Source organism: Psittacula echo (genome assembly GCF_963264785.1).
Source record: "Psittacula echo genome assembly, chromosome: 16".
Lineage (NCBI taxonomy): Eukaryota > Metazoa > Chordata > Aves > Psittaciformes > Psittacidae > Psittacula > Psittacula echo.
This window is the reverse complement of record NC_137752.1, coordinates 1,295,424-1,533,022: the sequence shown is the minus strand read 5'-3', so window position 1 is coordinate 1,533,022 and position 237,599 is coordinate 1,295,424. Positions and strand designations below refer to the sequence as shown.

The following is a 237,599-nucleotide window of genomic DNA, read 5'->3' as shown; positions in this document are numbered from 1 at the left end:
AGCAACATAGAAGATCCCTTTTTCCAGTCCGCTGGACAATGGCAAAGTGCTCCAGAACCTGCCGGTTTGAGGAAAAGGCAGTGCAGGGACTGGTGTTTCACTGCAGCCGCTGCCAGCGGGAGCAGCCCCGGGACCGGGTCCGCAGTGACCGCAGCGGTGTCCGGCAGCTGCGGGAGGCTGAGTCGCAGCGTTCCCTTTGCACATCAACTCCAGCAGAGGCCCCCAGCAGCCCATCGCAGGAGCTGCAGGGAAGCTTCCCTGCTGGTTCAGGCAGATTGTGCTCTGGAGGGAACGCCGCACTCCTCGATGTGTCTGGATTGGGAGGACATGGAGGCAGCGCAGGAATGTTCCTGTGTCCTGCCAGTCCTTAAATGATTGGCAAAACGTGCTGGTTGATGGCTGTATCACAGTTCTATATTACTGTCTTGGCATCTTCCCTTCAGCTTTCTGTGCCTTGCTGCTTTCAAGGGTGTCTCTTCCAAGTGGTGGGAAATGTGACAACAGTTAGAGCTCTTTCATGTTGTGTTGTGATAGCTTTGGGTACCAATTTTTAAGAGAAATACTAAAACCAGCTTACAACGTTTGAAGGATCCTTCAATTCTATGGCTTAGTGTTGTGATTCTGCCTGAGTTTGTAAGTGGAGGTTTAGAGACGTTCAGTAACCAGGAGAGGCAATATGATGTGCTCTAAGATGGTAGAAGTAGAAGGCTGTTGAGATGCAGAAGTTTGTAACATCTGACTTACTGAAATGATCCCTGCATTGCCTCAGAATGTATTTATTGTTTGTATCCTACCCTCTTTTCCATGACCCATTCCTCCTTTTTTCCACATTTTGCAGCAGCCCTTTTGTGTTTAAAAGTTACTACTCCACCTCCTCTTGATCTTATCTGCACTGAACAAATCAATTCCTTTTACCTCTTTTTCACAGGTCACACTTGTCACATTCATCTGGAGTCCCTCTAACTGCTCTGCATCCTTCCCAACAGGACACAATGTGAACACATCTCACCAGATGTGGCATTTTAAAGTGCAGGGGTTTCTTTCTCTCTGTACTCTTGTAATTTGCCTGTTTCATTGCAGATGAGCAATAGGTCTGTGTTGCAGTTTAGGCCCAAGTGCTTGCAGGGAGCTTCTTGGCATGAGTACATAGGGTTAACCAGATCCAACCCGCAGCAGAGCAACTGAATTATTTCTTCTAATGAATTCAAATCTATTGTGACCTATTTGCCACTTCTACAAGAAGAAGAAGCAGCTGAGTTTGTCAGATGATAAATTATCCATTGCAAATTAATGGATTTGAAGGCCAAAGGGGACCGTTATGCTCATCTTGGTGTGACCTCCTGCATAACGCAGGCTGTGGAATTCGACCCAGTGATTCCAGTGTCATTAACGTGCAGGTGACGTGTTTGCCCAGAGCTCTGTAGAACACCATACATCTGGCCAGAGCTCAAACTGGAATCTGGCCTCCACCCTCCTTTCTCTTACTCCCCTTTCAGGCATTGTTTCTCCAAAGGGCAATTACTCTCTCTGTGCACATCCATTAAATGCTGGCCCAGCGCTGGGGCCTGCTGCAGCGAAGCATCCTTTGTCGCCTGCTGTTGAGGAAGGGCTGCAGCAGCAGCAGCTGGTTTTCATCTTTCACACTGGTATTCTTGTCTGGAAGAGGGGCTGGGGAGGGGGGAGGCACAGATAAACACCCCCTGGAAATAGCAAAGATTTCTCAGGGCTGAACCATTCCTTGTTTCCATGGGCTTGTTACCCCCTGCTTGTACCAGGCCGTTTGCTGCTGTGAGTGAAACCACAATCCTGGGTGAAGAGTGGTTCGTGTGAGGTGCAGTGGCCAGGCCTAACCCCCGGGGTCCCCCCAGTCCCTCCAGTGGGGCTTCTCCAGCTGGTTGCTTGGGGTGCAGAGGGGTTCCTTGTGGGGTGGTACAGCACATACCCTGGACACCATGGCACCTCCCAGGGCAAGGAGGCAGCTCTTGGCAGGATGGTTTCAGCTTTCTCTGCTGTGGACTGAGATAGTTCCTAAGCCAAGACACAAATACAGGTTTGTTTATGGGTGTTAGTTTTGAATTTAAATGCTCAATCAATTAGCTCTTGGGAAAGAGGCTTCTGTGGTTTGTTAGCGGCGTGTTACTGGTGAGGTTTTTCCTGAGCAGGATCTCTGCTTGCACTTGAGGGGGGCTTTTGTGCAGGGCGAAACAGCCCAGTAAGTAGGACATGGCTCTGGCTTCCCTCCAGCCACAGGGTTCCTGTGTCTGCAGAGTGAGCTGCTAGACCCCCTTGAAAGCCACAGTCCATTCCTGTGCTGCTTTGGGTGCCTGTGACAGTGATGATGTTTAATTAATTTGGTGGTGTTGCAGAAGTGACACTAATTTATGACAGACTTCTCCTGAGTGACCAGTTCATGACTTTTCCAGAAGCATCTCAGGCCTTGGAAACCAGAGGGAGCTGGGTGCAGTGTGTAAAGATGACCTACATCCATCTCTGGATATCTGGTTGACAATAAATAGCAAGGGCCCTGAGGTTCAGCAGGACACAGTTTACACAGGAGCAGGCCACCGGAGGGAAACACCCCTTTTCCAGTGGATTCCTTACTACCAAAGACAGCAGCCAGACCTGCTTTGGGTCTCAGCCTGCTTGTGGCATATCCCTTCTGACTCGGGTAAGGCTGACACAGCTGTGCTGAGCTCTGCTACTCATTCTGGTTGTCTCAGGTGTGGGCACTTACTCCTGAGGACAAAAGGGCTCAGGCTGAGCCGAATCAGAGGCTTCTTATCATGGAATTAAGTGGCTGCACATGAGATGGATCAGTAGTGCTGTGCTCTTCTCATCGTGCAATAATGTGCAGGTGTGGTGTCTGCACCTCGCTGTGGCTCTGTTCGTCCCTGTTGCGGCCGCTCTGAGGGCTGGGGCACTGCAGTGGGATGTTGAACGCGGGGGCAACCGTTCCCTGCAGCCACCCCGCTGCCGGTGCTCCCTGCGCGGCGGAGAGGTGGCGGCGGCGCAGCGGGATGCTCGGCCCTGCTTGCCCCATTCCACCGGGCGGAGGAGGAGGAAGGGCCGCTGCCCGCCGCGGGGCTGACATCAGCCGGAGGAGGGGCCTGCCCGCGAGTTTCTTTGCTCGGTGCATCACTTCCCGCCGCTGCCATACTCCGCTGCCCGGTGCCGGGCTGCAGCCGCGCCTGCCTCCGCTGCGGCGGGCGGCTCGGCTCGGCGGGGCTGGTGCCCATGGCGAGCCCGCCCGACGGGGGCAGCCCGGGCTCCGCTGCCCGCCGGCTCTACTCGAGGTGAGTGAGGCTGCGGGAGGAGCCCGGCCCGGCCCCGTGGAGCCCCGGGGCTCCTCGCTGGGAGGGAGCAGGGCGGGGGCCCCGGGGTTTTCTCCCTTGCGGGGGGAGAAGCTGTTGCAGGGCTGGGGACCCGCAGGAGCGGGGTGAGGGAGGGCGGAGGGGACGATGGGGTGGTCCCGCCGTGGGGCAGCGCTTCCTTCGGGTGTAGGATGGTGGGTGCTGAGGGGGGGGGAGCTGTGGCTTTCCTTGGCGCTAGCCCGGGGCGAGCAGCTCCTGTTAAAGAGGCTGATGCTGGAGCCCGCTCTGTGCTGGGCATTTGCATGGGAGGTTCCTGATCGCACTGCAGAGACTTTAAGTCTTAGCTTTAAAATTGGGCGCTACAGAAATTCACATAAGGCTGGGAAAAAATAGCTTCGGGCTGTCTGGCGTTCACGAAAACGCTGTGCCTTGCCTGCACTTTTCGTTTAGATAAAGTCTAAAGTGGAGTCAATTTGAGGCCTTATGGCATTGCTTGGAGCATTGTTGTTCGTATCATTGTTCATCCTCATTGTGCTTTATTTCTCCTCTTGCAGCCAGAAGTGGAGGTAGTGCAGCATCGGGGCTAGAGGGCAAAACAAAAAAGAGTACTAGAAGTCTATGCAATACAGTAGCTGCTCACCAGTTCTTTTTGCAATGATTATTAGCACAGCAGCTATTGGGTTGTGTAGTTTAATGAGTAGCAGGACAGCAGGTGAGGTTGGGTTTGTTGTATGGCAACTTGTCGGGAAATGAAAAGAGAACTCAGAGTTAAAGCTGCTGCTGTGCCTGCCCTGGGGGAGGAGTACCCAGCTTTTAACCAGCTGCATCTTTTCCCTTCTTTCTCTCTTGTTTTTCTTGATAACTTGTTAGGGAATAGACCTTGGTTGGTTTTGTGAAGGGAAGGTGGGGGGGGGCGCAGGAGCGGCTGTGTACCGCTGTTGTGACTGGAACAGTTATAACCTCTGTTTAGCGGGGAGAGGCTAGAAGAGAAATGGGAAGCATCTCTCCTGTGCCTTATTCTGGGGGGCTCTGGCAGGGCCTGTGGTGGTAAAATTCCCTGTGTGTTCTTCGGACTTACTCTCAGGCCTTGAGAGTACATGTCAGTGGTACTCTGCCTTTATTGTGCTGTTTTAACCGCAGTTGTAACTTTGAGTTTCTTCCTTAACTTCACCTCTATCACAGTGTGGAAACTTCTAGCCTGAAGTATGTGACTCTAAACTCCATCCAATAGGTATATCTGGGGTGAGAAGCAGAGCCAGGTGTACTGTCTGGGTGGTAAAGCCATACTGACTGGAATCCAAGCCTTTCTCGGTGTGGGGTGTTTTCTTGGCCTGGGAGCAGTAACTCGGGCTTAAGAATTGCAGACGGTGCTGGTGCAATCAGGGAGTGGCAGACCCCTGATCTGGGGGGCTGGGGGAGATGTTCCTTCTAAGAAGAGAGATGGGATGGAAGGAATGTGCCACAAACCTGAAAGTGCTCATTTTCCTACATCCCTTGGTATTTCCCTAAATTCCACCCATCCCAAGAGCAAAGGTGTGTGTCCTGTTGTGCTCACAGCAGGGTCCTGTTGCTGCCTAGGTCAAACTCGGAGACCAAAGTTGGGAGCATCTCTGCTACAACAATAACACACCACATTTTACAAAAGAGGTCCTGTGCAGCTCTGTGTGACCACTCTCACCTTTCTGATGCTGTTTGTTTTGTTGCTGTTGTCTTGAGGGAGACTTACCGGGAGAACGGGGCTTGGGAAGCAGGGAGCAGTTGTGGCTCCCAGCAGGTTGGTGTGGCTGCGGTGCCCAGCTCCTGGTGTTGAACGTGGTGGGGCTTGCTGGAAACATCAAACTCTGTGGTTGTGCTCCATAAACTTGAGCTGAGCGAGTTTTGCATGAGCCTGAGTTAATGCTTTACCTTCCATGGGCAGGGGGGGTTGATCTGGTACTAATGTGTGTCTAATTCAGCTGTGTGTAACCTCTGAGTTCTGTTGGGTCTGGGCTGTGGGAGCTGTGAAATACCTGCTTGCAGCAGTGCCTGCTCCCTGCTGCCACATATACTCTCACTTGCTTTCTTGTGCTGGCTGACTGACCTTTAATGCGTAGGAAGCACCAGCTCCATAAGATGACTCCCCTGGACCAGTTCCTGAGAGTGTGTCAAGCTCATGATAGGGGTGGGCCAGTGTCCAGAGAGCTCCCCTGGATTTGTTTCTGCTTCTAAGAGGCCACTCTGGAGAGTTCCAAGTGTGGGAGTGAGGCACGGGCATGTTGTGGGGAACCCATTGCTTCACTGCACTGACATCACAGATGTCATTGATCCCCCCACAGAAAGAACATTATCTATTGCTGCAATCAGACCAGAAATGTATAAATCAGTAAATCTGGCACGAAAGCTCAGATGAAAACACGTATTGTCCCTCCCCTGCCCTGGTCTCTCTAGTGCTCTGTGTTTTCAGCAGAGCTGCTGGGGTTTGTGATGTTTAACAACTTCTCTTGATTGTATCCTCAACAGTCTCCATCTCGCTCATTAATGTCACTACAGCAGTACCTGACCTGAATATGCTGCGGGCAATTAGTGCTCTGAGCACCAGGATCTCCAGAGGAGGGAAAGCTGAGGTGGAAGAGTTGTTGGCCTCCTGACGTGGAAGGCAGCAAGAAGGGGCATAGCTCAGCACAGTAGTTAAGGCAGAAGAAACCAGTGTTTGCAAAGTAGATTGGGAAGAAAGCCCATCACTGGAGTGGACCTCCCTCTGGGTTGGTTCCTCTTCATTTTGTGCGTACCCAAGGGATCAAAAGACCAGGTAATGTTCCCATCGTTTTTCTGCTTCTAGTGCTTGCAAAGTAAACTTCAAAACTTTTAAGTCTGGACTTGCTATAACACTAAAAGCAATGTTGCCTCTTTTTCATTCAAAAGGAAAAGAAAAGTTACATATTACTTGCTTTCAAGATGTATTTATCCTTTTGAAGAGCCTGGTGTTTAATTGTATCAGCCTCGGGAGAAAATCAGCACGCCCAGCAGTGCTCGTTTTTGGTGTTCATAAGGGATTTCACTGAATATTCAAGTGAAGGAGCCTTCTGGTGCTAACCACTGGCTCTGTGCTAACCCGGGCTGGATTTAAGCAGCAGTGTGGTGCCAAAGAGCTTTGTGCCTGGCTACAAATCCTCTGATCCCGAGGGCTGAGGAGCTGCTGGCTCACAGGAGGGTGGCAGAGGCTGCTGCAGGGTTGGCCTGGTTGTGCTGTGCATGCTCTGAGGGAGCAGCCCTGTGCCCGGCAGCCAGAGTTGTGGTGGAGCTCACAGGGAGCTTGCAGGATGTGCTGAGATGCTGACGCTGGGGGTGGCTCCTGATGGGTGGATGGGAAGTAACTACTTGTTGGTCTTTACCTCATAGAAATACCTGGAGTTGGTGCAGTGATATCGGTTGTGCAAGCAGGACCTATGTAGAGAAGATTGTGTGCATGTGATTTTGATCTTGCAGGCTAGTTTACCTACTGCTTATGTCTTTGACTTCCTGGCAGATTTTTGCTGTCTCCCTGTTCTGATGTTCCAAATAGTCACAGCTGTGCTTTTCTTGTCTCTGGGTAAGGATTTTCGTGCTAAAAATGACATTGTCATTGGTGCTGTGACTGAAGGTTCTTGGTCCTGGATGGGCAGATATGCAGTGGAGGGTAGCTGGCATCACAGTGAAAACGTGGCGTTCTGGGAATGGCCCTCTTTAAGTCTCTCTTCACTCCATAGCTCAAACTTGAGATTCCTTGGTTATTACCTTTGAGAATGCTGATTGAGAGCTTTCTGAAAGATTCCATCTTCTCTTTTGGAGGCCTGTGCAGTCAATCTCCATTCGGCAGAGAGATGTGAACACAGGACAAACATCTCTAAACCAGCTGTGCTGCATCATAGGTGGCCTGAGCAAAAATTACAGGAGAGCTGAGTGCACAAGGCTGGGTGTGCTGACATCTGGTTTGGGGCATTTAGAGCAACTTGTTCAGAGTTCCAGCATTTGTGAGTAATGTGGTCATCCCAGCATGGAGCTGGGCAGAATGCTGTCTCTACACAGCAGGGAGAGGGACCCTTGCTCGTCAGGGCTTGGACTGGGAACCAGCCCCTGGTGCTGTGCAGGTTTCCCCAGGACCTTGGGCATCCTTTATGACCCTTCTGTGTTTTGCCTTGTGGGATGCATGGAGAGAAGCTCTTTTTCCCTTCTCTCTTTGGTCTTTGATGTTAGACAGGTAGAGGATGTGCCTTGTACCTGTGCAGCGCCTACTGCAGCCTGATCTTCATCTTACTTCTGACCTCTAGGTGCTGCTGCAATCCAAACGATTGTTGGCTGCAGGGTGTTAATTTGATGTGTAGGTGCATGGGTAAACCAAGCTGAGGTGGTACATGGTGCTTTCCTGCTGACTTGCTCTTCAGTGACTCAGGTTACACCAGCCCTGCTGCTTGTGCCTCCTGCTCCAGGGGTGAGAGCTGTCCCTTTATCCCAAAATACTTCACATTGTATAAGGCATCTGTGCCAGGCAGACTAGAAAGAGCTTTGTGTGTTGGCCATGTGTTTGTAGGTTATATGGTGTTTGCTGCTGTAGGTTATATGGTGTTTGCTACTGTGTCAACTAAAATCAAATGAGCTTATGTGACTCGTGTGGCCTGAGGACACCTCTTGAAGCCAATTCCCTGTGGGAGGAATGTGAACACTTGATTTGGTCACGCCAGGAATGAAGAGCTGCCTCTCGAATCAAGGCAGCCTTTGACTCTTCCCAGCGGGGTGCTGCCTGTGAAGCATGAGTGAGCTGCAAGCCCGGTGCTCCATGACTAACCACTGAGGTGCCTTTTGCCTGCTGTTGTGTTAGTCATCACATGCATTCCTCCTGGGAAACTATCTGAAAGAGTTCATGGCTAACGGGTCTTGTTATTTTGGGCTTTAGGTGATGTCCAAACTTGCATTCAGCCTTGCTTGAAAAACAGGTTTGAACTTTGCCAGATCTTGGGCTGCAAGAAGTTCCTTGGCGGGATGCATCTTATTTCACTCCTGCTGCTGTTCTGCTTTAAAAACAATTATATCTTCAAGTGTGCATAGCTCCCTCCCTTCCAGTCCTGCTCTGTGTGCTGCTTCCAGCCCAGCTTCCAGAATTCAAAGCCACTTCCCTCTTATAAAGAAAAAACAACTCCTGCCAACCGAAGCCACAAAGCAAAAGTCCCTCCTGTGCCTGGGCACACAGGCTGCATCTCCTGACCACAGAGTGGGGCTCTTCAATTCCAGGCTATTTATACTGCCAGTGGGAAAGCAGGAAAGCTTTCCACTGATCCAGCTACTCCTCCCTAGAGACACTCTTAATTAAATGTTATTTGACAGATAAGCTTTTCAACTGGCTTACATTTAACTGGGATAAATGGGGTATTTTTTTCCCCTCACTGAAAGCTGAAGAAAGTAGGAATAATCTTGTTGGAAGGCTGCTTGTGTTCAGAGTCAGGCCTCTCTGTTGTCTAATGTACTAAGCAAACCCCACAACAAGAAAGGTCACAGTCCTGCCAGTGCTTGGGGAGGACAAGGGGAAAGGGACACCAGCACCAGCTGCTTCTGCCTTGGAGCACAGCAGCTCTGAACAATGCCCTGCAATGTTATGCAACTGCCTGGGGAAGGAAGTGGAAATTTATCATTACAGTGCAGTTTCAAGGGCAATATTCAATGAGCAATTTGCAGCACAAGCCTGTATTTAACTGCCTTAACTAACTTCTCCCAGGATAAGATGGCAGGGCTGGTAAGGGCAGTAGCTGTAGCCTCTGTTCCACCAGGAGTGGTGCAAATACAGTGTCTTCTTAGGACTGAATCTGAGGCATTGGACTGAGAGTCTTCCAAATGAGCAGCCAAAGCCCAGACCTATATAATGGCTGATCCTGCAAGTGTCTGACTGATCCCTGTCCCATTAAAGCCTGGGAAAGGGGGAGCAAGCATGTGCTGCAGCATCTCAGTGATATGTTTGCTCTTTCTTCTTTGAGTGGAAGCAATAAAAAGGCCCCTCTGTAAGGCCCCAAAGAGTGGAGCAGCAGCACAAACCCTGAATGAATTACTTGAAGTCAGTGCTACTATGTGATCACTGCCTTCAGGGTAGAAATAAATAGCTTACAAACCTTTTATTCACAGTTTTCTTTCAGCGGGAGGATTTTGCCCAGGGATGACGGGCACTGGAACCACAGGCCTTTCCTTTCTCACTCTGAGATTAAAACTGATGTATCTAAAGAAGCTTCATCTGCTGTGAGTCAGTAGCTCTGTGCAGCTGCTAAATCTGACGGAATTTTGAATGAAGAATATTGGATTGGTTTGTCTCTCCTTATGCTTTGCTGTTACCTTTTGCATTTACACCTCTGGAGCAGCCAGAGAGGCTTTCCTCTGGGAGTGTGGAGCTAATCCATCTTTCCCCCAGATGCTGCAGGAGAAAGATTAGGAAAATGCATTTAAAATGGGGGAAAACATCTATGTTACTCGTATACCGTAACTCAGTGTAGAAGCTATTTCATGTTGAGCCCTGGCTCCACCTGAGAGCAGATGTTTTGTCTTGGAAGCTGCTTTTGAAACCGCATGGCTGAAACTCGGAGCTGTCAGTTGATGTACGTGGTTTGCTGCAGAAGCTGCCGCTGTGTTTGCTCCTGGGAAGCAGCTCTGCACACGTGCTGAGCCAGAGAGCTCCTCCTGCCCTGGGGATCAGCTCCAGTTCCTCCCACACTCCGGCTCCTGGGAGCACACAGGGATGGTGGAAGGGAAGCGCTGCCCTCTGAGCCCCGTCCCTGGGTGCTGTGCAGGGCTTGTGCAGGCATGCGGCTGGCTGCTGAGCGTGATGGAGCCTGATTCACAGCCTTCCTTGTACCTGCCCCAGCCTGTGGAGGAATGCCTCCTGCTACAGGATTGCAGCAGATTCGGCACAGGGAGACTGGCTTTGCCATGGGGCTTGTAGTATTGCAGCAACGTAAATGATTAATAGTTGTGTTGAATGCACACTGCTGGGACAGGCAAGTGGCTCATGTGAGGGTGCTGAGGCGCTGGCCCAGGGTGCCCAGAGAAGCTGTGGCTGCCCCATCCCTGGCAGTGCTCAAGGCCAGGTTGGACACAGGGGCTTGGAGCAAGCTGCTCCAGTGGAAAGGGTCCCTGCCCGTGGCAGGGGTTGGAACTGGATGAGCTTTAAGGTCCCTTCCAACTCAAGCCATGCTGTGATTCTGCAATCCACGCAGCAGGGCTGAGGTGGTTCTTTGTGAACTCCATCTGTGGAGAATCCATTCATGCCTGAGGAAAGCTGGAAGGTGCTGGTTAATATTAATCTCTCTGGGGCTATTTGATAATTACTCACAGTTTGTGTTATGGTGCTGCCTGGTGTCCTGTGCTGCTGCAACCAGCCTGAGTGTGTCCTGGAAGGGTTAAATCCATTCCAGTGTTTTGGAAGCTTGGTAAATACCAGTAGTTTATTTCAGCCTTTCTGGGAAATATCATTTCTGTCTTCAAGGGTGAGAAATCGTAAAGTCTTCAGGGTGAAAGTGAATATAGGTGGCAAAGCTGGGAGCTGCATGTCCTGACCCCACTCCTTCCCTTCAGCACTTCCTGACCCATGCCAATGAGGTTACCTGTGAATGGAAAAGACCTTGACTTTGTTACTGACCCATGCAGGGCAGCACTTCCATGCTATTACAATGGTTCTGCTCTTCTGCTTAATACAGGAGGAACCAAGCTGTTGTGTAAAGGAAGTTACCAGCTGGTGAATGAAATACCACGCTCTACCCATTTACAAGATGTGCCTTGTGGTGGGAAAGCTGCAAACCACAGGCCCTGGGTGAGCAAAAGGAGCAGCCTGGGTGGCCACGGGATCTGGTCACCAGGAAGAGCCCAGCTCCAGGTATTGGCTTGAAGAAAGCAGAGCAGCAGCCCTGAGCTGTCGGTGCTCAGCAGCTGTGACTCTGCAGTGATCTCAGGCTTTGGGAACAGAGCAGTTAATTTGGAAAGGGAAAGAGGGGCACTGAGAAAAACGTTCCCTATCACAAAATCACCTGCACGTTAAATCACATCAGAACTGAGCAAGTTCCCGGGTGCCCTGCTGGAGGGGTGCTTGTCTCTGGGCTATGGTGAAAGATGGGTAGAGAAAACCACACATCTCAGTTCTTGCAGTCGGGCAGGAAGCCCTTGGGATGGGCAGCAGCTGCCAGTGCATTGGGGAGGGTCTGTTGTTACTGTATTCCAGCTGTGCTCTTGTGAAGTTACTGTTTTGTGGCTGGTACTGCTTCAGAAAACAGCCCCTTCTTTATCAACTCTGCAGAGATTTGTGTTGAGAAAGTTGGGGATTGTATCTTGCTGCGAAGCACAAGCCATCAGATCCGGCTTGTTCACTGGCCAAGCTTGCTGCAGCAGGAAGGCAGGGCTAGAAACCACCAGTGACTAAACAGATGGAAATATCCAACACTTGAAGCAATGGGGGCTTCTCTTTCATTTCTGACAAATGAACTCTTTGGTTTCAGTGAGGAGCAGCAGCCTGGAAGACCCGTGGGCCAGCATCTCATGGCAAGTAAGCAGGAACTTGGATACATAAATGCAGATGAATGTCATGGAATCAGGAGGCTCCACATGTGCCTTGAGGCATTTCCTGGCCTCTGAGTTCAGCCGTGTCTGAGCTCCCGCATGGTCTAAATAATAAAACATATGAGTTCACTCAATGCCCCTGGAATTTCCAGGCTGCTGCCTTTGGCCAGGCCTGTATCCACCACTGCCATCAGGGCTGTAATCCAGGAAACTGCAGGCATCAAGTAGTTGTTTGAAGTCTGTGGTTTGGTGCTTTCCTGGGTAAAGCCAGAGAAGAAGGGGAGGCTCTTGTGTCATCTGCATCCATCCTTTCATGTGCATGCTGGGCACACAAACAGCAGTGTGCCAGTACCACAGGCTGTGTGGGGAGATCACATTCTACTAGGAGCACTGACAGTGTGTTCAGGTTCAAGGAGTTAACAATAAAATGCTTGAAAATAGCCACTTTTTTCCTCTGTTCTGGAAGAAAATGGAAACTCACTCAGCAAAATGTGCACTTGGTTCAATCAGGCCATTCTTCGGCATCCATGTTTTTGGCAGAAAGTTGTCATTGGTCCTGCCATTGAGTGACTGCATTGGAGAGAGTTGAGTGAGAGATCAGCAGCAGGAAAAGAAAGCCTGTGAAAGCTGCATGGTGTTGAGGCACTGACCTGTCCTTCCTTAGACATTGGATAGAAGCTCTTCCCTGTGAGGGTGCTGAGGCACTGGCACAGGGTGCCCAGAGAAGCTGTGGCTGCCCCATCCCTGACAGTGCTCAAGGCCAGGTTGGACACAGGGGCTTGGAGCAAGGTGTTCCAGTGGAAGGGGTCCCTGCCCGTGGCAGGGGTTGGAACTGGATGAGCTTTAAGGTCCCTTCCAACACAAACCAGTCCATGATTCGATGAGGAGTGAGCAGAGAAAGCTGTTGTGTGCCCTGCCCTTGGCTCCCTCCCATTGAACAAAATGACCTTTTGTGGTGGCAATGTCTGAAGGACCCTGGGTGAGGGTCTGAGCTGCGGTTTTGGGGAGCCCTTTGAGGTTGGCTGGGGCAGGGCCAGCTTCCAGCCATGCCTGGTGGAGCTCCAGGCTCTGCAGAGGGCAGAGCTCACGTGCCCGGGTGGCTGTGGGCAGGAAGGAGATGCTCCGCAGACCTGGCTCCTATGAGAACTGAGGCACTTGTCATGGCTGGCAGCTCTCTGGGACTGGTTGCCTGAGGCTAACTTGGCACACAGGCAGGAGACGTAAAACTGTAGCTATCTATACACAGATGAGAGAAAAGTAACAGCTCAAAATGTGTGACTGGAATGAAAATTTAAAGCAGGATTCCCAATTAAAGCTGTGCGTGTTGGAGGATGTACCCGCTCCTGAAGGGCTCCAAGGCACAAATGCAGCCACTCCATAATGCCCAGGAAGGCTCCTCCAGCACACAAAATCTGTGTGGAAGCAGTGTTGTTCCTGCACAGCAGTACCTTCCCCAGCCTGCCACCCCTGTGGGTTAAGGTAAGGAACTCTCTTGCCACCTGTTCCACAGCCCTGTCGCTGCTGCCTGCGTCTCTGCCGCCTGCTGTTGTGCCGTGTCTTTCACTGCCAGATGATGATGTCTCTATGCCAGAGCAGGGATGTCTTTCTGAAGACATGCATTATTCAGCAGTCAGGATAATGAACTCCCTGGATTTGGGCATGTGTGGAGCCTTGGTGCTATATCCTCCCTCTTTTGCCAGTATAAGGCAGGAAGGGAGCTGCTAGAGCAGCCTGTGCTCTGTAGAAGTCCACTGCAGTATCTGTAAGGTTGCAAGAAGGATCTAACCTAATCCTAAAATAGGTCTGTGGAGAGGTCTCCACTAGCCATTCGTGCTCCTTCTGTCTCCTTAACTGTGTGTTTCCATCAGGCAGGTAATACATGAGATAACATTTAACGTTTGGCTTCCTTATTTCTACATGCACAGTAACAAATGCTGTGCCAAAGGTGGCTGTGCAGCAGTGGGGAAGGCTGGGGAGAGAAAGAAATATGGAAGGTGGAGGGAACTGGAGGATAAAGCCATGAATAATGTGGCCCTAGGAAGCTTGGTTTGGGAAGGGTGTCCCCTTTCCAAGGATGCTGGGCTCTGGCTCTAGCCCAGCAGGCGTGGATGGCTGCAGCTACACACAGCCAAGGCAGAACCTCCCGGTAGGCTGAGAGTCTGCTCCTGCTCTCGGCTGGACTTGAAGCCTCCCCCAGTGTATGAGGGATGGGAGAGTGTCTGCTGTGGTGTAACAGGAGCTGTTGTGTTTGGAGGGAGTGCAGGGTGTTTTGCTGGAGTTGATGTGCTGCACGTCTTTACCTTCCTCTGTGAGGAAAACAGAGGAGGCTTTCTGGCATAGGAAAGCTGAAAAATCTGATGCTTCATCCTTTTATTCCCCTTAGCAAAGGCTCAGTTCCAAGAAACATAGGAAAGAACAGAATTTCGGTTTTGGGTTTTGTTTTGTTCATAGTAAGTTTTGCAATTCTCTCAAGAAGCAAATTATTACATGGACTAACTCATGATTTTGTGAAAACAATGAGAAAATTATTAGGGAGAGCATTGGTGTTCCTGCTGTATCCAGGAAGACTTTCCCAGAACTATATTTATACAAATTCCTCCTACAGAAGAACAGGACCAGCGTCTGTTTCTCAGATGCAGACGTACCATGGCTTGATCAGATAGGGATATATACTTGCCTGCTACCTCCATACATGATGGAATTACGTTAATTCCATAGTGCTGGAGCTGTGTGTGGAGCTGTGTTGCAGACTTGCCTTTGTGCACGTGCTTCACGCAGACGTGCAGTGCAGCTGTGCCAAGCGCTTCCAGGGTAGGTGTTATCCATGGAGCTATACTAGGACAGAAGTGCTAACAACAGGATAATGCGGTGGAGGACTAAGCCATAGGATCCTCTGGAAGATGAGAAACCAGCCTGCAGGATGCTGGAGCTCCAGGGCTCCCTGCAGGGGCAGCAGACATGGTGCTAGACAGTGGGTCTGCTCTCGGAGGAGCACAGCAGAGTGTAATTCTCACCCTGCACACAAGCTGCGTCACTGTGAGGTGGTGGCCAGGCCTCCTGGGAATCCTGCCACACTCTGGTTTATGGGCTGTGAGATCAATCTCATGACACATGGGGATTTTCCATAATGCCATGAAGAACCCAAAAGCGATTTTGCTGCTGCTCTGCAGAGTCTGCATTGCACAGAGGCTCTGCAGGAACTGTGTCTATAGAGATGCTGGTAAGGGCTGCAGAGGACCCTGGCTGATATTAGAGCTCTTGGGGAGCCGCTGTTTCCTGGTTTTTTGGGCAGATGTGGAATATGATCTTTACAAAACCCAGAGGGCTGCCCTGGGGCTGTGCAGCAGCCTGGCAGAGCAGCGGTGTCCTGCACCTGAGCTCTGGCTCTGTTTGCCAAGGCAGCCTTGCAAACACATCCGGGCTCATTTCCGAGTTCTAGCACCCCTGAAATTTCCAGGAGAGCAGGACAATGCTTTAACAGCCCTCAGAGCATGAGCCAGCTGCAGACAGACAATGGAGAATTGGTGCAATCTGCTCTGCTACAGCTTTGCCAACAACAATCTGTCCCAGAGTGTGGCATCGCTTCCAGCCTGGACACAGGCCCTGGACATGGGCTCTGCCCACCCACAGGAACCACCTTTGGCTTTCTCTGGATTTGGCACAGAGAAAGGGCTGTAATCACAGAGGGAGGAATGGCCATGGGCTCTTGCTGGTGTGCTCTGGCTTGATGTCAGCTTCTTCACTGGTTTTCCTAAGTGGCCATTTGAAAAATGAACTGCTGCTTGTTTGGATTCACTGGACTTGATCACCTGGCTCCTGCTAATTGCTTTTCAGTGAGTTCTGCAGGAAGAGGGACAGGTTCATGCTGTTCACATCACTAAAGTCACATCCAAACCCCTTGTAAGAGTGAGTGTTGGTGCTAGAGGGCTGGAGAGCATCGTGAGCAGTCTCCTGGTGAGCTGGGATTGCTCAGCATCTCCCTGGCTCAAAGCCTAGATAGCCCAGGATGCGTGTGATCAGATAGATCCCAAAGACCTCTGTCCTGGACTGAAACACTTGGCTTGGGGCTGAAGGGAAGCAGATGAGACGGGAAGCTGTAGGTTGCTGAGAAGTCAGTGGAAAATCCACTGTGGTGTAAACTTTGCCATCATCGCCTTTTACCCTGCATTGTACTGTGCCCTGAGCATGGACCAGTGTGTGGTAGGAAAGAGGCGGTGGGCAGGGGAGGTTTCGGATGAGGCTGTACATGTGGAGAGGGCATGGGCAAGGTGCTGGGGGCTGGAACAGGCAGAGGTGGCTTCCTTTGGCTGGGCTTGACGGTGGTCCAGCCCCTAGTGCTGCTGGGATTTGGCAGCATGTTTTCAATAGGCAGCTGTTTTCCTGCTGCAAGTCTGTGCTCCAGGACTGGAGCAATTGGCAGGTTGAGAGAGGAAGGAGAAGGGGGGACTGGAGTTGGAAGGGTTTCCAGGCAGCCTAAGCTGAGGAAGGGCTTGCGCCTGTGACCTCTGCGTTTCTGGGAAGACAAGGCTTGCTTTCATTTGGCTTCAGGGACATAGCCTGGGTGTGCAGGGAAGGAAACCTCCTGATGCCCCTCAGCCTGTGCAGTGGCACAGCACAACTGGAACAATTGTGCTGGGGGGCACCTGTGGAGCTGAGGCTGACCCTGCTGGCAGGACTGGGGGAGGCTGTGATGCCTCAATGAGCCCCTGTATAAAGGCGGGTAACAGAAGTTGAGTAACATAAATAAAAGGGATAATAAATCATCTGTTTTCATTGTATAGCTGTTAAGTGACTATATGTTTTTCTAATGTAGATGGTAACTGTAACCCAGTGTATTTTGTAGCAGTAGCACTATATGCTGATTTAAATCCAGCATATATTGAGAGGATGTATTGACCTAATTGCTGAAGTAATGTCATAATGAAAAGCCATTCAGACTGCACGTCCTCTCCTGCCCTCTGGTTTCTGAAGTAACTGAAGGAAATAGCACTTCACTTCTGGTGAAATCATCCCATGGGGGTTGTTTCATTGCAGTGTGATGGATTAATTTCATTGAAGGCACTGTACAAGACAGCAAAATACTCTTGGAAAACTCAGGAAGTTTCCATCATTTTGCTGAGCTCATTTGAAGCATCCTCAGTGACAAAATATGAGTGCCTAAACCTCTGTCCTGCTGCAGGTGCTGGCTTGCTTGGTACTTACTCTGTGTTGCAGATGTCAGATGTTAGAGCTGTTGCTTTGACTGCGGTCTGCAGATATGGGGGTGAGGCAGATACTGCCAGCACGGGCTGAGCATCCCCCTTTGTGCCCCCCGGGATGGAGAGAGCATCCTCAGCCAGGAGCATGGTTAATCCAGCAGCACTTGGCAAACCGGCGCTGCTGACCTCTGAGCTCCTGTCCCTGTAGCTCAAATGGTGGTGACTGAGTTTGTACCCTGCTGATGCACCACGCAAAGAGTTGATGCTCAGGCTCTTCAGAAGGTTTAATTCTCACTCCTCTTGAAAGTGAGCTCTCCTGCACTGTTCCCCTTCAGAGGCATTTGATCTGTTCATATGCTTAGCGGATATGTTTTTAATATTTTCATTAGGGAGTCAGCATATGTTGTAATGAATTAATTTTCAAATTGGTGTCTCCTTCATCATACTTTCCTTAGACCTTGAAAGCATTTGCAACTTATAATTTAAGTGCCTTGAAACTGGGCAGCAAGTGAAACTGTTAACCAGGATGATTCACATTTGCACCTCAATCCCATCTGAGCTTCCTCATCTGCTGCAAGTTAATTACATCCCACCAGGATCCTTTGATATTTGAGTAATTTTGGAGCACCAAGGCTTAAATTTGTGCCTGTTGCTTTTTCGAGGTTTCACTCCTCAGATGACAGAAAAATTTCGTTGTGTTCTCTGTGCTTGCTCTGGGTTAAGCTGTATTATGGGAAGGATTTGGTACATGGGTTTAAGATAATTATTACCGGTGTATAACGCATTGAGAGCCCAGTCCTTCCAGGTGTAAAGCTGCTTCTAGAGTATCTTAATCTTCTGGAGTTGGGGCATCTCTTTGGCCAGAGATCAGAGGCATGGAGGTAAATCATGGTCAGTTGGTGAGTGGTGTGCAGCCCCAGGTTGTTGTGAGCAGGGAGTGCTGTGCATGACTTCTGCTTCCAAGCAGGCAATGGGGAGTTTGAATCTGAATTTCCAACAATAATGCAGCTTGTTGGAGCCATTATGAATTGAAATGGGGTCTTATTCAGCTCTGCTAATAAGAGGGTAAATGCAACTAAATACAGCTGTCTTCCTCACTGCCATTTGGTATTTATTAGCAAATATGCAGTGGAATTGAATTCCTTGTAAGTACTGTGCAGCTAATGGCAGATAGCAATTAACTGAAATGACTACTCTTGAGCGCTGATGCTGCCATCAGTGAGTGGAAGAGGAAGTCTGGAGCCAGCACACAGACCCAGCAACTTCCTAAACTCCCGGTAGTTTTCCCCTCTGGATTCTCTGGTTCACACCCTTATCAAAAGACTGCAGTGAAAACAGGTTCATCTTGGTACACCCTGGAGCTCCAGCTTGACCGAACACTTCCCAAGCAGTAGTAAGTGTGTGTGTGTATTCTTCTTTTCAGCTTGGGGTCACTGAAAGGAGTCATTGCAATACCAGCACCAGTGAAAGTGTGTGGAGTGGAAACCTTCTGCAAGTGTGCTGGTGGCACAGAGCTGCCTCTGCAGCACCTCATGTGCTTCAGGAGATGTGAAGGAAGCTGGCCCAGAGGCTTGGAACTAATCCAGAAGCTGGGAAGGATGGGGTGCAGCGTTCATTGTTCATCTTTGGCCTTTCCTCTCCAAACAATGCAAGAGGTTTGGTTTTCTTCACCTCACTAATAAGGTGATGTGTAGGGAGAAGTGCCCCAGGGGTTCTGCCTGCCATTGCCTGGAGGCAAACCAGCTTCTGTGGCTGGTTTCAGACTGCCAGGAGTAAAAATGCCAATGTAGTTTCACATATACCTTGATTTGTTTGTCACCCTTCCCTGCCAGCCCGTGCCTGATATGGAGCCTTGTGGGGAAGCTGCCTGCCAGGAGGGGATTAGTGCGGGTGGGAAGCGAGGGGCTGTGCTTCAGAGAGAGCTGCTGGCAGGGAGGAGAGGCACTGCTCTCCATGCTGCATAAGAGCTGGCTTGGGAGGGAGCTGAGTATCCTCCCTAGTGCCCTCCCTGCAGAACAGAGCAGGTTGTTAATGGGTGTGTTGATAAGGAGGGAGATGCAGGGGAGGATAAGTATTGAATAGGAGGAGCGGAGTGATTGGTAGGTCTGGAGTCATGGCAATGGTATTCTCAGAGCTGGGAGCTCATTTGGGAATAAGTGAGATTGAGGAGCTGTGTATGTGCAGGTGATTTGGTTGCTGAGCCGCCAGCCTGCTGAGAGGACAGTGTTACTGGTGAGGGCCCTGCCCTGGGGCGGAGTAGCCAGAGAGAAACTGCTCAAAGCACGTTGTGAGAGTGCCTCAGGCAGAGCCGAGCAGCCTGCAGGCTGGCCCAGGGCTAACCAGACATGAATAAACTCGCGGTAAACTTGGGCTGTGCACTGGGACGATCTGGGATAATTTTCATCATGTAGAGAAGCCCACAAAAATAGACCCTTCCTCAAGTGCATCGTAGGCTTTGGCACAGCAGAAGCATGAGCTGGTTCCATGGGATGTAAGCATCTCCCTGTGCAGGGAAGAGGAATGAACCATCCCTGGGGAGCTGGAGCAGCTCCTGCCTTGCCATCTTACCCCATGGTTCAGTCACTGCCTGCTCTCCATGTACAGTACTGTGCTGTTGGGAAAGGAGATTCTGGAAGGGGGTTTAATCTCAGCTTGATCACATTCTTTAAGGATGTGCTGGCAGTTAATTATTTAAGTGCATTTTTAGTTAAGCCAGTGAATGGACAGTTACACTGAGCACCTGATACACATGATCCCCTTCTGACTGGCAAAAAGTGTATGACTGCCCCTGTCATCAGTGCTCTGAAATTACACATCCTTTTGTATACAATTCAATCAGGTTGCAAGTAAGATAGTAAACCCGTCCTTCATTAATTCATATCAACGGGTACACTAAGGATTTGGGGTTTTTCACTCCTGTTGGTGGTTTGGTGTTGGGTTTGGAGTTTTTTTCTGCTGTTCCTCCTGTCTACAAGCTTTGGGTTTTATTCCTGGCTTTAGAACTACAGGAGCTCTGATTTTGAGTTTTGCAATTGCCCCCATTAATATGAATCAAATACCTGTGTGTGTATAAATATGTATATATATGTATTGAAGGCAGCTTCACCTGGTCTCTTGCCCTGTGAGGTTTCCAATATTTAAGGCAGCAGACAACTGTCTCCCGGCTCTGTCTTGACATGATTATTTTCTGTGTAGCTTGATGGATTTGCTGTCAGCAGGGTAAGTGCTGTGAGCACGGCAGCCCTGAGCGTGTCAGAGGGAGGGCTGGAGTAAGACTCTGCTGTATGGTCTGCTCCGTCTCTGCCTGCCTGGAGCAGACTGGGGCTGAGCTGCAGATCTGAGAGGTGGGATGTTGCTGTGGCCTTCTCTGGTTCTGTGGCCACATCTCCTGGCTGCAGGAGCTGCAGCAGCCCCAAGCTTTGGGTCAGTGCGTGGCCCACAGTCCTGCTGAGCAGCTCTTGGCTAAAGGCACTCTGTCCTGTTGTTCTCCAGCCAAGCGGGGGGGGGCAGTGTGATGAAGTCCATGCAGTGTTGTTATCTTGGACTATTTGGCAAGGGAAACACAAGATGTGGGCTAGAGCGGGGTGTTGGGAGGTCTGACTGTAGCTCTAAGCTTTGGAACACAGGTTATGAGTAGTGTTCTCCCTCTGGGGACCTATATCATCACACAGGTCCTAATTACAGTGCTGTTTTGACAGCAGTTACAGAGATCGTTATAAATGGCACTGATAACACCTCACACTCCTGGCTTTGGTTCTCACTTGGCAGTGTTCTTGTCATCCCCAGTGCTCCTGGGACCTGCGCTGCCTCCTCTGTATTGCTGTGTTGCTTGAGAATGTTTGATGTGTCCAAGTCCTTGAGTTTTGCCTGTGCAGCTTTTGTAAAGGAATGCTTCTGCTCTTTCATTCTCTCAGCTAGCTTGCCACGCAGCCAAGTGGCAATCTGTGATAGAGATCATCATTAGCTGCTATCTGACAGTGATGAATGACCCTGGGAAATCTTGCTGTTAAAGGCAATACCTGCCTTCCTGTTCTCACTTTCCACCTTCACATCAGTTATCCTTTAAAGAAGTTAAAGAGGAGGGAGGGTGGCCCTGCTCTGTGTTGAGCTGGGAAGTGGTTTCCTCATCCCTGTCACCACACAGTGGAAGGTCACCCTTTTCTGCCTTATGAGTGTCGGAAGCAACATCCATTCCTGGGCTCGAAATTCTCAGCTGTCACATTGATGGGAGCCGAGTGATGTGCCAGCATTATGCCACTCAGTTGTTCCTCCAGCAGAGCCCTGTGCAGATTGCCAACTCATCTGTGACCAAACGCTGGGTTTCTCTTTGGTCTCTTTCTGCTTTTAAGAAATTGTTCTTTTGTTGTGGACCTGGAGTCTGGGATGTGACTTCTGGGAATACTTGAATGGAATCCTGCCTATCTGCAGGAACACAAATCTGTGAGTGGTTTGCACTGATTTAGGGCAAGGCTTGTGAACAGGGGTACTTCAAGTGAGCTTCTCCCCTCCCCAGGTCTCTGCTCAGTACCCTCAGTCAGGGATGTCCTGTGCTGTCAGCAAAAGGTTGAACAAGGTGGGAGAATTGTGCAAACAAGCCCCAGCATCTAAGCTGTGGAAAAGCAGCTCATGTTCTGCAGTGACTCTTCTGAGCCACCCCATATGGCCAAGCCCAGCACCTTCAGCTTGTCAGCGGTTATTTGCTGGCTCAGGAGGGCCTGAATCTTCTTTTCTGGTATTAAGATGTGAATAGCACATACTTGCTGAAGTGGTGCAGGCCCAGGCATGCTGCATGAGTGTCAGCAGGGGAGGAGAGTAATATCTGGGGGCTGAGGGATAAAAGATTGTGCATCATGGATGGGGATGGTTTGGAGCCCATTTGAATGGGCAGAGATGTGCTCTGTGGGATCCATCTTCTGCTCTTCCCCAGTGTGAGAACTGCTCCAATCATTTCTGGAACTTGCAAAGCTTCCTGGGTGGCAGATGGATGAGACCCCTTTGGAGCTTGTCAAACCAAGGAGTGCTTCTGCCCCAAAGTGGCCCTCTTTTGGAGGAACCCTTGGCTGTGCACCTGACAAAGAGAGGAAGTTTTTCTACTCTTGTATCTAAAAGGCACCAACAGGAATAGCTGGTGTGACCCCAGAGGCAAAGTGTTTTGGGAAGAGAGCAATTCAGAAAGGAGGGAGCTGCCTTGTACCATCTCATGGGCTCTTCTAGGACCCTTTTCCTTTGAGCAGTACAGAAAGTATGTGAGTGAACCAAGACACTCCTGTTCCTGGATTTCAGCTGTGTACTCTCCTATCTGCTACCTGAAGCCAACAGCAAACAAAGGACGTTGTATTTCTTAGAGGAAAGAAGACATTACATTCTCTAGGTCTCTGGAAAGAAAAGCTATGCTCCTTTCTCTTTTCAGTGACAGCAGAGAGGAAAAATACCCCAGATAAGCACAGTCCAAGATCCCAATAACTTAATGGTAAGGTTGCCCATGTGAATGGAGTGAAGCCTGGAGCGCATTGTGCGCTGTACAGACATGAGAATGCCATCGGCATCTTTAAAACCCCAGATCCTGCTTCTGAACTTAAGGGAGAGACCTGCCGGCAAGATTGGGCCAAGCAGACCCCAGTCCTGCTGCCTCCTGCTGCCGGTGAGAATGGAGCTCTGGGTCTAAGTCCAGAAAATGTGCAACCTGCAGAAGAAGAGGTGGGTGAGGGCCCAGGTGCTGCTGCAGGGGACACTGGGGCTGCAACTGGAGTCTGTTATTGATGGGTTTCTCCTGTTGTTGTTGGTTTTCCCTTTGTCAGCCTGTCAAGGTGGGTCAGGTTGGCTCCATTGAACAGCAAATTCCTACAGTCAGCTTTCTAGTCTTTTCTGATGCACAGTGGAGCTGTGGCCTTTGGAAGCTGTTATATGTGGAGTGATTTAGTGTGCCCAAGCTTGTTCATTGACCTTTAGTTGGTTCCCCTGCCCTCGGCGTTGTGTTTCTGGTTGCTTTTAAGCCTGCAGTAACTGAGCTGCATGCAGAGTTGCTTCCCAAAACCAGCCCTGGCTGTGGGACCCTGAGGATGTGGGAAGGGCAGGTGGGGTTTAGGAGTGTGTTGTCTTTCTATTAATAACTGCTATCCTGGAGCCTTGTCCCTTCCCGTGGCAGCAGCGTGATGCTGAGGAAAAGCCTCCTCTCCCTTCCCCTTGTTTGTGTCGGTCCCAGCTTGAGCACTGATGTTGATCAGATCAGGCAGGTGCTCTGCAGGGCAGCCTGTGCAAGGACAAGCAGACTAGCTAAAGGCTGTGTCACTGGGAGGAGGGAGGGCATGTCTCTGTCCTGTGCTGAGCAGCTACTATGGGAGCATCAGGAGAGCACCCAGAGTGTGTGTGAAACTGTGTGAGTGTATTGGAATGTGGCCCCGGGGCACAGATTTCACTCCTGGTGGTTTCCACTGACAAACATGGCCTGAGGGAGATGCCACCCTTGGAGGTGGAGCTGGGTTGTGTTGCTGAAGGGTTTTCTGTGCTGAGGGGACGGGAGCCCTCACTTCAAGCTATCCAAATCACACAAGTTTGGTTGGAGCTAGTCTGCAATGCCATGAGTCAGGGAAGTTGGTCTCCAGCTCAGTTTTCAGACTGTTTACTGGTGGTGAACTCAGTTTCTTAATGAGAACCTGGATATTGGGAAGAGTTTTGCTTGTGTTGAAATTTGAACTGGTTATTTTGGAATTTGCTTCTGTCTGCCATCCTCTAGCTGGAATCCACAGTTAATTCCTGGGACAGTGGCTCCTTCCTGTGCCTCAGCTGCCTGATTTTAATCTTGCTGATGTGAGTACAAGGTGTTCCTCGTCTGTCTTCAGTCCCAGTCACCAGAGATTTGTTAGTACCTGATGATGACACTGGGTAACTGCTCTAGTGATCTGCAAACCATGATGAATGTTTCTAGGGACTGATGGAGCTTTGGTATCACCTTCAAACGGGTCCCTCTAATTCAACATGCTGTAGCAGAAGCTCATTCTTACTAACTTCCATGTGGTCTGGCAAGAGGATCAGCAGAGAGAAGTTAAACAGTTTTAGTACTGACAGTCTGAATATTCCTATTTCCCCTATGAAACAGAAGCTGAGGGACTGATGCTGCACTGGCACCATGAGCAGCCTCTTTGTGCAAGTGAAATAGCCACCCAAATGGGGCTTTGCAGTGAGCTTGAGATCAGATATTTGTGGGGGAGTTTGAGGTGGGAGCCCAGATGAGCACTATCAATCCTGTTCTCCCTTGTGTGACTCGGTGGTTGTGGGGACAAATGAACAGTGAGACACAAGACGTCACCAGGGTGTTTGGAGGGAGAGTCCCAAACCAGCTCTTTCACCATTTTTATGTTCATTGTTCTGTTTTTGGACAGTCCTTGTGGGTTGTCTTGCTCTGGAGGATGCCATTTGGCTGCCAGGCGTTGGGTGTTTGGAGCCATATGAAGCCAGCTCAGCAGGGAGGTTGCCAGACAAATAAGACTGGATTTTTGGCAGTTTATGCACTGCTGACAGAGGAACTGGCTTTGTTTCCTGGCAGCTGAGAAAACACCATCCTTCCTGTTTGTAGGAAAAATATATCAGGAATTGGCATTTCATATGTGCATCTCCCCGTGCCCCTTGGCAGCAGGCAGAGGCAGTGCTGGTTGTGGGCTTGGCCAGAAGATGCTGGAGCGCAGCCCTGGAGCAGGAGGAGCTCTGCCCTGAAGTCAGTGGGCAGAGGATGTGGGTGGGGGCACAGTGGCAGGTTGTACCCTCAGGGAAAGGAGCCAGAGCAGCACAGGGTGCCCTGGCTTGGCCAGCACACCTCAGCCTTGGTCTACAGAGACCCTGGTTGCAGGGGCTGGGCTCATCATAAGGGTGGTGTCGGGGGAAGCATCTTCTAGGGTTCAGCAGGAACCTGCTATGGGAGATGTCAGCTGGAATGCTGCTACCACAGTGACAATGAGCAAGTTGTTCTTTTGGTGTGGGTACCACAGTCAGACTTCCTGCAAGGGCTCTTTGCCTGAGAACAGAGTAGAAGCCACCTTTGGACACTTACTATCTTGTCTGCCCCTTGCTTTGCTGACTGTGGACAAGTGAGCTGTGATTTCCCTGAGCAGATGTCCACTGCTGACCGAGAGGGTTTTGCCTTTTAAAAATCCATTGAGCAGAAATGAAAAAGCCAAAAAGAGCCAAGAGAAGTGTCTGAGCAGAGGAGCAGGAACATGCTGCGTCCATCTGCCTCAGGAAGGGGCTGGCTTTGCAGAAGCTTTCAAACATGTGCTCTGCCCCCTCTGAGAACTTTGGGTACGTGTGGTCTAGTGGGGACAGCTGTCACTTGGAGAGCACTTAGAGCACTCGGAGGAGCACGATTCCCTTCTCTTGAAGCAGCATCCCTGGTCTCACTCCTCTGCTGACTCACACTGTGCTTACACTGACAGCACAGCCTGTGCCATGGCCAAAGGTGCTGGGAAACGAGGGAGGGAAGCTGGGCTGGAGGCTGATGTGCAGTGTGCCTGTGGAAAAAGTGACAGCAGGAGAGGTAATGAGAAGCAGACAAGGAGCGCTGGAAGCTGCTGAGCCAAGGAATTCTGCACAGTCCAGGGTTTCCTCTGGCATCCAAGAAAAATGCGTTACTCTTTGGCTGCCCTCTCTGTTACCCGGGAAGGTGGTGCAGGCATGGACAGTGGCTTCTGCAAATGCCATGTTGCTCTTGTCATGTGTGTGCATCTTGAGAGCCACAAGCTCTGAGTTTCTTGTCCAGATTCCTACTGGGAACCCAGGGGCTGCCTCTGGCCACTTGCAGATGTGCTCTGTGAATCCGGATGTGTCTCATGCCTCCTAGACTGGTTTTTCAGAGAGAATGAGTGCCCACCATGTCCAGTGGAAGCTGGTGTCTACAGCACCAAGGTGTGCAAGCTGCATGACCTTGAGTTGTTGTCACCCAAACTGTATTTAACCTGGGGTTTGGGGCAGAATGCAGAGAGGCAGCTGCGGGTTTGTTTTCCTGGTGCAGTGAGTAAATTAAAGGTGTACAGTGAAGGACACCGTTGCATACAATGTGGGGCACTGCAGGCCAGCTCCTCTAGAACTGATGGTCTTGCTTTTGGCAGAATGGAGGCGTCCTGCCTGGAGCTGGCCCTGGAAGGAGAGCGCTTGTGCAAGGCTGGGGACTTCAAGGCTGGGGCAGCCTTCTTCGAAGCAGCGGTGCAGGTGGGGACAGAGGACCTGAAGACTCTCAGTGCCATCTACAGCCAGCTGGGCAATGCCTATTTCTACCTAAAGGAGTACTCCAAAGCCCTGGAATACCATAAACATGACCTTACCCTGGCCAGGTAAGCATGTCAGCAGTGCTTCATCCTCATCAGATAAGCACAGGCATATCTATGGGGTCTGAGCCCAGCAGCCTGAGGGAATCTGTCCCAGAAATAAGCATCCAAAACTAGCTCTGAAGCATGGGGTGAATGTCCTTTGGAGAACTTGGGAGGCAACTGGAATGGGCCAGCCACCTTCAGAGCACAAAGGTGGAGACAGGAATGTGAATGTAAGGATGTGGAGCAAGAGCAGGGCAATGTCCAGTTCTCCTATCCCCAGGTACTCATTGTAAGTACACCTAAAGTCATTTGAGCAGCTCACCTCATCCAGCAAAACTGGGAACAAAGATCTGTTTGCAAAATAGAGGGAGCCTTTATGAAGCACTCCAGCCAGGGGGGTGTGCTGGGAGCTGCTGGATGTGGTGTACATGCCATGCAGCACCTGCTGCAGCTTCAATTCTGCTCCAACAGCTGGTGCATAAAAGATTTTGAGCTCTTCAACACCTCTTCCTTCCTCCCATCATCTTCTATGTAGAACCATTGGGGACCGCATCGGAGAAGCCAAAGCAAGTGGCAACCTTGGGAACACATTGAAAATACTTGGGCAGTTTGATGAAGCTGTTGTTTGTTGCCAGAGACACTTGGACATTTCTCAGGAGCAGGGAGACAAGGTAATGGGTTCATGGCATCCAACAGGAAATATTCCCTAGCTCTAAAAATAACCTGCCTGCAAGTCAGTAAATGTGATAAGGTGAAGGTGGGCTTTGGGAGGAGTTGGAGTGTAAAGCTCTTCCTTCTGGCTGCCATCACAGGTCTCATGCTGCTCACAGCAACAGCTGCCATGACAGTGAAGATGGGAGAGGAAAATGTGGCTTTGACCATCTCTGCCCAGCAATGGAAAAGTCCATATTGGGATGTGAAGTGTAATACCTTGCTGCTCCCTGTGCTTCCTCCCTTTAGGTAGGTGAAGCGAGAGCACTCTATAATATAGGAAATGTTTACCATGCAAAGGGAAAGCACTTATCTTGGAACATGGCCCAAGACCCAGGCTACCTGCCTCAAGAAGTCAAGGATACTCTACAGAAAGCTTCAGAATATTATGAGTAAGTATTTAAGCTTGGCCAGCCCTTTCTCCTGAGGGGAACAAGGCTGGTGAGGCATCAGTGATTGTTAACATGCACAGAGGTACTCCTTGGTTCAGCTTCTCCTGCTCACATCATGATCTGCAGTTGTGGTGCCCCTGTTCTGCTGACAGCTTTCAGGTTACCTGAGCTCTGATAACCACTGGGCTGATGAGAGCTGCAGGGGTGCAAGATGACAACTTCTGCTGAGTCCTGTTGGAAGTATTTCTCATAGGGGGATTTGTTTCCTGGGCCACTGAGGATATGGGAAGATGTTTGCTGCAAAGAATGAGTCTGTGGGCTCAGCACTGTTAAAAATCCTGCAGCTGAATGGGATTTTATATGTTGTAGTGAATGAGGAACATTCCTCTGAGATGCCAAGTTAAAATGGCAAATTCATCTCAAGAGAGGTGAGAGAACGGATGCAGGCTTTCATAGAATTAGAGCTAAAATTCACCCTGGCATTGCCTTGCTAAAACCCACTGTAGTTTAAAGTATGATCATGCAATTAAGTTCAGTAGTGGCGCTCCTTCTCCGAGCTGTGTTCGGAAGCTGCACTATCAGCTCCTGTAGCCCCTGCTGCTCTCTGCTGGCCTTGATAAGAATGGAACCTTGGGCGTTTCCATCACTGGGACCACAAAGACGCAGGGAAAGAGGCTTTCGCTTGCAGTCCTGCTGGTCCTTGTCGTGGATCTGTAGTTTATCTTGCTTGTACCATCTTTCACTTTCCTAAACAGTCTCTAAGATCAGCCTGTCCCACGCAGGAAAGTTGTCAGCAGACTTCTGGGCAAATGTTTTTCTCCTCCTACTTCAGATTTTTGCTTCAATAATGCTGGGGGTTTAGGAGCCTTTTTAGATGGAGTGACAAGATCTCATCTCCATCCTCTTATATCTGAGGATGTGATAGTGCCTATATATAACTTGCCATACTCTTTACTGAGAATGGTGCATGTAGCACAGGCAGTGGGTAGATTTGTGCTGGCTGAGAGCTCTGTGTGTGCTGTATGTGTAAAGAGTGGAAAAAACAAGATAAAAAGTGTTGCTGGGATGCTCCATGAACAGAGCTGTGGCATGGGACTGTATCTTGCCTCTCTCCCCAGGTTTGACCATGTCCTGCTGTAGGTAATCTCCTTTCTCCTGTGCTCCTGGTTCTTCCCTGCACAGTGAGGTGGTTCTTTCTTATTTAATGTGGGATCCTGTCAGCTCGTGTGTGTGAGCACTTGTGAGTGCCTGGACACAGCCATAAATTGTGTGAGGTTGAGAGAGCAGCAGGGACTTACATCACTGGATCTACACAAGCTCCTGGAGCTGCAGCTGCTGTGGATCACCAGACCTTCACCTGCCAAGGGGTGGCTGTGCACAGGATGGGCGGCTGGGGAGGGGAAATGCCTTCTCCAGGGTTAGCTCTCCTTTATGGTGTGGGTTTCTTTGCTGTGTCTCCTGCAGAGACTTGCCTGTTCTCATCAGATGTTACTGCTCTGGTTTCTTTCAGGAGGAACCTGTCCCTGGTGAAGGAGCTGGGGGACAGAGCTGCCCAGGGCCGTGCTTATGGCAACCTTGGCAACACTCAGTACTTACTTGGCAACTTCAGTGAAGCTATAGCCTTCCACAAGGAGGTAGGAGGCTGCTGTGCCTTCTCCCTGGGTCCAGGGGTTGTGACTGGATGTTAGGGAGCAGCTTTTCTTCTCATCACAGCCCGGGAAATCCTGTATGTACCCCTGGGTCTGGCCCTGTTGCACTAACTCATGTTGAATAACACCTTACACTAGTCACCATTAGCACCTGATGAGCAGCTTGAGGGAAGGGTGCTGTTGGCTTGGAAACCAGACGAGGTACCCAAGGACAAGTTGCAGGTGGGCCTGGCAAAGCTTTTCTGCTCTTAATTTGTATCCTCCTAGATTTTAATGAATGCAAGCCATGAATTTAATTAAGCTGCTGGAAAAGCAATTGATCACGAATAAATGATGCTTGTAGAACATAACTCTCTGTAAAGCTTTGCAGAGGGGGAGGTGACACAGTGTCTGCCCCAAATCAAATGCAATTCAGCTCCTATTTCAGTTTCCTTGCAGTGGAGGGTGATCAGCAACTTGGAATGTCAGCCGTGTCACGGCTCTTGTGATCCTTAAATGTGGACAGCAGCCAGCAGTGCTGTGGGAGAAGGGGCTTGGAGAAGGGCAGGAAAACTCTAGTTTGGACCAGCATGTTAGTCTGATCAACCACATCCCTTCACAGCCTGACCTACAGCTCTGTTCTCCTGTTTATTCATCCGTTGAAGTATATGTGTAGCACCTTTTGCATTTTAGCTAGAGAGATGTGTACGGGCCAGGCTGGAGTAGCACTTAAAGGACGTGATATTGCTACCACTTTTCAAAAGGCCCTTTCTGATGCTGAATTGCAAAGGAGGAAGATTTCCTGCTGCATCCAGCCCCAGCAGCGTGTGCACCGCTACCTTGGTGGGTGGGAGCTTTGCAAACCAAGATTAATCTCCCAGAAACATTGCTGTGTAACAGAAACCTGGTAGTGTCCAGCCTGTCCTCAGCAACCTGTGTCTGCTGCAGCGCCTCGCTATTGCCAAGGAGTTTGGGGACAAGGCAGCTGAGCGGAGAGCGTACAGCAACCTGGGCAACGCACACATCTTCCTTGGGAGGTTTGACATCTCTGCTGAGTACTACAAGTAAGTGACAGTGGCTGAGGCAGACTCAGAGCATGTGTCCCCTGGAAATCTTGACCTGTTGCAGAGAATTCACAGGCTCGGGGATGTGACAAGGGTCCTGGAGGCCAATTGCATGTATGGTGCTTAGCAGTGATGAGTAATGCAGCCGCTTGATAGCAGTGTGTAACAGGCACCAACCTCAATGCAGTACATGCTATAGTGGTGACTTTCCTGTCACCTTGCAAAGATGCCCTGCAGTAACCAGGTCTCTTCATTCCCACTTGTTCTGTGTAGGAAAACACTCCAGCTCTCCAGACAACTCAAAGACCAAGCAGTAGAAGCCCAGGCATGCTACAGTCTTGGAAACACATACACGCTGCTTCAAGACTATGAAAGAGCCATCGAGTACCATCTAAAACACCTGGTGATAGCACAGGAGCTGGGAGACAGGTAAAGAACTGCCTCAGGAGGTGGTGCCTCTGCCCTGGTGGGTTCAGAGCACTGACCATTCCCTGTTGATGCACTGTTCTCTGCTGCTGGGGTTAAACAGCAACGATGTGTGCTCTTGAAAGTTGTTAGAAATCTCTCAGAACCCAGGTCTTAGTCCCATCATCTGTGGAAGAGTACTGTGATTGACACCTCTATTATGTCATTCCAACCTGGAGACTGTGCCCTGAATGCTTTGTCTGCGTGGGCTGAGTGAGGTTTCTAGTAAGAGGTAGCTGAAGAAAATGCATTGTATTTGGTGCTTTGTCACGTGGCTACTGCTGCTTTATCCCAAAAGGGCCCTAGAAGCTTCTTCAAGCTCACAAAAATGTATCTTTCTCAGGAACTGTGTGCTTGGGGCACATATACCTGTCACTTCGTCCTCCTGCTCCGGGGTGATGCTGGAAATTTCCATGTAGAAACAAATGATGTTACATAGAGCCGGTGAAGATTATGTGCTTTGCTTCTTGGCTTCACAGAATCCCAGACTGGGTTGGGTTGGAAGGGACCTTAAAGCTCATCCAGTTCCAGCCCCTGCCGTGGGCAGGGACACCTTCTATTAGAGCAGGGTGCTCCAAGCCCCTGTGTCCAACCTGGCCTCATTCCTTCTTCTTTAGGAGGTTTGGCCTCTTTTAACTCTTTCCTTTTTTTAAATAAATATTTTTGAGAGGTTGATTTCTTCCTCCTCGATGTTCTCTGTAACCCTGGAGCCTTCTTGCAGCTGAAGTGACTTAGCAGCCCCGTGTTCAGTGCTCCTGCTGATGGCTCTCAGGAAGCCTGGATGTCCTCCACTAGATGGAGCAGAGACATTACAATGGGAGATGAGTGCCACTACCCGGGATCTGTATCCGAGGCAGAATCTGCTCAGAGAAGGTCTAATCCCACCCAAGGGTGAATCATGCTGTGGGGGTGCAGGCCTGTGGGCTCCTGCATTCCTGGGAACACACCCTGTGAGCAGAAGGTATTGAACAGGCTGACAAGAGGAACGTTTAAATGCTGATGAACCCGCCCAAAACCCTGCCAAGGGAGCTGCAGAGCTGCAGTCATGCTGAGCCGCCCCCCGCACCCCCGGTGCTTTTTTTATCCCTTGCCCCCCACATCTGCTCCCCTGCAGAGCTCAGCACGCTCCCAGCAGCAAACAGATGCTGAAACCTGCTCCAGAGACACCCGGAGCCTGGCTGGGGCTGGGGGCTGCAGGGCCCACTTTCACCTGCTTTCCCTGCAGGCAAGCAGCAGCCCTGGGGGCCTGTGTAAATAGGTCGATACTTGGTGCTCTTGCAGGCACTTTCAGTTAGTGCATGCATCTTGGGTGATGCGGTGCTGGTGTTCAGCAGGAGTGTTGCATGCTGCAGTGTTCTCTCCTTGCCATGTTCTTGCTAGCTTAGCTCTGGGCTGCTGTTGGACAAAAGGGGTGGAGGAGGCTCAGGGGAGACATTATTACGGCCTTCCAATACCTAAAGGGGCTCCAGGAAACCTGGAGAGGGGCTTTGGACAAGGGCCTGCAGGGACAGGCCAAGGGGAATGGCTTTAACCTGCCAGAGGGGAGACTGAGATGAGCTCTCAGGCAGAAGCTCTTCCCTGTGAGGGTGCTGAGGCGCTGGCACAGGGTGCCCAGAGAAGCTGTGGCTGCCCCATCCCTGGCAGTGTTCAAGGCCAGGTTGGACACAGGGGCTTGGAGCAAGCTGCTCCAGTGGAAGGGGTCCCTGCCCGTGGCAGGGGTTGGAACTGGAGGAGCTTTAAGGTCGCTTCCAACCCAGTCCAGGCTGGGATTTGATGTCGCACATCCCCTTGATTCATTGTGCGTCTCTGCAGAGGAATCCACGCTGTGTGAGGTGGAAGCTGGACGGGAGCACGGGAGCTGTGGCTTCTGCTTTCAGGGTGATGCTCACAAATGAAACCAAGCCTCCTGAGCTCTTCCTACCCTGCTTAGCTTTTGCCACTGTGGATGCAAGCTTGCTTCTGAGGCTACTGTTCATCCCCTGATCTTGCTGACATCAGCATAAGAAGAGTTGAAGGTGTACAGTGCATTTCATGTTCCTTGGTAGAACCTTTCCATAGGTGCAAGCATAGCTTGGAGCTGGCCTGGCTGTCAGTGCTCTTGGAGGAGGCCCCGAAAGGGCTGCTGGGCTCTGCCCAGCATTTCTGTGGTTGACAGTTTCCTGTTTTGCAGGGTGGGAGAAGGAAGAGCCTGCTGGAGTCTGGGAAATGCCTATGTCTCCCTGGGGAGCAATGAACAGGCTTTGCACTTTGCAAGGAAACATCTTGAAATCTCCCAAGAGGTAAGAGAAGCTGGTTCAGATCAGAGCGAATTGGTCCCCCCTGTTGAGAGGAAGACTTTATTTTATGCCAAGAAGTTCTATTACTCTAGTTTTTCTCTTGCTATAACTGCTCTGGAAAGCCCTTGTCTATGTGCTGTGTCGGTGGAGTCTTTAGGAACTGCAGAACTTGGCTGGGAAATATTCTCTTAATGGGAGGTTCCCAGCCTTCTCATTAATTACAGCTGATCCACTGCTGTACATTGCTTTTAACTGATACTCCTAGGTGAGAAGAGACCTGGGCTAGCTGTCCAGTCTGCTGGCCAAGGTGTTGTGGATCCAGCTGATGCAAAGGAGCTCAGGTACCTCTTGGGACCCAGTCTGTCAGTAAGACTGACCTGTCCTGAGCACAAGGGTGTGAAATTCCAACTGAGATGGACCTTGTGATCCCAGCTGTGGTACGGCTGGATTTACTGGCAAATACCTGGACAAGGTATTTGCCTTCACCCAGTGCATGGGTGCTCTGAACCTGCTGTGGTTTGTGCTGCAATGGGACAAGTTGTTTCCTCATAGTGGAGCTGGTGGAATCCCAGCGTTGTCCTGGTGCAGTTGGTTGCTGATGCTGGATGAGCACAGCTCACTCTGTACCACTGCCCTGCTGTGTGGGGCCTCATGCATGCAGTGCCTCTGGCTCTCACACATGTGCTTGCAGCTCTCCTGGCACAAGAACATAGGGCAGTTTTAGGTGGCCCAGAAGTACAGAAAGCCAGAATTCCATTGTTTGCTCTTTCCAATGAGGAAATGGGCCGTGGCCTCTTTAGTCTTCCCAGATGAAGAAATTGCCCTGCTGAAGCACGAACTGAAATCACCATATGTAGGCCTTTGTGTGTTCTTCTTTCTTGTGTTTCACCTTTAGGTTGGCTAAATCTCGGGGTAGGGCTGACATAACAGCCTGATTGTGTGTTTAATTGTACTTATCAGACAGGCAGAAGAAACACTGTTCTTTGGCCTGCATGGTTTAGGACAAATGAACTTTTCCAGCTGTAGGACTGCTTACAGCTTGTCAATGTGCTGTGTGGATGCAGGGTGATGGGAGGACAAGGGCAGAAGTGGTCCTGGTGACTTCTGGGATGGACAGGGAACCCAGCAAGGTGGGAGATCACAGTGCTCGCATTCTGGAGTGATGGCTGTGATTACAGGGCATGTCGGGAGTAGGTTTCTCATAGCAGGTGGCTAATAGACTCCCCATATCATTAACTATGGAGCAATGCAGAGACTGTCCATTTGTGAGGGAAGCCTGCATGTGCTTCCAGCAGCTGGGGATTCTGTTGCAAACGTGATGTTTTATTCCAGCCTTGGGAACCACATTTGTTGCTTGTGCTGTTGTGGCAAGCACCAGCATTTTGCCCAGGAGAAACCCAGTGAAGTTCACCCTTTGCACACTGGTGTTTGTATCTTTCTTCCCATCACCTTTTCCCCCTTCTCCCCCAATAAAAACCTGAATCCAAATAAAATCTCAGTGTAACGACACTGGGAGCTGCTGCAGGGTAAGCGGAGGTTTCTGAAAACCTCCTCTGGAAGAGCTGGAATGAAGGATGTGCCCCTAAAAACCTGGAAGCTGTCCCAGCTCCCACACACTGCTAGGGAATAGCTTTTCCACCTCTGCCTGTGGCAGGGGGCTCCTGTAAAACAGACATCTGAGCTCAGGGCAGAAAACAAGGCTCTGTATGGTGTGTGAGGTAGGTCCTGCTTGGGGTCATTGTCCTGCCAGTGTGCTCCTGTGATGCTGACAGGGCCCTGCAGGTGATCTGGAATGAGTGGAAGTTAGGGAAGCATCAAGGACTGTGGGACCGAACCAGGACACAGTAACTTCTCTGGAGATTATGCCAACAGCAAATCTCTTGTAACTGGTGGGGGATTTGGGCCTGATAAGCTGTTTGATCTGCCTCCCTTTGGCTTTGTCATAACTAATGTGGGGATTTATGACTTTGTCCTAGGCTGGCTCACACTGCAGCCTATCTCACAGGACCACAAAAGAGCTATTGCAAGGCTTTTAATGGGGAGTCTGGCCTCTCCAAGGGAACAGCCAAGGTCTTCCTCTGTAACAAGCTGCTGCTCCTCTGAAGCTTCAAGGCTGTTTGAGTGACCTCTGTGTTCACTGATGATGTGCAGTAAAGCAACTTCCAGCTTTGGTATAACTTTGAGGAGGCTGCAGCAGCATGTCGTGTGACTTCCCATTGAAGTAGCAGGAGCCATTGGACAGATCTCTTCCTGAAGATGTAAATTGGCTTCCTTGGATGGGAATGAGTTAAAATTTGGACTCTAATGGATTCTGGAGGGGTGGGCAGATCACTAGGAACAACTCAAATCTGTGTGGATCAGAGCCAGAAGAGAAGGGCTTTCAGAGCATCCAACCCCTGAGTGTGGCACTGCCCACATGGCTGGTAGTAGTGTGGCTGTCTGGTGCTCAGTAACTATGGAAATACTTGAGGAAGGGGGGTGAGAGTTTCCAGGGCTCTTTGCCAAGCCATATGTGGCTACAGAATGGACCCTACATGCAGGTTTAGCTCTGCCCCAGTTCTGTAGCAGTGGGCGAGCTCTGCCCCTTCAGTTCACTGTACTGATCTCCAGAGAATCACGTTTTGTGGTGCAGCCAGCACATAGCACAGCACGCATGGACCCTCTCCCGAAGTATCCCTGAGGAACAGCTTTAGAGAGTTGCTTTGGTGTGAAAGCTGGGCTGTATAATCTCCCTGGGTGTCTCCAAGCTCTCTTTTGGCTGGCTCTGTGTTTGCTCCGATATGGGCCTGGCAATACCCTTTGTTAGTGGCTCTTCACTTAGAGCATGTGTCCTTTAACCAGCTGCCCTGTTGGTTTCTCCCTGCAGATTGGGGACCGGAGTGGTGAGCTGACAGCGCAGGGGAACATGGCCCAGCTCCGGACAGCCCTCGGCTTGGGCCCTGGTGAGGAGGACACGGGGACAGCTCATCACTATTCTGGCTATGAAGCACAAGGTGAGCTTCTGGGCTTCTGATGGCATTGAAAGGTTTCCTGAGAGATGTGGTGTGGTGCATGGGGAGGAAATGTGAATGCCAGAGCAAGATGAGGCTATCAAGTGCCTTTAGCAGAAAGGAGACTGCAGTATGTTTGCTCTGAGCTTTCCATAAGCTGCAAGGGCAGGGAAGGATCTGCCCCCAAAAAGGCACAGAATGAGTTAATGGAATTAATCTGCATAAGGAATGAAATTCCACGGCACCAAGCAGCAAATCAGCTTTTGTCTCTTTCAAAGCTCTGCAGGGCCCTGTTAACTGATGTGACTGATAAAGCAAGCTTCCACAAGGTGACTGGCAGGGAGTTTTGGTTGCTCTGTTCTGATTAGCACCCAAGGAGCAAGTGTCCAGCATGGGCTGAAGGCAGGTTGTGAGCATCAGCATGCTGGGTGTTGTCTCATGCCTGGAGCACCCTCAGAGATGCCCAACTTGGACATAAAGACATGGCAAGGCTCAGTCAGAGCAGACAAAATGGTTTCACTGACTGCCCTGGGTGATTCTGCCTCCACTCCTGCGGAGCAGGAGAGCACAGCCACGTCCTCAGCACAGCACACGGCCAGCCTGGTGCCTGTCCCCAGCCTGGGGACCCTCTGCCTGCGCTGGGCCTGCCCACTGCAGGCTTCTGGCATAGGGCACTTCCAGCTGGTTGCTGTGTTGCTGTGGACAGCCTCACTAATTCGCACAGATGAAACTGCACCCCAGGAGATGCTGACTGATTAAATATGACCTTGTTTGTGCAGCCACGTTTTCCCAGGCTGCGTGTTCTCTTTCTTGTTGGTAGAACTAACGTAGAGAGGATGATGCTTCCTGGTAGGACTGACGTAGAGAAGATGATGCTGGGCTTGAGGCAGGGTGTTCTGGGAGGGAGAGGGCCAGCTTTGTGTTTGCTCTCTGTATTGATCTTGAAGGTGTAGCCTGCTATGTCAGTGCTAGAGGTTTTTCTGAGGAGTCGAGCTGTGGGTGAGGAGCCAGCATGTCCTGCTGTGCCCCAACAGGAGCTGCAGTGGAACTGAGCTCTTTCCTTTGGGCTGTGTGAGCCACAACAGCTGCCCCAGCTCCTGTTTTACGTCAGCTCCATCCTTACAGCTGCTGGGAAACTTATTGGCTGGAACCTTCTGTTCGCTCCTGGCATCTTGCAGGGGCTTCCTTCTGGTGAATTCCTTTGCTCTGAAAGGGGAACAGGGAATTAACCTTGGTGCTGCTGCTGCCCCTGGGACAGAGCAAAGTGTGGAGGACATGAGCTGGTGGGATACCAGGTCCCTTAGGCTGGGGAATGGAGGGGGCGAGAGGACAATGCCAAGGACTGCATGGGCATGCGAGCACTGCATGAGGCACATTGGACTGGGCTTGTGAGCACGTTGTGTGGAAGGGTTTTACCTGGGAGAGGCGCTCTGCAGCTCTGACCACACTGCACATCTGGGAGTGCATGGCCCATGGGCTGCTCGCTGCCCTCCAGGGATCCAGATGTGCCTGTGCTGTGCTAACATCTGGAGCCAGCAGTGATTTTTCTCCCATCTGACAGTCAGAGCCATGCCTGTCTGTGTGTGATTGCTGAAGGGTGGGAAGAGGGGCTGAGCAGCTGTGGCGCTGACCTCCTTAATCTGTGATGCTATTGCTCACATTCCCAAGGCCGGGGCTTTGTCAACAGAAGGACAAAGTGTTCTCTGGAGGAAAACCAGGGAGTGACAGGGGTTTGTGGTGTGATAAAGCGGGGACCACAGGGACTGGGACAGGTTCCCCTGCAGAGGAGGGCTTTCTTGCTGTAGGAGGTGGGGGACACTGTCCCTTGCTGGGTCCTGGGAACCTGCTGGGGCAGTAGAAGTCAGGTTCTCCTGTGTTTCATGTCCTGGAGCTGGGCAGCAGCATCTTGCTAAAGGAAGGGAGTGTGACTGTTGCAGTGCTGAGCCACGTGCATGCTTTTATACATGCATCTTGGGTGCTGTCCCTGTTGCATAGAGACTTGGAGAGAGGATGGATCTGCAGGGCAGGCTGTGCCTCCCTTGGTTTCTCCTTAGCTTTTAGTCTGGCTTCAGCTCTCTTATTCTGTACTTTAGAGGAGGAAAAGAGGCCACCAACGTGCCTCCGAGCCCTTGAGAAGGGAGATGTATTTAACGTCTGTGAGGAGCTTTGGTACCCTCCTGTGCACCTATTACATTATTAGAAGAGCATAATTATTTATATTATTAATAGCAGCAATTTAGAGCAGGAGGAACATCTGTTTCTGTAATGGGAAGCAGGTGGGAGAGCTGAGGCTCAAGTTGACTTCGGACCCAGCCGTGCCTTTTTCTGGCACCAAGTCTTGTGCTGGGGAGAATTTCCAGGGCTTTTCCCTTCAGACTCTTCCCTGCTGAAGGTTATAAAATGGCTGCATGTTCATCAGGATGCTAAAATCACCTGGTAAGGCAGGCATGTGATAAACCACATTGACCTCATTGGGCAGGTACCATAAACCGTCATAGGAAACTTAGTTCTGGGAAACCTGTCTCCTTCACAGGTTACTTTTGCTTCCAAGTCTTGGGCATTGCCCTCCACCAGGAACCTGAGGGTGGAAGGAGGGTCTGCTGCTCTCCTCTGCTGTTTCAGCTCCTCTTGCTCAGCTCTTTGTGACCTTTATGAATATTCTGAGAGCAATTGGACGTCAGAAACCTGAGCTGGGAGCCAGAGGAGCGCTGGGAAAGTCTTGTGAGAGCAAGGATCTTGCAAAGAAACACAAACACAGAGAGCTTAAAGCAACAAACTGGAAGAGGCTACAGAGTAGCTGAAACACAAAGCGAACAAACAGAGGTTGAGTCCGGTTCTCCAAACAATGACGTGTCCCTGGAGAATGGTCTTGCTCTTTCAGACACACAGGACTCGGCTCTTACTCGTGCTCTGCAGGTAGCAGTGAACCAGGAGCACCCCGGGCAGCCTCTGTGCCACTCCAAAGTGAAAAGTGACTCTGGGCTGCCTTTCATTTGCTCCCAGTAGCACATCAGTCTCAGCCATCTCCTCTGATGGCAGCAGTAGTGTTAGGAGGCACCGAGCCTCCGTGCTGGCTGCTGCTCATCCCCATGTGAGAGGCAGCCATGCTTCAGGTGGTATTCTCAGGTGGTGAAGTGGACAGCCAAGCCTGGGTAGATAAGAAATCCCACTCCTTCCCAAGCTGTGATCAGCTCTGTGTGGCTTTGAACATGGGTCTTTGCATCCTCAATGCAGTTTTGAGCTTGCCTTCTTCACAGGAATCTTTGAACCCTTGGATCAATTAGACAGGGATAGAAGAAATCTGCTTTTATGTTTCCCAGCCTGTTTGTTTTTGTTTGTTTGCTTGCTTTAAATATCTTTGAAGTTGCTAAGAAGTGTTTAGTGCTGCTGAAATACGCTCGATTGACCAGCCCTGTATTGACGCAGAGCAGGGAGGCAGCAATGCCAGCCTGTGCCTCGGGCTGGGAGGAAGCCCAGGGACAGGGATGTTCCTTCTCCATGGATTGCTCAGCCCTCATGTGAAGGACTGTGCTGGGGGGCAGGAGAGATGTGGCTCTCTGAGAGCAGCATCTCTGCCAGAGGGACAGCCCTGCACACTGAGCTATGAGTGCAGGGGCCAGGCAGCGTTTGCCTTCTGCTCAGCAGATGATCACAGGAGTCACATCACTAATGGCTTCAGGGTGGAGCCTGCCCTGTTCTTGCCAGTCAGACTGAGCACTGCAATTGGAATTGCTCAGTATTCGGTATCCTCAACTATATTTAATTCTTCCCAGGAGCTGCAGCTCAGCCTTTATCATTCTAAAACTGACAGCCCAAGGCTGTGCTGGTTAATTGTACCTGCTTATGCAGGGCTCTGATGGATGAGGTTGTTGATTGAGGCAGAGCAGCTTTTGGCCGAGTGGAAGGCAGAACACAAGTGGCCTGGTTGCTTTATTGTGCTCTAACAGATGCTCAGTGGAGCCTCAGCCTCCGAGCTCGGAGGAGTGTTGGCACAAATGTTCCCAGAAAGGCACCTGCAGGAAGGTGTCAAAAAGACCTCAGTCTGGTGGTCCTTGCTATGATGCTAAAGGGAGCAGAGCAGGAATGCCAGGAGTGCTGCTTGCATGGGGGGGCTGCTTGGGTGAGGATTTAGGACTTCTAAAGGATGTCTCCTCATAATCTTTATATTGATTGTTTTCTAAATCTGAGCAAGCTCTGCTGTTAGAGCTGTTAAATCAGCAGCACGGGGGGGAGGGGGAGGGATGAACCTCTGAGTCATTTGGATTTAAACTGAGTAATTGAGCCTTCGGTTCAGACTGCCCCAGTATTGGCTTTAGGAGGTTTTAGAATCTTCTTCTCAAAGCATCAAGAAGTATTTCAGGTTCTTCTCACACCGTGGTCTGCACCTGAGCCTCCTCCCAGCATCCATGTGAAGCACAGCAAAGCTTCTCAGCTCACAGCAGAGGAAACCCTCCAGGACTGGAGGAGATCTTGTGCTAACGGAACTCAGGCTCCTGTTTTATCTTGATGCCAGGGGAGACTGCAGGATTGAGAAGGGAGGGTGAGGAAGAAGCCAGTTCTTGAAGCCTGTGGTGGAGAAGGTACAACGTGGCTTTTGGCAAAGCCATCCATTGGATCAAGAGATCTCTTGTCGTGGGCAAAGCTGACTTTCCGGAAATTGCCAGGTCCTTGCACAAACTCCTGCTCTGAGCTGGGAAGCCTGAAGTTCCCTTTGGCTGCTGCTGCAGGCTCCTGCAGCCATCCCAGCTCTGCTGTGTGCTGTCTGGTTCCTGAGTGCACTTTCCACAGGCAGTTTCCTTTGGTAGCCAAACTAGGAAATGCCTATGGCTATGATGATCTTCTGTCTAAGAGTACAGTATTAGGAACAAAATGCCTCCGCTTACTCTATCCTCTTGCAGCACAGAGCAAGAAAGGGACCAAGAAAAAGAAGTTCTTTCTTATCCAGCTAGAATCCTTTTTCTCTCTTAAAGGTTTTTGTATGGATGCCCATGGTCTGCTTTGGCTCTTCTCTGAGCAAGGCAAGGCCAGACCCTCAGCATGAGCCACCTTTCTCTCTTGCCTGACCTCAGGAGCCATGCCCCTTCCCTTGCCAGCAGGACTGGCCCCTGCCTGGCAGAAGCAAGCACTCAGACAACAGACCATTGCTTAGCAAAGAAAGAGACCTGGCAGCTTGTGGAGACAGAGCTCATGAATTCAAAGTCCAGTGGAGCCAGCATGTTCCAGGAGCTGGAAAGTGCCTGGCTGCTGCAAGTGGTGACTGACTGACAGCAGCATCCAGAAGGAGGGATCGAGTGCATTGTCCCTCCTCTTAGAGGGTTCTATTCAGTGTTTGATCGCTGCAAAGCTCTCGTGTTGCTCTTTCTCTGCCCTCCCTGACTCAGCCTGTAGGACACAGCTGTGTAGTTGGGCTTGACTGCCTGCTGGAGATGTTGCCTAATTACTGTGTGTCACTTTCTAGCTTAAACTCAGTTTCTTTCTGATCTCTGCTTGTTCAACACAAGCTGGTAATGGAGGATGGGTGGTCATGAGACTCTGCTCTATACTAGCAGAGAAAACCCTGCTCTCAGAAGCAAGCCAGGTGTCCCTGCCAAGCCTTTCACACTGCTCTTGCCTTAGCCCTGAGGCCATGTGCCTCCTCCCAGCCTGCTCCACCCCATTCATCTATCTCCCACAAAAGCCTCCTGTCCCCATGACTGTTAATCCGTGAAGCAGACAGTTGCCTGGGGGAGGTTATGGTTGTAAGAAGCCACCTCTAACATGACTTCAAGCTTCCAACCAGCTCCAAGGCTTGTCTTTGACTATCTGTTAGGTGTTGCATAATTGGGTACTCTACATTTTCTAGATCCTGCAAATACACACCAAAATTCTTCATTCTTTGACCTGAATTGCCAGTACTTTTATTTGCAATTAGGTCTTATTCTAGCCTTGCTCAATTAGAGAAAAGTTGATGCCTGTTGCACATGTGGGGGGAAACTGAAATCAAAGAGGTGCCCAACATCATGACCATTACTAATAGTTGTAAGATCACCTTGTCCTCAAAGATTGCAGCTTTCTTGAGCTATGTTGGGTTTGCTCCCACCAGAGGAAAGCAGCTCCCTGGTGTCATCTCTATCTCCAAGGAGGACTTTGCTCCAAGTCCTGCCTCATCCATGTGAAGGCTCTTCTGGTACGTGGTCCAGGGTGTCTCCTCATTGCCTCTCCCCATCTGAGGAGCCTTTGTGCTGGCTGCTCACACTGACTGCAGCCAGCCAGATGTGAAGGTGCTCCTGGGTGCTGTGTGGATGTGCAGCATTGCTGCTGTTTGGAGTTGCTCAGCTGTCAGACTGGATTCTGGAGGATGAGAAATGGGTGACACGTGCACAGAGCATCTTCTGCCAAGTCAGGCAGATGAGCATCTCTATTCAGAAGTAACTTCTCTTTGTTACCACGTATTGGATACACTTTTTTTCTTTAAAGGAACAGTTTTGCCACAGAGAAAAAATCCTGCAAAATTGTTATCCTGGAGGGTTTTGTAGCGCTTGGACCTGTGTGGAAGGTTGGTATTTGCTCAGCTGTGTGCCAATGGATACGACACAGCACAGCACACACACTGGAGCCCCATCTTCCCAGCAGAAGGGGTTTCATTCCTGTCACTTTGGCTCTGACAGTGGAGAGCTGAGGCTGGAAGGGCCTCACATGGGACCAAAGCATTCCTGGGGAAATCTGATGTGACAGCACACTGAAAACAGCCTCCCTGCAGCTTTTCCTGGCCCTTGGCTATGGGTTGACTTCATTCTTTTCATGCATACTATACCTTCTGTTGCAACCCATACCTGGGGTTTGCAGTAACTGGGCAGCTGGAAAAGTCCTTAAGTAACTGAGAGGGAGAAAACTGTTGTGTTGCCCATCTAGTCCTATCCTCAGACCCTGTCAGGATTCCCCTGGTCCTTTCCTGTCTAAAGGACTGGGTGGAAGCAGATGGTCGTCCCCATGGATCAACACACAGCAGCTTGGTGCCAGTGTTTTATGGTGCAGTCATCATAAATAACTGGTATTATTTGCTTTCTCTGGTTAAAGAAAAGTATTGTTCTACCCCAGTAACAACAGGGAAAACAAATGCCAGCATTTTTCATGCAAGTGCTGGCAATAATAGAGGTCAAGTGGATTTATAGTGCCAGAATCCATTATGTCTTTGAAGACTAATTAAAACATTAAATGAGATGCTTGTCCTACCGGAGGCTGCTTTTTTCCCCCCTCCTCCTTTCTTTTCTTGCTGCTGTGCTTGCTTCCCCCACTTCCTTGCTGTAATAACGGAGCATGAGCTTGGCAGAGCTTTCCTTGATTATGTGTCAGTAGCGTATTGATTTGAGGTAGTCTGTGAGCATTTGGAGTGCTGGAGCGTATCTCCACTGTCACCTCTGAGCCTGGGAGGGTTTACAAAGGTTGTGGTTTAAAAACCAGGCTGAAACCAGGATACCAGACCAGTCTTCCACCCCAAGCAACTGCCCCAAAGTGAGGTTCTGAACTGCTGGGCTCTGTACCAAGGAGGGAGGCAGTTGTCTGGGCTGGAAGAACTAACCCCAAAGCCAAGTTGGTATCTCTCAGTTAATACAGGTACAGAGAGAACTGACCTTTTCATGTAAGTCTTGGCTGTCTAACCTTTCCCCACCGGTTGTCTTTGGAGTGCACTGTCAGGTTTAATTCTGCTTCCTCCTGTACAGCCACCCCAGAGGGATACAGCGTGTTCCCAGCCTGCAAATAGAACTGTCGCTTGATCTGCACCGGGGGGGGTCGCTTTGTCTCAAGCAGGGATGGAGTAGGCAGCTCTCCAAGCTGCTGGAGATGGGGGAGAGCCTCGGAGTTATCAAAGCACATGTCAGCTTGATGAGAGCTCCTGGCAGGGCTCCCTGAGTCGCTGCTACACGTTCTCTGCTCGATCTTGTCAACTGCAATCTCAGGAGCACTGCTTAGATATGGAGACTGTCCACAGGGAGCAAAGCTGCTCACACTGTCTACCCAGCTTTGCTCTACTGCAAATGCACAGGGCGTGATCCCATCATTATCCTGTGATAAAACACTTCCCTGTGTTTTCTGTGGCTACCTCACGCTTTGTAGCAAGGTACTGCTAAACTTTTGCTACATGAGCATTTCTCCTGTAATTGCACTTTGAAAACCAAATACTTCCCTTGGTTTTCAAGGTTTTGTCTTTCCTCCAGAGCCCATACTGATCCTGCCCTTCCAGGCAGTATGGAGCTGGGGACAGATCCCAAGGGAACAGGAGAAGAAGGGGGGAAGATGCTGTGCTTGCTGTGCGTGCCGTGTCAACTCTCTGGTTTGGCCTCTTCCTCAGACATGCAGAATCTGGTGCAGCTCTGCTTAAAATGAGCTTAAAAAGCCCAAGGAAGGTATGGAACATGCACTGCCAAACATCTGGACATGAAAAGAGACTTTAAATAAAGGTTCGAGCATCCGTGTCATTACAGGTAGCACAGGGATGTGCAGAGGGGCCATCCCTATCTCTGAGACAAAGTGGATGGGTCTAGATGGGTGTCTGACATGGATATGTTGGGTTAGTGTCCCAAAGACAGAATAGGGAATGGTTGTGAGGTGGGGGAAGCCAGGGATGTCTCACTTGCAGGCAGGCTAGCCCATACATCACCCTTAGCTCTACAGCACTGCGCTTCACCCTCCCTGGAGTCCGTTGCTCCCTTTCAGGGAGGGAGGTGACTGCTTCATCCAGTTTTAAATCACAAGAATGTGAGAACCGTTAAACACACCTCAGCACCAACAGTAAAAATGCCCCCCCCTTTGGTTCATGGGGGGTTGAGCTGAGGGGAGGGAGATTGTTGAAAAAACCTATTTAAAAGAACAACATCTGAGGGGCTGCAGGAAAACAAGGCATGAATGCAGCCAGTCAGGAGCGTTGCTCAGCTGATGTTCACAAGAAGGTTTCAACTCGCTCTATTAGAGACCTCAGTAAACCTTAAAGACAGAGAGAGCATTTAGAAATGCCCCTGAGGTTTTCCGTTGCTCCGCAGCGAGCTTGGTAAACATGCCAATAAATACTGGAAAGGGAGGAAAAAGCCTTCCAGAGGAACAGACCTGGGTTTTCAGCTGCTCAATCTGTTGCATCCACGGCTGCTGCTCTTGATCTGCACTGGGGCGAAAGGGGCAGAGTTGAACTTTTGCTGAGGATTGGGCAGTGCTGCAGGTATTTCTGGGAAAAGCAACTCGGAGGAGGCTGGAAGTTCCGCCTGGAGCCTTCTGAGGGAATGTCCTGGTCGGAGGCAGAAAGTTAACAGAATTCCTTCTGTCGTGGGGTGCTTGTGAGTATGGAAATCCCTCTGCTCTCGGAAGATGAGTGCGTGGAGCCTACTGAGCCCATCTGTGTGGAGTAAAGGGGAGAAGCCCCAGGCGTGTGGTGGGAATTGCTGCCTGGGTGGATCTGCTTTACCATAGCCCTGACTGATAGTAGCCTCTTAATCCTTCAAACTGCTTGTTTTAATGGTGCTGCTTGCTTCACCAGCGGGATGGCTTGCGGTGAGCAGGATGGCAGAGCCGGGGGCTCTGTGGGGCCAGTGCTCAGCACCAGTGCCCTTTGTATCATCTTTGGGAAGAAAACAGCTGAGTTGATGGTTCTGAAGTTGGGTTTGAAACTCCTGACTTCTTCCCCTTTCAGCTCAACTGAATGTGGAATCCACACGGTAACAGAGGAGCACCAGCTCCACACCAAGTGAAGAAGACAAATTGTTCTGTGTGCCCTAATTGCCGGGGCAGTCTCAGCTGACTGCGTTATTAAATTAACAGAGGGGAAGGCAGGTTTTCTCAGATCAGAGATTAATGCTTTCTGGCCAGCAGTTTAATGCTATTGCAAACGTACAAAAGCACCTGAGGATGGAGGTGTATAATTAACGACCTTTAGCCCGGTGGCAATGGTGGGTGTTTATCTAATCAGACACATTTGGCTCCTTTCTTGCTTTCCTGGAAGTGGCCGTTAAAAGCCACTGTGACGCACGCTCACTTCCAGGTGCTGGTTTCACCTCTTGGGCATTGCTTTGAAACCCAAATGCAGCAGCTGATGGAGTGGTTGTAGGTGGCTTTTATTCCTGACCCACTTCACTGCTCCACACAGAAGACTCTAGGTTATTCTGCAGGAAGCCAAGAGCAGCTATAGCCATGTCCAGAATGTGCTGATGCCCACAGGGAGTGCAGGGGAGTGATGGAAGCTGGGTGTAGGGCTTGTGTCTCCCACTAAGCTGGTACAGGGCCTCTGTTTAAGAGCTCTTCGTCCTCTCAGCTGAAAACACGCATCACTGATGCCCCTGGGGGGTGTAATCTTGGGTGGCATTTAGGACATGGAAGGAGAGTCCTGTCTGGAGTGAAGCAGTGTCTCTGGCAGAGCAGTGGGTTGTGTCTGGCCACTGAGAGGGGTGCAGCTCTCCCCATCTTATGGTGGAAAGGGGCTTGGGCTTGATCATTTCAGCTGTCTTCATGGCTGAGTGCACTTCCAGGCTGTGGTAATGGATGTGTTCGGCTACCAAATAACCCAGACCTTTCATTGGTGTCTAACAGCATGAGCCTTTCCCAACCTGCTCCAAGAAGGTTCTTAAGATAGGTTCATAAGCATCAGATACCTTATACAAGATCTTAGTAAAAATAAGTGAAAACTGAAATAAGAATGGTAAAATGAAGAGTTCTGCGTGCTTCGTGGAGGGCAGCAAAGTCCTTTCTTCCTGCCTGCTCCAAAGGGATGCAGCCCCATGTCTGAACCCTTGCCAATGTCAACAGCAATCGCTGACCTTCTGGAATGAGATCCTGTTGTTAGTGCACTGCTGCCAAGTGAGCAACTGGCTTTGCCTTGTGGAAGGGGGAAGAGTTTGGAAGAAATGATGCTGCTTGTCGTTGTGTTTTCCTTGCTCTCTGCGTATTCACATCCGTGCCTGCTGTGGGCCTGATGTCGGTCCTGGTAATTGTTTTGCTGATCTGAGTCTTTATGGCTGCAAGAATAAATCACTTTAGGGGAGTGAGGGGCAGTGAAATGAACTTTAGGTCATTTATAGCTAAGATGTGATATATGTGCATGACCTTTAGTGAAGTCCCGGCTGATCTGGGCTTGTCTCATGTCTCATGAAGCTGAGCAAAGTTGAACTTTCTGAAGCAGCGGTGTCTGCTACCTGGTGGCTTTCCCATCTAATCCCCATGTTCTGCGTACAGACTCGACTTGGTTTCTGAATGCTGCGCTTTCTCTCTCATCAAGTTTGTCCAGTGAGCACTCGGTGGTCAGAACAGGGTCTATGGGTGCTGCTTAGCGTAAGCAGTGGTGCTGTCAGGTGGTGCTGGGAATGGGGGAATCTTTAGGTTTGGTGAGTTTGCTGTTGCAGGAACCACACAAAGCTCTGTGGTTTCCGTTCTCAGGGTGATGGGTTTCAATTCACATGCATTTGTTCACCCTCCCCCAGGGTTTCCCCTGAAGCTTGGAAGTTGTCATGGGACCTTGAAGTGACAGCTTTGGTTGCTGCCCTTGGGCATCGTGTGGTGCTCAGCTAAATGGAACCTTCCAGAAAGATCAGGGAAGGAGGGCAGGAGAGTGGAGGGGCAGAAGTGGTAAAGACATGGTGAAGACATCCTAGGAGCATTTTGTAAGCCCTGGCTGTTAGCGAGCAAGGCAGAAGGAGCTAGAAGCAGGTTGGAGGGAGACAGGGATGTAAAGGAGAGTTTAGAAAGCAGGGGTCCGAACTGAACTGGGTTTCAGCCACTCTGTTGCTGGAATGAAATCTCAAACAGCTGTCGTGAATGCTGCCAGATTCGGATTTCTCTGTCAGGTTCAGGGCAAGGTTTTGCTCCCCTTAAGTCTGAGCCTATGATAGGAAGTATTTGCCCCTTCACTTCCTTTTCTAGCCCTTGTGATTGTAGAGACAAGCTTAAAGCTGCATCCCAGATACATTCTTTAAGTTAGAAACATGAAGCAACAAAGGCACTAAAGTATTAAACTATGGCTTTGTTCTCATTTTGCTCCATGCCAGTCTCATGACTTTTGTGGTTTAGAGTGGGGTTTATAACTCCTGAATTCCAGAGGCCTTATTTGAGATCAGGGTTGCAGTGTGACCCCGCTACTGGTCTGATAGCACAAGCTTCCCACCGCCCTCACTGCTGCTGACTGTGCTATCATAGACCCAAAGCAATAGAGAAGCCCCCCACATGTGAGTCTCAAGGACAGCACAGCTGCAGCATCCCGTCCCTTTGCCTTTGTAGTTAACAGGAGCAGGGCGTTCTGCATTGAATTTTATCTGTGTGACATCAGTGCTGCCAGCGAGTGACACCCTCCTGATGCGAGAGTGCGTTGTTTTGCAGGAGCCAGGCCAAAGAGACTCCAAAGGAACATCATGGACAGCTTAGACCTCCTGAAGTTCTCTTCTGAAAAGGTAAGCAAAGATGTCTGGCCTCAAAGATGAAGTATCAGTAGGAATCTGTAATGGCTTGTTGACTGGCTTCATTTCCAGGGAAGTATGCAATTAGCAGATATCGTTGGAGTCAATGGGATTAGCCAAAGAGGGTTTCTAGAGAGCTTGGAGGAGAGGAACAGCTGGTCTGACTGAAAAGGCACTTAACTGAAAGCTGAAAAAGCCACTTCTGGGCTTTTTTGCAAACCCAGCCCTTCATTGAGAGGATAATTGTTAGCATTTTAGCCCCTTTAGTGGCTGGTGGCAAATCTCAGCGCCTTATTACCCCAGCAGAGTGCTGCACTGAGCACAGGCAGGGAAGGAGAGGGCAGAAGCAGGAGCTGGTGTTGCAGGAGGCAGAGGGGTTTGCTCCAAGGGGCTCTAAGGATTCCTCCTGCTCCGGTTCAGTGCAGGCAATGTCAGACCCACCAGCTCAGCGTTTGCTCAGTGTCCCCAGGGCAAAGGCTGTTTCCACAGTGGATGCTCTGAGCCTTTCCACCCACAGGGATTGATTGAACTTCTCAGGAAATCCTGAACAGGATCACTGCGTGTGCCCATTGCCAGGGGGCTTGCTCGTGCTCTTTCCCAGAGAAGGTGGCCAGGCAGGCAGCCGTGCTCTGCCTTTTGGGAATGGCTTTGGCATAAATAATGTTCCTTCATCCAGTGCTTTCCAGGCTCAGCTCTTCGAGTGTCCAGGGAGAGTTTCCCTCTTACAGGAGTGCCACAGAGAGAAAAAACTTGCCCAAGTTGCAGGAAGATGCAGTCAATGGGAAACAGCCTCAAGCTTGCAAACCCATTTAAGTGCCTAAACCTCCCAGTAAGCACTGGGAGAGCCAGACAAAAGCTCCTCCCTGAATTAACTCCTTTTGGGAGCTAAATGCTAAACATATTTATATGTTTTTACTAATTCTCCCAACTGCCCACTGGCTATTTTGGCTCTGACCTGCTTTAACCCATTGACTCCAGCTCCAGGGTGCTGATAGTGGCAGGGACAGTGATATCTGGTGCCAGGGAGACATTTGACTATGTATCCTCATTGCAGCAGCACGACCCGAGGACTGGCAGGGAGAGTTTTGCTGATGTGTGATTTGCTGTTAATGCTGTTGGTTTCCTGCTCTTTGCTGTAAAAGCTGAAGCTCGTTCAGTAGTTCAGGCAGGGTTATGGGATTTCAGGGTTTTCACAGGGAGGATGGAGTAAATGGGGCTCTGGGTACTCTGGAGTCAGACATGAGTATTCCTCTTCCCCCTCCAGTGGTCCTGTAGGGTGTGTGCAGGTTCACCTCTCCTTGCAAAAGTGCTTTGGTTGCAATTCCACTTTCTCGGTTCCACTGCAGCTCCCAGGAAGGGTGATTGCAGTCATGCGAGAGGGCGGTTGGCTTCAAGCTTGGGATGGTGAGGAATCAGTCAGCGGAGTTAACTGTGACCAACCCAGCACCCTCTCCTTATCGTCTCACCCTTTGCCCATTGTCTGTGCCAGAGACAGCCTTCAGAGCCCTCAGGGAATCCCATAACCACTCAGGGCAGGAACCCTTGTCCAATGCCCCTGCACAGAGCAGTGTCTGGGCAGTGTGTCTCCAGAAGCACCCACATCTGTTCTGACTGCCACAGCAGACAGCAGGACCGCTGCTTCTCTGATCATCCTTCTGCAACCTGTGCCTTATTCCTTGTTTTGAGCATCTCTGGTTTTAGCTCGCAGCCATTGGTTCTTGTTTATTCCTCTCTCTACGAGACTAAAAATCTCTTCATCACATGCTGGCTTTTACCCTGAAGGTTCTTACTTGCTGTAATTGAGTCATCTATTCTTTTTGTCAAGAACTAAGTGGTTTGAGGCTCTAACTAAGGCAGTAAGGGCATTGGAAAGCAGTTTCTTTCCAGGTCTGAAATCCACTTCTGTAGTTGCTTTTCAAAATGCTGATGCTAGCCTGGCTGCAGTTGGTCCCATCAATAGCAGTCAGGGGAATGAATCTCTCCTTACTCCTTCTTGATATTCCTGTTTGTATTGCAAGGAATGGAAAAGCCATTTGGCTACAGCATCTCGGTGTGCTGGTGATGTGCTGTGACTTCAGACCCTGTTCAGTATTGCTGGCTTTTTGGTCTGTGTGCTCTTAAATCCCAGCCCCATGGGCCCTTGGGTTATCTCCTGGGCTTCTTTCTCCTGTCTGTAGCTGCTGCAGTGAGGACACCCTGGGGCATCCCCTCTGTGCTTTATGTATGATAACAGAGTGGTTTGCAGCCTGGAAGCATTGAAGCCCAGAGCATCAAGCAGGTTTAGGCACTCAGTTTCCACCAGTTAGGTGTAAAGTGGCTCATGCCTTTAGTAAGTGTCTTTGGAGCTAAATGCTGAATATCCCTGGTGCTTCTGTAGCAGGGCCTCATCTGCATGACAGCAGTAATGAGGCTGTTATGATAATACAGGCAGGGCCATTAAACTTGAGTCTTTTGACAGAGAAGGGATAGAGTTGTGCATGTCTTATGGGAAGGGAGTGAAAATGGGAGAGCCAGGCACGGGGCTAGGGCCTCGAAAAGCTACGTGAGGGGCTGCAGCGAGAAGGGACAAACACTTCAAGAGACATGTAGCCTCTGCCATCTCACTTTCCTCATGCATTATACAGGGGTGATCATCCTGTGTTTCATGTCTATGGGAGCACTGAGCACAAGCATTTCAGAGAGCAAAGGAGGACAGCAGCGAGAGAACAGGGGATGGCTTGTAACTGTCTGCTGCAGTTAGTCATGTTAGCCTGCAGCCCCCACATGCTTCTGGTAGCATGAGAAAAGAGCAAAATGGGACTCCAACCATTCATGTTAATCCGCCTTTTAGGAAGCTGTTGGGTAAGGGCCCTACTTGCTGAAAACAGTGGGAGACACTGAGGCAGACAACGCTCTGTCTGTGCTGGGAGCCAGCTCCTAGAGATGGGAAATGCTGTGGAGCATCCAGAAAAGCTGTGTTCCCTGGGGCATGGTTGGGTTATCCATGGTTTGGTGTAGGCTGCTGCATGGCTGGGTGCTGGCAAGAAGTGAAGATACAGCAAGTGAAGGGACTTTGTGCCAAGGGCTTGGTATCCTGGGCAAGGTGAGCTTGCCGCTGCTTAGAAGAGGGTTTTGAGTGTCGTTGCCAGAAATCACTAGCAGCAGTGACTGCTTATGGAGCTTTCATCCATCATCCCCCATGCCCATAAATAAACCAGCCATGCTTCTACCTGCATACCTGGGGTTTTAAGAGGATGCTACTTCTCCTTGTGGAGAAGCTGACTACTGTGTGTTGCTTGGGTGATGCTTCCTCTCCACTCATTAAAACCATGTGCTGTAGAGATAGGCAAAATGTCCTCACTCAACCCCGCTCATGATGAGTGGCAGCTCACACCACCTGAACTCCACATTAGCTTCTTGCTTCTGCCTCCTATTCTGTGGATACTTGCCAACAGATCTCCACATAAACCAGGGCCAGGCAATTTGTGCAATGACTGTTTCTTGCTTTCCCAAGGACCAGAATGGGGACAGCCATCATGTGGGAGACCTGAAGATCTCAGGAAAAGAGTTCTTGTCATTGCCTGCGAGGTCAAAGAAATACCGGGAGCACCACTCCAGCTCAGAGGGGAAGCCCCGGGGGTCAAGTACATCACCACTGGATGCCAGCGAAGTCCGAGTCCAGGTCTCTCAGTCGGTAGGAAGATGATGCTTTTCCTCCAGTATTGATCTGGGAGTTTCTTATAGTGTGTTTGTTCTTAACCTCGTTTCTAACCTGCTCTGGGGGTAATGGTGTGGCTGGAAAACAGAGCCTGCATCTGGCTCTGCTGGTGACTGTTGGGCAGCTGTAGACATATTCTGCCTTTTTGAGCCTCCATCGTGAGCTGGTTTATGAGAGCTTGATATTTAATGGTGGTATTTGTAATCTTCTCTTGAGGGATGGGAGTCTAGACCTGAGCTTTCCTGAGCATGGGACTGCCAGGATGTGATGGCTCCAATCCCAAAAGAACACAGCAATTGGGATCCCTTGCTTTGTGGAGCCTGACTTGATCAGCCTCCTGGGGTCCATGAGGGGCGGGCTTGTTGCTTTCAAGAAACAGAACCCTTTTTGGTTTTTTTGATGAGGAACCAAAAATGCTGCTTGCCATTGCCAAATCTGGGACCTTAGGAACTGTTCTCTCTTGTGTCCTGATCACATTGATGGTCTCCAGAGTGGCAATGGGCAGAGTGGGCTCTTTGAATTCATCGATCATTAGATGATGGAAATCATTGTCTAGGAGCTTCTCTTTGGAAGCAAATTAGGTGGAGCGTGCTTCCTGAAGAGCAGGAGCTGGCCCCAGTGTCAGTGTTTTGTGGGTTACTGGCATGCAGCAAATCCTGTGCTGGTGTTGAAGAGCTCTGACTCAGTCTGTGCTTGGCTCCTCTGAAGGTGGTGGGGATCCATGTCCTGGAAAGCTCTCCATGGGTCTTTTTGATGTCTTTAGCTCTTTGTTAGGCTGCTATCTTCTGGTTGTGTTGATGTTTATGTTGTGACACACAAATACAATGTGCTGGGGAGGGTTCCTGCAGCTGTGTTGGTTTTGTTCTCAGTCCTGGAGACGGGGATCGCACCCACAAAGGATGGCGTGTGTCTGGCTCATGGGAGGGGATTTTGAGACATCAGAGTGTGGTGATCTCAAGTGAGAAGACCCAAGTCCTCAGCTTGGCGTTGCCAGGAGATATGGAGCATAACAACAAAGATTTAATGATTGCATGGGTGCTTGAGGGTACTTGGGCTCTTGCTTTATCCTGAGACTGTAACAGTATCACAGTGCTGTGCTCATGCAGAGACTCCGGATGGAATAAATCCAAGCCAGGAAAGAGAGGCCTATTTTTTCCTGGCATTTAAGAAAAGCAAAATAAACTATTTTCATGCTGGGTAAGAAAGGGTCTGAGCTGCAGAGCTTGAGATGAAGCCTGTCTGTGGAGTGGGGATGCTTCAAGCACTCAGTCCTTTGTTCCTGGTCTGAGGATCACAGAGCGAACATATCCGGCTGTACCTGTGTACATGTGCGTATGTACACATCCCTTTCTGACCACAGGCACTCCTGATTTTCAGCTCTCCGGCCACTGGAGACAGGATCTTTACACCAGCTGGGTTTTTTTTAGACTTCTCTGAGTTCATTCTTCATTCCCAACAGTGCTTATGGAAATGGTCTAATAGGAAAAGCATTTCCTACTGCTCACCGGTGCAAACATGACCATTGAGAAGGAAAACAAAGCTCATCTGAGCCAGAAAGGAGACAGCAGCATGGGGGCATCCAAGGCAATAGAGAGGCAGGAAAAAAAACCTACTTCTGCCAAAAATAGCCTTGTATTTTTAACTCAGACGTTCAGCCAGGAGCCAAACAAAAGCCACACTCTGTCAAGAGCAAGGCAAAAAGCATTCCTCACGGTGTAGCTGTGAGCACATAGGCTGTGTCTGAGAAAAAGCCCCATGGGACTCTGCCAACCACCAGTGACCTTGTGAGAGTACACATGGGGTTTGGTGGATGTCCATGAAAGAGCAAGTGAAGACAGAGACACACAAACCCAGTGGCAGGAGATGCCTCTCAGACACCGGGGGTTGAGTGCTCCTGACTGATGGAACTGTGTGAGCAGGAGAGGGATGTGCTGCTCCTCCCCTCCTTCAGGGGATGGGTGACCACCCAGCAGGGACTCACAGGGTGCAGAGGGGTGGCTCAGGCTCTACCTGGCTCCTGCAGTCATCTGCTGTGCCTGGTTGTTCTCCTGAGGCCTTTTCTCTGTGTGCCCTGACTTTGCTCTGTGTGTGTGTTAGCTCCCCACTTGCTCTGGATTTGTGAGCTGAGCCCTGGGAGTCGGTGTTCAGTTCAGTTCCCAGGCACTCCTGGTGTACACAGGATTGGAACAGGGTGGAGTGAATTCAGCAGGATACACAGAGCAGCAGTGTGTGGAAAAAAGTGACATCTTCCTCCTTGCAGAGACTGAACGTCTCGGTTTATGCCCAAAAAGAATAGATCAATGCACTGTGCAGTGGCTGGGAGAGAAGGGTAACTGCCTGTCTTATGTCTTAAAGAATGCCCCTTATTTGGTATCTAATGGACCATTGTCCACATCCCATAAAAATGACAGTGACAAGTGGTTTATTGGGTTTTCTTCAGGCCAGTAGCTTCACAGAGGTACACAGCTTATGTACAGGGCTCGTGCTCTTTGTAGGTGAATGCTCAGGTGAATTCTGGTTTGTGTTGGTGCTCAGCTGGCAGTTGTGCCAGCCTGAGCTTGTAGCATAGGCCAGAACAGTAAAAGTCAACGTTGTCTTGCCAAAAGCAAAGCAGCCCATTGCCTTGAGTTCTGCTTTTGTCCCTGTCTGTTGAGGCTACCTGGGCTGTGCCAGTCTGTTGTAGGGGACTGTGGGTGCTGTAATTCCCATCCATGGGAAACTTTCAATCAAATATAGCAAACCCCACGTAGGATGGAGAGAAGCTTTCCCTGGTCAGGCTGTTGAGACCGGAATCCCCCCTGATCCCTCATTTTGTGAATGCTCAAAGCAAAAATCCTCTTTAACCCATCAGTAAACAGGGAGTCCTTAATTAGAGGTCAGATCTAGCGACTGATCAGGGATGCTTTTCTGTGATGCCACAGTAGCTGCTGTCCCACCAGAAGGTGTGACCTCAGACTGCACACATGGTGCTGTGCGCTCCTCTCCCACGGTCTTTTTGCAGGGGGAAACTGAGGCTGTGTGCAGGGATGCCCGGGAAAAAACCTCATCCCAGGACTCCCAGGCCCCAAGCCCAGTGTTGTAATCCCTGGATGAGTCCTGCTGCCAGCGCAGCCACCGACCTCCTTCCAGAGGGCCCTTGTGCAGCAGCAGGTCTCTGGCGCAGGGAGGTCCTGCGGGTGCGGTGCCTGAGTCAGAGCTCCCGGGTTCGCTGCCCATCTCTGCCTCTTGTTTACCTCCCTCTTCCCTGTCTGTGTGGTGGGGTAATGCTGCTTCCCTGCCTACCCTGGGGAGGTTACAGAGGCGTGATGATGGCTGTAAAGCTGTTTGAGCTGTGGATGGCAGGAGCTGTGGTGGTGTTATTAGCAGTGGTGGTGATGATGATGCTAATTACTGAGCTGCTGGGAAACTCCCCATGGGAGGAGGTGAGAGAGGGAAAAGGAGGTGAAGTGAGCTCGGGGATGGAGAGGAGCCTGACCCTGCTGGCAGCTCTGTTGGACCCTGGGAGAAGGGCTCAACCTGTTGGCAGAACCGTGGGGATGCTGGGATGGACGGGAGAAGCCATGGCCCAGCTGCTGCGTAAGGTAGGAAGCGTGCCAGGGCCTGTGGCAGGTCCCTCTGTGCGGTTTAGACATTCCCGCCGCTGCTGTGCAGGATACTGGTGTGGAACACAATGGAGAACCTATGCAGGAGGGCCAGAGCAACGGGCTTCCTTACCTCTCCCATGGCCCTTAAGTGGGGGAATTTCCCAGCCGTGGCTGGTGGTCACTGGGAAGAGAGGGACCAGCACAGCCTGGGTCTGAGAGATGGGAAAGGGCAGGGTCCTCCTCACCTTTGAGGTCAGGTCTGGAGCTCCCATGGGAATTCTCAGGGCTGTGAGTACCTGGTTCTCCACAGGCAGAACAAAGGTGGGTTTGGTCTGAGAGAAGCTGGTGTGGGTGTGAAGTGTTTGGTCACATTTTCTCTCTGTTGCAGCTGAGCCCTAAGCAAAAGTAGCTGCATCAGAGCTCAGTCCTTGTGCCTGTAGTTGTGGGTGGCCAGATCCCGGTGCTCCCTGGGACTCATGTACTGCACACCTTGAGTTTCCTCTCTTTTAAAAGGAACATCAAAGCAGAAGGTTTTGTACCACGTGAAGCTTGCAAACATCAAAGGCTTGCTCATAAATTTAACCTCTCTGCGCTGCTGGGGAGAAGGTCATAACGCTCCAGCCCTCGATTGACTTGGTAATTGTGTTTTAGAGGCTTACTAGAAGGATGGGATTTTCCTAACGCTTCAGATAGGTTGTGTTTCCCTCACCACCCCCTCAGAAAGAGCAACCATGGTGGAAAAAGGACAGGGTCCACAGAGGAAATGGGCTGTTTATTCCTGTGTGGTGAGGGGCTAGGGACCTGCCCCAATTCTGGCCCTGAGTTTAAGCTCAGCAGAGAGCTAAAGTCTCTAAGGTCAGTGGGACAGTGCATGTGCCAGCGTTCAAGGACTAAAGCAGTTTATCGCATCAAGATCCAAAAGCTGGAGCAAAACCATGGGAAGAGGTAAGGATCAAACCCAGTCCTCTCCTTTCCTTGGAGATCTGTGCTCTAGAAATGGTCCTGTTCATGTGGACTCTCCTCAGTGCATCAGCTTGAGGGAGTGCTTCCTCACTCTTCAAACCTGTCCTTAGCAAAGACCATTTATAGTCAAGAGAAAGAGGAGCAGTTTGATTGCAGTGATGACTTGCAGAGATGGATTGCTGGTGTATTTAGGCACTGAACAATTTGCAAACAAGCTGCATCGCCAAACACTCCCTAGGACAAATGTTTTTATAAGACCTTTTTTACGATTACAGTGAGAAACAACCATAAAAGAAGGGGAAATCGTGTAAATCACATTTCCCCACCCCAAAGGCAGGTTGCCAGAGCAATTCCAATGGGTTTCTCCCTCATGATGTACAAGGAGATTGTCAGCTCACGGTTGACCATCTGCCTGGCTCCGTCCTGGTGTCACTGGGCCAGGGAGCAGAGCTGGAGGGCAGCGTGGCAGAGCAGGCAGGGAGGTCCTGCCTGTCCCTGTTATATCCTATGTTGTCCAGGCAGTGCCCCCATCCATCCCCTGTGGCTTCACTGTGGACTGCAGAACTGGCTGGATGGATGCTGGGGTGTGAGGATAAACACAGCATCAGGGGCTTCCTCCCAGATGCTTGTGCTCTGGCCCCAGACCATCCTTCCCCTGGCTATCTTGTATTGGTTGAGAGAAGATGAAGCCAATACTTTCTTGCAGTCTCGCAGGAGCTTGAGCATTTTGGGGGTTGCAGCCTTTGCTGCTCTGTGTGGGCTCTGTGTGCATCTTCCCTCTCCTTTAAGATGAAGCAGCTTCTTTGTTTCATTGATGTGTAAACTACTGCAATGCAAGGGCAGTTCGATGCATGCCCTCCTGTATCCCACAGCCCCTGTGTTTTGGTTTGCTGCATGGGTGTAATTAGAGCATTATTGGTGGTCAGACTTTCTGTGTAAACGTGTTCAAAGAGCAGCGGAGAGAGAAAGAGAGAAGCTGGAGTCAGGCAGCGGGAAGGCAGCTGCTGCTAAATTTAAGCCTGTTCCTATGACACCTGGAGGCTGCTGTGCTGGTGTCAGTCCCGTTGGAGCTGAGCAGGTAAACACTGAGCTGTGGCTTGCTCTTGAATGCTTTATCTTCCTGTTAGGTTGTGGAACCTTCTGTAGTGCTTTGGGCCTGGGAGAGAGGCTGCACTGAGATATTTCCTAGCTCGAAGGCAGGATGAGCTGGAAAACTTTCTGGATGGCTTGAGTCTGAGAGGTACCAGGAGGCTATTCCAGGGATTTCGGGCTATTCGTAGAAGCAGTCAGTGATCTGGTTGCCTCCCCGGAGTCATCCTAATTTATCTGACCTTTCTTTCCATATGTCTGTATGAGTCTCTTCGTCAAGCTCTAGAGCCTTTCTTTTCCTTAACTCCTCTGACTCAGGTGGGCTGGTTGCACGGATGCTGCAGGAGCCAGCAGAGATTTTAGTGAATGCTCTCCCAAATCTAGATGTGCATAAGCAAAGCCAGAGCCGAGACCCCTGTGAACTTTGCAGTGCAGAGCCCTGACACACTTTGTTCCTTGCTGGGACTTTGGTGCTGGCATGGGAGGCAGGGAAATGAGCAGGTAGATAGAAAACCTCTGCAGAGTAACTGCACAGAGGTGGTGGGGGGAGGCAACTGCACTGCCTCTGCTGCGTTCATCACCTCAGAGGTAAATTATCAGTTTCTTCCTTAAATATTAACAGCTGCCAGGTAATGAATTCCCCCTCTCTGTTTTATAATGGCACTAAAATTGGGATTTGCCTTGGTTTTCTCTGTAATTATCCAATGAGAGCATGTGAGTGAGAGGGAGGCATGGCAGCACTGGGCCTGCTGCAGGCGAGCATCCAGCATCATGCCTGGGGGACTGAACCCAACGGGCAGCTCTGGTGTGCGAAGCGGGGGCTGCACAAGCGGTTACATGAGGCTTATGGTACCGTGATCCTTCATGAAGTTACCTTTTCCCATGCAGAGGAGCAGGTTTGGGAGGGAAGCTGGCATACACAGCTGGAGTAAAAGCCAGAATTACCTGCCAGGCTCCTCGGCATCCCACAGAGGAGAAGCTGGTCCTGGTGCGGTGTGGTTGGATTGGGAGGGAACGTGGGGCGGGAGCAGCATCCCCAGCAGGGAGCGGTGAGGCAGGAGCTGTCCTGGTCCTCCGGAGCGCTGGGGCCAGATGCTGAGCTTGTCTCTCTCTGGGCATCCCCTCCTCACCGTGGGTGGCAACTGCATTTGGACAGCTCTGTGACTTGAGGTTTAGTGAGAGACCAGCTGCCTTCAAAGGGCTGGGCTCTGCTGCTGAGAATCAGCCCGTGTTGTGCCAGTCCATGGCTCTGCCTTTGCCTGGCTTATCTGAGTGGCCAGAGGAGAATTCCTTAAAATCACCTCTGCAGGGTCCAGAACGGGAGTCCAGAGGCTCTGCCTTACGTGCCTGGGGTGAGATGCAGTCTGCTGCCTGGCTCTATTTAAGAAGCAGCTGTCATCTCTTCTACCCACAGCTTTTGTCCTGGGGGTGTCTCTGCTCAGAGCAATGGGCTTTTCAGCACCAAGGAGGCTCAGCTGATGCTAGCTGTGTTTTGGGAAGGTGACTGCTCTGCTGCGCAGCCCCTGCAGGTGCTGTGAACGGCTTTGACATTTCATAGCTCTGGTCTTAGAGCTGCCCTTGCAGTGTTCTGTTCATTTTACTCTGAACAGAAGCAAGGCAGAGCTATTGCTGCCTCTGTGCCTGTGTGTTAGCCCTAGGCCTTGTCCTCAATGAGGTGCTTCAGTACTCAAGGACCCAGAGATAAAGCTGAATTCCTTGTCTTCCTGTGTCTGCGATATTGTTGTCACTTGGACACCCTCATTCTCCTTTTTCCTCACCCCGCCTTTCCCTTTTTTTTCCCTTCTCCCAGACTGAGGTCAGGTTGTGAATCAAAGCTGTGGAAAGGAGATAGGAGGCAGGATTTAACACAAGCCTGTGCTTGTGCATCAACCACACAGAAAAGAGAACGTACTGGTTGCCCTGTGTGCAGGATGGCTGTCCAAGCCCTTGGCTTTGCACCACTTTCACCAAGGACCCCTATGGTCTGGATGCTTCTCAGATCCCTTGGGCTGGGATCAGGCGGATGTATGAAAGCAGGTCTGACACCCCATATTCTGCCTATATCTGGCTATGTGTGGAGGCCAGTTTTCAAGCTAGAAAACTGTAAGAAAGAGCCTCTTACCAGAGGAACCTCCTCTAGGAAGGTGATGAAAATGGAACTGATTGTCCAGGGTACCCCAGCATTGATGGGGGTTACAACAGCAGGTCTGCAGCCCCGCTAGTCCAGTGGTCCAGACTGGAGCTGACTAACCAAGCTGCTGAAATACAGTCTTTTTCCCTTGACTCACTGTAAGTGAGTTTTCAGTTATTGGTACTTTGAAGCTGTAATTGAGGTCTGCTTTCCTCCTTGCACAGCCTTTTCTCCCGGCAAATTGTCAGCCATCAAGTGGCATGAGACAGTAAAGGAGGTGTTACAATCACCATTTCCTAGAAACTGCCACTTTAAAGAGAACAATACTGCAAAGAGGGATGAATTGAAGTCAGACCTAGAGCAGTAAAACTCCAAGTGTTTGACTTCTCTCAAAATCTGGAACTCTTCATTCACTTCTGGGGTCTCTGCTGTGCCTGGGGCACTTTGTACATCCACAGTTCCGGCTTCTCACATTTAATAACTCACATACCAGGAGACCTTAAAAGAAATCCGTAGTCCTGGTTCTCTCTGGGTGTTAATCAGCTTAAATCACTGCTTAAATCACTGGCGCTATGATGATACCACATGACACAGGGGCCTTGACTGGGGGTTTGGTCTGCTTTTCTTGCAGGACTGTCTCTTGCTCAGACAAATGTGAGTGCAAGCAGCAGTGTGGCTGTGCCTGTCTTTCACCAGGGTACCAACAGTGACCTGAGCCCTTACCAGCACCAGGGGCTGAGGTCCCAGCTGTAGCTGGTGGGATCAGTAGAGATCAGGAGCATCTGATGGATGCAGCCTGTCTGTGTGTGGAATGAGGCTGGGAAGTGAGCATAGTCTGGCTGTGCTGAAGCCATGCTGTGCACTTATCTATTACTTGGTGGGTCTATGTAGATGATCTGTACCAGTAACTTGTGTTTCTCTTTATATGAGCGATATTTGAAAGCAGGGAAATGCACCTGGAAAACGTGTGTTGGCTTTCATTTAAGGGCAGACCTGAAGCGGTGCAGGAGCCTGTACAATCAGACCAGTTTTGTCTGTAGCTTATCTTTGATACTGGCTGTTACCAGCTGCTGGACAGGGCACTGGTTGTAGGGGTAGGGAAAAGGATGTGAATCCTTAAATGAAAGGGGCCTGAAACGAGGAAGGTTCAAGTGCTGTGTCTTGGAGCTCTCATGCTAAAAACTCTGCCCCTGTATGAGTGTGAATGCAGACTGGGGGATCTCTGAATTGGAGGCGCAGGCAGGACACAACCTGTGTTCATGTGGCCGTCGTGAGCCTCTGCTCACACCTCACCTTCAGCCTGCCTCCACGTTCCCCATTAGCAGTGCTATTTTTGAGCCTCCCAAGGCAATTAGCACCAATTAATCTAAAAAAGCCTAAATAATGGTTTTTCAGAGCCCCCGGCTCCTTTCTGTTCCCTGGGTGGCCCCAGAAGACTGCAGCCTGAAATGGGCAGAGCTGAGCCCAGCTCAGTGCTTCTTGCACTGGGACTGCTAGGGAAGCTTCCTGGGGAGATGTGCGGTTAGAGAATGGCCCTGAATGATCCCATGGATCCAACTTTTCCATCCTGGATTGTGGTGTCTGTGCCACAGAAAGAGTTGCAGTCCCCTGCAGCGCTTACTATGCCAGAGGAGGGGAGGAACCAGCTTCCCTCCAAAGAGTGAGACTGCTGAATGTGCTTGGGTGCAGGAGGTGCAATTCCCATGGGATTGCAAGGAAGTCCCTGGAGGACTTTTGCCTGTATCTAAAGCCATTCGCATCCTAATATTCTCTGGGCCCTGTCACATGGAGCAAATCAGCCTCCTCATCTTTGCCTTCCCCAACCAGGGTGTAGTTTCACCCTGCCCTTTGAAATAGCATGAACCAGGGCAAGAGCTGCTTTTTGCTGATAGGAGAAGCTGTTTCTGTCTTTGTGTGATTTCTGTCTCTCCTGTCCAAGCTCTTTGGAGAAGGGTTGTGTGTGACCATCGCTGAAACGGGAAACCCACGGGTACCAGCCCCAGGATCCTCCCTGCCCCTGGCAGGGCCAGGATTTCATGTTCTGTGGGGTGTATTGCATAACAGAGCCTTGATCTTGAGTGCGGCCTTCAGGCGTTACTGGAGTATGAGTAAATAATAATTAAGATTTGGGCGTTTGCTGCAGCGAAAGGGTGTTTATGTGAAGGTTAGAGTGTTATGGGTGCTAAGGAAGATGGGTGTGTGTGGATCTGATGAACTTCACCCCGTCGTTACCACCCCTGGTAAAGGTGCTGCATCTGCTCAGCTGCTTTTTAGAACAGTGCTGTGCTAAGAGCAAGTAGGTGTCTAAATAAAAGTATGTTTGAAGAAAGCAGCACAATTCTGGCAATCCAGAGACAAGCAGGCTTTTTTGCAGAGTGTTCTCTAAGCACATTGTCAGTGGGCTCCAATCTCAGCTGCACAGAGCGCAGTACACGGTGGGGAGGAGGGCAGATCTGCTGCAGGGGGAGCGTTGGATCACTTCCATTGCTGAAAAGGAGCATGTCCTTCACTGGCAGCGGGTTTATAGGCACCTGTCTCCTCCATCACCTCCTACTCCTCGGTAGGGCTGGAAGTTGAGAGGTGGTGGTGCGGTCTAGTGGATGTAGTAGGTGACTGGGAGTTGAGCACTACACATTAACCTTGGCTTCTGTGCTAATTAATCAAGAATATGGGTTATAGCCTTTAAAGCAATGGAGTTATTTCGGTTTAGCAAATTACTGCTGCTCAGCTGAGACTCAACAGCTGAGCGTGGTCCTACTTCCACCCCCCTCCAACTGCAGAGCACATCACTGTGACGAGTTTCAGCTCCAGCCTCGTGCTTTGCTGCTGGGCTGTATTGTAGTGCATGGCCAGGTACAGCAGCTCTGCAAGGGGAGCATCAGTCACGCTCGAGGAGCTCACTGCTTGCTGGCATCTGCCTATAACCTGAATAGTTTTGAGCAAGCAGTTCAGGTTCACTCCCACTTTTGGTATTTAAAGGATCTTGCAGGTTTTTCGATGGGCCAAATTGACCTCTAGAGCTGCCCATCTTCTCCCCTAGACTGGAGAGACTCCCCAGGAATGGTAATGCTTCAAATTTGTCTCCTTGGTTAGTAATTTAAGCTTCAAGGTGCTAGATCTAGCTCATGTGTTTCTATTAAATGGTGCCAGGGAAACCCAGCCTGGTGTGGTGAATGCTGTCAAAACCTAAGTGGAAAAGTTGCTACGTAAACTGCAGAGTATTGCTGGAGCTCTGAGGACTGTCTGAGTACGCTGACTAATATAGCACCTCCTAAAAAGACACCAGATGTAATCCCATGGCGTGGATGCCCTGGTCTCAGCAGAGAGGGCTGCCCACCTGAGCTGGGATTCCAGGGTAGATGTAGCTGGTGGAAAAACCTGGTATTAATGAGGTGGTTGCTCAAAGTAGCCAAATCCGAGCAGGGCAGCACCGGCACTGAGGCCCTGCGAGGAGCAGAGGTGTCAGGAACAGTGCAGACAGATACCTACATGGGAACACCACGCTCCTCCCAGAGCGAAATCAAACCTGATCCTGTCACCCGCTATCGATCCGAAGATGTGGATTGAAGCCAGTGTGGCAGTGGGGCATGTTCCCAGCAGGTCAGCAGTTACTGTATTAGGGAAAGAGGGAGCGTGGGTGAGTTATTTTGATTTTGTTTGAAACAATAAAGCCCAAGTTATTTGGAATCCTCACAACAGAGCCAGCTTTTAGCCCCAGCGTTTATAGGGACGAGTGGGCGAGTTGTTTAAAGGGAAAAAACTCTTTGAAAGCAGGCCAAGTGAGGGTGATAATCTCATCGTGGAAGGGAAGCGCGGGGCACCCGTCCTGTGTGCGAGCAGGGTGTGCATGGGCTGCACAGCACCGTGGCTGGGCAGGTCACGAAGCACACTGATGGCCACAGGGGTGCAGGCTCGCAGCTCACTGGTGTGAGTGCAGGGATCTGAAGCTGCAGGTGGTGTCTCTGTAGATCATGGATGTCTCATTCATTCTCCTTTGTTGCATCCTAAACCCAGATGCAAAACGTCATCTTCTCCTGCTGTTCCAAGCACCAACCTCCTGTGTGGGCTCTGCTGTTCTACCCTCTGTGTTTGTAAAATGTTCTGCATTTCACCCTCAATACCTGCCTCAGGTGTCCCCCTCTCACAGCTGTCCCAAGTCGACTCAGCTCTCCACATAGGGGGCACAGGCTCAGTTCTGGTTCATAGAATCCCAGGCTGGGTTGTGATGGAAGGACCTTAAAGCTCCTCCAGCTCCAACCCCTGCCACGGGCAGGGACCCCTTCCACTGGAGCAGCTTGCTCCAAGCCCCTGTGTCCAACCTGGCCTTGAACACTGCCAGGGATGGGGCAGCCACAGCTTCTCTGGGCACCCTGTGCCAGCGCCTCAGCACCCTCACAGGGAACAGCTTCTGCCTAAGAGCTCATCTCAGTCTCCCCTCTGGCAGGTTAAAGCCATTCCCCTTGGCCTGTCCCTACAGGCCCTTGTCCCAAGCCCCTCTCCAGGTTTCCTGCAGCCCCTTTAGGCACTGGAGCTGCTCTAAGGTTTCCCTTTAAGGAGCCTTCTCTTCTCCAGGCTGCACCAGCCCAGCTCTCAGCCTTCCTCCAAAGCAGAGATGCTTGAAAAGAACTAAATTGAAGTTTAGTATGTGAGCTCCCCAGGCAGCAGCTTAGTTTGAGGCCAATTCCCTTCCATAGCCTGTGGCACCAGAACAAAATAGGTGCAGAGTAATTGCCTTTTGCCTGCTCTGTCCTGATGCTCTGGGGGGCCCATCTTGCATTGCCCTGCAGCTCTGCCCATGTTTCATCAGCACAGGGTGTTTCACCGCTTGTTGCTCAGAGCTTGTTTGCCCTGAGCACAGCCTGACCCGCTCCCCATCAGCCAGATCAGCCTTGTGAGCACTGATGGATCCCCAGTTCCTGACTGTGGCTGCCCCAGCACGGCTGCTCTCCTTCTGGAGAGGTTTTATGCATCCGTGATGCCTTGCCCTTGTGTCCAGGACTGCTGGGAAGTCCAGTGAAGCTTTGAAGCCCCTCTGGGGGATAGGAGGGATTTAGAGGCTGAGACCAAGCCAGGAGTCCTGATCTCGGGCCCCACACAGGTTCTATGTTTCTATGGGACTCCTGGAAATAAACTGACTGGCATGGGAAGGCACAGGCAGTCCCCAAGAGCTGCATTGGTTCAGGGTAGGGAAATTTCCTACTTTTGCAATGAAATGTATGAGAATGAAGTGTAAGAGAACAGCGTGGACGGAGCAGAGAGTGCCGCGGGGCTGTGTCCCTGCTTTGCCACTGCCCTGCCGGGTGGCCTTTGGCTGCTGCTTTTCTTCCCAGTGACCCATTTCGTGTCAGAAACTCACACTTCACACAGGGGAGGTAGGAACAGCTCTTTGGCTGTTATGTAGTGTTTCCATCTTTCTGTGTTTAAAACCTTGTTGCAATTAGAAACTTCCCTCTGTTAAACAGAGGTATATTTGAATTAAGAGATGCTTATGGCTGAGCATCTTTGGCTTCTGCAATAGGACCCCAAAAAATCATGTATCTAATAATATGAGGAGCAGGAGGACTATCGGGAGTTAAAAATGGTCCTTTGGTGTTTTGGTGCTTTAAATCCGAGTGATCCTATTGTGTCTGTTTGTGCACAGGGCTTTTGCTGTGTGCTGCATGTGCCTGTAGAGCTGAATGTGTTTGCAGATGTAGTTAAGGAAAATTGATCCCGATCTATTTTTAAGGTGAAGTGTGTGTGGTGGGTAGGAGGTGAGGAGGTGGAAGGAAAGCTAAATATTCACGTAGCTCCGCTCTGTGTTTGAGAGCATCATCTAATACCGCCAGGCTCGTGGCAGCGAGGTGAGGGCGAGGAGCTGCGCTGGAGCCCACCCCTCGAGCAGGGGCACGGAGGGACCGGGAGGAGCCGGGCTGTCGCTTTAAGCTGCATCCCGCACCCAGCGGGGTCACTGGGGCTGGCGACGCTCCCCGCATGGCTGCGCGCTCCGCATAAATCCCAGCGCCGGCAGCCGAGCGGAGCCGGGCAGAGCCCGCGGCGCTCGCAGAGCAGCGGAGCGGCAGCTCCGGAGCATCCGAGCGGCAGCAGCGAATCGCCAGGCTCTGCCCTGCGAGCTGCGGGCATCCTGGCCCACGGACGGGTAAACGTGGAGCCCGGGGAGGAGCTGGCTGCTGGGTCGGTGAGTAAAACTCGGGTTTGTTTGTGTTTGCCTCCATCCTCTGCAATGAGAGCCGACACCGGCAGTACAAGGAGGAGGTAGAGAGACAGAGAGAGGTTTACTCAGGCCGGGGCTCGGGTATTGCCTGTGTGTGCTTGGGGGGAGGGGGGGTTAAGTTTTCAGTAGCTTCATTTTGAACTCGTATTATTGGTATTTTGTCAACTTTCTGGGGAGTGGATGCCAGCAGTGCACAGGCTCGGGGTCTGCTGCTGTCTTGTAGCACGGCGTGATGAGTGTGGATGGTGGTTCCCTGTGCCTGGCTGTGCTTCCTGGGGGAGGCTGGGGTGTCCAGCCCTGCCTTTTGGAGAGACCTAAGGATTAGCGCTGAGCAGGAAGCGCTGACCTTAGCAAAGACTGGACAAGCCTCAGGGCTTTGCTGACTGAAGGTGATGGTCTCATCAAGGAAGGGAGACTCCAGCTGAGGTGTTGATGGTCAGGGAGCGGGAGAGTCCCACTCCCGAACCCAGTGTTGGTGCTCCAGACATTTCACCTCCTGGTAAAACACGCTGCAGCTTTTGGCCAGGGATTTGCTTCCATTCCTCTCCTCCCAGCCCTGCTGTGCCTCCCGGGAGCCTCTCTGCAAACCTCCCCTCTGGTGCCTTTCCCAGGTGAAGCAGTGAGGTGGGGATGTCAGTTCAGTGCCTGATGCACCTGCGAGGTGAGGGCTTGGGGCTGTGGCTATGCTGGTGGTGCTGGTCCCTGCAGCAGGTTCCTCTGGGGTGAGGTATTGGGGTAAGACAGGGATAAAGAGCCACGTGCAGGGGACAAGCAGGGAGTGGAGCAGTCTGGGATGAAGCACTCCCAGCACTGGAAGCACCAGCACCACCACAGCCCCACTCCTGCCTGGTGGTTTTGATGTCAGCTGCCTTGAAAAGAGAGCAGGTGAGCAGTTGTGATGGGTCTGGTTTATCTAGGGAGAGGCAGATAAGGCGTGTAGATGTGTTGGAATGAATGTCTGCCAGCCTGGGCAGACAAGCACCTGCTAGAACAAGGGACGCTTTCCCCATGGTCGAGAGCTTGGTCCTGGAGACCTGGTCCTGTCCCAGCTCTGCCACTGTGGGATTTGCTCAAGTCACCTCATCTCCAGGTTGTCTCCTCCTGCAACAAGGTGAGGGAGGAGGAATCGTGGTGGACACGTTTAAATGTCCCTCCCTCTTGGAGGAGGGGAGGGTAAGGGCTGTTGTGTTATCTCTGAGCTTGCTGCTGCCCTCACCTTGTCCCTGACCCGCACACACACAATGGAGCAGGACTGCCTTGGAGCAGCAGCTCCTGAGCTGGATCTGCTGTACCAAACCCACCGGGGTCCATCACTGCAGGGCAGCGGGTCCTGCTCACAGGTAGGGCACTGCCATCCCCTCGGAAAGCTGGGCAAAGCTGGGGCAGAAGCCTTTGAGCTTGACAGCTCTTTGCTGCTGTATTGGGGCAGGAGGGAGAGGAGGGGGACCAAAGGCAGGCCAGTGCCTCACAGGGACACCAGCTGTGAGGGGGGAAGCTGATCTGTCAGAGGAGCAAGGCTTGGTCCTTTAGGTAGCTCCTGAGAGCATCTGCAGTTTGGTTTGGTGGGTGAAGCTCCCTTTGAAGGGGATGCTTCACCCATGCATGGTACATCAGGTGCTTTTGGTACACGGCAGTGGCAGGAACTGCTCGGGGATGCTCGTGGCTCTGCTGGTGCAGAAATCCTCTGCCGTGGTCCTTGGGAACCTCTGGAGCCCTGTCCCAGGGCAACCTGGGAGCGTGTTGCTGTGTGGCTGCGATCAGACGGGCTTTTGGTGGGCTCAGCAGTGACTGGGTGAGCCGCATCCCACCCCGGCTGATGCTGCTTCCCAGCTGCCCGGGCTGATTTTAAACCCGGGAGGGCAGCAGGAAGCTGTGGGAGAAGCCACCACTGCCAGAGCTGTTCATTGAGGGCATTTCTAACAGCAGGAGCTGGTGTGCAGTGGGGGAGCGCAGGCAGGGCCGGTGGTGGGTACGGGCTGCTTGGGTGCCAAAAGGAGACTGGGGACAGGGAGCTGGAGCAGTGCCACGGAGCAGAAAGCCCAGGCTGTGGTGCCAGTGGCATTGCCCTGCTCCACCAGAGACTGACTCTGTGTGCGTGGGGCTGGGCACGAGGATCCTCCTCATCTGCCTGCCAGGGAGCACAGGGCCCTTGGGACCTCAGGCATGGGAGCACCATGTGAGATCAGCATGGAAATAATTAGCACATCCTCTGCTGATCCTAGGATAGGGCTCAGGAGCAGGAATGTGTCAGAGGAGCTCTGCTCTGCAGAGACCCCGGCGGGCAGCAGTGTCCAGGGGTAGAAACCCTGTGGGGTTGTGGCTTCAGGTGTTAGGAGCTGGGGAATGGTTTATTTCTGGCAATGAGGCCTTCAGCTTTTGTTTAATGGTTTTCCTGAGTCCGAGTGAACGTGGCCCCCATCACCCCCTGCTTCTCGCTGCCTTCCCAACACCCCAGGTGTGTTTTTTACATCCCAAATCCATCCTGTCAGGTTAAGAAGTCTGCTCATCCACTGCAGTTAAATGTAGGCAAAAGCCTGGCTGCCTGTTTCAGGTGCACGAGTCCTGCTCCCAGAGTGCTCAGCCTTCCAGTGAGCCAGCAGTGTCCAGGTGGAAAACGGGATCGAGCTCTGATCCCCACATATGGGACCTCCTGGGACCTTGTCTGTCCCTGGCCTGCCTGCGGTCAGGGAGCAGGAGCAGCAGCTTCACACTTGTCCTTGCTGCACACAGGGAGAGGGGTGCGTGTGTCTGTGTGTGCAGCCAGAGCTGCCCCAGGGTGGTCCCTGCAAAGCCCCGGGTCCCTCTGCCCGGTGCAGACAGGGCTGTTTTGCCTCTTTGCCCACGGTGGAGGTCGGCTGAGCAGAGGCAAGTGACACAAATAGAGCAGTTGTGGTGCTAGAGGCAGAGGATGGGGGATGAGGCCAGGCAGCGGCACCAGCCCTGGGTGAGAAGTGGTCTCAGGGCTGCAAACCAAAGCAGCTGCTCAGGAGCCGTGCAGGGCTCTGGGTCCCGGGCCCATGGTGACCGGTGGCTGTGTCTGCGCTGTTGCTCAGCCCCGTTAGGGGATGCCCTGGCTCTCGGGAAGCCTCTGGACCGTCCTGGATGTGCCAAGCGCTGGGCAGGCACAGCTCGGCAGCAGATGGTGGGCTCCAGGGTGTGATTGCGCATCCATCTGCCCTCACAGCTCCTTCCTCGGGGCTAGGAACAGACTGCGAGTGGAGGGAGCCGAGTGCCCCGTGCCTGTCACATCAGGGCATTTTAATTAGAGAGGGGCAGGCCTGGGGCACGCTTTGGCTGCAGGAGCAGCACCCGTGTCCCGGGCTGCCCCAACGCCGGCCCCGAGGCACCAACCTGCTGCTCCCATGGGTGCTGCGGTGCCGGGAGGCACCGGGAGCGCAGCAGCCCCCCCCCACCCCGCCCGGCTCAGAGCATCCTGCCCTCTCCCAGGCAGGTTCCAAGCAAGGATCCTGGCGCGTGGAATCGCCGCATCCCGGTGGGATGTGCCCGGGACAGCGTGGTCTGTGCCGGGGGGGAAGCCCTGAGCCGGGGGCTCTGACCGAGGCGGCTGCTCCGTGCAGGGCAGAACTTCCCCATGGACCAGGGGCTGCTCTGGGTTTACCCCGTGTGGTGCGGGGAAGCTGGGGGGAGGCTCGGTGTGAATGAGCCGCTTCCTCCGCCAGCCTGGAATGTGGGTCACGGAGCTGGGGTAGGCGCGGTGCATCCTCGGTTCAAGCTCAGGCAGGCTTTGGTTTCCAAGGCACAGCTGTTGGTGGTTCAGAGGGTCGGAGCAGCCGCTTCAGCAGCAGCTCGGCACAGGGGGAGAGGTGAGAGGGGCTTTTCCCTTCCCTGATCAGCTCCCACATTGCTCGTGTTCCTCTCTGGCCCACTGCTAATTTTGACGCTGCCCTAAATAGAAGCTGAGTGCATCTCATCTGCTTCGCTTTGCATACAGGAAAACTGTTTTCCTTCATTTACTGAATCCAACTTGTGGCTTTAACCCGCTCAGCTCGGGTCTCTCCCCACTGCAGACCTCCCTTGAGGGCTTCTGTGGGGCTCTGCCCCAGTGCAGAGCTCTTTGCTGGGGATGGCACCAGCACCATTCCTGGGGGGGTTGGGAGGGCTGCAGTGGAGCTGGGCAAGGGGCTTCAAATCCTGAACAGCCAAGGAGATCCCTGCTGAGAGGTCTGGTGCTCGGGGCCAGCTCTCCCTGTGCTCTCCTTTGGGATGTGCTGCTCCTCGGGACAGACCCAGAGCCACTTCCTAGACTGGCCTCCCCCAGCCCTACGCTGCAATAGAGCTGAGCACAGGCAGACCCGCTTGTAGGAGGTTCTGGTTGGTTGCTATTGGGGTATCTTCTCCAGCACACGGTGGGAGCAGCTCAGCACACAGGGACTCATCCTGAGCCCGGTGGGTGCCCTCTTATCACTGTTGATTTTATATCCTGTTTGGAGTGGCTCCTTGGGAAGATCCGCTCTTCCGGCTGCACCCTGGGATCGCTCTCCCAGTGCGTGGCTGGACACAACACGGCACTTCCCAAAGGCTCCTGAGCCCTTCTGCAGCACGATGTAAATAAATCCCTGCCAGGCACAAGGTGCTGAGCTGGGGCTCTGTGCAGGAGCTCTTCCCAAAAACCCGTGAGCTTGCGGCTGTCAGGGGCTGCGGACCCAGAGCACCAAGAGGAAGCGCTGCGGGTGCAGTGGCCTGGAGAGGTTAAATTGAGGTGGCCCTGTAGGAGGCTGGAGCTGGGTTGTGCACAGTGAGGAAAAGGGAGAGCTTGTTCCGGAGCCAGGACAAAGGCACCGAGCAGCCGCGGCCCCGGCGGGCTCCAGGCTTGGCCAGCGTGGGCCCGGCCAGGAGCCACCTCGGAACAGAGCCGGAGCGGGGCTGGCGCCAGACGGAGCCATTGGGCCCCGGGAGCTGTCGGGGCTGTTCTGACCCTCTGCTCCTTTGCTGCCTTCCCAGAAAATCCACCGGAGCCCTTCCGAGGAGGAATGCTTCTTTGACCTGTTGAGCAAGTTCCAGAGCAACCGGATGGACGACCAGCGCTGCCCGCTGGAGGAATGCCCATCGGAGGCTGCAGAGGCAGCGGCCACACCGGTCCCTGCCCTGGGAGAGCGGATCTGTAAGTACCATACATTTGCTATGGGAGTGATGCTGCTCCCGTGGCCTGGCCCAGCCGCTGTGGTTTCACTGGGAATCTTGTGATGTTTTTCCCCAAGCCTCAGCTCTGAACTGAGCAGCCCTTTGGCAATCTCCATCGTTATTTAAGGAAGGAAGAAACATTCTTATGTTAATGGTTGCTGAGGGAAAGGCTGGAGAATGCGAGCTGAGGCTTGGAGAGTAAGAGGTGCAAAATACACTTGGATTTCCTCAGTATGGACCTTTAGAGGGTCTCGCCTTCGGAACACAGCGAGGCTGGCACAAGGACCTGGGCCTCTGCCAGCATCTCCAGGAGGAAGGTGCTGATGGTCAGTGCTGAGGGATCCTTGTAAGAGCCCGGGGAGCTGGGGCCCACAGGGCTGGCGCGGGCTTCCCCACTCAGCTTCAAGGGCTGCCAGGTTTCCTCGTAGGGTTGCCATGGAGGAAAACTCCTGGATTTTGTGATGGGTGCTCTGTGAGAACAGAGAGGCCAGAGCGATGCCCGCTCCCCATAGGAGGGCAGTGTCTGGCAAATGGATGGGACAAGAAAGGTGGCTCCGGGCTGGGTCTGCGCTTCGGGTTCGTGTCTTTTTTACAATGCGGTGTTGAGGACCTTTGTTTAAACAGAAAACAGTTCAAACGTGCGGGTCACGCTCGGTCTCCCCCACACAGGCTCAAACCCCTCATTGGAGCCGGTGGATTCAGTGTTCAGCTTCATAATGAACACTGAGTACAGACAGGAGAGGAGACCCCGACATCCCTCGAGTGCAGCAGGACCCGCGGCCAGAGGCTGCTCTGAGGAGCGGTGCTGAGCAGGGGCTGGGCGGCAGCGAGGGGCAGGTTGGGCTGCGAGGGGAGAAGGGTTTTGTCCCCTAAAAGGAGGGTGTAAATGAGCAGCGCGTTTCTGCAGCCATTTCTGAGACGGGAGCGCGTTTGGAGGCGGGAGCCGGGCACTTCAGGGGGCTGAGTTTGAAACGTGGAGCTGTCCACAGAACATACAAGCAGGCACAGGTTGTGTTCAGCTCTGGTTTGGTCTCGGCCTTTTGGACGCATTGCGAGGCTTCTGTGTGAGCTGAAGGGGAAGAAACTCGTCTTTGGGTCAGTGCTGAGGTTTTTATGCGTTGCTGGGCTCTGGAAAGATCCTGTTGTGCCGGGAGCCCGGGAGCACGCTCTGCTCGTGGGCTCTGTGCTCACTGGGACAGGGCTCTCACAGTTCTGTGCTTGCCTCCGTCCCGAGCACAGGGGCTGTTTGGGAGCTGCCAGGAGCCAACAGGCTCCTTCCATTGAGCGCTGCCCAAGAGGCATTCCCAGGACTCGCTTTGCCCAGGTCCCGGCCCAGATTCTGTGCTCTGTTTGAAGCCCTCCCTTTGTCACTGCCCCATGCGAGCCCCTGGTGCTTGTGAAGAGCCCCCCTAGTGCTCACCCTTTGTGTGGGGCGGCTCTGGGGCTGTAGCCCAAGGGAAAGGGAGCACATGGTTGCAGGATGGGGCAGTGGGGTTTGGTCCCAGTAACACTCATGCTTTGAGGGCAGGGTTTGAGGTCACGTCACGGGCACTGGGATTGTTCCCGCTCCCCTGTGCAGGGCGGAAGATGCTGATGCTCCTGCAGGAAGGCAGCGTCCTGCCGGGTGCAGCCCCGGCCTGGCTGAGCTGTGTCCCTCCCCTTAGCCCGGGTGGTTGCGCAGTGTTTTGGCGATGAGGATTGGGGTGTCCTGCAGAGCCGTGACCCTGCCCTGTGCTCCTCCCCGCCTCCAGCGCAGTCCTCCCTGATGGCATCTCCTCAGACGGAGGAGTTCTTTGACCTCATCGCCAGCTCCCAGAGCCGGCGCCTGGACGACCAACGCGCCAACGTGGGCAACCTGCCGGGCCTGCGGATAACCCAGAACAACCTGGGGCACCTGCGCGTGGAGGGGGACGCCCAGGAGCCCGGGGATGAGTTCTTCAACATGCTCATCAAGTGCCAGGTACCAGCACAGGATGGGTACAGGGGGGACGGTCCCGCCGTCGAGGGGGGCACCGGTTTCTCCTGCACAGGCAAAGGTCACCCCTGACCCCCCACCCTGTGCACCCAGGCAGGGCCCTGGCTTTGCCTCCAAGCCCTTCTCTTTACCCCATTCTGAGGGCTGTGCTTGGTCACTGCTCTACAAGGGAGCGGGCGGCCGCAGAACCCCTCTGAGCAGTGCCCACAGGGGCTGGCTCTTCCCTGATGCTGGAGCCACCAGCTCCGCATCCCCGGCCAGGAGTGTGTGCTCTGGCCACCAGCCTCAGCCTTCCCCTCCCCAGCAGCACTGCCCTCTCACCACCTCATCCTAATGCCCGCTCTCCCCCCTGCAGTCCGCCAGGATCGATGACCAGCGCTGTGCCCCCCCCGACTCCATCCCCCGGGGACCCACCATGCCCGACGAAGACTTTTTCAGCCTGATCCAGCGCGTCCAGGCCAAGCGCATGGATGAGCAGCGTGTGGATCTGGCCTTGGCACAGGAGGCAGCGGAGGAGCGGCAGCGCTCTGGGTCCAGCTAAGAGCTGGGCTTGGGCTTGGGGGGGCTGCTTTGGTTTCATTTTGGTTCCCATAAAGAAGTGTGGGTGGTTTCAAACCCAGGCTCCCGCACAGCCACAGACTGTCCTGCAGCTGCAGCTCCAGCAGTGCCCCGGCTGCTCTCAGAGGTGTTGCAAGAGGCCCAGTGGATGGGGGAGAGTTTTTAAACATGGGGTTTTATAGGACACATGGACACTGTAACACTGGGCACAGCACAAGGGAAGGCAGCTGTGACAGCCCCTTTGCTTCTTATCACCTAAAGTCCCAGGAACTTGTGCTGGCAGCCCAGCAGGAGCCCAGCGTGGGTGGTTCACTCCAGCCTCCATCCCTTTATTTCCACAGCACTTTTAATTTAATTGGGGAAGGGAAAAGCACCTTTCCCAGTTCGAAGTCCTCGTGTCTTGCCTGCATCACGAACCGCTCCGGATTCTTCCCTGGAACATCTTGCTCAGCTTTGTTCCTTCTACAGGAGGAAATAAGCCCAAGTGAGAGGCCTCAAGAGTCCTTTTAAACCTCCCCCCCTCCAGCAGCAGCCTTGGTCACAGGTTTGCTGAGGACTCTGCGGTGAGCCCTGTGCCTCCCCAGCCTCTGCTGCTCCTGTGCCGGAGCCAGGCCCTGCTCACCTCTCGAGGACAGCAGCGCAGCACAGCCCGGAGGGAACTGCCCCTGCACAGCCCCACGGCAGGGCCTGGGAAGGGGCAGGAGGGCTCTGCCCATCGGTTCAGGGCACACGGGGGCATCGCATTGCTGCTGGCGCCACTGAGCCAGGAGGCTCACACAGGACAGCCCCGTGTGCAGGTGAGTGTGCCCACGGCAGAAGCCTGCACTCAGCAGTGACCTGCTGCGGAAGCCAACGAAGCTTTCTGGCCCTGGCTTGGCCGGAGAGGGAAGCAGAACCACCTCCTCCTTCCTTCGTGTCCTACAGCAACTGGGGACAATGGCCCGTTTCTCCCCAGACGAGCACGGAGCCTCTCCTGGACCCTGTGGAGCTTTTCTCCAGTTCTTAACTCCAATGAATGGAGCCTCACGAGAGCTCCAGACTCGGGTGCTGGCTGGGAAGTCAGTTCCACCCCACACACAACTGCCAGAGTCTACATTTACTTACATTCCTTCCCCTTTCCGAACAGCTGGAGAAGCCCAGTGAGGAGGGGAGCAGTGACCTTCAGGATGTGGAACATTGTCTTTTCTCTTCACCACCTTGGACTTCAGCAGCTCCAGCACCGAGTTCTGCCCAAGCAGAGCTGCTCCTGCAGAGAACAAATCAGCACTTTCTATTTGCAATGTGTTTGATGGAGACGTCTCCCACCAGCAGCAGGACTTCCAGCCCAGAGATGCTGCTCGTCGGGCACTCACCGGCCTGCACTGACCACGGAGCTGCTGCCGGGGAGCTCGGAGCAGGGGCAGGAGCCTCTGCCCAGCCCCAGCCCTAGCCCTGGGTTGTGTCTGTGAGAGGACACTGACCACAGTGATGACGTGGCCCAGCTGCAGCAGGGGCTGTGCAGCTCTCAGCCAGGCGCTGACCTGGAACTGCCCACGAGGCTTCCCGAGGTGTTGATTATTTGCCATATACTTGAATGTATGAGCTTATTTATTTTTTACCTGTGCATTTGCTAATGTCATTTTAATGGGGAATTTCAACCCCTAGGTACTTCCTTTTTTTTTTCTAAAAAATAATCTGCCAAATGAATTAATATATTAGAAATGAATAAAGCTCGAGGGGAGGGGTCGTGCTTAATAAATATTTGTGTCGAAGCTTCAATGACCAAGTTACTTTTCATTATTTCTGGGCCTGCAGATAGGGAATGGGGCTGGGGTGGGTGGTGGTCACTGGCTGCAGCTGTCACCATGAGGAAGGGCTAAGAAAAGGGTTAAACACCCACCTGCACATCTGCTTATGTGAAGATCACAGGAGACTCTGAGGGAGCCTGTTCCCTGCCCGGCTGCGGAGGGAACACACAAACCCCTGAGCATTCCCTGCCCAGAGCAACGACCCAAGCCCAGGAGTCACCAGGACAACAGGGGCAGATCAAGCAGCCCTGCAGTGGCCAAGAGGCTTTCCTCGGGCAGCTTGAGCCCACCAGGCTCTAGGAATGTGGCCGAGCTTCTCCTTTCAGGCTCAGCTCTGTTTTGGTGCCTGTATCTTGTTTCCCCAGGGCAGCTCCCAGAGGAAAGGGGCAGTGAGTGCTGTGCAAAGCCCTGGCAATCAGCCCTTAGCAAAGGTACTCATGGAGCAGGAGGCAGCAGCATGAGCTCCATTACAGTGGGGTGAGCAGGTCCTTGGGATTCGCCAGGAAGTGGGTTCGGGAGCCGCAAGTTTTGGATCCTGACCCCTGTGAGGATAAAACCAAGTCACAGCTGCTCTTCCCATACCCGGTAACTGGTGCTGCCAAAGTCCTGACCAAAGATCAATGAAGAGCCACCAGCTCCTTCTCATCAGGTGCCAGGACATGAGCACCTCTGTGCTAGGAATCTGTGTGTGATCTGGGGACAGAACCATGTCCCCAGTACACAAAGGACAGAGGCTGAGCATCCCCAGAACAAATCCCTGTCCGTGTCTCCCACCAGCCCTCCCCTCTCCCACACTGCCAAGGCACCCACAGAGCTTGGACCCACACAGGGATGAGTTCTCCTGTGCTGACATCCCCCTGAGAGATAGGGGATTGTCGGAGCCCACACAGCACTAACACGGCCACCTCGCTGGAGCTGCAGCTGTAAAGTGCGAGTTACACAGCACAGGGTTCCTGGTGCAGGGCTGGAGGTGAAGAGGAGCTCAAAATCCAGCAGATTCCAGCAGAAAACAGCTCCTGCTCTCTGGTACGCAGCTGTTCCCAGGCCCCAAGGGGCACTGGTGAGTGATACACGGCTGATGTCAGGCCTGTGGGGGTTTGTATTGCTCATCTGCCAAGTCATGTCAGGGCTGGGTCCCTGCACTTACCTCAGCCCTCCCCAGGGCCTCGTGCTGCTGCTTCAGCCACCGTTGAGCTCCATTTCACTGAAGGGGCTCAGCCTGCAGGACGCTGGCCCAGAGCACCCAGGCACTGTGAATTCCAGGCTGGAGCTGGACAGCTTCTGGCAGCTCTCCATAGCAAGCTGCTGGGACCCCACCTGCAGGACACAGCCATGGGCTATGTTAACTCCTGCATGGCTCTGCAGGAAGGCCCCGAACTCACCTATATTAGACCCTGTGCAGGCAGCACAACTAAGTGGTGATTCATTTCAGAGCCTCCAGCACCCCTCCTCACTGCACTGATGCTACGGAAGACACGTACCTGCCCCATCGCTGTCAGCAAGGCAGCAAATCCCTGGAGCAGCTCCCACGTGGCTCCTCGGTGCAGCCCCCATGTGGCTCCTCGGTGCAGCCAAGCCCCCGCAGCACAGCAAGTGTGGTAGTTCACTGCTGCTGGCTCTGTGCAGGGCAGCAGGGTCCTGGCAGCAGAAAGCAGAGGGGGTTATGTCAGACAGCCCCAGGTAAGGAGGGTCTGCAGCCCACTCCCCCCGCCACAGTCTGGGCCTGGCACAGGCCTGCCCTCAGCAAGTCCCACAGAGCCCCCATCGCACCCACCTTCACCAAGCACCACTGCCTGCAGGGCCTGGGCCACACCACCAGTAATCCCAGCAGTGACAGACACAACCCATCAGAGTCCCACACTGGTCCGGTTAACTCTGGGATCTGGCTGCATTGCAAAAGGAAGGAAAGGCTGCTCAGAGGCAGAAAACAGGAGGCAAAGTAGTTGGTATTTTACAGAAAAGCCCCTGTGGGACAGGATTCAGGCTCCATCCCTTAGCAGCCAGTGAAATGCTTCAAGGAACCTGCAAACACTTCATGTTTGCTGCTCACCCTCTGGAGGCCACTTTGTCTCCCTTGAAGTCACCTCTTTTCATGCTGCAGACTCACCTGGTCGATTTCACCGTCAGTCACTCCCCTGCTCTGCAGCACCAGGCCTCCCTTTTGACTTCTTCCCATCTTGACACAGCTCCACGTTAGAAGAAAGGCTCCTCTTCTTCCTGCTCCCTAAAGCCTGGCCTGCTCCGAACCAAAGCGAGCTCACCCGGAGCCTCTTCCAGACCAGAGCCACTTCCCCACAACACAAAACCCACTTCAAAAGGCAGCACAAAAGTGTTTTACCTGCAATCTGTGAGCCCCAAATCCTTCTGTGCTCTGTGCGAACTCCCTCACACAACTGCAGCTCTCACCCCTCCAGCTGAAAGCCCATGAGCAGCACTGTTAAACAGCAAAATCTATCCCACCTTTCCAAAGCTGGGGCACAGGAACAGGTCAGAAAGGTAAAGGAAAGCAACATAAAAAGGTCAGGTTGTAAATTAACTGTCTCCAAGGCAACCCTGCTCTGTGCCACCCAGCAAAGCATCAGCACAATGGAGACACAATGCTGTTCTTCAGGGAAAAGGTGATAAAACACCCCCCCACCAGCAGAGAGCAAACACAGGGAGTGAGAGCCCAGCCCTGAGCCAAGGTGCAAGACTCTGTTTGACTCAACACCAAGTTGTTCCAAGGCTCTGTGTTTCCCCAGGATCTGAGCACACAGGAATGGCTGACCCATGAAGTCCTTGCCCCTCAGTGCTGTTTCATCACCCTGAACTTCCATACAATGGGAACACAACTGATCCGTGCCTATAATGCAACACATGAAATTATCAGGAACACTTCAGATGAAGTAAACCCATTAACACCTGCAACGCCCTCACTGAATCCTTGGCTGATTAAGGACCACGAGCACCTGGATGTGCTTGGCTGAAAGAATGGGGTTTGTTCAGCTCAGACACAAAGGCCATGAGGGAATTTACTGCTTTTATAGCTTTTAATGAGGGCAGAGAGAACAGAGACAGGGTTTGGTGCCAGCTAAACCACAGGGAATTTCAGTTACTGGTCAAATACCAGAAGAGGAGTCCAAAGAGGCTGTGGGATCTGTATCCTCAGAGATATTCAAGACAAAACCCTGAGCATTCTCCTCTGTAAAGGGGGTTGGACTAGAAACCTCCAGAGGTCACTTCCAACCGGAATTACTTTTTGATTGCAAGTTTAAAACCATAGAAAGCAGCTACTTCACTGTGCTTCATGCTGATGGGCCTCAAGAGCAGTTAAACTTTCATGCAGGCAGAGGAAGCAAAGCACAGTGTGCTCACCTCCTGCCTGATTCATCGCTACCTGAGTGCTACGTGCTGCTGAGCTCCTACATTCTTCATTTATCACAGTATTATTTTTTCTTCTAGCTGATTTTAACATGCAGCAGCAGCGTTAATAAGCTCAGTAACTGTCAAGTAACTCTTCAGACAACTTTCTGGGTGCTCTACTTATCTCCAACGTGCTTCAAGAAACATTAATCTTGCCTTCACGCCCACCCTCCCCCTCAGCAACACGGAATTGCATAACCAGCACCGGGGCCGCTCATCGCCGAGTGGGATCCCCGAGCAGAGGGGCAGCGGAGCAGAGCTCTGGAAGATGGCCAGGGAAGGAGAAAAGCAGCACCTGGCACTGATCTGTGCCTCCTGCGGGGTCAGTCTGGCTCTGCCAGCACACACAGGGTCAGGCCCATCTCCTCAGGTGGTACCAATTGTCTCTTCTGCTCATCAGCTCTGCAGCAGCACCTGGGCAAGGCCAGGAGCCATGGCTAAAGCCTCCAGCCCCAGCTGCACCTCCTTAGGTTAAAACACCCAGACCAGAGGCTTCCTTCTCAGCAGAGAACAAAGCTCCTGCCTCTGCTGAAGCACCAAGGCTTGACTGAAATCAGCAAAACAAGTACCAGGACAAACATCCAGACTCCATCTCTAAAAACATCAGCTTGCCCACAGGCAAAACTACACAAGACGCACAATAAAGAAAGACCAATCCCCCAGTTTATTAAACACAGACCACTGAAATCAAGGAATAAAGGTTAAGAGTCTCTCTTGCCATCAGCGGAGCACACAGGCCCCGTTTGTCAGGTCTGCCCCTTGCTGCCGATCTTGGGGGGCGCTTCCCCACCTTCTCCCTCTGTGGGCTCCCCTCCGGACCCGGTCTCTGCCGAGCTCTCCAGGAGCAGCTCCAGGGCTTCCTCACCAGCCACACGTCTCACCCGCTCCCCTTTGGCTGCCAGGATCTCCTCGATATTCCTGAACAGCGATTTGAGGACCAACAGTGACTCCACAGCAAAGACCGAGCATAGGAGCCAAGCGCAGGCCCACTCCTACACTTGGGGGTTTTGGTGGTTCTCCATAAGGAGTTTGGGAAGCAGAGCAAACCACCCAAACCTTCTGGGGCTATTTTAATCCATCAGGATCAATGACTTAGCAATGACAGCTAAACAGAAATTCTTAAAGGCATCTCAGGGAGTTATCATTGAAATCCAACAGTCTGCATGTCTGGAACATTTAGGCAGGGAAGCCTGGCAGTGATGTGATGAAGCCTGAGGAAGAGCAGAGCCCCATACACAGTAATTCACATACCGGCACCAATAAGGTGCCTGTGTACCACACAGCTGCTGTTGTAGCTTTACACCATGGCACTGTGGTTGGAACTGGATCTTTAAAGTCCTTTCCAACCCAAACCATTCTAGGATTCTATCTGGATCCTCAACAGTGATGGTGAAGATTACAGATTATAGAACCCAGTTTGATTATAGAACCAAGAGATTACAGAACCCGGTTTGAGAAACTGACACAGAACCGAACCACCCAACAAACCCTCGGGTTTGCTCTGAACCACGTTTTGGAAGCGCCAAACACGCAGGTGTTGGCTGAGGGACGCAGGCAGGGCCCGGCAGCCCCTTCCCTCGCCAGCCCCGCACACCTACCGCTTCCCCTCCAGGTCGGAGAACCAGCCCAGGTTGTCGGCTATGACGTGGTGGTTCCCGCAGCCCGGGCACGTCACGATCACCACGCCGTTATGGTAGGCCAGCTTGGAAATAGTTTTGGCCGATCGGGTCTGGCAGACCTGCAAAGCAAAGAGAACGTGGCTGTGAGCACCGTAACTTGGCCCTCTGAGAAAAACACTTCAGGTACTTCATTAAAAGGTTTCTTTCCCCCTCCCTGTTACAAGGCGGTTTGTGTGTCACGATGCCGTGCAGCTCTGTGCTGACCTGTCCCCCACACATGGGCGATTCTTCCTCTGGAAAAGCCGTTTACCTCGGCCCGCAGCGCCCGGCGCCGCCACGGCCTCTGACACACGGACCGGGCCCCTTCACACACCGCCCCATCCCTCACACACCGCCCCGCCCACCTTGCAGGTGTACACCAGGCGATAGTGCTTGGCCCGCGGCTGCTCTGGGTCGGTGGCGGTGCAGGCCGGGCGGTGGGGCAGGCAGTGGGGCAGCAAGCGGTGGGGCAGCGGGCGGAGCGGCAGCGGCGCGGGCCATGGCCGCCATGGAGCGGCCGCGCGGAGCAAGACCCCGAGCAACGGCCGCGCCGCGCGCTGCATGGCGCTGGCGCAGGCGCGCGGAGGGGTCGGGCACTGAGGCGGCGGCGGCCATGATGGACAATGGCGGCAGCCATGTTCGCTAATGGCGGCGGCCATGTTCGCTAATGGCGGCGGCCATGGCGGGTGAGGGCAGGGGCCGCGCTGCGAACAGTGCCCGGCCGAGGCTTCAGTTAAAAGCAGCGCACCCCGGGCCCCGCGGGGTTAACTGAGCCTGGGCTTTGAGCCCACAGAGAGTTCATCCTGGTTACTTGTGCACCACACACATCTCCCATCACTGCAGTGGTAGGAGAGACATCACAGCTCATTGGGGTTGGAAGGGACGGCTGGAGAGCATCCACTGCAAACCGCTGCCAAGGCAGGGACACCCAGAGCAGGTTACACAGGAGCATGTCGGGGTGGGCTCAGAATGTCTCCAGAGAGGGAAACGGGCAAGGGGACCTCAGCCCTAAAAACCTCTGTTACAGACATTAACGTTCCATCCATGTTCGTTTATCGGGGTTAAAACGCAGTGAGTCCATGGGCACAGGCAGCCTCCGCACAGCCCCGCGCCGGTCGCCTCCACGCTCAGGAGCCCTCGGTGTCGGTGTTGTCGCTGCCAGTGGTGTTCTCCCAGTCAGCCTCATGGTGCCGGCTCTTGGGTGCCCTTCGCAGCGCTCTCTTTCTGAAAGAGGTTCAGGTTTAGAAGAGGGTTTGTGCAAACAAGTGGCATTGGAACGCACTGGGAGCTCAGGGTGGGCCAGTGCACCCAGTGCTGGCTGAACACGAGGGTTTGCTCTCACAATCCACAGCTCTGATTGGTGGCAAAGAGATAGAACAGGTCTAAACTGATGGAGACATTCTTGCACTTCCTGAAGTGTGGGGTAGGGCTGATGTTCAGTTGAGGAAGCCAAGAAGTCCTATACAAAGCCCTTCCTTTAACAAAAATACTGTTGTCAACAGTCATTAGGAGCATACCTTTAGCTAAAACTAGCGCTAAGGTCCCTGTTTTACAAGGTTTACATTCCTCTCATGCTCCAGAACAGCAATGGTCAGTGAAAACATCAAGTGTTAGGAGAACAAGCCTTCAAACAAGAGCATCTGAACAGGATGGAGGATGGAAATCTGCCCCCATTCGCTGTCATGGAGCTTGGTCTTGACTGTTAGCAGTTTGTCAGATAGTGAATGTCAGACCTTTACTCACATGGGAGGAACCTGTCAACGTTATTAAACTTGCAGTTCTTTGGAACACCCTCCATTCCCTGCTGTGGAACCATCTGCATGGTCTGGAGCAAACACGATCACTGCTACCTTGGCTACCTATGGTACCAAAACAGAAGTCTCAAACAGTTCAGCTAAAAGCCTGAGCCTCTAAAGACAAGATCTGTGATGAATTTACACCTCCATGCATCAAGCTTGAGGACAGGGGATGAACAGAAAAGAGAAAACACAGCAAGCTGATCAGCTAAGTCACATGGGTATGGCTAAGTTAGTCCTGCTTAGTGAAGTCCAGACCTTTGGTAACGCTCAAAGCAGTCCTTCATCCTCCTCCGCTCCTTTTCTGCCAGTTCCTCATTGGCTAAAACACACTCCTTGAGCTGGAAAAAATCCAAACAAAGATGAACTGAATCCCCCTGAAGATCAGGTCAGTGTCAGCACCAGGCAGTGCAAACCTGGTCCACAAAGGTTCCAAGGCTGAGGTACTGCTGCTGGTCCTTGCAGGGTGAAGGGCTGCAGCTCACCCAAAGGAGCCTGGTCATTTCTGCTCTACCACTTGTTTGTGCAACTAATCATTCTACATGTAATGAAGGAGAAAAAAAATGGGAACCTTTGCTGTCAGATGACCAAGAAGAGCTGTACTACAAAACCCCTCCTCCAGAAAAGCAGTCCACTGCACACAGCTTCCTGCCTCTGCTTGGTCCTGCAGAACGAAGTATAGCCTGTTCATTTCCAGGCTGTCCACTACTGTGTGTGCAGGGTGGCAATACCTCTGTTTCACTGTCTTTATTCTCTCCCATTTGTAAGTCTGGGATTCTGTTTCCTGTACCAACAGTAATACTGTGGGCAATTAAACTGGAAAACACCCATACCCAGAGATGAAGGCCAGAAAGTGATCAGGAGTTTCTAGACCCACATGGAGAAATAACCACCTTCAGTGTTCTGCTGTTCAGAGCTCACCCTTTTTGGAGGGTGAATTTTGCACAAAGTGCTCAGGCTTTGGAAAAGCAGTTTCTGCTTCTCAAACCTGGTAAATCCATCATTAACAAGAACAGTAAAGATCACAACCCCAGTTGTAGTAAAGAAGAGCCCACAAAGGTTCTCTTACACTTGGTGACTTTGGAGGCAGGCTGCTCTCTTGAGTGCTAAATTGCTGGGTTTGTCCTTCAGGGCAACCTTCTAAAGGATGGAAAATCACAGGTTTAGTCACAGTTGCCATTATGAAGTAACTTCTCCCTCCACCAGTTCATCAAACAGCAATAGCTGTAATGCTGTAACAGCAGAACTGAAACCAAGCTGCAAAACGTCAGGCTTCAGACACTTCTCATTTCACTTGAACCCTCAGTCTTGCTCAGGATGATGGAGTTCCCCACCAGGTTCAGAAAGCAACAGCAGCTTTCTGGTTTCTGTGTATGCAGGAGCAAAATGAACCTTTGCAAAGCAGCATCACCAAAAAATAATTGTTAGACATCACCACAAGAAATAATGTTCATCGTTCTTTTAACCATAACTTGTTGTTCCTCAACAACTCAGTTGTGTATATCAAGGCACTCCACATCAGACCACATCCTAGTGAAAAGCCTGATGGAATGATCAAGTATCCTGATACATGATTTTGAACCGAGTGAGATAGAACAGTAAAGGCTTTCTGGATCTGTGTTATTTAGCTTTTGTGAAAAATCTCCCATCTCAATGAATGAAAGGATCATTTAGGTCTCCCAGGAGATCAAATCAGAAAGCTGCTTTTACTGTGCCAGTTTCCTTCCTTGCTCAACATGTTTTGAAAGAGATTTTCAAGTTCTTAGAGGAGCCTATTAACTCCTTTCCACACTGCTGAATCATTTCCACTGGGGATGCCACAGAAACAGAGCCAGTGACAGCATTAACTACATGGTTCTGCTTTTGTGAAAATAGCCTGCAACACAAAAGGGAAGAGGGGAGGGAAAATTCCTGGAGAATGCCACATGGTCCAGAAGTGGAAGGTTTGTTCTGTTCTCAGCTCTGCCACAAATGCAAGAGGACTAGGGGAGGGAAGGCACCCAGGAGCTATTTCTCAAAGGCACCAGGTACCAGGTGATTTTCCTGGACAACTGCAATAGGCAGATTACCTCAAAAAGAAAGGTGCTAGGATGGTCTATCTAATGATACCACTTTTTCCAGGTCATTCAGCTGTAGCAAAGACCATTTTAGAGACCATGTAATAAAAAGACAGGCTGTGGAGCTTTTTCTCCCAAAAAAGCTTTACAAGTATTTACTGTTCCAAATGTTCTCCTTTTGATAGGTGAGAAGGGTGGTGGTACAGCAGAATGCCTTGATTTATGGGCACCTATTCTGAGCCATCTCACAGAGGTCTTACTCAGAGTGCCAAGTGCCAAGCACACCCCAATGAGAAGCATCCCTCACAAACCAAGTCCCCAGTCAGATTACCTATTCCTCACTAAAAATGAAACCCAGGAATGGTTTTTCCTGACCCTCTGAAGCACAGCACCATCCTCTCAAGAATTCTATGTTTCCCCAGAAAAAGCCTTACTTTTAGTTGGTTGTGTGTCTTCATCTAGGTGACCATGAAGAGTAAGCTGTGGGACAGAAACAAAGCAAGAGCATGAGAACTGCCCCTTATTTTATCTCACACTGTAGCTAGGAACAGATGGAGGAATGTAAGAAACAGGACTCACATAAAACTGACCTTTCCCCAGTGCATCTTACTGTCAGCAACACAGCAGACTACAGTAGTCACAGATCTACTCATGGATTTATTCTCCACAAATAAATCTCATTCCTTCGGCCTTATTGATAACTTCTGGCCTCCAGAACCATCCCAGAAGTAAAAGGTAAACAAGGCACTGTACTCACTTCCTGGGAGTCTCTGGAGGAGGTATCATCCAGGTCAGAGGTCTGCAATAAAACCAGTGTAAATTAATCATTCCTTATAGGCAAGGAAGTGGCAGTAAGAGAATATACAGGAGATCAGAAGCTCCAGAAAACAGAAGTGTGAACTTCCTCCCTCCTACACTCCTGGCTGATCACGTGGAGACAGAACACAAGATACCTCACTAATTAAACCCCCTGCATATCGCCTTTAGTTCCAGAAACCTTACACCTTACACCCTGCTCCCAAATTCATCCAAATGGCTCATACACAGTTAGTTTCTAAATAGACTTCACTCTTTGGTTGTCACTCATTATCTTTGGACATGCTCTTAACACAGAAAGCCTCAGCTTGTATGAGTCTAGCTTATTCAAGCAGAAACTAGGGCGAGGTAATAGGAACCATCATGTCTTTATTCTAAACTCAACATTTGCATGGAAATGGTTACCCACACAGCTGAATCTGAACTGGTCAGGGGAAAAGGGCTCCAAGCAGCCGCACTTCCCCACCCTCCCCTTCCCACCCCATCATGCAGATGACAACCCCCCAGGTATACCGGTGCGGGTAGCTCCAGCTGCAGCCTTTTCAGCTTGGCTTCAGTCGCCAGTAACTGGCTCTCCTTTTGGAAGAGCTGCAGCTGCATTTCATCACAGCGCTCCCCCAGCTCCCGGATCTGCTTGCGATACGTGTCCCTCTCGACCAGGTTCTTGGAGTACTGCACATAGAACTGTTCTCGGGTCAGGAGTGCCTGGTGTAAGGAACAATCTGTCATGGCACGTCACACCGGTACATTCAGGGTTACAGTATCTGCCCGCTTCAAGCAGCAAAGCAGAGATTAGCAGCAGCTCCAAGAGGAATGGATGCTTTATCACCTGGTCTCTTTCTGAAGCCACTTCCTCCATCTGCTTCAAGACAGCTTCAATCCTTTTTTTGTACATCTGGGAGTCCTTCCTCAGGGACGTGCACTGGAGTTCAAGCATCTCCTTTTCCTCTGCATACTGTTAAGACAAGATCATGAGCACCCTGCTTGTCGGCAAAGCCTGAGCTAGACTCTCCCCACTTCTGCTTTGTCCCACCGATTGCTGTGGCCAGACCTCCCCCAGGCCATGTCAAAGTTCAGCTAGTTGGAGCAGGGTGAACCAAAAGGCTGCACTGCTGACATGATGGATTTACATGTTCCTGAGCTGTCAGTCATGATTAAAGCTCCCATCACCCTCCAGGCTGAGGCAGGGACTGTGAACAGTTAATGCCACAGACACTGAATGCTAAAATATTACCGTGCCTTCTTTTACCAAGCTGTAACCCTAGAAGAGGAGCAGTGAGGATTGCTGGTGAGCAGCTCCTCTGCTCCACACTGCAGGTGCTTCACCTGCCTGCCTTACCCACTGCCCTTCAGCAGGGAGTTGCATGGCATCACGTACTTTGTCTTGGAGCACCTCGGCTCGCCGCAGCTCCTTGCGAAGGCTGTAGACGGTGTTCAACAGCTCCCGGCGTTCTTCTAGGATCTGGCTACAGTCATTCTCCAGAGTCTCCTTGGAGAGGCTCTTCTCCAAGTTCTGTTCCCTGGCAACCTCCTGGACAAAGGAAGAAGTGTGATACAGCAACCACCTAACCTCACATTAACTCTGTCCCCACAGTCCCAAGTGCTCTATTTCACCTAGGAGAACAAGCTGATCCACACAATCTGCAGTGCAGCCTCATCAATGCACTGGTGCTACAGATAATCACTTCTCAGGAGTCCATATTCAACCACCCCCACCAACCTGGAGAGTGTTCTCCAGCTCCTGATTCTTGGCCAAGAGCAACTCCTTCTCCTGCTGGATCTCCCACATCACCTCATGGCTTGGACGCTGCTCTATGGCGTGCTTCAGTTTCATCGTGTGCTTACGCTCCAGTTTGCAGTCATCCTCAGCCTTCATGAGGCTGTGCTTCAAGTGGTCGATCTGCAAGAAGGTTCAGAGCTCATCAGTAATGACGAGAAAATTCTGACCTGCAAAAGCAGTTCTCAGCTCCATTCCCAGAGAAACATGGGGCAAGTTTCTCCCCAGCTCTGTTTCCTCAGGAAGTTCGGTGCTCTGGAGAGTCCTGCTTGTGTGCCAATAGATGTGTGTTATTCCTGTACTGCTTTTGTGAGAGAGCACAATCTGGAATGAGGGAAAGACTTAATTCTTCACAGCACAGCTTGTAACACATGGGCCTACAGGGCTGAGCCAGGAACTACCAAGACATGCCACACACTAGAGAAGATGCACAGTTCTTTACACTGGATTGGTCCAGGCCATTCTGGGCAAAACCAAGTCTGGTTCACAGCACAGCCTTCCAGGGACCACATAAAGGGGAAACCTGGGGAAAGGCTGACTGACCTCTAGGATCAGGTCCCGGTTCTTCATGAGGGCAGCACTCTTCTCCTCGCTCTGCCTGGCGTAGCTCATTGCCAGGCTGTAGTTCTCATCCTTGCACTTCCGCAGCTCCTTGCTCAGGCTGTCCCTCTCCTCCTTCATCTTCTGTGCCCGCTCCTGGTGTTTGCGGAGCAGGCTGTCCCTCACCCACAGCTCTCTGATGGTGTCCTCTTTGGTGTGCAGCCACAGGGTGAGCTCCTGTGCCTTCCGCCGCTCCTCCTGCACCGTGCTCTGCAGCTTCATGATCTCGTTCATGAGGAGCTGGCTCAGGCCCGATTCCCCAGCAGTGTCTGTTTGGGGGGCAGGTGTCAGCCTCTTCTGTCCTGTCTGTCCCCAGACACACACACAGACCACAGGCTCCCACCCACTTGTCACTGCAGCTCGGGATCACCACATGCCACACACAGGCATGCAAACCCTGAAGACACATGTGATCAAATTAGCCACACTGCTCCCCCCCTGCTCTGTGCCTTCCTGCAGCAGTGTCACTGCAGAACAGGCAGAAGGAAGAACTGAACCTTCTTCTCCCTCCTCCACCCTGTGACATTATTCTTGCCAGAACCCTTCTGAAGCACATAGGGAACACTCCTGACTCTGCTCCCTGGGGCTGAGGAGCAGCAAAAGTGGGGGCGAATCCCCCCTTAATTTGCAAACAACACCCAAGGAAGAGCTGTTTTTTCAGAACACAGCGTTACCTATAATCATAGAGAACACCCTGCTGGGTTCGTTGCCAGTTACTTTCTTATATAGTTGTGGATAATAAAGCTCCAGACTCTCCAGAAATGCCTCAAAGCCCTTGTGTCCCGTTCGCTGCAGAATGTCCAGAAGAACACCTGAAATAATTGCAACAGGATATTCTATTCAGTTATTTACCTCTTTACCTATTTCTAAATTAACAACAAACTGCTTCACTTTCTCCACGTGCAGATTAAAGTCCCTGGGATCAAACGCTCCAGCCAGTCCTAAGCCAACTGCCCAGTAACTAACCAGAAGTATTTTAACTGTAAAGGAACGGTTCAAACCTAACCTTTCTACCTAGCTCCTGCTACAGCGGCTGCAAAGAGCAGCTCTCTGAAGGGCACTTTATGTTCCCCTGCTGATCCATGGAGCCAAAGGCTGCACTTGACTCACCTGCCTTCCGCTTGCGCATGACCAGGCTGGGGTCATTAAGAACTTGCTCCTCATCATCGTGGCTGATCACTTTGCACTGCCGAAGATAAGGTGTTATGCGGGAAGGATCTATCACAGAGATCAGCTTCACCCGGAAGTTCTCCAGGTTATTCCAACATGTCTCATCCTTATCTTCTTCCAGCATGTTGGGGAGTGAGGAGTGAGCAATGTGGTCCTGCCTTGAAAAGCAAAACAAGCAAACTCTGAACCTCCTGGAGGAGTGGGGGCAGTGGTGGTGGAACCAGGTATGTCAACAGACTGACAAGGGGAAAGCATCTTTTAGACACAGGACCTCATCTCCCATGTGGTCTATAGTTCAATGCTTGCAAATCACCTGCAGAACACAGTGATATGCTACAGTCACACCACAGAAAGAACAGTGTGGTACCACAGAGCGGAGGCATCAGCAGCTTTGAGGCTAGTACCAGGGCTGCTGATACATATATGTGAAGGAGAGCTAGTGTGAAATACTGAGTAAACAGAAGTCATCAAAGCTTGATGTTTCCCTCCAACCACCCAAACATCTCCTAGACCTCAATGCAACAGGAAAGTGAAACTACTTAGGAACAGGTCTGCTGGCAATAGTCACCAAGAGCCCCACGAACAGAGGAAACGCCAATGAACTCTTGATTCCCAACAGTGCACCCCAAGAAAGCACTGTCCAGTCTCACTGACTTCATCACGGATTCTCCAGATGCTCAGCTATGCTTCATGTTAAATCTTTACTTCCCAGAAACAATATAGACAGAGTGAAACACAACACGGGATAACCTGTGCAAACCACAACTTTCCAAGTTGGTACTAAGCATTCTCTGAAGAAGTGAAAACATCTTTAAAGTCCTAATTAGCTTCCTTCCTAGAGAGAAGAGTTCACACTCTTCCTTCTCTATCTTCCAGCATTTGAGAGATCCTTGTGCTCTGTCTGACCACGCAGTCACTAAATCAAACACCCACAAGACTCTGAAAACCCTTTGCTGCGTTCAGCTGCAGTCATACAAAAGCTGGTTTCCCGCACGCTGTTCTTTATCCGTTTGCACTGAAGGGGAACACAGCTGGATAGGATTCATCCTGTGAACAGAGGTGCAGACTGTGCACCAGGAAAGCAGGAGGTCAGCTGCCTCTCACACCCACCTCAGATTCCATCTCTGCAGCTTCAGCAGTTTATGCTCACAACCACAGAGGCACACAGAGAGGCCACAGCAGCATTCCTGCTGATGAAGACCACTTCTGTACATGTGTGTTTGGTGGGAGCTTACTGTGATGCTGCCCTGCAGCAGCTGTACTCTGAGGTTACCAGTTACCTGCTTCCCAACAAGAGCCTGCTATTTTCCACAGGGTCAGAAGAACTACTACTTCTCAGGCTGGAAGTGTGCAGGGAAGCACATTTCACACACATCACACACTGCACCTCTCTCAAAGGTCACCTCAAGTCTTCATTGTTTCTCTGCTCCAGCACAAAGAAAGACTCCAAACACCTACAGCACACACTTGTTACACGTCACACTGTCAGCTACCTTCAGTGAGCTGGACTGACTTACGGAGAAATACCCTGCCTGCCATAACACCAGCCCCACCAGATTACAAGAACTGCATTCCCCTGTTGATAAACACCACATCCTTACCTCGGAGCTGTAAAACAGAACTTTTTTCCCCTGTTAATAAACACCACATCCTTACCTCAGAGCTGTAAAATACAACTTTTTTCCCCTGTTAATATAAACCATTCTGCATTACAGGGACCAACCTGAGCCCGTGCAGTCAAATCAGTCTCCTTGTTTCCTCTCCTAGTCTAGCACCGCTCATCTGTGTCCTGTCTCTGAGAAAACTTGTCTTGGATGCAGCCTCCCTCTACATTCTGGCTAGAGCAAAGATCATTCCAGGAGCAAAACTGGTTTGAGAAAAGAGAAAAGGGGAAACTACTCAGCTCTACCCTGAGGGGGGAAAGGGAAGAGGGGGGAAGAGATAAAAAGCACCAAAAGAGGAAGCCAGAATGGGTGATGGGGGAGGAGTGGCACTGCAAGTTGGCAGCATTACATATGCAATGATTTTAGGTTCATTCTGGCTTTGTTTTCCAATCTGTAGCACTGAAGTACCAGCAAGGGTCCAGAAAGTTTCGTTGTGTCATGGTCAGGAAGACTAAAGAGAGTGAAGGTCACAGATCAGCTGATTTCAGGGGACAAAATAAGTCACAGAGAGGAAAGAGGCTCTTCAAGTGGCCTTTCAGCTGTTCATGTAACGTCTTTATCCAGGAAAGCAGGTGACAGCAACAGTTCTCTCTTGGTTTAGAGTTCAGCTGAAAAGGATGATTTCTATAATGATGCCTCTAATTTTGGATGTCCTTAAGCTTCAAACATAATGATGACAACTCAGTATCTTGAGGGAAAGAGAGTCAAGTCTTGGCAAAGCAAGGAACATAACCCACGATTCCCAAATTACAGGCTGTGGCTCTAACGGTAATTAAAGGAGCAGCACAGCAAGCAGCATTGTAATGATGTTAAAGCATCAACATCATACCTCTGACTGCCTCCCCGCCTTCCCACAGTCCCAGAACTGTAGCTGCAACAGAACTCACTAACAGTCTGTTTTAAAGAAGTCTTGAGAACATACACTCTGATACCATGGCAGCATGACACATTTTCCCATTAGCTTCCCACTCTACTCTTTGTTCTGCTTTCTAAGTTTCTGGAGAGTTTCTCCATGTTATCATTAGGAGTGGGGCAGAGATGCTCACAGATTCTTTATGCCTGTGCTTCTTGTTAGGCATTAAACTAGCTTCACACTAAAAAAAGATACAGCAGCTCTATTAGCTCTGCCCTCGCTGAAGGTAATCAGAATGCCTGTTAAGTGACCAATCCAGCCTCTAGAGTATTTGTTCTACTGTAACAGATCAGTTTAATCCTGAAAAAGAAGAAAACCAGCTGCTTCTTAGTTATACAAAGCTTTTCCACAAGCAGCAGGATTACAAGGACATCTCTAGAGCAGCACTTGCAAAAGAGAACAGTCATTTAGAGCACAGATCACATTTAGTACCAGTGCCTCATGGTAACAGCCCTATGGTGAACAGCAGACAGAGCTGCATGGCAGAGCCCCTGCACATCTGAATTTCTTGCAAGAAGTGTTATCTATACCGGCTTATGGAAAAGAGAGTACACTGCAAGAGGAAAGCCATTTCAACACCATTCCTTTTGCCCCATAATGTCTTGACACCCAATTACAGCACTATTGGTACCCACTGTCCCTTTGGCCTGAAGCACCCTCATAGAAGAGTTGCAGCTCACAGCGCTCTGACCTGCCCGTGCTCTGGGGAAGCTCAGCAGTGCAGTGGAATGAAGCAGCACTTTCTGCAGCACTAGATCTGATGAGCTTTGCCTCAGCTAGCCTCGCACCTCTCTGCAAGATACAAATTGCTTGCTTGTGAATGAAGAAACAAGGTTTGAAACGATTTGCTAACGTGTGTACAGGGCAGGCTGTGGAGGAATCAAGACAGAATCCAAGCCTAATTCAATCCTGCAGTTCCAGCCACATTCATATTCATTTTCCACATCCTCCCTGGCTTTCATGCAGCTTGCAAGCTTCATTTTTCTCATTAGCAATCACACTCATACACACATTACTAAAAGCACAATTTACCAGAAAAAAACCCCACACAGAATACATCAATAATTTTTAAGTGAGAAAAATAAAACATCTGTATTTCAACAAATACTCCAGACTCATTTTGATACAAAATTAATCTGCTGATTATTCAGCAGTATGCAGTCAGCCAGCTATGGAAAAAAACACTGTAACAGCACTAAAAACCCACCCAGTGAACAACGTATTTTGAACATGGATAAACATTCACATAAATAGGGGCTGACACAAAAAGGAAAAAATAACCATGATTGCTGGGTTTCCCAGATCTCCAGCAGTCTTCTCCCCAGCATCTATGGCAGGTGCTAATTTGAAAGAGAACAGAACTGGTCTCTGCTGGAAAGACTTCCTTCAGTCTTTGCACATTGTCTAAAGATATAGGCTTTAGGCAATGGGAAAACCAGTCCTGCCTTTTTCCTCTTTTCCCCAGGTCCATCTAGTCAGGCTGTTGGAAGTGTTAGAAGTGAATAGTGCAAAGAGCATCTCCTACTGCCATGTAGGAAGGCAGACCTCGTTCAAGTGACTCCTGCAACAAAGCACAAACAACTCCTATTAGTCCCAGCATTTTTATAGGGAATCTGCCCGTCTGGAGTATTTGAAACCAATTTTAGAGAACAAACCCAAACAGTCTTATCTGAAACCCACATGAATCAAACCCTGTTCATGTGCACTCAGTCTGTTTCACCAAAAGCCTCAACAGATATTCAGACAGCACACGCCTGTACCCTGTGGGTGGTGTCCTGTTATACATGTACAGGTACAATACCAGGAGGCAGCAGCATGGACTGAAAGTCTGCCAAATGCTTGAACTTCATGACTTTTGTACAGAATTTTATCATGCAGACATCAGCTTTCCCTCCCCCAAAAGCATCAGCCTTAGTCTGTGATTAATGGGTGATCATAGAACTCTGTCCCACAGTAAGAAAAGTCAAGCTAATTTCAGTCCTTTCCTAGGGTCATGATTCATTGTCTCACTGTACCACAGACACATGTGTTTCAGGTTCTCTTCTTAGACAAGAAAGACAAGATTCACTGAGTAGTTACTAACACATTTCCTTCTCACATCCTCCTCCTCTTCCTGAAGCGGGTGCTTCTCCTGATTTGAGGAGCACTGGCATCAGTTGCATCAGTGCAGGAGTCCAAGGCAAACTGTGCAGCATTCTGTTCAGCTCCCATGCCCTGCAATATAAGCAGAGAGACTATTAACACCACGAGAACCAGCAGCATCACAACAGAACCCCTTCAGCCATCTTTTCATTTAGGGAGCTCAGCAAGATTTCCAAAATCTTCCATTTACCTTCCAAATGAAGCATGGGGACAACATCATCCTATTACCAATGTGTCAGCAAGCACAAAACACACCAAAGATTTCAGAGTGAAACTTGCAGCCAACACTGGCATTTCTTCCTGCTTCAGCTACCAAACTAGAGCAATTCCTGCTGTAGTTTCTGTCTGGGCACAGCCATTCATTGTGCCTGCCACAAGTGATGCTTTAGCTATGACTGCTGAAGCCAGAGTGTCCCAGACAACACAGGTCAACACAAACTACTCAACTCTCATAAATTATACCCCTACCACAGATTTTTCCCTGAAAAGCACCAGGACAACCTGGATATAGCATGAGTGGGAGAGCAGGAGTGGAAGGGAGCCTGGTGAAGGATGACACAGGACTGAGGTTGGCAGTAGAGCTATAGGGCAGTGAAGAACTGCTGTGAGTGTTAGACCAACTGCTCCCAGTTCAAACTACAGTGAACATAGCCCAGAAGTCAGAGCCAGAACAGAAAGATATCTGCTGGCTTTTACTATGGGAAAGCTCTGATTCTTACCTGACTTAGTAAATCAGCATCTTTGTCTACAGGTTCATCACCAACTGCCCAATCCAACTGTACTCCTCTTAATTCATTCCCACAACTCTCTTCCTCAGACACTTCCTTCTCACTCTGCCACTCCTCTTCGTCACTCTCTTCATATTGCTTCCTGCTGGCTGACAGAGTTGTTGCCACTTTCGGAGGAGGCAGATTTGCTAGTACAGCTGGGAGTGTGAAGGCTGCTAGGAATCTGGCTTTCAGTAGGAGGTAAGCAGGGTTATCACCGAGTTTCTCCTGCACCAGTTCTCCAATAGCATGCAAATCAACCCCGGTGCCCTCATCCCCACTGAAGCCAGGAGGCAGAAGAGATGCTGCTTGCTCTTCTAGAGCTGTTTTCTGCAGAAGCAGATTCGCGAGGGTTCTTAAATTGCACAGAAAAGGTGGCAAATAAGGCAGCCTGGTCTGCAGTGATGGTACCTGGACACCCTGTTTTCCACTCATCCACTCCTTCACCAGCCTCCCATCTTCAAGGGAAATCAGGCCCAAGTCAACAACAGTCTTTTCTGCCCTGGAAGTGGTTGGCTGAGGTGCACTGTCAGCACACTGCACAGCCAGGGGCTTGGAGGCAATAGGTCTGTTTTTCAGTACTTGTGCAGCAGAGTTGCTTAGGGCAGTATTATGAGGAACTGGAACTCCTGGCTGGAGCACAAGCCCTTTTGTGATGATGCCTGGATTGGATGATATTCCATTTATTGTAATGGAATCATGGCTCTTTCCCAGGCTAGTGAGACTCGACACACACTGGGAATCAGCTCCCTGAGTGCCTGAGGGTTTCTGTGTCTGGGGCAGCAGCACAGCATGCAGGGCTGGTGCATCAAGTGGAGGAGCAGTCTGAGCTGCAGGGGAGTCCGAAGCCTTGGAGCAGCCCTCTGAGCATGCTGGTGTTGCAGGAGAAACACTGGCTGTGGTGCTTCCAGGACTCACTGAGGTCACAGGCAAGGTAACTGTGGAATGGTCACCTGCCTTTCCCAAAGATGCTCCTTCTGCTACCTGGGCGCTTGGTGCTTTTGTCTCTGTGCTGCTGGGGTGAGGTGCATCTGCTCCAGCTGGTACAGGAGGCACCCCTAAGCTAGAGACATTGCCACTGGAAGCCACAGTTGCCTGACATGGATTTCCCACAGCAGCAGCTGGCAGTCCTTGAGGAACCCCCACCACAGTTTGTACAGCAGTGGGGAGCAAAGCCTGGGGGGTTATGACCCATGTGAAAGGCAGTATGCTGTTGGGAATCAAATGAGAACCAGTCTGTGGGGTTACAAGAGTCGACAAGAGACTGACAGGCCTCTGTTGTGGCACAGTAACTGGTAACTGCTCACAGGTAACTGGTGTGGAAAGAGGCAATTTGTTGGTGCCAGACTCAATGCCAACAGGCAGCACTGTGATCTGACGTGGCACAAAAGCTTGGTTTTGTAACACTACTGAAGCTGAGCTACCAGCTAGGACCTGACCATTGCAGACTCCCTGATCTGGGGCCTTCTCTGCTGCAGCTGGATTCACGCCTGGAAAAATCCCTGCTTCAAGTCTACTTTCCAAAGCTTGTTCTTTTTGTTCCTTATTGGACAGTAGTTCTGTTCCTTGTGAGGAACCAGGGCTTTCCCCAGTTCCTGGCACTGATGAGGAATGGTTTTCAAGCACAACAGTGGTACAAGTTGAACCAGTAACAGCAGTAAATGCTGGCAGTGGAGCTGGTGCACACTGTACCTGGTTGTTGGTACAACCAACTGCTGCAGGCTTGCTCCCTGCTTGTGCAGGAGGAATGATTTGCTGTGGTGGGTGCTGGATTATCAGAGGTGCCGAAACCAGCATCTGTGGGGCCACAAACACTGTCCTCTGCATAGCCTTCTTAGCCCGGGACTCTCTGAGCCGCTTCTCCCTCAGCAATTCTGAGACAGTTTTAGGCTTACGCCTTTGCGCTTGGGCTGGAAGAGCTCCCTGCGTGGCTGGGGTGCTGCTCTCAAAGACAGCAGCAGAAGTCTCCCTTGCTTTTAAGGTAAAAGGTCTCCTCACAGCATTCCTTGGGATGCCCCTTCGGGAGTTCCTCTGAACACAAGACTGTGATGAGCTGCCTGCAGAGGAGGGGAAATAAAGCAATACAGTGAAAAAGATTGAACAGTATTTTCAAAAGCCATTCCTTAGCTACTGAGCATCAAGCACCCTGCACAGGAAACAGCAGAATTCCTGTTTGTGAAAGATCCTACAACACTATAGCCTTCATTTAATCAAGCCCCATCCTGCCATCCTTCAGATTAAATGTGATGCAGCAGCAAGCTCACCAATAGTTCAGTAATGATGTAACTTTCCCCAGAAATCACAGATGGGACAGGATGGCACCTTAACACTGCACCCAAGGAACTGTACTGCTCAGCACTACATGGGCACTTCACCCCAGCTGAGGTGACAACAACAAACTGAGGTTGTGGTCGGTGCAAGCACCCTGACTCCAGTACAGTGCTGCAGAAAAGCCTCACAGTGACAGTCACAGACCTGGTGACTCATTGACACTGGTCCCCCAGCCCTTCAGTATGTTTTCCAGTCCTTACCAAAGGGTAACATACTTAGCCAATAACTGAAAGATCCAAGAGCTAGGAAAAATGAGCATGGCAATGCGTGAAAGCCTCCTTCAGTTCAACTGCTCATTAATGTAAGGGTGATGGATTAAGGGAAAGTTCTTGCACATCATAAAAATAAATGTTCTGGCAGGTACCTGAGGAAGTGTCCGTATTTTGGGAAGCCTGCAAAAAAAATTATATTAAATTATACTTGTGAGGTATCTAAAGATCATTAAAACAGCACAGACACGAATCAAACTCCCATCTGCCAACATCCTATACATGCAGCCACAGAACCAGCACTTTATTATGCTTCTGAACCGTCACAAACTGGTAACATGTGCACAAACAGCTCTGCTGCCCCACAATTCAGAAAAGCTCTGCTTTAGTCAAGATTTGAGAGGGAGAAGCTTAAAAACAGAACATGCATAATACCTGCTGAGGCCCTGCATCAGCCCTAAGCAGCGCTAACTGCCTCGGCCTCCTCTCACGAATAATCTTCATACAGCCATTGGTATCGATCTGAAAGAGCTGCAAGGTGAGAACTTCATTAAAATTTGCCTGAGAAAAAGAGTGTTCTGACAGGGCCCGAGACAAAACATGATGGATGGGGGAAGCTTTATGTGCAAGGCTCTGGGGACATTTTTACACTTACAGAAAACGCCTTGACAGTATTAGATTTCGGATGCAGATTTATCTAAGAAACATCATATGCAAGCACGAGGTCAGATTAATCCAGTAATTAAGAAACCAAGATAAGCCATTATTTAAACAAACACAGAAGATTGCTACTGTTTGAAAGCAGAAAATGCTCTTAAGACAAGAAACCTTACCTGAATGAAAAGCGCAAACAGGGGTGTGCTCGTGAGATTGATTGATTTAATCTTCTCTCGAATATAGTCAGCTATAAAAGAAGCCCAACATCACAATCAGCTGGGCATTCCTTTGCAGGATGCCAGGAAGCAGCAGAGCATTATCCCTGCTGGGTCTCACTACCTTTTGTCTGATGAAAAGCCATCCTCCCAGTGTGCAGAGTGCAGGGCAGCAGCACGTCGCCCACCCAGGGTGTCACTGCCATCAGCAGCTTTCTGTCCAGGTTCATTCTTCTCAAGCGCTCTCTCTCCTGACGACACATTTTCTCTGTGATGTCCTGCAGGCCCGGAAGCTTCTGGCCATCAGTACTAACTGCAGATGCTTTTGTTAGAATGGCAGCAGAAGGTTTTAGTATCTTTGATTGCTGTGCATGAAGAAATACACAGTTAAGAGCTCTATTTAGGAAGGCTCTACCACAATCAGCCCCAGGATAAACCATTCACAGGGCAGCTCTGGAAAAAATTAGGAGCTTTTCCTCTTGGGACTACAACAGTGCAAGATGTGTGATTTTATCGCACTAAGTACAACCCGGCAGTGCTCATATCACTGGAGCAGACAGGACAGAAGAGGTACTCACAAGTTTCCTCTGGAAGCACGTGTTATTCCTCAGTATTCTTCTCACGTTCTCCAGGGTAACACGCAGCACTTGCTTCCCACACCTGGAGGCCTTAATACAAAACCAGACAAGATAAAAGGGAGGTTATCTCAGGAAATTCCTTGCACTGACCATACACAGAGGTACACAAGTTGTCAACAGTCCTGCTGGTTAAAGTACCTCATTCAACAAAATCAGCCCCAAAGTGCAGACTTTTACTTTATCTTTCAGTCCTTGTGCATCTTCACAATACCAAATGTCTGTCACAAAAACCTTTGTGTGAAGTATCTACAAAACCCACACTGAGGGTCAGGATTTATTGGATGATTCTCATTGCATTTTTTAGCTTAACAGGACAAAGGAAGGAACAGGAGAAGTCTGGAAAAGCCACTCACTCTTCCTTAAACTTCTATTAGTAAAATAATGCTGTAACAGAAGACTGATTACACTAGATAAGCACTTACAACCCTCCCTTACCACAACCCCAGAACAGCCACTTCTGTAACTAAACTTATCATCAGTGCAGCTGGCTCCACAGTCTAGGGCATGTAAGTCAGAACAATATTGCTTACATGATATCAAATAGCAATTTAGACATTTAATATCTTGCTAAGAAGCATTTTTCTGCAAATATGTTCCAGGAGGGTTTGGAGTGTTTCAGTACCTGACCTGGGCCGAAAACCAGCTCAGAATCAGATAGAGATGTGTAAGTGAATTCTTCCAAACCCTAAGCCTATACACCCTAGTCACCAGGATGGAGACATACGAGTCACTGAACCATTCGGCCTTATGAAGACCTAAATAAAGTTCTGTTTCTGAGACCCCACGTGCAGAAAGAGCACAGCAACTTCCTAGGTAATGCACAGGAGGCAGGGCTAGATATTTCTGTTCAATTTACAGCTCAGTTTCCAACAGCACCCCCCGATGGCACAGTGAGAAAGCGGCCAAGCGGCACGAAAAAGATTTGCCATCGTCTGCCCTTCACTGCAGCAACTGCACTTCCCAGTCACTTCTGATCTAAACTCTAATCCCATCGAGAACGGGCTGAGAATCTCAGGATTCACCTTGCTTATTACTTCTGCTGGATTCCTCACAACGATGTCTGTGGAATGTGGACGTGCAATGCCCCTCAGGAGGGTGCTCAACTTTGCTGATTGATTGGCAACTCTGTCCTTGTCTCCGTCACTCATTGTACTTGGAACTTCACTGCTACTGGGCTTTGCACTCGCAGGAAAGAAAAGGGATGGAGTTTGATATCTTCCTTTGTTTGACTCCTGTGTATTTGTCTGTGTTGGTACCCACAAATCAATGTTGGGCAATGCACACTCCTCCTTGGTTGTCGTAGTCTCCTCCTCTGAACTGTCTGACAAGTCCAGTTCTATGTCTTCACTGCTGGTCTCGGAAGAGCTGGAACTCTCTTCCACGTGCCGGCGCTTTGTTGGTCTGGATCTTTTCTTCTCAGTGAGAAAAAGCACAGACAAGTTTTAGCCAGTGTCCACCCTTCACTTGTTAAAGTTAAAAGCGAGTTAAAAAGTTTCACAGGGCAGTATCCTATCAGTAGCTTCCAAATGGAAAGCTCTGCTTTACTTCTGCTAAGATTAACTAAATCCAGTGCAAGTTTAGAGAAGCTTAATTAAAGAGATGAGGCTGTGTCACAGCAGGAATTTGCACAATACCTTAGACCCAATCATGAGCTTCCACTTGCTCAGGCACTGGGAGCCAGTACGATGTGGCAACTCAGAAGCTATTTTACTCCAGTGACCTAAAAAGGATGCAGAGCAGAGCACACCTATTAGTGCAGCAAACTGAACAACAGGCTTTTTCAGTGCAGAACTTTATACAGGTATTATATGTTTCCTAGTATAAGAGAGAGAGCTCCTATGTGAATGGATCTCAAAAACTTAATACCCAGTTGTGTTCTTCAGACTTTGCACTACTATACATTCAGCTCAAGTTAGAAACTAGTAGAAAATGAAGCAATGATGAAAACCCCTGCAGAACTACACCTTCCCTTGCAGCAGTAAGAGGATGTTTAGAAAACAGTTTAAATGTTGAAAAACTTCTATTTGCTAATTAAAGTTGTCTTAGGGAAAATAAGACAACTCTTTCACAGGCTGTTTAGAGGGGAACGCACCCTACTCACAGCTCTGACACCTGGCCAACACACCTATACAACTGTACTACACAGCCCCTCAACAACTGAATTTTCAGGAACAGAGCACACAATATAAGGGAGGTTGCAATCACCAGTATGAAGTAGAGCCTGCTACTATCAACTGCAGGCCTTAAAATAAGAGAAGAAAACTTAAATTCCTTAGTAATACTTCTCTCAGCTTCTGAAGATTAAGCCATAGAAACACTTACCCAGTCCATGCTTTTGAACCAGTTCAATTAGCTGCTCCTCTTCCTTCAAACTCCACTTGCCCTTTTTTACATCACAGTGCAATGCTTTTAAGTACCTTTAAAATGAAAACACTGAAGTAAGTAACATTCAGTCCGGCTTGTACAGTTCTGACTATCACTGCATACTCCAAGGCTGAAGAAAACCAGCATTCCTAGTCAGATCTTTCCTTTTGTTAAGGGGTCCATCCCTACTCCCTTCATAAAGCACAGCTACAGCCTCTTTGTTCCCAAAAGTATCAGGCCACATGATTAAGAATGACAACAGGCAGCTGTAAATCGGGCCACTGGAATTAGGCCATACTGTACTCTGAGGCTCCTGAAGCCGGGTCCAAGGCTGACCATTGCTCGGCAGCTCATTGTTTGTGTTCTGTTACAGTAACTGAGTAGATCACTGTCACAGACACACACGATACAGATGACAACCTTGCCTCCCCACATGCACTCATGCACATTTAATGACTCCTTTGCTTATTTTCAGCAACATCCCTTCCAACTTCTGCTAACCCACAGGCAACTCCACTGAGGGAGTTGCACACCAGAGGCAACGATAAACTTGAAAGCTCAGTTACCACATGGAACGTACCGGTCTCTGCACTGAGCATCGCTCCTCCCTGGCACTTCTGTCCGAATTTTGTACCAGTCACGCTCTCCATACTTCTTAACTGCAGCCAACAGCATCTGTGTCAATCAGACACAGCAAGAGTTGAAATTCTTAATCAGCAATAACCCTAACAGGCCTGAGACAGAAGCAGTTGTGTTTGTTTCTACTGTGTTACAGATCTCTGAACAAACATGTTTAGGAACTTCTAAGCCTTCTTGACTTGTGAACTGTGCACCTTGGTCTGGTTTAGATTCCTTTGTGCCTCTGGCAAAGCTTGGGTGTAGATAGTCATGTAACACCTCAGCAGTCTAACCCTCCCAATTGCCCTGCAATTCTAGGCATCAGAGAACAGAGCTTACAGCATCTTCCTCTGGTGTCCAGGGTCCCTTCTTCAAACTGGGGTCCACGCTCTTTGTCCAGCGGTAAATCAGCTGAGCAGAATCTCTTCCTTCCATGTAATAAGCAACTAGAAATGCAAAGGTGTATTTTAAAGTCTGATGCAAGCCATGCTTCTTCATTTACTTACAACTGTGATATTTCCAAACATTGGGCTGCCATAAAGCAGCACTTTAGTCTCAGCTTAAATATTTAAACAGTGTTACACAACAAGAATCAAAAGAGTGTGGCATACACAAAGTGTTACTATTTGTAATGGCATCATCCACACAACATACATGACAACCCAACAATCCATCTTGCAACAACACAGAACTAGGAAGTTTTGGCTCCGATACTTATCTGACAGGTTCAAGACACCAGGTGTTAGACTCACAGGCTTGGATTTAGGACCCCAGACAATTGGTTATTATTTTCAGCTCTATTCCCCACTTGTCACACAGCCTCTCACACCTCTGAGGAAGAGAAGCAGTAGTACTGACTTCCTAGAATAGCTTCTGGGCACAGCACAGCACTGAAAACTGCCAAACAGCTGGGCACAAATGAATGCTGGCTTTCTAGGGAAGAACTCTGATGATTTTGCTATCATCAGATATAAAATCAAGGCTGACACAACCGTCAGAGTGAGTACTCTGAAATTCTGCCAGTTTCAACCAAATTTCAAAGATGGATAAAGGTTCCAAGAGATACTAAATTCTTGCTGATATAATGAAACTTCCAGGCAGGCACAGGAAAAGCACATACCACTGCTCCCACCAAGGAGGAAGAGCGAAAACTCAACCATCCCCTTCCATTCACCTCCCCAGCGAGGAGGTTAAGAAGTGTGTACATCTGTAGTTCCAGGTGAGTCACAGCACTGTTGTGCCCTGCTCTGCCCAGAATGTTAAGGTGAAAACACAGAACTGTGACTATCCTGGAAATGGAAACATTCATAGGAAATAAAACCTCATTAGTTCCTTGAATCAGAGCAGGCTGGGTGCTCCAGTGTGCAGAAACATCCAAGACGTGAATGGAAAGCATTTTCACTTGCAGGTCACTTACTTTTCTTATATGGGATATGACTTCCTACTCTCATCTCTTGAACAAGCTCTAAAAGCATCTGATCTTCACCTTTGGTCCACTCTTTTCTTTTCAGATCTTTATTATAGACTTGATACTTCTGCAAGCACTGGAAAGGTGTCCTGTTCGTCTTAATAGAAGGAAGAGAGATATGCAGGTAACTCGTTATTTATGAGGACAAAAAACAAAAGGGGAAGGCTAAAGTATCAGACTTTTTTAGCACTGTTCTTGGACGTTTCCAAGGAAAGAATTAACAATTAACACAGTTAATGAGCCACAGTCCAGTCAGGATTAACTGACTTGTCACCTCCTGTTTGAGCTCAGAACCTTACCCCCAACTCCTGAGCTATAGCCTGCCAGTCCAGATAACCATGTTGAGCAGCTGTCTTCTTTAGCCTCTCGATTTCCTCCTCAGTCCATTCCTTTTTGTTGATGCTTGGATGCTCCCAGTTTTGCCAAAACTTCCTCAGCTCTTCCGGACCACGTTGTCCATCAAACTAAAAGAAAGAGAAGAATCTGGTTTGTCTCATAGCTGGGAGTGAAACACCAGGGCAGACAGGAACACCGATACAAGGAATCTATTCTGCATTCCAGTTAGAGTTTATTGTTAAGTTTTGCAGAATTAAAACATCAAATTAGCAAGTTGAGATCATGGCGCAAGCAAACAAGACCAGGTCAGGTAATTGTCAAGGAAAGGGACACAGGTATCCGAAGTAACAAAACTTCATCTCTCAACTTACGTGAATGTTTGAAATTTTCTCCCAGTCATGCTCATCAAATCTGTTTCCTAACAAGTCGCTTTCTGGGAGTTGGCTAAAGCAGAAGGCACAAAGAGAAAGAAAGAAAGAACACGATTCTTAGTAAAGAACTGTGGGGATGAGACCTCTGCAGAGCCTGAACAGCACTTCATTCTTTGCAAGGCAATGCAAATGAAGATTTCTGCAAATGTCACCTCTAGAAGTGCTCAAGGAAAGTGGGAATGTCAAGAGGAAAACTCCAAGAACAGACTTTCATTTTCACCAAAAACATAAAAGGATTTCTCACTTAATTGCCTCTATTTCTCGCTCCACTTCTTTGATTTGCTTCTCCAAGATCTGTTTCTCCATTTCAGTCTTGACTTTCTCCAGTTTCTGATTCCAATAACTCATCCTGTTCAAAGACATTTTGATGGTTACTTAATATGACTGGATGGGAATAAAAAAATGGCATCAGAAAGCATAGGGCAATGGGAATAAAACAATGGCATCAGAAAGCATAAGGCAATGCTGGTTTCCCCATCAGTATCATTGAAGTTTATTTCCACATTACACAACTGCTGTTGTTCTAGTTTTTCCCACACAGCACACTCATTGTTCTATTTTTGCCCCTTCAATGCAAATCATTGACCCAGAACAGGTCTCAGATTAATTATTTTGGTATTTACAGAGAGAACCAATGGTTGCTGCAACAGGAACAAAGACTGTACCAGCACAGAGATCTCCAGCTGGGCACACCATTACAACTCGCTATGTATCACTGGTGCTCACAGGACCTGCTGAGGGAAGGTGCAGTCCTCACACATATCCTGTCTTTCCTTCATATATAATGTTCTCATCAGGAGAAAGAAGATTTTTGCACAGTACTTACTTCAGTAACTTGGGCTGCAGCAGGCGCTGCAAGCGGTCACTGACTACTGATTTCTGCAGTAATGTCTTCTCCCTGCTCTTCCCTAAACCAAAGAACATAATTGAGCATTCAGACATTAGTGCAAAGCCACTACCAAGAAAAAAAGAGTGCCACTGCTTTCAATACCCCAGCTAAAGCATCCCCCCGGTCTCCACTAAGAGCTCCCTATCTAAATCACCAATATCAAGCCTGACTCAGGCAAGGCACAGCCTGTGGCTCCGTTTCAGTTCCACAGAGTTCAAGAAAAATCATCACCGAGGTGTTCGGAACCATTTAGGGCTGCAAGTGTCCCTGGAACTGCTCTAATCTGAGCAGTGCCCTTGCATGATCTCATCTGGCTTTGGAGAGCTCACGGGGTTATTGCATCAGAACAAATGCAAATGAAGGAAGGGAGTTGTTAATCGTTCCCTGGAACAATTTCTGGAACATCCCATTTACTTTTAACTGCCTTTTTTGTGAGTCAAGTATGAAACATTAGAACATTTAACTGCAAATGTGGGGGACTAACAATATGAATATATACATTTGTTATAGCTCTTACGGAACACTGAACAGCATATGGAGTTACTTACATTTTGCCGAAATCAGTTGTTCGAAGGATTTTATGCCCTGAGCTGCCTTTTCCTTGGCATCTTCATTGGCAGGAGGGCCCTAATGAAGATTACAAGGGTTATATATACTTGAAGAGTCAGATACACATTAAAATTACTCTTCCTTCTTAGAAAGCATGGATTGTTACAAAAGAGACTGGTAACTCAAACCTGTGCAAACTGTCACATTCGAACTGCAAAGTTACCTTTACTAACACTAGCTCAGATACACCAGAAGACCTAAGAAACCAAACAGATACATGAAAGAAGTAAGCTTGTGCTTACACAGCACACTCCCAGCTTAGAGCCAGGCCTGCTCGTGTTAGTTGACAGTTGAAGAAGCTTTTTGAACATGGGGACATGTATTACATGTCTGTACCTACTTCAGGTGTGCTACCAACTTGGGTAAGATTTAACAGACAAATTACCAGGCAATGCTTGACTGTTGGGATAATAGAAGAACGGTGACAGTTGACATCTCAGCTACAACTAAAAGTCAAGATCTCCTTTTGCTAACAACACTTGAAAAACACATGGAAAAAAAGTAGTGACATTTGCCACAGAAAACTCAGTTTCAAAGACAATGAGATTTCAACAGCACTTTAAGCAGCAGCATGGAATTGGACTGTGGAGATGAAGACAATCAATCACAGTTAAGTTGAAAGCAAGAATGGTCAAGTGCCCATGGCTGGAATGCCTCTCCTCAGAACCTGCTTTCAGACATCACAGACGTGGGCTGAACAAGTATTTCCAACAGAGAGTAAAAAACAAATGAGGAAAAAACAACGTTTCAAAGACACCAGTGACATTCAGTTACACAAGTAAAAGGTAACACAGTTTTAACAGTTACAATTTGTATCTACCATTGAAAGTCATATCAGTGTGTAATCTAGTGATGTTTACTTACAATTCCTGTTGTTTTATCCTTAAAGTATGGCTTCATAAAATGACCCAAAAATATATTTGCTGGTAGATTTCTGCCATCTCCTGCCTTTGCTATTTTTGGACCTCCAAGCTCACACATGATCTCCTTCTGCAATACAGGAATTAAACAGTATCAGTGTCTCCTTCAAATTCCTAATTTGAGAGAGCAGTGGCTGAGCCACCACAAACATCCCAGGCAGGGTCCAAACTCAATTTAGACCAGACTGTAAATCAGTGTATGTGTTAAATATGGGATTTGGAGCTTCCTAAGGTTGTACAGTGCACTGCAGATGATTAAGAAAACATTAACCTGCTACAAGAAGCTAAAATATAAAATACTCAAGTGATGCATTTTTGGTGATAAGAGACCATGGAAACATCAGTCAGAAAAGCCATTTGAAGGCCAGTGACACCGGTTTGAAGTGCCACGAAGAACAAGAACCTGGTTCTTGGCCAAGTCACCCGAGCACAAGAGACTGCAACTGCTGCAGTCAATTCCACTGGTACATGTGGTGGTCTAGGAATGCCCTGGGAAGTTTTACTGGGCTTGATGTCAAGGCAAGACGGCAAATGGCAACGCAGAAGAGCACAGGAATGAACATTTTACTCCTGTTCCACCCACCTACCTGCTGCTCTTTGTTTTGTGCAAGGAGAAGCTCAACTTCCTCAATCTTTTCCTGGATGACTTCCTGGTACACATGGTTCATCTGCAGACAGGTTTCTGGATCCTGTGGCAAACTGCTTTCAATATCATCATTATCATCATCGTCATCACTACTGTCATCTTCTCTTTCCATTTCCTTGAAGCAGTTGAGGCATTTAAGGGAGGGAAAGGAAGAAAAATGCTTGCTGAAAAGCAGGTATGTAACATTATTATTTTTGTAACTCATGAAATAAGAACAAGCCTTTGTAAATAATTAAATGCAGTTGAGTTTTGTGCATAGAATTAAAGGTCACAGATCTTTAGTAACAAATAGCAATGAGAAAGTATCTTGGCTATTGGGTTTCACAATAACGAGCCAGTACCAGATAAGTGGTTGCTGACAGGACAACGGCACTTTCCAAACCTAAAGCTCAGCCAGAGGAAGAAGAGATGAAGACCAAGGTGATAACGAAAGGACCACCAGGGATCCCAAAGACCTCCGCCACGTTATTGTGCGCATGCAGAAATGGCCGTGGATCTATGTAAAGCAATTCCCCGAAATCTAATGAATATGTACGGCATTTACTGGAAATGTAATGAATACATACGGTAAGCAACAATATAATCACAGTCTGTTTGATGCTTGAACGAGACACATTAGGAAGAGATCCCCTGTGTCTCCCAGCGCTGCAATAAAGAATACCCGCTTGTCAACTTCAGCTTTGCTGGCGAGTTCTTAGAATCACTCACTGCTTCTATCACCTTACAAAACTGATTTTAAAAGAACAGAAGGCACATAACCGCTTGTCTCTCCCTGGCCGTTTGAACTGAACTCTCCCAGGAACGGGTTCCAGTCCAGCCCAGCTCCCCTTTGCCCTGTTCATTAGTTCAGCTGCTATCTGAACCAGCCTGACTGCAAAGCTCCTGCAAACCGGGAGTACTTTACACTGAAGCTCTCCCAGCTGCTAAATCTGCTAAACTCTTCACATTTCCAGTTCATCTGTGCTTCTACTGAAGCAACTCATCCTTTGCTTGATTTATTGTAAAGCCCAGCATACCTCAGGCACAAAGCAGTAAAAGATTGCTTGATCACAAGCTGATGATTTCTTTCTGTGACCTCCTCAGAAGCCAGGGTGTTTCCAGTGACAGAGATCAGCAAGAACTAGAGCAGTGAGGCCCCTGATCCCCTCATTTGTCTAGACATGAACAAATCTGTCTCTTACATGTGAATTACAAAGTCCTGGGCATGAACAACTAAACCTCCATTTCTATTATTAATCCTTCCTGAGCTCCAGTCAAGCCAGCTGCCTGGATTTCCCCAGCACAGAGTTCTATTTCCCTTTCTCCTGCTCTCTTCAGTAGACAGATGGAGAGGTATGTGTAAAGAGAAAGCAGTTACCATTTCAGGATGAGAACTTGAGTCATCATCTTCACCATCATCTGTTAGACAACAAAAATACAGAAATACTAACTGTAGTGGGAGTACAAGAGGAAAGCTTCAAACCCAAACCTTTTCAATCAAAGCACATGCAATAACACATTGTATCTCAGCCAAGACCACTGGAGTCTTTGGCCAATATTGTCAATATATAACCAAAAATGATATTTAGCTATATTCCATGTACTTTTTGTTCTAGAGTAGGAAAAAAGCAGCTCCTGATTGCTACAATCAAGCTGCATTTTGGTGCTACACATCACAGCACATTGTGGACTCTAAAGTATTCAGCCAAGTGCACATTCCAACCCAATAGAACCCATAAAGCACCTGACAGCCCTTCCACCCTCTTCAGGAACATCTGGGTTTGCATTCAGAGTGGCTACAGTCTTCTGACACACAGTATTCAGACTTGCATGATGGGGTCAACTCAAACACGGGTGGATGAAGTGACTGTGACAACCAGAGGTACCAAAACCCCAATTCTATCACCACCTCCTTTTTGCTTTGAAAAATTAACCGGGGGAGGCACAGGCAGGGTGTGAAAGGGAGCTGCTCACACAGCAGCGCCTGCACTGCCATCCTGACAGCATAGAAACGGCTGCGGTTTAACTACGGACAGTATTTGGTGGGCTGCGTTTCATGAGTCAGCTCCTTACCGCCCGCCCTAACTGGAAACCTCCACCAGCGGCGGAACAGGTCCTCAGCGCTTCCCGCTAGCCTGACCGGGGCTGTCCCGGTGCAAGAGGCTCCTCCTGCTAAGGGTAGCCCTGAGGAGACACCTCGAGTCCGCCCACACCCGGCAGGAACGGCGCGGTCACCGGACAGCGCCGCGAGCTCGTCCTGTCAGGCCGGGCCGCACCTCAGGAGCCGGAGCACCGGGGGAGGCAGGAAAGGGCCGAGCCCGCGCCGCGCCGTACCCGTGCCGGAGCTGCAGTCGGACACGTCCGCGCCGCTGGCGGCCCCGCCGGGCTCCAGGCTCCGCTCCAGCTGCTCGATCTCCCGCCGGATCTTCTCCCGCTCCGCGTTCAGGTCCAGGGCCCCGGCCGCGGGGCTGCTGCGGGGCCCGGCCGCGCCCGGCCCGCGGGACATGGCGGCACCGCGGCCTCGGGCCTGTCCCGCACACCCCTCCCAATCACCGCCGCGCACCGCGGTCAGCTGAGCCCCTACGCACGTGACGCCGCGCAGCCAATGTAACGCGCCGCCGATGCCGCGGAGGGGTGGGGATGGTAGCACGTGGACAGTGAGAGGGCTCCCCCGGGTCCCTGCTCCCCGCCCCGGGCCCGCACTGACCGGACACCGGCTCCGCCGCCGCCTTTAATGGCTCCGCAACACCCGTCACACAGCGGCCGGGACGAGCGTTACAGCCCGCACCCGGAGCCCTCCCTGCGCTGCACGAACCCCTCCCGACCCCTTCTCCCTCCGTGGCAATGGAACAGTCCGGATGGGGACAGAATGGCAGCGGGAGTCTCAGCCAAACCCCAGTGCGTTGTGGGGTCCCAGCGGGAAGTCGGGGTGCAGAGGAAGGAGGACCCGCGGCCCCAGCCCAGAGGCACGTACTCTTGTCCATTCGGGCTTTAGGAGTCCAATGGCAGCAGCACCAACAGCTTTGTGTATCACAATGAGCCAAGTATCAAAACCAGAGTTTTCGGGAATGGTTTCCATTCTGTTCCAGTCACTGTCCATCTTGGGACACTTCTGAAATCCTGTCTATGGATGTGAGGAGATCGGCGACAAGCTGCAGTGACTCTGCTCCAGAGACCAGCTGCCTGCAAGGAGGGGGGACACAGCATTAGGTGGGAGAGGGTGAAGGAGATGCCAGGTCAGTTGTTTTTACTCAGGTACTGTGATTTTTCCAGAAGCAGTTTATCTGGACTGAAGACTGTGGTTCTTGAGGTACAGGAGGCTTGGAGAGGTGTAGGAGTCCTACAGAGCCTCTATAATGGTTTTGACATTAAGTAAAAAAATACGACTTGCACGTTCTAGTCATTTTTATTACCTAAACTTGGAGGAAAACAAGTTGCGGGTGAGTAACAACATGGAGCAGTTGATAACATACAAAAAGTAAGAACCCAAGTTTCAATCCTAAAAACGAAAGCCCCGCAGGACATTTAGCTGTGAGCTCTGGATGGTGTTATGAGGTCATCATAAAACAACTCACCTGATGGAGGCCTGAGAGTTGGTTATGACAGTGAGAAGGTTCTGCAGGGCAGCATCCGCGTTCTGCCTCACCGTGGCCAGACTTGCTGCCTGGCCCAACCTCAAGGCTTCATTCTCTGACTTGTAATTCTTGAGCTGAACCTGGGGAGGGAGCAGAGAGACTTCACCTCAAAACCGAAGAGCTCCCACAGGTAATAATCCCCAACTAAAGCAGCTAAAGAACACGTTCACAGTTTATTAGGCATAACCAATAATGAACAGATGCCATAAGCAGACCACCTGGAGAGGCTCCTCCCAGCTCTGAAGAGCAGCCTCCGACAGGAAACTGAGCTGAAATCACACACAGCACATCCACAGCAGCATGCCCTCAAGCCTGCTTCCTTCACAGACCCAACCAGGAGCCAGTGGTGGAAGCAGGGATGGAAGCTGCCACCAGTGTTGACACCTCGTCTAACGCTATATAGGCTCTGCCACATCCCTCTGGCTTTGAGAGCACCTCTTCCCACCTGCAGGAATGCGTTCTCCTGTTTCAGTTTTGTAGCACTGTTCTCCGCTTTAACAGCCCGTTTCTGAAATAGAACAGAGATCATTTATCCCACAGCAACGTGGTTAGGATGCAACAGGCAGTTACACGGGAATGCCACATTCCAGCATGGAACTGTTTGAGATGCACCACCCCGTGTTCCAAATGCATTAGAAGAGAAAGTGCCCCAGACATGTCTGAGCAGATGCCTCCTCTCCTCCCTCCCAGTTTTCCTTTCTGGTATCTTCCAGTGCCACCCATCACTTCTGAATGTGAAATTACTACTATTTTGGGGGAAACAGTACTTGGTATAAATAAGCAGCAGGGTAGCAGCTGGTAGCTCACATGGGAAGTGCTTTCAGAAGGCTGCAAAAGAGCTGCTGAAGTTGTTTATGAATCCAGAAATGGGACTAATGCAAAAAATTCCCTTATTTTAGGTAACAAAAGTTCTTGACTGGGACACGGTGGTGTTATGGGGGAAAAGTCTGAGCCTGCATCCGAGCTGTTCAGTGCTCCCTCATGCTCCCAGGGAAGGAAAAAGGACAGAACTGCACAGCTCTGGCTGCAAGCTGCCTCTGCAACCACCACCACTCACAGTCATCAGCTGGAGGTTCTGTTCCACGTGCTGCACCATCGCTTCCAAATCCTGTGCTTCTTTTTCCTCTTTGATTTTGTTTTCCTCAAGCTTTTTTTCAAGCTTCCTCACCCTTAAAAGAGACAACGTTCAGTGAGCATCAGCAGCATCAAATACTTTCAGAAGAAAATAGAGAAGGAACAAGAAGCTCATTCTTTCCTGTTGTAAGAGCAATGAAGACTTCCCACAGAACTACACTTCTAGAGGGTGGCTCAGGGGATTTCTTTGTTCCATAGACATTAGCATAGCATTAGTGGGACCCATCCAGGGGAAAGGCCTTACAGAAAATAATCAGCCTAGGAGAGTGTAATTCTGAAACAGTTACCCCATCACCAGGGAAGCAACAGCTGCCTCACTGCAAGGAGCAGCAGAGGATTCGGATGGGAACTTAAGGAACCCTTAAACACCACCCTACATTGGTCACCAGGTTGTTTAACCTCAGGAAAATCAAGTCTCCCAGTATCAAATTGGTCACCAGCAAAAATGAAAAACACTTTTCTTGTTTCAAATGGGAGATTAAGATTATTTTGTTATTTTGGAGCTTTATGAAATACCTCCTGTCAAGCCCTACCCTCATTGTCGCAAAGCACCTAAACTGCATGAAGTGTAAGCCACGCACACACTCCTCAGCAGTCAGTTTGCTACTCTTTCCAAGCCTTTTTCAAGATGAAAATCAGGTTAAAAAGCTTTTTAAACAAATAGCACAGATTTCAACTACATTTTTCCTCTTTAAAGACGGTGACTGTCTCCACTGAGCACCTCTTTTAAGACAACTCCTTGTCTATGTGGTTACTTTCCCCCGCACTGTGGTTTACGCACTTGTCTGCTTGAGTTTCAGAGAAAATCTGAAGCTTGTTGATCTTGCTTCTCAAAGTGGCATTCTCTTCCTTCAGCTATAAAAAGAAAAACCCTCATTAGAAAAGAGGGTGCAGTTTCACAGCACTACCAACACTCCAAAGCCAGTACCACAAGAAATGTCCAGCTTCAACTCTAGTGCTGAGGGGTTTTACACTGCCTATGACACTCAAGCTTACTTTCGCACTTTGTTAAGTGGCTTCAAGCAGGGAAAACCACACTGACCCTGTGCGGCACTGAACCACCAGCACAGATATGACTAATCAAACACTGTTAACTCTAAATGACCTCAAAGGGTATTAAGTCTAAATTAACAGGACCTCAAAGGGCAGGAGCATGAGGAAGTCACCTGCTGCCAAAAGCAGTGGGACACAAAAGGTACAGGCTTCGGCTCATGCTGCAGAGCAGCTTTTCAAGCCTATTGCTTTTCAAGCTGCGTTAACAAGCTGCCACGTATGGCGCAGCTCCCGCTGACAGCAGCTTTGAGAGCGAGTTTGTGTGGCAACCCAGCACTGGAACTCGGCCGACACAAGACGAAGGCCGCGTTAGCGTTTGTGCCCGCCCCGGGCAAGGTGCCGGGAGCCCGGCCGGGGCGCTCACCTCCTCGTAGCTGGGCTGCCGCACGGAGGGAGAGCCCGGCCCCGCGGGGGCTCCGAGGGAGGCCGCGCTCTGCTCCGCGCCCTCGGAGAAGGAGCCGGCGGAGGGCGATGCGGGGCCCGCAGCGGCGAGGTGCGCCTGCTCCACGGCCAGCGGCTGGTAGCTCCCGCTCCATTCCTCCTCATCGTCCTCCGCCTCGCCGAGCGGCGCCGGATCCCGCAGCAACAGCGGGCCGAGGCTCGGGCCGGGCTGCGAGGGGAAAGCGGAGCAAAGGCGCTGAAGTAGGCGCGGGTCGAACCCCCCTCAGCGCGGAGGGGCCCAACCGCGCCCCGGCCTCACCTGCAGCGCGTCCCCGCCGCCCCGCGCCTTGCTGCGGACGAACTCGCGAAAGGAGAAGGGGTTGTGCTCAGCCGGCAGCCCCCCCGCCGCCATGTCCGAGCCACAGACCGCCCTGAGGTGACGCCCCGCCCTCCCTCAGAACCGACCAATCAGCGACGGCCCCTGCAGCCTCACCCAATCGCAGCCACACCACCGGCGACGCTAAGCCCCGCCCTTACCCCGCCCACCCACTCCCGGGGCTCCGCGGCTGCGCAGCGAGGCTCCCGGTGGCGGCAAGATGGCGGCCGCCATGGCGTGGCTGAGGGGGCGCGCCTGGGCCCCGGCCCAGCGGTGAGCGCGGCCCCGCGGGGCGGGATGGGGCGGGCGGGTCGGGGGGAGCGGTGCCCGGACCCGCGGCGGGGCTGCCCGGGCACTGACGCTGGTCCCGCTGCTCCGCAGGTGCGGGCTGGCGGGCGGCCGGAGCTACAGCGGCGGCGGCGCCTACCCCAGCGTGTCGCTGACCTGCCCGCTGCCCGGCGTGCCCAAGGCGGTGTTCGCGGCGGCCGAGGGCCGGGAGCGGTTCGAGACGCGGGTGACGGTGCTGGAGAACGGGCTGCGCGTCGCGTCCCAGAACAAGTTCGGGCAGTTCTGCACCGTGGGCCGTGAGTACGGGAGGAGCGGGGGCAATGGGGCCGCTGGCCCGGGCTGAGAAGGGACACGACGGGGCTGTGAAAGTGACACTGACTCTTTCTGTTCTTAACGCAAGTTCTGGTAAACTCGGGATCAAGACATGAAGCGAAATACCTCAGTGGCATCTCCCACTTCCTGGAAAAGCTGGCCTTCTCTGTGAGTCCTGTACCGGGCCCGGTGGGGTCTGTGAGGGACGCTATAAATCTGCACAGCTTGAGGAGAGACACCAGGGGTCTGATCTGCTGCCATAGGTGGTGGCAGCATTCCCAGTTAGTTATTGGGACTGCAGATGTATTTTGAAGGTCCATTGTGCTTTCACCTCCAGGGTTAGTGGGTATAAAATAGAACCATGGAATGGTTTGGGTTGAAGGGACCTTAAAGCTCATCCAGTTCCAACCCCTGCCACAGCCAGGGACCCCTTCCACTGGAGCAGCTTGCTCCAAGCCCCTGTGTCCAACCTGGCCTTGAGCACTGCCAGGGATGGGGCAGCCACAGCTTCTCTGGGCACCCTGTGCCAGTGCCTCAGCACCCTCACAGTCCAAGATGATGTTTGTTCTGGGCTACCCTGAAGGTGTATGAACAGTTCCTGCTTTACTAACTAACATTGCTGTTTTCTTTCTTAGTCCACAGCTCAGTTTGGCAGCAAAGATGAAATTCTCCTCACCTTAGAAAAGCACGGGGGCATTTGTGACTGCCAGGCATCGAGGTATGATTCTCCTTCTCCATGCTCTGTCGCCTGGGTGGCTGTAACACTGACAGTGCTTTGAGGTGTCTGTTCTGGTGTGTGGCAGTAAAAGCCACTTCTTGTTTGGAAGGAGCAGAAATCCATTTGTGGTGACTGTGCAGAAACTACAAAAGTGAACCTGAGAGGGGTATAAAAGTCTGTAAGCAAAGCATGACCTAGACTGGATGTCCCAGCAGCCTGTCCAGCCAGACCTTAACAGTGTTGGACACCACTTCCCTGGGGAAATTATTCCAATGACTGGTAGTTCTCACTGTGAAAAATTTTCCTCTTGTGTCCAGTTGGAATCTTCCCCAGGAATAACTTCTCAGTGACTTCTCAATGCAGAATGTATCTTTGTGTTGCAGGGACACTATCATGTATGCTGTTTCTGCTGAGGCCCGAGGCCTGGACACAGTGGTCAACTTGCTGGCTGATGTAGCGCTCCGGCCCAGGCTGTCAGGTGAGGGAACAGGAGTCTCTGCCTCAAAAGAACAGACTCCCAATGCATAACTTGCTGCTAATCTTCATGAGGTTGTGCTCATCAAGAAGTTATGCAGAGATCAGGGATTTTGCGTGGTGGTTGTGATCTGTGATCTCTTCTTTCTCTCTTATTACAGATGAGGAAATTGAGATGACTCGAGCAGCAATTCGATTTGAGCTTGAAGACTTGAACATGAGACCTGATCCAGAGCCTCTCCTCACAGAAATGATCCACGCGGTAAAACACCCAAGTCCATCTTCCATGCAGCCCTTGTATGAGACATGCTGCGTTCTCTTTTTCTGTTATTGAATTAGATTTCAGTGGTGGGGAGGGAGGATTTTGTTGTCCCTCCACTTTGAAATCCTGCATTCTACCCACATGAAAGATTTTAACCTAAACTGCAATTATCTATCACTTCTCTTCGTTGACGTGGGTGACAACATGTCATTGAGTTGTGCTGACATTAGTGAAATGATGCTCAGCCTCTCCTCCCTTACTAAACAGACAGGCATCATTCTAAAGCAGGAAGAAGGTTTAGATGGACGGATTGAAGTAGTATTTGTTACTTTAGTGTATCTGTTTCCCTTTAGGCAGCCTACAGAGACAATACAGTTGGACTGAACAGGTTCTGCCCAGTGGAAAACACAGACAAAATTGGCCGGGACGTGCTGCATTCCTACCTGAGGAACTACTACACACCGGACAGGATGGTGCTGGCTGGGGTGGGAATCGAGCACGAGCAGCTGGTGGAGTGTGCCAGGAAGCATCTGCTGGGAGTGGAGCCGGCGTGGGGCAGTGGCCAGGCCAGGGATGTGGACAGATCCGTGGCGCAGTACACAGGAGGCATTGTCAAGGTGAAAGGAAGGTGGAGGTGGTGTCATGCCTCTTCCTGTCTGTTGGAGAGGCAGATTTGGACTTGAGCTGGTTTCTCCATAGGTTTTGCTTTTAATATCTGGGGGACAGGTTAATTATTGGGAGCACATCAAGCTGGATCCAGTGGAGGTGAGAATCAGTCCTGATAATCTGTCTGCCCTTCCCACAGGTTGAAAAAGATATGTCAGATGTGAGCCTGGGCCCTACTCCCATCCCAGAGCTCACCCACATCATGATTGGGTTAGAAAGCTGCTCATTTTTAGTAAGTATTAACCTAAAATCACTTGTTCTGTTCTTGAGGAATCCCAGAATACTGTCTCATTATGCAAGCACTGGCACTCTTCCTGCTGATGCTGCATGTACAGACAAGCAGCATTTCACTGACAATTTGAGGAAGGCACTGACCTTTAAATTCTTCTTGTGCTATGTCTCTTTCTCCCTTTTTACTCACCCCAGACTCTCAGGAGCTCTGCTCTTAACTGACTGAATTTCTTGTTGCCATTCAGGAGGAAGATTTCATTCCTTTTGCAGTATTGAACATGATGATGGGAGGTGGAGGCTCTTTTTCAGCTGGAGGGCCTGGCAAGGGCATGTTCACCCGACTGTATCTCAATGTGCTCAACAGGTTGGTTTCCTTTCTCTTTAAGGGGTAGCAGAAACTATCCCTGATCTTCTCTAGCAGGTTCACATGGAAGGCTTTGTCTTTTGAAAACCAACTCCCCCTGGTTTTACGTCAGTTTATTCTGCTTGAAACACAGGGGATTGATTTGTCAGTGGCTGTTTTGAGGGAGTCAAAGTAAAGGGCAGAGGTGACCTGGAATTCTGTCACCCTCTACTAGCCCAATCCATCCTTTCACTAGGGAATATTAACAGAATTGGCAGTAGGTACCAGTGATAGAGCTCCGTGGTGGTCTGGGTTTGGTCTCAAGGATGCAAAGGAAGAGAAGGAAGTAGATGGCACATGCAGGAATCCTCAGAGGCAGGGAGTGACAATTCCCATTGGCATTGCTGAGAACCCTGACAAGGCACTAGAAGGGGACTCCCTGTCCATGTTGGTTTAATTTTTACACTTAAATTCTGGTTTTTAAGTTTCTTAATACTGCTTCTATGCTCCCAGGCACCACTGGATGTACAATGCGACCTCTTACCACCACAGTTACGAGGATACAGGTCTCCTGTGTATACATGCCAGTGCAGACCCAAAACAGGTACACAGCCCTGTATTCAAAGACCTGTTACCAGGCTCACTTATTACCAGACAGCAACGTTCTAATCTTCTTTCAATTATTTGCAATCTTAGGTTCGAGAGATGGTGGAAATCATCACAAGAGAATTCATTCTCATGGCAGGAGCTGTAGGAGAGGTGAGCAGCCCAATGTGCACACTGTGCAGATGGTCTTGGAGCTGAAATAGTACATTGCACTGGCCTAGTTACAACGGAGTTTTGTAGATAAGCATGTTATGTATTTCTGTAAAAGAATATGGTAACTTTAGCAGCACATTCAAAGAGGAAGGTGTCTGCAGAACTCTTTCGTACACGGTACCTTGTGCTAGAGCACTGGCCAGGCTTTTGGGAACATCTGTTTGTTTTTGCTGGTCACTGACAGGTAGAACTGGAGCGAGCGAAGACGCAGCTGAAGTCCATGCTCATGATGAACCTTGAGTCTCGGCCGGTTATCTTTGAGGATGTGGGCAGGCAAGTGCTGGCAACAAACACAAGGAAGCTACCTCACGAGCTGTGCGCCCTCATCAGTGAGTAGACAACGCTTTTCCTCAACTGAACTGTAGGTACAGTCAGGATTGGACAACTTACACTCTTGCAGCACAGATGAGTTGCTTTAGGAAGCTGGGGGCATAAATACTTCAGATACATATTTCAAACTGATCTCAACTGCTTACAAGCTGGCACAGTGCTTATTTTTCTCAGAAGGAAGGAAAAACCAAGCAGGGTAGAGAAGCTCCAGAGGTGGTGATTGATTTTCTGAGCACCAGTCACTTCATAAAGCATCTTAATAAAGCTTCCTGCTCTTCAGAATGTAGTTGTCACAGCTCTGGCTTTGGGTTTTTTCCTGCAGGTCAAGTGAAATCTGCTGATATCAAGAGAGTGGTCACTAAGATGCTCCACAAAAAGCCAGCTGTGGCTGCCCTGGGTGACTTGACAGATCTGCCCACCTATGAGCACATCCAGGCAGCACTCTCCAGCAGGGATGGGCGGCTCCCACGGGTGTACCGGCTCTTCCAATAGACCCTGCAAGTGCCAGAGCCGCTGCCTTTTGATATGGTTTTGAGATGGTAATACTGCTGCAAACCACTTCCCCCTCTTCCCAAGTCTTTCCAGGCAGACTCTGCAAACATGGAGCTATGCTGCAGCTGAAATACACTGCTTCAGAGCACTGGGCTGTGAAGAGCTCGGTACCTTGGGCTTAAAGGCCCACTCTGGCTCTGGATGAGTACTTTGACCCTCTGAGTAGGTTACAAGAGAGGATGGGTGTATACAGCCTTGGCACTGGGGAGAACACTGCAAGCCAAAATGTTCATCATTACAACTGAAAGCATGTATCTGAGCAGAAGTCACTGCTGTGTGTTACCACTAAACCATACCAGCAGCAGAAGCAGGGCTGGCACACTGGAGGCCCTGGTGTGTGCCCTTGTTGAGGAATGGGGTGGCATGGTAAGAGCTTGGCTTCCGTGTCTGAGGTAAAAGAATAATTATAGCTGCTACCAAGGTGAACAAAGACTTGTTCAGACTGAATTAAGAGAATACTGGTTATTATCCGTGCGAAGTTAGGTGACAAGTTTCCTGCAGTCCAGGTTTTGTTACAAGCATCCTGGGTCCATTTCTTCAGCATAATTTACCAGCTGCAGCACTACTAGAAGTCACATGTTTGGAAATAACTGTGATTTTACTAGAGCTCAGAGGAAAGTAGACCTATGGCATAACTAAGTTTCCATCTACAGAGATACCATGTATAATGCTACATGGACACTTACTCTAGGATAAAAGTATCCTGTTCTTCAGGTTTTTCACTTTTAAGTGAGCTATGCTCAAGAACAAGGGTTCTTTTACCCCAGTTAGTTCTTAACAAAGAACTTAACAAAGTTCTTAAAGGAGTTGCTGCTGCTGCACCTGAAACTTGTACCTACTTCACTGTCAGTCAGATGAACTTAAGGCCTTGCAAAGAGAGAACACAATTACCAGTCTTGCAGCAGAGATGTAGCTCAGCTAAGAGCAGAGATCAACACAATACCATTTAGAAAGCTGATGCTCTTGAAATTGACTGGCACTGTTACAGAAAGACATGAAGTGCCATGCATGTGACACTGAAGAAATGGTAGACCCAAAAGAGAGGACTAAAACATTTGATTTACACAACTCCCCTAACATAAGGGCTTAAAACTGTAGACAGCTGCAGTGCAGCACTTCACTGGCTAGATGTGTATTGTGAGGAGCAATCAAACTGGGAGCAGAACACTGAGGCAGCTATTGCCTGCTTTATCCCCATACCTTTCCTCGTGCAACTAGAAGAAAATGTTGCATTGCTTCTTGTGGAACCCCCAGTGTGGAAATCCTATTCAGTTGTTGTGTATGTATGTTTGTAAGAAAATAAAAGAGACCTTGACATGATGGAGTAGTGAGAGCTCTGAAATGCATTAGTTAATGGCTGGGTTTCGTGAACTGGCAGGTGAAATGTGTTTTGTCTGTTCAATGCAAGTGATTCCAAAGGAATCTGGCCTGCTCTTCCAGGTGAAGCCAAATGGCTCAGGGCACCCAAACAGTGTTACACAATCAGTGCTGGTTCTGACAGCCCGGCAATAAGAGCTGGTGCTCATTTCTGGTATTGCATTAATTTATTTTTATTCCTTTAAAAAGAAAGGAAATCAAATACCTGATGGCTACAGCCAGGTCAGGGCCGTGAACGTTTGTAGAACAAAAACTCTGTCTTGGACAGGTTGCATAGGTAGCAGCACTTCCTCCAAGTTGTTTGCACGGTGGTTTATGTACTAAGGTGATTAATGATCCAACCCATCTGTGCCCATAAACAGTGCTTAAGTATTAGCTGTACTTGACCATTTTACCAGTGCCATACTGGTCCATGTAGGATGTTTAGCCTTAAGACAACACTACTTCAAAAACAGGAAGTTACTCACAGTTCACTGAATTGGAAAAATAAAACCCAAAGGAATTAACTGGTATCAGAGGTAATGGGACTGTGCTGATGGGACTGGCTGCAGTGTCTCTGCATGGACACCCCCTGGCATCCTGATCCCTTTGGTGAAGCTGTACTCAGACCAAGTGTCCTGCTGTGAAGGCAGGCAGCAGCATTACCCCTGCAGAGGGCAAGTGAGTTAAGGAAGGGATTGCTTCAAACAGGCTCAACAGCCAGATACATGGTGCGAGAGATTGATTTTCCCCCTTAGCAACAGAAGGCCTATCGAACAGTTATTGAAAGGCAGTGTTCCTACACTTCCAATGTACAGTCACACAGATCTTGTTGCAGAGGAACAAAAAAGCCCAACACAGGAGCACCACCCTGACACAAACCTGCCCAAGTCCCCTCACTGGTCCCTGTTACGCATTTGACAGAATACCACCATACAGATAAGGAGAAGAAAACAATCCCACAACATGTGTAAGTTAACCAGATCAAACCAAACAGACAAACAGAGTCACCTTTCTGCAGGCTTTTCTGAGGTCCCTGGTCATGCCAGTTCCACAAGCTGGGCCCCCTTGCATGGAGTCATCTCAGAACCAAGAGGCTGCACCCGGTTGCTTCCACAGATAGTATGGATAAAATGAAATCAGTTACATCTGTTGGGATGGATGTCCTACATAACTGATTCCATTTTCTTCAGCAAAAGCACTGAGCTACACGGATTACCTCATGCAAATGAATCCAGGATGAGGTTTAAGACATTCTGCAGGAGCCACAGTGGCTGCCAGAGGTGCTTAGGCAGACAATTCCCTGTAGAGTTTGTCGTGGCCTGAAATCCTCTTTCCGGGCACCTCTAACACAGAGTTCTGAGCTCAGGAAATGCTACATATGCTGCTGGATTTTTGGTCCTTTTGCTCTTTCCGTTTCTGAAGTTCCCTCGTAATCCGTCTCTTTATGCCAATTAAATAGAGTTCTCTGTCAAACTGCCCTGCAGCCAGTGGAATGCTACAATGCAAACACAGGAGATTGGATCAGGGCACAAATAAAGTCTTGTTTTCCCACCATTTCCCAACTAGTTTATACAACAAAGGCCAGAAACCTGATTTTTACTTTCTTTAGGCATTCGGCTACTGCTGAGGGAGAAAATGGCTAAAACATTGTTCTTCCACAACAACAAGTGAAGCTTTTTCACATTGAAATGAAGGAAATACTGGTTGTAAAAGGCAAATATACATTCAATTTAAGCATGAAAATGCCAGCATTCATGGGGGACATTCTTTATGACCCTAAACAAAAAACCACTCGTTTGAAAAGCTGAATAAGCTGACTCATAACTTGGTGTAATCGCTGGTGTGGTTCACTGGGGAGGGAAAACAGCACTGCTCCCAAAGAGGGAAAGAGGAACAGAGAGAAAAGCTGTCCATGCCAATAGGAAAACCAGAGAGCTGCAGCTCAGATAAAGCAGATTTATAGTCGCTTGCAGCAGACTCTCTTTATCTCCCTCAGGAGGATTAAGGAACCCAGCAGCAGGGATTTCAGATGTCAGTGCAAGGTTTAAGCACTCTTACTGCTCTGACCACTGAAAGTGTATATTGGGTAAAAACCACAGAGGCTGCAGAGAGCTGCGTGGGATAAACTCTTATTTCAGGAACTCTCCTGAGAGGACAAACTGAACAGGACCATATCCTCAGGTGGAGCCATGTGCAGTCACACAGAGGGGCATAAGGAGGTACTAACTTGTCTCTGCCAGGCCTCACTTTCACACGAAACAAGGCAAATACAGGCCGATGGTCTGAAGTTTTGATCACAGGACATGACGAGTACTTGACAGCGTGGATGTCATCCCTGTACCGACTGCGGAACACAACTCGGTCCTGCAGGGCAGAGAGAGGGGGGAGAGGGATGTAACTCCCTTTGCACATCCTCCCTGGAAAAAAGCACTGGTTCACAAGAGACAAATCCCTTCATTTATCACATTCCACTTGGTGAAATTAAGTGTCTTGGACAGGGACACATTCATGAAGAATGAAGAACCAAGAGTGGTTTTGCACCCAGCTCCGAGCACGGCACAGAATGCATTGAGCAGGATGTAAGGCAGGGAAAATAAGATCCGCAGCCTGTGCCCAACTCTTCATGTGTTCACAGATTGAACAATCCTTTCTTCCAAGCCAGCTGCACATGCCATGTTGCCCCTAAGCAGCACATCTCAGCATGACTGTATCTCATGCAGATGGACTGTGGAAAGCAGCTTTCTCGCAGCTGAGAATCCCCTTTGGAGGCAGACACGGGGCTGAGCAGCCCCTCTGAGCCCACTGCTCTGAAACGATTCCTACCGTGTAGGAAGGAGTCCTTTGTTTGGAAGTGGTGTCGTAGCTGTCCTTTCCTATGTCAAACTTGTAGGAAGGGCGGAAACGAATGTCAGCCTCTTGGAATCCTTTGAAAATAGACCCTGTAAGGGAAGAGAAAAGCATGACAGACAACATTCCTCCTTCCTAAGAACCCAGCACATTTCTGCATGTATTCAACACTGCTGGCTACAAACAACAGCCATGTACATACATGACCAATAAAAAAAGCTGGGCTTGGGCTCCAGAAAGGAAGAACTGAAAGCAGGCTCCAGTTCTTACATAGTGAGGATAAAAACCAGGCAGTGGCTATTTAAACAAGGAACACTTGGTGCACGCACGTCCCCTTCCAACAAAAGCTCAGGATGCTTTGCAAGTGCTACTGTTCAAATCCAAATGCCTGAGATTGTGACAGAATTAGGTCCCGTTTATAGAGGAGTCAGATGAAACAGAGATTGGGAGATTACACAATATATAGCAGAAAGTCCCTTGTACAAATTGCCACTGTATTTGACATCTGCTGGCTTCCTTTTTTAGGGAACTTAACGAGAAAGCAGGAAAGGTCTCTAGGAAATAGGGATTTGGCTGTAATTATTTCTGTGTGTAGATAGCTCTGTTCCTTGACACTGGGAAGAAACCCAGCTTCCCCTCACCCCTGCTCATTTCACTAGTGAGCTGGTCATAGGCCAGGAGCCTGGACACATCTGTTTCAGGGTTCTGGTTCAGGATGGAATCCACAGTCTCCCGATCCTTGTTTAGTCGGAAGTTGAAGTCGCCAAACCAGAAGACTTCATCAAACCGTGTTGTGACATCACCTGCAAATCCAAGCCAGAAGGGTCAGAACGAGGGAGAACTCCCTGAGAGGTTCTGAAAGAAAAAAACAAGAATCCCAAATGTTTCTGCCCTGGATCTTCCCTTTGACTTTGGAAGAAAACTGAAGCATGTGATGCAGCTACACACTCAGTAAAATGAAACTCCAGGCTTTCAAGTGAGAGCTGTGTGAGGCAGAGCTTACTGAGAGTGCTGCCAGGTGTATGCCAAAGGAACAGGAACTTTCTTTTTACTGCCAGGAGTTAAAATACTTGAAGCACATCCCTAATATTGATAAAGTGAAACCAAAGTGATCTTATTGCTGCTCTGAGAAAAAATACATCACATGAAAACTCCTTTTGATTTTTCTCTCCTCCATTTCAACTTCTCTCAGATTTCCCCCCAAATTATATCCCACCTAAAAACAATGAATCATGTGAACAGCCACCAACCTCAGACAAAAAGAGCTCTGGTCTCTTCATGCTATCTCAGATTAGCACTCTCATTCTCTCTTCCTTAGCACAAACTATGAAAACTATGGCACAAACCCTGTTCATTTGGGCTCCCACCCAAGTGAGGTTTCACACTTACTAGAACTGGATCGATACGGGTTTGTGTCCGGAACGTTCTTGGGAAGTGTAAGGCTCTGAATGGTTTTATTGTAGTCTAGTTTCCTCTCATTCACCTTGCTGTCCCCAGCTGAAAGACAAAGCCCATTACTGCCAACGATGCATCGCTTTCATTCAGTTACCACTTTTGGTTAAAACAGGAGCTTCCAAAGGACATCAGACATTTCCCACATGTAAAATGTTAACACTGACCCAGGGCACACACACACTGAAAAATGATGACAGGGAGTGTGCAAAGAGGGACACAATTGTGCACAGTTCATTTCTGGTATTTTAAGAACAGTTCTTTTGTGAGTTTACTACCGAAAAATCCTCTTCCCTTATTGTTCTCAGCTCAGCAATCCTGAGCTGTGACTTCAGCTTGACCTGCACCTCTTATCCTCCTGCAGCTTTCTTCCCTCTCTAAAGCAACCCCTCTCCTCCCTCCCTCAGGACACTTGAGTAAGACTGTAAACATCTCACATGTGAAATGGGATGTGATGAAGAGAAAGGAGGTCCCAAAAAAGGTGAAGGAGATTCCTAGAGCTCCCTTGGTTTTGATCTGAGATACAATTCGAGTTGTCACTGTGGCATACTCCACTTCTGGAAGGAGAAAAAGAAGCTGCTTTTACTGAAAAGCCTCTATAGACAGGGAGCAGGGAAGGTAGGGGAGGAACAGCCCTGGAGAGAAGGACGTGATGGCAGCAGTCCTTCAACCTCCCCACTCTCCAGCTCTTACTGGACCACACACCTGAGCAGAACCAGATCAGGTCCCTCCGAATGAAGACCGACATGTACAGCACCCCATGTGCAGCTGAGTAGAGCATGACGTAGTGGGGGCCCAGTGTCTCTTGCAGGCGGATCTCCCACTCCCTTCTGCAGGAAAGAACAACAGCTGGATCACAGGGATGATACAAGAGACAATAACCAGGAGAGGAAATCAGCATTGTGGAAACAGAGCAATCCCTCTGATAATGTCAAGTAAGTGTAAGCAAAACCTCCCCTCCTGCAGCAGGCTTCGCTGCTGCCACTGCACCCACATGCACGTGTCAGGGAAAGACTCCCACTGGGAAATACCCTAAAAAAGCAGAGTCTGACATGAAGCTTCAACCACTCTTCCGGGGGTGATCAGCCTCAGAGAGACTAGAAATTGAAAGCACGTAACACTGTTGAGTACATGGCTGCTAACGCCAACAGCCAACCTGAGCTCACTCACGGCCAGCCCAGATCCGTGGTGAGATGCCCACAGAAATCAGATGGAGTTTTGCTGTTCCCTGCTCTGACAACAGCACCAAGGTCTCTATTTACAGATCTTTGTGACATTTTCCTCCCAAACCCACTTCCCGTGATGCTCATGTAATGGAATTCAGATTCTTATTAAATGTGGGGGTTCTATTGACAAGATTAATAATAGAATGGAGACTACCTCCAGACTAATTAAAACAAAGGAATTAATTAGCAAGAGGATGGTTCATTACATTGTTTTTGCTACCTGTCTGGACAGCCTTCTTGAACCCCAATGACATACATGTCCTGGGCATAGTCAGGATCTGTTGGTAATAAAAAGTCATCCAGATTCAATGGAAGTTCCTGTTATTAGAAAAGAAATAAAGATCAAATAGCAATATTAGTTATGCAGAGTTTTAATAGAGAAGTACAAGAAAAGTCCAGGCTAAGCTAGGAGTTCCACAGCATATGCAAACAATTCAGGCTTCAGAAACCAGGTGAAGTGATAATACTGAGGAGTCTCCTTCCGAAAGGCAGACTTCAGCTGCTGCCACGGCAGCAGTAACCCAATACCCACGGTTCAGCCATGTGGGGCAGTAACGTGATGTTCCTGATTTCCACTGATGCTTTCACCAAGCCCACAGGCTATTCTCTGAACACCCCAGGGGTTGTCTGTGTTCCTCCAAGTACAGCTCCTCAGTCTCCTGGCAGAATCAATCCTGAATTCCTACACTACATAAGGATGCAGGCAGGAGACCGAGCAGCAGGGACGTTCTCATCGTAAGCACAGAATCATCAGTCATCTTCATATGACCTTAATTGCAATGGGGTGTAAAGGAGCTGCCAGAAAAAGCCACAGAGATCCCTGTTTTCATACCCAGTATCAAAGGAACCCCGTTACAATGCACTCTCACCAAAGTAAACACACGAGAGGGCCTTGTCGCTGCAGCAAGACAGTGAACTCGGGTGGACAAGGAGCAGAGTCATGAACAGAAAAGCCACCACACCAGTCCTTGCAGTAAGGCTGGGGTAACCTCGCCCCTGCCAAAAGACCTGCAGAGACTTCTGGGCACGTACCTTCTGACCCTGCATGTTCCAGGTGGCCACAAAGATTCCAATGTTGCGATCAGGGAAATACCTGCTAAGTTCTTCTGCTCCCAGTAAGGCACCACTTGCCAGAAGGCTGCCTTCCAAATAGCTTCTGTGAACAGAAGAGCCGTAAAAGAGCATCTAAGGAAAGGGCACAACAGTTGGAATAATGATTGGCAATGCTTGAATCTTGAGTTAATCAAGAACATACCTTTAGCTCAAGAAAATAGCATTTAGCATTTATATACTGTTCTGCTTGCCTGAAGTTCCTTATAAAGTTCCAGTCCTCATGGATCATACACAGGAAAACAAAACTCTTGTCATAAACCAGGCTTTTCAAAGGCAGGACATGAGGACAATGGTGAGATCGATGCTGCACAGGCTCTGTGATGAGGAGGCTGAAGCCTTCCAAAGTCTTCAGTCCTCACCATACTTATCACAGACTGAAGAGATTGGTTTGATATTTGAGTATCTCGAAGCAGCTCAGTTTACCTAAAACACACAAATACCTCCACCCCTCCCACTGTTCTGGTACCAACTTGCTCCGAATCAAGGATTCGAACTCATATTCCTCCTTCAATTCAGCTCGTCACATCAGCATGCAAGTAAATGATTTATTGAGTCTGAGGTCTAAAAGCATATCACATTCAATAAGGACAGCTCTGCCCTGCACCGCCTGCCTCTCCCAAGAACACGCTGCTTATAAAACCAAAGGGGTATTGGCAGAGGGACAGCAAGTTGAATAAGCATTTTTAATCTTGCTTAAGCTCTGCAAGTAGCAATGGCAGCGCGCTGGCAGGGAATGTTGTGCAGCCCATGGGCCTGCCCAGCTGCCCACCTCACTCCAACAGCTTCCCAGAGGGAAATGAGAGAAAAACCCTCACAGCGAACAAGTAAGGATCCATCTTTGGGGCTTTTTTGGCAGTAACACTTTACCTCAGAATTCATTTCCTCTGTACCACTGACTCCCGCTCTTTGGATCAATGATCAGATTTATCCCTCAGGGCCTCGCGGACTGTTGTGTCTCCATAAGAGACAACTGGTGTCCTTTACCTTCTACCACACCTCCTGCCCAGCAGCACCATCAGTAATTCCCACTGCAGTGTGTGTGCTGTGCGCTGGCAGTGTGCACACAGACGGTCTGCAGCCAACACAAGGACAGGGTTCAACACACTGACAAGCAGATTAATGTACCTCCAATTAACAACCTAAACTTAACTAAGAATAAAGAGCAACCAGAGCAGGAGGTCAGGGCCATGTCAGGAGAAAGTGCTGAAATCTGCATGGAGTCACACCCTTCTTCAAGAGCTGATCCTGCCAGAAGCCAAAGAAGCTCAACATCCACAGAGGACCCTCAGCACCTTACAGGACTGTGATAGCACTGCAGGTACTGCATGACAGTTTTAAACTAAGCTATTTGGGTTTTCTCCTGCCATTTACCATTTCAGTTCAAGCCCAGCACACTTTTGTTGGCACAGCTACTACTCCTTAATTCTTAAAAGATTACTTAAATATTACAAGCAAGCCAGGAACAAATCAAAGTTACCTTTATGAAAACCAATACCCAGCTAAAAAGAGCAGATCCAGAGTATTTGTACTAATCTCTTCACCTTCAAACTGTTTCCAGTCTCTGCAGCAGGTTAAACACAGAACAATGTCTGTTTTTGCTGATCAGTTGGAACTTCCCTGGCCCTGCCCAGCAGGATCCCACAGGGCAGCTGGTCCCTGCTAACACCCCAAACCCTTTGACAGGAGGAGCTTCGGGACATACCTGCTGCGGACATCCTTGGAACGGATGGGAGTGAGCAGGCTGAAAGTAGACTTCATGGAGTCCGTGGAGCAATTATCATAGACCATCCCGTTGCCATGCAGCCTGGTATCGCTCAAGCTGCTGCTCACCCTCCCAAACTTGTGCTGAGAATACTGTCGGTAATCCAGGCAATCCGAGTCAATCCTGTTTGCTGTCCTCAGCGAGGGAGAGGCCACGCGGAGCTCCAGGGGCGGCAGAGGTCGCGCCGGCATTACCTGGGACAGCCGGGGCTTGCTGCCTGCGAACGCCTTCCCCAGCAGAAGCCCCCCAAAGGCACTGGAGAGCTCAGAGGCTCGTTTCCCCAGGTCGGAGGTGCTCCCTCGGCTCTTCCCCACGGCGCTGGCTTCCGAGGCACCCGGTGAACTGTGCAAGGAGTTCTGGTGGCAGCACCGGTGGCAGGGGCTCGCCCTGCCCCTGGTGGGAGGGCTGAGGGACGCTTCCTGCAGGGAGCCGTTGGAGGAGCTCGTCTCGTTGGGGTCTGTCAGACTCTCCTGGCTCGTTCGAAACCGCCTCCACCTCCTCCAGCTCTTCTCATCCAGAGACGCAGCACGCTCCAGCCGGGGCTTCTGAGGAGGCCTTGGGGCGAGCGGCTTCATTTTCATGTTGGCTTTGAGTTCATCGGGAAGAAGCTTTAAGGTTTCATTTAAAGCACTGCCTGCACTTGCAGCATCTTCAAAGGTAAGCGCCCCATTGCCACCAGCATCCTTCTTTGCTGCTTTTCCTGCTCTTTTAGCGTGTAGGTCCTGCACTGCTCCACCCTCTGTGCTCCGAGTGACACATGCCCCTGAGTGCTGCGGAAATCCATTTGGAGTACTCATTCTCCCCCAGGTACCAGCAACAGCCACTGCTCCACATGAAACGCTCCTCACAGCATAGTTTCCTTCCCTTGCTTACCCCATAGGCTCACGGAGCTTTAACTAAGCCAGAAAGAGACAGCAACTGAAGACAGCTCAGTCTGTGGTGAAGAACAAAGGGCAGACGTAGGCTGCTGCATTGTCTGCAGGATTTCAAGAGGTGGGATACCTGGATTTCCCCAAGAGAAACACGTAAGAATGAAACATTACAAGCTGCCAACTCTGCTCCTGAACCAGAAAGCAAGCTCCTCACAGGACCTCCCTCCCTCCACAACAATGCAAACCTTAGTGTGACCTTGTTAGAAAACCATTATTCTCTTTCAAGAGCTGAGCAGTGAACCGAGCTCCTCACTGCTGGAGGCACCATGGCTGTGCACAGACTTCCTTAGGGAAAGGTTGTGTGTGCTGTTAGCAGGGAAGGAAAGGAGCAGCGCATAACCCGCAGCGCGTTCCCCAACCCCAGCACAACACCCCCGGGCCGCCCGCAGCACCCGCTGCCCGAGGCCGGGAAGTTTCCAGTGACCTCCGCTCCCACGGCGGTCTCACAGCGGGGACGTCGCTGCCGCCTTCCCACTGCCGCAGACACTGAGGAGCAGTTTAGGACCCACAATGAGGGCTCAAGGCAAACCCTGCTCGTGCTCCCGCAGCGGCACACACCAGCGCTCCGTTTCCGGAATGCCGCATCCTGTCCCGGCTCCCCGAACACCGCTGGGGCACCGAGGGAAGCCGCCGCCCTCTCCCATGCCCAGGGGCACCCCCGCCGGCTCCTCGCACCCGCCGTCCCTCCACACGGCCCCGCGCCGCGGCGGGGAGCGGACGGGCGAGACGCGCCCCGCACAGCCGCGGGCCCGGCCTCCCAGAGGCCGCCCCCGGACCCGCCACCGACAGAGCACTGACCTCGGGCCCCGCTGCACCGCACCCTCCGCCGCGGGGGGAACGCGGCCCGGGCCCCGCCGCCTCCACCCTCCCCGCGGGGCCTCGGCGGCCCGGGGCGCCGGAGGCCGCCACAGCCCCGTAGCAACGGCGGTGACGCCTGGCCCGCCTCGCAGCAACGGCGGTGACGCTCGGCCCGCCCCCCGGCAGCGACCCCTGGCGGCCGGAGGACTGCCCCGCCCCGAGGGAGCGGTAAAGAAATCGCTCACTTACAAAACCGCTCCGGCTGGAAGCGGCGTTTGAATAAACAGCTCAAACCAAAGCATTTTCCACTCCACAACCAGTAAAAGTGCCTTAGACTAAGGCCAGAACTTCAATTTGGGCCATTTCAGTGACGACACCCATGCAGCGGGCAGTGCACTCCCGCTCCCTTTCCCTCACAAATCAATGCCAAGAGGCACAGTTCCCACCACAGCAATAACCACAAGAAGAAGTAAAATGTGAAAGTGCTCCAGAGCGCAAAATATTTTATTTCAGAATGTACAGTGTCAAATCTTACACTTAGGAAAGAGCCGCTCCCCACGCAGAGGAAGCCTTCGTCAAGGAAGTTGGTTGGCAGTCTCTACTGAAAGGAGAACACAATCAGCAGCCTGGCTGGGCTAGAGGAAAGCCAAGCGTCTGCCTAGGTTTTGATTAGAGAAAAGTAAACCACACTGACTGCTGCTGCCCACAGCTGGAGGATGGACCACAAGGCAAAGGTTTCTAATCCCCCCCAAACAGCGTTTGACTTCGGCTACATACAAACCTTTTAGGACACACGTAAGGCGATCGAGAGCTTGGAAAGGTGGCGTTATTCAGGAGAAGAAAAGAGAAAACTATGGGGGACTGACACTGGCAATTTCACATTCACGTTATTTCTACTCAGGGGCAGAAATTCAAGTAAAATCAAAGAGGTTGGTGGCAAGTTCTAAATAAAATATGGCCTACTGATTTAATAAATATTTAAAGTTTATTTCTCTCTTTGCAGATAATTCAGATTCTTCAGTCAATATGAATGTTGCATATCATGGTTTGAAAGATTTCCTATATTAAATCTAACGAATTTAAAGTCTTTCAGTAGAGGTCTAATCCATCTAGTTTTAGTATGTTTGAAATTCAGCCGTTAGCTATGTAAGACCTCGCTTATTTTAGTGATGGAAATTCAAGAACAGAGTATTACACTGATTCTGGCACTCGACAGGAAAAGAAACTTAACTTTCAAGCTGTTACCACCTGAATTGCACAGTGCCAGCAGTTTGAAAGAAAGCAAGTAACCGTATTGCACTTAAAAAACACTCACTCATCAAATCGTACAGCATTGGCTATTATACAGAGAGCTTCTTCCCCACTATACAATTTGCTTTACAAGTAGTCTAAACCACAAACTACATACAGACTAGGTAAGATCCAAATCAAATTAGCATTAGATTACAGTCACAGTTTTCATTCCATATAGGTCAATTTATTTGGATGAGCTGTGGCCCCCTCCCTCCTCCAAAGAACCAACCAGCACCAGGCGTTTTCCAGAGGAACACCTCCAATGTCCCACACTGGGAAACCCAGTCCTGTCGGGTAAGTGTTACAATTGTGCATGGTCCTCTTTAAGGCCACAGAGTGTTATGTTACAATGTGGACATGGTTTTCCCCCCAGGGAGGGGAAGCATCCTTCAGAAATTAAGGAATCCCTGAAACTGCCTTCCAAGGTCACCCTAGTAGGTTTCAAACAAACTCATGGAATAAATTGCCTATGCAATTTACAGTTTTTGTAACAGACAGCAACTATTTCCTCCCTCGTGCCTATTCTTCATCTCAGCAAAGCTATTTCCAGCCAGGTTTTTAAAAAGGAAGTTACACATATTTCATGTTTGGTAATGGTTTGCGTAGGTGAGGTGCAAGCAGGGAGACCCAAGAGAAAAATCACCCATCATTCAATCTGTCATGTCACCTGCAGCTAGTACTGATACCATGTGCCGTAATTGAATAGTTCTTTGCATACTCAGAACACGAGTGAGAATTCCAAACACAAAGCCACTGTATTCTACTTCAGTGTTGGATACTTTCTCTGTCCAATTCTTCCTGGTCTTGAACTTCCAGTGACTGCAGGAGACTGAAAAAGGAGAATAGGAATAAAAAGCATCCTGTAAAAGCTCATCCTGGAGACAAAACACAAAGTTGGCACTGAAGTTTTGAACACAAACCCGTTAAATGGGAGCTAGACTGGTCTGTGAACACATTTGACACTCTACATGCAACAGGCAGAACTGAACTAGTAAAGCAAAGTGATGGGTTTGTTCAACAGGTTTTGTTCAAAGTAAAGACAAAGCCTTCACTCACTTGTGCAAATTGAGAAGGATTGTAGAAGGGAACTGCTCCTGCTGAAGGTCCGCCCGCAGGTGGCACAGCAGCAGGCTAGGAAGCAGATAATACTCAAGTTACAAACTGCAGAGCTCCCCTGCCTCTCAGACGTGGTTTGCTTGGTCATACAGAACAGACATCCACAGTACTAAATGCCAACAGCATGGGCAGCGCAGCATTTGTAACAACTGCAAAGTGCTGGTACAGTTTGCATCCAGATCTTAAGTATTACTTGCTGGCAAAACAATGTCACATGCACAAACTGTAAATAGCTCTGAAAATCCAAAGCATGCAAAACCAAAACAAGACACCAGTGTGACTTCACTGAATTAGTACCTTCTGCTTTTGTTAGTACACCTGAGGGCCTGCCCCAGAAGAAACATTCTACGTTGAGTTTTGCTTTACTTAGAAATATCGGAAAGAGTTTGTGTCACCCCTTTATGGTGACCCCACAGCACTGGAACTCACAGCAGAGATGAAGCATTCCTTTAATTCCTACAGGGGCTTTTGCAGATGAAACAGGTATTGGTGTTATTACCAATTGGAGGCTGGCAGCAGCAGGATGACAAGGTTTTGCTTGGGTGAGGCTTTTTAGGAGGGCTTTTTTTTTTGTTGTTGGTTTTGGTTTCGGGTTTTTGTTTTCTTAAAATCAACTGACAACTTTGGTATCTCAGGAAAGAACTGATCAAAATGACTGAGTCTCTTAGGAACATGAACATGAACAAAAAGCATGCCTGGATTACATGCACTCTCATGGATACAAACAACTCTGAAGACCCTGTTTGAGTGTTAAAAGGAACACTACATCATTAATTACTTGTGATGCTATTGTGGTGAAATGAGCAGAGGGGAAAACGACTAACAGTAGCATTAGTATTTGAGCAAATGCAAAATAAAAGGGAGGGGAGGGAAAGTAAATAAGTGAACATAAATGAGAATGGCCAGCCACATGTACCTGATTAAAATGCTGGCTTACTTCACGTGATAATGAACTCATTGAACTAGAGCGCGAAAGCTACAAAACAGCAAGAACACACAAATACAAAAAAACACAAATAAAAAAGTCGTCATGCATGTCACTGCCCCAAGCTTTCAGTTGTTTTATTTCAGTTTCAAAGTCTCTGCCAAAGGTTAAACCAACTTCAAGTTAAAACAACAAAATAAAACGTAAAGCCAGAAGTTAGTTTAAATCAAAAGGGCTTCTTAAAGCACAACATTATGTAGCTATAGAAAACATTTAGTAGGAACAAGGGCAATGTTACTCTGCCTGGCACATAGCAATCTATTCTCTTTGTTGTGTCTTGCACTCAGTATTAGTGAAATTATACACATGCATGGAGGGCAAGAAGAGATCCTCAAACTGCTATTGGCATTTTACTCTGAAAAAGGTTTGTCAAAGTCTACTTTGTAGAAAAAAGATTCCACCACGTGTAGGACACAGAGGCTGAACTTCTCACAGGGGCTTAGAGTGCTTGTCTGTACAGTTTTGGAGGCAGTCACATGATTCCATCTTGGCTAGTCATCAGCAACTGCATCAGTGACTTGTTGGTTGGCCCACGATAAATCCTCTACAAATTAATGGTTAAAATACACTTCAGAAGCCACCAGCTAACTACTGTGAATTAAGCCTTACCTCGCCTGACTGGGAGCCATCGGGGTTAGCAACAGGAAGTCCAGATCCAGGAGGAAGGATTGCAGGGTTTAAGTACTAAAGAAAAACAATGTATTTCTGTTTATCTTTGTTACTATGATGCTATCTCACATTTCTGCTGTATTGATGCAGATACATTCTCTGGTCCCTCTCCTGACACATACTGCTCCCATAGACAGAGGGCAACTCCTTATGGGCTTCCCACTTCCATTTCCACTGGCATTTCCCTTCCCCAGTTCTTTAATCAAAACACTATACACAAACATCACCCCTACAACATCATGTTTTGTGGCCATGAAACCACTACTCAGAATCATGAGGGGTTTTTAATCAGAAGCTTGAATTTTATAAGACATTTCTTCTAACCCACCTCTGGTTCCACAGTAGCAGCAGGATCTGTGCTGGTTTGATTTGCAGCTGGTGCATGTTCTGCTGCACCACTCCCTTCCATCAGCTGGGGTTCCCCTGGAACTACAAAAGAAATGGGATTTAGCCAAACACACCATACCAGGGTGCTTGATTTCACAGAATGAGAAGCAGGAACATCAGCAGAAATGAGCTTCTACAATATCAATCTTCCCCCAGGAAAAACGTAATTCAAAGAAGTAAACTTACAAGTTTACTGACCCATCTGTTTCTTTCTAAACCAAATTGGAGTTAATGAGATTGAACATACTTAATGTTTGATAAAGGCTACATAACACAGACACTCAAAAGTGACATAGATAACCCACAACCATAGATAACCACACACCTGAGTTTGGAACAAATACATTCGCAGGAATTGGCATTGGTGCCAATGGGGCAAATAGATCTGATGGTGCTGGAAGAGCACCACTTGACTTGGTTCCGCCTGGGTTCAGGACATCAACATAACGGGCTCTGCTTCCAGCTAAAACAGAAAAATCCAGAAATAATAGACAAGCCTCATGTCAGTCATTCCTGCGTCTATCTTCACCAGTCTGCTGGCTAAACCATGTTTCAGGATCAGAAAACAGTGCTCCAGGGATACAAACAGTAATACCCAAGTCATGACACAGCTGTGACAACCACCACAGTGCATAAGCTAGGCACAAACAAGGCCAGCAACAGCCACAGCTCCATGACATCACTGAGTTGCCAACTGTTCCCTGACCACTCCAGAAAACGTGAGACTTCTGCCTTCACATTTTATGCATGAGAAAACCTGAAGTCTTCTATACTTGAAGCATCACTGTTGCCTGTTACCTGCTCTCCTGGAGAACATGTTGACAGGGGCACTGGGAGGGCCTCCAGGTCCGCCTCCAGGTCCTGGTGGAGCAGCTTGAGGAACTTTAGGAGACCCTGTTGGAGGTGGTGGTGGGGGTTTGCTCTGCAGAGAACAAAAAATCCACATCAGAGTTTTAAACAAAGTACCCATCTGACTTCCCTTTTCCTTACTCCAGAGCACATAAAATAGACATACATCCTGTATGGCTGTTCCTCATCTCTCATCTGATAACTAGTATCAAGGCATTACTACAACTCATCTATGCTCACTTTGAAAGGAAACAACAGTGGTTCTTGCCATTTGTGTTTTGAGAGAGATCCTTGAATGACAAGGATGGTCAGGACCTGTGATTTTCTTTGCTACACAATGCATTGCATTTTCAAAACTACAGAATCTTCTTCCTCTTTTTCCCCCTACATTCTGTCTGGAACAAATCAATTAAGAAGCAACTGTGTAGGTGATTCCAACCTCTATGAAGGGATATACAGGGCAAACTTTAGAGCAAACTCCATTGTAAATTCAATCACAATTACTGAATCAACACCAGCAACTAAAGATACAAATGGCTCCATATGGATGGAGGCTGCAAGAACATGTAACCTGTTGCACATTTTAATCCAAATTCAGTAAAAGGCATCTCTTAAGAGCCAATAACAGATTAAAGAAGATTGTGGGCCAGTTCAGACTGCAGTTTTCCACTTGACCAAACACTGAATACTCAGATTTTTACCTCTTCTTCGGGTTCATCCAGATTAACCCAGCGTTGTTTCTGTTCATCCCAAACAATCTACAAGAAAACCACAGTCAAGCATTAGGAGATCAAACTAGCTGTTAAGTGCCTCCAGCCTCCCCTCAAAAAAGGAACTTTTCTTAACAGCCAGTCTTGGAATAAGCAGAATTCATTTACACACATTTATTTGCTTGTCAAAACAATGTTCATCTCTCATCCAGGAAACCCTTTTGAACCAACTAAAATGTATAAAGGCTTCTGTGATATAAGGGCCTTACTGATTTGTTCTTGTCATCTGGAAGGTGAGCTTCATTCTTTCCTTTTCCCATCAGCCAGCGAAACCAGGTTGCACCAGTCTAAAAATAAATGCATCTATTCAGTTAATTCTCTCAAGACCATCTTTACAGGCAGATTAAAAGAAACATCCATGCAACAATTCATTTTCTGCTAAGGACTTCAACTCTGAGCCAGATTTGCACCTAATAAATAGCAAGTTGGTCAGTCAAGACTTCTTAAATCAGTACCCAGAGCAGGAGTCACCACATGCACTAACATATCCCCTCCAGCTACAGGTACTTTCTTAGTTTACCTTTCTAGGTGCTGCCTCCTTTTTTGTTTCCTTTTTAGTCTCTTTCCCTACAGGAACAGAGGGAGGAGGAGAAGGCTGCTTTGCTGCAGAGTTGGATCTCTCTCGTCCCACAGAATGAGCAGAGGACTCTGAAGTTGTTCGGGATCTTCGCCCATAGCCCTGTATTACAAATATACAGGAAAGTACAAAGTTGTCACTGCTGAAGCAATGGATCAATGGATTAAATATAATCTTACTAAACAAATCCCTTCTTTGAAAAATATTAATAGGAAGAGATATAAAAGCAGATAAAAAGACATAAAACCCAAAACAAATAAAAAAGAAGACTTAGTGAAAGAAGCAGCCTGCTCATGGCATACCATATGTGCTGAAGACTGAGATGCGGATCTGGATCTTCGCCCTGGTGCCTGGTTAGATACAAAGCCAGGACATGCATAAGCAGCAAGCAGCTAAATATCTGACACAACATTCACTTGTTATCAAGAATTCCCACACAATTAAAGATATTCAAGCTGGTTATTGGGGTACTTCTATCTCCTCTGACATATAGGAGGTACAGAAAAAGAGCTGAAGTGTGTCCAAGCAATTGCACTGTCATGGAACTGGCCCATTAAAGAGAGATAAATCAGGGCACTGCTGTGCAGGCCAACCAGCCCATGAGAGGAGAGACACAATAAGCTGCACCAGGGAGTGGCTGCTGCATTTCCCCCACCTCCTCCAACACTGGATTGTTCTTCTAATGTTTGTAGAGCAACTCAAGCATAAAAAAACCCCATTCACTGTTTCTTCTATAAGCATGGTTAATTTCTAGTTAAAAAGTCTCTTCATCCTTTATCAGTTGCCATATGTACCCCTATTAAAAACATTTAAATTAATCTGACTTCCCAGGAGACACCAACTTCAGTGATATTTAAACAGTGAAAACACTATATATTTGAAAAAGGGGGCTGGGATTTTGATAAGACACCTTCCACATTCCCAGTCACTACAAGTGTGCTTTTAAAACAGTCACAGAACTGTTCTTTAGGGCCTCATTTGCTGATGTATGCTATGAGTTCTTCTGGCTATGAAGAATCATTCTGGTAGGTGGGAGAGGAAGGAAGAGAAAGATAAATCAAACTCCTCAGACAAAGGCCCGATATTCCCCCACCACCTTTTTTAAAATTGTAATTATGTTTAGAGAAGTTATGGCTAAGTTTGTTCTACTACTTCATTTTTTTATTCTACTGAAGGGGAAGAACAGTGGGAAAAAAAAACCAAGCTTCAAGTATTGCTGCAAAGCAAGACAGAGCCCCAGTGTATGCTTGTGTTTGCACAGATCTGCAGTGCAGCTGACACTTGCTGAAGAGATGTAGGAAATACAGATACCATGCTAGCCATCCTGCCATAGAAATCCTCCTCTCTCTGGTCAGGGAAAGAGTTCTGTGCAGGAGACTCTGGCGCAATTCTCTGCATTCCTTAAAAAAAACAAATGAGATCATGTTAGTTGGGGGGACACACAACAACAGAAAGGCCCCCAAACCCCACAACAACACTTTGAAGACAAAAGGTTTCACTAGTTAAGAGTTTTGTGCTAGGAAGAACCTGGCCTTTTAAAGAACATGAACTGTAATTGCTGTAATTTTGCCTTTTCTCTCCTGCATGAATATTAAGTTTGTTGTAATAGGTCAGGGCAGGCTGAGGGATGCAATACGCTCAATATGGAGCAGTTTAAGGTTCTTCACATCTCTAACGCAGCTCTGCCAAACTTTTGTGTGCCTGCTGCCTTCACAGGTTCCGTTGTCACTGAATTAATATGTACCAGGGTTGCAGGAGCTGATGTCCAAGGCAGAAATCCCTTAGACTCCAGTCACAGACCTCACAGACAGAACTTCCAAGCCCAGTGCACTCAGGGTTAAACCCCTAGCCTGCTGAGTCTGACCTCTCTTTTAAACTAAGCCAAATAAGCAGAATGAATAGTGAAATTCTCCACAGATGTTTCTGTGCCATTACAGGGTGGGTTTCAATTTCATCACAAGACTTGACTTACTGTTTTCTAATTATTGACATATTTTTGACATTATTCCCCAAAATATTTCATTCCTCTGATAAGGAAGGAAAGGTGTTTACTGATACCACAGACCTGTTTCCAGGTTTGTCTGCTCTTCTGACCGTGGTTCAATTTCTTGTGGAGGCCCTCCTGGTGGTACTGCTGACCCCAAATACAGTGGTGATGGTTCAGTTCCGTACGGATTTGAGAATCCTGGAGGTGCAAAGCCAGGTCCTGGACCAATAGACTGAGAAGCCACTGGATAGAAAGGGACACTTCGGACAGCTTCGTGGTCACCAGGAGGAATCACAGCAGCTGATCCATCAAGGTCAGCCTGAGGTACTGCAGCACAAAATAAAAACATTAAGAGTTATAACTAAACAAATTCCGGTGTGTGAACCTTTTACTAAAAGGATACAATGCAGAAGTGAAATCTCACTGTTTCTGCCACCCTCTTAAGTGGTTTCTATTCCAGAAACCTGAAAGGTTTGTTTTCTGTCATGAAGAAGGATATGAAGCACTAACCTGAAGGCATGAGCTGCACACTTTGCATCTGTTGAGCCACATTGGGTAGTAAGGATGCTAACAATGCATTTTCAGCACCTGGACCCACGTCGTGGCCAGCTCCTGCTCCATCACATTGACTAGCACGGTCTAATTCAGAGCTTGGTGTACTACAGGCATAGGGTGGTGGGGTGGATCTGTCTGTGTTATAAGCTATTGCACCCTCCTGCACAAAAAACCCCAAGATATTGTTAACATTAAGTTCATAACCAAGGGAACATAGAGCAAAGGAAATCTCACTTGCACTTTGTGACATTAATATATCATAAGGTCACTTCACATGCTTCTGTACTTAGTAGAATGAACAAAGCCATTTAGAAAAGTGATTTACACTAATCCGCAAAAGAGGATTTCATGTTGACAAGGCACTTTCTATACCTTGATCTGTCCATCCACATGTCGAAGCGTTACTAACCACGAAGGTTCAATAAAAGATTCCTGTTCTGGTTTTTCTTTTATCTGTGGGTCAAACAGGCGCAGCTGGGATGACATCTAGAGAAAGGAATCATTGTAGAGTTTAAATTAACCAGCCAACAAAGGCAACCTCAGCCAGAGCTTACCACCTACAATGCAAACCCACCAGTACTTAATTCTCCCTGTGTTACCTGGATTAGCTGGTCAATAAGTACAGGTGAATAGTAATGTGGGTCTTTCAGGACTGTTCTGGAAATCACTTCACAGTAATGGAAAGCCTGAGCAGCAAGTCCCATTTCAGCCAGTCGGCAAGCATAGATGAATTTAAAAACCTATGGAATGCAAGCAGGCGAAATACACCAAATGAGCAGAACATTCATAGAAGTACTGAAAGAAAGGCAGTTTGTCATTCCATTTATAAGCTCAGATATCCCAGTATCCCACCTATACCAGGTAGGAAAAAAAATTTTAGGGAAAAAGAATTCTCCTCTTCCACCCAATGTATCCAGTATAAGTTATTTATTTGACTACAGCCAGCATCAACAAATTTTGATGCGTTTTTCTTTTGGAATATAGAATTACAGTATCAAAATTACAAATAAACAAGTTCAGAATGCACAGACGACAAAAATTAAGAGAAGATTTAAATGAAAAACAGGAAAAAGTTATCTTGCACTATGTTACCCACAAACATTTCATGTTACAATGGAGAAAGTATTTGCTATGATTTTAGCACATGAAAGAGAGAAACCTCTCATTAAACCTGCTGAAATAAAAGCAACTAAAAAAGAAGCAGCTCCTCACCTGGAAGTTGGGCAGGCAGCCAGGTTGAGTTCCCAGGGACTGTGCATATTCATAGGCTTCTGTTCTCTGAATGGCTTCATTGGTGGCAAACTTAAAAAATGGCAAGCTATTTGGGAATGGGAGAGGTAAAATACCAGTTAACATTCAGGTGATATATGCTGACACCAAATACAGACCTGTCAATCAGAAATCAGCTCTGCAGACACACAGTATTAAACAAGGACAGGGCATCAAAGAGTTATCTCAAAGCCAGCTGTGGATAGTGGTGATAAGGGGACCAAGGCAACTCAGTCTCTCAAGCCATTTTTCTTTCATTTTTGCATCTAAAAAGTCATGGTTTTAAACAAAAGAGAAAGACAAACCTATGGTTTGATCCAATCAGGACAAGTTTTGTTGTCTTCCTTGTGTAAACTCCAAAACCAACTTGGGCCATAAGGTAACAAAAATGAGCAGCATCCAGCAGGCCTTTTGAAGCTGCAGAGAAATAAGTGACATAATCAAGGTATTTCTTCTCAATGCACACTGTAATTGAGTGTCCCATACTGGTTTGGCTTTGCATCCAAATACCTTCCCAACAGAGACATGCCCACATCAAACTGTTCCCCTTTACATTTTACACAGCACTTGCTTGTTTTCAAGAAAATAAGCTGAGTAATTAAAGGTTTCAGAAAGCCTTCCCTTCAGTCATCACCCTGTTCATTCCCCAAGAGTTACCAAGAGTGTCTCCCATGGTAGCAATGGTCCTGGATTCCAAGTCCACATTATTGGTCAAGTTGGATAACACCATTGCTAGATGAGGCCTCCAGTCTCCCCATTTCTCATCTCCACAGCACTAAAATTAGAAGAATTACTTAGTCAAATCAGTGACTGGAGCTCTGCACAGGTAAGTGCTTCAACCTAAAAAGGACCAAAACAACTTATCTGACCTTCTAGGAAAAGCAGAGATTACTGTTGTGAACTGCACTACTCACTGCAGCAACAATTCAGTCTCAACTGCAGCTCACACTTGAATCTTACCGTGGATGCAGCTGGCATCCTTCCAGACATGAGCTGGTAAACAGTCTGCAGAGGGTCATTAATTGGGAGACTGTTGGCAAACCTACAGAGACATTACACAGAAAAACAAAGCACAAGCATGGGGTAAGCAGTTAAGATGTATTTGAACATTCAGTGGCAGTTAAAATCCAGCTTAGTTTAAGAGAAGGAAGTCCTGTCTGAAAATACTACACTGAATAAAGCAACTGTCCAGAGGATAATGTTCAAAAGCAAAGATCACCAGTTAACTGGATCTGCCCTCTGATACAGGTCAGCCCAAAGGAAGAAACACCTCAGGATTCTCCCCAAGCCAGCTGACCAGACTTAGTACATGATTTCACAAGCTCAGGAAGCTGACAGAGTGTTTTCCTGTCCACAGCATGCACAAAGACATCTACTTCTCACAGGCAAGGAGAATGAAGGGTACAACAGAGTTCCTTGGCTTTAACAAAGCTGACAGATGGGATTTTGCAGTTTTTTCCAAGCCTGACTAACAGCACTTGTCAAGGAAGCCCACAATGACACTGTTCAAATACCACTTAACTGGAACAAGTGGCATAGAATAACTTCTCAGCTTTCAGTTTATGGCCAGCAGGCCCCAGACTGAAAAGTAACAGATAACAATTGGATGTACACCTAAAATTAAAGCTTAATTCTTGTATAAGCTGCTAAGCATAACTCATCATTTTGCCATTAAGATTTCCGAGCACCAAGTCTCTACCTTATTAGCAGAATAAGTCACACTGTACTAATCAACAAGCAAAGCAGTACCTGGTCATAACTCTTGCATGTGTTCTGCTGTCCATTTTGCTGGCAAGTAGCAGAGCATGACCCCATAAACCATGTTTCATGGCAGACTCCAAAGCATCCTAATGAACACAGAAATTAGTTTCCTGGAAACTGCTTAACATACCACTCAGATGAACGCATGAATGCTCTACAGTAGTACTTGGTGACTTCATTTAGATCAGATGCTAACACATGAATATAAACTTTATATTATAAACTGTAGGGCATAATATTTTTCCATATCAGCACAGTGCAGTGCCATGAAATATTACATACACTGCAAGTGGCAAAAATGATTATAACTGATGCCTTGAGCTTTAAGATTTGTGACAAATAAGTAAACAGAATTAGACAGATGCAGATTTGGAACACCAGTACAAGCACTCACCTTCTTGCGGCCATAAAGCAACAACTCTCTGAATCTCTCTGTCTCTTTCTCAAGACTGTCAATAGTGGTTAGAAGATTATCAGTGAGAAATGAGAGCTGGGCTTCACCAGATTCCTCTTCCACTTGTTCCAAAGCCTCGTTAGTGAAATCAATCAGATTTGCCTCATTAGGGGACTTCCCAGGAAGCCACACTGTTTTATGATCTCGGAGCAGAAGTTCTGCCAGGTCTGTTCCCACAACGGTCTGTACACATAGAGAGAACACACAGAAAAATCTGCTATTTCAACACTGCCTTCATTTTAGTTGTCATTTCAACAATATGTGACTGTCACCTCTGAGCATCTGGGGACAAGCAGTCAGTTTACCTGTCCCATCAATCCATGAACTATTCCAAGATAAGTCTCTATACACACACCACTGTCTTTTACATAAACACCATTCTGTATATAAACTATTTTAAGATAGGTAACAATTCAAGCAGTGAGACATACCCCGTTCTGCCGGCACAGCAGGACAATGAAGTCCCAGAGCAGACTTGCAGATTCTTTGTCAATTAAGTTTTCGTTCTTCAAGCACTGTGCAGCTTTATTTTGTGCAAAATTAATAACATCCACTTTGTGGGTGTCATCCCTGAAAACAAAAAGAACAGGGCAAAAGGAAGAAAAAAGCTTTAATGAGAGAAAAGTCAACATTGAGGTCCTAACTGTGATTAGTATGAGGAACAAATTTAAAGATCATGTCTTATTTAAGCACATGAAAAGCCACCAATATTTGAAGTCAGTTTAAGTCCTGCAATTTACAGACAAATGTTCAATGAAGAAATGAATTCTGAAATCTCTAAGAACATACTTTGCCAGAGGACCAGGAAACGCTCTCATCTCTTCCTGCTCTGGAGAACGTTGCAACATAGTCTAAAACACAAATACAATCCGTAAGAAATCCTTATAACTACAAATTTTGCTTTTTAGCAGTAAAACGCCCAAACCTGAACATAACCCACAGTGTAAGCAAGCCTGTATCCACCACCTCCCTTTTTAACCTTAAACTTTACCTCCATACTGTGTATCTCAACCAGAGCTGGCTGTCCTTCTGAAGGCAGGTTTGGCAACACTTTGATTAAGAAGCCACCAGGACCAAACCTGCCACAGATATGAGGCACTGAAAATTTCTCAGGTGTTGAGGGCCTTAAAGGTGCTGAAATGGGAAGAAACAATAAAGTAAAACAAGTAACCTATCTTGCAACTAAGTAAACTTGCAGATGTATTTATCCAAATCAATAATCCTGCAGCACTGGTGGAAAAACCCTGCCACTCAATTTGGCTGAACTTCATATACAGCAATCAGTTCCACTATAGCCCCCAAGATCTTCTGAAGATTTGCAACAAGAACAAAACTAAACTACAGAACTTTAAAACCCACTTATTCTGTCAGTGTAGGGGCTTTGATTATTTGTATCAGACACATTTCCATAACCTCTGTATAAATACATGATGCATCTTCACAGAGCTAATGATGTACTTCAACCTACTCTGAAAAAGCTTTTCCAGAGAAAACAGTGTTTTGTTCCACATCAAAAGGGCAAGAAGAAACTATGGGAAAATCTGAAGTTTAAGCTAAACTTTATAACCATTCCCCATGAAGCACAAGCAGTATAGTTAAAAACCTAAGAAGACATTTACAAATGGAAGTATGCAGTATTTAATAGCAAACACTGCAGCTACTACAGTTCTGTGATATACCCAGGTTTCAACAAGCAAGTTATCCTTACACTGGAAAAGGAACAGAACTTCATCCACATATATTTGTGTACATACACTGTGAATCAGCCTTTTTTTTTTCCCTGTTAACAGGTTCACTGAACACATGAAAGGCATTTCATACACTACATATAATAATCAACATTTACAGCAGTGTAAACTACCAAGGACAGACAACCTCACAAGCCCATGCCTTCCCTCCTCCTTCCCCAGTGGTGCCAGTACCTTGTTCCACTGCTGACCATCCAGTTTCAGGTGGGTAGCCATAATCTGTAAAAGGCTGTTGTCCATCAAAGTTGGGAGCATATCCACCATAGGGATAATCTGCATGGAGTGACGCTGCCTGCGCGGTTTCATATGTATTAGCTGTTAGATCATGATTACTTCTATACAGCTGGCTCTAAATAGATCATATTAGTAACTGTTAGCAGAGAGCATGAAGTTACACAGAGCAAGCAATGCTGCAGGCGTGAATCAAGGCAGTAAGCGTGTCGTCTCTCTGGCTTTGATTCTTTACACTGCTCATAAACCAGGCTTCCTACATCTCTGCTTTGGAGGAAGCTCTCCAGCAATCCACCTGCAGCAACAGGTTAGGGAAAATAATTTGTACCTCCATGTCTCCCCTCAGTGTTTCACTACCATTTGATCTGTTCACAACCAAGTACTTCCAGTTCTCTCACAATGGAAAGTCAATGTGCTTGTGTGAAGACCAACATTACAGAACAAGTTACAGGTGTTGCTGTATCAGCAGCTACTGATCAGAAACAACATTCACCTCTGCTGTAACACTGACAGAAAATTCCAACTGATTAAGCCTGATGAATGCCTAAATTACTTCAGATGCCTACAGATGAATGCCTAAATGATCTCCAATACTACTTCCAATATTAATGAATTTGCATTCAGACTGGAAAACCACCTAAACCTTCCAGGAAATATCATGAACCAACACAAGACTACAGCTACAACGACACATTCCAGTAGCAAAGACTGTACTCCAAAAGCGACCCAAATATTCTGTGTTTTTCAGGTATTGTACTTATGGCATGAGTAGATGAGTTATTAGTTAGATTTGGGTTTTGCTTTTATAGTCAAAATAGCATTTTCGTCATCCAAGTACAGAGTTAATCTTTTAGCAGATCCCAAGTTCAGTAATAGCATTCATGCTATTCATGATGTGAAAATCAACATAACACAAAGCCAGGCACATCAACTACATCCAAGCACAGTAAGGGCAAAGTTCTCACAAACAGCAAATGGATTCAGTAGAAGAAATTTTCCATTTCTCTGTGTGTGGCAACTTGCACAGCTGGAGTGCTGATTTTGGTTAAAGTTCTCTTGACAACTTTGATAAATATTAAGTTCAAAACTATGTTACAAAACAGCATTAACTTAAAGAATAGAAGTTTTCAAAATGCATTTTCCCCCCAAGCTAAACCCAGAACTATTTCCATATTTCTCATGTTTCACCCACCCTGAACAGAGAAAGACCCAGCTCAGCTGAAAGAATACTTGATGTGACCATCTGAAACTCACTTGCTGAGAGCGAGAGCTGAAACTACTCTGGTGACTGTGAACACTGCGGGAGCTCCGCAGACTGTGGCCAGAATGCTCACTGTGCACACTGCGTCTGTCAAACTCATCACCGTAAGGATCTCGATGGGGTTCAGATTCATCATCAAAGCTTCCAGTAAAACGAGGGTCATATCTCCAGTTATCATCATATCGGTCATGTCTGGAGAGCCAAGAAACATATAACCCAAAAATGAACAGAGCCACCTATATCCCCGAGGGAAGTGACTGCACTGCACACTTAAGAAGAAAGCTGTACCTAACTCCAGCAGAGCTCTGAGATAATTTCCTAGACTGAGATTATTACAGTAAAAAACCTGATATTTCTTCAAGAATATCCAGAATATTCAAGGTCAAACTGACATCCTAGAAGAGACTCCGGGTACGAAAACCCACAAAATATTCACCCATCTGAAAACAAGTCCTACTCCTGAAATCCTTGTCTTGATTGACATGACAGCTCATCTGTCTTCCTCAATAACCTATATTAAAGCTAAAGAAAGGAGTAGCAAATGTATCTGTAATATTGCTTTTCAATAGTCTGTTACAGGATGCATCTGCATTCCTAGACAATATCGAGAGGATTTTACTTAAAGCTACATGATACCTCAAAATCCTGATGCCTGATACAAGTATCACAACAGTTCATAACTTCTGAAGGCTTTGGGGCAGATCTTCAGCAAGTAAAGTAATATTTCTGTCAGTGCACAAGCAAAGCCTCATCCTTTGCCTGAACACTTACTATCATAACTTCATTTTCTGGTGACACATTTGACTGGGGGACTCAACCCTCAAGAAGCCAACACCAGATTCTATACCTTTACTTGGACACAGATACACACAAGTTCTCTGATAACCATCAGCACCTAAGCCTGTGCTGCCTAAGATCTGGAAAGAGCACCAAGAACATGGATCAAATGGACAAACCTGCTTCCATACGGATACGCTTCTCTCTTCTGGTAAGGGTTGTGTTCAGCATCATACCAATACCTCTGATCATAACTTCTAGGATCTCTGTATCTGGGGTCATATGCTGATGAGTAACGTTCCCAGCGACTTGGATCTTTGGGAAATAAGAAGAAATAGTTTAGCTATTGGAAGCTATTGCCTATAACATCTTCCTACTCCTCTCTCTTTAATGACATGCTGATTTGGTTATGATAAATAGCTTAACACTTCAGAAGGGACAGCATTCACCAGCAGACAGATAGATCTTTTCTATCAACTTTCTAACTTGATCATAACATGGTAACTCAACAAGTACTAACAGAATCTTTGTGATCAGTTTCTAGAGCATTGTGCCAAATGTCTTGGGATGTGGACAGATGTTGCTTTAAATCCTCCCAGGGACCATACAAGCAATTATCTGCAGATTACCAAGGCCAGAATATCTCTGTGAGCAGAGAGCAGATCAACATGGAGAAACCAAATTCAAATCATGAGTCAGTTCCTGGTTACACCCACCTAAAATTTACTTTCCAAGCCTGCCTGCAGGTTACACACCAAGGATGCACCTCAGTGAACGACAGGCTTGCAACGCACTGAAGAAAACTACTCTGTAGACTCACAGTGGTGTGCTCTCACAATGAAAAGCACAATGAAGGCTGGGAGTGAAGAAAAAACTTACTTTATTTTCTGTTTGTTACTTCTACTGAATAAAACTCAGGAAGGATGGCACAATATTAAGAACTGAAATAAGTCCAAAGATCAGTTTTCAGCAAATATAACCTCATTCTTGCTGGTTGTGGAAAGCATATCAGCTTTATTAATATGGAAAAATATAATAATTTTCTGATCTTAAAGTTCCTTTTTCCTACAATTTTTTGTTAAAACCTGCAATTTTCTATAGAAAAATTCAGAGTTCATTTTGAGACATTACCTCCATAATCATATGAGTTTGGGTAATAGCCTGGGTAATAATCACTCCATCCACTTTTGGTATAATAATCTTCAGCATACCCTTGCCTGAAAGAAAAGGCACAAGTATGAAAAATTATTATTCCTCTTCAGTCTCTTCTGAAGTCAACAGGAGACATAAAGAACTATGTGCCACAACTGATCAGGTATGGAAAGCCATTTTTAGGACCATCCCACAATTATGAGAAAGGCTGGAAGATGAATGTTAGTATGTCTAACTGTATGTACATGTACATATATATGTGTATCTACACATGTACATATTCTCACACACACATACATGCATAGCAGGTAAAGATACATAATGTGGAACAATAGGAACTTTCATGCTCCTCTATAGCTGATCATACAACTGATAGTACAAACTCCAAAGTGGCCAAGCAAGTCAAGAGATGCTCCTCCCTGGAACACGTGGGAAGTTTGCTAACACAGCACCTGCCTCTGCAGAGGAGGATATGTGATCTTATCAGATCAGATTTATCCACCCAAACAATCTGCTCAGTCTCCTGCAGACAGATACTGTTCCCCTCCCCAAACACAGTTTCCAAAGCTGCATTAACACTGGCACATTCAGGGCAACTTTGAGACACGCTATCACTGGCTCTGCCACTCCCAGGCTCTGCTGCCCTGCAGAACTGTACCACAGTCCACATCCACCTGCGCTGTCATGTCACGCCTCAACACACACTGACAGAGCTGCTCCTAACAGGCTTTGATCTGCCCGGTGCCACCTGTAGGCATTTCAACCTCTCATAAAAATAGTACATTAAAAAGAATAGGCACCAGGAAGCGCTACTGGAGGTTATTATCTCATTACAAGATCTCACAGTGCACTTAGATTCACTTGAGATGATGATAAAAGTTACCACATGCAGCCATTGGTGTCTACTCCTCAAGGCCAACGTGCACCTCCTATAATCTTCTGGAGGTGGTAAGCAAAATGTATTTTCAATCTGAAGACTGCTCCATTAAGTGGGCTGCCAGCAACAACAGACAACTACTGCAGAGGGTTTCATCCTTTCCAGTCAGGTAACTGGGGTTCTCCCTTGGAAACCTGAAACCCACCCGCCAAGTAATGCAGCAGTAACATGTCATCATTAATCTAAAGTTTATACAGATCACTTCAGCAGAAGAAAGCAGTAATCCCTGGAAGGGAACTTGCTGCTTCTTGCTTGAGAAATAATAGATTCCATTTCTGCTTTGTATTTAATAATACTTGCAAGTGGCATCTGAACACGTTATTTCCCTCTCTCAATTTTTTTCTTTCACGTAATCAGACAGACCAAGACTTTGAAGCTTTCCTGATTCACATACTACCTGCATCAAAACCTGTAGTGAAGTCAGTAGGTGCAACGTGCCCACATAACACCTTTACTACACAGAGTTTGGGAGTTTTGAGAAAGATGATCCACACAAAGTAACCATCAGACAGATTAACCAGAGGCAGCACCAGAATGTTTTCACTTCATTCATCATCTCTCAGAGCTAATCTAAGCACCTGGTCCATCACAGTGACCTCCTGCCTGGCAGAAATGCCAGCAACCATCCAGGGAACTAAATGAAAGGAGTAACAAGGCTTCAACAACAGAAAAGGCTGTGGAATTGTATCCTTTTCAGATATGGCATTTGATCCTGCCCGTTCCTATGGCAGCACACAATGAGGTTTTGAACTTCCTCACTGAGGCTTATGCTACAAAACTTCAACAGCCATCATTACACTCACTGCTTCAGGGTCTTTACTTTGATTTGACTCAATTTAGGAACTGCATACCTAGAAGAAGGCCTGTCAGAGCAATGACTTGCTCTGGAACTAGGACGTTCAGGCTCAGGATACCGGTAACTCCCAGGCTCCATGTAAGCAGTGCTGGTGCTGTCATAGTGCCTGTACCGGGGGTCATACTGTCCGTAGGCATCCTCCTAGAAAACAGATTGACACATATGGGAGGAGGCTTCCCACCCCTGAGAATGAACCTTTAAAACCAAACAAATCACCATCCACATCACAACTGTGGAACCTGGAGGGATGCAGATCAATAGACTACAGTATAGCTTTCAATACCTGCTGCAGCAAGTGACATTCAAGTCTTTAATATGCTAAACTTAAGGGAAAATCATTATGTCTGGACCAAAGGCAGTTCAACCACTGTGCCGGCCACTCTGCTAACCTGCCAATAATACAGGCAGCAGATGGGAACCAAATCTGAACTCCTGGGCAGCTAAAACAGTTACAACTGCCACCTTTTTTCAAAGAACTAAGCTGACATCTGTGCCAATTGGAACTGGTATAAGCAACCACTTTAAATTTTTATAATCTTTGTAATACAAGTTTTGTTACTGCTATCTGGAATTTCCCTACAATTTAACATCAGTGCTGTACTGAATGCTGGTCACAACACAACTGCTTAAACTCATAATTCAAAGATGAAAATTACTAATACATACTGAGAGGGGAAGAAGGGGAAAAAAAGAATTTACCATGTAATAAAGATGAGCTGCTGTTCTGGGGTCTGCAGGAGGATAAGGTGGTGGATATGGAGGCTGGTAAGGATCATAAGGATGTCTGTAGTAGTAGTAAGGATTCTGGGGTGGACCAAAGGCATCCTGAAGAGTCTGAGGCAGGGATGGACGTTGCAGGTCTTGCTGCACATTTGGCATTGCTGGCTGACTGGTGGTGCTTGAAGGGGCTGTGGATGTTGGAGCACCCGGTGGCTGTCCAGATGCTTGCTGCTTGTCAGGACTCATCTGATCATACCCTGTTGGCTGCTGTGCTGAACTTGCCTCCCGGGGAGCCACAGGCTGAGGATGGCTGCTCAGCACCTGGTTCTCATGCTGCTGTGACACCTGCATGGCCTTAGCACCTGCAGTAACCTGGTAGTTTGAAGGAACCGAGGGCTGCCCAGATGATGCCGGCTGCTGCATCTGAGCTCCTTGCATTTGTGGTTGAGATGGCAATGCTCCCTGTGCACCTCTGTCTGATACAGCCTGATGCTGTACATCTTTTGTCACCTGTTGATAGAAATGTTTGTCATGCATCTCAGGGAGCCCCTGACCAGCTGAGTGCTGAGGACCACCAGGAAGTGACTGATTGTGCACCTGTACAGAATTACTTGCACTGCTTGTCTCCACCGTCCGTGTCACTGTGAAGTCGACCACTGCAGCAGCTTCTCCTTTGCCATTTGAATGATTTGCACAACTATTAGCCTGTATTACAGAATTAACAGGGGGGAGTAGTGCACTTGCACTTCCACCAGGGAGATTTGTTCCAGGAGAAATGGATGAGTTAGACCCTGGCTTGCTGGCAAATTCAGGAACAAAACCTTCCATGTTAACATTCTTTTGCCCTTCTGGAGTCAAATTAAGTGGAGTTTTCATAAGCAAGTTGGCAGGCTGATTAGAAGCAGCATCAGAGGAATTGATAGGGCTTTGTAATAGATTATGTTTTAACAGATTAGTATTTGGAAGTGCATTCACTAATAGGGGTCCAACCTGCATCACGGGTAATGGCACATTTTCCCCAGAAATGATCCCACCAGCATGCGAAGGCTGGGGACCCATTGCAGGCTTGTCCCCAAGCCCAGAGTCCTTCACTGGCTGATTGTTTTCATTGCTGCTTAGCTGATTAGACAGAGAAAGAGAAAAATTAATTGGCTGAGCCAAGTTATAGCTTTGATTAGGCTGAGCAATCAGGATAGGCTGATTTTGCAAGGACTCTGTAGGTGGAGAAGACAACAAACTTGCATAACCAGAACTTGCCTGAGACTGAAGTGCCTCTTCTTCTCCCATTTTGGGAGGATTCTCCAGATTTTCAGAAGTTATATTTCCATCCTGGGGAAGCTGCACACCCATAGCCCCTGGTTTGCCTGGCTGCTGATTAGCCAGGCCTTCTTCCGGTGGCTGAATGACTTCTACAGTTTGTTTGGCAGGTACATACACTGCAGGAGCAGCAGGAGCTAGAAGAACATTTCCCCCAAAATTAGGCAAATCATTATGAGCCCACAGAGTTGTTGCTGGGCTATCACACTTCTTAACTGCTCCCTGAGCTCTTGTTGAGGACCTCCTCTCAGATACTGATTGTATGTTTTCCATAACAGGTCCAGAGTGCAACGTATTTCCTGCTTCACCAGTGACTGCAAGAGGCAGTGGGTGTACTGGAGGCATGAAAATAGTTTCCAGATTATCTGGTGGCTGTTCAAGATTGCCTGGGGATGCAGCTGGCACAGCTGCATTCTCCTTGATATTCTTCTGGTTTGAGTGGTTCTCTCTTAATTCAACCACCATCTTTGCTTGGTCAATCTCTGCAGGTTTTATACCAACTCCATGGGACCTCACAGGTTCAAAAGAACTGTTTGCACTTGTCTGAAACACTCCTGTAGGCTTAGGGGGGCTTGGGGTTGGAGGCTGGGAGAGGTTACCATGGTAGGTCTTGCCCAGGTTTAGCTCACTGGAATCAACTCCTAAGGGAGAGGAGTCAATTTGTTTAAAGAAACTGGCAGAAGATTCTTCATCAGGCCTCCCACTTTCTTGCTGAATAAATGTACCAACTTGCTCTTGAGGCCTTGCTGAGCTGGAAGCACTCCTGTGGCTAATGGTGCTGTAGTTTGAAGAGACACTATCTGGTCGGACAGGATGAGGTAATGAATCAGGTGCCTCCAAATTTGGTCCTCCTTCAGCATGGCTCACAACAGCATTCTTTGGAAGCATCTGACTTGGAAAGGAGCTGTATCTGTACAGATCAGAGCCAGCAGCAGGGGATGAAACACTGATGCTCTGTGGTTCACTTGGCAGCACTTCTTGATTCTGAATGCACTCCAGGTTCTCAACATTTTCATACTGTGACCCACCAGACATGTCACCTAGACATGCCTTGTCATCACCAGCAAACATAGAGTGCTTAGTGGCCTGTGCCTCCTGCTGACTTACAATTTTAGGGAAGGACTGATCCATTCCCTTTTGTACCATCTCACCGACTGACCCTGCACCAACCTGTGCCTGAGAGAGAACATTTGCTGCAATGTGCTGAGGATGCAACGGCTGGTGGTACAAGGATGCTGAATTGGGCTGACAAGCATCAAACTCTGTTTTGTCAACCAGGTAATTTTTTTCAGATGAAAGTATTTCTTCATTTTCTGCCTCATCCCCTTTGAAAAACATAGAGAGAGTTCCTGGATCTTGATCTGTGGGAATAGGTCTGTTTGCTGTTTCAGACATATCTGGAACCTGGTTTTGGGGGTTATTTTCCTGAGCTGTGGGAAGGACAAAACTGGAGTCTTGCAGTGGTGGCTGTGGGTAAAACTGTTCCTGGTATGGTTGACTTAACCAAGCATTAGTCATTTCTGTGTTCTGCCTGAACACATTGCCAGGCTGGATGCTGTTCATGTGGTGGCTGCTATTTGCAGAGCCATTTTTCCCATTCTTTTCACAACCAACAGCTAAAGGCGCTTGCATGGCATTTTGTGGAACACCTTGGTGCACAGGACCTTGATGGAAATTTGCCTGTAGAGGAGGATGAGAAGCGCTAACAGAAGACTGAGAAATGTTTTGAACATCAATCTGAGAAGACGGCTCAGGATAGGGCACAAAATTTCGAACTGGAGACTGCAGGTTACCTTGAACAGGCCTCCACTGAGACACAGGCTGCTGAGTAGGAGGAGGGAAGAACGCTACTGCACTGGGTCCTGAAGGAATGTCATTTGGACCTCTACTAACATCTTGTCTACCTCCAGGTTTGTTTGACACAGCCATTCCAGGAGGCACACTGAAAGAATTTTCAACTGCTGCTCCTGTACTATAGTGCAGTGGTACCACAGGCCCTTGGAATCCAGGATCTGCATTTGGATGCACTTCCGCAGTACTGTTCATAACATATCCTGGGGACGGCAAAGGAACTGGAACATTAGAAAACGTACTGGGATTGATTCCTGGTTGAGGTACAGGAGCTGCTAAAGGTGTGTGCAGTCCATGAGGACTGTCCCCGGCACATGGCGGTAAAGTGTGCGTATGGGCTGGCTGTGGACATCCCGCGGCGGAAGAGCTTTGCATAACCAATGCACTGCCCTTGGATGGATTATCTACAGGGGAACCCTGTGGAGTCTGTCTGCCAAATGCAAAAGCGTATGTCACAGGCTGCACCGGGGCAGCTGGTGCATTTGCTCGTTTATTGAGTGAGCTGTTTCTCCGGTACATGTTCCGAGGGATGCCTGCAGGAGGTGGAGCTGCTGCTCCTGCTGGCACAGGCTGCGGAGGCTGCTGCATGATGGCCTTTAACAGGGTCAGATGGGAGATGACAAACTTGTAGTGGATGCTGTAGAGAGATTCCTTCTTCCACCCTGTTAAGGCAAAACAGATGACAAATCAATTTCCTTTCTCATAACACACACAGCACTTAAGTAATTTTTATTTTAGAAACAAAATTACTCAAAGAATTTGAAGTGGAAAATACCCCTCTCTTTCTCCACGATACATAATACACACACAACATTGTATTTCTAAATCCAAGTCCAGGTTTAACTGAGTCTAATGCTGTGTGGTAACAATGTACATTATTTAACCACCATATTAACAAAAAGCTCCAAGTAAGAGTAACTAAACACAGCCGGGTCCTGTGCAAACCTTTACATCTCAGACTGAAACACCACTGGTTTTACACTGTTATACTGCCCCAGATTTCTTTTAAGCAGGGACATGCATCATAGACAAGAGCCAGCAGTAGTCAGCCTACAACAGAACCTGCAAGCACTATGGTAAGCTCAATGGAACTATAACAAGTGGAGAAGTTATTATCTAACTCTAATTCCATTAGAGATGATCTTCAGCTCTGTTGCTCAGTGTGAGTGAACCTTTTTACAGGTAAGAATTCAGTATTGGTCCAGTTCAGCTCAAGAAGCTTTAGCAACACATGAGTCTTGTTTTCGAGCAGAGCACAAGAAGTATCATTTATATCATGTGGCGTGAAGAACCCGCAGCAATCGTTTCATACCAGATACACTTCTGGTTACAGAACACAGATAAAAGCTGTGCAATTTTTAGGTTTAGGTTGATTTTGTGTGTTTTGTGTTTTAAGATTCAGCATCTTGTCAGTAATAAAATGGGAAGCCAGAAAAGTCAGAGGTTTGTAATTCAGCCAAAATTTTAATAGCTCCAGAGAAGTTCAAATGCAAACCACTTCTGGTTTCTGGTTAAACAAAAGTACATGTTGAGTGAACACTGTGCAACCACATGTATTAAGGATTTATAACTGAAAAATGCCAATACATGACCACAACATGATCTATACAGACTTTATGGGACTTCAGTACAACTTTCCCTAGGCAAAAGAACAGTCACCTCCTGGAAAGCCCTACCTTACCTGAACAAAGTGTTGCTATCTACCTAACATAAGATTGATTCCTACCTGTTCTGTTCTTAATAGAACAGTTTAACAGAAAAGCTGTTTCTGAAACACAGTTGAGCACAAAACCCAACTGTTTTACCAAATTTTTACCGAATTTTTTTCCAAATTTCAAATGTGGATTTCACTCCTTACCCGTCCTCCCAAATGTACTCAAAGAGAAAGAACCCAATCCTTTACCACTCTTTTGTAACAACCAGTCCCAGTGCTCAGCTATTACACCAAGTGGAGGGTTTACTTCAAAGTGTTGGTTTGCCATTCCTGTGGCTAGAGCTCTAATGTCACATTACAGGAGTTCAATATGAGGGTATCAGCTTCCTCACGGGAGGAAAGTTAATATTAACAGACTGCACGCAGGAGGAAAAGCATTGCAAGCTTTGGAGATTTAAGTCCAAATAAAATGAATGTGCCCATGTCAGGTAATTCAAACAGAAGATATCAGTGGGGTGAGACTGACTCTCCCTGCCCCCAACCCAGTATTAACAGAAACGCTGATTTTAATAAATGCATAAATAGGAAATAACCACTTAAGTTAAGAGCAATCCAGCTCTGCTTTACCTAGTCTGGAAATTTTTAACTTTCTGCAGGTTTATTAATAGAGAAAGCAGAGCAGGCATCTAAACATTAGCAGATGTGCCAAAAAATGTTACCAAAGAGGGGAAAAAAGATTAAATCTACCCTGTAGGCAACATCATTGATAAATTTCACCTGAGGAGCTCTACAGCCATGATTATTTTTAAACTCCTCTGGAAATTAATCTGTGTGAAAGAACAATTTATTTAGGGGGAACTAATTTAATTCTCTCTACAACAGACACAAGCCAAACAAGCTACTCTTAAACAGCGCAACTGTGCCCACAAAACAGGTTACAGAGTGCTAATATTAATTCTCACATGTGCCTACATATACACATGCACACATCCGTTTGCACACACACGTGCATGTACCAAACAATCAGTATTAACATGTTCACACACAGAGATTCCAAACAATGAGAGCAAAGTGAATAAAACCCCTGCTGCAATCCCAAAGACAAGAACAGCTGGAAAATGAGATTTGCAGCTTTAAAATCAGCACCAGGGACACCAGTTTTTCAGATTTTCCTTTCTGTGTAGACAGCTGCACATCTACAAACATGTGGGTGACACTTGGACTGGACACACTCTACATCTTCAGTACTCTTGAGAGCTTCCTTCTGGCCTTCTCGTAAATGACAATGATAGTTGCAAGTGTTATTCAGTGAAAATGTACTGATAGGACAAGGGGAATGGCTTTAACCTGCCAGAGGGGAGACTGAGATGAGCTCTTAGGCAGAAGCTCTTCCCTGTGAGGGTGCTGAGGCGCTGGCACAGGGTGCCCAGAGAAGCTGTGGCTGCCCCAACCCTGGCAATGTTCAAGGCCAGGTTGGACACAGGGGCTTGGAGCAAGCTGCTCCAGTGGAAGGTGTCCCTGCCCGTGGCAGGGGTTGGAGCCGGATGAGCTTTAAGGTCCCTTCCAAACCAAACCATTCCAGGATTCTCTAAGAATTCTTTCAGAATCAAAATCACAGGGATCTGTAGATAGAAGCAGCATTAAATATTCCTGTTTGCTCTGTACAGGAGACTGACCACGGCTCCACTACACCCGCAGGTCCCGACACATTCGGGCAACCGCACTCCTGAGTCAGCACCAGTTGCTGCTCCAACAAAGCCCTGAGCTCCAGCACTCCACAACACAAAAATCAACCCCAGCCTGCGAGAAGTTCTGTGTCTTGTCAAACGGAACACATGGTAACGAATGTCAGGTGGAGCTTTCTACTGCAGGGTCTCTCTTTTGCTCCTGCACCCCGTGCAACACCACTCAAACACCGCGGTGTGCGCACGGTCCCCCTGTGCCACCCGAGCCGGCCCCAAACAGCCCCAGTCCCGCAGGAAAACCCGCCCCGGCCGCCCCTCACTGCTTCCCTCTCCGTGCAGCACCACGATCTGCCCCAGCAGGGGCCAGCGGCCGAGCCGGGGCTGTCCGCGCCCCGCCGCCTCCCTGCGCTGCCACAGGCGGCACCTGAGGCTCCCCCACCACACAGGGGAGGCACCGGCCGCCGCCAGCCCCGGATCCGCACCTCAGGCCCTGCGCTAAGCACACAGCCCGCCCGCGCTCCCCAGGGCTCCCGCCGATCCCCGCCGGTCCCTGCCCGTCCCGCGGTACCTGGCAGACCTCGGCCGGCGGAGCCCCCTCAGCAGCGGGCGCCGCCCCCCGCCACGGCCGCAACACCGGCCCCGTCCGCCGCCATCTTGGAACATCCGGCTCCGGGGTTCCGCCGCCGCCGCCGACGTGTCACGCCACGCTGCGCCGCGCGATGACGTCACGAGGCGCGCGCCCGTCTGTGTTCATCTCCCGGCGGAGGCCCCGCCCCGCCGCCGCCCTTTAAAGGAAAGAGGCGGAAGTGTCGGAGGGTAAAAAACACCCTAATGGCGGAAATGGCCTCGACACCGCCTCTGCCCGGCGTAGGCGCAGTGCCGTGGCGGCCCTGTTTGCCACGGGTTCGGGCCCCGCGTGGTGCCGCTGCCGGGGTCTCGCTCCCACCGGCCCGGTTCGGCGGAGCGGGGTCCCGATGTCTCCGCACCGGGCACAGCTGCGTGCGGCCCGGCCGGGCTCCCCCAACCTCCGAGCCCTCAGGGTCCCCGCGGCGGGTGCAGTGGCGAAGGCGGCCGCCAGGGTGGGACAGAGCGGCTGGAGCCGCTTCCCTCGGGGCGGTGGCAGCCCTGGGCTGCAGCGGAGAGCCGGGAAGCGGAGGGGTTCCACGGGAAGGAGGCGGATGTACGAACCTGCCACTCGCTGCGCTCGAGGGCTCCGTCCCGCGGGTCCGTGGGGGCTGGATCTGTGCCGGGGGTCAATCACGGGACACCCTGGGATGCAGCATGGAACAGACTGCGCTGGGTTGAAGGGACCTTAAAGCCCATCCAGCTCCAACCCCTGCCACAGGCAGAGACACCTTCCACTGGAGCAGCTTGCTCCAAGCCCCTGTGTCCAACCTGGCCTTGAACACTGCCAGGGATGGGGCAGCCACAGCTTCTCTGGGCACCCTGTGCTAGCACCTCAGCACCCTCACAGGGAAGAGTTTCTGCCTAAGAGCTCATCTCAGTCTCCCCTCTGGCAGGTTCAAGCCATTCCCCTTGGCCTATCCCTACAGGCCCTTGTCCAAAGCCCCTCTCCGGGTTTCCTGTAGGCATCAGTTTAAAGGCGTCTAAACCCTCTCTCCCAGAGAAGCAGATTTCACGTTTCGGTTTTTCACAGACAATACCAGCTGTGTGCAGCCCTAACCACGCTCCCCGGCTCCGCTGCATGCCCAGCTCCGTGGTGAGGGTCTGTTTCTCACAAACACGAAGCTTTAAAGCAGGGAGCAGCTGTGCACACAGAAAGCTGTGCCTCCTTTGCAGGCGGTGATCCCTGTGCTGATGCTGGCACACTCTGCACCCAGCAACCACCCTTGGGGGGGACAGCACAAATGACCTAAACAAACCCCTCAATCGAGGGTCATTATCAGCACAAGAGCTGTTGCTGCAGCTCGGTCATTAAAGCAGGGCAATATCCTCAGAGCCAGGGAGGCAGCGCTTTGATGCTGGTGTGGGAACCAGCGGCAGTGCTGTGGTTTTCCAAGTGCCTTTCATCTCCCTCTTTTGTAGGAACCCTCTCACAAACCAGTTTGTCAAATGCAATTTCCCTACACGGGCACGAATTGAAGATAGAGCCCTGGTTTTCCCTTGGTGTTTCCCCCAAACAGGTATGATCTGAGGAAACACGATTTTAATGAGCCCCAGTGGCTTTAAAAATACATATGTATTGTGTAAACACCATCAAAAGCTTACACCTGTATCTAAAGCTCTGTATTTACAGTACATACCTATCCCTCTACCTACAGACTTATCCAGACACATACACAGTGCAAACATTGCAATGGGATCTCACCTTTGCTCTTCTCCTGGCCTGTATGTGGTTATAAATAAATGCCACATTAAGACATTCCATCACTTTTCACCTCAAAGCTGACAGATTCCCTGTACTCAGTGAATGCAGCCGGTTCTGGATGTGAGAGTGACCCACTGACAAAATAAGGCCTTGCTGGTGGGAAGGGGACAGCGTGTGTCCTCCTTTCCTGCTTCATCAGCTCATTCGGTGTGCAACAAAAAGGATACTGACCTTTTCCCATGATATCCTGATAACTCCTTGAGCCTTCAGGGTGCAGGCAACCATAAACACAGCCCTACCTCAGGGGCCTGGAGTAAAGGCATCATTCTCCAAGTTTAGAAACAGAGAAAATGGCTAAAGGAACCTTTCTCTGAAGATCATCAGTATTCCATGCCAGGTCAGCCAGCTTGAGCAAGCTGAGCTCTATTTATTTACTCAGTTGCTGTGATTGTTCAAAGTGCCCACGTTAACCCGTGTGTGTGTAATTGGAGAGAGGCTACACCTTGGCTGAATTTGGCTCCTTTTGCACATTCTTCAGGGGGTGATTTGAGCTGCAGTCAGGATTCCTCAATCAGGGTTCGAGCAGCTGTCAGCAACGCTGGGCAAACACGGACAGCCTGGAGGGAAAAGCAGCACAGAGTAGCAATTTCTGGGTGTCCCATCTAATCGAGCAGGAATAATGAAAACAAAGCATAAGAGCACCAAGCCCTCCAGCGTGTAAACAAATGGCTCAGGTGCAGGGATTCCTCATAGCATCAACCATCGGAAGAGCTGGTGCTGATCTTGTGCTGCACAAACACTTGTGAACCCTCCCCTGGGACTAGCAGGAGCCTGTGGGTCATAAACGTAAGAGTCATGGGGCATTAAACGCTTCAAAACTAAACTGTGGCTCCTTTATTGCTTAAAAAAACCCTTTTCTGACTTCTAGTCCAGACAACTCTGTTTATTGGCATCTATTTATTGGTATCTATTCCTCTGCTAATACAGACCTTATTTTTGCTTCTTTCCCTGGTATTTAGCCCCCTCTTTTCTCATCCTGCCCCTCTGACCCATCCTCATGGAAAATTACAGTCATCCTCCTCATAATGAGCCACATGTGTTCAGTTTCCTCTTGCAACCTCACATGGGTTTACACATCCTCAAACCCCCTTTTTGTTTTTAATCCATTCCAGCCCTAATTCCTGCCTGGACCACGAGTGACCAGCATTGCACACTAGACCAGACAGGAGAACGTCTTCTGATGCCTGATGTTGACGTGAGCATCCCCATCTCACTGGCAATGCCACGGGCGTGAGTGCTGGGATGTGTACCTGTGGGAGAAGCCTGGAAGGATGGGACTGCGTGGGAACACAGCTGGATGTTCCCAGATGTGATCCATGGCCAGCACATGTGTGGGCTGCAGTGAAGGCAGGCACGCTCCATCTCGCATAGCCCAGATGGGATGCAGCGGGCACAACTGCGGGGAAGAGCACGTCTCAGGAAACCCACCCCCAGGGTGTCCCTTGGGGTACACCGATGCTCAGCCACATTTTGCAGGGGGAAGAGGGATTTGTCCTCAGCTGAAATCCCCCTTTCCATGGAGTTTGCCTCTAAAGGCACCGCGTTTCGCTGCTGCCGGGTGGCACATGGAATGCCACTGCTGCAGCACCAGCTTTGGACCAGCACGTGTCTGACAGCCCCACATCCATCCAGGGCTGGACACCGGGTACATGCACGCACATGCCTGCTCCTTCCCCAGCCATGGAGTGGAAAATACCAGCATTCCAGGAGTTACCATGAGGAGCTCCGTGGCTTGGCTATTTATATCCAGTTATTCGGGGACTTCGCAGCTGCATTGGCCTAGAGAGTCCCTGTGGGGAAAAGAAAGAATCAAATTACCTTAAAAACCTTGAGTGCAGCAAGGACAGCAAACGTTTGCGTGGTGTTTGTGCCTGGAGAGGTGTTAGTGAGGCATTCCCTCGGGTGCTGGTGCCCCTCGCATGGCTCCCCAGTTCCTACCTGTGCAACCACCACCTCTGAGAGCCCAGCCATGTGTGAAGGAAGAAGCACTGAACATAACTCTTAACACCCTCATAGCAGGCTATTTCCATAGGCACTATATAATTAGAAGCATATGGTCATTTTTTATCTTTGGCTGTGTCATCAGCCAGAGAATGCTCCTAAAAACCTGATCAGAAAGCAGTTTTAAGGTGATGGAATACAGATGAACATGCACGAGTGACAGCTTTTCAATGATTACCCCTTTGATTCAATGATTACCATTAGATCCTGACCTAGTGGCAGAGGCCTGGAGGACATCAGAACATCTGCAGCACAGGTAAAGCAGAGCCTCTTGTGCCTTGCTCAAACCAGACCTCTGACACTGATGGGAGTTTTGCACAAGTCAAGGAGAGTTTCATTGTCCAGAGCCCTGCTCTGAGCGTTAACCCAGGGAACGAGCTGTTGGGAAGGTGCAGCCCTGCAGTCGTGGGAGACAGTGGGTATCGAGCCCAGATTTCATCCAATCCACAACAAAACCACCAAGTTCCAGTTTTAGTAAAATCTAGATGCCCAGAAGCATCATTTATTGCAAATCAGTTAACCAAAAAAAATACATCATTTTTGCAAACTACAACTTTGCATGTAGATAACTTTATTACAGAAGATATCTTTTCTTAAACTACACTCTAGTTTATAAAACATAGGAAGATTCAACACCACGGGATGTTTGCATCACTCATTTTAGGCATGTCACAATAACAATGGTCTGAAATGTTCGCTAAGATGAGTGCTCAGCAAGGCGCTGTGCCTTGAGAAATATCCATTTTATTTGGTGTTCTAAAAGGAACGAGGAAAAGGAACCCTTTCCTTAGGTTGTCTTGATTCACTGCTCTCTATTGGCCTGTCCCATGCACATATCTAGTCTTAGGGTGTCTGCTTGCCTTTGCACCCGAGTGAGTGATATTCCAACACCTCTCTAAGGCGATATATTTAGGATATATTTAAGACTCGTTCATTTAGATTTTTGAAACAAAATCCACCTTTTCTTTAAAAAAAAAACCCCAAAACGTATTTACAAACATTAAATCTGCCACAGGCTTATACTATATTTTACATGATACACAGGAAGAGTGCACACCAATATAAAAGAGATGCGTCACTCCAGACTAACAAGAACAAAATGTCAACGTTTCACAGCACAGGCTCGGCTGTGCTCTCCTTCGCCCTCCTGTTGAACCAGTCCAGCATCCCACCAACGCCGGCAGCGCTTCCCACCGGGCCCCCAGCGATGGCACTGCCAGAGGAGCCGGGCTCGGGCCAGCGCCGGCGGTGGCAGGGTTATGATGCTGTGTAATCTCACCCATGCTGTCTGCACCGACAGACAAACCTTCCTTAAAACAGGCAGGACATCCTTAAAATAAGGACGTGCTTTACAAGTTCATCATGGCATTGATGTCTTAAACAGTTACTCGAATGCAAACACAAGAACTAAAAAACAGTAAAGATACTCAAAGTGAAATTAAGTCTCCTTTGTGTATGAACTCCACGGTTATGGGCTTGCTCTCCTAACGGTTTGGCAAATACTCTTCTTTTTTGGTGGGGGACAGTGTTTGTGTTTTGTGGTTGGTTGGGGTATTTTAGCTTAGAACCTGTTCTGACAGGTCTATAATCCCGATTTATCTTTTTTGTTAGCTCATAAAATTCATTTAAATATATATATTTTTATATATATATAAAAACAAGAGAGAACAAAAATTTCTATTATCAAGGCAAATGTACAACTATATAATACTGAAATTTAAACAAAGGTTCGTGACTGGTACCATAAAATGTCCTCTCATATAACAGCAAAGGAAGCATTTTAAAGTACATTCCAAAAATCCCTCCATACTTAATTTTTTCCCCCTAAGAAGCGGTGGTTTTAGTTAATTTTTCCTTCCCCTTTTTCACCTCTTTCTGAGTTGAAAAACAATAAATTAATGGCATTTCGGAATCACAAATCGCCACTGATAGCTTTACATAGACATTTCCTCTGAAACCAAACACAATGAACCCCCGAAACAAGAGAACATCCTATAAAACCCTAATTGTTCGACTCCTTGAAACACAACTGGTGTCCCACATTGAGTTCTTAACAATAGAACATATAAATAAAAAGGCAGTGTTTTCATGTCAAATAAAAAGTACATAAATAAATACTAAAAAAAAAAAAAAAGAATTAATTTGTCTTTTCGCCTTTTTTTTATAAAAACATATTTAAAAAAAGGATCCTTTGATAAAAGCATCCAATGTCCTTTGAAAAAAGGGCTCCCTCGAGCTTCGACCTCCCCCTGCGCGCCAGCGTCTCTGAATCACCGCCTTTCACTTGAAGGCTTCGGGGATGTGTCCCATCTGTGACTGCATACTCGTGGGAGGGCTGGAGATGCCCTCGGACCAGTCGGACACGTTGGAGTGAGGAGAGGAGCTGGACCACTGGTCCGGAGACTCCGGAGACGGCGTTAGGAAAGGGTGGTCGGGCACCTGGAGCTGGTGGCTGGGGGTGTTGTCCAAGGGGGAGGAATAACTGTGCTGGGAAGGTGGGGTTAGAAACTGCGTGGTGGTCATGGGCTGGGCGAGGGAGGACGGCAGGGATGTGGGCAGCATCTGGGACTCCTGCGGCAGGATGGTGTGCACCGCCATGGCGCTGCTGCTCACCGGCTGCATGTCGGGCTGGCTCAGCTCCGTACCAAGGAAATTCTGGCCCATGTGGCCGCTCGCGTTGGAGCTGGGGTTGTGGTGCTGCTGCGGCGCTGGCTGTGGCGCCGGCTGCGGTGCCGCCTGCTGCTGCGCCTGCTGCTGCGGCTGCAGGTTTTGCTGCTGGAGCTGTTGCTGCTGCATCTGCTGGAGCTGCTGGCTCTGCATCAGGTGGGGCTGGGAAGCCAGCCGGGTGCTGGGCATGGCCTGGTAGCTCATCATCTGCGACAAGCTTGTGGTGGGCAAGCCATTGTGCAGGGAGGTCATCATGCCGTGCTGCAGGTTCTGCGTCTGCTGGTGCGCCCCGGCTTGCATGTTGCCTCGCATGGGGTTGTACTGGTTCTGGACCATGCCGTTCTGCAGCCGGGTGAGCCAGTCACACTGCCCGTTCAGCCCAGATGCCCCGCCAACAGAGAAGCTCATCGGGGCATTGCTCATCACGGTGCTGGGGCTGGAGACTGGGAGGTGGGAGAGGCGCGGCGGCACCGCATCGAAGCCCATCCTGCTGGAGCTTCCCATGGCCATATCCTGCTTCCCCGCCATGTTGAGGTGATTGATGCTCATGTGGGCGTCAGGCATGCCTGGCAGATGGTTCAGAGGCATGGAAGGGGACTGCTGAAACGGGGACGTCATCAATGGAGGAGAGGCGACATCCGACAGGTACCCATGGGGCGACTCCAGGGAGTCCACTGGAGACAACACACTGGCGTTGTCAAGCAGACACCCTTTGCCATCTTGCGACTTTTTCCTCCGGGCTTTGAGGTCTTTGGCATCCTTGCCATTGCAGCTCAGGCCCTTGGTACTCGGCTTCCTGGCCTTCTTGCCCTGCACGGCAGGCTTCAGGTTGCTGATGTAGCTGTTGGGGGAGCAGAGCGGTGGGGACAGCGTGGGTGCTCCCAATGGGCCGTTGTGCAGCGGTGGGCTCCGCACCAGGTTGTACTCATCCAGCAGCCTCACGATGTCATGGTGCATGCGCTCCTGCGCGATGTCCCGCGGGAGCCGGTCCATGTGGTCCGTGATGTCCCGGTTGGCAAAATGGTCCAGCAGGACCTTGGCGGTTTCGTAGCTCCCTTCTCTGGCTGCAAGGAACAGCGGGGTCTCCTCCTGGAAACCCAGCAAAGACGGTTAGGTGTAAGTTCACAGGTTCTCCTGGCTAACACTGTGCTGAGCTCTGCACTCAACGCCACATGGTTGGGTGGCAGAGATGGTCACTACCACCTCTCCTCCAGTGAGGTTCTGCTGCTGCTTTTTCCTACCCTGCTGAGCCATGTCCTTATACTGATATCACACCCTACAGATATAATATATACAGATATAATATGTATGTATATGTATATCTATGTATATATACACAGATACAATATATACAAATATAATGACCCAGAACACGCAAGGGGGTAGCCACAAGAACACTGTTATACTGCCCGCCAAGCACTGCACGGCGCCTCCGCATCACCCGTAGGACCAAATCCCACATGCTGCTTTGATGGTGCTGAGGCGCTGGCACAGGGTGCCCAGAGAAGCTGTGGCTGCCCCATCCCTGGCAGTGCTCAAGGCCAGGTTGGACACAGGGGCTTGGAGCAAGCTGCTCCAGTGGAAGGGGTCCCTGCCCGTGGCAGGGGTTGGAACTGGATCAGCTTTAAGGCCCTTCCATCCCAAACCATTCTATGATTCTATGTAATCCAATAGCTTCATTCACATCAGAACAATCAAATCAGTCTCAGTGACAGTGTTGTATTTTAGGCAAAAGATTACCATTTAACAGACTTCCCTGATGGTTCTTTCCTTGCCTATGTCAGCTCAGGAGACCCCTACCTTATTGTTCTGCATATCCTTATTGGCACCATTCTTCAGGAGGACTACTGCAGCTTCCACATTATTCACAGCAGCTGCCCAGTGCAGTGCTGACTTGCCTACAGAGGAAGACCACAAAATACAACACTCATTAGTGAACAGTCAGAGTAAGAGCAAGCACTCCTCTCCTCCCGCCTCTGAGGAAGCCTGTTTTAGATGCCTGCAGTACCTAGATCATCCACGGCATTGACGTCTGCATGGCAGTTGATGAGATCGTCCAGCATGCCCTCCACAGCCAAGCGAGCGGCCAGGATCAGAGGAGTGGTCCCGTCATGCATTCGGGCATCGAGATCTGTTGCCCTGTTCCTTATCAGGATCTGCCACAAGAGCCAGAATCACAAGCGTCAGGAGGGACAGAGAGCTCCAGGTACCCAGCTCTCAGGACCTGCAATACCCTTTCCATGGGGCTGATCACTCCAGTCGCCACTCACAGTCTGGGGGTGCACACCAGAGGGTAACTACGGGGTTGTTGCTTTGCTGTGCCCTGCCCTGAGACCACAGGGCCTCCGGTCTTCAAGACTTTCACCCCGCACCTTGCTGGAGACCCTGTGATACGCTCAGCGTGTGACTGACTCGATGCGCACCAGCGCTTTCCCCAGTAAACCCCGAGAAGAGATGAAAGCATCGATTACCTGGAAGACTCCCTGGGCATCAGCGGAGACGGCGGCGTGCAGGGGGGTCCTGCCCATGTTATCCTGGATGTTGGCATCGGCGCTGGCTTCCAGCAGGCGCTTGGCAGCGTCCGAGCGGGAGTACCGGGCAGCCAGGTGAAGCGCCGTCTCCCCGGTGCGATCAGTCTGGTTGTGCAGGCTGGCGCCTTGGTAAATGAAGTCCGAGATGACGGCGGGAGCATCGTCCTCCTCTTCGCTGTTGCCCGTCTCCAGCCCTCCTCCGCTGCACGAGGCGATCATGAGCGGGGTGAAACCATCTGAAAAGCACAGGGGAACTCGGTGAATAAAGGCTTTTTACCCCATCGGCAAGATGCTCTGTCTGCAATAGATGCTTATTCTCAGAGGTCATCAAGATGAGTTTCTGACTGGTTCTAAACATCAAACACAATTATCCTCCCTCTCACATGGATCTCATGTTCTTTAGTGGTAACTGGAAGTGATAACTGCTCGCTGCTTTTCCTATTTCATCTGTTAGAGCTTGCACACTCCAACATGTAAGGTGCAATTTATATGGAAGGTTGCTCAAAGCAAACATGAGTATGGTACAGCACAGGCTTAGATACCTTCACTATTTCGGAGCACAGTTTCACAGGTGTGGAGAAGACCGAATGTTTGTAATAATATAAAAGCCTATGAGCTATTGTTATAGTTAAAAACCTAAAAAGAAGATTATGAAACGTGCAGTTTGGTGGCAGGAGAGGAATCTAGGAGTGGCAGAGAGACAAGGTGGATGATTTAACAGGTACTTCTTCTGTATTCTCTAATTTCCATCTCAGTGATTAAAGAAGAGATCTCATGGAAAGTGAAATGTGACAGGGTCCATCTCTAAATCACGAACAACCATGCGATGCAGAAGGACCGACAGCAACTCAGTCCTAGTGATAGGGGTCGGGCTGTCTGGGACTGCAATAGATAAGGGAGGATTTCAGCTTCCCTGCCAAGCAGCACAGAAGGGAAAGGAGTCACCTTACCAGGACCTCTGACGTTGACGTCCATGCAGTCCGCATCGATCTCCCCCTGTGGTGGAGTAGGTGCCATGGAGGAGATGCGCAGGTCCGCAGCATCCAGGTGCTGCTGGGTCCACTGCCTGTGATCTGTCTGGTCGTCTGTGTCGGGCAGCATCGCCTGCTCCTCAAACTGAGGAATGAGAGCGGGAAGTGAGCACAGAGCAGAGCACACGAGGAGGGGGAAGCTCTGTGAGTCCCAAAGGTTTGTTTGTCACACACACGTTGCAAAGGAGCCGGCAGCAGCAACACACACACAGACCGGGCCCCCCAGGGTCCCTCTGCTCTGCTGCTTTCCACAGCACCTTGCTCCTTCCATGGCAAAACGCAGCCAGTGCCTACTTGCAGCAGAGAAAGGGGATGTGGCAGTGAGCTTACCCTGAACTTCTTGGTGTCCAAGGTCTCCTCATCACCCCACTCATTTTGGTTGTCATCCATCAGCGTGCCATCTGAAGCGTTTTTGAGGGGCCTTTAAAAAGGAAACCATACAAAAGATCAGCTCCTCTGCAGGCAGCACTCTGTGATGGGCTCTGTTCATCTGCATGCACAAGCTGAGAAGAATCAAGAAGGCAATTTCCAGGTTTCCCTCCTGTAATTTTTTACTGAGCGCAATCGGATCATGGAGCATTTAAAAACCTCCTCCAGGTGGGAACACTCTTTTCCCCATGCAGAACTTTCAGAAACCTGATTTTTCTCCTCCCCACCACACCAATTGGATGCCCTAAAGAACAAAACTCCCTTGGGCTCTCTCAGAAGAGCCCCAAGCAGCCCCGCTGCACGGTGTTTTAATGGGTTAGCAAGCAATTTACTCACTTCAGTCCAACAGAATCCTCCCCAAGTGGTTCCCGTCGCTTCTTCTTGCTCGACTCGGTCACTTTGAAGCCTTCAGGGAACCAGAGCTGCCCATGCTCTCTGCGCCGCTTACGAGACACCAGTACTCCCACTCCGATGAAAGCAAGCAAGACCAGCACAGCCACCGCCACCACGTACATAGGATACAGCTGGGAGTTCTTCGTGGGCTCGGCTGTTTCACCTACAAAACAGTGGGGCACATAGAGATGCTGAGACATTAAGCTGCATAGCAAACCAGTGACCGAGTGGAAATGAAGGGAAAATTAGTTAATAGAGGTACCTAAGTCTGGTCTAAATCAGCCCCCCCAAAATAAGGTCATTTTATACGCTATTAATCAGAATTGCAAACCATCGGCAAATTCTCGGCTGCACAAGCCAGGCTGCACCAGGAGACAGCTTCACTTTTTTCTCCTTTAAGGAAAAGGATTAGTGAACTTCAAATCATTGCGCTCGCATTGAGCTGTTAAGACAAAAGGATTTAGGGGGGATTTTCAAGATACGAACTTCAACTCCTTGCATGTCACTGATTGATCGGAGCTGGTTGGGATTTCTTTGGGGGTTTTTTTATAACTTTTATAGTGGTAATGATTCTGAAATAAACCTGGAATGAGCAAAAAATAAACTGGTTTTGCAATTTTTTGAGGAACGGACTTAAAGAAAAAGACCCCAAAACAACAAGGTGGTTAAAACCAGGTCAAACGCAGGCAGCTGACAGGTAACCGGACACGGGTAAGGCAGGGCATTTTGGGCTGGCTCTCCTCCCCAGCTGACCAGACATGCTTACTTTTAACAGCTTCTATTTTGTAGGGTATGTTCAGGTTGCCAAGGGAGGCCAAGGCCCCCAGGAATGCCGCCACATCCGTGGCACTCTGGAAGCACTGGGAAGATGACTGGATGCACTGGCGGTTATCGATTTCCAAGTAGACAATGGATCTGTGTGGGGAGAGTCAATGAGAGACACGCAGCAACGACCACTCTGTGCAGACAGTGAGCCCTGTCTCCTCTCTTTAACCCACCATCAGTGGGAAGTAGAAGGTGGGAACCCATCTCCTTGCTTCCCTGTGGCTCAAGCCCTGCAGCTCCCCACACTCTTGGTCTATTTGCCTCAATGAATGCCATGAAATCAGATTCCTTATCTATATGAATGGAAGGGATTCTCTGCCTCACAACATTTTAAAAGTACCCAGACACTACAGCAGCTTAAAAAATGCTGTTTGGGAGCCTTCGGATCTTTCCACATCAGTTTCGCTGCTCTAACTCCTTTGCTTTCAGTGGCTTTTGATTGAGCCCACAGAGAGGGAGAAGGTTAGATCTATATGTTTATACCAAACATCTCCAAACACAGTTTGCAGTGATTGAACTTTACAACAAAGCTCTAGAAAGCATTTCCCAGGGAGAAACTGAGGCTTAACTTAATGACTTCCTGAAGTCAGACAGGCGGTCAGGCCAACCTCTGCTTCCAGGTCCCACCCAGCCCAGCCCCGGCTCCCAACAATGCACAGGGCTCCTTCAATCGTGAGAGTCGGCGCAGCATTGTATCAGGGATTCCTGAACGATCGCTTGATTTTCCCACATGAGAGCAAAATCCGGTTTCTATTCACACAGAAAGCAACATCTAAATACAATTATCTGACCTACATCCTTCCCTTTATAGCGTGGTACTATTATCAACACAGAAAACAAATGCTGCTCAGGGAAAAAGGAACCCACTGGTCCCCCTTACCCTCTGATGTCCATCTGATCGAGCTCTCTCTTCTGCCTTCTGCCAGCCCTGGAGTACAGGCTGCTCTTCACTTTGTTGATGACAGCACTGGACATATCTGACCAGTCCTCTGTTGACCTCTTGATGTAATGCTTTTTGAGCTCCTCCTCATTGCCATAGTAAGGGAAGATCATATACTCCCCCTTGGGGTTCTTCTTGAAGACCACATTGGTGTGCAGGACGCGGCTCAGCTCCCGCAGGAAGTTGAAGGAGTTGTTCTTCAGGTTCTCAGGAGTGATGAGGACCACCACCACCAGCGTGCCATCAGCAAGCTTCTCTGGCATGTTGTTTGCACAGTCCAGACCATCCCATTCACACTCGAAGTTATTGCAGCCCTGGTCACAGTGACCATCTGAGAAGTGATCTTTGCAGTACTGATCATACAGAGGGCTAGGTGGGAGACAAAGAAAGGCAGAAGAGTGAATTAGACCAAACACTCCCCATACTGCTCGCCTGCTGAGAAAATAAGAGGTGGTCTCTGTTTTGTGTAAATATTCTTCATCCTGATAGACACTAAGCCAGTTTTCATTGAGGGCAACTGTTCCCTGCAGCACTGTGAGGTGTTCAGCTCTGCAGGTGAAAGACAGCAGCTGTTAAATTGTAAGTTTCAGTTTAGATGCCAGAAAAAGGGACAAAAGACTGACTCACAGAAGACATGGGGACACACAATAGTTGTTCAGACCAGAGCTGGTCCAGGAATCTGGGATTAAGTTCCTGCTGTTGCCAAAGACAATGTTTGGTGAATGCCTGGATGTTAACATCATCGTGGTTTCTGGCTGCTCTTCCATCTGGGGTCTCCCTCCACTGAAACTCACTGCCCTACTCTGTGAGCTGAACAGCTCACATCCATGGCGTGATACAGGCAAGGACAGGGAAGCCATCTGGAATGAGCTAAACCCAGAGAGCTTCCAAGTATATAAACTCGGTAAGACCACAGGGGAGTGTGGCTGCTTGAGCTGCAACCCCACAGGCAGCAGAACAGAGCACAGAGTGAACAAGTCTGCACTTAGGAGATGATCTTCACGTCCTTTCCAACCCTAACTATTCTATGTAACCAGAAAATACTACAGACAACCAGCGGAGATGGCTTTAAACAAGAGGATTGATGAGCACGTCACTTACTTGCACTGCCCTTCATACTTCTGGCAGTCAAATCCATCGTACAGGCAGCCAGCGTTGTTGCACTGGGAGTCACACTTGCCATCGTTGAAGTACTTCCAGCACTGCAGGGACTGGGAGCAGTTCTTCCAGGGGTCATTGAAGTTGAGGGAGCAGTCGCCCCCATCCCAGCCACAGGCATGGTTGTTGCATTTCCCATCGCAGATCTTGTTGCCGGCGTAGCCCGCGCACACCGCGATCTCACACTTCTCCTCGATTTTGGGGGGGATGATGTCCTGCCCGATCCCGCCTTGGAAATCGAAGTCCAGGATGTGGCAGTTGAGGCCGTTGAAGTTGGCAGGGCAGTTGCAGCGGTAGAAGGGGGAGGCATCGCTGAAGAACTCGCAGGTGCCGCCGTTGTAGCAGGGGTTGGAGGTGCAGGGGCTGCTGGCCGGGTACTGGCACTCGGGGCCGGTGAAGGCTGGTGCACACATGCACTTGGAGCTCTTGTGGATGGAGATGCAGGTGCCGCCGTTCAGGCAGTGCAGGTTCCCGCACGTGCGGGAGTCGTTCTCACAGGTGGCACCCACGAATCCCTGGGGAGGTGAGAGCAAGGGAGTCAGGATCACTGATGCTGGCCTATGAGCAGCCCAACACGTGTGTGTTCTGGGAAACTCAGCACGAGCCCAGTGAACCAGGGCACGGCTCTGACTTGTCCTCTGAAACTAGTGATGGGCAAGAATAATCTAGAATATAAGCCCTGTTAGAGCATCCCTCTCAACACAAAGGCAGCAATCCTCCATAGCTGCCTGCTCCACCTTTATATGGTACAAATAACTGTCAACCAGGCAAGACTGTTCTGCAGAGCATCCTACCTTCAGGGCTGAGCCACCTCGTCCTGCCTGACCCTAACCCAGTCTTCCTGCAAGTGAGGAGGGTATGGAGATATGGATACACCTCCCTCCTGTGAACACCACAGCAAAGCATCTTCCCCTCCATGCTTAACCCAGGCTATCCCCACTGGGGAAGCCTCAGGAGCTAAACTGGACCCTTAACAGCCCCTCTGTGACAGGGGCTGACTTGCAAGTGAAACATCCCATGCTGGGAGCTGGAGAGGAGCAGGTACCTACCGGGGGGCACTTGCAGATGAAGCCACGGCCGGTGTTGCTGGCAACCGCGCACGTTCCACCGTTCCTGCAGGGTTTGCCTTTGCAACCATCCACCACGGTGTCACAGCGACGGCCTGCGAGGGAGAGGAGTGTGAGAGGAGCAGAGGAAGGCGAGCGGGTGCTTGGGGTGGCTGCAGGCCGGGCGCTGGGCACAGCGAGGACGTGGTGCTCACCTGTGTAGCCAGGCCGGCACTCGCATTTGTAGTCATTGACCCGCTGCACGCAGTTCTGGGTGCCGCGGGTGTCGCAGGGGTTGGACAGGCACTCGTTGACGTCTCCCTCGCAGCGCTCCCCTACAAAGCCAGGGGGGCAGATGCAGCTGTAGCCACCTACCCGATCCGTGCACTTGCCATTGTTAAAGCACTTGGGCCCCAGGGTGACAGGATCAAAGAAAGGGCTGCAGTCATCCACATTGATCTCACAGTGCACCCCTAGAGAAACGGGGGAACAACCCACACAGCTCATCAAACAGTATCGGGGTGCCCGGTGGTCCCTTGTGTGAACCCTCCCTGCGAAGGGGCTGATCCTGACCAAGTCAATGGCAGGAGGAACCGCCCAGCCCTTGCCCAAGCTTGCGTGGCCTTGGTGGCTAAGCCCACAGCAAGCACAAACCCCTACCACAGCATTTGCTTCTGCCAGCCCGAGTAGCTAATGAGCAGATACCAAGGATATCTGCACTCAACCCACTAATGCCCCAGCCTGGGGAGTTAATTTACCTTGAGTTCCTCTGGGGCAGGAGCATTTGTAGGTATTGATGAGATCGATGCAGGTTCCTCCATTCTGGCACGGGTGGGACAAGCACTCATTGATCTCCTCTGAGCAGTTAACTCCGTGATAACCGGCCACACACTACAGGGAGGGAAGAGGGGAGCTATTAGAGAGGTGCCCTCAATTCCCGCATGGCTGCAGGAGCACAGCCTCTAAGGGGGCACCAAACCCCTTGCGCAGCACAACAGCATCTCCCTGTGGGTCTCTGCCCGCTGCGGCACCCACCTCGCAGGAGTAGCCTCCCAGGTAGTCCGTGCAGGTGGCTCCGTTCTGGCAGGGGTTGGGGGAGCACTCATCGACCTGCTCCTCGCAGTAGCTGCCGGTGTAGCCGGCCTGGCAGCGGCAGAAGTGAGTGTTGCCGGTGTCCACGCAGAGCCCCGAGTTCCTGCAGAGATGCGCTACATCGATACCTGCAGGGAGAGCAGAGACGTGGGGACCTCGGTGACAGCCACACACCACAGGGCCATGTCCCAAGCACTGTGCATCCCACCAGGGACTGCAGCCTCGGGGGTGCATGTTACAGCAACCCTTGAGATCACTTTGGTTGTGCAAAGATCCCCACCAAGGTAACTGAGCCTGTTCCTGCTCAGAGCCCAGCATGGGGGGCACCCAAGGACCCCAACCCTGGCCCTGTGACGGACTTACCTTGCTGCTTGGCAGCCACCTCGCAGGACACGCTGGGGACGTCGCAGTAGAGCCCTGTCCAGCCACTGTTGCACTCGCAGCGGTACAGGTTGTTGGTCTGCCAGCACTTGCCTCCGTTTTTGCAGGGAGAGGAATCGCACCAACGCACCAGGTTCTGGGGGGAGCGGAGCAAGAGATGGGGCTCAGGACCCAGCAGGGCTTCTGCAGGAGAGGAGGCTGCAGTGACCCCCCACAGCCAGCATGCAGACGGACACGAGCGTCAGCCCAAGGCTCTACCTGGCAGTTGAGCCCGGTGTATCCCTGGGGACAAGTGCACTTGTACGTCCCGTAGCTGTCCTGGCACGTGCCCCCGTTCAGGCACGGCTTGGAGTCACACTCGTTGATGTCATGCTCGCAGTAGCTGCCCGTGAAGCCGGGCAGGCACATGCAGGTGAAGGTGTTGATGCCGTCCACACAGGTCCCACCATTGAAGCAGGAGCTGGGAACACACACACCACATCCCAGTGAGTCACCACTGGTCCTGCTCCACACCAAAGCCCCATGCACTGGCCCAGGGCTATGGAGCAGCACAGGGACCTCAGCCCCTTGCTCCAGCCTGACAAGGGCAGTGCCCAGGCAGGAGCTGCCCCGGCTGTACCTCTCGGTGCAGTCAGGGGTGTTGTTCTCGCAGTGGATGCCGCTGAAGCCGGAGGGACACGTGCAGGTGTAGCTGTTGACGCAGTCGGTGCAGTTGGCACCGTTCTTGCAGGGGTTGCTGGCGCACTCGTTGATGTCCTCCTCACACTTGGGCCCACGGAAACCAGCCAGGCACTCGCAGAAGAACGTGCCGATGCCATCGGAGCAGGAGCCACCGTTGCGGCACGGGTCTGGGGAGGAGGGACGTGCATGTGAAGGTGCAATGGATCCTGGGAGCTGCCCCACAGCACCGTCCCCACACACATCCCTGGCCATGTGAAGCAATGGGACAGAGCCCATGGACCAGGCTGGGCCAGCCCCACGGGGGGAGTAGGCACATGGGACACACTTGCTCACTGCCTGCACGTCACTCTTCCCCCAGCCTCCTTCCTGCCAGCTCCCATCTGGCCCTGGACTGATGCAGCTCAATGGGACGTGCTTGAGGTGGCCCTAAAGCCCCACCAGGGCTTGCAGCACGGCCAGGGCTCACCCCAGGAAGGACACCAGGGCCAGGCTAAGCGTGGTCCATGGCCGGCCCCTGCTCTTACTGGACTTGCAGTCGTCGATGTCCGTGTCGCAGTTGCGGCCGGTGAAGCCGGTCCTGCAGGCGCAGCGGTAGCTCCCGTTGGTGTTCTGGCACGTGGCCCCGTTGCGGCAGGGGCTCTTCACGCACTCGTTGATGTCGATCTCGCAGGTCTGACCTGTGGGACACAGTGGGACAGGGACCGTGAGGGCTGGAGGAGCCAGTGAAAGCCCCAGGGACGATGAGGCTGTCTCGGGCACTGCTGGCACCAGCCAACAAAGAGGCCATGCCCCTACCTTGCCAGCCAGGGGGGCAGCTACAGGAGAAGCTCTTGTAGTCCTCTGACTCCTGGCACTCGCCGCCGTTCTTGCAGGGGCTGCCAGCGCAGGGGGCCAGCACATCCTCGCAGGTGGCTCCTGCACGGGCACAAGCACCCAATGACACCCCCTCCAAGACCCCACCACCCCTGTGCCCTGCCTGGGGCAGGCTCTGAAGCAACCCAGCTGAGGCCTTCTCCTCCATCCCCACTCCCCCATGACACCAGCCCCCCATGAATCCTTCAGCCCTGGCAATCTGGGCTGCATTACAGTGCTGCACACCTCCTTTGGCAGGGAAGTGCTGCTCGGGGTGTCTTTCCCCCCTTTGCACTCCCCCCCATCCCTCTTAGCCGCTTTTCCTGTTTACATCTAGCCAAGGGACACGTTCCCTCCGAACCCTTATCTTCCCTGTCAGCCAATATCTCCCGAACTGGCCTTTGCTATTTTCCAGAGCCTTCCCCCCCGTCCCCCTCCCCCCAGGGGTTTCTATGGCCACTGCCGAGGGCAGGAAACAGCTCACGGCTTCCTGCAATTGTGCTCCGGCTGCCGCTGTGCGCGAGAGGAAGCAGGAGGCCGGCAAACAGGAATTGGCTCAGCAGAATCCCCCGGCCCCTCGGCCCCTGCTCGCCTCTTCCAGCCTGAGCATCACAGCAGAGAATGGGGCCAGCAGCAGCACCAGACCCCCAGGGCAGTGGGGGGTGAGTGGGGCAACCACCCAGTGCCACTGCAGCCAAAGCACTGCCTTGGTGCCCTCCAGGAGGAGGAGGAGGAAGAGGATGAGGAGGGAGGAAGCTCTGGCTGGCTGCTTCCCAGCACTCCTTCAGGTTTCCTCCAGCTGCATGCGGCACAGGCAGATGGAGCCGCAGCCATGGGCAGCCCCACTGCACACCAAGCAGCAGCCCCACAGTGAGGACCTGGGGGGCACAGGGAGCTCCCTCTCACCTGTGTAGGGCAGGAGGCAGTTGCAGGTGTAGCCGGCGACATCGTCGATGCACGTGCCCTGGTTCAGGCAGGGGTTGGAGGCACATTCGTTGATATTGGTCTGGCAGTTGGGTCCTGCATTAAGGAACATAGAAGTGGCTGTGACGGAGGTGTGCTGCTGGGAGAGGGCTGAGGGTACAGTGGGGACAAGGTGACAATGGCAACAGCATTGACAACCCTGGAAGAGCCTCCTGCTCTCAGCTCCAGCCCTGGGCACCCAAACCCTGCTGAAGGTCCCCATGCACTGCCACATCTCCCAACCAGACCTGGGGTCTCCACCATCCTCCAGCCCATTCAGCAGCATGGGGACACCCACCCACAGCTCCAACCCAGGCCTCAGCAGTGCCCCTGGCTGCACCCTTACCGCTGAAGCCCTCCCTGCATGTGCAGATGTAGCCACTGGTCATGTCCTTGCAGGTGCCACCGTTCATGCAGGGGTTGGATTCGCACTCGTTATTGTTGATGTCGCAGTTTGTCCCGCTCCAGCCTGGGTCACAGTCACACCTGTAGCTTTGGGGGGAAATTGGGGCATAAACCACAGGATCTGGTCGGACCTGGCCGGGCTACAGCAGCCAGCATCCACCCAGCAAACCTGGCTCCTCATCGTGCGCCTGCAGGGAAACATTCCCCAGCACTAGAGCAGAGCACGGCCGCACACCCTGCCCCTGCCCCTGGCTTTGCTGGTGGCCCTTTAGTCCCATCCCTCCAGCCTACCCGTTCAGCCCGTCGTGGCATTTCCCATGGATGCAGGGGTTGCTGTTGCACTCATTCACTTCGGACAGGCACTTGGGGTCGTGGAAGCCCTCGGGGCAGAGGCAGGTGAAGCCGTTGATGCCGTCCTTGCACGTGCCCCCATTGTGGCAGGGGTTGCTGGAGCACTCGTCGATGTTGATGTTGCACATGCGCCCTGGGAAAGGGGGTGTGAGGAAATGTTACCCACAGGATGCATGGCACGGTGGGCACACGTTGCATCCCAGGGGTATCCACTGGGCAGGTCCCCTTCCAGCCACTGGGGATGGCTGCTGGAGGCTCCGATCTCCAGGCACACGTGTGCTGGCTGCATAGGAGCAGGCTGCCCTGCAGGCAGGGTGACTTCACACCCCTGCGCTGCCCGCCTGGCTCCATGAATGTGACTGGGAAGAGGCTGTGCCCTGAGCTCGTTTGATCCAGGAGGGATAATGAAGGGAGCTGGTTTCAGCCTGTAACCCTACCTGGCACGGCTGACAAAGCCTGGCTTTATTGCAGCTCCCGGCGGGCAGGAGCAGAGGGGGCCGTGGAGCGGGGAGAGGCGGGGGCTGCTCCCATCAAAGCCCTCCACCATTCCCATCAAACAAACCAGTCGGACAAGGCAGCAACCTGATACCCATGGGAGTGGGCGCAGCGGGACTCGGATTCCCAGCACCAGACACCCCTTTGATTGCGGCCAGAGCCAGGGTCACCCTCCTGGGCAAGCAGGAGCGCTGGAGGGTGCAAAACCTCCCTGTGGGAAGCGGGATGGCAGCATCAACCCTCCCCAGTGCACCTCACCCCTGATGTGTGGGGCATCCCTACCCTGCCATGGGCCCAGGGGACATCCCAAGGCTCCCCTGGATCTGCACTGTGTCTCTGGGGCGCTGCGGTGGCTGCATGCCATGCCCTTACCTGTGTACCCCAGCTCGCAGGTGCACTCGTAGCCGTTGATCTTGTCAATGCACTTGCCATAGTCACAGGGGTTGCTGGCACAGTCATCCAGGTTGATCTCACAGTTGGGTCCTGGGGAGGACAGCGCTGCCATTAGGGGTTCCCCAGCCCCACTGATGAGGCAAAACGAAGCCCACCAGCACTGATGGGTGCCACTGCTCCATGGCAAAGCGCCTTTGCCATAACCAGCTCCCAGATGGGGAGCAGGTCCTGAACACCAGACTGAGAACTCACCCTCACCAAGGATGCCCCAGAACCAACCCACCTGTGGATGGGGCAGGGATGCTGCACTGGCACAACCGACCCGTACAGAGCCCCGGGGGTCCCTCTGCTCACCCGTGGTCCCTTTGAGGCAGAGGCAGTTGTAGGCGTTGTTCCTGTCCTGGCAGGTGCCCCCGTTTTTGCAGGGCTGGCTCTGGCACTCGTTGATGTTGATGTCGCAGCGGTGGCCTGTGTAGCCGGGCTGGCACAGGCAGGTGAAGGAGGCAATGCCGTCCTTGCAGGTCCCGTAGTGGCACGGGTCGGGGTCGCATTCATCAATGTCAATCTCACAGTGAGCGCCCGAGAAACCTGCCACCAGCGGGAGGGATGAGGGGTGAGGATGGCAGATACAGGGTGAGGATGGGGGATATGGGGTGAGGACGGGAGATGCAGGGTCAGGATAGGGGATGCAGGGAGAGGATGGGGGATGCAGGATACCCCTTCCCACCCTGGCCACGTATGAGGCTGTGCCGGGGTGATTTGACCTGCCCACCCGCCCCACCACAAGCCCCGGGAGCCCCGGCGCAGGGTGCAGGCAGGGGAGCAGGGGCAGCAGCGCTGCTCAGGGGCAGCTCACGGGCTTTGTCCCGGGGTGCACAATGACCTGCATCAAACCGCCCCGGCTCACGAGCGGGGCCCCGCGCTCGCCCGCAGCTCGTCCCGGAGCGCACGGGGGGGCTGGCCGCAGGCACCCCGAATAATAACCCCCTGGCAGATCCTATTCTCCCGGCCGGCTCCCTCCCCGCCGGGTTTGGGGGTGGAGAGCTGAGGACAAAGTACAGCTTTGACTAGACCCCGCCAAGCCCACATAGCAGCTTTTCATCGGGGCTTGGCATTAGCAAGACACTAATTAGAGGCCATTCAGCTGGAAGATTTCTGGCGGGAGCTGCTCCACAAAAGAGCCACTGTTTGCCACCAGGGCTCAAGTCATCATTCTGTGCAACCGCTCCTTGGGTTTCGGTCGGCGAGCCCCCGCAGCCCTGCACCTTGCGTCCCCATAGAGGCAGCTTTATTCCTTCCTTCCTGCCTTCCCCCTCGCTGCCGCCCGCCGCCGAGGTGGGAGCACGGCGGGAGCACGGTGGGACGGCTGCTGCAGAGCCACACCTCGTGAGCACCGGGCTCCTTACATCCGGCACCACTTGCTCTGCCAGCCCCTGGAGTCACATCAGAGGAGACCATCCCACTATGAAGGCCTTTGGGGACATCCCCACGGAGGTGGGCACTTGTTGCTGTAATGGGGTTTCACGGCACACAATGGGGCTTGCTCCTGACCAGCAGTGTGGGAGCCCCAGAGCCCCCCGGGACATGGGGACCCCTCACCTTCAGTGCATTCGCAGCTGTAGGTGTTGGGGCCATCCACGCACTTGGCGCCGTTCTTGCAGGGGGTGCTGGCGCACTCGTCGATGTCGAACTGGCAGAGGTGCCCGTTGAAGCCTGGTGTGGAAGGAGAAGTCACGTCCCTGCACAGCGCCCCGACCCACCGGCCTCCCCCCGCCGCCCGGCAGATCCCGCCGGGCCCCCCGCATCCCGGCCAGGGCGCTGGGTTTCCATGGGGATGGCTGCTGGGGGCCCTGAATGTGGGGCTGCGACCCGCCATTGAGAGCATCTTATTTACATCTCTAGAGCAGCAAAGTCTCTGAACTTCAAAACCTCCTTTCACAGATTAACCGTCTCCCCATTCTCCGCTCCACTCCGTGACTTTGACACCGCATTCAAAGCGGCTGGTGCAGCCCCCCCGGCCCCCCGCCCTCCTTCCCAAAGAGGGGCCTTTTCAAGTGCAAAGCCGTGGGGTTTAATCCTCCTTCCCCTCTCCCATGGGCTGGACCTGGAGCACCATCGCCTGCACACACATCGCAATGGGGGAACCCCCACCAGAAGCACCAAGAGGTGCTGAGCCCCTTCTTCCCATCTCATGGGGCTCTGAAGTTTAAGGAGCCCATTTTCGGGAGCTGGGATACATCCTGGCTCTGTTTCACCGTGACAGCAGTGGGACAGATGCCACGTACCAGTGGGGCACTCGCAGTGGAACTCATTGATCTTGTCGAGGCAGTTGCCGTTGTGCAGGCAGGGGCTGCTGGCACACTCGTCTGTGTTGATCTCACAGTAAACCCCCTCGTAACCTGTGGAGAGACCAGGAGCACCGTCAGCACCATGCACAGGCCCGGCACAGTGCACGGGATGGGCAGGTTACACCAGGGTGCATTTGGTTTCTTCATCTTTACAAAGATGCGCTACAGGTGGTGGGACCTGATGCACAACGTGCACCATGGCTGTCCACCCTGGGTCTCCCTGCTCGTGCCTTGATCCAAGCCAGCAAGGTCAGAAGAGGAGGAGACAAGAGCAGGGTGGATGGTGCTCAGCTCTCACCTCCTGTCCCCACACTGCTGTGGGGGACCCCACAGTCTTTACCAAGCTTCTTTTTGGTGCTGTCCCCAGACATGCACCTCCCGTGGCTCCTTACCCAAACCAACACCGAGCCAAAGCTCAGGGCACCCAGGGCCCTCCTGCCACCCACACCAGCACCGGGGCAGGGGTCCATGGGCTGTGCACCCACCGGGCATGCAGATGCACTGGAACTCCCCGATCTGGTCCAGGCAGGTGGCATCGTTCTGGCAGGGGTTGGAGAGGCACTCGTTGACATCGATCTCACAGCGAGGGCCCGAGTAGCCCTGCAGACACTGGCACTGGAAGGACCCTTGGGTGTTGATGCATTTCCCCGCGTGCTCACAAGGGTTGGCTCCTGCAAGACACAAGCGTGGCTCAGAGGACACGCTCCCGGTGCCGCCGGTGCTTTCCCCATCCACAATCTCTGCCTCCCACCCGGTGCTCACCCAGCGAGCACTCGTCCACGTCCTGGTTGCAGGCCGGCCCCATGTACCCCGAAGGACACGTGCAGATGGCTTTGCCATTGACGGGGTTGGTGTCGCAGTTGGAGCCCTCGTTGCAGGGGTTGCTGATGCAGGCATCATCGAGGTGGCACAGCAAACCTGGGCAGCAAAAGGCACATCAAGGTGAAGGGCACAGTAGTCACCAGGCACCAAGACCTCATGTAGGAGACAGGGGATACTCGGGGAGCTGCCACCCCCCACGTGGGAAGGGGACAGGACAGGACAGGACGTGGCCCCACCTGTGCGGCCGTGGGGGCACTCGCAGTAGAAGGAGGCGACGCGGTCGTGGCACGTGGCCCCATGGAAGCAGGCAGCCATGGCGCAGTCATCGATGTTCTCGCTGCAGTCCTCGCCCGTCCAGCCATTGACACATACGCAGTTGTAGCCGCCATGGTTGTTGTGGCAAGTGCCCCCGTTCTGGCAGGCGTTGGGCATCAGCTGGCACTCGTCCACATCCTCGGTGCAGTACTGACCTGTAGGGGACAGGGCACCGGCGTGAGGCTCCCGCAGGCTCTGTGAGCATCGCGGTGAAGGGGACGGTCCTCCCAACACAGTCCCCAGCATCCCCTGGCACAGGATCCGTCCCCAGCCCAGCCCGTGCCACCCCCAGTGCTGACAGCACCGTTACCTGTCCACTCAGGCGGGCACTGGCAGTTGTAGGTGTTGACACCGTCCACGCAGGTACCCCCATTCTTGCAGTTGTTGCCTGGACAGTCATTGATGTTCTCCTCACAGTTCTGGCCCGTGAACCCTGTGCAGAGGAGACATCTGCCGTGATGCCAACCAACCAACCGGCCACTGGCCCTGCTCCCTGGTACCCCCCGCTGATGGAAGGTTGCTGAGCGAGCACCAGGCACTTCCAGCACAGCTTCGAAGCCACCCGCTCGGTTTCACCCCCAGCTCCATCCTGCCTCTGCAGGGGCTTGGTTCTGCCGCGCCGGTTTCCCTGCCAGGGCACCATCACCAGAGCGTGGCAGGCAGCGATGGCTTCCCCGTGCAGAGCAGAGCAGATGGGGCTCCCCTGCCAGAGCCCCCGGCTCTGCAGACGCTCGCTCCAAGCAGTGGAGGATCCAGCTCCGCAGCAACTGGGATGAGCCGGGGCTGCTCCCACACAGGCTTGTGGCACCGCTGCTTTCAATTCCACGTATGAGGAGCCTCAGCTCCCTGAGGGGGATTCACTGCCCCACACCGCGCCTGCCTCGCGCCATGAGCTCCGTGAGCTCAGGTTTATGTCATCACCTCCATCCGATGGTGCAGCACGGTGGAAACCACCCCGATCCCAGTGGCACCTGCAGCAGAAATGACACAGACGGGCCCTTCGCAGGGCGTCTGCTGAGGCACCCTGTCCCCCTCCAACAGCACTTGGGGTGAGAGCTGCGCTTGCTGCAAGACCCCCAAATGCCCCCAGCCATCACCCTGCCCGGGGTCGGGATGCAGCGCCAGTCCATGGCTGGTCCCCGTGCTGCTGGCGTCTATCTGCAGCTCCCCCAAACTCCCTGAGGTGCTCTGCAGGTCCAGACCTGGCTGCTTGCTAAGCCACCCCTGCCTCCATGGGAAAGGACTGGTGCCCTGGCTCATCCTCTGTGGGACTGCAGACCCTGGCCAAGCTGGGTTTTTCCCCTCACTCTCTCCAAAGAGCCATGTTTTCTGCTCCCTCTGCCCCATCACAGGAGGAGCAGAAGCTCCTCGTGTTGCTGCTCCTGTTTACGATGGCTGGTAGGAATCCAAAGCAGATAACGTTGATTTGTGCCTCAATTTTTAAGCAGCTGGGCTGCAAGTGAACAGCAATAACTGGCAATGCCCTAGATACCAGGATTAACTCATTTTGAACCATCTGAATGAGTAATTAGCACTGCAATTACTTTAAACTCAGGGTTACATTCTACAGCGATGGCATGATAAAACAGCCGAGATTGGTTTAACTTGAAGAAACCCGGCCCGGCCCGGCCTCCTCGGGAATGAAAAGGGGACATTGTTCCAGGTCTGCTGCGCTGCATACCAGAGGATCAATCATCCTCTTATCATGAGAAACAGCCCCCATGGTCCCCCCTGCCTGCGCCCCGAGCCGATGCAGCTCCTGCAGCGAGCCACGCGGACGGCAGCCGGACCCCCCAGTCCTGCTGGAGCATCCCGCGGGAGCCGAACCCGCCTGTGCAGCATGCAAATGTCCTGGAAGCGGCCCATGGAGCCGCACTGGGTGTGCAAGCAGCAGGGCTGCCCCCCAAGGCTGTGCCTCACCCCGACGTACCCGACGCTTGGGCTGCTCTAAGGAAAGTGCCTCGTCAGCAAACAGCAGGGCAGGGCCAGCGCCGCTCCTCCTGCCCCTCCGCCTGCTCATCCCTGCGGCAACACCGCGCTGCCGGGACAGGGCTTGGAGCTGCTCCCATGGAGCATCGCCCCTGGGAGCTCCCAGCTGCACGGGCTCATCCGGGAAGAGGAGGCTTCCTTCCCGGCACTGCTTGCCTGGTCACCCTGTGCCAGCGCCTCAGCACCCTCACAGGGAAGAGCTTCTGCCTAAGAGCTCAGCTCAGTCTCCCCTTGGGCAGGTTAAAGCCATTCCCCTTGGCCTGTCCTTATAGGCCCTTGTCCAAAGCCCCTCTCCAGCTTTCCTGTAGCCCCTTTAGGTATCAAAGCAACCCCAGAGGCCTCTCAACCAGCTTTGCGCTGCCCACAGCTTCCTTCCAAGGGAGATAGCGGACGCATCCCCTCTGCCACAGCCGGCCAGCGCGGTGGCTCGGGTGAGAAACAGCATTTTGTGCCCTGGCAAACACAGCAGGGTCCGAGCATGGGGCTGCTCATCCCACCTGTCAGGAAACTCCATTGCTTCACTCTTCAGCGCCGTGGGGACATGGGGCCATGCTCAGCCCCTTCCCTTCCCTGAGCACACTGCAGACCGCTGGCCCCAGGGCAGACACGAAAGGGCTTTCCAGGGTCATGGGGCCCTTTCACAGCCCTTGCCTTTCCTCCGGCACGCAGGGTGCTGAGCTCTTGTAATGGTGCTGGGCCCCCTTCTGCAAGAGCCCTTCACTTGAAAGGCTGTAACTGAGCTGGGCTGCTCTGGCGCTTGCCAGAGGGAGCAGCAGCGAGCACGGAGAGGGTCTCCCTTCCCCGGCTCTATTTGCACTCGGAAACTTTCCAAACCAGCTATTCCGGACTAATTATTCCATTCTGGAAGTGGATTAAGCTAAAGCGGAAAAAGGCACTCTTATTCTGGAATATGAGCATCCGCACAGGGGCTTCTGCTCAAGCACTTGTTTTGGAAGAGCTATTCTGGTGAATCACCAAGTCTAAAAAGCACCCAGATGACCTTTCCTCTTCGGGCATTGCTGCCCAACATCTTCCCAAAGGCACGCGGCACAGCGAGCCCACATCCCTTTGGATTTACCCCTCCCAGAGCCATAACCCAGGGGGAAGATTGGGCGCTGCTGGTTTTGCAGGGGCAAAGGAGCTGGAAGGGGGTTCCCTATCCCTGTCCCCCCTCGGAGGCAGCCCCTACCTGGCAGGCACGTGCAGTCGTAGGTGGTGTCCCCGATCTGGCGGCACGTGCCCCCGTTCTGGCAGGGCGAGGGGTTGCAGGGCACGTAGAGGTGCTCGCAGTTCGGCCCGGTGAACGCCGGCTTGCAGGAGCACTGGTACGTGCCCACCTCGTTGGTGCAGCTCCCGCCGTTCTTGCAGACGGGGGGCGAGATGTTGCATTCGTTCACGTCCTGCTTGCAGTTGGCGCCATGGAAGCCGGTGGTGCACCGGCAGACGTAGTGGGCTTCGAAGGGGACGCACTGGCCCCCGTTGGCGCAGGGGTTGGAGGCGCAGGGGTCGGCCTGCTGGCAGGTCTTGCCTAGGGAGGGCAGGAAGGATGAGGATGCAAACCACAGCTCGGGCTCTTAGTGGGAGCAATCTTTGCACTGGGGAGCAGACTCAGCTCTGGGACTGTGCTCATATGGGATGCAACTGATTCCAACCCCATTGCCCTCTGTGAGACCCTCAACGATGCAGGAGGCCTGCAGCTCACCCAGCCAGAGCCCCACTTGGGTTTGGGACCATCTCCCCCCTTTCCCCCATCACTAAGAGAATCTGCAATCAGTGCCAAAATCAGCGCCTTTCCCCATCCACGGAGGCTCCCCAGGAGCACCCCCTGTCCCAGGCTGTCCCCGTGTCTGGTCCCCCACGTCCCCACCGCCTCACCTGACCAGCCCGGCGGGCAGCGGCACTTGTACTCGCTGAGCGTGAGCAGGTCGCAGGTGCCCCCGTTGCGGCAGGGGTTGCTGAGGCAGGCGTTGTCGCGCGGCGTCAGGCACAGCTCGTCGGTGAAGCCCAGCCGGCAGGCGCACGCGTAGTCCACGGTGCTGCCGCGCACCACCGCGGTGCAGGTGCCGGCGTTCTTGCACGGGGAGCTCAGGCAGGGGTTGGGCAGTTGGCACCGCTCGCCAACAAAGGCACCGCCGCACCTACAGAGGGGACAACAGGGTCAGCGGGACCGGCCCGAGGGGCTGCGGGCACCCCCAGGGACCGGCACTGGGAACGCCTCCCCGCAGCGCATCCCGGCATGGCGGGTTTGGCAAGTGCGAGGCTCTGCCCCGGCTGCTCTGGGCTGAGGAAGATGAAAGAGGTGCCGGGAACAAAGGCGAATCCCATCCCGGGGCCTGCAGGGACCTGCAAAACCACAGCCTCCCCTCCTGCTCTCATGGCAGGGCGCTGGGTTTGCCCCACACACCTCGCTGAGGAGGAAGCCAAGGCACAAGGGGGGAGATGTGGAGCCAGGAGGGGCACCCCCGTACCCGCACCCAACCCAGGGACCCCACAGACCCATGCACCAAGCAGCACGGGGATAGCCCTGCACCCCTGCCCACGCCAGGGTGAATTTTACCCTCCCTCTATCCACAGAAATCCCTTAACCAGCACCAGCCCCAGGCTCAGCACCGCCTGGCAGCAGGGGGTTCCTTGCTCCTTGCAGCAAGACCTTCCTGAAGACAAACCCTGTGCAAGGAGGGGTGCGTGGGCCCGGCTGCAGCGTCCCCCCTGTGTGGGGGCCCTGAGAAACGGCCCCTTGCCACGGCCACCGGCTCAGCCATCTGTCACCATGGGTGACCGGGCTGCAGCAACCAGGGCAGGCGATGGGGATGTGCTGCAAGGACAAATCCTGCCGGCCAGGATGCGGCAGAGGGGGAGCTGCCCTTCGGTAAAGGGAGGACAGAGCAAAGCTGTGTACAGAGACACTGAGGGCACCCGACATCAAAAGAGGATCCCAGGGCCCTTCAGCACCTCCCCAGCACAAACCCTCCCGCTCGGCACCTCCTGCATCACGTCTACAACACGAGATGCCACACGTTTTGTCCCCAGCCAGCACCGCTCACATTACACCACTTCCAAAGCAGGTTGCTCTGCCCTGGCTGGGCTGTGCTGGGCAGGGGAGGAGTGAAACGATGCTGGCACGCTGCTGTCCCACACCACAACGGCAATGGCACTGCAGCAGAGCAAGGCATGCCGTGCGCAGCTCATGCTGGGGTGCAAGAGAGGCCTTTAGAGCAGAAATAGATCTGGGGATGATCACATCCATTTCCACAAGCTTGGGGTACAGCAGCAACCACTGGAGGTGATGGACAGGGAAGATGAGGGCACACTGGGGGACCGTGGCTCTCACTGTCCTCAGTGTTCACACCCATCACCACCCAAGCTGATGGGACCTCAAGTCCCTGCGCCTCGTGCCCGGTCCCCTGGGGAACGCCGCAGAGTGGAGCCCTCCACCTGCACCCCCAAACCAACACCATGGGGCTCCTGCCGTGAAGCACAAGCAGCAAATGCCCCCTCCACCGGCCCCAGCCCGGCGCTGCCGCGCTTTGCCGCGCCTCGCCGGCGGCAGGGCCACGTTTCAGCCCCGCTCCCCCTCTCCTCTGCCCCTCCTGGGTTTTTTTTTTTTTTCTTTTAACCCAATTCTGGTTTCATTGTTGGGGATTGTGTGAGAATTTGTCCGGATTCGGAGACATTTTGAGTTAATGAGACGGCATTATCCCGGCCAAATGGAAAAGAAAATGTGGATAATAATAAATCAGGGCATCTGCTCGGCACACAAAGGGCGGCGGGGAGCAGGTGTGCATCCTAATGAGGCCGAGCAGCTGCCGGCGCCTGCGGCCCATGCCCGGCTCGCCGGCGGCTCCAAGCCCAGGGCGCCGCGGCCGTGGGGCGACGGCGCTTCTGGGTGGCTGCACCACGGCCCCGGCAGTGCCGAAGCCACGGCTCAGAGGGGCCATTGTGCGGGGCTGGGCACAAACCGCCCTGGCGCACACTCATGTGCCCCGCACCACACACACTTCAGTGCTTAAAACAATCCGCGGGGCTCCCCGCACAGGGGAGCATCACGAGGGTCTCCAATGGGAGGAAAAGGCGGAAAAGAAGAAGGAACAAGAGAAGAAGAAGGATTGGTGCTGGACAAAGAGTGCCCCGCGCAGCGCGGGAAGCACTGAGAGCGCGGGAACGGCCACGCCACTGCTTTGGTGCTGCCGCGGGCTGTGCTCTGCATGCCGGAGGCACCGGGAGATCACTGGGATCAGGGTTCCTGCGCCGTGGGGCTTAAATGGGGCCAGGACAAGGGGCGCGGAGCTGAAAGCCCTCCCACCAGATTAGTTTTGGGGCTGTTTCCAGTTTCAGTGCAGGCAAGTGGTGGTTTGAGCTCATGGACGGGAAGGGGAGCAGAGCCCCGGCTGAGCCCGGGCATGGTTATTAGCCAGGAAGTTAACGAGCAACTGGGGAGACTCCTCTGGGAGCAGGGAGCCCTTGCCCGGGGGCACCGGGGTTTGGGGCTGGGGCTGCCCTGTGCCCAGGGGGGTTTCCAGGATTTTGCCTTGGGAAACCTCTCAAGTTCCATGGAGTTTGAAGGGGTTTTAAATGGGTTTGTATTTGTTTAAGAACTGGTTTATGGACACAATCAGCTCAGGAAGGGGAGGAGGGTGCCAGGGAGGGCTTGCATGGGTCTGCCCTGGACAGAAGTGGCTGAGCTGAGCAACGGGCACACGTGGGCAGGCGGGACTGGGACACGCTCCTGCATCGTGTTTCTCCTCCCTACGAGGGGGTATTTCCAGCCATTGAGAAGTGCTGGAGAAGCAGCTCTTCAGGAAAACAGCAATACGGCACAGGCACGCAGCAGTCACTGCTATACCCCACAAAGGAGTCCGCATCATGCAGCAAGGGGCTGTCAACATGGACCCACCGTGAACGCCATTCCCAAATCACAACCACAACAGGGACAGGGACAGCTCCCATGTACCCACGGCACCAGCTCGGGAGCCCTCTCGAACTCCTGCCACCATTTCTAAGTCATCTCAGTTTCTTTGCAAGGTTTCAGAGCAAAAGGTCTCTGATGGGGGGATACCACTGTCACGATGGTGCTACTGCTGCTCAGCAAGAGCACGGAACAAGGACACCGAACGCTCCTCTGCTCATGTATGGCAGCCCATGAGATATGCCCATGGGCAGCCTCACACCCGGGGGCTTCAACACCGCTCCTGCGTCATCTATAGATCCTTTTGCTCAGAAACAACCCCATTTCTGCCCACATCCGCAACAGCAAGTCCGAGGCGAGGCAGGGAAGGGGATGGCTGCTGATCGAAGCCATGGGATGCGTTTCCCCACGCAGGTCCTGGAGCTCACTCACAGCCAGAGACTCTGCAGCTGCATTTAAAAACTCAATGACCGCAACGGCTTTAGAGCCATGGCTGCAGAGAGAGCCTGCAGACAAGTCTGGCATGCAAATCAAGAGATCAAAACCTAGGTGAAGAATAAGGCCAGCCCAAGACGTGGTTATTTTCAGCTCTGCCAGGTCTGGAAAGGCTGGATCCAGCAGAGCCAGGTTCAGCTCCCAGCCATGCTGCAACCTCATCATGCGTCCACCTACTCCTCCAGGGGCTGAAAACCATTCCTGAAGCTGGGCTTTATGTTCAGTACAGAACACACCGGCTCCCGGCGAGCAGACGTGGAGGATGCGACGTCCCCGTGGGCTCGGGCAGGTGAACATCACCCTGTGGTTTTTCCTTTGGCACTTCCCAAGCGAGGGCTACCCAAAGCAAACCCCAAGCGGTTTATGGAAATCAGCGTAAGAGACATTAAAGCTAAGCTTTAATTATAGATATATGTGCTGGCAGAGGACAGGGCGGGTGCCCCAGCATCAAAACAGCTCTGAGGGGCCATTAGAAACCAGCTCTGAGGCGGTGAAAGGCAGATGAGCTCCCTGGGGTCCTGAGGAGCCTCCATGTGTGACGCACAGCCCATTCCCAACCCAGCCAGGAATGGCCAAAAATACCAGTGTCTGCCCCCCCGAGCATGCAGCTGAGAAATGCTTCCAGGGTCATTAACCTGCTGAGGAGCATCAAACGTTCCAGCCATGACCCACCTCAACACTTTAGATGGTGATGGCATCCAGACCCTGGTGATGGCCAAACCCTGCTCCAATGCACGATGCTCCCTTGTATCATGCCAGCACAAGGAGCACATGAGGATGGACAATCTCACAACTCGTAACTTCTAGGGTATTTTCTACATTACCTAACCAAGGCACGGGGCTGTCACCGAAGCACCAGGCAGGACAGGGGACAGCGATGCAGCAGTTGGCTGCCATCCCTGCGGATGGGGATGCTGCATGTGCTCCCTGCAGGAGTGTATGGAGCTGCCATCATCCTGGTGGCTTTTTGTGCCGGGGCTCAGACGGAGGCTGGGGGCTGCATTCCCACAGCCCCAGGCTGGATGCATCTTCCCCCTCCACGCCAGCCCCGAGCCTGGCGCACAAACTGCTGCGAGGGGGGAGGCGCAATTACCGATGCACCGCGCTCCCGACCCATAAATCTCCATCACGACTCATGGGTGATGTGAAGGGTGACGGAGAAGGCCTCGTCCAAGGTCAGACAGCGAGTCCCGGGGGATGGCCTGGGAACGGGAACAGCGGCCTCAAATTCCCACCCCACTCCCAGCACCGAGCCCAGGCCAAATCTGGATCTGCTCAGCGTGGGCACGTGCATTTGTTGTGTCTGCTGCACATCCTCAGTGAGTTACCAACAAGAGCCCAACGCCGCAGTCATTTCAGCAAGGCTCCAGAAAAGCTGAGACCAGAGAACTAAAAGCACGAATGAGCCGCACCGGTATCAGTGTGAGCAAACTCTGCTGCCCCAGCTCTGCCTGCCCAGCCTGGCAGCACCGGCAGGGTTGGGATGCCCGTCCCAGCCCCGCTCCGGGTGCTCCGTGTATCGCAGCCCTTTGTTCGCTCCCTCCCGCTCGCAGCACACGAGGCTTTTCCTCCAAGCCACCAGCAACAGGTTGTGTCCCTCCGCAGCAATGCGGGCACTGAAAGCATCCTGAGGCAGATGTTCCTGCGACCTCTGACCCAACACTAATGTTTTCCTGCCTGCGCTAAGCTGCCATCTGCCACGGCCGGCACAGATGACACCGCGGCATTCCCGCAGCCCAGCCCGCCCGCACGGCTCCGCATGGCAGCACAAGGGCTTTGTTCCAATATGGGATGTGCCGGCCCTGCATCAGGGCCAGGGGTGTTTCAGGGGTGCTGGGTGCATGTGGGATGCTCTGGATGCAGGGTACTCAGCGTCCATCATCCCACAGCTGAGAGCAACCACACTGACAGCACCCACTGCCCTCCGAACCAGGGCATCCTTGCAGGGGCTGGAGGCAAAACCCACCACACAAAATAAGCCAAGAAGCTAAATGGAAACCAGGTGCAACCTGGAGCACGGCCACCAGACACAAGGGGCTGCCCCCCATCCCCATCCCATAGCGGGGCAGGTCCAAGGGTGTAGCCCTACACTGCAGGAGGGGACAGGGGCTGGTGGGGAGCTCCATCCCGGCCACTGGCCCAATGTCCAGGCTGGCTCTTATCTGTGCTGCTATCATATAACCTCTTCCTCATCTTCATCTGCTGGAAGCATAAACGGCCGCAGTTGTTTTCCCCAAGGTATGAGCACCGTGGGAAAGCCAAGGAGGGGAGGCTCAAGCATCTACACAAGCCTGGTTTCGGGGTTACTTGAGAGTAATGGGGCCAGGAGAGTCCCCACTGCCTCTGGGGCAGCAGCGAGCCCAGTTCTGGGTGCAGGGTCTCCCATGCCAGCAGCCCCCGCCCTGACACCTATCCCCAAGGCTGGTTGTGGGCGATGCTGCTCTCTGTTCTGTGGTACCCACAGCAGCATCCCAGAGGAGCCACCCTCCCTGTGCCACAGAGTCCCTGCAGAGCCAGCCCAGCACAGAGGTGGTTCAGAAACCATGACCATGACCTTGCGTGGTGCGGGGGGTCCCACCAAGGGACCATCACACTCACAGAACCCTCTGTACCACCAAACACACAGTGTGACCCCACGGAGCAAAGCAAGCGTCCAAACATGAGCAGGACCCTTGGATTTCACCTGTTTGCCGGCAACAGCTCAGGAAAGGAGAAATAACCATGGGGAGAGCGTCCCTCAGTGCACACCAGACCACACTGCACAGTGCTCCCAGCTACAGAGCAGTGACACGACCCTGCCCCATCGTCCCCGCACCACGGGGTCACCGTCATCCCATGGCTCATGAAAGGAACCACAGCCACCGGCTTCCACACCCCCTGCCAGCACCTGCACACCCGGAGCGTTAAACCCGCTTCCCATCAGGCATCCACGCACAAGAGCCACCTTTCCAGTCGTGCCAGTGGCTTCCCGCTTGGCACAGCCTGGGAGCAACACCCCAGCTTGCTCCTGAAGCTACACCCATCCCGTTAAGACACGTTCGCTCAGTGCCAGCCCAGGGAACCCTGACCTGCTCCCGCTCCAATCCTGACAGAGAACAGGCTGGTGCTTGGGATGTCTCCGTGTCATTAAGACATCTGCTTCTTACTCCATCTTCCCACTCCATCTTGCTCCATTTGTTCTTATTCCATCACCTTTCAACGAGCCCCTCCTGTGTTACTACATGAAGCATCTTTAGGAACCACAGGTGCATATAACTGCCTGTGAGATGGATTCCCAGCAGCATCAGCCCACCTTGGAAACACCCCGCAGAGTGCAGAAGCATGCTCTGGGGCCATGGAAAGGCAGACGGGCCTGGAAAACCATCCTGCCGGGAAAGCAGAGCTCAGCACCACGGGCTCTGGTCCCATCTCCTGCCCTGTCATCACCACCCTGCTCAGGGTGGCACAGCACCTCCGGAGCCAGCAGAAGGAGGATGGATGCAGGGAGACAAGGAGCACTTTGAACACTGCCCTGCCCTCCCTGGGGCACACGGGGCCATGGATGTCCCCCCTGCCCTGCAGCCTGAGCCGCGCTCACCACCCCTCACCTGCAGTTCCACACTGTGGTGTTCAAGGCCAGGTTGGATGAGGCCTTGGGTGCCATGGTTTAGTGTGAGGTGTCCCTGCCCATGGCAGGGGGGTTGGAACTGGATGATCTCAAGGTCCTTTCCAACCCCAACTATTCTATGATTCTGTGATTCTATGGCACCTGCATCCATCAAGAACCCAAGGGCTTCACCACGCTCCCAGGAGACCCAGCGCAGAGCTGCCCTGCTCCCCTTGCCCATGCAGGGCGCCCCGGCCGGGCCATGCACCCCAAGGTTCCCACCGGTGCCACCGCGCTCTCCCGGCGCCGGCACAGCCCCACAGACACCTCCACAGCCACAACGCTGCTCCTGGCACCAAACCCCAGCACCAAACCCAAGCAGTGGTTTTCATGGAGCCCCATCCAGGCCCTGCATTATTAAACACGCTGGGACACCGTCCTGGGAACAGAGCCGGAGTTTCACCCAGCAGGTTACTTCCAGTGACACCAGGTTAATAAAGCCAGATTAGATCCCCAGTCTTGTTTAATTAAAAAGAGCAAACTGCAACCCAAAGCCTTTGATGTGTTGGGTTTTTTTTTTTGTTCCATTTCATTTTTGACCTAGCCCAAGCCATCTAATTGAGATTTTTAAGATCCAGACTTTCATCTTGAGAGAAACTAAAGGAATTCCCAAAGCTGGATACACTCATGGATGGGAGCGGGGAGAAAACATGCTAGAGCTGTGTTCCTCCTACCACTGGGATGGGGAGAGGGAAAAAATAATGGCTTTGTTTCTTAAGCAGACATTAGTCAGGACACTTTGAGAATCAAAGTGCCCATTGTAATGAAAAACAATATAATGCCATTGCTAAGCAGTGGCCAGGCTGCTCACCGCCTGGTAACCGGCTACCTGGGAAGGAGCTGCCTTTCAATGGAGCTGCATTCACAATAAACATGAAAGATGCTGAAGGAAGAGACCAAGACAAAACTCGTCTCATTCCCACCCTCAACAATGGCAGCCATGACACAGCTTTTCCCCCGTTGATGTTTTTTATATCCTCTACTGGTGCAAATCCCCATTGTTTGTGGGAGCGGGGTCCCTGCGCCAAGCCCTGCTCTCCCTGCTCATCCCGGTCCCTGCTCCTTCTCTTGGAGGAGCCCATTCATGGGGGGACCACGAAGGATGTGCTTCCAGCGGAGGATCCCCAGGGAACACAACTATGGCCACCCCTCACCATGCACCCACAGGCAGGGGTGAGTGTCCTGGAGCTGGTCCTAAGGCAAGTGCCCACATCCACATGGGAGGATGCCCGCGGGACACTATGAAGTGACCCGGCTCTTTCCCTCCATGGTGCTGCCCAGCAGCTCTGGCATTTGGGAGCACCCGCTGCAACCTCTCCCTGCTTCGAGTTCCCATTTGTCCTCATTCTCCCTCAAAAACTGCTCTATTCTTTAAGCCAGCAGAAGGGAAAGTTGGAATCTGGGGAGATGAGGAATTTCCACCTCCCCAGGCCACCTGCAGCGCAGCACTGCCGATGACACCCTCCCTTCCCCATCCCTCTCAGGGTAAACGCCCGTTTTCACCAGCTCTGGATGCCAGTGCAGGGTGAATTCCCGCTGGGAGCTCTGGTGCACACCGGTGCCGGGGTCACCATCACACTAAGGGATGATGAGCTCTCTTATTCTTTTCCCTTTCACCCTCAACTCAAGTTTTGGGCAAACACCGCGCTGCTTGAGAGCCAAATATGGAAAACTCCCACCCGGGCCACGCGTGACCCCAGCATCCCACTCTTCTAATCCTGAACATAAAACCTGAGATTAGGATCTGCACAGGCACCAAGAGTTTAAACAAGCTATATTTAGCTCTGATATTTATAAACAGGAGGAGAGGGGGGGTTCTGCAGAGCACACGTGTGCCCCTGCGGCACAAACCCTACCAAAAGCTGGAGCAATTCAAACCGGGATGAGACGGTGAAGCAAAGACAGCAATGGCCAAACAGCAACGGGTCCATCTCCCAGCCATGAAGCTGTTGGTTTCTCTTTACAAGCAAAGCAAAGCTCCCCAAAACAGTGATCAACAACAAAACCCTCACCCATTGGAAACTGCGGCCCGAGGGATGTAAAGCACCTCTGAGCAGACGATAGCTGCCCGGATCTGTATCCCGGGATTTCTGTTGCTGCCGAGTTTAACCAAGGAAACGGCGAAAGAAGGAGGGAGGGAAGCCTCTGCCTCCGACACCTTTTGCCGGCAGCAAACCCTGTGTCAACATGACGCCCTCGCCGAGGGAGCAGGGACAATGGTGGCGGCTCTGCCCTCCGGCCGCAGCCCGCATTCCTGCCCCCTCCCCTGGAAACCCCCCTTTTGTGGGGAGCAGCAGGCCCTGTGAAAGGGCCGTCTGTCGCCCTGCCTTTTGACTTGCAGGTCTGTGTCTAACATGTTAATAGGGGCTGCAGAGAGGCCCCCCCTCCTCCTGGGCTGCTCCCCACAGGGTCACTCTCCCAGCCCGCTCCAAAGCCAATGGGCAGCGGAAGCCGGTGGAGGTGCATGTCCCGCTGATGGTCCATGTCCCGCTCTCGGTCCATGTCCCGCTCTCGGTCCATGTCCCGCTCTCAACAGGCACATTCCTTCACCAGCCCCTAAAGAGCTGTCCAATGGGTTAACCCACAGTGTCTTTGGAAGGGTCTTTTCCCTATCCCCCTGCACAAGGATGCAGCAGTGGGTTGGGAGCGCTGGGACACGCTCTCCTCCATGGCTGCTCATCGACAGGATGATTTCCTTCCTTCTTTCTGAAAATAAATCACTGCTCACTCACAAACACTCAAACCCCCAAGGGCAGTGTGGTCTTTGGGGTCTCCATTGCCCTGCCGATGCTGGCTCTCTCAGCAAAGGGACACGGCCAAAGGCCCCTTTCATTGCTCCTCTTGGGGACATTTGTGGTGGACACATCATGCCAGGAGCCACAGAGGAGGATGAGGAGGGATGAGCAGGATGCAAGACTCAGCCCTGCAGCCCCAGCTCTTGCAACAGCCTGGGACTGATCCTGCACAGCCCTGGAGGTCCCAGCACAGCCTGGCACTGCTGCTCTCTGCTACACTGACTTTAGATCAAGCCCAAAGCCACGGGCTCCCAGCCCACCACCACCAGGCTGCTTGCCTGCAGGGTGCCCCTTCTATTAAATAGGGGCAATGCTATAGCATCATTAAAACTTAATAAATCCATTTCCCATATAAATACAGATTTTGGGGAAGGAATTAGGATGAAAACTTGTTAAAAGAAAATGACTTCTGCACAAATAAATTTTTGCAACTTGACTGAGCGTGAAAGTTTCCCATTAAAATGCAGCTCTGCTCCCTCGCTGGAAATGGGCAAGAGCCCCATAACCAGGCCCTAAACATTAACTGTTTAACTGGCTTTTCCAATATTAACTCCGGGCCACGGTGGGGGAAGGGGAGGGCATGAGGGGTGAAAGCCTGAGGTAGACATTAACTACCACTGTGCGAGGGAAGCGCACACTGCTCGCATCCCACTGGCACCACGCTCCCAGTGTGGAGCAGTGGGTGGGATGCTGCCCCGTCAATTAGGCTGGATGGTCATTGTAGGTCCATTCCAACTGAATATGTTCTATTCTGAGGCAGAGCTGCCCATATGGCCCAGCCAAATGTCTACTTCCCATCCCCAACTCCTCACATAGGCTTTAGTCCTGATCCTGCACCTCTCACACCAAGCACTGCATTACCAGCAGGCACCTCCATCACCCAACTATAGAATCCCAGACTGGTTTGGGTTGAAGGGACCTTAAATCTCATCCAGTCCCAACCCCTGCCACGGGCAGGGACACCTTCCACTGGAGCAGCTTGCTCCAAGCCCCTGTGTCCAACCTGGCCTTGAACACTGCCAGGGATGGGGCACAATTATTCACCTCCAGAAGCCAGGATGCTCCTGACAGGTTGTGCTGCTTCATCTCGCACCTAAACAGGTTTTAACGTTCAGACAAGCAACAGCAAATGGAGGGAAACTGAGGCACTAAGAGGTCCTGGCTTGACATATCTGGGAACCCCCAAGAGCATCCTGTAGGGCAGACCCCTGCCCATGGGGTGCTTGCTGACACAGGGATGTGAGAGGAGGGACCTGACCCACCAGGACACCCTAGAGCTATAGACAGAGGCACTGCAACAGGTCCTGGCACTGCCACACACTGAGGAAGGCAGAGTCCATACAAGTGTGTGTAAGTCTGACCAGGCATCATGACACCTCTGCCAGCTGGAAGCAGCACGGAGCAGCTCTACCAGCAACACTCAGATGTCAAAGTAAGGACTGCGGTGTCTCCAGCTGGGCACCTCAAACTGTCCTGGGGCTCTCCAAGCAGACAGATGGGGGCTGCTATGGTCTGGTGTCACTAAGACCTAGCAGAGTACTGCAAAGACCTCCCAACATCACATGCAATAGATGTGCAGAGAGTTGTGCTGTTAAATCCAACTGGAGCTTCCTCAGCCCTTCAGAGCCCCAGCTTTGCAACCAATGACCAGACCCTGCCAACACCAGCGGTGCCAAAGCAGGGTCTTGACCCTCACATGTCTCTGCTCCTGCTCCAGGATGGCTCCATGTTCAGACACCCAAGAAGCAAAACTGCAGCACCCTCCTCAACACCAGAGCAGTGTTTTATGCTTATTCCCAATCATTGGTCAATGCAAGATGCTGCAGCTCTACCACAGACCAAAGTGTGAGCACCAACACAATACCCATGGTGAGCAGTACTTGGGTTGGTGGTAACATCAACCTGCTGCTGCTGACACCTTTCAAGGCCAACCCCAAGGAGCCCAGCACTGCAGGACAGAGCCCTGGACAGATGGTCTGGGAAAGCTGGGATACCTCCTCCCTACAGCAAATCTGGGCTCATGAGGGCACCACGCAGCAAGGCAGCGTCAGGGATTTGTGGGATTTCAACACAGCTGCTGGGCTGGGTGACTGCAGCATCACCTTTTGTGTGCCAAGGAATGAGATGAAAACGCCACTGAGAAAGCATCTGGAATCACCCCAGACCATCACCTCTCCGTCCTGATGGCCCTTCTGGCCCTGGGCTCCAAAGCATGGAGCAGCCCAAGCACCCCAGCTCCATCTCAGGCAGCAGAAGCCAAGCAGTCCTCAGGGATGGCTGGACACAGCCACAACCCACAGCCCCACGTGGAGCAGGAGGACCCTGAACACCTTTTTGGCCCCTTGGATAGAAGCAGGACTCAACCAAGACCCCACTGCAGGTCTGCCTTCCCAGGGGGCTTCAAGTTGTATCCCAAAGGCTTTTCCACTCCACAGCCCCAATACATGGTCTCAAACCTCCACCTGGAACTTGGCACGTTAACCATGGAGAAGTCTCCATCCAGATCCAGAGCTCACCAGCTCTCAGCAAGTGCACCCCGAGGCTACTCCCTCATTAAACACACTGATGCTCTATAAATTTCACATTCCACTCAGGTACACACACCGTTACCATGCGGGACACCTCCCAACATGAGCAAAATGAGGGTCACCACCTCCGGGCCTGGAAAGAGCAGGTTAATTTCCAAACAATGTTATTTTAAAACTTGCTAACTGCCTCCTGATTATGTTATCCAAGCCCTTAATTGGTGAACAGCTTGATCTTGCAGTGACTTATACATGTCTCCCTCGTGTTACATACAATAAACTGGAACAGCCTTGGAACAAATGGATATCTCATGGCTTCCAGCAGGTAGGAAGACAAGGAGCCAGGTGGTTGAGATGGAAGAGGTTCTGGTGGAATAAAACATACCCCGTACCATGAAGCACACAACCTGCAGAAGCTGTCCATGGCGCAGAGCCCCATGCACTGCATCACACATCTAAGAGCTGCAAGAACCCAGGACACAGCCCCAGATCTCAGGTGACGATGGCCACTGTGAACACCTCATCCCCTCTGCATCCATCCTGGGGAGCCCCTGAGCACATTCATCTCAGCAGGCATCACCCCATCTCTCCTGTTCATCTGCATGCTGCAGGAGATCCCTACCGATGTATCTCCTCTTGAACGTGACCCGCACTGGCTCCTGCCCAAACGCAGTACCACCAAGTATCCAAGCCATGAAAGAAACCAACACAACACCTCATCCCAACCAAGAGACTCCCAAGGTAAGTTAATGGGAGTCAATAACCGATAACCATCACGACACCTTGCAGAGAGGAGAGATGTGAACAGAGATTCCTCTGGAGCCCTGAGCTCCTGCGGCTGCAGCAGTGACCTCACCAGCTGGGCTCCTCAGCTCTGCTTCCCTTCCACTGGAATCTGCAGCAGGTGACGCTTTTGTGTTTGTAATCTCCCCTCTGACCCATTTCCACCTTGTTCTTTCCGAGAATGAGATCAGACTCGAACGAGCCACCAAGAGTTCTCAACATGGCTGAATCACCGCTCCTCTACTTCTTTGAGGGCTTCCTCTGGTTGATTGTCCCACACTCCACCCTCTTCCTCCCCAGCACCCAGACTGCATTTTTTCTTTGTTATTATTTCATGGAAATAACGTTGGGTTAAAGCACATGAGAAAAACCAAACCAGAAGGAAACTTCCGCCCTTTACAATGAGATAACAATGACTGAGCAGTTGAATAACTTGAAGGGCACAGGGAGCTGCAGGGCTCACATCGCTCCTCTGTCTTCCTCCTCGTCTCCTAAAAGAGTTTGGAGCTAAAATAATCATCTCTTCCCACAACAATCCCCCTCTGACTGTTTCTTCCAATGTTTCTGGCCAGCTGCCCATGGAAGCTGGTGATGGCAACGGGCATCAGCTCAGGAGCCATTGCCCCGGCTGAACTACAACACGGTGCTGATTCATAAACAGAGGAAGTACTTTAGCAAACCGACTCTTCCCCCTTTTCAGCGTAAGCCCAGGGATTAATTTAACTTGTTCTTTCCCTTTGCTGTCTCCTTTGCTTCTCTGGGAAGGACTATGACAACCCAGGCGCAGCTCCTCTGACTTTAATGGTGAAGGGCTGGTGGAGCGGGGTCTGAAACCCAGCCCTCTTTCATGCCATCTGCTTTTAACTAGCGGAGCAAGGGAGGTCCTGGGAATAAAAGTCACATGGCACCGCAATCTAAAATCAGCCCTGCTCATTTCCAGGGATGCCAGTCAAAACGAGGCTTAGCCAACAGCTTAATTAGGAGCTATTGCTAGAAGTCAAAACGACCTTTTGGGAAAACCTTGTCATTTTGCCTGGGAAAATGCCTTTGACGGAGGCAAGTGCCTTTTCTGGAAAGCCACAGCTCCCCAGTGCCATGAGACCACACGTCAAACACTGCAGCAGCCACCGGCTGCAGACCGGACCTTACAATGGTGTGAGCGGGACAGAAACACCCAGGGACAGAAACATCTCATGGGTCTGTGCTGGAAGTTCCAGCACTGAAAGTCCCGGCTGCCCTTGCCAGCATGGAAAGTGGCTCCAGAGGCAGCTTCATGAGCCCTCCAGCCGATAACTGCTCGGTCCTTTCCACTCAATTCCAGCCCTGCACACCCCAGACTGCCTGGCAAAGGGACAAGCAAGATAAGGCACCTGGAGCCTTACAAACCACTGTAAAATAATGAAGGCAGAGAAAGCTGTTTGTCTCGCACTGGTGATTCCCTTTCCGTAACAGGGCTGATAACTGGGGTTGGGAGTTATCAGAGGCGTCTTCACGTAACCCAACCAAGCGGACGCTTGTCCGCTGGAGCAGCGTCTCCCTCGTACGCTCTCTATTTCACTCCACTTTCTAATTGGATTTGTGGGGGCAGCACAATGGGGCTTTATGGCCAAACTTTGTTAAGTGCCAGCCTGAGCAGAGATGTGGCCAGCAGCCAAAATGGTGCATTTCCCGCAGGCGCCAAAGGGCAGTGCCAAGCTTTCCTGCGTCTGGTATCTGTGCTCTTGGCTCTGCTTTGTTTGAGAAGCTTGGAAGCAAAACTGCTCGCAAAGAGATATTCAAACAAGTGAAAAACCAGGATTTTGCAAGCTGCGATCAGACACCTTGGGAAGCTGCACCTCTAATATCTGCCCCCATCGCCCACAGAGTGTACCCGGCACGGGACAAGTGCTTTAACACACTGAGCACACACCTTGGTCTCCTGCAGTAATAACTCACATGCACTCGTGAAGCCATCCCAGCGTCTGCAGCCAAGAGCAGGGGGTTATTCACAGCTAAAGGAGTTCTTTAAAGTTAACTTTTCCTCTTGGAAACCCCACCCCAAGCCTACTTTGGAGGCTTCTCCTCCAAATAGAGCTCGCACACATCAGGTCTAATTAGATTCCATCACCATCTGCACATGAAATGTAAATCAGGAGGTGCAGAGACTTAAGGAAAAAAAAGGGAAGAATGACCACAAGGAGAAGGAGGGGTGTAAGGTTGGGGAGGGGGTGGAGGGTTGGGCATTCTGGGAAGCCATACATGATTAGTCACACAGCATTAATCTGCCTCCCTTAACAATAGCTGCCGAATTTCGACCGAATCCCAGCTGTCGCTCTTTGAATGAAAGAAAACAAGATTTAGAGCGTCAAGCGTTGGTAAGGGCTTCTGTGCAAAAAAAAAGTGGCGTGCATTCATTAGTGGCTCACAAAGGGACCCAGCCTTTGTCCATTAAATTGCTCATGTGCCTGATTGATTTGCTGATTTATTTGCACCAAAGGGTTGGGGGGCTCCGCTTGGAGAAGGGGGCAGGAGGTGCCCGGCTGCTGGGCAGAGTAACGGCACCCAGGCGGGTTTGCAAGAAAGCAGCCCACATTGTCAAGGGAAAGCACCATTCAACAGGTTGGGATTGGAAATGCCTTCAGGTTCCTGCGCCGAGGACTTCCTCTTTGGGAATCTGGGGTGGGTGGGAACGTCTCCCCGCCTGCTCACAGCTCAGGCCACGTTCAACAGGCAGAGGGGAAATCTGGCCGGAAAACTGAGCCTTGCCCATTCACATTTCTTTTATGGAATAGTTTTTAAAAGGGAGCTGGAGCCTTATTCACTTCTCTTGGTTATTGTTCCCTGGGAGCCGGGAGTGAATCGGCCATCGCTGCGGTGGGTCGGTTGGTCCTTCAAAGAGCCCCAACGCTTCACACATCCGTTTCTCCACAATCAGCTTGGAGAAAACTCTGGCCTGGGTGCCAGGTTCCACCAGGAATGCCGGGATGGACCCAGCTTGGCACTGGTGCCAGCAGGATGCGGGAGGGGGTGGGTGGCTCTGCTCCCCAAGGTGATGCCCCATAGACAGCAATGGGGCAGCTCCATCAGCCAGAGCCACACCATGAAACCTCTCTTGAGTCTTTATTGGAGTTATATTGGCCACTGCACCCCAAATAGCCGGGGTGCAAGGACTGAAAGGCAACGCTTCGGGGCCAGGAGGGAGTAGCTGGAAGGCAGACAGACAGACAGACAGCCTCCCTCCCTGCCCAAAGGTCCAACGAATGCTGCGGGCTGGCCCTACCTCCTGCTCCATCATCAGGGCAGTCTGCATAGGTTAACACCAGCAAAACATGGCCCTTTGCCCATGTTTTTCCACCCCGCGAGGAACAAAGCCCGATCCTGCCAAACTCGTGGCGACTCCTACACAAGCAGGTTATTCTTGCCACTCAAGGAAAGAAAATGCATCTTGCTCTATTAAATCCAGAGCCTTCAAAGCAAAGTCAACATACATGTCAATACTTTGGTCGGGGGAAGATGAAAATCCTCTGGCTCCTCCATACTTACTGGCACACCTCCGTCCCGTTGAGGAAAGTTTCACACTTGCCCCCGTTGAGGCAGGATTCAGCAAGCTGCGTGCACCGTAAACCTGCGGAGAGGAGGAGAGCGTTACCCACAGCGCAGGGCCCGGTGGCAGAGGCAGGGGGGTCACTTGGAATGGGGACAGGCTCCTCATGGCCCCCAGTGAGCCGGGGGCTGCAGCACCTGCAGGGTGATGGAGTCAGGCAGGGGCCGGGTGCTGAGAGCCTCTACCTAAAAATAAGCTGGGGGTGGGCTCGAGGGGAGACTCTGGCCTCTCCTCCGGCGCGAGGGCTGACAGAGAGAAACCCCAGATCAGGCCCTTGAGTGACAAATGCCATTTGGGAAAAGCCACCCGCCCGAGGGCTCATTGGTTACCGTGCAGTCGGTAACGAAATGAGTCGCCCGTCACAACTTGCTATGAGTAAAGGTTTCATTGTCTGGCCCTCAGAGCCAAATTCTGCTCAGTTACCACAGCAACTCGCTCAAAGCACCAGAATCGCTTCCGATTTGCGCCCTGGCTCGCTCTTCCCCTTCTCCGTCCCGCTCACTCTTCACGGTAACCGGTTCTGCCACACGCGTGTGCAGCCCAAGCGGTTTCAAATTGAGAGACTGCAGCTTCGTGCTGCCACCACCAGAACACAGCTTCCCCCCTGCACAGACGGCTGCTGAGCCCCCCGCACCCGGGACACCCCCCTGCGCTCCGGGCTCTGTCCCCCAGCAAGTCCCATGGGGATGGAGCAGGGAGCTGGGGACCGCTCCGGCCCGGCACAACTTTGCCTCCGAGGGGCCGGGCTCGGTTCTCAGCCCGGGCTGCCCCAGTGCAGAGGAAAGGAGCCGGAGCCCCATTGCTTTCATGTCCCCAAACCCTCCCAGGACCCTCCTGCTCCGCAGGAAGCAGCTCGCTAAGCCCCGGGTCGGGGCTGGGGTACGCAGAGCCCCGGGAGCACGGCAGAGCCCCGGCCCCTGGGGGCGGGGGGGGGGGCTGCTCCCCGCTCCGCCCCGCACCTCCGGCCACTTTTAGGGCTCTTTCCCCGGCCCCGACCGGTCGCCCCCCATGGTCGCTCAGCGCTTTGCGGGCGAAGCGCCGGGCCCTGAGGGAGCCCCGTCGGGCTTTCAAGAAACAGGAAACCGAGAGAAATGTGCAAAACGGCCGAAAGCTCTCGCGGAACAAGCGGCAGCAGCGCGACCGCCCTGCGCGCCCCTCCGCGCCCCGAGCCCGTCGTCAGCGCCGCCTGCCCCGGCTCCCCTCCGCACCCTGCTCCGACCTGCCCCGCGACGGCAGCGAGCGCAGGGCTCCGCGGACCCCCCGGGACCGAGCCCCGAGCGCCACCTCCAGCGGGGCACCGAGCCCCGCTCCCCCCCCACCGCGGTTCCGGTCTCGGCTCCCCCGGCGGCGTCGAGCTCCGGTTCCCACCGCAGGAGCTGAGCGCGGTTCCCGGGCATCCCCCGGCACCGAGCCCCGGTTCCCACGGGGACCCCGCGCCCTAGACCCCTCCCGACGCCGCCGCCCCGCCGGGACCGGCCGTGCCCGGGGCGCACGCCGCGCCCGGCCCCGCTCTCGGCAAACTTCCTGCCGGGCGCTGGTGGGGCCGGTCCGGGGCCCGTCGCGGCGGCCCTCACCTCGCGTCAGGGCGGGCAGCAGGAGCACCAGGAGCCCGGGCGCCAGGAGCCGCTCCATCCCGCTCTGCTCCCGCCGCTCACAGCCGCATAGATCCGCGGGGCCTCGGCCGAGCCGAGCCGGTACCGGTGCGCGCTGCCCCGCAGGGAGCCCCAGACACACCGCGCCCAGCGCCGAGCGCAGCGACTCCGAGCGCCGGCGCCTCCCGCGGCTGCTCAGCCCCGGCGGGCCGGGCCGGGCCGGGCGGGAGGGCGGGGGGGGGGCGGGACGGCGCGGGATGGGGCGGGATGGGACGGGACGGGACGCTCCTCCCTACCCGGCCCGAGGGGCCGCCGCTGGGAGCCCCCTTCCCGCCACGGAGGGACCCTGCGTGGGACGGGAGTGGGGTTGCGGGGTCCGCGTAGCCCCCGCGGGCAGCCCCAGTGCAGCCCCTTCCCCCCTGGACCCACCGGACACCCCCGGTGCAGTCCCCCTGCCCCACGCAGCCACCGGACACCCACAGTGCAGATTTAACACCCCCCCCAGGCCTGGTGCAGCCCCACCTCGATGCAGCAAGCCTGGGCAGCCCAGGACACCCACAGTGCAGCCCCCCATGGAGCCCCACAACCCCACAATGAGGCCTCCCTTCCCCATCCAGCACAGCCCTCCCATGCAGGCAGCGCAGAGCCTTGGTGCAGGCTCGGACACCTCCAGGCAGCCCCCACATGGTCCCAGTACAGCCCCCAGACATCCCAGTGCAAGCCCAGACCCCTCCAGTTCAAGCCCTCACCCCAGCCTTGGTGCAGTCCCCCCTGCACACCTGCATAATCCCAGTGCAGTTTCCCCCATTCTCATTGCAGCCCCAGTACAGCCCTGGTGGAACCCCGTTAACCAACCTCAGTACAGCCCCTGCATGGCCCCCACGGGCTGCAGCACCTGCCCAGGGACCGCAGGAGGACCCTGACCTGCAGCGTGTCCATGCAGGGCCCTGCATGGGGACACACGGGAATGGGGCGGTTGTAGCAGCTGTTTGCACCAGGGGGACCAAGGCTTGGGCTGAGCATCCCCTGGGATCACATGGAGCTGGGAGCAGGGTGTGTTTGAGGGCACAGGGTGGGATTCCCCCTTGACCTGCCCCACGCTGTGGGTGCACACAGGTAACACCAAGCCACTTCCTACCTGCCCTCCGCAAGCGCAGGCAGCACGCCCGGAGCTGGGGTCGGGTGCTGTTTGTTGTGCGCTGTGAAGCAGTGAGCTCGCAGGCCCAGCCCCATGCGCCGCATCCACATAAACAAATAAACCAGGAAGGTTGGGAAGCCAAACCCGGGAGGCAGCCCCACAACCCGAGCGGTGCATGGGCTGCCTGTGCACGTAGTGCTGCCCGCGGGGCCTGCGCCCTCATCCCGAGTCCCCAGAGCCCCCTGCAGCCTGTGCCGTGCTCAGTCCTGGCACACCAAACTGCCCCGGAGCCGGTGGCGTGGGAGCGTGGGGATGTCCCACCTGAAACCCTGCAGGCCCTGAGGCCCCGGACGAGCTGAAGCGCTTAAACTCGTGTTTGTGGGTGTCACCGGAGTGCTCAGAGGCTGTACCCACCACCAGAAACGGCCCGTGTCAGGGTGTTACTGACTGACGCTTCCTATGGGGTTGTGGGGGCGAGCCCTGCTCAGCCAAGACATGGGGTGGGGGGGGGGTAAATGCTCAGAGCACAGAGAATTGGGGTTACTGAGTGCCCTGGGGATGGGGGTACCTAAATCCCATTGGGCGCCTGGGTTTGCCCCTGAGCCCCTCGAGCTGTAGCTGTTGGAAGCTGTCAGATGGTTCTTTACTGATCAAAGATGGGAATGTGTGGGTCTGGCTGCCAGCCTTTGGCTGAAAGCTTGGGAAAGAGGAAGAGGAGCGAGGGTCAGCAATGGGTTAATGGGAAGGAGGTGAAATCGCTGTCATCTGTGTCTCTCATCACAGGGCACCTCTCCACCAGCCCCCCGGCTCATCCCAGCCCATGCCCCATGCCAGGCCTGGTGTTATCCCACTGCTTCCTGTTGTAAACGATTTCCAGAGCAAGTGTGAAACAATTAAACAAACCCAAGGGCAGAGTCTGCTGCTCAGATCAAAGCAGGGAGCCCTGCAGCAGGACCTCGCTCCCGTGCTCCCCCCTTCCCTGCTCCTCCTGCATTCATTTGGGCTCCAAACCAGTGCCCTGACCTGGGATGGGGATTGGGGCTCTGAGGGTGCTTGGGGTGCTCGGGGTTCGAGTGACAATGGGAGCTCAAACCCCTTTGAAACCTTAAAGCATCCCAGGGAGCTGCCTCTCAGCTCAGTCTGTCATGATAGAGCAGGGGCAAGGCCAGGCCGTCAATGTGTTTCGAGAGCAAATAACAGATGCCGAAGAGCATGAGGCTGTAATGGCTCTTCACTGTCGTTTGCTACCCTTGGCAGGGAAGCGGGTGCTCCCTGTTTTATCCTCCCAGCATCACAAGTGGGATGGCAGCAGCCAGGCAGAGGGATGTAGCCTCTGTGTCCCCCCTGGCTGAGCAGCATCCCTGTGCCAGCTCATCCTTGTGCCACCATGATCCTGTGCCACCACCTTCAGCCTCAGCCCGAGGCAAGGCTGCCGCGAGGGCAGCCTCAGGTTCCCAGCACTCAAAGTTCTCTGGAGATGGACACTTCTGCTCCCTTTCTCCATCCCAGGAAGGAGGGAGCACCTCGGCTCTACCTGCCTGGAAACAGGGCTGTGGCTTTGCCCGGGCTTGTTCCCCACATGCAGAAAGCTCCGTGTGTTCGGCTCCTGCAGAGAGCCCCCAGCCCCACCGGATCACTGGGGCCATTTCTGGGGCTGTCGGGGTCCCTGCTGTGCCCGTGTCACCTGGGGATGGAGGGGTGGCGATGCCTCGAGCAAGCTGCTCTAGTGGGAGATGTCTCTGCCCGTGGCAGGGGTTGGAGCTGGGTGAGCTTTAAGGTCCCTTCCAATACAAACCAGGCAGATTCTATGCAGTGGAGACATGGGGGGCACAAGCATCTCGGTGCGAGGACGACCCCTCCATCCAGGCGCTGCTGTGGGATGGTGCCGTCCTTCCCCTGGTACAGAAGATCTGGTGCAAGACCCTCACAGGGAACCTCCTCAATCCCAAACGCCTCCTCCAGAGACTCCTACCAGGAACAGAAGGCAAAGGGAGGAAGGCAGAAGTCAGCGTCCAACATAAATCTTTGTGCAAGAAGGGGTGAACACGACATAAATCCAGGGAAACTTTTCCTTGTGAGTGGTCTTCAGGGGTTAAAAGTGATGGGATTTTAGGTACTTTTAAACGCAGCCTTCATAAAAGGCTTTAATAGAACCCCTGGCACCCATCCACGCGATCAGCGATGGCCAAACCCGAGCCCTCCACACATGGCTCAAAGTTTTAATAAGTTACAAATAAATGAGCAAAACTCTGGGAATATTTTTTCGTTCCTGCGAGCTAAGAAAACGGCGTCCGTTAAAGCAGGGCCGGGCGCAACCAGGAACAGGTACTGCACATCTGTAAAGGATTTTCATGTCTCCAGGGGCTGGAAAAAACCCCTCCGTGAGAGCAGCGATCCTTGGGTATAAATTCTGGCGGATATTTTGCCTTGACAGCTCCGGACAGAAGTTGCCAAAACGCAGCGCTCGAGCACGGGGCTGGCGTGGGAAAGTTGGTTTAGGGAGAAATTTGCCCCAGGCTATTTAAATAAAAACAGGCGTTTTTCTTCTTAATGGCAAATGCCTGTTAAATACAAGCAACGCTGCTCCCAATCGCTTCAGTCGCTGCTGCGCCTGTTCCTGCTTGACACTTTCATCTCCTTATCATGGCAATCGGTGTTTTGGTCTTCTACATTCGAAGTGATAAACATAGGAGGGATGAAGCAGAGATCGGGCCACATCCCTCCTGCACCCCCCCCCCCGCCTGCTTTGGTGTTATCCCCCCTCACAGGGGTACCGGCACCCCCGCCCTAGCTCCTGCTCTCTGAAAAAGGGCAATTTCAGTAATGAAGCCTGAATCAAAGCGGGTAGAGCATCCTGGAAAGCCTGAGCAGATAAAGAGCCAGCCATGGAGCCGGCGATGTAAAACTATCCCAGCCAAAGCTGCCCCATAATGGGATTAAGCTGCGATTCCCTGGGGTGCTGGAGAATGAGGCTGGATTTGCAGGAATGGTCTAAATCCCGATTTATTTATTATTGTTTTGTTCTTAAATAGCAGAGTGGAGGATGGCAAATGGACAGAGGTAGGATAAAGCACACTGATCGTGCCATCCCCTGGCACGGTGGGGATGGCAGCACCTCCAGTGCCTGCAGAGGACAGCCTTCCCCTGGGAAGCACTGTGGAGGTCGGTCCCACCAGGGTGCTGGGATTGGGATGGGGCAATGGACATCCAGCCCTTGCTGCATAGGAATAGGAATAGGTTGATGCCATCGTGTCCCTGCCCCACACGGCTTCTGTTCCCGGCATGGGCACCCTAGGGTTTTCCTCCTTGCAGGCTGATGTAACTGGTGTTAATTGCAGGGTTGCTGCTGGCTATCCCTGCTCCGTGTGTGCAGTCAGCTCAGTCACTCACACGTGGGATTAGCGACAGGAGATGTCCCAGGGGTGTAGATGTCCCCGCACTGATTGTACCTGGGTGAAAGGTGCTGTAAAACCAGTGCCACGTTCAAATGAAATCCCTTTTTTATGGGCTGCGAGGGCAGAGCAGGTGCTGGGCAAGTGCCTCAGCCTGACCCCGGCCAATGCGCTGCTCTTATCCAGCTCCATAAACCAACTGAAACATTTGCTGTTGTGTAAACACAGCCCAGTGGGGTTTATGGAGCTGGTGACGATGAGCCCGGCACCGAGCCCGCCCCGTCCCTGCGCTGTTCCCTTTGGGACATGCAGGCAGTGACTCCGGCTTTCTTGAAGAACAGACCCCAGCCCAGCCTTGTCCCCAGCCCTGGGGCCGTGCGGGGCATGTTTACACCCTGCGCTTCGTGTGCATCTTCTCTCAAAACCATGTTGTATCCTATCATGGAATGGTTTGTGTAGGAAGGGACCCTAAAGCTCATCCAGCTCCAAACCCTGCCGTGGCCAGGGACACTTTCCACTAGAGCAGCTTGCTCCAAGCCCCAGCCTGGAGTCCAAGTCCAGCCTGGCCTTGAGCTTTTCAATTCCATTCCTCCTTTCCTGCTGAGGCACATGGGACTTGCCACCATCTCAGCAAAGAAATTGTTCACCGGAGCGTGTGGAGAGGCCAGGATCAGACCCCTTCTGATACATCACATGAAATGACCACAAAGCATCGCTCGCAGCACTGCAAACCCAAGTGTGGTTCTCAGGGCACAAGCCCGGGCATGAACCCGATACTGGATTTCAGGACGGCCCCGCAGAGCCGAGCACCCCGAGCTGTGCTGGCAATTCCACCCGGATCCGCACTGCTGGGATCTGCCTCTCCCAGGGCACGCGCTCAAGAGGGACGTCGTGCCATGGACACCGGCTCCGGGCAGGGTTCCTGGGAGACCTGGGCATGCTCCTTCTCGTTGCAGGATCCTGGGATGCCACTGATACCAGCAGATAGTTTCAGGGGCATTTCGGTGCCAGCTCTATGCTCACAGCAATGGGATGCGGGATTGGGAGCTCCTGCGCCGGGCTGAAGCCAGCTGAAATTCCTCAGTGATTACAAAGAGAGGGTGAAAAAGCACTTTCCGCACCCCAGCCCTTGCTCCCACCCACCGCCCCCTCTTTCCTTCCGCGTGGAAACAGGAAGATTTGGAGAGGTTTCATTCCACAGAGCAGCTGCGGAGCGGCTCTTCAAACACCCACATCCCCCCAAACACACACAGAGGGGACAACGCAGCTCCTGCCCCCATGCAAGGCTATGGGTACCTGGGATGGCAGCATCGCTGGGTGCCCCCCACCATGGCTGGGTACATGTGTGAGGGCTGCTGTCGGGGAATGCTTCCCACCCAGCTCTGACCTTGGTGCCTCCCAGTAAAAACACCTCCTGGAGAGGGGCCAAGGATAATAGCCAGTTCCTTCTACTCCCTTCCTTCCCAGGCAGCCACATTATCACAGGGCTCAGCCGCGAATCAAAGCCAGGCACACGAAGATGGGAACCAGGAGAGATCAGCCAAAAGATGCCCTTTCTGCTCAGAGGAGGGGCCATGGGGCACCGCTGCCTCCCAGAGCCGCCTGCTTTACCATGGGGTGCCCCACTGGGAGGGGCTCCATGCCTGGGAGAGAGGGAGGACACCCCCAAACCACACTTGTGCACCCAGGAGCCCAGGAAAGCCCCCGTCATGCCCAGCACATCCCTTGTGCCATGGCACCACGGGTGGCAGGACGCTGGTGGCTCTGATGAGCTGCAGCACGATCCCACTGCTGCCATGGTGCGGTGCAGGCACAGGGCTGGTGGCATGGGCCAGGCTGTGTGCCAAAAACCCCCAGCAGCACCCTTCCCATGGGACGGGCTGGGAACCAGCCATCGGAGAGGTGTCAGCACAGTGTGAGCCCCCCCGGCTGCAATAAGCCCAACACTTCAAAGCCTGGGGACCTTTCAAATGCAGGGGCTATGGTGGGGCCCACAGCCAGGGAGGAGCTGGGAGCAGGAGGGGGATCCTGCACCCACTGGAGGGATGGGGCTGACCCCTGCTCCAGCACAGGGATGAGGTGATGCTGCCCATTGGGACCCCCAGCTCCATGCAGAGCCTGCACCCCACTGCAGCAGTGTCTGCACAGGGCTGCTCGCTCTTTGCTGCCTGGACTTTGGAGCCTAGGAGCCGAGCAGCAGCCCAGGTTGTGCTGTGCTGGGCTGGCTGCCTCTGCTCTGGCACTGAGCCGAGCCGTGCCCCTGTGGCACGAGGGCTGTGCTGGGGCCTGGTGCCATTGGAGCTGCTGCATTCAGAGCCACGGTCCTGCTGCACTGAACAGGGACCTGTGGGACGATGCTCCCATGGACACCCAGCAGCAGCAACACATCAAAGTGCATCCTGATGGCAGCGGGTAAACAGGAAGGGAGAGAAAGACAAACACGGCTCCTTGCAACCGACGGGGAGAAAAACAACTCTCCCTCCAGGCAGGAGGTTTGCTGCCCTGTCAGCTGCAACCCCGCTGAGAAATGAGCCAAATGAGCCAAATGAGCCAAAAGGGCTCGGGACCACTTGCACCAAATGAGTGGCTGCAGGGGGCTGAGCCTGCCGGTGGGGGCTGCAGGGGTTGGGGATGCTCATGGGCTCTTGCTGTGCTCAGTGCTCTGCAGCACAGAACAAAATGGGATTGGGACAACTGGTGGAGATGGGGCTGAGCTTCCTCACCCACTGTCTTCCCAGTGCCTTGCAGTGAGCCTGCTGCCAGAGCTGCCCCACGGGGCTGCCCCAGAGTCCAGTAATGGGATTAGGGGCCTCCTTGCCTGGTCATCCCATCCTAATCCCGCTGGGAGGGGAAAAGTCAGGCTGGGACAAAAGGCATTAACTGCGCACGCCTGGCTGTGGCTCACTGACCCCTGTGCCGGCAGCAGGGATGGGGCACCAGAGCCCTCGGTGCTGCTACACGGGTGGTCACAGCCAGCACTGCGGCACGAGGTGCTGAATTGTGGTGCTGGGCACCGGGCATGGGAGCGGGCTCTGGCTTGGCTGCGCTGGGCAGCAGGGGATGGGTGAGCTGAATCACAGCCTCGGAGCAGCTGCTGTCGGCAAAGTTCCTGTTTTCCAGAGAAATCCCCAACTCCAGGCTTGGACAAAACACGTGGGCAGCGGAGCAGGTGCCTGGCCCTGTGCAGGGCGGCTGCGGGGGCTCAGCCCGGCTGCAGGTTCAAAACACAAACACCAGAGCTGGACCGGCCCGTGCTCATAAACTGATGGGAGAAACCCACACTCAATAACACCCAAACTCAAGGTTTCGGGATGGAGACGCCGCTCCTGCTCCGGAGCACAAGCCAGACTCAAAAGGTGGGAAAACCAAAGCAAAGCTTTCCCTAGAAAGGGATCATCCCCCATGTCCCTGCTGCCCTCCAGCCGTGCTGGCTGCACCAGCCTGTGGTGGCTCCTGCACCCATTCAGGTCCCCAGGGCAGCCCAGCAGGTCCCTGTCCCTGCAGGGTGCTGAGCAGTGTGGCCAAAACCACCTCTGCACTCATGGGAGCTGACTTACAGGGTTGGAGGGGTCATTAACGTGTGTTATTAATGTGTTATTAACCGCTATTAACAGGCACAGGGCTGCGGGAGCAAAGTGCATCCCCGGCAGCAGCCCTGGGGAGAGCCCGGGGTCCCTCTGCAAAGTTCATGTTGGGAACACAAAGTGGAAGAGCCCCGCACCCCAAACCTCAGCCATCGGGGGGGGACACCCAATGTAGCCGCGCTGGGCAGGGGGGGGAATGGCCCCATGTGGAAGTGGCTTGGCTTTAGCCCCTGTGGCTTTGGTTTGCTGAGCGGGAGCGAGATGTTTTCAAACCTGAGCTAAAGGGAGGAGGTTTGCAACGGAAATATGTAACTGACTGTAAATAATGGCTTTTATGTGAGCGGTGCCCTGAGCTGAATGAGCTCCAGCAGCTCTGTGCAGGTGACAGGGAGGGTGCTGGGTTTCAGGCTCCCATCACCACCGCAGCCCCCCGATGCCTTGTGACGGGTTCATAAGCTGAGAAATGTGATGCTTTGCAAGGTTCAGTAAATATTAGGACTACTCCTCCCTCTCCCCGGTGAAGGTTTAATTGCTGGGTTAATTCATGACAGCACAAGGGGGGGAAAATACCCATCTGGGAAAATAGGACCTGCTAAATAGAATCCATTAATAACGGAATAATTGTTCCTCTGCATGTGATTCAGGCAGCTACCTAATTGTTAATTACCTCGATATGAGAATAACAGGTAATTATGAGGCTGCATCACGAGGAGCTGACTTTTTTTGTCTTCCTGCTTCTTCTCCGTTGGTGGATGCTGGAGCCGGAGCGTGTCCCAGCAGGTCACACCAGGACTCGGGCAGGTTCCTCCTGCCAGGCTGAGGTGGGAGCTCCAGATCCCAGCCACATCCCAAAGCTATTGAAGCCCTTGGATGCGGAACCCAAAACACACAGCGGGGAACCAGCCCCCTTCCTTACCCGTGGGACCCTGCCCATGGGGAGCGCGGAGCCGGCTCCGCGCAGAGCAAACAAGAAGCAGAAGTTGTTGGTGACCTCGGCTGTCAAATTCCTCGAGATTACTTTGTTTAAGAGGCATTCTTGGAATATTTTATTCCCATTTGTCTGTTGCAAAATGTGCTCCCTCTACAAGTGCGCACACACGAATACACACACACACACAGAGGCCCCAAGCAGAGACAGAACCTTGCCTTAAGCTTTGTTTGACCAAGCAACGTCGTTGGGTTCCATTTTCTAGAGAGGAGAGGACACAGGCAGGCACTGCTGAAGGTGCTGATAACATCTGTGCAATCAGTGACGCTGCGGCTGGTCAGTTGCCATCACCAGCTTCATGCAATTATTGCCTTTGGCTTCACGGAAAGAAGAGATGCCAGCCAAGAGATGGCCAACAATGAGGAAACTGGGACATGGAGCATGGAGCAGGAGATACCCAAACCCACGACCGTGGCCCGGGGCATGTCCCGCTGCCAGCAGCGTGCTGTGGAGGCAGGGATGCTCTCCTCATCCCGGCTTCCTGCAGGCAAAAATAGCCCAGGCCGGGTTCCTGTGCAGCTCCTGTATTTACAGTGGGAATGGCTCCGTGGAGCTCTGCCCTCCCGCCCATCACCTGCGCCTGGGGCCGGAAACTCTGTGTTCCTCTGTGCATCCGTGCGTGTCTTGCACCACAGAGGCCTTGGTGCTTCCCACGGCATCACTTAAGTCAGGCCCCTGCAGCGGAATCTATGTGGCTGTGTTCCTGTGCACTGGGAATGGGGATGGTTCCAGTCCTGGGTGGGATCCCTGTGGTGGGATCTGTGCAGTGGAGATGCTGGATGGGCTCAGCTTGGCTGGTGAGGGCAGGGCTGGCACAAATCCCCACCCACAGTGGTGACAGGAGCTTGTTTTTCTAAGCAAATCACCAAAGAGGCTAAATATACATTTTCCATTCAGCTCCCCAAAGCAGCGATAGCCCAGAGCCTAAAAATAAATCCCTTTCGATTGTGCCTGGGCCAGAATTAGAGTGCATCGGACCAAGCCCTGTTCAGTTCACCCCAACCTGAGCCCTCGCTCTCCCTCTGGGCTCCCAGTGGCACCAGACAGTGTATTCCCATGTCCCAAACATCTTCCATAGCTCCAGCTCCTCCATCTGATGGATGCCCAACTCGGAGGGCTCTGGGAACACAAGGGACCAGACTGAACCTGGTCCTTGACCTTCCCGTCCAGCCCCAGCTCGTCCCCCCCCGTGCTGAGCTGCTCCATCTCAGTGAAATAACACATTTGTAAGGAAGAGGGGAAAAAAAATAGCCTAAACCCTGTAAAACTGGAATTGTGGTTCTCCGGGGATGCAGCGTCTGAAATATTCCCACAACCTTTGCATAATGCATTGCTCATGTCAGACCTCGGGAGGCAGAAATGAATAGCTAACAGCAAGCAGGCATGGCACACACGTGGGCTCTCCTTCGCTCCGCGCTCCCAGGGGCTCCCTGCTCCGGGGATGCTTTTCCTTTACATCCAGCTCAAATGATTCTGGTTTAAAGACACGAGAAGAAACAGAGCAGAGCGGAGGCAAGGAGCAGCGGTGCCAAACAGGAAATATTCAATAAATGTTTATCCTCCAGCACAATGGTGGGGATTCAAAAGTTTTCTATGGATGTGGTTTAAGGGTGAAAGGGTGGAGGGGCTTTTCCTCCCCCTCCAGCCTCTGAATGAGCAGGAGCTGAGCTGGGCTCTGCCCGTGGCACTGAATTCCCTGTCCAGGCTGTGGCTTCCTGCTGCTGGACCAATTGCACCCGCACAGGGACGGGTCAGGAATCAAAGACTTCTCCATCAGCCAGGACACTGCCCTGAGTGCGATGCTCTGTGCCTCAGTTTCCCTGTGAGACCTCTATTGCATGGATAACCAGAGCTGTGCTAAGCAGCCCGCTCCCAAACCCAATCCTTCCCTCTGCTTTCCTGGTTCCCCACAGCTTTTTCCCAAACCTCCCTCCCCTCCCCCCCAAAAATGTGAAAAAATAGCTCCATCTGGATGCTGTTTCCAGCCAGGCCCCGGGGCCGGGAGCCAAGAGAGCAGCGCCGTGAACGGCAGACGTGGGAGCGGGGAGGATGTGACAGGGAAGCTGTGAGAAAAGCCTGAGGTCGGCGAACCTTCGGCCTCGCCGTGGGAGCCGCTCGGCCTCGCCGGACAGGACTTGGCAGCCGGACACACCGGGTGATGCCAGCCCCAAGCCCCAGGATGGAGGCAGCCGGGGCTGGGCAATGTGGGGAGAGGTGCTGAGGGATGGGGAGAGGTGCAGAGGGATGGGGAGAGTGGCGACAAACCCCAGCTGCACCAGGGCCCTATTTCTCTCCTCTTTTAGAGTGGGGCATCCCATGGGGATGTGGCTGTGGCTGTGGCTGCTCCAGGCTGTCGGTGTGGAGCATCCCCAGGGATGCAGCAGCAGCTCCAACCACTGCTCCCGACTCCCCAGGCTCAGCCATGGAGGTGATGGGGTGGCTTCCCGCTTCCCAGGCTTCCCATGGCAGCACGTGTTATTTATGACCACAGGTTTTCAAACCCAATATAAATCAGTGTCAGCAGGGGGGGAGCAGGGTCCCTCCATGTGGTGACCATGGCACGAGGAGCAGGAAGGGGACAGGCACAGCTGGCGCAGGAGGAGTTAAGCTGCCCGGCATGGAGAAGCCACCTCCATCCTCCAAAATACAATCGACCAGGAAATAAACAGGAGCTTGTGTTTGTTTCAGTTCACAAGTGAAAAATAAAAGGATTTCCTGCGGGCTGAGGCGCCCGGGGTCCCGCAGCCGAGCCCCGCGCCCATTGTTCACCCCAGTGCGGCCATGGGGGACATTGTTCCCTCCGAATGTCCCATCAGATAAAGGAGCTGAAAACGGCTCCCGGGGCTGTGCCGGCGATGAGTATTGCATGGCCACGAGCATGCGGCAAGAGCGAGCCCATGGGTCTCATCCAGACACTGGGGATATCAAAGGCACCCTGCAATGGCAGGCAGTGAGGGGATCATATCCTGTCTTCCACCCCAGGGCTGGGATGACATCAGGCAGTGACACCCCAGTATGTTCATGGGTGACCCCCAGCACCCATGGGGTCCTACCACCTCATTTGGGGCTGCAAATGTGGGCTGGACCCAGACCTGTGGGTCCAAGCAGTGGAAGGGTGCAGGGAGGTCGAAGTTGGCACATGAGGGTTTCTCTCCATCTCAAAGAGGGTTTCTGGTCTTCCTCTTTTTCTCAGTGAAACCTCAGTGAAGCAGTGAAACCTCACGTTTCCGACTGTGCCGTGATGTTTGCTGCCTGCGGGGTCACAACAACGGCACCGGATGAGTGCAAAGAAAACAAACGTTAGGAAAATAACCCTGCGCGGAGCACAGGGGGTGCTGAGCCCAGAGCCTCCCAAACACAGAACCCCCCCCGCTGATGCTGATGCTCCTGGAAAGCAGCGGAGAGGCAAAGGGAAACCCTTCTGCAGGGCTGTGGTGATGGTGATGAAGCTGGTGGCGCTGGTGCTGGTGGTGATGGCGCTGGTGCTGGTGGTGATGGTGACGGTGGTGCTGGTGATGGAGCTGGTGGTGCTGGTGGGCTGCACACCTTGGTGTGAAGTGCTGGGCCGGGCTGCAGCATGCTTTCACCAGCAGCCTCACTGATGTGCTAAGAGCATCTGAAAGCAAGGGAGAGTTTGCATTTCAAGTCATTCCCCACCTGCCACCCTTGCAGAGGGATGAGAGCACTGCTGGAGCCTGTGGAGGATGTTCTGGAGGTCTCTTGGCAACGTCTGTTCTTGCCGCAGCTGGTGCTGGTGACCGGCATCACCTTCCCTTCCCGCTGGGACAGTAAACCTGCTTGGAGAGCTTCCACCACTCTTATTCCATCATTAGCTCGTGAGCTTTGGCAGTCCATGAGCTGGTGGCTTTGTGGTCTCTCCAGTATCTTTTATATGTCCATTACCCCACTGCTAAATCACAGCATGGACAAGGAACCAGCTCCTGCTGCTGGGCGACCTCAATCCTGCAGCTCCCTAGGAGGCACAGGGTCCTGACCCAGTTCCCTTCCACAGCTACCAGTGACAATGCTCCATAGGGAGCTGGGATGGTTTTGGGTGCCCAGCCTTCCCCTCCCTGTTCCTCTGGTGAGGGACATGAAATCTGGGCTCGTGGTGCCATGGGGGAGCAGCTTCCACTTCACTAAAACCCCCTAGAAACAGCGGTGTGGTGGGAGCTTGTGGTGCTCACACTCATTCTATGGGGTATCCATAAGCATCTACAGAAGCTGGAAACTGTCATCTGGAGGTAATGCAGTGGCTCCTCTGGGTGGGACATGAGCCATGGGGATCCACTCGTGTGGGGCTCCCTGGTCTGAAGCTTTCTCCTGATATGACCTGGTGCCAGCAGCCTTGGTGAATAAATAACAGCGAACAGGAGCAGAGGCAGAGAAGGATCTCGGGCAGAGTAAATATAGTTCATATCTTCCTTTTTCTTCCCTCCCGCCCGACCTCAGCTCTGTTTGGTTCGGGCTTTTTCTGCTCTGTTTTTTTAGCCAGCGTTTGATGGCAACATCCCAATGCCACGTTCAGGCTGCTGAAAGCGCCTCATTCTGCTGTGGCCGGGGCAGCAGCTCCCATTGATGCTTCGAATCACTGGGCAGCCTCTGGGTTGGAAAAAGACAACACTACTGCAGCACTCGGAGGGTTTTCAGAGCAAAACTTGCCAAAAGGGGAATTAAAAATGGGTTTGCTTTTATGGTGCTTTTTTTGCCTTTGTAAACTAAAACCACTGTAGGTCAGAATCACATCTTGGCTGCTGGAGCAGCCGGTCAAGCAGGGATGCTCCTGCATCCCTCTGTGCTGCTGCCACTGGCTCCTCTGGTTTTCCAACTCACTAAACCCAGCTCCAAGCCTGGTGCCTGGTTACCCAGTGCTCAGCTGGCGTTCTGGGGGGGAATTGCTTTGCAAATGCAGCTGATTGCCACATGAGAGCTGACAGTGCAGTGCATGTTGTGGTCTTCCCATGGGCTGCAAACCACTGTGTCTGGGTTTGGCTGATTCATTTTCAGGCATTTCCCCCTCCTTTGGGGCTGTTTGTTGGTTTTCCTCATCAGCAAAGCTAAAGATGGAAAGGCAAAACGGGTCCTGGGTGGTGGCCGGATTATAGGATGTCTCAACCATTCCCAGTTGCCTTCCTGACCCTTGCTGCTTGGTGGCTTGTCCTGGGGGTGCCACAACCTTTTGGGGGGACTCCAAGCATGATCCCAGCACTGAGTCCTCTTGCTCAGAGCACACAGGGTGTTCCTGGGGTGATGGGGATGGAGCTGTTGTTCACATGGGTTGTGCGGGGGCAAGGAGCAGGGTCCCAGCTGCTCTTCACAAGCAGGTGAGAGATTTCACACCCATCAGTGAAGCAGGGACTCCATGGGCGAATAACAACACCCAGAGGGATGTCACCTCTGGGAATGCTCACCCTGGAGCTGGAGCAGCCCCGCTGCTGTCCCTGCCTGCTCCAGCCCCGCCATGGGAAGTCACTATTCCCGGGGCCATCAGCACAGACAGGAACAGCCCCGCTCTGCTCAGAGCATCCGTCCCCATGGAGGAACAGAAACCTGCCCCATAACAGCAGGGACACGCTCCCCATCGGGCAGCCCCAGCAGCCGGCCTGCCATTCCCACAGCCGGTTCCTAGAAAACCAGCTCCCACAAGGTCCCAGACACTGGATTTGCCCAACGCAGCTCTGCAGACAAATCAGGAATGATAATAAGGAAGCAGCCAGCCCTGCTTTGGTGTCCTGTGGCTTTCTGCTTGCTGCATATTGCAGCTTTCCACCATGGAAGTGGCTGGTGGGGCTGCATCATGCACAGCCCCTCTGACCTCTGGGCTCCTGCTGCAGAGGAGCACTGGGATGTGTCAGGACCCAGCAAGGTCAAGCCTTTGCTCCTGCCTCCTCCTTGGCTATGTCCCATGGAGCTGATGCAGATCTGGTAGCCCATAAGCTCAGCAGCCAATCACCTGCGCCTTGAGCCTGCTGGTCCCATCCCATCTCCTCCCACCCCATCCCATCCTGCACGACCTGCCAAGTGAGAAAATACCGAGACAAGCAACATGGCAGGGAAAAGGAGCAGTGGCTCCTTCCGTGCCGTAACACATCGCACAGATAAGGCAAGAAATCCCTCGGGACAAACCTGGGGGGAGAAGGAAGCAGGGGGCATCCCCATGGGAAAACACATCCCTGTTTGGGCAGCGAGGACCAGAGCGCTCGTTACTCATGAAAAAACCCCACAGAAGTTCTTTTCAGGCATCAGCTTCCAGTAACAAAGCCAGATTGATGGAAAAAAAGTGCTTTTATTTTTCATTTGCCAATGGAGCAGCTAAAAAAAGGACGCAAAGAATAAGTGGGGGAATGTAAAGAGTCAGCTGAGGGAGCCGGGTCCCAGGGGTGTGCAGACAATGCCTCCTGCCCCTGGGCCTTTAATTATTGTGCTCAGGAAATCAAACAAGCGTGCTATTATTGATTCGGAGGCAGCGTCGCTTTCCATGTGTTTCACAGGGGTTTGCCTGGGCAGCCCATGGGCACGGCGGGACCATTCCTGCTGAGGCTGCTCAGAGCACGAGGAAGGACCAGGCAGATCCCTCTTGGACTGGCATCGGGCATGGGGGGGTGTGAGAGAGGAGCTGTGTCCACACTGAGGTCCCCATGTGGCAGCACTGCCTGGTTTGGGGTGCTGAGGGGATGAGCAGAGCCACAGCTCAGCCCCATTGCCCAGTGCATCACTCTTGGTGGCTGGCCATGGACTGCCGGGTCCCAGTCCGGGATGGAAGGATGCTCAGTGCCTGCATCCCGATGGGCATATACCGGGGTGCCCTCCCCTCGCTGTCCCCATCCTCCCTCCCTCCACGCTCCCCTCCTCCCTTCTGCCGAGCCCCGAAAGGAGCCCTTGGTCTGTTGTGTGAGTTGCAGCTCAAGTGAGTTTTATTCAGCTCCGCTAACCTTGGCAGACAGACCCCAGGGAAAGGGACAAAAGGACAATTGTTTGCAGCAATTTTGCCCTCAATTGGTTTCCCCATCAGCTTGCAGAGGCGCAGCCAGCCCGGCACTGCCTGAGGAGCAGCATTACATTCAACTCGCGCGTTGGGAGCAGGGGAGGGGGGCGGAGGAAATTAAACTTTTGGGCGCCGCTTCTTTCCTTTCCAGGCACAAGATCTGAAATGGTGGTGAGGAAAAGCGGGAGAGCCGCGGCGGCCCCGCAGGATGGCAGCGGGTGCGGGTGCTTCCAGCCTTGCCGCGGCACCGCACGCACCCCGGGGCAGGATGGGGAGGCTCAGCCGTGCCGGGGGCGCTGGCTGGGATCAGCTGGGACCTCGCTTTCCAACACAAGAGGGTTTCCAGTGCTCCCAAGGGAGGTGTGAGGACCCCACGTGCAGGCGATGTGGCCGCACAGGCGGCACCGTCCCCTCCGTGCGCCCCGGGACATCTCTGCACGTTTGAACTCCAGACCAGCAGCTTTTTGGGTGCCTGCTTTTTAGCAGTGGGGAACACGCCCGGGCACATCCCTGCGGCGGGAGGGAGCAGGGAAGAAGCACCGTTCCCCAGCCACCCTTTGCTGTGCCACGTCCTGGTGCTGCGGGATACGGTGGCAGATGGATGCAGGAGCACCCGGAGCAGTGTGTCCGAGTCCCCACGAGCCTCCGTGCTGCGGTGGTGGGTGCTCACGGCCGCTGCTCCATGAGGGGAACCTGGTTGCAGCACCAGGAGCAATCATGGTTAATGCAGCCCTGGAGGCCAAATTCCTTTCCTGGCTCTGGAGGGTGGGAGCTGGGTGGGAGTTGAGCTAAGGGGAGCTGCTCAGGTCAGTGCAGTGCCTGGAGCAGGAGGGAGCCCTAGCATGGGCACCCCAGACTGGATCTGCTGCGGCATGGCTGGGCTCAAATGGGGCATCTGACATCCAGCAGAGGGAAAGGGCTGGGAGATGCTCGCTGCTTTTTATCTCCAGTATAATTAGGTAATTAACAAAGCAAATGAACTTCGGTTTCTATCTCCAGGGCTGGATTTGGCAGTGTTTGCCCTCGTTTCGGGGCTCTGTGAGGAGCATGGGGTGAAGCAGGGTGTGTATATGCTCCCAGACATCCCCCCGACACCTCCCTGTGCTCAGCAGCCGGGTTGAGCCCGGGCAGGCTGCGGGGCTGTTATGGCAGCTCAGCATCCACGGAAAGCCCTGATTTTCCATGAGCTCTTCGCTCCCAGCACCTGGCTCTGGGAGGGACCGGTCCTTGGGACAGGGCAGTGCCTCCTGCAAGCCCATGGGAGGGTTTCTCAGGTCAAGGCTTCCAGCACAGAGCCTTTGGACCATTTGCTCCCGTGCCTTGGGAGGCTGGAGCTCCTCTGGCTCTGCCACAGTGGAGTTTCAGAGATTCATGCCTGGAATTTTCTGCAAACTTGGCTCTGAGCTCCTACAGAACTGACTTTTCACTTCCTTGCTTGGTCCCTCTTCCCTTGGCCTGCGCAGAGGAGGAGAGGCAGGAAGCGGAGCCTTGTGCCATCCCAAGCCCATCACTGATAGAGATTTTGGGGAGAGACAGGATCTTTCTTGCCAAACCACTTTGCATCAACACTCAGCCCAGACTGCTTTTGCTGCAGGGACTGGCAAAGGGAGAGGCTGCAGAACAAAGGAGGAACTTCTCCGCACATACCACACACAAATATTTGCCGTAGCAGCAGGAACAAAATAGCAAATTAGCAGCAAATGAGGTGATTCTGTGCTTCTCCAAGTTACCAGGTAGGAAAGTCCCAATTTAACGTTGCACTGGGCAGGTGAAAGGCACCCTTGGAGCAGCATCAGCCGTGCCAGCGCTCTGACACCAGGTCAATGTATTCCTCCCCACCGCTTCCTTCCCCAACGGCTGCTCCCTCGTCCACCAGCTCAGAGGAAAGGCAGGAGTGGAGGGAGGCAGAGCTTGGCTGTGCCGCGCTGTGCTCAGGCAGCAGCCGGCAGGGAATGCCATGGAAACCCGCCGGCGTGATGCCGAGCACCGCGTCCTCCCGCGCTGCGGCTCGGGGAAGCGAAGGGGACAATGGGGCTGGAGCTGCAGAGCAGCCGCCCCAAGCTGTCCTACTTTGCTGCTTGGCCACATCTGTGAGCTGTCAGTGCCCGCACGGCTTCACCCTCCAGCATGTCTCAATGGAGGCTGCCCTGGGGAGCCCATGCAGGGAAAGGCAGGTCTGTGGGGATGCTCAGGGACGGCGTCTCCACTGAATATGGATGGATTCCGCTGCCCTGGGGGTGTGCAACCAGGCTGTAACCAGCCAAGGCGCTTTCTCGGGGCTGATAGTTCTCTTTATTTGATTTTTAAGCCTGACTGGTAAATGCCCCAAAACCCCACAGAAAAAGGCACCTCCAACTTGCTTCTCCATCACCAGCCCTCCAGAGCTAAGAAAACAAGGATTTTCCCATCACAGGTGCCCACTTTTCCATGCGTGAGCAGATGTGGCTTGGCTCATGTGCACCGTGTTGGTGTTTTGTGTGGGTTTGGGGACCCACTGGGGTTCCTCCTGCTGCTACCCCAAGGTCTGTGGGTGCTGGGTGCTCCCTGAGGAGGAGGCAGTGGGTGCTGGGGGGGCCAGCATGCCCCGGCAGAGCCGTGTGGGGTGCAGCAGCATGCCCGCATCAAAGGGAGGATTGAATTAAGATTTCCGACGGGGCGAGATAGTGAAATGAGCAGATCTGGGCCCTGTCTGACAGAGGCGGGAGACTCCCTCTGTCTGCAGCGGCACGCCGCGAGCATTTGCATTGTTAAACAGAGCAGCTTTTAATTGACATCGTGCTTGGAAGCACGAGGAAGGAAAACTCGCGAGGCTCTTTCATGTCTCCTGCAGAGCCCCGGTCACGAGGAGCCAGGGTCGGGGTGCTGGGGCAGGCAGGGTGCGACCCACTGCCTGCAGCGATGGAGCGGGGCTGTGCTGAGCTGCTCCCACTGCATGCCCAGAGCCTGGCATTGCGCAAGGGGAGCATGCGGGGAGGTTTGCATAGTGCAGGTTTGAGGTACTTAGGGGTAAAGGTGAGCAGGTCTCAGGAGCAGCTTCCTGTGCACACACACCCCGTGCCCAGCATCCTCCCTGGATACTGGTGAACCGTTTGCCTGTGGCCTCTCCCCAAAGCACTCAGATGTCCTCTTGCCCTGCATCAGCACAGGGGTCCTATATAGATCTGAAGGATGCTCACCCTCGGCAGCTCCATGAGCGCACAGGCAGTGCTGGCAGCAGGAGGGACATGGACACGGACACGCTGGTAGGGAAAAGCCATGTGAGGAAACGACGCCAAATAAATCAGGCGGATTCATTCAGCTCCGGCTCTGCCCCGGAGAAAGGGGAGCCTGTGTGGGAGCGCCAGGCGTCCACCTGCCCGCGGCGGCAGCAGCTGCCCCGGCGCCCGCCCCGGCGCCCGCCAACCGTGCCAGCGCCGCGTCAATGCTGCCTTTGACGGTGCCTGCCAAGGGCCGAGCGCTGCCGCCCCGCAGCATTGCCAGCAGCGTGCCAGGGGGCTGGAGGGTGCTGCGAGGGTGCTGCACCCCAGCCCGGCTCTCCCAGCTCCCTGCTGTGACCGGCAGCTGCGCGCTGGGCTCCCGTCTCCTCCAAGCGCTCCGGCTCCCTGTGCCTATCTTTATCCACCCTCCAGGGGCAGGGGCACGCAGCCCCCCACCATTTGCTCTGATTCTTGGGATGTTCCACGTGCCGCAGAGCCCGGACCCCGGCGTCGCTCCCCAGGGGGCTGGGAGAGGGGCTCACGGGCCTTTGATCCGCCCCACATCTCCCCATGGCTGGATTATGGCCCCATGGACAACTGAGCCCGGCACGGCACGGGCACAACTGTGGCCGCGTCCTTCCCGGGCATCAGCAGCTGAGTGCAGGGAATTGGGAAGGCGACAGGAGCCGCTGCTCGTTTTCCTTCCCGTTGTTCCCGTTGTTCTCCTCGTGGCTCAGGGACCTGGAGAGGCTGGGAGCCGGGACGTGCCGGGGACGGACCCCCCCCTCGCCCCGCCAGCTGTGACACCCGGAGCATGCGCTGCTTCCGGAGAGGAAAATGACATAATTCATACCCAGAATAATTCCCTCCTCAGAGCAAACCCGGCCCTATCTATCTCCCGCCCGACGGCGAGGCCCCCGGCCCCTCTCTTGTTTCCTAATCTCCAGCTCAAGCCGAGGGAGACCGTGGGAGGCGGAGGAGAGGTCCGGGACGGTGCTATTTAAGATGTGTATATTGCAAATCAGCGCCGGGGAGGGGGGGAAACGGCTCCAGAGACAAGGCCGGAGTCTCTCATTACATCTGCTTAGCCGAGATTGTTGGCAACAACATCAGAAAGGAGCCGAAGCTGCCTAATTCCTGCTTACCCCTAAAATAGCCCCATGCAGATGGGGCTGAGGTGGGGACATGGCCTGGAGTTGTGCCCGGGGGGTGGCATTGCCAGGGAGACCCCGTATGTGCCGCTCCCCAAGTCACACTGGCTCTAAGGAGGGGGGGTTCTATCCCCCGGGCTGCAGGGGGATGTTTCCCCCCCGGGGCAGGCTGCTGCGGAGGGGCTGTGCCTGGTTATCTCCCCAACGAGAGGCCTGGAGCCATCCAGATCTGCTCCAAACAATCGCTTCCTTTCCCAGGCACCTTCCAAGCAGAAAAAAAGAGAACAAAAAACCTCAACAATAATAAAAGGGAAAAAAGCAGCAGCGAGCGCAGTTTTCCCAGTGCTGCCACATTTCCCTGCCGCGGGTTTCCCTGCCCCACACATCTTCCTTGCCCAGGGATTGTCCCTAGCTGGCTCCGAAGCCGGTCCCTAGCACTCTAGGATTTAGCACTGAGGATTTATCCTGCTGGAAGCCATGCTCAGACCTGCGGGACTGCACAAGCAAAACCCCAACGGGCAGCCCTGGCACTTTGCTAGGGATGAATACTGCACAGTGGGGATGAATCGTGCATGGTGGGGATGAATCCTGCGTGCAGGGATGGGGCTGGGCCACTGGTGTTTCGGGAGCCCCCATGCAGCTCCATTTCATCTCATCCCACCATCCCGTACTTGAGCCCAGCATCTGGGTGACTTTAATAACGACATCCCCTTCCCAGACATTTTCACGGTGAAAAGGGAAAAGCTGATGGATTTATGGAGCAGACTGCCCTTTCCCAGCTGCAGGACTCCTGAGGGCCCCAGTGGGAGACGAGCAGCTCTGGGATGGCTCTGCAGTGCAGCACGGCCGCTGGGCTACACTGCAGAGCATGGGACAGCGGCTGCTGGGCAGGGCAGGGATGCGGTCCCATCCCAGATGCTCTGCTCCCCACTGCCAAGCGCCGGTTCCCAGGGCTGCCAATCCCTGGAGAGCCCCGGGGAGGCAGATGCAGGGGCTGAACCCAAGCGATGCCTTCTGCTGTGGGGAGGTGTCCATAATTCACCACAGCCCAACCCGAGCTGCTGGCGGCTGTTCCCAGGGCTGGGTTAGTCGCTGGGGACCACGCCAGCATCCGTCCCTTGCCCCTTCTCGTCCCCTCAACTTCACAACGTGCACAAGGCAGGATGTCTGCCCTCCTGTGAGCTGTGTCCCTGCACACACACACACACACACACACACACTGGCACTTCCTGCTCCTCCTTTCCAAGGGCTAATGCCAGCCTGGGAGCAGCATCCCCTCATCTTGGCCATGGCTTTGCTCCACGGGCTGGGCTCTGCTCGTCTGTCGCTCCCCAAAGACCTGGTGCTCATCAGGCTGATGGGTGCCAGGCAAGGAGATGAGCTGTGGGCCAGGGGGGCTCTGGGGCTGACAGCCAGTGTGGGGCTGTGCTCCGTGCACAGGAAGCGAGGCCGATAGCTCCCCTTGGCCAGTATCTGTGCCTCCGGGGCTCAGTTTCCCATGCACAGAGCAGCTGCTTGGTGCGATAGGGCTGGGGCAACCCAGGGGAAAAACACCCCATTTCCCAGCCCGGGGGCTTTGTGCAAGCATGGTACCCCCTGTGCCTGTCCCCACGCTTGGAAGCACCCATCCAGTGTGGCCTCTGAGCTCTTTTTATCTCAGCTCTGCCCCATGTTTTGTCCTTCGTGCCCAGGGATGAGTCCTTGGGCTGTAAAACCTCCTCTGTTCCCCTGTGTTGGCTCCTGTTCCCCCATAAGCATCCTGGGGTGCAGTAACGGTGCGTGGGTCTGCCACTGCAGGAGATCCATCTCCTGATGATTCATCTTCCCTCATGTGGGAGCTGGACCTGCTTTGGTTGCATGTGCCCGGTTGTGGCTTTGGTTCTCCTCGGTGTTTTCTCTGCAGAAGCGCCCTTCCCCTCCCAGAGGATGTCTGTCCTGGAAGATGGGCTGGGTCAGCGGCCGAGGGACCCGCTGCTGGGGTCAAACCTCCAACTGTTTTCCCTTCCCCATAGTGACAACTCCTTGGTGGGAGCAGGAGAGCTCAGGTCTGTTTCGAGCAGTACGGGCAGCCCAGGCTGCCCCCAGCACACGGTGGAGGTGTCTGAGTGGGGACTGATGAGTGCTCCCGGCTGCTCTCTGGTGTGGGACAGCCACTGCTGAGCTGTGTCCATGAGGAATCCTGAGAATCATGAGGCTTTGCGTAGGAGCTTTTTTCCCTTGCCTGCTCTGCACAGGATTGCATAGATGAGTGTGTTTCCCTTCTAATTATGATTATGAGCAGGGTTCTCCTGGCTCCATGAGGCTGCAGCTCAGTGTGGGGTGACATAGGCTGGGCAGCCCCTCTCCATCCCTGCTGCACTGTGTTGGGCTCACAGGGACCGCAGCCAGGCTTTTCCTATAGTTTTGAGGATCCCCAGGGAGCAGAGCTGTGGCTGTGCCAGGGAAACAGGGTTAGTCAGCCTGCAGAGGCTGGGATGGGCCTGCTGAGCTGGGGCGATGGGCTCATGTGCATCCGAAGGGAACCAGGGATGCTCCCGGCTTGGTGCTTTCCAAGGAAGCGGGGTCGGGATTGGCCTCCTCCAACCCAGTACCCACTTGTCGGGGATGAGAATGAGTGTTTTGAAGCTGCAGCACAGGGTGGGGAGGAAGGGAGGGAGGGAGGGAGGTTTATCCGAGCCTCAGGCCAGGGCCAGGCACCAGCGTGGGATGGGGAGCATGGCTGGGAGCTGGCTTGGGGGAGCCTGTGGCACCACTGCTCAGGAGGGGAAACTGAGGCAGGGGCTGTGGAATCAGAGCCGGGTGCTCACCCCCTGCAACCCAGATAGCTCAAGTGGGGTTTTTCCTTTTCAGAGTGTGTTTTGCCGCTGTTTGCAGGCTCAGAGGCTTTCGTAAGAGCAGGGAGGGGGAAGTTTTGCAAGCGCAGAAAGCCTGCACGTGCCTCTCGAACCCCAGCCTGACCTCAGGGCCCGGCGGCTGCGCCTCTCGCTGCTGCTTTCCCCTTTTTGCTGGGCAAGCTGAGGCTGAAGCAGCGGCAGTGGTGAATGCCCCATCCCTGGCAGTGTTCAAGGCCAGGCTGGGCAGAGCCTTGGGTGACATGGTCTAGAGTGAGGAGTCCCTGCCCATGGTAGGGGGTTTTGGAACTGGATGATCTTAAGGTCCTTTCTAACTCAAACCGTTCTATGATTCTATGAAGCATCACTGAGGCTGGGCTGGAGGTAGGAAGGGCCACCCCTGCCATGAGTTTGCTGGGGCTCAGGCAGGACGGGGAAATGCACCCACTTGGGAGCACCATGACAGGGAGCTGGGATGTCCCAGCTCCTCAGTGCTTTGTCCCATCTCCCTTCACTCTGCAGGAGCCTCCTTGTGCTCTTGGGCCGGCCAGGGAGGGTGTGACGGGTACAACAGTGCTGCTGACCGATCCAAACCTTCCTGTTTTGCAGCCAGAGCTGGGAATCTCCCCATCCCCTATGGCCATGGCTCCTGCAAAACCACCAACCCCGCTGGGGATGTCTCTGGAGCCGGGGTTGGCTCTGGTTTGAATTTCAGAGCAGCAGGATGTGGCCACGTCCTCTGACCTGCAGTGGTGGGAGGCAGCAGATGTGCACCCCAATGAGCGCTGATGTGCACCTCGCTGGTGTGAGGTTCCTGCATCCCATCCTCCTCTTCCCGCTGGAGCATGGCTCTGGGGAGCTGAGTGGTCTGGAAGGACTCAGTTACCCAATAGGAAGGGGTGGGTGTGGGTGTGGGTGTGATAAAGACGTGGCAGATAATTTTACTTCAGGGTAAGTCAATAAATTACTGAAGAGCCTTTGATTGTGCTCTCGGTGGTGCATGTTGATTCAAAAACCAAGACATTTAGCCTCAATTATGTCTATTTGTGTGTCTTTCCTGCCTTGCTTCTCTGCGGCGCAGGGGAAATAACCCTGCCTTGTCTGTGTTCCCACACCTCTCCCACCTCGGCCCTGCTCCAGATTTCACTCCTGTCCTGATAACCCTTCCAGTGGTGAATGGGAGAGGATCAGCTTTTGGCACGAATCCTCTCTGGCTTTGGTCAGGTTCCTGCGCTTGCTTTGACCAAAAGGACAAGGAGCAAATGCTCCCTGTGCATGAGGCAGGATGTGGCCGGCAGTGGGATGTTTCACGGCTGGCCAGGGTTGTGGTTTCGTCTGTTCGCCCTCTGGCATGGTGCTGGGATGACAGGGAGCCAGCCTTGCTCTGCAGCTCCATGCAGCAGGAATGCCAGCTGTGTTTCTCTATCCCTGTGTGAGGAGACCCTGGCCAGGCAAAGGGCTCTAAGGCTGTTTCCCCTTTGCCACCTCCACCCCATCCAGTGATGCTCCCCTGGGCTGTGGCACCGCTCACCCCGGGCAGCCTCTCTGCTGCATGTGCTGGGATCGAGCCCCTGCCGCGGCGGATCCAAGTGATGCTCAGACCACACAGGTCCCTTAAGCCGCCGAGGATTCAGCTTTAACGGCGACTTGGCACCGGCGCTGCTGCTGCTGCTGCTGCGTGCGCCCGCCGGCTCGGCTGGGGCCGTGTCGCCACGCGAGGGAACAGCGCGCAGGGCGGGAGGGCTGCGGGTACCACGGGAGAGAAGCCCTGTGCCAGGATCAGCTCTGCTCTGCGCCGGGCGATGGGCACCGAGCTGCTCCCACCGCCAGGACCTGCTCCTCTGCCTGCCCTGGTGGCTGCAGGAACTGGCTCACAGGGGTACCGCTGATTTTCCTGATTCAGGAATGCAAAGTCAGCCTCCAGAGTTCATGGTCAAAGCCCCTTTTGCAATGGATGGCGTAAGCTGTCATTAGAAACGAGCTCTTTCCGTTGGAAAAACGCTGGGATTTTGCTGGGAAATCTCAGCAGAGGGTCATTAATCACCAGGCAGGGCAGAGCTGTGGGCTCAGGGACGGGGCATGGGCTGAGCACACGTGCTGATGCGGCTTTGCCGTGCTGCTTTCACCAGAGACCAGCCAGGTATGCAACAGGAAGCGGGGATTGCCCTGGAAACCAGAGGGCATCATGTCTGTTTCTGGACTATGTACATGTTTGTGCATGCAGATTTGACAGTGGCTTTTCAAGTGCAAATCACCTGTGAAAACAAAAAGCAGTCCCGAAACTGGAGCACAAGTTGCTTTGAATTAAGCTGCTCTTGCAACATCTCCCCAGAAGCTGTGTCGGGATCCTCCTTCGCCCGTGCCCTGCGCCTGCAGAGGAGCACCCAGCACCTTGTGCCTTTGTGCTCTGATGTCTATTTCTGGCTTGCACGGAGGAAGCATGCACTGCCCTGCGGTCACCACCCACCCGCTGCAGGCACTGCTGCTCCGGGCAGTTGACACACGACTCAGTTGAGGGTGTTCCACTGCTCGGGGCTTCGTGCCGGCGAGGGCTGATACCTGATGGGGTTAGACAGAGCAAGGGAACGGCACGGGGACACAGCAGAGATGTGCTCTGATGCTGCTGGGATGGAGGGTCTGCCTCCCCTCCAGTCCTAGCCAGCGGGCAGGGAGGGACAGGGCTGCTTGGGTGCAGGCTTTTACACTGAGAGGCAAAATGGAATCCCTAAACATTCCCAATGGCACTCAGTGCCATGGTGCCTTCCCCCAGCAGGGTGTGATGCCATTGGAAAGCAGCCCTCATCCCATGGGTGTCCCTGGACGGGCGTTGTCAAAAGCCCAACACAGCATGCTGGCTGTGCTCAGGACTGAGCATCTGCTTCAGCTCCTGCAGGGCAAGTGGAAACCTGCAATGGGGCATCAGCTCCCAAGAGCCAGAGCACCCCCTGATGCAAACTGCCCCAGCTCAGCATGACCCGATACCCCCAGCACCTTCCTGCATGGCACTGGGTGCATGGAGCGGGTTCCTGACATGCTGCAGGACAGGAGCAGGCAGTGCTGGTGATGCTGTGGCAGCATCACCAGTCTGGAGCACGTCCACCACCTTGGGCTCGGCACACCACAAGCGTTGAGTCACTCCAGGGCTATTTTTACCCCCTGGGGCAGGCTCGCTGGGTCATTCCCGGTTCCTAATTGCTGTGATCAGACCTTCATAAATCTCACCCGAAAGAGGAAGTCTGGGAAGTAGAACTGTGCTGCTGCTGAGCCACGGCCAGGCTCCGGCGGCACCGCAAGCAGGGTCGGCTTCTGCCGCAGGATGGGAAGCGTCGAGCCCCAACTTGCTGCCGTTCAGACCTGGCGCTTCAGAGCTCCCACAGGGACGCTGTGGCTGAAACATTGAAACATCACCAAGGCCACCACCAGCACAGCCTTCTTCCACCTCCTCCTCTGTTCCCAGGCTCCCTGGTGCAGCCAAGCCAAGCCAAGCTGGTGCAGGGGAGCCGGATGGAAAAAGCCAACCCCTGATCTCTTTCTTGCCCAAGAGCAGCGCCACACCCAGGCATCTGGAAAGGCTTCATTGAACAGTTTGTTGGCTATTTTTGTGATTGCCTCTGCCCTTCCTGGCCAGGGCTGAGACCAGAAACAGTAATGCCACAGTGGAGAGGATGAGACCTGAGCATGGATGGAGAAGTGCTGGGAGAACCTGTTTTCAGGGTGATGGAGATGCTTGGATATGTTAGCATCATGGGACCTTGACGCTCTGGACTTGCTGGGTTGGGTCCTGGCTGGACTTCACAGAGGGTCCTGCTGACGCTGCGCGGTGGTGGTGGTGGGCTGCGGGTGGAAGAGTTGATACACAGAGCACTGAAACATTGCCATCTGCTGACACGTCCGGGCACGCAGCCCCGGACCCTGCCGTGCTGCTGATCGCAAACTGCCTGGGCACGGCTCCCCAGGTTAATATCTCGAAGTCTGAGCTCCGACCATGGTGCTGCAGGTCCCTCACTGCTCATGAGCCAGGAGATGCTGGAGGCTGCCCTCATCACCCCGAAAGAGTGAATGAGCCTTTACCCCACTGCAAAGAGCGACTTCAAAGTGTCGGGGAAGCATCCAGCACGGCAGCCTGGTGCAGACAGAGGCCAGGTCTTGGTAATTGCAGGCTCTGATGCAGGAGCTGCAAAGGATTTGGGAAAACATGCACTTGGCTGCAAAAAGACGTTTTGATTCCCCTCATCTTTTCTTCCCCTGAGCTCCCCCCAGTGCCCTCCAGCTACAGAGCTGGGAGATGCGTGTCTTGGACTGGATTTGCTTTGTTTCAAGTTCCCTGGGAATCTGGCACTGGTGTTACACAGAGGATGGGTGCTTCCAGCTTCCCAAGGCTTTGCCAGGGTGGGCAGAGAGCTGGGAGCTCCCCTATGCTCTGGCCTGGGTGTGCTGTGCCTGTGGAGAGCAGCCATCAGGAATCGAGGTGGAAGCAGGCAGCAGGATGGGTGCTTCCCCGTCCCCAGAGAGGCAAGCACCAGCGGGCAGGAGGCTGCTGCAGCTCTCAGTCTCTTGCAGAGGAGACACCGGCGCAGGCAGGCGTGTGGGAACACGCCAGGGCCTCCCCACGGCACCTGTCTCCCAGCAGGATTCAGCCTTCGTGCAGGGATGGTGTTGGATGGGAGCTCAATGTCCCATCCTCCACATATCCGGGTGCCCTGGCCCAAGGACCAAGAGATGAGTTCTTGGGGTCTCTTCTTCAGGTTGCCCTTGCCCCAGCCTCCTCCCTCCCAGGCAGAAGATGCTGCTCCCCCAGCCTGCCCATGCTCTCGGGGGCGTAACATGGGCAGGGCATGGTGTGTCAGGGCCATGAGCAGTCCCAAAGCCTCCCTGCAAAGAGGCTGCTGGAGGGGCAAACAGAGGCTGTGGATGAAACTGGGGTTCCCTGCTTAAAGTGGGTTCATTACAACTCAAAGTTGAGCCTTTCACCCATGGGTCTTGCTGAAGGTGTCTACAGATTGACACCTGCTCTAGGGCAGAAAGGGCTCTGAGCTCAGTGCTTGGGCTTCTCAAACTGGTTCATGCCTTCCTCATCCTCTTTCCCATGGGGAAGACCTTCGCAGAGCAGCTTGTGCCAGGCTGGGCACTGGTGGTACCTCTGGACATGGGGACTGAGATGGCTACAGGAGTCTCTGCAAAGCCACGACCACTTTGTGGTCCCTCCAAACCTGTGATCACCATGGGGATCCCTGCAAAGCCACGATCGAGATCCCTGCTCTGGGCTCCAGCAGCCACCCCAAGCTCAGAGCCATCCCGTCCAGGTGGAGCATCCCGGGGCACAGGCAAACCCAGACACGTCACGGTCTCTCCTCCGGCAAAGCAGCACATTTCCCTTCCTCTGCTTGGCCAGCACCCTGGAAGAGCTGGCAGCGCTTTGCTACTGTGTCAACATTTGGAAGAAAAGGGGGGGAAACAGTCATTTCTGTCAAGCCCTGGGAATGTGGATGTCCCAAAAACAAACAGAAGCTCTGTTTCTTCACTGAAAGGCTGTTGTAAATCTGGTTGGCTGCCAAAAGGTGATAAAAATGATTGCTGTTCCGGCACCAGAGCAGAGGTTTGTTGGAAATGTCACCCCCACGCAGCCTCCCCCAAATCTCGGGTTTATGAAAACACCACTTTTATCAGTGGCCTGGCAGGCAGATGTTTGGCCCAGGTTCCCATCAGAGGCCAGATACATCCAAACTGCCATTTCCAGCCCTCTTTGAGTCATCTGTTGATTGACAGTTGTCAGTCACCCCTTGTAGAGGCTGTGTATGCCCTGGAGACCAGATTTCTCCCTTCCCTGAGCTTCCTGGTGGCTTTAGTAGTTCCTGAGGAAGGGTCACCCCGTACCATTCCCAGGTACCATTCCCTATCTCATTGTGCTTAGTGCCTGGCACAGGGGGATGCAGGATGAGTGAAGTGGCTGTGCCAGGGGGTCAGGCCACATTGTTGTGGCTTTGCTGGGATTAACCATAGCTATTCCCTGGGAAAAAGCCTCCATTCCTGGCCAGTTCAGCCGCTGCCTGCCAGGCTGATCCCTGACCCTGGAGAGCGCGGGAGGGAGGATGCTCTGTCCACATTTCCAGGGCTTTTTAAAGGGCACAGGGAAGGGAGAGCTATGTGTCACCGGAGCTATGAGCCAGACTTGTCAGGGCTCGTCCCCTGTTTATTTATGAAAGATGGCAGGTTTCCAGTGAGTTGTTTTCCTGGTGTAATATTAAACTCCCAACCTTTTGTTCCAAGGCATCGCCCTGCTTTGGGTACAGCATCCCCAGCCCCAGCTCCCCATTTCAGCCAGGGCGCATCGAGCCCTGTGCAGAGCAGGGCAGGCAGTGGCTGGGTGCATGTGAGCACATGAGGACAGCTCAGTGTCCCCTCTGTCCTGGCACAATAGGCTGGGGCTTTCTGGGTGAAAACATTTCAGGTGCTGTCTGATGGGCTCCCTCACCCTGGGTCAGCGCAGCAGCGGCAGGGACAGGGGGGACCTGCCAACCCCTCCAGCCATGGGGCCGAGCACTGCCTACTCATGAAGAGGATGTGGACAGGCTGTTGCACTCATGTATCTGCAGATCAGTTCTCTGAAAACCGAGTGGTTTAGAGGTTGGGTATAGCTATTTCCTCTGCTCCAGCCCTGCTGCGGGTCTTTGCAGAATCATATCCCTCGCGGACAGCTTTTGGATCTGCAGGGAAACAGCCTGAGGGCTGGAGAAGGACCAGAGCAGGGTTAAACCATGGCTGTGCAGATGCTTGAGGGCAGCGTAAGGGACTGGCCTGCCCTGCCTGGGACTTGGAGCCTCATCTCTGGGCAGAACTCACCTATCTGGGCTCCCCTCCACCACCACCACACAAACACCCCCGTCCCACCCTGGCTTGAGGAGGGAGGACAAGAGCTGGGATCAGGCTGGGGTGAGCGCACGGCCACAGAGGTGTACGCACATCCCCAACGCCTGGGGGAGCCGAGCGCTGCTGCTGCCGGGACGTGCCCGGGCACAGCCGCTTCCCTGCGCCGCTGCTCCTGAGGATGAGAAATCCCACGGTGCGGAGCTTCCTCCTCCCAGGGGAGCGGCGCAGGGAGCTGGCAGGTGGAGTGCCCGCGGGCACAATTCCCCATCCAAACCCACACGTGTCCCGGCTCCGATACGGAGGCGAGAGCAAACCTCTGGGCCCGGGCAGAAACACACACTTGTGGGAGTGCCAGGGGCAAGAAGTGCGTGTCCTGCTTCCAGGATGCGTGGTTGTCACTTTGCATGTGCTCTGATATAAATAGCGATAGTAACCACATGTAGGTTCCCAATTAATTGATAGAGCATCCGATTACCAGGTAGATTTGCCTCCCCTTTTCCTGGAGCATCCGCTGCCACCCAGGGAAGAGCAGCCAGAGGCGCTGCAGGGTTGGTCTGCCTGGCTGAAGGTCTCCTTGTCCCCCGTGGTGGCTCTGCAAGGACACTGATTTCAAAGCAGGCTGTGCCTTTTCAGTTCAGTTCCTGCTGTCTGTGGCTCAGCTTCAACTTCATTTAGGAAAAACTCCCTTTTTGCAATTCCAGCCTCACTTGAGGCAGACACGGGGGTCTGGGAGGGATCGAATCCCCCTCCAATCAGCTACATCAGCTCCTGACCAGTGGAAGCAGACTGCCCAGGGTGTCTAGGCAGTGGCGGTTGAGTTGGACTCTGTTGGGGGACGCTGAGAAAGCTGAGAGCAGGGAGAGAGCTGGGCTCTTTTGGCCTTTCTTCTAATGATAATCAGGCTGAATTCCTCAGGACAACCTCAAGGGATGCAGCAGTGAATAGCAGGCAGGGAGATTTCCCAGAGATCCGAGCTTGCTTTTTGTGTTCTTCCCTCTCCCGAGGGAGCTGCAGGGGCACAGGGCCCTGCTGGGGTCCTGTCCTGCAGCTCCTGCTCCCACCAAACCCACTGCATAACAGGCAGCATCTCCGGAGCACACAGTGGCCTATGGGCTGCAGCAGGAGCTGGCTTATGCCCGAACATGTTCTACAACCTGCTAGGAGATGAGGGCTGTGCTCCCTGTGCTGGTTTCTGTCTTCTTAGCTGTATGAAAGGAGCCAAATGCCATGTCCTAGAGCATCCCAAGTAGGGTCTGATTCTCCCCAGCCAGCTGGGAGATACCATTCCCCAGGACTGACCTCTCAGCCAGTGCTAGAGCTGCTGTAAACACAGACAGTCAAAGCGAGGGGGAACTTGGGCTGCCCTGTGATCCCCACAGCATCATTACTCAGAGCTGAGTGGAAAGGTTATTTCACTGCCTAACGGAGCAACGACTTGTCTCTACTGCTTCATTAATGACAGCCCTTTCCTGTGGCTGGTTCCCAGAGCCAGCAGGGAAGTTTCTTGGGGATCCCTGCAATGAGGTGGATAGAGACCCATGGCTGGCTTGTGACTTTGGTGCTTTGCTTGATTTACTTTCAAACTCCCTGGTTTTGAGGGTCCATCCTCACCAACCTGCGGCTCAGCCAGGGACTGGGGCTGTGGAGCCCTGCATGCAGCTGTGCATGGGTGAGGAGTCGGGGTGCAGCCCTGCCCCGGGCATGTCACTGAGCACCCGTGGGCAGCGCTGTGCCGAGCACGTGTGTGCAAGCCTGAGCCTAGGAACCTGCCACGTGGAGGGATGGAGAACCCAAAACTCCCAACTTCACCATAAAAATATCAATCATCTCTAAACATCCGTGCGCTGCTGATCCTTCCCTCCCTCCCTGGTATTTTCTCACGCTCTGAAGCTGGCAGCAGGCATCGGGAAGCAGTGTTGGAACTTGTCCTGCCGTCCCATCCAGGCCGTTTATCTCCACCATCGAGCCCTAGAGCTGGAAGAGCTGCAAGTAGGGGCAAGGCACGCTCCTGCTTGCCGCTTTCCATTGCGTCACTTTGACACGGGCTGAGCGAGCGCCCGAGGGGCAGATCCCACACACAGCACCCTGCCTGGTCCTGCAGAGCACAGCAGCATCCTGGCAGCTACCTGCTGATCGACAAGACATAGGGACCCTGGTGATACCCCTGAGCATCCCCAGGAGCCCTCCCTTGCCAACAGCCTGCAAGAAACCAGTGTGTGAGTGCTCTGTGCCTCTCCCAAAACTCCTCATATCCAAGGGCTGCACTCCCAGAGGGACCCAAGATATGACTCTTGCTGTCTGACGGGAATGGGAAGCTGGTTGGGAGCCACCTTTGGAGCAGGACATGGCCAGGCCTGGCTGGATGCTTCCACTGGGACAGTGAGGACAGGAGGGGATGGTGACACTGCTGCCTGGGCTGGGATGCTGAGGCACCTGCTTCAGCGTGGATGGCACAGCCCTGACGCAGTGTGCTCAGTGTGGGATCCTGCTCGGAGCGAGCCTGGTTAATTAACTCAATTAGGAGGCTGCTCCTCACCCCTCCCTCGCCAGCTCCTCCAGGATCTGATGGGTTTGGCTGCTCCGCACCCTCCTGCCGCTGCCGTGCTTCCGGCCCCAGCCACCGGCCATGGCTTTGAACAGCAAAAGACAAGATCCCTCCTCACAGCCCCTGCGAGCGCCAGCCTGCAGAGCCCCTGCCCTTCCCTCTGGGGGGTTGGCCAGCGTGCCTTGGCGCTGCTTGGTGTGGCGTGGCTTAGCACGGCATGGGGTGGCACAGTGGCACTGCACCACCCAGCCATGGTGTGGGATGGGGCAGTGCAGCCCTGGATTCGCCTTCCCCATCACAGCCCAGGCTGAGGCATTTGGTGCCCTGCCTGGGCCATGTTGCCCCCAGGACCACAGGCCCCATGAATCTGATCCTTCCCCTACCCCACTATTCCCAAGCCAAAGAGATGTCCCATCCCTTACTTCCCAGGGAAGCTTGTGCCTCCATCCTGAGTCTGGTGGCTCAGTGGCAGGGGTCCCTGACGGATGGATCCCCTTTTCACAGAGAACCAGCCCTGAGCACTGGCCAAGAGCATGCTCTTATCAGTGTGGGAAACAAGAGTTCAGCAAAGCACTATGTGATACCACAGCCATTCCTGGCGGAGCTGCCCAGCCATGGCCACTATGTCTGTGCCACGGGAGGGCAGAGCTGCCATGAGCCCCTTGGGACAGCAATGGCACGCTGCGCGGGAGCTGGCATGGATGGAGCTAGGGTCATCTGGGGCCCAAGGCATGAAGCAGAGCCAGGAGCAGCAGAGCCAAGACAGGAAACCAGCCTGGTTTTCTACACACTTCTCATTCAGACAGTTTCTCGTGTGGGGGTACTCTGCTGTCTAATAAGAGGACTGAGCTCCCTGTGCTGTCTCTTTCTGTGAGGTGACACCAGTAGGACTTGTCTGAGCTCTTATTCCACCACCTACGTGCACAAAACTTACTGGCAGCAAACAGCTTTGAGATTGTCACTCCGGGTCAGAGGAGGCTGGTTTTGGCCACGGATGCTCCTGCGCAGATGGGGTGCACTGGGCATGGCGCAGGGACAGCTTGAGGGTTGGTGCTGTGGCCGAGAGGGCAGGAGGAGGCTTGTTTGGCTTGTGCAGAACCCACACAGGCAGAGGGAGCTTCTCTTCACAAAGGCAAACATTAAAATGTGCTGTTTCAGGGCCAACAAAGCCATTTTTCTGCTTTGATTTCAAAGGTAATTTAGAAAAGTGGCAACCCTGCGTTGCAAGGTGAAAAGCTCTTTTTAAAAGCAAAGCCACAGATGGCTGGTGTTGAAAGCGTTAAAAGCAAACACTCTGGATACTTGTCTTTGGCCAGCCAAGTACTTGTTTTTCTAACAGAAAAAATAGGTTTATTTCAAAACCACCAGAATCCTGTTGCTCCCCTGGGCCTGGATGCTGCGTTAGCTTCGGGATGGGTTTCCCACCCTTGGAAATGACTGAGTCCTTGCAAAAAACACCCCTTAAGCAGTAAAACCCCAGCAAAGCTGCAAATTCTGTTGGCTGCATTAGTTTCCCGTTTTGGTCATTTCCTGGCTCACTCGGGTGGGAGTTTGTGTGAGCAGCATCCCATCCACACAGGGCAGATCACAGGCTCTGTTGTGAAGTGGTGGCCGGTGGGGCTGGCTCAGGGCTGCCCCGATCCAGCATCCACACACTGCGTTGGCCACCTCGCCTTGGGGC

General features: G+C 52.0%; 9 protein-coding genes across 41 annotated transcripts; 2 read left to right on the top strand and 7 right to left on the bottom strand.

The window, feature by feature from the left end:
• Nucleotides 1-3,234: 3,234 nt before the first annotated feature.
• Nucleotides 3,235-73,618, top strand: GPSM1 (G protein signaling modulator 1; the record flags this gene model as incomplete). Its single annotated transcript, XM_080630623.1, has 14 exons — nucleotides 3,235-3,293; nucleotides 26,149-26,370; nucleotides 26,885-27,020; nucleotides 27,310-27,452; nucleotides 28,963-29,086; nucleotides 30,029-30,144; nucleotides 30,418-30,573; nucleotides 32,780-32,888; nucleotides 35,752-35,878; nucleotides 48,206-48,276; nucleotides 51,776-51,955; nucleotides 70,923-71,082; nucleotides 72,854-73,062; nucleotides 73,433-73,618. The coding sequence occupies 14 exons, from the start codon at nucleotides 3,235-3,237 to the stop codon at nucleotides 73,616-73,618; spliced, it is 1,998 nt and encodes a 665-aa protein (XP_080486749.1).
• Nucleotides 73,619-73,941: 323 nt separating this feature from the next.
• DNLZ (DNL-type zinc finger) lies at nucleotides 73,942-81,159 on the bottom strand. 10 transcript variants are annotated; one of them, XR_013958153.1, is made up of 7 exons: nucleotides 80,848-81,159; nucleotides 80,423-80,562; nucleotides 77,197-77,308; nucleotides 76,904-77,060; nucleotides 76,570-76,739; nucleotides 74,258-75,964; nucleotides 73,942-74,097 (listed from the first exon to the last, which is right to left on the bottom strand). XR_013958153.1 is itself a non-coding variant. In XM_080630884.1 (3 exons), the coding sequence occupies exons 1-3, from the start codon at nucleotides 81,139-81,141 to the stop codon at nucleotides 79,571-79,573; spliced, it is 606 nt and encodes a 201-aa protein (XP_080487010.1). In that variant the 5' UTR covers nucleotides 81,142-81,159; the 3' UTR covers nucleotides 79,466-79,570. The 10 variants fall into 10 exon arrangements, 1 of the variants encoding a protein (XP_080487010.1); XR_013958154.1 differs by having other exon boundaries at nucleotides 73,942-74,623; nucleotides 74,740-75,964; XR_013958155.1 differs by having other exon boundaries at nucleotides 74,740-75,964.
• Nucleotides 81,160-81,512: 353 nt separating this feature from the next.
• CARD9 (caspase recruitment domain family member 9) lies at nucleotides 81,513-92,684 on the bottom strand (the record flags this gene model as incomplete). Of its 7 annotated transcripts, none has more annotated exons than XM_080630876.1 (14): nucleotides 92,557-92,684; nucleotides 91,967-92,067; nucleotides 88,639-88,856; nucleotides 88,203-88,340; nucleotides 87,472-87,797; nucleotides 86,872-87,051; nucleotides 86,530-86,682; nucleotides 85,981-86,106; nucleotides 85,665-85,856; nucleotides 85,093-85,134; nucleotides 84,770-84,815; nucleotides 83,348-83,418; nucleotides 82,537-82,619; nucleotides 81,513-81,702 (listed from the first exon to the last, which is right to left on the bottom strand). In XM_080630876.1, the coding sequence occupies exons 1-14, from the start codon at nucleotides 92,557-92,559 to the stop codon at nucleotides 81,513-81,515; spliced, it is 1,869 nt and encodes a 622-aa protein (XP_080487002.1). In that variant the 5' UTR covers nucleotides 92,560-92,684. The 7 variants fall into 7 exon arrangements, 6 of the variants coding, with proteins under 6 accessions (XP_080487002.1, XP_080487003.1, XP_080487005.1 ...); XM_080630877.1 differs by having other exon boundaries at nucleotides 85,665-85,835; XM_080630878.1 differs by having other exon boundaries at nucleotides 81,516-81,706.
• SNAPC4 (small nuclear RNA activating complex polypeptide 4) lies at nucleotides 92,236-109,612 on the bottom strand. Of its 5 annotated transcripts, none has more exons than XM_080630874.1 (23): nucleotides 109,469-109,612; nucleotides 107,873-107,913; nucleotides 106,457-106,630; nucleotides 105,814-105,939; nucleotides 104,889-104,967; nucleotides 104,278-104,359; nucleotides 103,696-103,800; nucleotides 103,392-103,464; nucleotides 102,984-103,148; nucleotides 102,634-102,781; nucleotides 101,556-101,662; nucleotides 101,179-101,273; nucleotides 100,557-100,651; nucleotides 99,869-99,954; nucleotides 99,257-99,646; nucleotides 98,175-98,264; nucleotides 97,721-97,961; nucleotides 97,558-97,628; nucleotides 97,160-97,255; nucleotides 96,880-96,907; nucleotides 94,137-96,241; nucleotides 93,359-93,489; nucleotides 92,236-92,836 (listed from the first exon to the last, which is right to left on the bottom strand). In XM_080630874.1, the coding sequence occupies exons 1-22, from the start codon at nucleotides 109,476-109,478 to the stop codon at nucleotides 93,370-93,372; spliced, it is 4,527 nt and encodes a 1,508-aa protein (XP_080487000.1). In that variant the 5' UTR covers nucleotides 109,479-109,612; the 3' UTR covers nucleotides 92,236-92,836; nucleotides 93,359-93,369. The 5 variants fall into 5 exon arrangements, with proteins under 5 accessions (XP_080487000.1, XP_080486997.1, XP_080486998.1 ...); XM_080630871.1 differs by lacking the exon at nucleotides 109,469-109,612 and adding an exon at nucleotides 108,829-109,128; XM_080630872.1 differs by lacking the exon at nucleotides 109,469-109,612 and adding an exon at nucleotides 108,829-108,962 and having other exon boundaries at nucleotides 106,457-106,679.
• Nucleotides 109,543-113,128, bottom strand: ENTR1 (endosome associated trafficking regulator 1). The gene is made up of 7 exons (XM_080630883.1): nucleotides 113,017-113,128; nucleotides 112,681-112,926; nucleotides 112,045-112,118; nucleotides 111,187-111,298; nucleotides 110,575-110,637; nucleotides 110,070-110,209; nucleotides 109,543-109,677 (listed from the first exon to the last, which is right to left on the bottom strand). Exons 1-7 carry the CDS (start codon nucleotides 113,107-113,109, stop codon nucleotides 109,584-109,586), a joined length of 822 nt encoding a protein of 273 aa, XP_080487009.1. The 5' UTR covers nucleotides 113,110-113,128; the 3' UTR covers nucleotides 109,543-109,583.
• Nucleotides 113,129-113,279: 151 nt separating this feature from the next.
• PMPCA (peptidase, mitochondrial processing subunit alpha) lies at nucleotides 113,280-119,372 on the top strand. Its single transcript, XM_080630584.1, has 13 exons — nucleotides 113,280-113,346; nucleotides 113,455-113,657; nucleotides 113,762-113,841; nucleotides 114,309-114,391; nucleotides 114,775-114,869; nucleotides 115,027-115,127; nucleotides 115,481-115,744; nucleotides 115,933-116,025; nucleotides 116,270-116,388; nucleotides 116,881-116,971; nucleotides 117,064-117,126; nucleotides 117,371-117,515; nucleotides 117,839-119,372. The coding sequence occupies exons 1-13, from the start codon at nucleotides 113,294-113,296 to the stop codon at nucleotides 118,006-118,008; spliced, it is 1,560 nt and encodes a 519-aa protein (XP_080486710.1). The 5' UTR covers nucleotides 113,280-113,293; the 3' UTR covers nucleotides 118,009-119,372.
• Nucleotides 117,913-129,691, bottom strand: INPP5E (inositol polyphosphate-5-phosphatase E). 7 transcript variants are annotated; one of them, XR_013958130.1, is made up of 13 exons: nucleotides 129,558-129,691; nucleotides 127,768-128,829; nucleotides 125,985-126,108; nucleotides 125,173-125,270; nucleotides 124,432-124,556; nucleotides 124,164-124,283; nucleotides 123,664-123,771; nucleotides 122,916-123,077; nucleotides 122,251-122,366; nucleotides 121,655-121,791; nucleotides 120,644-120,922; nucleotides 120,436-120,534; nucleotides 119,594-120,092 (listed from the first exon to the last, which is right to left on the bottom strand). XR_013958130.1 is itself a non-coding variant. In XM_080630580.1 (11 exons), the coding sequence occupies exons 2-11, from the start codon at nucleotides 128,622-128,624 to the stop codon at nucleotides 120,790-120,792; spliced, it is 1,980 nt and encodes a 659-aa protein (XP_080486706.1). In that variant the 5' UTR covers nucleotides 128,625-128,829; nucleotides 129,558-129,691; the 3' UTR covers nucleotides 119,594-120,789. The 7 variants fall into 7 exon arrangements, 3 of the variants coding, with proteins under 3 accessions (XP_080486706.1, XP_080486708.1, XP_080486707.1); XR_013958127.1 differs by lacking the exon at nucleotides 119,594-120,092 and adding an exon at nucleotides 117,913-118,011 and having other exon boundaries at nucleotides 120,436-120,922; XR_013958128.1 differs by having other exon boundaries at nucleotides 120,436-120,922.
• A 336-nt stretch (nucleotides 129,692-130,027) lies between these two features.
• SEC16A (SEC16 homolog A, endoplasmic reticulum export factor) lies at nucleotides 130,028-157,165 on the bottom strand. Of its 7 annotated transcripts, none has more exons than XM_080630514.1 (32): nucleotides 156,987-157,165; nucleotides 149,891-153,741; nucleotides 149,187-149,332; nucleotides 147,378-147,463; nucleotides 146,426-146,561; nucleotides 145,463-145,661; nucleotides 144,152-144,326; nucleotides 143,221-143,363; nucleotides 143,019-143,080; nucleotides 142,661-142,799; nucleotides 142,170-142,412; nucleotides 141,764-141,861; nucleotides 140,975-141,056; nucleotides 140,672-140,789; nucleotides 140,320-140,431; nucleotides 139,958-140,063; nucleotides 139,345-139,485; nucleotides 139,118-139,231; nucleotides 138,701-138,905; nucleotides 138,269-138,517; nucleotides 137,515-137,603; nucleotides 136,147-136,305; nucleotides 135,836-135,913; nucleotides 135,558-135,614; nucleotides 134,806-134,929; nucleotides 134,333-134,470; nucleotides 133,949-134,049; nucleotides 133,561-133,635; nucleotides 132,883-132,942; nucleotides 131,907-131,981; nucleotides 131,569-131,679; nucleotides 130,028-130,158 (listed from the first exon to the last, which is right to left on the bottom strand). In XM_080630514.1, the coding sequence occupies exons 2-31, from the start codon at nucleotides 153,665-153,667 to the stop codon at nucleotides 131,611-131,613; spliced, it is 7,356 nt and encodes a 2,451-aa protein (XP_080486640.1). In that variant the 5' UTR covers nucleotides 153,668-153,741; nucleotides 156,987-157,165; the 3' UTR covers nucleotides 130,028-130,158; nucleotides 131,569-131,610. The 7 variants fall into 7 exon arrangements, with proteins under 7 accessions (XP_080486640.1, XP_080486641.1, XP_080486638.1 ...); XM_080630515.1 differs by having other exon boundaries at nucleotides 130,028-130,155; XM_080630512.1 differs by having other exon boundaries at nucleotides 130,028-131,679.
• A 5,234-nt stretch (nucleotides 157,166-162,399) lies between these two features.
• Nucleotides 162,400-203,280, bottom strand: NOTCH1 (notch receptor 1; the record flags this gene model as incomplete). Of its 2 annotated transcripts, none has more annotated exons than XM_080630610.1 (34): nucleotides 162,400-164,564; nucleotides 165,276-165,373; nucleotides 165,484-165,631; nucleotides 165,947-166,242; nucleotides 166,957-167,122; nucleotides 167,368-167,458; nucleotides 167,803-168,022; nucleotides 168,626-168,774; nucleotides 169,565-169,993; nucleotides 170,726-171,297; nucleotides 171,832-171,944; nucleotides 172,044-172,301; nucleotides 172,587-172,719; nucleotides 172,864-173,048; nucleotides 173,284-173,437; nucleotides 173,560-173,761; nucleotides 173,921-174,149; nucleotides 174,507-174,659; nucleotides 174,778-174,897; nucleotides 175,741-175,854; nucleotides 176,144-176,289; nucleotides 176,494-176,686; nucleotides 177,421-177,531; nucleotides 177,796-178,029; nucleotides 179,041-179,154; nucleotides 179,727-179,840; nucleotides 180,275-180,460; nucleotides 180,552-180,707; nucleotides 180,848-181,081; nucleotides 181,237-181,359; nucleotides 184,105-184,443; nucleotides 184,791-185,053; nucleotides 201,588-201,669; nucleotides 203,223-203,280. In XM_080630610.1, 34 exons carry the CDS (start codon nucleotides 203,278-203,280, stop codon nucleotides 163,089-163,091), a joined length of 7,659 nt encoding a protein of 2,552 aa, XP_080486736.1. In that variant the 3' UTR covers nucleotides 162,400-163,088. The 2 variants fall into 2 exon arrangements, with proteins under 2 accessions (XP_080486736.1, XP_080486737.1); XM_080630611.1 differs by having other exon boundaries at nucleotides 172,044-172,163.
• Between the last annotated feature and the right edge of the window lie 34,319 nt (nucleotides 203,281-237,599).

Coding starts and splice junctions, on each gene's coding strand:
- DNLZ (XM_080630884.1), bottom strand. CDS start 81,141: ATGGCCGCCGCCATTAGCGAACATGGCTGCCGCCATTGTCCATCATGG. Junction 80,563..80,847: donor GCCTGGTGTACACCTGCAAG/GTGGGCGGGGCG, acceptor TTTGCTTTGCAG/GTCTGCCAGACCCGATCGGC. Junction 79,743..80,422: donor TCCGACCTGGAGGGGAAGCG/GTAGGTGTGCGG, acceptor ATCGCTGTTCAG/GAATATCGAGGAGATCCTGG.
- SNAPC4 (XM_080630871.1), bottom strand. CDS start 109,000: ATGTCCCGCGGGCCGGGCGCGGCCGGGCCCCGCAGCAGCCCCGCGGCC. Junction 104,360..104,888: donor ACAACTGATTTCGGCAAAAT/GTAAGTAACTCC, acceptor TCTTTGGTTTAG/GGAAGAGCAGGGAGAAGACA. Junction 99,647..99,868: donor AGCTCATGATTGGGTCTAAG/GTATTGTGCAAA, acceptor CTCACTGAGAAG/AAAAGATCCAGACCAACAAA.
- ENTR1 (XM_080630883.1), bottom strand. CDS start 113,109: ATGGCGGCGGGGGGGCTGCCGGCTGAGCACAACCCCTTCTCCTTTCGC. Junction 112,119..112,680: donor GGCAGCCCAGCTACGAGGAG/GTGAGCGCCCCG, acceptor TTCTTTTTATAG/CTGAAGGAAGAGAATGCCAC. Junction 110,210..110,574: donor AGGAGAACGCATTCCTGCAG/GTGGGAAGAGGT, acceptor CTCCCTCCCCAG/GTTCAGCTCAAGAATTACAA.
- PMPCA (XM_080630584.1), top strand. CDS start 113,294: ATGGCGGCCGCCATGGCGTGGCTGAGGGGGCGCGCCTGGGCCCCGGCC. Junction 115,128..115,480: donor TCACAGAAATGATCCACGCG/GTAAAACACCCA, acceptor GTTTCCCTTTAG/GCAGCCTACAGAGACAATAC. Junction 116,389..116,880: donor TATCTCAATGTGCTCAACAG/GTTGGTTTCCTT, acceptor CTATGCTCCCAG/GCACCACTGGATGTACAATG.
- INPP5E (XM_080630580.1), bottom strand. CDS start 128,624: ATGAGTACTCCAAATGGATTTCCGCAGCACTCAGGGGCATGTGTCACT. Junction 126,109..127,767: donor TCCAAGGATGTCCGCAGCAG/GTATGTCCCGAA, acceptor TTCTGTTCACAG/AAGCTATTTGGAAGGCAGCC. Junction 122,367..122,915: donor CACTAGTGAAATGAGCAGGG/GTGAGGGGAAGC, acceptor CTTCCCTTACAG/GGTCTATTTTCAAAGGATTC.
- SEC16A (XM_080630512.1), bottom strand. CDS start 153,667: ATGCAGCAGCCTCCGCAGCCTGTGCCAGCAGGAGCAGCAGCTCCACCT. Junction 143,081..143,220: donor TTGAGATACACAGTATGGAG/GTAAAGTTTAAG, acceptor TTTGTGTTTTAG/ACTATGTTGCAACGTTCTCC. Junction 141,862..142,169: donor TGCTTTATGGCCGCAAGAAG/GTGAGTGCTTGT, acceptor TGTGTTCATTAG/GATGCTTTGGAGTCTGCCAT.